General features: G+C 48.3%; 19 protein-coding genes, 2 long non-coding RNA genes, 1 other non-coding gene and 4 pseudogenes across 34 annotated transcripts in view; 3 read left to right on the plus strand and 23 right to left on the minus strand.

Moving 5' to 3' along the window:
- Positions 1 to 393, minus strand: part of LOC133509002 (protocadherin beta-16-like) — a 3,081-nt pseudogene extending 2,688 nt beyond the window's left edge.
- Positions 394 to 3,040: 2,647 nt separating this feature from the next.
- Positions 3,041 to 5,685, minus strand: LOC133509003 (protocadherin beta-15-like; annotated as a pseudogene).
- A 2,633-nt stretch (positions 5,686 to 8,318) lies between these two features.
- Positions 8,319 to 10,994, minus strand: LOC133508605 (protocadherin beta-15-like). Its single transcript, XM_061834835.1, has one exon. It carries the CDS (start codon positions 10,963 to 10,965, stop codon positions 8,422 to 8,424), a length of 2,544 nt encoding a protein of 847 aa, XP_061690819.1. The 5' UTR covers positions 10,966 to 10,994; the 3' UTR covers positions 8,319 to 8,421.
- A 1,850-nt stretch (positions 10,995 to 12,844) lies between these two features.
- Positions 12,845 to 16,119, minus strand: LOC133509004 (protocadherin beta-15-like; annotated as a pseudogene).
- A 2,881-nt stretch (positions 16,120 to 19,000) lies between these two features.
- On the minus strand, positions 19,001 to 35,837 carry LOC133509005 (uncharacterized). Its single transcript, XM_061835619.1, is given in 8 exon segments — positions 19,001 to 20,604; positions 20,607 to 21,507; positions 22,995 to 23,066; positions 24,440 to 25,782; positions 26,077 to 26,251; positions 29,163 to 33,168; positions 34,406 to 34,979; positions 35,619 to 35,837. Coding segments are annotated over 6 exon segments (6,411 nt in total). The 5' UTR covers positions 31,560 to 33,168; positions 34,406 to 34,979; positions 35,619 to 35,837; the 3' UTR covers positions 19,001 to 19,081.
- Positions 35,838 to 36,341: 504 nt separating this feature from the next.
- LOC133508654 (protocadherin alpha-C2-like) lies at positions 36,342 to 98,994 on the minus strand. Of its 9 annotated transcripts, none has more exons than XM_061834917.1 (4): positions 96,619 to 98,994; positions 47,209 to 47,273; positions 44,382 to 44,467; positions 36,342 to 39,215 (listed from the first exon to the last, which is right to left on the minus strand). In XM_061834917.1, exons 1-4 carry the CDS (start codon positions 98,992 to 98,994, stop codon positions 38,917 to 38,919), a joined length of 2,826 nt encoding a protein of 941 aa, XP_061690901.1. In that variant the 3' UTR covers positions 36,342 to 38,916. The 9 variants fall into 9 exon arrangements, with proteins under 9 accessions (XP_061690901.1, XP_061690904.1, XP_061690903.1 ...); XM_061834920.1 differs by lacking the exon at positions 96,619 to 98,994 and adding an exon at positions 75,664 to 78,027; XM_061834919.1 differs by lacking the exon at positions 96,619 to 98,994 and adding an exon at positions 68,078 to 70,537.
- On the plus strand, positions 59,943 to 62,377 carry LOC133508656 (uncharacterized). Its single transcript, XR_009797112.1, has 3 exons — positions 59,943 to 60,304; positions 60,431 to 60,489; positions 62,241 to 62,377. It is a non-coding gene; the product is annotated as an uncharacterized LOC133508656 (long non-coding RNA).
- Positions 79,167 to 81,690, minus strand: LOC133508655 (protocadherin alpha-10-like). Its single transcript, XM_061834925.1, has one exon. It carries the CDS (start codon positions 81,552 to 81,554, stop codon positions 79,167 to 79,169), a length of 2,388 nt encoding a protein of 795 aa, XP_061690909.1. The 5' UTR covers positions 81,555 to 81,690.
- Positions 83,399 to 85,822, minus strand: LOC133508660 (protocadherin alpha-13-like). The gene has a single exon (XM_061834930.1). The coding sequence runs from the start codon at positions 85,775 to 85,777 to the stop codon at positions 83,399 to 83,401; it is 2,379 nt and encodes a 792-aa protein (XP_061690914.1). The 5' UTR covers positions 85,778 to 85,822.
- LOC133508973 (protocadherin alpha-3-like) lies at positions 88,232 to 90,811 on the minus strand. The gene is given in 1 exon segment (XM_061835577.1): positions 88,232 to 90,811. A coding segment is annotated over 1 exon segment (2,448 nt). The 5' UTR covers positions 90,680 to 90,811.
- Positions 98,995 to 115,013: 16,019 nt separating the features above from the next.
- Positions 115,014 to 120,523, minus strand: LOC133509013 (protocadherin beta-5-like). The gene is made up of 3 exons (XM_061835638.1): positions 118,140 to 120,523; positions 115,254 to 116,506; positions 115,014 to 115,144 (listed from the first exon to the last, which is right to left on the minus strand). The coding sequence occupies exons 1-3, from the start codon at positions 120,521 to 120,523 to the stop codon at positions 115,119 to 115,121; spliced, it is 3,663 nt and encodes a 1,220-aa protein (XP_061691622.1). The 3' UTR covers positions 115,014 to 115,118.
- A 2,923-nt stretch (positions 120,524 to 123,446) lies between these two features.
- LOC133509014 (protocadherin alpha-8-like) lies at positions 123,447 to 125,858 on the minus strand. Its single transcript, XM_061835639.1, has one exon. The coding sequence runs from the start codon at positions 125,856 to 125,858 to the stop codon at positions 123,447 to 123,449; it is 2,412 nt and encodes an 803-aa protein (XP_061691623.1).
- Positions 125,859 to 127,806: 1,948 nt separating this feature from the next.
- On the minus strand, positions 127,807 to 130,161 carry LOC133509015 (protocadherin alpha-6-like). Its single transcript, XM_061835641.1, has one exon. It carries the CDS (start codon positions 130,159 to 130,161, stop codon positions 127,807 to 127,809), a length of 2,355 nt encoding a protein of 784 aa, XP_061691625.1.
- Positions 130,162 to 131,610: 1,449 nt separating this feature from the next.
- On the minus strand, positions 131,611 to 149,679 carry LOC133509016 (uncharacterized). Its single transcript, XM_061835642.1, is given in 10 exon segments — positions 131,611 to 131,695; positions 131,850 to 132,370; positions 132,373 to 134,269; positions 134,469 to 134,476; positions 136,237 to 138,637; positions 138,758 to 138,810; positions 140,000 to 142,408; positions 142,581 to 142,632; positions 144,048 to 146,464; positions 147,253 to 149,679. Coding segments are annotated over 10 exon segments (12,213 nt in total). The 5' UTR covers positions 149,623 to 149,679.
- Positions 149,680 to 152,941: 3,262 nt separating this feature from the next.
- Positions 152,942 to 159,488, minus strand: LOC133509017 (protocadherin gamma-A4-like). Its single transcript, XM_061835643.1, has 3 exons — positions 157,144 to 159,488; positions 155,465 to 155,520; positions 152,942 to 155,412 (listed from the first exon to the last, which is right to left on the minus strand). The coding sequence occupies exons 1-3, from the start codon at positions 159,486 to 159,488 to the stop codon at positions 152,942 to 152,944; spliced, it is 4,872 nt and encodes a 1,623-aa protein (XP_061691627.1).
- Positions 159,489 to 160,312: 824 nt separating this feature from the next.
- On the minus strand, positions 160,313 to 163,686 carry LOC133509018 (protocadherin gamma-A11-like; annotated as a pseudogene).
- Positions 163,687 to 165,351: 1,665 nt separating this feature from the next.
- On the minus strand, positions 165,352 to 167,745 carry LOC133509019 (protocadherin alpha-6-like). Its single transcript, XM_061835644.1, has one exon. The coding sequence runs from the start codon at positions 167,743 to 167,745 to the stop codon at positions 165,352 to 165,354; it is 2,394 nt and encodes a 797-aa protein (XP_061691628.1).
- A 1,522-nt stretch (positions 167,746 to 169,267) lies between these two features.
- trnat-ggu (transfer RNA threonine (anticodon GGU)) lies at positions 169,268 to 169,340 on the plus strand. Its single transcript has one exon. It is a non-coding gene; the product is annotated as a tRNA-Thr (tRNA).
- Positions 169,341 to 172,920: 3,580 nt separating this feature from the next.
- LOC133508473 (protocadherin Fat 4) lies at positions 172,921 to 194,301 on the minus strand. Of its 2 annotated transcripts, XM_061834575.1 has the most exons (5): positions 191,615 to 194,301; positions 186,181 to 188,694; positions 180,641 to 183,157; positions 174,218 to 174,254; positions 172,921 to 173,015 (listed from the first exon to the last, which is right to left on the minus strand). In XM_061834575.1, exons 1-4 carry the CDS (start codon positions 194,021 to 194,023, stop codon positions 174,243 to 174,245), a joined length of 7,452 nt encoding a protein of 2,483 aa, XP_061690559.1. In that variant the 5' UTR covers positions 194,024 to 194,301; the 3' UTR covers positions 172,921 to 173,015; positions 174,218 to 174,242. The 2 variants fall into 2 exon arrangements, with proteins under 2 accessions (XP_061690559.1, XP_061690558.1); XM_061834574.1 differs by lacking the exons at positions 172,921 to 173,015; positions 174,218 to 174,254 and adding an exon at positions 178,622 to 178,922.
- Positions 172,931 to 177,910, minus strand: LOC133508475 (protocadherin alpha-C2-like). Its single transcript, XM_061834579.1, is given in 4 exon segments — positions 172,931 to 173,015; positions 174,218 to 174,254; positions 175,348 to 176,729; positions 176,732 to 177,910. Coding segments are annotated over 3 exon segments (2,421 nt in total). The 5' UTR covers positions 177,759 to 177,910; the 3' UTR covers positions 172,931 to 173,015; positions 174,218 to 174,242.
- A 138-nt stretch (positions 194,302 to 194,439) lies between the features above and the next one.
- On the minus strand, positions 194,440 to 198,147 carry LOC133508474 (protocadherin-10-like). Of its 2 annotated transcripts, XM_061834576.1 has the most exons (3): positions 197,088 to 198,147; positions 194,717 to 197,011; positions 194,445 to 194,545 (listed from the first exon to the last, which is right to left on the minus strand). In XM_061834576.1, exons 1-3 carry the CDS (start codon positions 197,445 to 197,447, stop codon positions 194,483 to 194,485), a joined length of 2,718 nt encoding a protein of 905 aa, XP_061690560.1. In that variant the 5' UTR covers positions 197,448 to 198,147; the 3' UTR covers positions 194,445 to 194,482. The 2 variants fall into 2 exon arrangements, with proteins under 2 accessions (XP_061690561.1, XP_061690560.1); XM_061834577.1 differs by having other exon boundaries at positions 194,440 to 194,545; positions 194,717 to 198,147.
- Positions 198,148 to 200,197: 2,050 nt separating this feature from the next.
- On the minus strand, positions 200,198 to 203,748 carry LOC133509023 (protocadherin alpha-C2-like). The gene is made up of 2 exons (XM_061835653.1): positions 201,331 to 203,748; positions 200,198 to 200,395 (listed from the first exon to the last, which is right to left on the minus strand). The coding sequence occupies exons 1-2, from the start codon at positions 203,731 to 203,733 to the stop codon at positions 200,198 to 200,200; spliced, it is 2,601 nt and encodes an 866-aa protein (XP_061691637.1). The 5' UTR covers positions 203,734 to 203,748.
- Positions 203,749 to 205,705: 1,957 nt separating this feature from the next.
- Positions 205,706 to 207,599, minus strand: LOC133508476 (uncharacterized). Its single transcript, XR_009797060.1, has 3 exons — positions 207,317 to 207,599; positions 207,060 to 207,192; positions 205,706 to 206,228 (listed from the first exon to the last, which is right to left on the minus strand). It is a non-coding gene; the product is annotated as an uncharacterized LOC133508476 (long non-coding RNA).
- Positions 207,600 to 207,787: 188 nt separating this feature from the next.
- Positions 207,788 to 239,005, minus strand: si:ch73-233f7.1 (uncharacterized protein LOC100537710 homolog). Its single transcript, XM_061835218.1, has 5 exons — positions 238,692 to 239,005; positions 215,079 to 217,601; positions 209,296 to 209,354; positions 209,070 to 209,197; positions 207,788 to 208,786 (listed from the first exon to the last, which is right to left on the minus strand). Exons 2-5 carry the CDS (start codon positions 217,590 to 217,592, stop codon positions 208,482 to 208,484), a joined length of 3,006 nt encoding a protein of 1,001 aa, XP_061691202.1. The 5' UTR covers positions 217,593 to 217,601; positions 238,692 to 239,005; the 3' UTR covers positions 207,788 to 208,481.
- Positions 239,006 to 258,585: 19,580 nt separating this feature from the next.
- Positions 258,586 to 265,616, plus strand: fgf18a (fibroblast growth factor 18a). Its single transcript, XM_061834914.1, has 5 exons — positions 258,586 to 259,436; positions 262,777 to 262,816; positions 262,907 to 263,084; positions 265,136 to 265,242; positions 265,344 to 265,616. Exons 1-5 carry the CDS (start codon positions 259,405 to 259,407, stop codon positions 265,614 to 265,616), a joined length of 630 nt encoding a protein of 209 aa, XP_061690898.1. The 5' UTR covers positions 258,586 to 259,404.
- A 4,990-nt stretch (positions 265,617 to 270,606) lies between these two features.
- Positions 270,607 to 283,319, minus strand: part of fbxw11a (F-box and WD repeat domain containing 11a) — a 17,524-nt gene continuing 4,811 nt past the window's right edge. For 2 of the 3 annotated variants that reach the window (XM_061834328.1, XM_061834327.1), the window contains exons 2-13: positions 283,165 to 283,233; positions 281,352 to 281,571; positions 279,816 to 280,002; positions 279,522 to 279,612; positions 279,136 to 279,273; positions 277,824 to 277,942; positions 276,835 to 277,084; positions 276,458 to 276,576; positions 275,323 to 275,433; positions 275,164 to 275,242; positions 274,268 to 274,432; positions 270,607 to 271,868 (exon numbers count right to left, since the gene is read on the minus strand). In XM_061834328.1, the coding sequence (XP_061690312.1) occupies positions 274,271 to 274,432; positions 275,164 to 275,242; positions 275,323 to 275,433; positions 276,458 to 276,576; positions 276,835 to 277,084; positions 277,824 to 277,942; positions 279,136 to 279,273; positions 279,522 to 279,612; positions 279,816 to 280,002; positions 281,352 to 281,571; positions 283,165 to 283,233 (1,545 nt within the window). In that variant the 3' untranslated portion in view covers positions 270,607 to 271,868; positions 274,268 to 274,270. The remainder of the gene's footprint in view (positions 271,869 to 274,267; positions 274,433 to 275,163; positions 275,243 to 275,322; positions 275,434 to 276,457; positions 276,577 to 276,834; positions 277,085 to 277,823; positions 277,943 to 279,135; positions 279,274 to 279,521; positions 279,613 to 279,815; positions 280,003 to 281,351; positions 281,572 to 283,164; positions 283,234 to 283,319) is intronic. The other variant, XM_061834330.1, reaches the window with a different exon arrangement.

Genomic DNA, 283,319 nt, shown 5'->3' on the forward strand with positions numbered 1-283,319 from the left:
AATAAAATGTGGAGAATTATCATTAATATCGGCAACACGGATACTAATCTGATGTAGTTCCAACGGGTTCTCCAGCACAAGTTCCTGCTTCAAAACACACGACGCCTTTTTGCCACAAAGACCTTCCCTGTCGATCCTCTCCCGAACGATCAAGTCCCCGGTGTTGAGGTTGATGCCGCAGTGGTGGACGTTGTCATCCTCTGGATCAATGCGCGCTTTCCGAGCAGATAACCGGCCCACATTTAGTCCCAAATCCGTGGCAATATTGCCGATGACAGATCCACGTTTCAGCTCCTCTGGGATCGAGTAGCTGACGTCTCCGTTGACGGGGTGGAGGAAAAGGAAAAGAAAAAGCAGGCCGAGGCACAAAGACAGAAATCTTTTGTCCTCCATTGCGCCACAAAAACGTCCTTCAGCAGATAAACAGCAGAATAAATACGATCTGCCAGGATATCCAAAGATTTCCACGTCCAAGACACGTTGTCGAGCGTCTCGAGCGGAGCCACACAAGAATTAAATCTGGCTTGTGTGTCGACACAAATGAGTGTAAAATTAAAGGTTTGTTCATGGGAGCATACTGACATCTAGAGTAAATGGAGCGTCATAACACCACATTCTAGATTGTTTTTAGAAAAGATGCTGTAAAATAATCTTTCTGCGGAACTGATTTTGCGAAGTGACTCATTCATCCAAGAGTTTGCAAAAGTAGGTTTTGGGAATAAAGGGAAAATATCACTAAGGTAAATGCAACCTGCTGGGGGAAAAAAGCTTGTTCACTAAAAAATACTGTTTTTAAAAAAAGTTATTCCGAAACTCATACCTCCAGCAAAAAAAAAAATAATAATAATTCAAGCATCAGCAGACAAAAGCAAGGAGATAATATCAGAACCATGGAGAGAGGTGGAAGCAGCGACCAATCAAAGCGCCACAAAGACTTCCTGAACAATTTGAGCAACGAAACTGTTGATCTTCCAAAGTGGTCTCACAGCATGTGAACATTTTCACCTGAGATACAAATCAAAATTTCACTCCCCCAAGGAAGGAACTGCAACAAAATAAGCCTGTGAAAAAGCTGAGCTCAATTTGGTAAAAGTTCGACTTTTCACAATTTGCTTCCACTCAGATCGAACACCAAAAGAACCTTCGTGGATCTTAACTTTTGTCCCCTCGACGTGATTTTGCACATTTCGTGTGCACCAACGATCACAATGTTGATCCTCGTTTTGAGGAAAGTGTTGATTGTTCTAATCCTCAAATTGAGAAAAAAGGGGCAAAAATATTAAAGTCCAGCAATTGCCGATGACGTCGTTTCAGTATCCTTCAAAAACCAAAATTCCATTGGCTCGATAAGAAACCGCTAACGTAATTTTATGATCAAATTAATGAGACGATCATCTCAACATGAGAATTTAGCAGATTATTCATTATCTAATTATGCACCACTGTTGTTTTTATTCCATATTTTATCAGAATGCTTAGGGAGGTTATTGCAGTAGAATTATGCTCCAAAACACGAAATAATGTTGCGATGGAAGAGTTTGATGACCAAGAAGCCCAAATAATAGAAAACACTCTTCTGTGATTGTTTTCCTGGAGTCAAAGGAAAACAAAAACGTGTAACTATTGGCAGCTTAATGAGAAAATATAAAAACCATACATGAGTAATAAAAAAAACCCCTTGTTTTTCTCTATAACATGAACTGTTCATCGGAGCTCCTGTAGTGTAATATTTACTCATTATTTATATGACACTGATGATGAATGCATGATCATGTTATGACACGTGATTACATCAGGACCAGGGATGTGCGAATTTCATGCAGGAAGCCTTTGACCTAACTTAAACTTGAAGTTGGCAGAACGATGTATGCAATGCCCCCAGCTCGGTGGCCTTTTTTGCTCAATTTTAGGGAGGCCCATCAAGCCTTTTCAAGACCCCCACACCTGCCTCCAAAATATTTGGTCATATGTGTTCATGGCAAATTTCTTTTGTTTTACAACTGATCTCAAGCTCGTGCTAAAAAAAAAAAAAAAAAAAAAAAATATTGCTTTCTTCCAAATGTCCCTGCTACATCGCCCCTCATTGACAATGAATTTTAATGAGCAATTAACATACCCCCCCCCCCAACACACACAAACAAAATATGTTGTGAGACCCGAAGGAACACAAATGTGTAAACCTAGCGAGAATCCTGCTCAAAACTGATGAAGCTGGTCAGACAGCACACTGTCGACATTCTTGTCAATTTCAGAACGACTCACCACATAGGAAAATACTTTAAAGTCATCATACAGTCATGGACTACACTTTCCACTGCATCATGGGATGTTGGTTGACCTGACAGAGTGCGCAGCACTATTTTGCAGTACAAGCCAAGTGGCTCCCAGAATGCATTGCACCATGAAATGTCAAACTTTTGCCGTAATGAAGACGTCAATCCTGAATGCTCATGGACTCGAACATGAATTAAGTCTATTTACGTTAGCCTCAGTCTGTTGAAACTGTACTTGATTTGTAGATTTCATTCTACAATTATGCTGCACTTTTTGCGATGTGTCCATTAGAGTCAGAACCCGATCAGTTCTGTGAAGCTAAGTTAACCGCTAAGTATTGACTTATCATCCATCCCTTGCATTGCATTGCAGAAAAGCATTAGTGTACTTTCTGCTTCTCTGAAATACGTGTGGGCTTTGCAAGCAGCAGTAAATATTTCCACTGGAGGAAGCTCGTTACAGAGGTCAAGAAAATAAAGCAGACGGCCAATTTTGTACCATCGCCTCATTCAGGGTTGGCGCATCAACTAGTACTGAGCAAATGATGATAGACAGAACGTGTGGAAGCACAAAATTGTTGATCAAGTTGTGGGCGATTCCAGATTCCAATCAAGACTACTCTCACCTCACCACTCTTATTATTATGATTTTGCAATAGGTTACAAACAAAGGTTTTTCAGGTAAGTCACTTTAAAAGGAAACGTCTGACAGTCTGCAAAGTCAAACGTATGCACTGCAATACCAACACCAAGAAAAAGTTCAGTTTCTAAACATTGCAAAGCTGAATGAGGCAAACAAACGGGAGCATTCAATCCAATGAATGAAAACACATTTCCTCGCAAAAAATATGGTAGCTCACGACATGGCCAAAGTTCATCCTGAACAATTATGTATTTTTCCAAATTGTGGGCTGAAGGTTCCTACCTCAAGAGGGTCAAAGGAATCGCAAAGCCCGTCATCGAAGCTGCCGGGATTCTTGGGGAGCGTCCGGTCGGCGGGCAGCGTGTCGTCGTCGTAGGAACGCACAAAGTTGAAGTCGCTGGTCCTGGAGCCCGTCGTCAAGTAGGCGTCGTAGTTGTAGGCGCTGCGTAAAGTGGCCGTGCCGTCCACATCTGCGTAATTAGGAGGGAGATACGCGCCGGGGACGGCGAGCGCTCCGTCCAACAACAGTCGGGGCTTTCTCCTGCGACAAAAGCTCACGGCCAGGACCGCCACCATGAAGGTCAGAAAGAAGGTGGACACCGACACCAGCGCCACCAGCAGATAAAAGGTGACTTTGGAATTCTTCTCACGCTCCTGGGAAGAAACGTCCTTCAGTTCCGGCGGCAGCTCGGACAAGTTGTCGGAAAGGAGGAAATACACCGAGCAGGTGGCGGAGAGAGGGGGCTGCCCGTTATCTTTCACCGCCACCATCAGGTTCTGTCTCATGCCGTCAGATTCGGAAATGTCCCGCCGGGTCCTGATCTCTCCGCTGTGGAGCCCCACCGTAAAAGTCCCGGATCCGTGGACTTGACGATATGATAGGACAGCCGGGCGTTCTGTCCGGAGTCGGCGTCCACCGCGATGACTTTGGACACCAGCGAGCCCCCCTGGGCGGCTTTGGGGACCAGCTCGGTCACCGAGGAGTCGCCGTCCGGGGCGGGGTACAGAATCTGAGGAGAGTTGTCGTTCACGTCCCGTATCCACACGCTGACGCTCACGTTGCTGCTCAGCGGAGGAGAACCCTTGTCTCTGGCCACCACGTGGACTCGGAAACTCCTCAAGTCTTCGTAATCCAAGGAGCCCACGGCGCGGACCTCCCCCGTGTCTCCGTCCACCGCTACGTAGGAGGACGCCGGGGCGCCGTTCACCTCCGCGCCCGCCAGCAGAGAATAAATCACCGTGCCGTTCTGCCTCCAGTCGGGGTCTCGAGCGCTTACCCGACACAAGGCCGAGCCGGCTTTGTTATTTTCGCTGACGTAGGCGCTGTAGGACTCTCGCTGGAACACGGGCGGGTTGTCGTTGACGTCGGCCACCGACAGGCCCAGACTTTTGCGGGAGGACAGAGGAGGAGAGCCGTGGTCGCTGGCGCCGATTGTGATGTTGTAATGGGACACCAGTTCGCGGTCCAGCTGTCCGCTCGTCACCAGAGAATAATAGTTCTTAATAGAAGGAACTAACTTGAAGGGGACGTCTTGTTGGATGTAGCAGCGGAATTCTCCGTTCTGCTCCGAGTCTCTGTCCTGCACGTGGATGATGCCCACCTCGGTGCCAGGGGCCACGTCCTCCGCCACCGGATCAGTCAGTGACTTTATTTTTATAACTGGGGCGTTGTCATTAATGTCATTTATATTAATAATGACTTTTGCCTCAGAAGTAAGACCATAACCATCTTTCGCTTCAACAAAGGCTTCATGGCTTGATGCATCTTCATAATCGATTTCACCCGCCACAACAATTTCTCCCGTTTTCGGATTGAGGGAAAACAGATTTCTTGCTTTTTCAGAAAGCCGACTAAACTCATATGTAACTTCTCCATTTACCCCTTCATCAGCGTCCGATGCACTCACGGTGATGATTGCCGTTTTCAGGGCCGCGTCTTCTTTCACAGATGTTGAATAAACAGCCTGAGTGAAAACCGGGGCGTTGTCGTTGGCATCAAGTACCACCACGTGTATGAGCACAGTACCAGACCTCCGAGGAGAACCTCCATCCACGGCCGTCAGCAACAATTTCATTTCCTGCTGCTCTTCTCTGTCCAGTTCTTCATCTAAAATCAGCTCACCATATTTACTGCCATCGTTGGTTGTGTGAATGCGAAACACAAAATTCGAGTTCGGTTGCAAAATGTAGTTTTGCACGGAATTCGTTCCAATATCCAAGTCATGAGCTGCATTAATGCGATATTTTGCCCCTTTGTCAGCAGACTCACGTATTTCCAGCTTGATATAATCTTTCGAGAACGTGGGGGAATTATCATTGACATCCTGAATTTGCAAAGACAAACGGTGCAGTTCCAAAGGATTCTCCAGCAGCAGGTCGAATTTCACAACACACGAAGGCTTTTCCCCGCAGTGCTCCTCGCGGTCAATTCTGTCCGCAACCGTTAAATCCCCCGTACGCAGGTCGATCCCGCAATACTGCTTGTTGTTTTTTTCCATGTCGACACGAGCCTTGCGAGCAGCCAACGCGCCCGCATCCAAGCCGAGATCCTTGGCGACATTTCCGATGACAGATCCGCGTTTCAGCTCCTCTTCAACAGAATAGCTGAGGTCTCCGTGCGCGTACCCGAGCAGGACAAAGAAAAAGCCCAGACTCCATGCTGGGCCCAAACAAATGTACACATGCGCCATTCTATGACACAAACCCAAATGACGTCAGCGGTATTGAACACAAAAATAAAAATCACGAGCTCATTCGGTCACACGCGTCTTTTTCCTTTGTCCTCTGATTTTAACCCGATGAAGAAGACCGGTCGGGAAGTGCGGCGTCGAACCTACAAAAAAACATTCTGAATCCTCTGCTGGTCTTTGGTGACACCAAGTGTCCACTTGACATAATGCGATTGGAATATGCCGGACTCTTTTCACATTCGTTTATCAACTCCAGTTAACTTGCCACATGTAGGATACATAATCCGTTTGAATAAATAATTGCAATGCTTCCGATTCCTGTCGCTTCAATAATTGCTGATTAAAAAAAAGCGAGACAGTTGGAAGTCAAGCATGTCAAGAAATTGATGGAGAGACTTCTATTGAGCTATAAAGTCACATCTTACTTGAGCGTTTATTTTCCGACAATCATAATTCATTGATGAATCGCGGTCCAAAAGTTTGGAGTCGACAGAAATCTGCTTGAACCTTAAATGATGTGCAATGACATTAAAACAATTTTAAAGGGTTATTCACATTCACAATACCAAACGATTTATTTCTTCCAAGGACAAAAGTTATTTATTTTCTTTTTCTTTTTGTCTGGAACTTTCTGGGGGAAGGAACGACATTTAATTTGCCTGCAATGGTGAGAAAAAAGAACGGAGTCAGCCCCCGGTTGCTATGAAACATTTTACTCCATCCCCTACTGACTGGAAACTAAAAGCTTGCCAATTATTTCTTTAAAAAAAAAAAAAGTAATTTGCATGCAAAATATTTTTTTGAACAACATTCCAAAGTTATTTTTAAAACACTAGTGGATATGTTACATATTAATTTGGAGAAGCCTCTATTTAATAAATTCCAGTTAAGGAAAAGCAAGAAAAAGAGAAGTGACTCAACCAAAAAAAAAAATATATATATATATATATATCCCATTAACTGCAACAGGGTCAGTACCCAGGTCAGAGGTATGAACCGAGCCAACGTTTCTCAACTTGTGGGTCAGGACCCAAAAGTGGGTTGCAGAGCCATTTTGGGTGGCTTGCTGACAGTTACCAAAAATAGAATTTCAGAATTCAGACTTCAAACTGTGAAACTTGCTTTGGTCAGTATACAAACTAGTAAAGTTGTACTTTTTAAAAAAAGAAGAGGTCAGTGCCCCCTCCATGGAGCCAGGCCTGGAGGCGGGGCTCACAGGCCAGAGCCCGGTGGCCGGCCCTGCCCCCATCGGGGTTGGCCGGGCACAGCCTGAAATGGTAACGTGGTGCCCCCCTTCCCATGGGCTCACCACCTGTGAGCGGGGCCGTAGAAGTCGGGAGGAATGTGACCTGGGAGGTAGCTAAAGGGGGGGGGGGGGGGTCCTTGGCGATCTGATCCCCAGCAACAGAAACTGGTGGGAGAACGTGGAAGGTCACCTCTCTGGCAGGGAAGGAGCCCGAGCCAGTTTGTGAGATCCAGACGTTTGTGACTAGGTATTGTCGGACTCATCACCACACACACCGCATGGGATCTGGTACCAGTCCTCTTGAGAGAGGTTGGACTCGGCTCTACTCTGGAGCTTCAGTGGTCACTGAGGCAAAATCCTGGGCGTGGGAGGATTTCGCTGAGGCCATGGACTCTCTTGAGTAGAGCCGCTGCTCTTCCACATCTAATAGGAGCCGTAGGAGGTGGCTGGGGCATCTGAACCGAATGAGTACAGGATGCCTCTCTGGTGAGGTGTTTCGTGTACGTCCCACCAGAAAGAGACCCTGGGGATGAGCCAGGACACCCTGGAAAGATCTTGACTCTCAGCTGGCCTGGGACCGCCTCAGAATCCCCCCGGAAGAGCTGAATGAAGTGACTGGGGAAACCTGACCCAGAAAGGCGGAAGAAGATGGATGGATGGATTTCCAAACAAATCTTGCAAGAATGTTGACAAAAAGCAGGTCATAGGTCTTCACTAAGTTGAGGCCACGTAGCTCAGTGGTTAGAGCACTGGTTTGGTAAACCAGGGGTTGCGGGTTCATGTCCCACTGGGGCCTCCACTCCCTGAGAAGGGTTGCGTCAGGAAGGGCATCCGGCCGGCGTAAAAATTGTGCCAAACATATGTGCGTTCATCTGAGATGACACGCTGTGGCGACCCCGAAAGGGACAAGCCGAAAGAAACGTACTCACTAGGTCTTCACTAACTTCTCATTTGATGGTGACTGGACTTCTTCCAACAAGCTTATCAGGACAAAAAGAGGTGATTATGCAAAGGGTTCATGAGTAAGTTTGAGGAAAATCGAATGATTTATCTTCGAAAGCAACGCAGGAAGTGGCTCGATAGTGTTGGAGAATGTTTTTTTCCTCCGGGTGAGATCATTTATAATTACGGGTAGTGAGAATGTTGGTGAGCCAAATAAAGGCTGGAGACGATCAACAGTTTCTTTGAAACTTTTTACTGACAGAATATTCCAGGCACCGATGAGCTAAAGACAACGGCTGTAGGAGATCATAAATGCAAAGGTAGAGAGAGAGCACGCATCTTTTATCTTCTCTTAATGTCGTCTAACCGATTGCACATCGGGACCTTCACCTGAGACAAAGAGTTTTTGTCTAAACCGGTTCTCACTGGTATCAACTGATGCACTTCCATGCTCAGTGCATGAATTACTACAAAGTTTCCAGGATACAGTTCAGCAAGATTATTTTGTGAGGCCATGTGCAGAGACGCGCGATATCACTCAAGGACAGATCTGACCACAGAGCAGAGCTCCACTGAGGACATGAGGAAGTTATGCAGTGATGACTAAATATGGGGATAAGATACACTTCAATAATAAATGTGAGGACAAAATAACGCAAACGTGAAAATCTGGCATAAGGATCCTACCTCAAGAGGGTCAAAGGAATCGCAAAGCCCGTCGTCGAAGCTGCCAGGATTCTTGGTGAGGGTCCGGTCGGCGGGCAGCGCGTCGTCGTCGTAGGAACGCACAAAGTTGAAGTCGCTGGTCCTGGAGCCCGTCGTCAAGTAGGCGTCGTAGTTGTAGGCGCTGCGTAAAGTGGCCGTGCCGTCCACATCTGCGTAATTAGGAGGGAGATACGCGCCGGGGACGGCGAGCGCTCCGTCCAACAACAGTCGGGGCTTTCTCCTGCGACAAAAGCTCACAGCCAGGACCGCCACCATGAAGGTCAGAAAGAAGGTGGACACCGACACCAGCGCCACCAGCAGATAAAAGGTGACTTTGGAATTCTTCTCACGCTCCTGGGAAGAAACGTCCTTCAGTTCCGGCGGCAGCTCGGACAAGTTGTCGGAAAGGAGGAAATACACCGAGCAGGTGGCGGAGAGAGGGGGCTGCCCGTTATCTTTCACCGCCACCATCAGGTTCTGTCTCATGCCGTCAGATTCGGAAATGTCCCGCCGGGTCCTGATCTCTCCGCTGTGGAGCCCCACCGTGAAAAGTCCCGGATCCGTGGACTTGACGATATGATAGGACAGCCGGGCGTTCTGTCCGGAGTCGGCGTCCACCGCGATGACTTTGGACACCAGCGAGCCCCCCTGGGCGGCTTTGGGGACCAGCTCGGTCACCGAGGAGTCGCCGTCCGGGGCGGGGTACAGAATCTGAGGAGAGTTGTCGTTCACGTCCCGTATCCACACGCTGACGCTCACGTTGCTGCTCAGCGGAGGAGAACCCTTGTCTCTGGCCACCACGTGGACTCGGAAACTCCTCAAGTCTTCGTAATCCAAGGAGCCCACGGCGCGGACCTCCCCCGTGTCTCCGTCCACCGCGACGTAGGAGGACGCCGGGACGCCGTTCACCTCCGCGCCCGCCAGCAGAGAATAAATCACCGTGCCGTTCTGCCTCCAGTCGGGGTCTCGAGCGCTTACCCGACACAAGGCCGAGCCGGCTTTGTTATTTTCGCTGACGTAGGCGCTGTAGGACTCTTGCTGGAACACGGGCGGGTTGTCGTTGATGTCGGCCACCGACAGGCCCAAACTTTTGCGGGAGGACAGAGGAGGAGAGCCCCGGTCGCTGGCGCCGATTGTGATGTTGTAATGGGACACTAGTTCGCGGTCCAGCTGTCCGCTCGTCACCAGAGAATAATAGTTCTTGATGGAAGGAACTAACTTGAAGGGGACGTCTTGCTGGATGGAGCAGCGGACCTCTCCGTTCTGCTCCGAGTCTCGGTCCTGCACGTGGATGATGCCCATCTCGGTGCCGGGCGGCGCGTCCTCTGCCACCGGTTCGGTCAGCGACTTTATGCTTATAACTGGGGCGTTGTCGTTCACATCAGTAACATCAATGATTAAAGTGGAATAAGAAACTAAGCCAAGCCCATCTTTCGCACTGATTTGCATTTCATATAATGATACTTTCTCGTAATCAACGACACCAGCTACTCTCACTTCTCCAGTTTTGGGGTGCAAAGCAAAGACGAGTTTACTATCATCGTCAGAAATGCGCAATGCAAATATGATTTCGCTATTAATTCCTTCATCTGCATCACTGGCACTGACTGTGGTTACCAAAGTATCTGGAGGAGAGTTTTCAGGTAAAGTGGCTTTATAAACGGCCTGACTGAAAACTGGTGCATTATCATTGGCGTCCAGCACAATGACGTGAATGCCGACTGTTCCTGATCTCGGAGGAGAGCCGCCATCGTACGCGGTCAGCAACAGCATCATGTCTTTTTTATCTTCTCTGTCCAATTCCTTGTCTAAGACCAATTCGCAATACTTTTGCCCACCTGGTTTTCGATTGACATTTAACTTAAAATTGTCATTCTGCTGTAAATTGTAGCCTTGGACCGCATTTTCTCCAATGTCTGCATCATGTGCTTCTCCCAGAAGGAAAAGAGCACCCTTAACTGCTGATTCTCGAATTTCAAATTTGAATGAGTCTTCAATAAAATGTGGTGAATTATCATTAATATCGGCAACACGGATACTAATCCGATGTAGTTCCAACGGGTTCTCCAGCACAAGTTCCTGCTTCAAAACACACGACGCCTTTTTGCCACAAAGACCTTCCCTGTCGATCCTCTCCCGAACGATCAAGTCCCCGGTGTTGAGGTTGATGCCGCAGTGGTGGACGTTGTCATCCTCTGGATCAATGCGCGCTTTCCGAGCAGATAACCGGCCCAGATTTAGTCCCAAATCCGTGGCAATATTGCCGATGACAGATCCACGTTTTAGCTCCTCTGGGATCGAGTAGCTGACGTCTCCGTTGACGGGGCGGAGGAAAAGGAAAAGCAAAAGCAGGCCGAGGCACAAAGGAATAAATCTGTTGTCCTCCATTGTGCCGCTAAATAAAAAGTGGAAAAAATAATTTCCCAATGGATAAACAAGAATGATTACAACAAAAAAAACGGACATCCACCGTTTTTCCGACCGAGGTGTCGTCACGCGTCTGGAGCCGAGCTACACAATAAAAATCGGGTTTATGTGTCCACGGAATGGAGGAAGTGCTCATATATTTTGTTTGTGAGTGCATACTGACACCTAGAGTACATTTGTTGACATGACACAAAAATATAACATGACGACCACCCACCTCTTGGGACTTGGATTTTGCATGCGAGTTCAATTCATCAAATTGAACTGTTTTGTGAAGATTCTTTTTGCGAGAATAAACTAAATTAGTAGGACGGTAGATACAAGAAATGTAAATTATTGAAAACGTTTCCCATAAAAATGCAAATGACTTTTTCTCACAAGAGAAGCTTTAAGACAATGGTCATAAAGTCTGCAGGGAAACCTGGGAAATGCATTTCAGAACCACGGACAGAGATTTGAAAGTCTCTCCTGAAAATTGAATTAATTTTAAAACTTAAAAAAACTTGCAGTGTCTCAAAAATTACTGCATGAGCCTTTCTGATTAAGTTAGTTAGCTAAATGAGCAAGAAACTACATGAAAATCAACTGCATCTCATCCGAAAGACATTGCTTGCTTGGAGAGGAATAAAAAGGAAAATTTGCTTCTTTTGTTTCGATCCACAACAGCCGACACTAGAAATCTCCCTCTAGAAGCCGTTCGTTTGTTTTTTACACCGTTTGGTGAATGCGATTGGTGGGTAACCAGAACATATCTCGTCAGACTTCGTCCGAGATGCGGGGTACACGCCGGACTGGTCGCAGTGCAAGTGCACGGCACATACAAACAACAAGCACACTCACATTCTCATAACACAGATGCGAAAATAATGATAATAGCGCAACTTCACATCGTTCCATTGAAGGGACCCAAGACATTTGTAACAGTCAGCTATTTCATTCACGGAGATTTGGAGGAACCCGGAGAACCTGGAGAAAAGTCCCACAAGTTGGAACAACATGAAAACGCCACACTGGACTTTCAATGGAGATCGAAAGCCAGACCTCCTGACCTCCTGATTGTGAGGCAAATCTGGAAAACCACAAGATGGCCGTGCTGCAAGCCCCAAAATAATAATCAAGGAAATGACATAAAATTTTGGAGTCCATGGGAAATATTTTTTTATAAAAATTGAACACACCATTCTAAAGCAGACTGATGTGTTTCTGAAGTATATATTTCATAAACAATGAACAAAACGGGAAAAGCTCGATCCACACAAGGATTGACAGGCTCTGAATTTTTGACATTTAGTTTGTTTGGGATTGTATGACATATTTTAATGTTGTTTCTGACAGGACACGAGGGCACACACACACGCTAGCTTTTGGTTAAAACTGACGGCGTTGTTATGAACACGCACACACATTCTCCACAGACATACCGCTAACATTCAGGCTCAGTACAGGTGAGAGATGTTTTGATCAGGATGAAACTGGCTGTCATCTGAAAAGAGGTGCCACTCGGCTTCCTGATCCCCTGACGGAAGGAAGACAGTCCGCCTTGCTTTATGCTTCCACTCGACCAAAGACTTGGCATCCATTAGGCTTGTGCATTGATTTATTTGTATTCTTTAAAGACAAGTCAAGTGTTTAAAAATTGTGACGCACACCTGAAGAACAAAGATTCATGTGTCAGAAGGCTGTTCATAGACTTCAGCTCAGAATTCAACACAATCACCGCCCAGCAGCTCATCCTCAAACAAGAGTGGCTGGGACTTAACAACTCCCCGGGCAACTGGCTGTGGGACAACCTGACAGGAAAACCGTCGGCAGTTCGGGCCGGCAGGAACACCCCTAAAACCATCATGCCACCCGCAAAGCCATCAGGATCTTAAGTGACCTCACTGACCCATCCCACAGCCTGTTCAAATTGCTGCCGTCAGGGAGGGGACTGCAGAGTCTTTCGAGCAAATTCAAGAGGCTCAAAGACCGTTTCTAACATCAGGAAGTCAGGTTGCATAACTCTCTCTGCTTTGCCCTCGTCATTATGATCCCTCCGTGGCACCGACCGCTGTTGACTCGAGACCAGAAATTAACCTCATGCACAAACTGCACTTTATGCAGAGTACTTCTGTTGCCCTAATTACACTGTGTACATTACCCAACAGATTCCTCTGCTACACTGTTCATACATACACAGGCCATAAAACTCAACCATGTACATCGCTGCTCATAATGTCAGCTAGACACATCTACAGTCTGTACACTGGATAGAGGAATTGAACTTCTTGTTAAATTAGTCAGATTGACCGTATTGGTTATATTGTCAAGAATTTAAGGTACAATGCACATATTTTCGACGTATCCGTTTATTTTTATTTTACTTGTTTCTTTAGTCGATTATAGCACGACAGAAAACAGCGAGAGTCCACAATGGACGAGTCACTGACTCGCCAATCAGGGCATATTCAGCCAGCTACGTAACCTTCACCGAAATGTTCTCATGGAGCGAGAAACAAACTCAGAAGCTGCACAACTCTCAGTCATACGAACGACGACACTGGAAGAGCAAACATTGCGAGACTTGCATTGGGGACACTGACAGAAGAAGTACTTTCAGTTTAAAAGCCTTCCAAAAGTAAATGGACAACATTTTCAGAGTTCGGCATGCATGGATAAAAATGCCCCGGTGCACACAAATGTGTCGTGATTTTCAAAAGTGCTGGGAGGTGATTTGAACGGACAACCTCGTGTAAATGGAATCGTGACATCAAAACATATTTTTAAAAAAGCCACTAATAACAGTGCCTACCTCAAGAGGGTCGAAAGAATCGCAAAGCCCGTCGTCGAAGCCGGCGGGATTCTTGGGGAGCGTCCGGTCGGCGGGCAGCGTGTCGTCGTCGTAGGAACGCACAAAGTTGAAGTCGCTGGTCCTGGAGCCCGTCGTCAAGTAGGCGTCGTAGTTGTAGGCGCTGCGTAAAGTGGCCGTGCCGTCCACATCTGCGTAATTAGGAGGGAGATACGCGCCGGGGACGGCGAGCGCTCCGTCCAACAACAGTCGGGGCTTTCTCCTGCGACAAAAGCTCACGGCCAGGACCGCCACCATGAAGGTCAGAAAGAAGGTGGACACCGACACCAGCGCCACCAGCAGATAAAAGGTGACTTTGGAATTCTTCTCACGCTCCTGGGAAGAAACGTCCTTCAGTTCCGGCGGCAGCTCGGACAAGTTGTCGGAAAGGAGGAAATACACCGAGCAGGTGGCGGAGAGAGGGGGCTGCCCGTTATCTTTCACCGCCACCATCAGGTTCTGTCTCATGCCGTCAGATTCGGAAATGTCCCGCCGGGTCCTGATCTCTCCGCTGTGGAGCCCCACGCTGAAAAGTCCCGGATCCGTGGACTTGACGATATGATAGGACAGCCGGGCGTTCTGTCCGGAGTCGGCGTCCACCGCGATGACTTTGGACACCAGCGAGCCCCCCTGGGCGGCTTTGGGGACCAGCTCGGTCACCGAGGAGTCGCCGTCCGGGCGGGGGGGTACAGAATCTGAGGAGAGTTGTCGTTCACGTCCCGTATCCACACGCTGACGCTCACGTTGCTGCTCAGCGGAGGAGAACCCTTGTCTCTGGCCACCACCTGGACTCGGAAACTCCTCAAGTCTTCGTAATCCAAGGAGCCCACGGCGCGGACCTCCCCCGTGTCTCCGTCCACCGCGACGTAGGAGGACGCCGGGGCGCCGTTCACCTCCGCGCCCGCCAGCAGAGAATAAATCACCGTGCCGTTCTGCCTCCAGTCGGGGTCTCGAGCGCTTACCCGACACAAGGCCGAGCCGGCTTTGTTATTTTCGCTGACGTAGGCGCTGTAGGACTCTCGCTGGAACACGGGCGGGTTGTCGTTGACGTCGGCCACCGACAGGCCCAGACTTTTGCGGGAGGACAGAGGAGGAGAGCCGTGGTCGCTGGCGTCAATTGTGATGTTGTAATGCGACACGAGTTCACGGTCCAGCTCTCCGCTCGTCACCAGAGAATAATAGTTCTTGATGGAAGGAACTAACTTGAAGGGGACGTCTTGTTGGATGTAGCAGCGGAATTCTCCGTTCTGCTCCGAGTCTCTGTCCTGCACGTGAATTATGCCCACCTCGGTGCCGTGGGGCGCATCCTCCCCCACCGGATCGGTCAACGACTTTATGCTTATAACTGGGGCGTTGTCATTCACATCAATTATATTAATAATAACCTTTGTCTTGGAAGAAAGCCCATAACCATCTTTCGCTTCAACAAAGGCTTCATGGCTTGATGCATCTTCATAATCGATTTCACCCGCCACAACAATTTCTCCCGTTTTCGGATTGAGGGAAAACAGATTTCTTGCTTTTTCAGAAAGCCGACTAAACTCATATGTAACTTCTCCATTTACCCCTTCATCAGCGTCCGATGCACTCACGGTGATGATTGCCGTTTTCAGGGCCGCGTCTTCTTTCACAGATGTTGAATAAACAGCCTGAGTGAAAACCGGGGCGTTGTCGTTGGCATCAAGTACCACCACGTGTATGAGCACAGTACCAGACCTCCGAGGAGAACCTCCATCCACGGCCGTCAGCAACAATTTCATTTCCTGCTGCTCTTCTCTGTCCAGTTCCTTTTCCAAAATCAGCTCACCGTCAACATTTGTTGCGTGAATGCGAAACACAAAATTCGAGTTCGGTTGCAAAATGTAGTTTTGCACGGAATTCGTTCCAATATCCAAGTCATGAGCTGCATTAATGCGATATTTTGCCCCTTTGACAGCAGACTCACTTATTTCCAGCTTGATATAATCTTTCGAGAACGTGGGGGAATTATCATTGACATCCTGAATTTGCAAAGACAAACGGTGCAGTTCCAAAGGATTCTCCAGCAGCAGGTCGAATTTCACAACACACGAAGGCTTTTCCCCGCAGTGCTCCTCGCGGTCAATTCTGTCCGCAACCGTTAAATCCCCCGTACGCAGGTCGATCCCGCAATACTGCTTGTTGTTTTTTTCCATGTCGACACGAGCCTTGCGAGCTGCCAACGCGCCCGCATCCAAGCCGAGATCCTTGGCGACATTTCCGATGACAGATCCGCGTTTCAGCTCCTCTTCAACAGAATAGCTGAGGTCTCCGTGCGCGTACCCGAGCAGGACAAAGAAAAAGCCCAGACTCCATGCTGGGCCCAAACAAATGTACACATGCGCCATTCTATGACACAAACCCAAATGACGTCAGCGGTATTGAACACAAAAATAAAAATCACGAGCTCATTCGGTCACACGCGTCTTTTTCCTTTGTCCTCTGATTTTAACCCGATGAAGAAGACCGGTCGGGAAGTGCAGCGTCGAACCTACAAAAAAACATTCTGAATCCTCTGCTGGTCTTTTAGTGACACCAAGTGTTCGCTTGGCATAGTGCTGTCAAAACAAGATGTACAGTTTTCATCGTCTTTTTTTTTTTTTTTTTTTGTAGCGAGTGAGTAAAATTTCCCTGTGCAGGCATTCATCATATTTTTGAACGCTTGCAGTTTTCATTTCATGCCACTGCAAATAATTCCTTACAAAGAACGACATACTGCTGCACATCTGGCTTTTAAAAGTGTGGCCGACACCTGAAAGAAAGGACGGCTTCCAAAAATGAAAGCCTGACTCCACCGTTGAGTCGCAAAAGTCAAAATTGACTGCTGAGCCCCGTGAGTTTGTTTCAGAAGTTTGAATTCAATTTGAGAATAAGATTAAAACTTGAACGTCACCAGGTACAATTGGTGACAAATTATTAAGAAGGGTGGACAGAATCGTTTCCTGCAAGGGTCATTTGTTGCTGAGTCCGGAAGGTTTTGTTGCAAACAGCAATTTGAACTTGCCTGAGTGAAAAAGAAAATGAAGTCACGCCACAGTTGTTATGCGCAATCTTTTCATTTCCTCACAGAATGAAAGAAATCCTTTTGTACCACAAAATTATTTTCCACGGACAACAACAAGTACTACATTGTTTCCTGTTGTTTTTTGGGGGGTTTTTTTTTAAGGCAAGCGTGTCATTGTTCCACAGGCATTTGGGGAAAACTCATGATTACAATGACGGAAGCGCTAGAAAAGTGGAACACATTCGGCATCGATATTTCCCGAACCGCAGCAACGTTCAGCACCGAGGTCAAAGGTCACACCGAAACCTGTCTGAACGAAAACATCATTGGACAGAAAATGACACACATGTCATTTGTTCATCAGACACCAACGAAGACTGGACTTGTGAAAATGAAGTGAACAACTGCATGTGCATTTGGAGTCGTCTCAACAGCAGCAGACGAGAGCAAAATGTTGCCGCTTGTTCTAAATTCGAGCTGCAGTTTCTGAAATTCTTCATCTACGAACCCATCCATCAATTTGTTTCTCAGTTTGTCTCAAACTAATTGTTCTTCCAAACTCTTTTTGTCTTACTAAAAACAACCCTGAACACTTATTTGACCGAGTAGCAATGCTCACAACTGCTCCTTTTCAGACGCTGCTTTCAAGCGATTTAGTTGCCAAACATATTTCCTAAAAATCTCAAGAGGAATAATATTCAGGGCAAAATCATTCGAGTCCATTTAAGTTCTTCGCTCACCGACGTGAACATGTCCGCCATTGCTGATGCCTTGGCCGGCTATCTCTCTTTCATTTCGAGCAACTATCCCTTGACAGAATGCTGAAATTGTTTTTTTTTTTTTTTTTTTTTTTTTTTTTTGCAACAAAACGGACAACGTGTTGCTCCAGCTTCTTCCTGGGAGGCTCGTGAAAGAGCTGTTTTTTTTTCTCTTCCCCCCCCCCACACATACACACAGTAAATCTGATATACTTTACATTATTAATTCTCCAGCAGTGTGCGCTTTCAAAACAGCCATAATTCCACCTTGACTCCAAAGACTCAAATCGGACCCTTATACTCTGCAATGATAGGTGGGTGTCAAATCTGCCTGATGTTTAAACTAAAATCTTGAAGAAATTGCACTACAACGACTTTGTGGTCACATGATGTGGAACAACGTATGTGAAAGTCTTCAGTCTGGATTCAGGGCAGACCACTCAACTGAATGGGCCCTTGGGGGGAAAAAAAAATGACAAAGATCTTCTAAAAGCTCTGGACTGCAACACAGACCAAGACAAATGTTCGTCGACCTTAGTGCTGCCTTTGATCCCGTCAATCACAACATACCACTAGATTGCTTCGAAACATCTATCAGTACAAGAGGCCGGGCACTTTCTTGGTTGAGCTCGTATCTCTTAGAAGGGAGGCACTCTGGAAGTCAGGATAATGTGATTTCTATGTTTAATTATGTCATTTGTGGCGTACCGCAGGGATCGTTGCTCATCCCTCTCCTTTTCAGCATTTCTAAGATGCCGCTTGGCAGTATCATATGCAGATATAATATTACCTTTCGCAGTTCTGCCAACCATACTCAGCTGTTCATCCATTAAAATGAACTAGCCCACCCGATTGCCCTAATATGGAGTCGTGTCTGACTGAAGTCAAACCGTGGCTGTTCTTTTTTTTTTTTTTTTTTTTTTTTTTTACTCCTTAACATTGAATCTGAAGCTGTTGCCGTTTCCTGTTGCTGCACCAACTAACTGGGAATAAATCAGAGGTGGCCCATGGAAGATTCTGCCATGACCCACCAGGGCCAGGTCCCAAAGAAAAAACTACCAAAGGAGTCTACCATGCGATGCCTTTTCTCTTTTAAATGACCACAAAGCAGTCTTCATCAACATTGTAAAGCAGCAAAGTGTCAGATTAATGTTGCCCATTCCACAACAATCTCAGCCAAGTAATTTAACGTTCAATCTAGCAGAATGTTTACAGAAAGAGAAAAATTAACTTTGACCGTGAGCACACACAAAAAGCCTCAAGAAAATAGGTTCACATCTAAAAAAAAATGTCGATGAGAATGAATTTCTATTATGTATGAGCAAACGAAGGAGGTAGGAAAATTGTAAAAAATATTGATAGAACAAAGGTCATCAGTGTCTTCCTCAGTTAAAGCTGACTGGACCTCTTCAAAGAGGCTTATCAGTACAAGTTCAAAGTGCTGCTATACAAAAAAAGTGCGGTCAAGTTCGATGAAAAATATGATTTGTCTTTTCAAGCAGAGGTAGGAAATAGGAGCATAAGCCATTGCAAAAACATTTTAATCTGCTAAAAGGTTCCTACCTCGAGTGGGTCGAAAGAATCACAAAGCCCGTCGTCGAAGCCGCCGGGATTCTTGGGGAGCGTCCGGTCGGCGAGCAGCGTGTCGTCGTCGTAGGAACGCACAAAGTTGAAGTCGCTGGTCCTGGAGCCCGTCGTCAAGTAGGCGTCGTAGTTGTAGGCGCTGCGTAAAGTGGCCGTGCCGTCCACATCTGCGTAATTAGGAGGGAGATACGCGCCGGGGACGGCGAGCGCTCCGTCCAACAACAGTCGGGGCTTTCTCCTGCGACAAAAGCTCACGGCCAGGACCGCCACCATGAAGGTCAGAAAGAAGGTGGACACCGACACCAGCGCCACCAGCAGATAAAAGGTGACTTTGGAATTCTTCTCACGCTCCTGGGAAGAAACGTCCTTCAGTTCCGGCGGCAGCTCGGACAAGTTGTCGGAAAGGAGGAAATACACCGAGCAGGTGGCGGAGAGAGGGGGCTGCCCGTTATCTTTCACCGCCACCATCAGGTTCTGTCTCATGCCGTCAGATTCGGAAATGTCCCGCCGGGTCCTGATCTCTCCGCTGTGGAGCCCCACCGTGAAAAGTCCCGGATCCGTGGACTTGACGATATGATAGGACAGCCGGGCGTTCTGTCCGGAGTCGGCGTCCACCGCGATGACTTTGGACACCAGCGAGCCCCCCTGGGCGGCTTTGGGGACCAGCTCGGTCACCGAGGAGTCGCCGTCCGGGGCGGGGTACAGAATCTGAGGAGAGTTGTCGTTCACGTCCCGTATCCACACGCTGACGCTCACGTTGCTGCTCAGCGGAGGAGAACCCTTGTCTCTGGCCACCACCTGGACTCGGAAACTCCTCAAGTCTTCGTAATCCAAGGAGCCCACGGCGCGGACCTCCCCCGTGTCTCCGTCCACCGCTACGTAGGAGGACGCCGGGGCGCCGTTCACCTCCGCGCCCGCCAGCAGAGAATAAATCACCGTGCCGTTCTGCCTCCAGTCGGGGTCTCGAGCGCTCACCCGACACAAGGCCGAGCCGGCTTTGTTATTTTCGCTGACGTAGGCGCTGTAGGACTCTTGCTGGAACACGGGCGGGTTGTCGTTGACGTCGGCCACCGACAGGCCCAGACTTTTGCTTGAGGACAGAGGAGGAGAGCCCTGGTCGCTGGCGCCGATTGTGATGTTGTAATGCGACACGAGTTCACGGTCCAGCTCTCCGCTCGTCACCAGAGAATAATAGTTCTTGATGGAAGGAACTAACTTGAAGGGGACGTCTTGTTGGATGGAGCAGCGGACCTCTCCGTTCTGCTCCGAGTCTCGGTCCTGCACGTGGATGATGCCCACCTCGGTGCCGGGGGGCGCGTCCTCTGCCACCGGATCGGTCAGCGACTTTATGCTTATAACTGGGGCGTTGTCGTTCACATCCGTGATTTCTATTCTAACTTTAGCATAGGACGTCAGTCCTAAACCATCTTTCGCTTGGACTTTCATTTCAAACGAATTGTTTTCCTCAAAGTCAGTCTCACCTGCTATTTAAGTTCACCAGTTTTGGGATCAATTGTGATGATATTCGTGTCATCATTAGAAATGTGGCCAATATTGTAGGTCACATCCCCGTTGACGCCCTCATCAGCATCCGTCGCCCTCACCTGAATCACGACTGTACCCGGAGGAGAGTTTTCGGGCAGGCTGGCTTCATAAACGGCCCGACTGAAGACGGGCGCATTATCGTTGGCGTCCAGCACGGTGACGTGGATGACGACGGTTCCCGATTTCGGAGGCGAGCCGCCATCCAAAGCGGTCAGGAGCAAATGCATCTCACTGTGCTTCTCTCGGTCAAGCTTATTTTCTAAGACGAGTTCAACCTTGTTGTTGTCAACATCGAGAATAAAGTTGTCATTTCTTTGTAAAATATACCTCTGCACACTATTTTGGCCAACATCTGCATCATGAGCCTCCTCGATGGAAAAACGGCTGCCTTTTTCTGCCGACTCTCTTATTTCCATTTCAATTATTTTTTCACGAAATTTCGGAGGATTGTCATTTACGTCTTTCACATGAAGACTCACACGGTGGAGCTCCAAAGGATTCTCCAACACCAGATCCACTTTTAAGACACAGGACGGCTTCGTTCCGCAAATGCTTTCTCTGTCAATCCTCTCCGACGTGATCAAGTCCCCGGTGCTCAGATTAATCCCACAATAACGTCTCCGCGTCTCCTCAAAATCGAAGCGAGGCTTTCGGCCTGCAAACGTCACCAGATCCGCTCCAAGATCTTTTGCAATATTTCCGACAACGGAACCCTGTTTCACCTCCTCTGGAACAGAATAACTCAGATCTCCATCAACGAGGGGCAGCATCGCGATGAAGGAAACAAGGCAGAAGATTGGAACCAGCTCGAAAAATCCTTTGTCTCCCATCTCGACGCAAAACACCTCCGATGAGTTTGCAAATGGCCCCACAATAGAAGCGTTTCGTTCACGCAAATTAAATCAACAATGTTGCCACCAAACGGAAACGAATAGCGGCAGCGCAAAGAAACGCTTTGACCGACTTGCATTCGCAAATGCTGGCAAATGTGCCCCCAGTCACGGGTGGAGTGGAGCGTGGAGATTCCGGTCTGCGGGCCGAGAGCGACATCATCAGTCTAGTTTCTGTTCTTACGCTGTGAAGAAACGCCTTCAGTCAAGCAAAAGCGATTGTTTGCATCTACTCGCTTACATCCACTCGGACGGAGAAATCGTAAATGTCTGGCAATGAAAAGGTGTTGGAAAAGTCTCCAAGTACTTTGTTCGTTCCCAATTCAAAATGCTCCGTTCAAACTAAAAGGAGAGATCCCAAAATACAAAAAACAAAAAAAAAAACAAAAAAAACGACAGTGTTTTATAACTTGCCAAAAAAAAAAAAAAAAAAACCGACAGTGTTTAATAACTTGCCAACAAAAATAAAAAAAACCTTTATAGTTTTAAGATTATAACGTGCCATTTTTGGATCATAATAATATAAAGCAGTCACTTGTGGTTTAGTGGCACACACGTCTGACTTTGGTGCAGGCACCGGTTCAGTTCCCAGTCAGTGACGGTGTCGACATGCAACCCGCAACACCAGTTAAGGATGTGGTCGATTGGCTCCGGCACTCCAGTGACGCCTGTGAGGATATGCGGCTTGGAAAACGAAGGGATGAATAATAACAATATAGTCCTTGTTGTTAAGGCCAGTATTATTACTATTATTATTGGCAGTCATGCCTGAGACGTTTTCTTCAAAATGTAATGTTTGTAATTACGCATAGTATTTTTTTCAAAACAACAACAACAACAAAAAAAAAAAGAAATCCTTATTTGCATCATAATTGAGTCGTGCCAAAGTTATCTCTGATTCAGGAACGAAATTTTGCCTGGTGCGCCTCCAAAATTAAGACGCATTCGTTTCGATCGTGTTTGATTCAAGTTGTTTTTTCATTGAATCAATATGAGGTAGAGAAATAATAATATTCCTTCTTTGGGGGGAATGCAGTATTTTGTACATGTGTTCCATATACACAACTTCGTGCGTTGCTCCTCCTGCAAGTGACAATGAGGCACGCAACTCACGTGGGTGCGTGCAGCGCGTCTCGCATGTTGACGCGCTCCAGTCCGCCTAAAGTTCGTCGAACCGCTGAAGCCAAAGGAGCAAAAACTGGCTACCAAGAAGCTTTTCGAGGAGCGCGAGGACTTTCAACCCCTGCGCCAAGCAGCCAGCCAAGAGGCCGAAAGGCAATTTTTTGGAAATGATTTATCGATGCTGTTGTTGATACGGTTCGTCCTGTTTTATTTGCCGTCAAACGACAGGCGTATTGTTGCATTTTGTCACGGCGGGAGAAACCAGTGCCAGGACCTTGACGCGTCCAAGAAATAAATACCCGATCCCAAGGACCGCTCACCTTCGCGGTCGTGAGGAGAGCCGGTGTGACGGTCTGAGCGCTCCCGTCACACCGGCTGCAGACCGAGCACATCTGGCCATTCCCCGGAAAGAAGGAGCGACACTTGCATGGGGGAACCCCAGATAACTTTGTCACCTCGGACAACTTCACTCTAAATGTTCAAGTAGCCAACTGCATCTGACATCTTATGAGAGTCGATGTTGGCCTCAAAGTAAAAGGAAGTTTCATCCGAAAAGTGAGTGCTGAGAATTTGGATTGTCTTGGTTGATTTCGACGCTATTTTGGTTTCTCTTTGTCACTTCTGTTGAAGGTGTGCGTGTCGGCTTCGAAGTCAGCCTGGCGTCTGCTGGCCTGAAGCCCAAAGGAGCTCGGGACCGCTGCAACCGGATCAGGACTTCCGATGACACGCGTCACGTTCTCAAGGGCTCCCCTAGCGGCAGGCCCATGTCAATACAAGCAGGAAGACGCCGGCTTCGTGCTCAGCAGTTCAAGGATCTCTGATTTCAGACATGAGCTGAGCTGGCAAGTAACGCGCTACATTTACTCCATTACATTGACTCAAGTAACATTTTCCTTAAATTGCACTAAGGAACTCTGTGAACTTTAAAGTCAACATACTTTTACTGGAGTATTTTTGTGAAGAATGATGCAGCTTCCTTGTTTTAATTCTTAATAATCATTCTTGGTGTGTGCCGCCTAATTTTTGAGTCCATCTTCGACATCTGCGTCATTTGACCAGAGATTTACCAATCACACGACGCAAGGCAGTCACATCACTCCTCACGTCTGCGAGACTCGAGCAAAACGACTAATTTTGGGGGGCAGAAACAGACACGCAATTGTTTAACAGACTCCAAATAATAATAATAATAATAACAGCTTCTATCATGCTGCTGTCACATTCTAATTGTCCAAACTTAGATGTTTCAGCCCACCTAAAAGTTGACAAAAAGACATTGCACTAAGTTACAGAATGTTTCCATTGTTGTTTTGGCAGTGGGGATGGCAAAATGAGCACAATGTGTAATGTGTAAAGGACAGTAAATATCTGTACCCGGCCTTTAAAGTACAAGACGAGTGAAATAAGACGTCGTTGTCACATCTGAAATTATTTTGGGAGGAGCCCAAAGCATTAAATAATTTAGTCAACTTTTTAGAGGTGACTTCAGGCTGGACTTTTTCGTATCTCTGAAAAGACCCCCCATTATCTTCAAAATGATCATCAAAGTCACTTGGACTTATTTCTACTTTCTTATGTTTGTTTTTTTTACCAAGCAAAACTGTTTCTCGCTGGATTTAAATGGCTGTAAATCAACAACTTTGTCGGAAAGTACATTGACCAAGTATTCATGACTGTTACAAAAAAGTCAAAATAAAAACGTGATTACAATGAGTCATCAAATTATACTGTAAAGTGGCATACTTTTTTTTTAAAGAAAGCATACCTCAAGAGGATCAAAAGAATCTTGAAGTCCGTCATCGAAGTCGCCGGAACTCTTGACCAGCGTCCGGTCGGCGGGCAGCGCGTCGTCGTCGTAGGAACGCACAAAGTTGAAGTCGCTGGTCCTGGAGCCCGTCGTCAAGTAGGCGTCGTAGTTGTAGGCGCTGCGTAAAGTGGCCGTGCCGTCCACATCTGCGTAATTAGGAGGGAGATACGCGCCGGGGACGGCGAGCGCTCCGTCCAACAACAGTCGGGGCTTTCTCCTGCGACAAAAGCTCACGGCCAGGACCGCCACCATGAAGGTCAGAAAGAAGGTGGACACCGACACCAGCGCCACCAGCAGATAAAAGGTGACTTTGGAATTCTTCTCACGCTCCTGGGAAGAAACGTCCTTCAGTTCCGGCGGCAGCTCGGACAAGTTGTCGGAAAGGAGGAAATACACCGAGCAGGTGGCGGAGAGAGGGGGCTGCCCGTTATCTTTCACCGCCACCATCAGGTTCTGTCTCATGCCGTCAGATTCGGAAATGTCCCGCCGGGTCCTGATCTCTCCGCTGTGGAGCCCCACCGTGAAAAGTCCCGGATCCGTGGACTTGACGATATGATAGGACAGCCGGGCGTTCTGTCCGGAGTCGGCGTCCACCGCGATGACTTTGGACACCAGCGAGCCCCCCTGGGCGGCTTTGGGGACCAGCTCGGTCACCGAGGAGTCGCCGTCCGGGGCGGGGTACAGAATCTGAGGAGAGTTGTCGTTCACGTCCCGTATCCACACGCTGACGCTCACGTTGCTGCTCAGCGGAGGAGAACCCTTGTCTCTGGCCACCACGTGGACTCGGAAACTCCTCAAGTCTTCGTAATCCAAGGAGCCCACGGCGCGGACCGCCCCCGTGTCTCCGTCCACCGCGACGTAGGAGGACGCCGGGGCGCCGTTCACCTCCGCGCCCGCCAGCAGAGAATAAATCACCGTGCCGTTCTGCCTCCAGTCGGGGTCTCGAGCGCTTACCCGACACAAGGCCGAGCCGGCTTTGTTATTTTCGCTGACGTAGGCGCTGTAGGACTCTCGCTGGAACACGGGCGGGTTGTCGTTGACGTCGGCCACCGACAGGCCCAGACTTTTGCGGGAGGACAGAGGAGGAGAGCCGTGGTCGCTGGCGCCGATTGTGATGTTGTGATGCGACACCAGTTCGCGGTCCAGCTGTCCGCTCGTCACCAGAGAATAATAGTTCTTGATAGAAGGAACTAACTTGAAGGGGACGTCTTGTTGGATGGAGCAGTGGACTTCTCCGTTCTGCTCCGAGTCTCGGTCCTGCACGTGGATGATGCCCACCTCGGTGCCGGGGGGCGCGTCCTCTGCCACCGGATCGGTCAGCGACTTTATGCTTATAACCGGGGCGTTGTCGTTCACGTCAGTGATTTCTATTATGACTTTAGCGTAGGATGTCAGCCCCAAACCATCTTTTGCTTGTACACTAATTTCAAATGAAATACTTTCTTCAAAATCAATGACACCAGTAACTTTAATTTCCCCCATTGTGGGATCAATAGAAAATAAATGATCATCTGAATCATGTCCAAAGTCATAGGTCACATCCCCATTGACGCCGTCATCAGCATCCGTCGCCCTCACCTGAATCACGATTGTACCCAGAGGAGAGTTTTCGGGCAGGCTTGCCTCATAAACGGCCTGACTGAAGACGGGCGCGTTATCGTTGGCGTCCAGCACGGTGACGTGGATGACGACCGTTCCCGATCTCGGAGGCGAGCCGCCATCGAAAGCGCTCAGGAGCAAATGCATCTCGCTGTGCTTCTCTCGGTCAAGCTTATTTTCCAAAACAAGTTCAACCTTATTGTTGTCAACGGCGAGAATGAAGTTGTCATTTCTTTGCAGATGGTATCTTTGAACAGCATTTTGTCCGATGTCTGCGTCGTGAGCCTTTTCAATGGAAAATCGGCTGCCCTTGTCTGCCGACTCACTTATTTCCATTTCAATCAAATTATTTTTGAACTTTGGAGCATTGTCATTTACATCCTGGATGTGAAGACTCACGCGATGAAGCTCGAGAGGATTTTCAAACACCAGGTCCATTTTCAGAATGCAAGACGGTTTCTTCCCGCAGAGGCTTTCTCTGTCAATTCTCTCCGCTGTGATCAAATCTCCGGTGCTCAGATTAATCCCACAATACTGTTTCCGTGTCCCTTCGACATCAATGCGGGCATTTCGTGCTGACAATGTCTTCGACTCGACGCCCAGATCTTTGGCAATATTTCCAACAACAGACGAGCTTTTCATCTCCTCCGGAAGAGAATAGCTCAGATCTCCGTGGACGGGGCACATCCGAACGACGACGGCAAAAAGAAGCATCAGCCGGCGCAGGGAGAAATTGTCCACTTCCATGCTGACGGAAATAATCCAACGTGTTCAATATCTCCTTTCCAAAGCAAAGCAAATCAAACGCAATGTTGCACACGATTCCTAACTTGACGCTCCTCGACGGAAAAACATCCACCAGGTTCAAACCATCCGCAGAAAGACAAAGCAACTGGAATCCGCGAGGCAAGAGGCGGACTGGCTGTGGGATCGCCTCCTACGAGCCGACAGCGACGCCAAGAGTCCGTTTTTAGCAACAGCACGTCATGCAACAGGATAGTGATAACGCGGAAGAGAGAGAGAAAGGGGGAAAAAAATCATTTGAATTCACTTAATTTAGACATGTTCATCGGTTGCACACGACTCAAAAGTGTTCAATGACTTTTCAGGGTAATAGTCGTAAATAATGCCATTTTTGCATTAAAATCGCGTGCAACCGATGGACAAGTTCAAATGAAGTCAATTCAAAGGATTATTCTTTTCAGCGTACTCCACCAATATTAACTAACACGTCAGTCGTGGCTTTGTGCCTTGTGCACGCGTGATGGACTCATGCAACATCTTAAATGTTAGCAAAACTAACACTTTCCCCAAATCTCTTCAAGTAAAATGTTCCATGGAGTGTTGACGTTGGGAAATATTAAAGTGCACAATTCCTCTGTGCTGAAAACGAAATTCAAGTTCCGTTCGGGAGCGGCTCGGTTTTTCAGCACCACGGACAGTACCCGCGTATTTGAGCTGCCCCTGAAAGAAAGGTCAGAGTTCACAACTGCGGGCCTCACCCTGTTACCCGCATTGTCCCGGAATGCTGCTGCGAGTCAAACCAGAGACATTCTCACAATTTGCTTTCAAAAATTTTCCTTTGTCATATTTTCGGACAAAATGACACGGGCAAAGCGCAATGAGGGCAATTTGATTCATCCAGGGAAGGGTCAAATGAAACAAAGTTGCACAAAATAAGGACACTCATTTTTGGTTTTTTTTTTTCTTAATTCCTGCACCCATAACACCATATGAAAACGTATGAAATCTAAATTGGAACTGCCAAGACTGCATGAAAGAACGAACGTGAGAAAATGAGACAATTCAGTTCCACTTCTGTATTCCGAGCACAAACTGAGAATTCGTCACAACACAACACGTACGTGTAATAGATGAAAATGTGACTTATGAATAAATGCCAACACTTGGTTCCATGCACAAAGAGGTTTTTGTTGCATTTTATTTACAATGTCCTAAAGACGTCACGTGAAGGCTAATCAGAGCCAGACTTCAGAGGACAAGCAAAGCTGCACGGAACATGATTGGATCAGTATTTTTATGTATTCATTTTTATACTGCTTTTATGTATGCACTGACACAGGAGAGGTTCTCCTGTTTCGTTTTACAGTTATATAATGACAATAAAAGGCATTTCTTCATTCATTCAGACACTTCTTACTAGCTTCCTTGGAGCGGAACCATTTCCGCAATAAAGAGGGACAAAACAGCATGTTTCCGGCAATCGGCTTTCAAAATAAAACACCAACAATCGGCTTTCAAAATAAAGAAAATCCTCAATCCGAACTATGTTTGTGAACAAGACAATCTAGATTTTCTTGACACTGTTGCAATTGTTTGACATTGCCAAACAAGTCAGCGGCTACGACTGACGCGGTCCTCTCATCGTTTAATTTTCACTCAAACGATCACGACAGTGAAACGAAGCCTGAGGTAGAAGGACAGACAGTAGCATCTCCAATCCAGAGACTGGTTCATGTTGAGCAATCATGTATTTCCTGCTTCAATGTACAGTTTTGTATGATGACAATAAATGGGATTCATTCATTCATAGTTTATCTTAATCTGTACAATTACAGATGTTGGTCATTGTTGCAGACCTAACGAGACAACGTTAAGTACCAAATGTGCAGGAAAAGTAGCAAGAAGTGAATCAAGAAAAGAAAGCTGAATGAATTTCAATCATTTAAAGCACAGGTGTCAAACTCAAGCCCCGGGGACCAGATCTGGTCCGTTACATGATTTTATGTGGCCCGCGAAGACAAATCACGTGTCAACTTCCATGATTCTTGTTCAAATCTGTACCAAGATTTCAAATTGTCACATCATAAATAAGACATTTCAATCATTTTTAACAATAGTTGAAAAACCTATTAACCTTGATTCCCCAACGAGTTCATAAATTTCATGTGTAAATATGATGAAGCGATGAAAGATTATGATTTCACTCATGACTGCCCTTTGAGGGAAACTGACTACAATGTGGCCAGCGAAAAAAAAAAAAAAAACAGTAGTTTGCCAACTGTGATTTAAAGAATGGAGTTGCTCACATTTGATTCAAAGGAAAATAAATGACTCCTACCTTTTCAGAGGAGTCAAGATCCTCAAAAGGATCGTCAAAGTCGCCGAGACTCTTGGGGAGCGTCCGGTCGGCGGGCAGCGCGTCGTCGTCGTAGGAACGCACAAAGTTGAAGTCGCTGGTCCTGGAGCCCGTCGTCAAGTAGGCGTCGTAGTTGTAGGCGCTGCGTAAAGTGGCCGTGCCGTCCACATCTGCGTAATTAGGAGGGAGATACGCGCCGGGGACGGCGAGCGCTCCGTCCAACAACAGTCGGGGCTTTCTCCTGCGACAAAAGCTCACGGCCAGGACCGCCACCATGAAGGTCAGAAAGAAGGTGGACACCGACACCAGCGCCACCAGCAGATAAAAGGTGACTTTGGAATTCTTCTCACGCTCCTGGGAAGAAACGTCCTTCAGTTCCGGCGGCAGCTCGGACAAGTTGTCGGAAAGGAGGAAATACACCGAGCAGGTGGCGGAGAGAGGGGGCTGCCCGTTATCTTTCACCGCCACCATCAGGTTCTGTCTCATGCCGTCAGATTCGGAAATGTCCCGCCGGGTCCTGATCTCTCCGCTGTGGAGCCCCACCGTGAAAAGTCCCGGATCCGTGGACTTGACGATATGATAGGACAGCCGGGCGTTCTGTCCGGAGTCGGCGTCCACCGCGATGACTTTGGACACCAGCGAGCCCCCCTGGGCGGCTTTGGGGACCAGCTCGGTCACCGAGGAGTCGCCGTCCGGGGCGGGGTACAGAATCTGAGGAGAGTTGTCGTTCACGTCCCGTATCCACACGCTGACGCTCACGTTGCTGCTCAGCGGAGGAGAACCCTTGTCTCTGGCCACCACCTGGACTCGGAAACTCCTCAAGTCTTCGTAATCCAAGGAGCCCACGGCGCGGACCTCCCCCGTGTCTCCGTCCACCGCGACGTAGGAGGACGCCGGGGCGCCGTTCACCTCCGCGCCCGCCAGCAGAGAATAAATCACCGTGCCGTTCTGCCTCCAGTCGGGGTCTCGAGCGCTTACCCGACACAAGGCCGAGCCGGCTTTGTTATTTTCGCTCACGTAGGCGCTGTAGGACTCTTGCTGGAACACGGGCGGGTTGTCGTTGACGTCGGCCACCGACAGGCCCAGACTTTTGCTTGAGGACAGAGGAGGAGAGCCCCGGTCGCTGGCGCCGATTGTGATGTTGTAATGGGACACCAGTTCGCGGTCCAGCTCTCCGCTGGTCACCAGAGAATAATAGTTCTTAATGGAAGGAATTAACTTGAAGGGGACGTCTTGCTGGATGGAGCAGCGGACTTCTCCGTTCTGCTCCGAGTCTCGGTCCTGCACGTGGATGATGCCCACCTCGGTGCCGGGCGGCGCGTCCTCTGCCACCGGATCGGTCAGCGACTTTATGCTTATAACTGGGGCGTTGTCGTTCACGTCAGTGATTTCTACTATAACTTTAGCGTAGGATGTCAACCCTAAACCGTCTTTAGCTTCTACTCTCATCTCATAGGAAGTTCTCTCCTCAAAATCAGTCACACCTGTTACCTTAATTTCACCCGTTGCGGCATCCATAAAGAAAACATTCACATTAATGCCAGACACGTGTCCAAAGTCATAGGTCACGTCCCCGTTGACGCCCTCATCAGCATCAGTCGCCCTAACCTGAATCACGATTGTACCCGGAGGAGAGTTTTCGGCCAGGCTGGCTTCATAAACGGCCTGACTGAAGACGGGCGCGTTGTCGTTGGCGTCCAGCACGGTGACGTGGATGACGACCGTTCCCGATCTCGGAGGCGAACCGCCATCGAAAGCGGTCAGGAGCAAATGCATCTCGCTGTGCTTCTCTCGGTCAAGCTTATTTTCCAAAACAAGTTCAACCTTATTGTTGTCAACGGCGAGAATAAAGTTGTCATTTCTTTGCAGATGGTATCTTTGAACAGCATTTTGTCCGATGTCTGCGTCGTGAGCCTCCTCAATTGCAAATCGGCTTCCTCTCTCAGCAGACTCCCATATTTCGATTTCGATTAAATTCTTTTTGAAATGCGGCGGGTTGTCATTTATATCCAGAATGTGGAGACTTACGCGATGCAGCTCGAGGGGATTTTCCAGAAGCAGATCCACTTTGAGCACACACGACGGCTTCTTGTCGCAAAGGCCTTCTCTGTCAATCCTCTCCACCGCGATCAAATCTCCGGTGCGCAAATTCACCTCACAAAAACGCTTCCGAGCGTCCTCCGACTCAATCCGGGCTTTTCGAGAAGATAACGTGCCCAGGTCGGCTCCGAGATCTTTGGCTATGTTTCCGATGGCAGACGAGCGCTCCATCTCCTCCAAAAGCGAATAGCTGAGATCCGCCTGGACCAGGGGCAGCGTCAGCAGCAAAGCGCAAATGCACACGACGGGGCCCGCCGCTGAAACGCCTTTGTCTGCCATTGTTGCGAGAAAACGCCGTCGTGCAGCGCTCTCCAAACACAGTGCGTCGGGACTGGAAATTCGGTGGGAATGCTTCTTTTCGATCCGCCGACGAGGACGACGACGGCGGCGACGGCGGCGAAAGGCGAGAAAAAAATGAAAAGATTCTTGGAGCGGCTCCAGTTCGGCAACGAGCTGGCGGAGATTTGTCAGCTCGCAGCGTCACCAACTGTCCCGTCACGCTCTGTGCAGCTGCTCTTCGTCGCACGGACGAGAAATGCTCGTCGGCGTCGCTCAGAGAATTCAAGAACACTTTCACACTGCATCTGTTGTACAGTAGCATGTTTGCACTGCACGGGGGGCTTTCGTTGCGGTTGACAGGCCTTCAAACGGAACACACGCATGTAACAGGCCCTGCTTCGATTGGTTGGATACACAATATCAAAATAATATGGACAAAGTATTTCTACGTGATGATTAATTCCTGTGAAATATGTGGCGGAATATTGTTGCAACCGAAACCAACATTTAAAAAGAAAAGCTTCTGAGTCAAGTTAAGGACAACAATCATAATCAGAAGAAGAAAAGGGATGAACATGAATAATTTATGTGCTCAAATTGACATTTCCATTTTTTCATCCTTTTGGAAAGAATATATATATACATATACACACAATAATTTGCCACCATAAAATCTTTTACGATGTCATATGCTCGGGTTACTTTTCGTCCGACTTAAATATACAAAAGCTAAACTATACTTCATTCATTCATAACAATAATAATCCGTATTTTTATGGAGTGTGACAATATTGCAAGATTCATCCTCCGCCAGCGAGCTTCCACATGTTAGCAGTCAGGGGAAGAAATAAATATATTCCGGCGTCAGAGACAACAACCATTTTGCAAAATTATAATTTCGATTCGCGCGTTTGTCCGTGCGGCTCAACAGCGATGCGGGAACAAAAAAATAATAATAATATGGGGGGGGGGGAGCGACGAAGAGGAGCGACAAGCAGCTTGCTTGTCTCGCGACTGCACCCAAAAACCTTTCCACCTGCACGTCAACGTTTGTCAGTCTTGAATAGTTTGAATTTGCTCGAAATCACCATGTCATCGAACAAGCAAACGGTTTTGAGGACGTTGATACACATTGATAAATAATCACAATAATTAAATGTCATCTTTCCTTGTCTTTGTGAGTCAAACCAACCGTCGCATTTCAGCCGCATATTAAAGGGCACATTTGGACTTTGCTGTCATGAAAAACCGCCCCAGTTTTCAGTCATCTTCAAGTCAGCAATTTCTTTGTTTTCAACTTCAATCCATCGATTATCTGAGCCGCTTATCCTCACTGGGGTCACGGGAGTGCTATACGAGCTAAATTCGGGCAGGGGGCGGACAATACCCTGAACGAGTTGCCAGATTTTGAGCGAAAAAAAAAAAAAAAAAAACTAAAAATATTTATTTGACCAATAAAACGTAACACGGTGCCGTCGCGAGTTCTGCCGTGTCTGGGATGATTTGGACCCCGAGACTGTCCATTGACTGCATGGAAATTGTTACGACGAAGGGCAAGGTCCAACCCGGAGGGAGACCGCCGGATCCCACGAGAAAGTGGCCGGGATGTCTGGAGAAAAACGAAAAAGAAAAGAAAGTACAGGAGTTACCGGTTCTGGCTCGGGGGCGAGGTGTGCGACTCCTGTTGGAGCCTTGAGCTAGACCCGAATCTTGCTTGCCAAACCGCACTTGTGCGTGCGCGTCGCCGAAGGTGGGCACACCGGGCACGGGAGCTTTTATCCGTTCACCTTTTTCTTTGTCTTTTTCTTGCTCTTGCCTGTCATCCACTCCGCCGGCAAAACCGAAGCTCTTCCAGTTCGCGCCTTAAATGGGCTGATCGGCGCCCTTCTGGAGGTCAGGTGACCACGGACTAAACCATTATTGCTGATTGCAAAAGTATTTCATGATGAATGACGATTCTGACATGAATGAGTCAGCAGCTGTGTGGAAAGAGGGTTGATGTGGCAGATTTTTGTTGATCTGAGTGTTAATATACATTTTGCACATTTGTTCCTTAAAATCCTCTCAATTGTGATTTGGTATTTTCGGGGGAGGAGCTAAAGGGTATTTAACGGCCGCGGTTGCGGAGCTTCGGTTTTGCTCAGCCTTGTGACGTCGCTGAACCCGAGTTCTACCAATTATGCGTCCTTTCAACTTTTTCATTCACTGTACATGTTTGAGCCATACTTCTGCTGCTGCTGCTGCTGTTTTGGGGCTTGGTGAAAGAGAAATCACGACACGTAGTATAGAACCTTTCCAACGGAGCCAGATATTATTCTGAAAGTGAACCCGTGCCATTTAGTCAGAATAAAAAAAACGATCGTCTCAAAAAAGGCAGAAGATCGCCGGCCTTCTGTGATATCTGCTGAACGAGAGATTGCTGTAACCCCCCCCCCCCCCCCCAATAAAGTAAACGTGTGTGCCCCATCCTTGAGTTGCAAGATGTCTCTTCCCCGTTTCCAAACCTGTCGATGAATTGCGTTGTGATGTGTTGCCCAGAAGATGGCGCCTCCTACTCACGACCCCTCCGAACGACACTTGCCGTTTAAGATATTTATTTATTTAGATATTTATGTATTTTTTTTATTTATTTCCTCGGCACCCACAGGCTCGTGCGTTACGAGGTCGATGTTGACAGGAAATCGGCGTGAAAAGAAAAATGCAGCTCTGCTGGAGTGCAATTGTGTCTCAATGCAGTCATCCTTGTATGACACACATTCCACCGCGTAGTCTCACAAGTAATGCTGATTTATATTTTTAATGTGTAACTTCAATTTACCGGATGATAACAATAACACAATGAGCACCTTTCAAGTCGCACTGGCAGTCCCTCGGACAGACGTCGAAGCAGCTTTGGACTGCTTATTTCCAACAAAGTGTTTGTCAGTATTCAGACAAATTTGAGCACACGGCTAAAGGCTCGTGACGATTCAAAGGAAATGAAATCCCGATAAATTCTCTTCTGGATAACAAAGGGCGACCGGAGTTGGAATTTTTCCAGGCAGCAGAGTCTTTTCTCCACCCCCTGCAGTGTCCACGTGACGCGTGTTTTGACTTGAATTCATCTCGCCATCTTCCTCCTGATCTTCAATTTTTCCGTCCTTTCTTTTCCGGGGCAGCCGGATGACCTTTGAGTCACTGCGGATGACGTCAGCGCTCAGGGTCGACGCGTCCACCTGCTTTAAAACGCACCTCATTCCTGGTGCATGCGGTTGATATGTTATATTTTCAGACAAAATACACTTTCTTTGATTTCATTGGAATGCTTTTGCCCTCTGCACATAGCTTCATTTAAATAAACAGATCTTTGCTCGTTCATTCCTCCCTGCAGACTGGACATTTATTTTCAACATTTGCGCCAGGATCTCTCCCAGCGTGTAACTAAAAAAAAAAAAAGACAAACATTGATGGACAGGCGTGATGAAGCATTTCCTCTGGGCCAACATGAACTTTTGAACATATCTCCGAAATCCCAAATGAGATGAAAACAAGACGGACTGCTCGAGATGAGTCAAGAGCAGCATTAACATTGCTTTCCTTGAATTATAAATGTGGAAAAGTGACACAAACAAGAACGAGAAGATGACTTCCTTGTAAATGTACTTAAGTCAAAAGGCAAAACCTCTTTGCATTTTAGCATTCTGCTAATTTGTCATTTGAAAAAAAATGCTGGTCAAAACTCCTCGAAACATAAATATGCTCTCGTACAAATGGAGAGGGCCAAAATTGAAAGTTGGACTCCCACGTATGTCAAATTGAGTGTTTGGGGAGTTAACGCATTCATTCTCACGCCTTTTGCAACAAAAGTACATCTGACATTTAAGATGAGGAATATTGTGTTGCAAACTGGGATTCATCTGAGCAATTCATCCGGACAAATGGTCTTGAATTTTGAAAAAAATTGAAGCGCAGCTGGGATCAATCAATAATTTGCATTCCTTATGAGAAGAGGCCTGAATATGATTCGTTTAGGCAACAGTGCTGATACAGTATATGCATTTTATTTTATAGCAGACATACCTTCTGGGGTCCAATAAATTGAATTAGCCACTCCGTCTAATGAGGTTCTTGTATTTCTGGAAGCTTCCATTCTCCAGGGGGCGTTGGGCACATATGCGAATGTGCATCAGACTAACAAGTAACAAGTAGAATTGCGGCTGCAGGTCAATCTGGTGGCAGCCCCGCGGGGAAAAAAGACGTGATTTCATTCCACAAATGGGATATTGTTCTGATCCAATAAAGAAATTAGCCCTGACAGGAAAGTATGGTTTGTCTGAAATCATAAATTGATTTGATCAGATGTTCTTTCGGATCAGTGGTTGCATTGTTTTCATTGACAGACCCAAATAATCACAAACCTTCATTTGGTTATTTAAAAAATTATTCTACAGTCTCGTCAGCGGCTTGTGAAAAGCGAATTAATTTCACTGCCGGCCCCAGTTTGCATTATTTCACGTCAAAAGCCGTCATTGGCCGTGAATGAATGTTAAGCAATATGAAGAAGCCCCATTAAAATTGCAAAATATTCTCCAAAAAGGCATCAGCGTGGTTATTTTCCACCTGCATTGTGATGCTAAGTCCACTAATCAGTGTTGAATTTCCATTGATTTTGTTCTCGAATGACTGTGAAATCAATTGATTTCAAGCAGAATATTTCATTTGCAGAGACAGGCCAAGTGGGCTTGAAGCGAGTCGAGAAAGAATAGGACAATGATTTCAATTTCATTTTTAAGAAAGAAAACTTTATTTGTGAGTTATAAACAAAACACGTTACCACTGTTTCCATGTAAATCAAATAAAAGGCAAAAGCGGAATGGAAATAAATGAAAGTCACTATTTCACAGTCACATTTGATGAGCGGGTGTACGATTATAAAGAAAGAAAGAAAAAAAAAAAAAACCCAAAAACTTCAAAACAGATCTGGGCTGGTCCTCGTCCAGACCGCACATTGCCACCAAAGTTCACCACCAAACACCGGGAAAGAATGACGGCATGAAAGCTCACTAAATACAAGCACTACATATACATTTCCCCACAGTTTTTTTGGGTGATTTTTTTTTTTTTATTAGTATTTTTTTGCAAGAATGAAAGGGAAACGATTGCTCATCATAGGATCATACATATTACATGTTACAATATTACAAGTGTTAGTTAGATCATCATGTCAAAAGCTGGACAGAGAGAGTGACTTTTTTTTGTTTTTTTTGTTTTTTTTTGTTTTCAAAAGCCTAAATAAAAATTTGGGAAAAAATGCATTAAAAACGTGTATATATATCACACTATAGCATTACAAATATCGAAAGGTTTAGTGGCTCCCATAGCACATCAGCAGAGCGTGACGTTTTGAATACATACTGTAGATGTTGGGCAGAGACAAGAGAAGTACATACAAGTATTTCCTGTGTGAGTTATGAAGAGAGAAAATAATGCAAAAAAAATAAAATCATTGCTATCTATTTATATATATATATTTCTCTATATAGTATGTGTTTCCTTAGAGCAGTACATGCAGCAGCCACTTCACGGAGTGACATCATCCCGAGCCGCAAAACTTTTGGGGGGCGGGGTGGGGGATGAGTTCCAGGCAGGAGAGGGAGGGCGACGGAGGCGAGTTTCAGCCTCATGGTCATCGATCGCCTCAGGACACGCGAGTGGGAACATTTTGCCATTCACGAGGGAGCCAATGATTATTATTCCATTTTTTTTTTTTTTTTTTTTTTTAGCAGGTTCACTAATTGGTGTGGAGACAATCAATCAAAAGCTAAATGCACAGCGTACGTAGAAGATTGATGATTAACAATCGACTTGAGGCGGAGGGAGGGGGGCAGGGGGGGGACAAGGGCACCTGCCACCTCGCTCCCTGCCCGCTTCCCCGACACCGTGACTCATCTCAACCCGTCTCCCGAGAGCGGCAACAAACCAAAAGTCATCAGCATCGTGTCGCATTAACCTGAAAAGCTATTTTGGAACTATTTTGCATTCGAAGCCGTGTATCTCCAGCCACCCCCCACCCCGGTCCCCTCACAAAATGGTCCACATCCACATTACTCCATGCTGCCGTCAGCACACCACAATGTTCAGAGCGGCCGTTTTTCCCGGGACAGGACCTGAGCGGGTGGGGGGAGACTCGTCAGGAGGGGCGGGACATGCAAGAATCGGTGGGAGGGCTCTCCACGTAAAATGGCAAAAACACGTACTGTGAATCTCTTCAGAGAATTGAGGAAAGGGAGGTTGACACGAAGAGGCCGTCAGCGGGGTTGTGGTTGCGGTAGCAAAGAAGGAGCACAAGCAGGTGAGGACTTGAAGCGCTTTCGGGTGAAGGCCGGTTGCTACCAAACATTCAAAGCGGGAAAGCTTTCAGCTTTGGCTGCAGCGTGGGGGCACGAGAAGAAAGGGCGCTACCAAAAATGTCAAGATTCCGATCGTCTTCTTCAGACTCCAGCGACTGATCGGCGGAGTCGACCGCCGGTTCTCTTCCCGTCGATCCGACCCGCTTGCGGCCTCCGCGTGGGGTTTCGCTCTCTCTGTCCTTTCGAAGCACGGAGCAAAAACGATGGCAAAGGGATGCGTCGTCCGTCCTCGCGGGTGACAAAAAGCCTCGTTTTCAGCTCCTCGTTTTCGTTCCTTTGCCTTTATTTTGTAATGTTTTCTTGATATTTTTGAAGCTTGTGTTAGCGCGTTGGATCGTGTGAGCGTGCACGCGTGCGCATCGGTCGCAATCACAGGAAACACTGTCGGTAGTAAAGTTAGGATTCTGCAGCAGTTTTGTTGGAAATGTTAGCCTTGGTTTCAGTGACTCTCCCCTGTGCTATTTACAAGTGTCGTGCGTCGACTGTCGACGTGGATGCGTGTACGTGTGTGTGTGTTGTGTTGTGTTGTGTATCCAGCTTCAGATTGCACACACTTGACTTTTTCCTTTTTCTTGGCTGGCACAGAGCTTGTACAAAGTTGTTTGTCTTGTCTGGCAGAGAACGATTTCTTTCTCGTGGTTTGGGGGAGGGGGTAATACAGAGGTGCCAACGTGCCCAGCGGGTTGCTCGAAGGGGGCGAAACGATCGGGGAGGGGATGAGGGTCAAAAGCGCTCCTGCGTTACGCGGGAGCAACATTTTGCTTGACTCGGGGGGTGTAGGCACATGGGAGCGTGGATGAAAATCAATCTTTTTATTGTTTCTGAAGGCAAGATCAATAATTGACCTCGGTGAGGAGTGACGGTAAAGGCCAGCCTAAAAGCAAAGCCAGTGGATGGACTTTGGTTGGTACCTCTGTTTTAGCAACACCCTTTTTTCTTTTCTTTGCCAATTTTCCCCGCTCGCTTCTTTACTCATCGTCATCTTTGCCCTTTTTGTCCTTCTTGTCCTTCTTCTTCTTTTTCTTCTTCTTGGCCTCCTCCTTCTTTCCGAAGGTGATAAAGTCGCTCTTGTCGTCCTCTCCTCCCTGGTTCTGTCTGATGGATATGATGGCGGGGGAGCCGGGGATGATGAACGCCTCCGGCGGAACGTCGCCCGCCTTCAGGTGCTGCGGGGGGCCGCCGGGACCCCCGGGGCCGTAGCGAAAGTGCCAACTGTTGCTGTCGACTCCGGCGCCCATCGGGGGTGACACCTCTCCCCCTTCAGCGTCTGAAATGAGAAGAAAGCCGCAATCCGTTATCCAATTGTCAAATCCGGGATCGATCAACGACTAACTTCTTTCCTATTGTCGCAGTACACCTTTTATTTCAATACATACATTCAAATTGGAGTTAATAATAAAATTATAACAATGTAAAAAAAAAAAAAAATAGAGAATCATATCAAAACTAGTGAAGCAGAAGGAAACATGTTGGAGGAAGTCACATGAGTGGATGCAGAGATAATACAGGTTAAATAATGGATGTCATCCATCCATCCATCCATCCATTTTCCTAGCCGCTTATCCACACAAGAGGAAGTCACATGAGTGGATGCAGAGATAATACAGGTTAAATAATGGATGTCATCCATCCATCCATCCATCCATTTTCCTAGCCGCTTATCCACACAAGAGGAAGTCACATGAGTGGATGCAGAGATAATACAGGTTAAATAATGGATGTCATCCATCCATCCATCCATCCATTTTCCTAGCCACTTATCCACACAAGGGTCGTGGGGAGTGCTGGAGCCTATCCCAGCTGTCACCTTGAACTGGTCGCCAGCCAATCGCAGGGCACAGCCGCACTCACAATCACACCGACAAAGCAATTTAGAATGTGCAATTAATGTTGCATGTTTTTGGGATGTGGGAGGAAACCGGAGCGCCCACTCGGAAAAAACCCACGCAGACACGGGGAGAACATGCAAACCCCACTCAGGGAGGGCTGGGGTTGAACCTGTGTCCTCAGAACTGTGAGGCCAATGCTTTACAGCTGCGCCACCGTGGCGTCTAATGAATCTCAATTCTAGCCTCACATGTAAAATTCATTCAGCAACTTTTTATTTGTTTATTTTTTACGGAATTTGTGATCAATCTGACCACAGGAGACGTCAGTCTTCCAAGCTGAATCGTAGGACGACTCCATCGCGTTTCTTTCTAGCGTGTATTACCCGCCGTTCAACATCACATTTATTCTCACAAAATATCCGATCTGCTTACCGCGCAAAGGATTCTAAATCTAAATCCGTTCCAAACATGACGTGTCCGACTGGGCGTACAAAGCTAATCTGTCGGAGGCACGCAAAGCCACAAAAGACACAGCAGACAATTGAGGATGCAGAAACACTTGATTCTAATCTGCAAGATGATCAATGATGATGTTTACTTATCCCGAAAAGTAAGGCAAACATCGGCAACAGAAGACACAAGGAAAACAAAAATGTTTGTAAGTGATAATCGATTGGAGTCATTTATGTGACTATTGGGGTGGGGGTACTTTGAAATCTGAACGTCGGGGCCGGATTATATTCCGTGCTGTGGCGTCACAGCGGCCTCATCGAAAACCAATCCTGACGCCGCCGCACGGCCGGACGTTCTCCGCCTGCTCAGGCTTCGGCTTTTCCTTTGGCAGCCTTCAGCTGCTTTGACCTTTCGCGCAACGGACGGACCGTTCCAGAGCAGTCACGTTGCTCCTTGTTCTCCATCAAAGTCTTCATTTGCTCGCTCACCGATCGCATCAGTGCCGGTCGTCAGTTTTAGCGGGTGGCGTCAACGCCTTCCGTCCATCGACGATGCGCAGGCTAGAAACATGGAGGGCCAATTTATTAGTCCCTCGGCCTCTCTCTCACCATTTAAAACGTCGCTGCAGCGACGCTGCAGTTTTCACATGAATTTCGTGGCCCAACTGTGCCGGAGAACATCGCTGCCAAGTGCAGCGGCCGCCAACATTTTCACAGCCGCTTAAATCAGACGAGCGCTGTTCCGTCTTATCGTGTGAATCATTTCTCCTTGTCGGAGCGTTGCACAGAAGCGCGGCGTTACATAAAGTGAGGAGGAGGAAGGAGCGTGATGATGAAGATGACGCAGCATTTTGGAACGCAGATATGGAATGCGATGGGAGGCCCAGAAAATAAAAATCAAATAATGGAGGAGGTCCATTTTCTTCAATCTCGTTTTGCACTTTTGCATGACTGCAGCGGGCTCCTCGACCGCTGTGTGACAAATCAGTGACCACGCCCTTTTTCAAGATGGCACACAACGAGTCCCTCTATCACATCGAAAAATGTCCACCTGTCAAGACGTCCCCGTTTCAATTTGGAACATCTCATACACACAAACACAAACTGTGCCTCCAAAGTCGCACAACTCAAAGTTTGTCTTTTTCGGTCATTCTGTTACAGCAAGATTGAATGTTGAATTTGTGCACTTTCTGCGGATTGTGCCCGGCATTTTTGTTTTTACGTTTTGAAATGAACAACCATTTCTGTACAATTATTTAAAAGTGAAGTTTTCTGATTTCAAACTGCTATCACTTGAGTGTAGCGGTGACTGAAGCCACGCCCCTCACGAAAAACTCCCATTTCGGCGAACCTTTCCCCGTGTTTGGACGAGAGCTGTCCAGTTGCTTTCGTTTGTCAGTAAATCATCTTGACAGGCAACAAATGTGCGCGACAAAATGATACTTCATAGTTCAAAAAATAATAAAGATTCAATGAAAGGCATTACACGGGACAGAGAGGGATGATCTCTCAAAAGATCATTCAAAAAATATTCTACTGGCAGGTGATATGGACACTTTTCACACAAAGGACAAAATATTTTTTTCTGTTTTGTTTTGTGTTTTAAACTATAAACTGCTCCCTTTTCCTGGAACGGATTCTGTTCAACTTTTGAGGTTTGTATTCTTAGGTCCCAGCTCTCTGCAGTTGATTAATCATTTTTGTGAGCTAAATTATGAGTGATTGTATAAATGATAAAAAATAATAATGTCCTGGCCAGTGAATGGAGGTGACTGGCGCTGACTTCATAGCTGCAGTCCCGTCCGTCCCTCTGCGACGCTGCCATTCTTGCTCCTTTTACGCTCTCCGAGTGCATTTCACCTCCTTTTGTCCTTCCGGCATCCTTCGGCTCGTCCCATATGTTCACACCTCCCTCGATCTGACAGCCCCCCCACCCCCAGCACTCCCGTCGATAATTGGGCCTCATGAATGGTTTCCGTGGAAACAACATCCTCCGGTGAAGCAGCGGGACATTTGTGGTGACAAGCGGCTGATTCCGAATAACGGTGGCAAGCTCTGGCTTTCGTCCTTACAGTCACACAGCAAACGGCCGCCGCATTCACTTTCCCGTTTTCCTAAAATGATCATTTTTCACCTCACGCCCTCCAACCCAACGTCAATTCACCACATTTTTGGGGCTCTTAAATCTACGTTCAGTTTCAGCAGAGGGTTGCGCATATTTTTCACAATCCCTGCGTGCTCCTGTTTTTTTGTGAGCGAAAGACCAAGAGAGAGAGAGAGAGAGAGAGAAGCAGTGCCGGCCGGCCAGCCAGCAGAACCCTGATTCCATTAACGTGGATGTGCTAAGCCGGACCTGGGCTGCACTCCATCTGTCACATCCGGGGCAGACCACCACGTAAGCGGCCACCCGCGTCAAACCTCGTCGACACACAAAAACGCAGGAGACTGCGCAGATGTAATCAAGACTAATTCATTGGTGAATATCGACAAGTTCAGCGGGAGGGGGGCGGGGGTTTCCGTGTAATCACACACAGTCTTGGGGAAAGTGCCCATGTACGGCTGAGGGCTGCAACTTGCCTGACAAACCTACGTTATAAATAGAACACAGTGTGATTGGTGCTGATGTGACAGCTGGGCCGCTTTAAATCAATATGTCATTCTCTCTCCTACCTGCAATACGCTCCAGGGGATTCTTCTGAACGCCACGGCGCGCACACAGTATATACGTCTTTTTATACCCCTCAGGCAAGGTCAGCCTGAACTTTTTGTTTAGCCAACTGTGCACATATTTGACCTGAAGATAAAGTGGCCTTAGGGTGAAACTGAAGTAGCTAATATCGGGATAACGATGATCAAACAGATGAAGAAAAGACATAAAAAAAAGACAAGAGTTGGTCCAAAAGTAAAGCAAGCTCAACGTGTGACTAGAAATTCTGCTTCCTGTCATTGCAACTGCCTAATGTGCTGCTTGAGTCTTCAGCTCAGTCACAATCTGTCGCTCTACGTTCATTTCTTGAAGTGCTGCCAGGCTGCAAGTCTTGAGCCAAGGCACACACGCAAATAGCCATCCATCGTCCATCCATCCATCCATCCATCCATCCATCCATCCATATACCCAGACTTCCCTTTCCCCAGCCACTTCTTCCGGCTCATCCGGAAGGATCCCGAGGCGTTCCCAGGCCGGCCGAGCGACATAGTCTCTCCAGCGTGTGGTGGGGCGTCCCCGGGGTCTCTTTCCACACGCAAATAAATTCTTAAAAAAGAGGGGCTGTGTGTGCGTATACATACAAAGGAAGAGCCGTCGGTGAGGCCGTGGCCATTTGCGGGGCGGGGCAACATCCCTTTTCAACGCAAAACCTCTCAGCAGTTGGGAAATTGCACATCAAAAAAAGGCCCAAACATTTGCTCACAACAGGACCTCGTGACGGCGACATGGCCGCCTATGAAGCACGCCACCATCACGTCCCGCAACGACACGAGAGTCCACCACCGTTTCAAAGCAGGTACAGGAAAACGTAGCTTTCGAAACATAAAATCCAGTCTGGCCGAACACGCCTGCATATTACTAATGACCAGAGCGCGTCAAGTTACATGAAAAATAAACAACTACAAACAGCGTTACTAACATTTCAAAGTCATACATCGCAATAATACTGCCACAAAACAGCACTGCCAAAACAACAGTAGAAAAGCTCATAAGTTACTGCAATTGTTTGGCTTTTTCAGTGTGGAATACTACATATTCTTGATAGGTGCCAGAGAGATAGAAAATACACTTCATTACATTGCTATGCGCACGCTTCTCATCTATTTTCACGTGTTTTTGTTGTTTTTCCTACAGCGGCGCGATCAAAGGAGACAAACGTCAAAGCATTCACTGAAAACAAGATGAGAAAAGTAAATGGCGATACTGTCCAGCCTGACCGCTTTGTTATCTTGTGCTGCTTCCCCAGCGTCAAACGCATCTGACGTCTTGTCGCGACCCCACCCCCAATGGCCCTCCCACGCCGCAATGTTGCAAATGGAATTCGCAGTGGAACAAATGAGCTGCGCCGACCTTGCCGTCCAAAAAACGGTTTGGGAAAATACTCGAGAGGCTTCCTTTGCCTGAGCTGCGTTTGATGAGGTGAGGATGAGCAGACTGATTCTTACCAGCAGCGCTTGATGCTGTGGGCCAGTTCTGAACCAGAACCCCCTGGGCTCCCTGCATCACCGAGGACTCCTCCATATGGACTGAACTAGAACAAACACACAAATGAAGACAAATCTACAATCTCCGAGAGATCAAAACGTCTTTTGAAAAGGTAATCATGCTTCTTTTTGCCTGACATCGTATTGCAATCAATAATATGCGGTTGCAACTTTCAGACGGGGATTTTCAGCAAACGGAAATCATTCAGTGGGTTATGGATTAGGTCTCGTACGATCTTCTTCTCATTGAGACGTGATCGCCGTCGCACCAGTGGAAGCAAAACTCGCCGGTAAAGCATGCTCACGTGCGTCCCCTTTAGAACCCGTCCCCAGCCCATCACTGGATACGGTACTTCAGTCATTAAGACCCGTCTAGAGTTTGTCCTTGCAAATTCCAGCCACCAAAAGTGCAATTTCGGTGTTCACCCGAAAGAATTTTGCCACTGGACGTCCTCGTGAGCCGAGCGACAGCCGCGGCCAACGAGCGGCTACGCATACGTATACCGACACGGCTGCGTATTTTGCCGAAAATAGAATCTCCAAATAAGTCACACTTTCTAACAACAGGAGAAAGAAGGGGAGGCCGCGCCATAAAATGACGTCGCCGACCACCGAAGGTCACGGACGGGGTGACGACACGTGGAGTCACTTGTGGCGTCGGCAGGTCTGCTTCGGACTGCGTTTTCGCCGAGATTTGTCAAGTTTGGAGAGCAAAATTGCAGTCAAATAAATACGAACGACTGTCATACACGATAACCAGAGTGATAATTATGTTGAACACGATATGTAATATCCCGCAATAACTGTCCAACATGAATACTTTTGACATCATTTAAAAAAATATGGAAATTCATGGAAATCCTTCAGAAAGTGAATTTCTCTCAGCAGCCAGAGCCATATGTGGAGTTTTCATAATCATCGGCAAAGTACATTTTTGGGGCTGTTATGGTTTTCCGGCTTGCTTTGCTCAATTTCGAGATCGCCCCAAAATTTTCATTGTGTTCCTCGTGGTGTAATACTAATCGTGGCAGCCAAATGAAAGAAAATATGATGGGAATTGTGCCCAAATTATGAGCTGTAAATGTAACGAACGTGCATCAGCATAACTTTCACTCATCAGTTATGATCTCCCAACCTCGACAACCAAATGATACGCGACTGTTTGAAAGTCAAACATTTTATCATGTAGACGAGTTTATCTATTTCAAAGTGAAATGAGCACACGGAAATGATTTATTTACTTTTTAATCATGCATGTGATGACATGAAATAGGTCAGCGTGATCATGTAGCGATTGGGTGGCGTTATCCAAAATGTCAGCGGGAATGCTTGACCAATCAGGCGAGCTCTGCTAATGGAGCGCAGGAAGTAGTCGCTAAACTGCTTCAGTGATGGAAAAATTTAATCATCCGATTTATACTAAATAATCCCAGCTATAATTTTGAGACAGTGTGCAAAAGATTAATCACGCTTATGTGGGTTTCGAACTGACCCGGTAATTACAGCACACCCACAGAAATCCAAAGTGTACAAAAATGGATTCATGCACACGACATGCAGTATTAGCAACAGGCACTCATTTTTTTCAGTTTATGGATTTTTAATGTCATGTCGCTGTAATCAATCGCTCCTTTGACAAGTTAAAAGCCGACCGACCATCCGCCGTCTTCCTCCTGTTTTTTATCTCTTGACGCAAATATGTATCGGCGGTAAGTCTTAAAATGCAGCACTATTGCAACTTTAATCAAGCTTTTTTTTTCAAAAAGGTGATTAAAACGTCTTTTTGACCGACCGTCCGCCGTCCTCCTCCTGTCTTTTATCTCTTGACGCAAATATGTATCGGTGATAAATCTTAAAATGCAGCACTATTGCAACTTTAAATCAAGCTTCTTTTTTTTTTCCAAAAAGGTGATTAAAACGTCTTTTTTTCCCTAAAATATGTCATAAACCCTTGAAGAATGTAGATCATCACAGGCTGCCGGTATTATATATATCCTGTGGCTCAACGATCGTGGTGATTTATCAGTTTATTAATTAGCTTGAAGCTAAAAGCCCTATTTTGTTATTTTTCTCCATTTTATATAAAGGGTCACTCCTGCAGTATTATAATACTGTATTGAGTCTGCTGAACCACATGATCAAAAGGTTCAAATTTAGCTAAAGGCCAATCAATTTCAATCATGAGCAGGTCAAGACGTGCGCTTGTCGCGCGTTACAGAAACCGAACAAAGTCCCACTTTTGCACGTGGCTGGGCGCGGCTCTTGGCGCACGCTCACTGCTTTGTGCTCGCGAAAAACAAAATGAATGTAAATACGAGCGAAAATCTGACACTGAGCTGCAGGACTTGAGAGTATTCAAGAACTGGCAGGACTCAGGCTACACAGACTGGGATTCATCGGCCATTTGGAGGAAAACTTGTCTTTCGTTTCTTGGGCTGACGCTCGTCATGATTTAACCTGTGTTGTCTGCCAGCTGTTAAAAAAATAGAACTAAAAAAAAAAAAATAAATAAGATTCACCAAATGTGATTTTTTTTTTTTTTTTTTTTAAATGCAAAATGAAACCTGTCTGCTGGAAGGTTGATTGGTCGAAACGGAGACGTTCCATGCAGTTAGTGACATATTTTAAACAGGATTATAAGCAAAGCTGACCCGGTAGTTGACAAGAGTCTATGATGATGACGATGATGAAGGATTGATTCATTTTTCAAGTGCCATGCATGCCCGGCGGCTAATCAGCGCGACGGAACGTCAAAAAGCCACTAAGCGAGTTTCTGAGCGTGTCTTACCTCTGCATGACACCGCCTGCTCTCAGGGAGGCTGAATATCGCCAATCAGAATTGGGCACCTTGGGCTGCAAACAGAGGGAGGGAGAGCAATTGAGTCCCAAGAACAGAACAAAACTAACGGCGCCGCAAGTCAAAACTGCCGCTGCAAAGAAACCAGTCATGAGCTTCACAACGTACACCGGAAGTCCTCCAGTTACAACCACGTCCGCCATTTTGTTTCTGCTAAGCGAGCTCGTGCGTACGGCTTATCCGTTTTTGTCCGCCGGGAGCGTATTTGCCTTTTTCGCCCACATTTTTACACTCTACGACCTCGAAGAAGAAAGCAATGACCGTGGAAACAAAGCTTAACGTCATAAAAAGTTTGGAGAAAGGAGTAACACCGACGAACATAAGTAAAAATTTGGACTTCAGTCACTCGACTGTGGCGATTATTATGAAGGACAAAGCCCGTATTTTAGCGCACGTGAGGGGTTTCGCCCTGATGACGATGATCACGTAGCAACTTTATTCGTGAAGAAGAAAGAAAAAAAAAATGAAGCAACGAGATGGAAAATTTGCTTACGTTATGGATCGAGGATCCGAATCAACATAGGCTTAAAATCAGCCGCAGGTTCATTAAGGCAAAAGGCACGACGTAGTTTCCTGACTTTGAAAGAGCAGAAAGGCAAAGACGCTGAGACGGAGGAATTTAACGCAAGCAAGGGCAACCTGCCAATGCTTCATTCGCCAGGTCATCCACCTCTCGCAGTAATGGTAAGTACAGCATCGTTTCTTTTTTTAAACCGTATTTTGACACTTTAACGGTGTAATCCGACCTACGAGGAAATTCGGGTTATGTCACCAGCGTAAGAACGGATCTCATTTGTGGATCGAGGACTTCCTGTATTGCAGTTCTTCTCTTCCCCCAAAGTCATCATAGGTTACGGCTTTGTCTGTTTTTACGCCGACTCCACAATTCCTCCATCATTATTCGACAGTACATTCCGATGCGACCCGAAAAGCTGTAAAAATAATGTGAAAATGTCGTCCTTTTTGCGTTTCCTCCTCAGTATTTAATGAGCTCGCCGTAACCTTGGCTCGACGTGTCAAAACTCTGTCATGGCGACCGTCGATTTCACAAGAACACACAAAGCCCCGTCAGTCTGACAGGGCGGTTACCATGGCAACCGGGCTCCATTTAATGCTCCACTCTCTGCCTCTCGCTTCACTGCTGTCAAAACAAATGATAAAAACCCAAAGACAAATACAACTGCTCCCTTGAAGCAAAATCCACTTACGATCAACACTAACTGCGGTCACAAATTGGAAAATGAAATTCCGTTTGAACTGAGTCAGAGCGGGAGGCCACATCGAGGACATCGATGATTTTGGGCCCTCCTGCAAAAAAACAAACAAAACAAAACAAACAAAACAAAAAAAAAAAAAAACAGCAATTCCGTCCCTGTCCAACAATGTTCAGACAAGCAAATTTTCTTTCAAACATGGCAGCAATGCTCGCATTATTCAGGTTGTTTTGACATTTGCAACTCTGTGGTGTGCATTCATCAGATGAAAAAAAATAAAATATTTTGCTCAGCATCATTGTTGTAAAATGGTTTGAACAGAAAATGACAGCAAGGTCAAATTGTACTGGAGCATACTGTGAGTACTGCAGTATCTTTAATATAACCCTGACTCGAGTAACTGCACTGAAAAAGTCGCAAAAATTAAAAATACCTGAGACAAACACGAAATTTGAGGTGAGGCAAGCCACCAATCGGCTGCAACAGCTCAGCTAAACGTTTGTACTGCTCTTGCATTTTGTACCAACACACGAGGTCCAAGCATCTGGAGCCCAAACCTCTGCTGAATTCTATGAAAGGAAGTAAAAGAAGCAATCAAACGACTTCCAAGTTCATCAATATTGATTCTTCCTCGAACACTCAAACCTTATTGTGCCTTCTTTTCTCTCTCTGCTCTTCTCTCTCTCCTGGAGAATGAAGACTTTTTCTCATGGGAACACGACGCACACCTCCACCATCAACAACGTCCAATCACATTTCTCGCCCTCGCCTTAGCGGCCAGCTCCCAGCCAATCTGCTTTCAGCGCCTATCGCCATCAGTTAATAACACACGCGGAGGAAACACGACTGGCATTTAACCGGGAGCAAAATGATATCGCCTTCTTTTATTCCATTTGTCTTCGGCACAGACAACAGGAGGAGCTCAAAAAGCGGGATGTGGATTTGACCGTTTTGGGGGGAAAAAGACAAAACACGTCGGCAAAGGCGGCCCGCGCTAGTCCCCAGAATGGAGAGATGACCGCTGAATTCCCTCCGGACGAACACATTTGAGCAAAAGGAGCAAAATCATCCCGTTTGTGTGGGGTCGCGACCTCAATATACTGCTTTGTGTGGCACTTTAGCGAGAACCGGAACTAAAAAAAACATCGGTTAGAAAATGTTTCTCCACATCACGCCACAAAGATATGTCCACAAAGCACTCAATTCATGTCAAAGAATATGTAAGTCAACTTTGAACACAAAATGCAAAGTCATCCTGCACAAACGAGAGCGCACCTTTTCACACACAAAATCCAGTCCGCTAATTTACCGCCCATGCTCAGATGAATAAGTTCCATTCGGGCTTAGTACGAACAGAAGTCTTTCAAGTTGATGAATACAAACTTGAGTTTTTATTGAGTTCCAAAACTGGACGGAAAAGTGCCCGAGGCCTGTGAGCAAGCTGAAGATTCACCACTGTTTCTAGGAAACGCTACGCCAAAATAAAAGGTCTTTGAACTAACCCGAAAATGTCATTTTTATTCTCATAGGTAAATACTGTTTTGAAAAAAAAAAAACGAAAAAAATTACATTTCCCAAGCAGAATGACAGTTTTCTTGTCATTATTTTCTCAATAATCAATATACAGTAATAGTCAGCAACATTTTGGGCATCCTCGAATTAAAAAAAAAAAAGTGTACGACTTTTGCCTTGGAAAGGACAACAATGGACCGCAACACTAGCTGTAGAAAATCCACCCCGACCTTAAAGCGGACGAGATGGCAGCGATGAGGTTCCTCGTTCCGCTTCGCAAAAGCCACAAAAGGCGACTCACGTCAGCGCAGACACACACCTGAATGGCGCCCGCATCGGGCATACTGAGACGGCGGACGACTATCTGGCTGTGTCCGCTGTGGCTGGTGACGTAGCCCGAGCCCCAGGTGCCGCTGTGGGGTCGTCCCGTGTTGTAGAACATAAACGTGTCGCTGCCCGAAGTGGCCGTCAGGCACGTTTTGTAGCAGTACGTTTTGGTGACGGAGCCGTTGCCCCGCACTTCGATGTAATGCGGTTCTACTTTAAGGTCTCGGCGCAGGGCCACGTGGGCGGCCGACTGGCCTCCCGCCGGCGCGGGTCGTCCGCCGCCGCCGCCGCCCCCCTCGGGCTGCGTCTTCTTGGACACGCAGCAAGGCGAGCAGGAACCGGGCTGGGTGCAGTAGGCATGGCAACGCACGATGGCCAGCACACAGACGGTCACCAAGAAGACAAAGGTGGTGGCGCACAGGGCGATGATGAGGTAGATGGTGACGTGGGAAAACATCAGGGGGCTTTCGGGCCTGACGATGCGCTTGGGGTCGGGGGTCAACTTGGGCACGAGCTCCAGCACGTGCACGTGGACAGTTGCGGTGGACGAGAGCGGCGGCAGGCCGTGATCACGCACCAGAACGGTCAGCGCAAAGGAGGTGGCGTTGTCCTCGATGACGCGCCGGGTGGTGCGGATCTCGCCGGTGCGCTCGTGCACCTTGAAGAGGTCAAACTCCGGGCTGGGGGGTCGCAGGGCGTACAGCAGCCACGCGTTCTGCCCGGCGTCGCCGTCCCACGCCACCACCTTCGTCACCAACGCGCCGGCCTCGGCGTTCCTCGGCAGCGTCTCGGCGGTGCGGTTCCCGTTGGCAGGCGGGTACACGATCCTCGGCTCGTGGTCGTTCTGATCCATGACGTAAACGTACACCGTGGCCACGCGGCTTAGCGGGGGTGCGCCGTTGTCCTGCGCTTTCACCTGAAAGTGAAATTCTCTCAGTGTCTCAAAGTCAAAGGTGCGCAGCGCGTAGGCCTCACCGGTGCTGGGTTTGATGCCGACGTAGCTGGCCACAGGGATGCCGTGGTTGTTGTCATTGAGGACGGTATAGGTGATGCGCGCATTTTCGGCCGCGTCAGCGTCGGTGGCCCTGACGGTGCAGAGCGGCGAACCGGGGGGGTTGTTCTCAGCGACGTAGACGGTGTACGACGTCTGTTCGAATCGCGGAGGGTTATCGTTTACGTCGGCGACGTCCACTTGGAAGGTCATTTGAGACGAAAGCGGAGCCGTGCCACCGTCCACGGCGGTTACGGTGACGTTGTAGGATGAGACGCTCTCACGGTCCAGGAACGCCGAGGTGACGACAATATAGTGGTTACGGAAGGATTGGATTTTGAAAGGCGTGGGAGGCAAGAGCTCCAGGACCACTTGCTTGTTTGGGCCAGAATCTCGGTCGTTTACGCTGATCAGAGCCACAACGGTGTCGGCGCGGGCGTCCTCGCGCACAGGAGCGGAAAGAGACGACAGGACAATTTGGGGCGCGTTGTCGTTAACGTCCAAAACCTCTACCACCACTTTACAGTGCGCCGCCACGGCGGCGGGCCCCTTGTCCATGGCCTGAATGTAGATTTCATACGAGCTGGTCTCCTCGTAGTCTAGATTATTCTTCACTGTTATCTTTCCCGTGTCCGTGTCCATGTGGAACGTCTGTCTGACCCTTTCCGGAGTGTAACTACTGAAGGAGTAAAAAATGTCCGCATTGGAGCCCTCATCCAGGTCTGTGGCACTTAATTGAATGACAGGACTTCCTTTGGGGGAGTTTTCCTTCACTTTGACTTTATACACCGAGCTGTCAAAGACAGGCACGTTGTCGTTGGCGTCGAGGACGTGTACGTTGATTCTGGCTGTGCCGCTTCTCTGCGGGGTGCCGGCGTCCACGGCTGTCAGGATGAGCTGATCAGATGGCGTCTGCTCGCGGTCAAAGGGCTTTTTGAGAATAAGCTCAATGTGCTCGCTATTAGCGAAAGGCTTAACGGAGTCCAGGGTCAGATGCTGGTTGGGGCTGAGGCGGTACCGCGTCACAGAGTTGGAGCCCTCGTCCGGATCGCCGGCGGCCTCGATGTGGAACTTGGTCCCGGTGAGAGCCGATTCAGACACTTCCAGTCGATACTCCGAATGCGGGAAGCTCGGCGCGTGATCGTTGACGTCCAGAATGTCCACGTCTACGTGGTGCACTTCCGGGGGGTGGTCCACAATCACCTTCAGGCTGAGTGAACAGGTGACACCCGCCTGACAGAGGCTCTCGCGGTCAATACGGTCGCTCACCACCAACTTCCCGCTTTTGTGATTGACGTTGAAATAGCGCCGTCCACTCTCAGGCGTCACGCGGATGCGTCGGCTGACGAGTTTCTTCAGGTCCAGACTTAAATCGCGGGCGATGTCACCCACCTGTGCGCCGTTCTCCAGCTCCTCCGGAATGGAGTAGCGAATCTGCCCCTTCGTGCAGCCCCCGTATATGAAAATAATGAAACATAATCCGTAATGCGCTGTTGTTGCCATCGCAGGGAGGCAGTATTTGGCAAGAAAAAAAAAAATCCGCCTTTTTAAGACCAGATGCACGTCTCCCGCCACGCCGAGAGGGAGGAAATGGTCCGCATGACTACGTGCAGAACGCCGCCTGCTACCTGGCTGGTGCCCATTTTGCTTGATTTTCTCCCCGCGTGTCCATGTTTGCCTTGTTGTGGATAAAAATGTTTGCCCTCCGAGCAAGACTGATTCCTCTCCTCCTCCCTCTCCTCGATGTGCCGTGGTGTTGCTGTGTGGGCACAGGGAGGGAGGGGGCTCGCTCAAACGATGCAGCGTTCATTTCGGCTCTGGCAAAATGATTTATTCAGGGAAGAATCAACCCGATTGTCTGAAGAGTTCATTTTAACGACGTTTCTGTCGCTCAAGGTTATTACGGAAAAGCGAAGTCCCGTCCGCAGCCGACTGTTGTGCAACGAATCCGGCATATCGTTTTTCTCTCTCTCTCTCTCTCTCTCTCTTTTTTATTTTTTTTTGCCAGCGCCACCGCCCTTTCCAACGCTTGCGCTGGCAAAACCAATTCATGAGCGAGTCGAGCGCTGTTATTCAAAGCTGCCATTACTACTTGTATTTGTAACCTACACTTGAAAGGCAAGAAAAAGTGCATGCATTGAGGTAGGGGAAATATTCTGGGAGATAAAGAAACACGACACGATCAATCTTTCACTCCCAGATCACGTGCTTTCTATCCTCCAGTCTTTATATAACTCATTTGCAAGCAGATTTTATTTGAATCAATGTAACACAAAATCACACTTCAAGTCTTTGCACACGCATGCTGAGATACTTCACGAGTGATGTATGAGTCCAGAACATCTGTGTGGTAATTACTGTGTCATGGTTGCAATTGCAGAACTGTTGCACTGCAGTGGATGGATCTGACATGTTTCTATTCCTACTAACATGAGGCAAATGTTTTGATACACAGCATCGGTGCAAATCGCTTATACCTGCAGTAGCTTTTCTCTACACCTCTGAAAAATAAGACCGGGCCTGAAGGAATTGTTAAATTGACCCGTGCCTGAGAGCGTCATCCAAAATTGATGTACAAAGGTTTCCTACAGCTCTTTCCGGATGTGACTATATTGTACATGTATTTCTAGATTATTTAATGTTATTCAGTTATCCAACTGATCAAGAGGTCCAGTCAAGTTAAGGCGACATGGTCAACAACAACAACAACAACAACAGAAGCTACTTAAATGACACCCACACCCCATGCAGATCATCTTTCTGTCAAACTTGATCTTCAAATTCATTTCTGGGAACATCCTACTTAGCATGCGGGCCACAAGGGGCGTGTATATATATATATATATATATATATAATTGTATACAGTATATCTGCTGTCCATATTCTCCTTCCCTGATATAGTGCCACTTGCGCCCACAGCAATAACAGCAGCCATCAGCGGCGGGAACACACTGACTCACTCGGAAGCTGCGAGTGGACGAGTGTTGATACGAAGCCAGTCCAAGTCAGCGAGGAGGAGGAGGAGGAAGTTGTGGAAAATGGGATGTTGCAAAAGTGTTTGGAGAACAAATGCAAATCACACGCAGAACAAGTCTGTTGTGTAGCTTCACACCTAATTAACCGCTTTGTGATATTCTTCGTCATTAAAGTGCGGCTGTTGTACTTTGGAATACATTTGACGGCACGCCTCTGCAACACGAACAAACAACAAGACATTTTGCTCTCTGAATTTCTGCCTTTGTGAACAACGTGTGCAACGCTCTCCGACGGCTTTCCGTGGACGGACGCTCGAGTCACGCCAACGCTGACATTTTGCAGATTTCCCCAGTGGCTGTTTGGCACTGACAAAAATAAAAGAGAATGAAAATGGTTCATGTGCCACTTCAAGATGAATTCACTCCAAATATGCGAGGCCTTTTCTTTCCACGTCGTTTCCATCCCGCTCTGGGATGTGTTTCAAACGTCGTACACCGCACGTAATTATTACATCTGTCCCATGATTAATTGAAGGCCACTGAGCGACATTCTGTTTTACACCAGGGTGACGCGCATAAAGTTATCAACACTTGTGCCTTCTAATGACAGATGCCTGACACGCATCAACAAACACGGAGGCTAATTGCGAATCCTCGGAAAATACTTCTCGTCTAACCCAGCCTACAAAAAAAAACGGTTAAAAACAAAAGCAAAAACATCAGGAGCAATTTTAGTGACGAGAACGGAAATGATCTTTCACTCTGCCATAATGTTACCATTTGAAATCCCTCATTTCATTAATGATGAAAATGGGCCCTCGTATTAACGACGTTTTCGTTCCCTGAGACTCGACGTCATTAATACTGCAGCCGGCCATTCATAACATGTCTTCTGGCATGGGGAGGCTTTTCTTTTTCAGTGTGCCGCAATAAATCCTCTGGCAGCACCATATTTTTTACAAAATATACGCAAATGGAAATGTTATTTTTTTCTGGGACCCTGTCGGTGGTGGGCATAGGACCATCATCACTTTTCTCTCCCTCACTGCGCTCCTGATGGGACTTAATTCCTTTTTTTTGTGTGTTTCAAATGCAACAATTCACAGCAAATTTCAGTGACTACACGCACGCTGGTCAACCTGAACATTCTGACGAGCTCCAGAGCAAACATTTACTCTCGGAGGTGTATTCATTTCATCCAGCCGTCCATTTTCTAAAACTGCTTCTCTTGCTCACCGACACGAGGAGCCGGACGTCAACCTGGCCGGGCCAAAGGCGGCGCACACTCAAGATTGGTCGCCTGTCAGTCACAGGACACGGAGTAACGGACAACCATTCAGATTTAAAATCAGTCAGACCCTTCTCCAAGTGTCCAAAGCATAAATCACGTGACGGGCGAGAATCGGTAGGGGAGGGCAAGAGCCACGTTTCGGGCCGTAGTGAAAGTGGGCCCTCATCTGGAGGAAAATGGCAGCACAAGTGGCCGGCGCGTGATCGCCATCCTAATTCCAATCCCAATCCGTTGAGCTGCTTCATTAAAGCAAAGCTCTCTAAAGCGTAATCCCGGCCGGCTATGACTCGGAGGGATGTGGACCGAGACAGCCGGGATTCATGCGGTACGGAAGTTGTCATTCTCATTTCCACGGCAGTGACCCAAAACTGGAAATCAAAACCGGACAGCAAAATGCGTCATGCGATCGTGCGAGCGCAACAATGCACGACACAAAAATCCCAAAGTTCACAACTCGATGAAATGGAAAAAAAAAATAAGCAACTAGGGAGGCACCCGCGCCACTTTCTTCAGACACAATACAAATACACGTACTTGCGTTTGAGTACTTGCTGAAATCAAGTAACAATCGAAGTGATAATGCATCTTCTAGAGCCGTCCATCCACATGTGATGAGAAGGTGTTTGATTTGAATCAAATATTGTTCAACTTTCGCTGACTTTTTTCCCGAGATTTTAACATCCAACTACACGTTTGATCAACTTTAATTTAGCCTCTATTTCAGTTATGCGAGAGTCACGATGGAAAAGGACAACATGGATAAGACATGGAGAAGAAAGAAAAACCCCAGCAAAGAACGTGGAGCTTGGTGGATTTTCGAGTAGGACTATCGATAGCGCGTCCACATGTATGCGTGCTAACTACACAAAAGAGTGATAAGAAATTGCAACAGGACAAGTGAAGCGATACTTCTCCACATCGTGGCTCCCTTTAGGAGCGACATTCATCATCCATTTTGCAGAACACAATTGGCAGTCGGCAAAAACGGTCTTGTGGTGAAGCATTTTACGAGTATGAATACGAGTACAGTATTCAAACGCATAAGAATACTAGTATCGGTATGGGCGCATCCGTATTATCCACATGAAGGAATAATTCTCAACCAGAAATCTTGACGGTAAACTTGAACGTAAACACAGCACTACGGTATTTATGATAAACGTTCAAGTTGTTTTAGGTCTTTGCAACATTTTGGCCTGAATGCATTTTCGAATATCAGTCCCAACATGAATTCCTTAACACACGTGGACACGGTGGAGGAGAAGACATTTCTCTGATTATGTTTGTTGGTGCTCATCCCTTGTGGACATTGCTTTGAAAAATAAAGGGCAGAGGGAAAAACGGAATGAAAAGGAGCACAAATCCCTCCTTCTGGGGAAAAAAAGCGCCTTCCCGATTCACGCTGTGCATAAATCAAGCAGACGCCGAACAAAGCTATCTGGAAAAGCAGGCGAGCTTTGGACGGGTCCCCGTTTGGACGGCACGACACGGGGACGGAAGCTGAGGTTGTGAGCGTGACGAGCTAATCTAGTGACAAAAACAACATCCCCATGCCGCTCCCAAGAGAGAGAAGGGAGGAAATGGTGCGGACGAGCGATGGAGAGCACCGGAGAGAAATCCTCTCATTTCGCTGTGACCAATTGGAATATGTTCCCGCTCAGCTACAGGACATCTATTGAATGGGTTTCCCCCCCCCCCCCCCTTTCACATTCTCAAAAGCAACTTTTCCTAAATCAGCCTTAAGCTGCTGCTGTTTTGTTTTTTGTTTTTTCCTGTGCAAAATCCTCCTTTTTCCACTTCATTCTTCTTCCTGCAATTTGGCATTTGCACTCACGACAAAACAACCACTGTTGCGTGTCTTCAATATATCGGAAGGACGCCCGCGTGCGTGTAGGCGGCCGCGTACGGGCAGCTCCTCGGAAACTGAGGAGTGCATCCTTTCATTAAGGCTGAGGGCAGTCTCCATGGCAACCACAGACAGCAGCATCTGCCTCACTTGCACAAAGGACACGCCCGTGTGAGGGGAGAAAAACAGGAAGTGCTACACGTCTGGGTGCTACTCTCCTTTAGAGAAATACATAAGGCCCACACGTCACAAGAAATATTTGCATCGTCATGCTTCCCGTCCTTGAGAAAAATGACTGCACTATGTGCAATTTACAAAGGCACTTTGCTGCGAACCTCGTGTAGGATAATGTAGTGGATGTTAAATAATTGAAGGGATTCTGCAGCGCTGAGGGAGCTCAAACGGCTTCTCGAGGCACACCCTGATGTCATCGTCTTTCGGATGCTGACACATCAGCACATCCATCAAACGCACATTTTCGATACATTGCAGGGTCGTTGCGATGGCCGCACGGGGAAAAAGCCTTTCATCTACCTCGTCAGATACGCAGGCCACGCGCTCGCGTTTCCCGGATCCGCTAAGAAAGACATTTGGGTCTGTCCGCCCCACCCCGCCCAGCCGCAGAGAAAAAGGCTGATGGCGCGGTCGGTGCTGAAGCTGCAGTAGCAAGAAGCAGCGAGGAGCGGAAAATTACTCACCCCTCCCCCAGCCCAGCCTTCGCAACTCACATTTACAGAGAGCTGCAATGAGCACAACACCTTGATGCGGGGAAAGGGCTTGGAATTGTTTAGAGAAGTGTAACACGGGGGTGGAGGGGGGGGGGTGCAAGCGAGGGAGCAGCCATCTTTAAATCACAAGATGACCCACTTGTCCATGCGCACACACACACACACGAGACGGTTTCACTGCGTGCGAGCACACAAAGCCTCTGTCAAATCTCCCTCGGAGTGACGCAAGGGAGCGACGACCGTCACATCGGACCTCGCCAGTTTGTGCTGGACCACTCCCTGAAATGAGGTCATGTGGTTTGAGTGCCTCTCAGCATCACAGATACGCCGCGTCGCACAGTGCTGGACGACACTAAGCCGTCCCTGTTCCTTTTCAATGCATAGAAATGAAGACACAACAATAAGTTCATGGGGAATAAGACCCACTACGTTTTCTGTGCTTTGCTTGAACGCACCAGCGCTGCCTGTGCAGCGTACACATTAGGAATGCTAATGAATATATATTAGATCATGTTTGCAACACTCCGGCGCCGATAGCACACATGTCTGCGGCGACGGACATTAATTCTGTTAGTTCCCTCAGCTGCTCTCCTCCTCAGCAATCGGCGGCGAGGAAAAGGGGGATGGGAAAGGGTAGCCTGCGCGAGGCGGGGGAGAGGGAGACGCTAGCTTTGGAAGTGAATACTCGAATATCTTCGTGTTATGGCACGAGTGAGGAAATCAAAGTCAACCTAGATTAAGGGTACTACTCCTGGTTCTCACTGCACAACCTAATTTGGTGTTCAATTAACAACATGTTTGCATATGATAACATGGAGTGAATAGCAAGCCACAGAAAGTGACCTCCTTTCCGCACGCTGCTCCACGATGGATTGATTGTGGGTCCCGATGCGCACACACACAACAGTATGGCAAACGCTAGGAGACAAACGAGCACATCCACTGTTATACTATCAATAAGTGTCAAGACATTTGACAAAATCATCGTGAGTCATCATCCACGGCATCTCAAAAATAGAAATAAACAAGACTCATCTTCTCAGAGTACGGCAGTACAGATTGTGCAAATGCCATTGATTTGAGAAGACCGTATCTATTTTCAGACTTTGCAATCATCAAAAATAGAATTCTCCTCACTGTGCATCAGTCACCTTAAAAGTGAGTCATAATCATTTCGTCATCACAGTAATGCAATGCACACCTGCAACAAACACGTCACAATGGATAGATGGACACGGACATCCTGGGCCAGTGGTGGTCCTGCAAACTCTGGTGCAGTATTGAAACAAACATTAACTTCTGGACTAATCAATTTGTGTGATAAGCAAAGTGTAAGATGGCAAAAAGACACACTGGCCACATCATTAGGTACAGCTACACCATCAAATAATATCCAATGCAAGAACTCTGTATTTAATTCAAAAAAAAAAAAAAAAGTCTACCTGTGCAAAGATAACTGCTCTTTTTGAACGGTGCACAAAGACATTCGAAATGCTTTTGCAACTTGCACAACAAAAACAAACAAACACGTAATTGCCGAGCGTATTCCACACAAAACCGAAGTTCGACCAAGTTAGTACAACACAATGACAGCTGAGTAGTAACAAAAAGAAGACTTACTCGGAAGCCAAACATTCCATTTTGGGTTGGAGAGCACACACGCTAAAGCTAGCGACCTGGTGAAGGACGGCAGCTGCAATGTCGCCTCCAGCCACAAGCGGCAGGAGTGAGCCCACATTTCCTGAACGCTGACCATTTAAAAGCGAAGAAGATGCTGGCGATCAGTTTGCTTGTCTTGGCGTGAAAATGCAGTCAAAACGTCGGCGAGGAAGCGACGCCAGAATGCCTCCGAACATGCGAAAAAGCCTTCGCAACGAACAAACAGCCTGCCCCATTCGATGGCAACACTTGCTATTTGACCAATAAGTTGATTTCCGGCCCAGTCGAGTTGTATTTTCCACGCAGAGTGGACGCGCACTTCAAGCGACACATTTCCAGCGCCAATTTTTGCAGCAAATAAATCGCCGCTCCTCTCGCGTCGGGCCCATTCTTCACAAATATAACTTATTTGACGTTTGAAAAGAGATAAGACGAGCTTTGTCTCAAATAAGTAACATTTGATGACGGAAGAAGACTAGACTGGTCAGTAATATTGCAATGAGCTTGCTTTGTCGATGTTTAGTGCATTAACTGATGGCAAACTATGAATGCTGAATGTGTGGCGTATTGAATCAACAAATAACTTGATGCTTAACTTGAAATTTTCAGGGAACCGTGATGGGCTGTGCCTCATAAGCAACGTGGAATGGTGAAGAAACCCTGGACAGGTTAGTGATATTATTGGAAAGTTGTTTGTGTACATTGTGGATTGAATTTAGTTTTGGCAAAGTACATTTACAGACGGGAGTCTTATGCAAGATGACATTTTTTTAGAGCAACTGTTACTCGCACCTTGTTTAATCACGTTTGTTGTGTAGTGGCCCATCCTCAAAAATAATGCAAAAAAAATACAAGGAAACGGTATGAATTATATTGGAGCACAGGTTTATGCAATTTATTTGAAGCATGCGCTTCTTTTTACAAAGGTCTTCATTAGCCACTTTTGTGACTAATTTGCTTTTTGTGTCCTTGTATGTTTACGATTATTGAGCCTGAAGTTTCTTTTCAGGCCGACTTGTATTCCATTTTGAAGTGTATGGCAACGTGCCATGAAAAGTTACTCACTGCCATTGACAGCTGTTGAGTTCAAATGTTCAAGTTCGCAACCCAAAATAAAGAACTGAAATAAAAGTGGGGCCATTGTTATCATCACAATGTTAAATTCTATCACCAAAAGTCAGCAGCTGTTTATGAAGTCCTCTCTCGTGCAGGCACAACAATCAACAATTTGTTATAAGATGTAGAAATCAATGCACCCATCCATTTTCTTTGCCGCTTATCCTCACGAGGGTCACGGGGGGTGCTGGAGCCTATCCCTGCTGTCAACGGGCAGGAGGCGGAGTACACCCTGAACTGGTTGCCAGCCAATGGCAGGCCACGCGGAGACAGACAAACAGCCGCAATCAGAATCACACCTAGTGGCAATTTAGAGTGTCCAATTAATGTTGCATGTGTTTGGGATGCGGGAGGAAACCCACCCGGAGGAAATCCACGCAAGCAAGGTGAGAACACGCAAACTCCGCACAGGCGGGCCGGGATTGAACCCGGGACCTCGGAACTGTGACTTTACCAGCTGATCCACCATGCTGCCCGGGTCTAGAGATAATAAGTACATTTTAAATGCAATTGACTCATTTGTTTTTTTTACATTCAACAATACCTTTGAATGACATTCAGGCTACTCGTCCTCACACTGCACTTTTATATTTGTATTTCATTGTGTGCCATATGCAAACAACTGTGTCGAGGTGTAGCGGTGCTACAAGCTGAGCTCACTTGCGAGGTCGCAGCTTTTCAGAAGAGAAGCTAATTTTGTGATCACAGCGTTAGGCCACTAACTTTGACAAATGCTCCATTTTAGAAGGCCATTGTAACCCTTAAATGCATCAACGTCACAGATTAGGTAGCTATCATTGCCAACATTCTTTGTGGAATGGTACCGTTATATGGGAAGTGGACAACCATTTACCAAATGGCACATCAGTCGGGATTTCATCAATCTCACGGCCGTGTCATTTCAAACTTCTGCTCGTTTGCAGGTCATACATAACATAGCAGAATGTCAGCGGTTTCGGCTATGTCGCAAAAGTCATCACAAATCATCCAGCAAACATCAGCAGCTCACACAGCACAACCTAGCAACACGTTCATAGCATCAATAGAATGAAAGAAAAATGAAATGGAAAAAGATGAAGCTGAAGATGACAATATTACACAGAATATATATAATTCAGATGATTTTCTGTACAAGACCAAAAGTGTTGTGGTTTATTTAAATAATTTATATTTCAGTTTGATAGAGGTTGAGCGCATAGTTGTCATTTTATGGTGGCTAGCTTAAGTATAGTTAAGCTACATTTAATGTAAAATAAATTGTTGCTTAGGTCACTACATTTACCAACTGGGTTTCCCAACACAGGCAAAACCTGGAATCATTTTTTTAACTGCACACAAGACCAGCAGTGACTTCCGAGTCTCAGTCAGCACCACGGACAGTGGTCAAAGCGCCTCACAGCAAACAAGGAGATGTTTACTGCTTCCAGGACATTAGAACTCCATTTCTAGACATTTTTAGATATGGACAGCCTACCTTTTCGCTGTTTGGCAAAGTCTGAGTCCTGGTGAAGGTGTCGCCTCCGTGAATGCTGATCAGTTCGGCCTCGGCCGGCGGAAAGGCCGCGGGGAAAAGCACCAGGTCGCTCTTGAGCGTGTCGGAGCCCAAACACACGTCGTACTGCTGCGTCGCTTTGGAGTAAGACCAGCTCCCGTCGGGGTGGGCGGCAATCACGGGGGCGCCGCCGTCCGTCCGTCTGCGGCATTTGAAGGCTACGAAAGCCAGCAGGCTGAGCAGAAAGACCAGCGACACGGCCGCGATGGCGATGAGCAGATACAAGTGCAAACGGGAGAAGCTCTCCTCCTTTCTGGGCACATGTCTGAACTGAGTGCGGATGTCAGCTGTGCTTTCAAGCACCAGCACATCAATGGACACCGTCGCCGACAGGGAGGCTTCTCCGTGATCGCACACCGACACCACCAAGGGGTGACTTTTCAGGTCATCCTCGCTCATTCTCCTCCTGGTCCGAATCTCCCCGCTGCCACTTCCGATGCGGAAGAGCGGCCCGTTGCCGCCTTTGGGCTCCGACAGCTGGTAGGAGAGCAGCGCGTTGTAACCCGAGTCGGCGTCCACGGCCCTGATCTTCGCCACAAAGTATCCCGCTTCGGCGGAGTAGGGGACGCTCTCGCCGTTGGCCGAGCCGTGCTCGGAATAGGGCGGCAGAATGCGGGGACTGTTGTCGTTCTGGTCCAGGATGAAAAGGTTGACGCTCACGTTGCCGCTGAGCGGAGGGACGCCGCCGTCCGTGGCCTGAACTTTGAACTCCAGCGTCTGCAGCGTCTCGTAGTCGAACGACTGCAAGCTGACGATGTCGCCGCTCTCCGAGTTGATGTTGATATTTGATCTCACGACGTCATCATTGTGATTATTGCCATGAATAAGTGAAAAGAATATTTTGGCGTTTTCTCCCACATCTGGATCATCTGCACTCATGGTGTAGATAACTGCACCGGCTGGACTGTTTTCCTCGACAAAAACATGAATGACAGGTTCTCTAAAGCGGGGCACGTTGTCATTGATATCAGAAATTTGCACCGTCATGACACTCGTACTGGACAGCGAAGGAACGCCTTCATCAGACGCACTTATGGTAATCTTATATTTTGAAACCTGCTCTCTGTCGAGGGCGCCGTCTACAACCAAAGAATAGTGATTTTTATACGTATTCTTGATTTTAAACGGGACATGCTCAACGATCCGAACGTTAACGAGGCCGTTTTTGTCCGTGTCGTTGTCTTTCACCGTCAAGAGCCCCACGATTGTGTCGAGCGGCGCATCCTCCCTCACCACGTCGACTAAAGAAGTCACTGATATTTGGGGGGGATTATCATTAATGTCGATGATTTCGATGAGTACTTTACAATGCGATGCTCTTGAATTCCACCCTTTGTCCTTTGCCTGCACTCTGATTTCAACAGCGTTGGCCTTTTCGTGATCCAATTGGCCGTTGACTGTAATTTCCCCCGTCACCGAATTGATTGCAAATTTGTCAACATCACTATCACCGTCGTGATTGATAAAGGAATAAACAATTTCTCCATTCACACCCTCATCTAAATCCCCAGCATGCACAGATAAAACGCTTGTTCCACGCGGAGCATCTTCAGTGACGGTGGCTTTGTACAAGGCGTCGTCGAATATCGGAAGATTGTCATTCACGTCCTGCACGAGGATTGTGACTTGTAACGTGCCCGTTTTAACAGGTTTCCCTCCGTCCAGAGCCGTCAACGTCAGCTTGATCACCGAGTGTTTCTCGCGGTCCAGAGCTTTTCGGAGCACCAATTCGGCGGACGCGGGCTGCTCGCCCGCATGCTGCACATCCAAAGAGAAATGCTCGTTTTGGCTCACTTTGTAGCTTTTCACCGAGTAACCGCCGACGTCCGCGTCGAATGCTTTTGGTAAAGCGAATCGTTCCCCGGTGAAAGCCGACTCAGACACATTCAGAACAATCTCGGGCAGCCGGAAATACGGGGCGTTGTCGTTTATGTCCACAATTTGAAGCTCAAAGCGAAAGAGATTGAGCGGCGCGTTCGCAACGGCTTCCACCTCCAAGGAGCACCTGACACGGCGAGAGCACAACTCCTCTCGGTCGATTCTGTCCCTCACCACGAGCATTCCCGTTTTGCCACTGACCTCCAAATACCTGGCATTCGGCCCTGATATTTGCAAACCCCGCAATCCCAAATCCTGGCCATCGAGGTGCAGGTCCTTGGCTAAATTCCCCACCGTGGTTCCAGGGTCGGATTCTTCCGCCAGAGAATAAACTATCTGTGCGGATGCCACACTCCAAAGGTGGAACAAAGGGAAGGAAGAATAGATCCAAAGGCGAGGCATGTCGTCCACTTTCATTCTCCTCCCGGCTTGTTAGACAGTTTCCACCCAAAAGTTGAAAAGCGCCGCCAACATTCTAACACGTCCGAGTCACAGCAAGAATGGAGGATTTTGCAACGGCGAACAAAGACTCAATCGCGTTCCATCTCCCAATATGGAGGACGAGGAGGAGCGTTCACGAGCGTTCAGCAAGGGGTCGACATTTGTGGTCCGTGGGGGACATCTTGTGGTCAAATATGATACATTTTCTGCCAGATCAAAATGGACCATCTTCGAGGCGTCAAATTGATATTCACGGTGGCCCAAAATGAACACCTGGGACAACATCGCGGGCCGAACTGAATATTGAATGGGGGGGAAAAAATTACTGTGAGGTGCCTGTTGACCTTCTCCACAGAAATATCGCGAAAAGGTTTGTCATATGTCAACAAACTGAAATTTGCCCTCGGCACTGATTTTGGAATAAACAAACTTTAATATTAGGAGCACGAAGAATCAAGTTTGCAATAAAAAAAAAACAAACATCAGTGGTATTTATTTCTTGTTTTGTATTTAAATAATATGAAATCTTTTTAATCTCTGATTTCCTATCTTTTTATGTTCGTATTTTTTTTAAAGTCCAACAATAAAATAACCCCTCCTCACCCAATATAATAATAATAATAATAATAATAATGTCCTTCACTAAAAATCCAGCCGTCAAACTATTACCACTCCCCACCTAGGAGTTGATAAAAGGCATTTAAAATAAACATGAATTCAATTGTGCTATGGTCAATGGTCTGTGGACAAATAATCTGCCCCCTGCTGTTTTTTTAAGTTGACTATTTTCCATCTTTAGTTTGGCCATTTTTGAGAAGGGGCAGTGTACATTTGCCCGAGGAGTAGCCCAGGTTGCATACTTGCTAACGGCTTGCTAACGGGGGCTCGTCGGTCCTGACTAATGGGCCGACACACGTGGAAAGCATTCTGGGATCTGTGGCATTCGTGGTGCAGGTGCTGTGCACTGGCGGGCCAGCTCTAATCCACATTTCATTTGGTCTTGCGGGCCAAATGTAATTACATCATGGACCGAATTTGGGCCCCGCGCCTGAGCTTGACATGAATGCAACTAAAATCCAAATTTAGCGTTACAATTATTGCACACACCTAAGTAATTGCCTCACCACTATTTTATGAAAGTTAATACTTTTTAGTTGACCAGTCAACTGCAATGCGCATTTCATACACAAGATAACTCAATGTACTTCACGTGATTAAAAGCATTGAAACCAAAAAAGGAAATGCTTCAAAACAAAGAGGGGAAAAAAATATGCTAGTTCACCATGTTTGCTTTGGACTCTGCGCTCCACTATTTGACCTGAGTCAGTCGAGCTCGGAGCTCTACTGGGTTTGTATTCCGGAAGTATTCCTTTCACGTATGCAGGGCCTCAACCATTTATGACTTATAGACCAGTAGGAGAACTTTAAAATCCATTCTAAAGCTGACTTGAAGCCAGTGTAAGGACTTCCCCATTGGAGTTGTATGCCCTGACCTCTTTGTTCTGGTCAGAACCTCAGAACCTGAGCTGCAGCTGCTGAATGCTCTTTTTCAGAAGACCATTACAGTAGTCAAGTCTACTTGAGATAAAAGCATCGATGAGCTTCTCTTTGTCTGCTTAACGCAAGCAAGCAAGCATTCACTCTCGATCAGGGGTGTCAAACTCAAGGCCCGGGGGTCAGATCCGGCCCGCCGGATGTTTTTATATGGCCCTTGAAGGCTAATCATGTGGTCAATTTACATGATTCTCGTGAAAATCTGGATAAAAATATTCAAATTCTGAGATCATGAATAAGATTGAGATATTGCAAGCATTTTTGTGTTACTAAACATGAACAATTGTCGAACAACTCAGAGCCTTGATTTCTCATTCCAAAACCAATTAATCTAATGTGTAAATACAATGAGGTGATTCCACAACGTTATGGTTTCACAGTCCTAACGGCCCTCTGAGGGGAAACTCTAACGACAATCCGGCCCGTGACAAGAATGAGCTTGACATCCCTGCTCCAAATGTTCTTCAGATGGTAAAAAGCAGTTTTAGTCATAAATTTGATACGACTGTTGAAAGTCAGGTCAGAATCTATCACAACACCAAAGTTTCGTAGTTGGGCCTTCTTTGTGAATGCAAGTGATTGTCTTTTCTTTATTGCCAAAAACATTTATCTCGGTTTAAATGTGGTTTAATTGAAGAAAATGTTGCCTCATCCAGTTATCTGCGTTAGGCAGTGGCACAACAGCTAAATTGAAGTTGCGTCATCGGGAGACCCTGCTAAATATAACCATGTCTTCGTTTACGTAGCTATGAATGTCAAAATGAGAGTTCCAAATAGTTTGATCCAAGGTTAGCATATATATAGGCAGAACAGGAGGGCTCCAAAAATGGACCCTTGGGGGACCCCATAGGTCGTTGCCGTTCGATGAGCTTGTACACTTGGAATGGTTGCCAAATAACTCACCCGAGCAGAACCTGAACCATTTGAACCAATGTTCCATTTAGTCCTACCCACGTTTCCAACATGTTCAGCCGCAGCACTGCATCATGATCTAGCGTATCAAAAGCCGCAATGAGCTCCAACACGGTCAGAATTGACACCTTTCCTGGGTCAGTATTTGACATGACATCATTAATATCATATTAGATGACCACAAGAGAGACACTGTTGGTCCTTTGAAATCATCTTTTGCGTGACGCCATCCGTTGAGCCAATGAAGTCAACCACTGCATTCGGAAGCAAAATCTCTCGCCACACCAAACAAAAACGTCACAAACGGGATGGAGAGTGAAGCCAAAATGAACTCCCAAACTGACTTCCTCAGTGCAAAATCGGAACTTGTTTTGGGCCAGTTCGATTCGTGTTGCGAGAATGACAAGGAATGGAAATTCTCCCATGCAACAGAAATGATTCAAATGTTCTGACTGACGCTATACGTCGCTGTCATTGTTAAATTCATCCATCCATTTCAACATCTTCCTTTTCTTATCCTCACAGAGTCAAATATTTTTGTTGTTGTAATAATTAAATCTTTTGGGGGACAAACTAAGTGAAATTGGAACATTTTTCCCAACACCGCTGTTGATGTCACGATTGTGTATCACTGCTCAACCCTTTTGTGCCGTTGTCCGATTATTTCACACTCAAAATGTAACTGCTAAACCTCTCGTGTTGTCTATTATATAATTCCATGCAAGGATGTCAAACACGGAGAAGAGGTTCTAAAAAACACAAAAACTGGAATATGGCTGGGACATTTGCATAATCTACATTACCTTCTCGCTGTTTGGCAAAGTCTGAGTCCTGGTGAAGGTGTCGCCTCCGTGAATGCTGATCAGTTCGGCCTCGGCCGGCGGAAAGGCCGCGGGGAAAAGCACCAGGTCGCTCTTGAGCGTGTCGGAGCCCAAACACACGTCGTACTGCTGCGTCGCTTTGGAGTAAGACCAGCTCCCGTCGGGGTGGGCGGCAATCACGGGGGCGCCGCCGTCCGTCCGTCTGCGGCATTTGAAGGCTACGAAAGCCAGCAGGCTGAGCAGAAAGACCAGCGACACGGCCGCGATGGCGATGAGCAGATACAAGTGCAAACGGGAGAAGCTCTCCTCCTTTCTGGGCACATGTCTGAACTGAGTGCGGATGTCAGCTGTGCTTTCAAGCACCAGCACATCAATGGACACCGTCGCCGACAGGGAGGCTTCTCCGTGATCGCACACCGACACCACCAAGGGGTGACTTTTCAGGTCATCCTCGCTCATTCTCCTCCTGGTCCGAATCTCCCCGCTGCCGCTTCCGATGCGGAAGAGCGGCCCGTTGCCGCCTTTGGGCTCCGACAGCTGGTAGGAGAGCAGCGCGTTGTAACCCGAGTCGGCGTCCACGGCCCTGATCTTCGCCACAAAGTATCCCGCTTCGGCGGAGTAGGGGACGCTCTCGCCGTTGGCCGAGCCGTGCTCGGAATAGGGCGGCAGAATGCGGGGACTGTTGTCGTTCTGGTCCAGGATGAAAAGGTTGACGCTCACGTTGCCGCTGAGCGGAGGGACGCCGCCGTCCGTGGCCTGAACTTTGAACTCCAGCGTCTGCAGCGTCTCGTAGTCGAACGACTGCAAGCTGACGATGTCGCCGCTCTCCGGGTTGATGTTGATCATTGACGATATTGGAATTCCATTTGCATCTCCCAACAATGCATACGTCACTCTTGCATTCTCATTCATGTCGGAATCTTTTGCGGTTATTCTGTGGCTAGTTGCTCCCGCAGGACTGTTTTCTTTGACATAAATATTAATCACAGATTCGGAGAAACGTGGCGCGTTGTCATTCACGTCAGCAATGTGAATGGCGATTAAACTTGCACTGGATAGAGGAGGTTTCCCCTCATCATTCGCAACAAGAGTGACATTATAAAAGGCGTATTCTTCCCTATCTAGGGGGCCATCCACAACGAGAGAGTAATAGTTTCTATAATTAGACTTAAGGTGAAAAGGTGCAGCGGACCCTAATTTGCATTGAGTGTTGCCATTCTTCCCCCCGTCTTTATCAGTCACCGTCACCAAAGCCACGACGCTTCCTCGCTCAGCATCTTCCTTCACGGGGTTCATGAGTGACGTCACGACAATTTCTGGGGCATTGTCGTTCACGTCGAGCACTTCCACGAGGAGCTTTGCGTTGGCCCTCCGAGGCGACAAACCGTGGTCGGCTGCTTGGACGTGAATATCGTACGCTGCTTGCGCCTCATAATCCAAACGGCCTTTTACAGTCACCTCAGCCGTGTCTGCGTCTATCAAAAACACGTCTGCGGGGTCAAAATGTGCGCGTTTCACAAAGGCGAACGTCAGCCTCCCGTTGTCTCCTTCGTCGAAATCTGTCGCACTTAACTGAACGACTAAAGACCCAAAGGGCGCATTTTCTTGCACGCGAGCCTTGTACAGCGCTTGACTGAACGTCGGCGAGTTGTCGTTAACATCCAAAACATTTACCGTCAACAACGACGTTCCACTTTTGGAAGGCTTTCCTCCATCAACGGCGGTAAGTGTTAATTTAATCGCGGCTTGTTTTTCTCTATCTAAAGCTTTGATCAGCATCAACTCAGCCGACGCACTTTGCTCGCCGTCGCCGCCTTGCACGTCAAGAGCGAAATATTCATTTGCACTCAGCTTGTAAGTCTTCACCGAGTTTGCTGCGACGTCAGCGTCAAGCGCCAGAGGAAGCAAGAAATGCTCGCCCGCCGGCGAGGATTCGGACACGTTGAGCGAGTGCGACTCCTCCACGAAGCGAGGCGCGTTGTCGTTCACGTCATCGACCAGCACCTCAATTCGATGCAGCGACATCGGGCTTCGGAGGATGGCCTCCAAGTTGAGAGTGCATTTCGTCGCCTTCGGACACAGCTCCTCGCGGTCGATTCGCGCTGCAACATAAAGCTCCCCTGTTCGAAAATTGGCCTTGAAGTATTCCTGACTGTAAGCAGACACCAGGCTGAGATCCCGAGTTTGAAGGTCCCTCGCGTTGACATTTAACTCCTTCGCAAGGTTTCCCACCACGGTTTCTTTGTCCACCTCTTCGGAAATGGAGAAGGAAATCTGAGCGGCGCAGCAGCGCAATAAAACCGCGAGGAACAGCCGGCACAGCCGCGACGTTTTGCGGCCACCGCCCATCGCTATTTGCGCGGATTCCCACGTCACAAACACCGCTCGTTATGCGCAAAACAACGCCCGATCGTCCATAATCCCTCCCGCGATCCTCCTCCTCCAAATATCTTCGTCTTGTGGGCTCAGCGCACAATGCGAGCAGCCTGATGACGCGACGCCCGACCGCGGGGCCGGTGAGCGCAACAAAGTGGTGGTCTGATGCGACCCCAAGCGTTCAAACTTGGGATCAACGCAATTTTCCTCAAAATACTATGGAATTATGAAAGTGATTATATGCTGCATGTCGATGGCTTAAATCGAGAGGAAAACAACGAAGAGCCAAAGTCACGTTATGGATATTACTTTTTATGTAGATATAAATTATTGAGATTTGAATGAGGACCACGCTCAATCATCGCCAGAATGAAGTGAGTGCAAACACAGGAACAACATACACGCTGGAGTGATGTTCAGATAGACAACACGTTCCAGCTGAGTTCCAAAGGTAAAAATGAGATTAGAAATATTCATTTATCAAGACAAAACGGGCACAGTGCCGTCAAAATCGTGCAAGGTCCTCCCGACGTTGTTTTGGGAAAATGGGATGAACTGAATTGCGCATTGCAAAGCAACTTACTTGCTACCCGTTGAAACACATATATGATGTGAAAGTTCAAGACAATAAAACATAATTATTTGTATATTAACTGCTATTTTTGGGGTTCTAAATAAGAAGCCTACAAATGTATGTCAAGGGTGGGCTCAGTGGAGCCACTGAGTGGAATTCAAGAAAGTTTTCCCATCAGGAACTCAAACAATATTCAGCACCGAGGACAGCGCGACTTATACTTGAAAGGAGTCCTGGTTTGGGGCTGGATCCTGTCCCAGAAAACCAGACTGAGAAGGCGAAGTCCACCATGCAATCACCAATGGGTGTGAATTGAGACCACAACAGATGCAAGGACAACAACTATGTGTACCACTACACTTTGGCCATGGTGTTCCATTCAAATCCATAATTTGTATCAAACAGACTCCCAAACCTGGCATGTACTTCAACTAATTATCCAATCAGTCAGTTTATATTGCTGATTATAAAGCATGATAGATATATCAATATATAAAAAGCAGGCCTTACAGCACAATGTTGTTTACAAATTGCAAATATTACTGGTTGAGTGTGAGCAAAAAATCTGACCTAACGTTTCACTACACGGCAAAGTCCAAGTCCATTTCTAGACATTTTTAGATATGGACAGCCTACCTTCTCGCTGTTTGGCAAAGTCTGAGTCCTGGTGAAGGTGTCGCCTCCGTGAATGCTGATCAGTTCGGCCTCGGCGGGCGGAAAGGCCGCGGGGAAAAGCACCAGGTCGCTCTTGAGCGTGTCGGAGCCCAAACACACGTCGTACTGCTGCGTCGCTTTGGAGTAAGACCAGCTCCCGTCGGGGTGGGCGGCAATCACGGGGGCGCCGCCGTCCGTCCGTCTGCGGCATTTGAAGGCTACGAAAGCCAGCAGGCTGAGCAGAAAGACCAGCGACACGGCCGCGATGGCGATGAGCAGATACAAGTGCAAACGGGAGAAGCTCTCCTCCTTTCTGGGCACATGTCTGAACTGAGTGCGGATGTCAGCTGTGCTTTCAAGCACCAGCACATCAATGGACACCGTCGCCGACAGGGAGGCTTCTCCGTGATCGCACACCGACACCACCAAGGGGTGACTTTTCAGGTCATCCTCGCTCATTCTCCTCCTGGTCCGAATCTCCCCGCTGCCGCTTCCGATGCGGAAGAGCGGCCCGTTGCCGCCTTTGGGCTCCGACAGCTGGTAGGAGAGCAGCGCGTTGTAACCCGAGTCGGCGTCCACGGCCCTGATCTTCGCCACAAAGTATCCCGCTTCGGCGGAGTAGGGGACGCTCTCGCCGTTGGCCGAGCCGTGCTCGGAATAGGGCGGCAGAATGCGGGGACTGTTGTCGTTCTGGTCCAGGATGAAAAGGTTGACGCTCACGTTGCCGCTGAGCGGAGGGACGCCGCCGTCCGTGGCCTGAACTTGGAACTCCAGCGTCTGCAGCGTCTCGTAGTCGAACGACTGCAAGCTGACGATGTCGCCGCTCTCCGAGTTGATGTTCAGAAGTGATGAAATTGGCACATTCCTCGGATAAATATCGAGCAACGTGTATGACACTTTTGCATTTTGGCCCAAGTCGGGATCATGTGCTTTCACGGAACAAAGAGAATATCCCGCTGGACTATTTTCTTCGACATAAACATTAATGACGGGTTGCATAAATCGAGGTGCATTATCATTAACATCGGAAAGCTGAACTGTAATTATTCTTCTCGTGGACAGAGGTGGACTTCCTTCATCTGTGGCAATGATGGAAACATTATAAAAAGAGATGTTTTCTCTGTCCAGTGCTCCATCAACTATTAATGAATAATCATTTTTGTAGTTGGAATTTAACTTAAAAGGCGGTGACCCGAGCACCTGGCAGTTGGCTGCCCCGTTGTCGCCCGCATCCTTATCGCTCACGGTAACCAAGGCAACAATTGTCCCCAATTCTGCGTTTTCCTTGACTGGGGTCATCAGTGACGTCACCGTTATCTGGGGGGCATTGTCGTTCACGTCGACTACCTCGACGAGCAGTTTTGCAAGCGCGCTACGAGGAACGGGGCCTTGATCCGCTGCCTGGATCCTGACTTCGTAAGCGGGAGTCTCTTCATAATCTAAAGCCCCTTTCACGGTGATTTCTCCCGTTTCTGAATTGAGATTAAAAATGTCGGACGGCTCGTTGTTGCCTCGTTTAATGAGGGAATACGCGATCCTGCCGTTTATGCCTTCATCCAAATCTGTTGCGTTTAATGTGATCACGAGTGAGCCCCGCGGGGCGTCTTCCCTCAGACGCACTTTATACAGCGACTTGCTAAAGGCGGGCACGTTGTCGTTGACATCGAGCACGTTGACGCGGATTTGCAAGGAGCCAGACTTTGGAGGTTTGCCTCCATCGACGGCGGTGAGCGCGAGTGTGAGGAGTGATTGTTTCTCTCGGTCTAAATGTTTCTGCAGCACCAATTCGGCAGACACGCCGTGATCGCCTCCGCTCTGCACGTCCAATGCAAAATGTTCATTATTGCTCAGTTTATAGCTCCTCACCGAGTTGCTGCCAATGTCTGCGTCCACGGCCACCGGGAGGAAATGCCGCTCTCCCGGTGAAGCGGATTCGGGGATGTCCAAAGTGTAGGCGTTTTCCGCAAAAGCAGGCGAATTGTCGTTGACATCCAAAATATTGATCTCAATTCGATGTGCCGTCATGGGATTGTTCAACACCGCTTGTATCCTCAACGCACATTTGACCACATTCGGACAAAGCTCCTCCCTGTCTATTCGTTCCTTTACAAATAGGTTACCGCTCTGTAAATCCACGTCAAAGAACTCCTGGCTGGTGCTGGCAACCACACGCAGACCTCTGGCGTGCAACTCGTGCACGTTGAGGTTGAAATCCTTGGCGATGTTCCCCAGCACGAAGCCTTTGTTCACCTCCTCGCTCACGGAGTAGGACAGTTGCGACGCGGACGAGCCGCAGACACAAAGCAGCAAAGCAAAGAGCAGCCCCGAATCCCGTCTTCGTTGACGCATCCTCATCGTCAATGCCGCAAAATCAGCGCAATTCCGTTCTCATTTGTCCACATTGAGATAATTCCGCCCGATGCAGCGTTGCTGTCCGGAGCTTTCTGTGCGCCTTCTGCGCATGAACTCGCGGCTGGTGACGAGTCCCCCCCCAGCCCCGCCACCCCCCATGCAGGGCGGAGTAGAACTACTGAAGGGTCGTCTTGCACGCTCCTTCCTATCTACGGTCTCTTGCGACCCCGTGTGGTCGATGAAAGATACGACAGTCTTTCCAGCCACACAATGCCAGAAGAAGAGCAAAATAAACGTTTGAAAAAGCTGACATTTAAGGCTGACAGATGACAAAGTAAGGAAATATGTAATTTCACGTTCCACTTTCGTGAATAACATCTTCAGAACGAAAAAAAAAGTTTCAACTCAAAAGTAATTTTGCTGACATGAATCAAAATAATCAAAAAAAAAAAAAAAAAAAAACAAACACACAAACAAACACGTATTAGTTTGGACGTCATTGTTACTACGACTACAACGCATAATAATAATTATAATACTTCATTTGGAGCCACCAGGGGTGGAAATCGTGGGTGGCAAACACAAGGCCCGGAGTCCACATCCGGCCCACACATCATTTTATGTGTGACCCACAAAAGCAAATCAATTGCTTCAGAGTTCATGATGCTTGCTAAAACTTGTGCCAAAATGTCAAATTTTCAAATGCAACAAATACATAAATGTTGATATGATTAAAGCATTCTTGGGTGACCAAATACCTTTTTGACACGAACTAGAATAAAAGTTGAAGAAAGTATTATCCTTGACTTTGTTCGGATTTCAAAACAACTGAACCATCGGTTTGTTGTGTATATGAAATACTATCATGAGGCAATTCAAGTTTGATTTCATATTTCCACTTATAACAGACCTCCGTAGCACCCACTGACAAAAATGAGTTTGACACTCCTGTCTTCACTCCCGTGACGTCAGCCGGTGTGGTTTCCCTTCCCCGTTAGTGGCAGTCTGACTGCGATCGACTAACGCAAAGTCCACCGTTCACTTGTCGTAAACTGGCATCCGATCCAGCTCACCGCCGCTTCGAACAGGATCAGCCACAAAAGACAAAAACATTGATGGATGGATTCTTAATCTCATATATCACATGAATAACTCAATAAACCGTACCAGGAGAAAGTCTAGCACTGCGGGCAGTGACATTAGAGTTGTTTTCCACCACCAAGTAGAAAGTGAATTTTTATGAAAAGCAAAGAAAAGAAGTCCATCATCACAGAGACCACCAGAGAAAAGCCAACATTGCAAGAAACGCATCAGGCCTTCATGTGAAACCAACACCACCAGCTTGAAATAAACCTACTCCTAAAATGGAGAAGACACTCAAACTCAATCTTCCATCTGTGTGTGGTTTCATTTTCGTGAATGTTGTAAGGATAACTGTTGTGCTTGGACGTGTTTGAGATGAGTAAGATATTATCAGAACTACTGGAGAACTTTGATGTCAGCATCAGTGTTGTGACTTGTTTTCAATCTGTGATAGTTTATGAGTTGCTCTGAAACACCAGACGAGAGGCGGTCAGGTATTGGGGACAAAATATATCAATTGCTAGCCTACCTTCTCGCTGTTTGGCAAAGTCTGAGTCCTGGTAAAGGTGTCGCCTCCGTGAATGCTGATCAGTTCGGCCTCGGCGGGGGGAAAGGCCGCGGGGAAAAGCACCAGGTCGCTCTTGAGCGTGTCGGAGCCCAAACACACGTCGTACTGCTGCGTCGCTTTGGAGTAAGACCAGCTCCCGTCGGGGTGGGCGGCAATCACGGGGGCGCCGCCGTCCGTCCGTCTGCGGCATTTGAAGGCTACGAAAGCCAGCAGGCTGAGCAGAAAGACCAGCGACACGGCCGCGATGGCGATGAGCAGATACAAGTGCAAACGGGAGAAGCTCTCCTCCTTTCTGGGCACATGTCTGAACTGAGTGCGGATGTCAGCTGTGCTTTCAAGCACCAGCACATCAATGGACACCGTCGCCGACAGGGAGGCTTCTCCGTGATCGCACACCGACACCACCAAGGGGTGACTTTTCAGGTCATCCTCGCTCATTCTCCTCCTGGTCCGAATCTCCCCGCTGCCGCTTCCGATGCGGAAGAGCGGCCCGTTGCCGCCTTTGGGCTCCGACAGCTGGTAGGAGAGCAGCGCGTTGTAACCCGAGTCGGCGTCCACGGCCCTGATCTTCGCCACAAAGTATCCCGCTTCGGCGGAGTAGGGGACGCTCTCGCCGTTGGCCGAGCCGTGCTCGGAATAGGGCGGCAGAATGCGGGGACTGTTGTCGTTCTGGTCCAGGATGAAAAGGTTGACGCTCACGTTGCCGCTGAGCGGAGGGACGCCGCCGTCCGTGGCCTGAACTTGGAACTCCAGCGTCTGCAGCGTCTCGTAGTCGAACGACTGCAAGCTGACGATGTCGCCGCTCTCCGGGTTGATGTTCAGAAGTGATGAAATTGGCACATTCCTCGGATAAATATCGAGCAACGTGTATGACACTTTTGCATTTTGGCCCAAGTCGGGATCATGTGCTTTCACGGAACAAAGAGAATATCCCGCTGGACTATTTTCTTCGACATAAACATTAATGACGGGTTGCATAAATCGAGGTGCATTATCATTAACATCGGAAAGCTGAACTGTAATTATTCTTCTCGTGGACAGAGGTGGACTTCCTTCATCTGTGGCAATGATGGAAACATTATAAAAAGAGATGTTTTCTCTGTCCAGTGCTCCATCAACTATTAATGAATAATCATTTTTGTAGTTGGAATTTAACTTAAAAGGCGGTGACCCGAGCACCTGGCAGTTGGCTGCCCCGTTGTCGCCCGCATCCTTATCGCTCACGGTAACCAAGGCAACAATTGTCCCCAATTCTGCGTTTTCCTTGACTGGGGTCATCAGTGACGTCACCGTTATCTGGGGGGCATTGTCGTTCACGTCGACTACCTCGACGAGCAGTTTTGCATGCGCGCTACGAGGAACGGGGCCTTGATCCGCTGCCTGGATCCTGACTTCGTAAGCGGGAGTCTCTTCATAATCTAAAGCCCCTTTCACGGTGATTTCTCCCGTTTCCGAATTGAGATTGAAAACTTTGGACGGCTCGTTGTTGCCTCGTTTAATGAAGGAATACGTGATCCTGCTGTTTATGCCTTCGTCTATATCCGTTGCATTTAATTTAATGACAAATGATCCCCGTGGGGCGTTTTCACTCACACGCACTTTATAAAGCGACTTGCTAAAAACGGGCGTGTTATCATTCACATCCATGACGACGACTCTAATTTTTAACGTGCCCGATCTCGTCGGCTTTCCCCCATCTACAGCGGTGAGCGTGAGCTCATGAACAGGCTGTTTCTCCCGATCTAAAGATTTGTGCAGCACGAGCTCTGCAGACACGCCGCGTTTTCCTGCACTTTGCACGTCCAACGTAAAATGTTCATTTGGACTCAATTTATACGTGTTGACTAAATTACTTCCCGTATCCAAATCATCTGCTTCTGGGAGGAAATATCTCTCTCCCGGTGCTACGTTTTCAGAAATCTTTAAGGTGTGTACTTCCTCCTCAAATTTTGGCGAGTTGTCGTTCACGTCTACAACATTGATGTCAATGCGGTGCACGGTCGTCGGGTTGCTCAGCACCGCCTGCATTCTCACAAGGCATTGTGCGGCGTTGGGACAAAGCTCCTCCCTGTCCATTTTGTCGTGAACAAAGAGGTTCCCCGTCCGAGGATCTGTGTCAATATATTTCTTACTGTAACTTGAAACAACACGCAGGTCTCTGTTGTGCAGCTCTTGCAAATCGAGGTCCAAATCCTTGGCGATATTGCCCACAACCGTGCCTTTGTCGGTCTCCTCGGAAACAGAGTAAGAAAATTGCGAAGCAGATCCACAGCAAAAGAGAAGCACGGCGACGACGCCGATCCACAAATACTCGTCCGCCCTCATCCTTGCACAATAAACCACAATCCGACTGGGAGAGCACATCCAATGTTCGCGTATCCGCCAAGAGCGCGAATCTCCGGCGACAGCAAGACTTCCCCCTCTCGTCACAAACAACCAAATGACCAAAAAAAAAAAAAAAAAAAAGCTCAGCCAACGAAAGATTTGCAGCCGGAGTGAGGAGCCGTCGCGCATCATCCTCATTTGCGGTCTCAGTGCGACATCGTGTGGTCAACGACTGTAAAAACAGTAAAAGCTCGAATACTTTTCTGAGGCACCATGAGGGGAACCCCAGACATAAAGGGGAACAAATATTCTTGACGTTTATGAAAACTGCTTTATATTTCGAATGAAGTACAATGATGTATGGACCTTTTTCGATATAACCAATGATAACTTTGAACGATTCCACACAAAAATGCCTTCGTTAGAAAGCTTAGATTTGGAGATGAATATTGGTCAGATGAAAATATACTGTCCATGCCACAGCCAAAGGTGTTCTGACAGAGATAATAATATTTATTTAATTTTTATTATTTTATTAATTACTCTAATTGTATTACAGTATTATTATTATAATATTTTTATTATAGTATATAAAGTATACAATCTTTGAGGAAGCGGCATCATACAAACAAATATTGTGCACGAGCTTTTGATAAATATATTGACGACTTTTGCTTCTACAGAGAGGGTGACACAAGCATGTTGGGAACATAACAACTGATCCATAATTGATATGACAAAAGTCAGGCATAACAGCAACTCCACTGCCAGAGAAATCACAAAACAAACCCTCAACTACAAAATCACGCTGAAGAAAAATTACATTTGAAACTCAAAATCATCTGAGGGGGACCTCACTTGGAGCACGTGACCACATGGCAAAACAATGCTTTCCATTTCTATTGCAGATGTTCGTCATCTTCACAACCAGGCCGCAATACAAACCTGGAATTTACAAAACTGAAAAGACGGTGGGAGCTTTCACAAAACCGAGTCAACGACAAGTTTGTTGTGTCTTGAACAAAATAAAAAACAATGCTATTCATCATTTGGTAAAATGTGAGAAAGTCTCGTGAAAAAATGGAGTTTAAAACTTTAAAGTTAGACTGTTTGTATACACACTACACGTACAAACAAATTTATAAACCTACCTTTTCGCTGTTTGGCAAAGTCTGAGTCCTGGTAAAGGTGTCGCCTCCGTGAATGCTGATCAGTTCGGCCTCGGCGGGCGGAAAGGCCGCGGGGAAAAGCACCAGGTCGCTCTTGAGCGTGTCGGAGCCCAAACACACGTCGTACTGCTGCGTCGCTTTGGAGTAAGACCAGCTCCCGTCGGGGTGGGCGGCAATCACGGGGGCGCCGCCGTCCGTCCGTCTGCGGCATTTGAAGGCTACGAAAGCCAGCAGGCTGAGCAGAAAGACCAGCGACACGGCCGCGATGGCGATGAGCAGATACAAGTGCAAACGGGAGAAGCTCTCCTCCTTTCTGGGCACATGTCTGAACTGAGTGCGGATGTCAGCTGTGCTTTCAAGCACCAGCACATCAATGGACACCGTCGCCGACAGGGAGGCTTCTCCGTGATCGCACACCGACACCACCAAGGGGTGACTTTTCAGGTCATCCTCGCTCATTCTCCTCCTGGTCCGAATCTCCCCGCTGCCGCTTCCGATGCGGAAGAGCGGCCCGTTGCCGCCTTTGGGCTCCGACAGCTGGTAGGAGAGCAGCGCGTTGTAACCCGAGTCGGCGTCCACGGCCCTGATCTTCGCCACAAAGTATCCCGCTTCGGCGGAGTAGGGGACGCTCTCGCCGTTGGCCGAGCCGTGCTCTGAATAGGGCGGCAGAACGCGGGGACTGTTGTCGTTCTGGTCCAGGATGAAAAGGTTGACGCTGACGTTGCCGCTGAGCGGAGGGACGCCGCCGTCCGTGGCCTGAACTTTGAACTCCAGCGTCTGCAGCGTCTCGTAGTCGAACGACTGCAAGCTGACGATGTCGCCGCTCTCCGAGTTGATGTTGATCAAGGTGGTGAGCGGCGGCGACTGGCCGCTACTTTGCAAAAGCGAGTAAGTCACGCGTCCGTTTTGCTCAATGTCGTCATCGAGCGCAGCCACTTTGTGTACGAGTGCCCCCGGTGGACTATTTTCCTGGACGTAAATGTTGACGAGGGGCTCTGGGAAGCGGGGCGCGTTGTCGTTGACATCGGCGATCTGGACATAAACTCCCCTTGTGCTGGACAGCGGTGGAGCCCCTTCGTCACTGGCAACGATGTCGATGTTGTACACAGACACGCTCTCTCTGTCGAGAGGGCCGCCCACAACCAAAGAAAAGGAGTTCTTATAATTTGACTGGAGTTTAAAAGGCACGTCGTTCTGAATGTGACAGTGCACCAAACCGTTTTTCCCTCCATCTTTGTCCAGCACAGACACGATTGCAATAGCGGTGCCAATCGTTGCATCTTCCCTCACCGTGCTCATCAAAGATGTTACAGAAATTTCCGGGGCATTGTCATTGACATCTAAAACCTCGATCAGCAATTTGGCATGAGAGGTTAACGGAGATGAGCCTCCATCACTGGCCTGAACTCGGAGTTCAAAAGCACTTATATCCTCAAAATCAATAATTTTCTTGTTTGTTACGATTCCATTACGTTCATCAATTGTGAACATATGTCTTTGTGGTTCTTCCGCCCCTGCACTAAAAGAATAGGTTACTTGTCCATTTTGTCCAGCATCTAAATCTGTTGCATTTAATGTTATTATTGATGTGCCAACTTTTGCATTCTCATATACACTCGCTTTGTACAGATTTTGACTGAAAACAGGAGCGTTGTCGTTGCTATCTAACACATTGACAACGATCGTCATCGTGCCTGATTTTGCCGGCGTTCCTCCATCGATCGCAGTCAACATGAGAGTGATCGTGGCCTGTTTTTCTCGGTCCAAAAGCTTCTGCAGCACTAATTCTGGTGTCAAACTTTCTCCTTTATGTATTTCAAGGAGGAAATGTTCATTTTGGCTGAGCTTATATGAATTTACAGAATTTTTGCTGACGTCTGTGTCATGAGCTGCATGCAAGGGAAATTTCGCCCCTGATGCTGTGTTCTCACTGATATTTAACACCTGAACCTTTGTGGAAAACGATGGGCTATTGTCATTAACATCTAATATCGTAATTTCAGTTCGGTGTAATTTTAAAGGATTATTAATAATGGCTTCTACGACGAGTGAACACTTGTCTTGTTTTTTGCACAGCTCCTCCCGATCGATCCTCTCATTGACGTAGAGGAGGCCAGTCTTGAGGTTTACCTCGAAATATTTCCTCTTGCTTCCCGCAACGATCCGAAAGCCGCGGGACTCCAAATCCTGCAGGTTTAGGCTCAAATCCTTGGCGATATTTCCCACCACGGTCCCCACATTCACCTCCTCCGCCACGGAGTAAGAGAGCTGGCCGCACGCGGCTTCCCAGTAACGCTCCAGCAGCACGAAGAGCAAATACGTCCGCACGGAGCTCCATCTGCCCGCCGCGCGCGTCATGCCGGGCGCGAGCCTCAAAAGGCAGCGAGATGGAAGGAATTATGTTGGAAAAAATACAAATCACATAAAACGGAAGATTCCCGAGTGAATGTGGAGGAAAAAGCCAACCAAAGTCCGTGTGGCGACCCCCGTCGCGTCGGTCTCCTTCACCGTCTGAGCTTCTTTGTTCAGTGACGACAAACATCGCGCACATTTGGGAGGAGCCCCGCGCCGTGGACGACGCTGCTCCAATGCCACGGTCCACTCTCCCCTCTAGTGGACGTTTGCGTCAACTACAGCCGGCGTCGCGCACCACTTGCAGTCAGGGCCGGTGTCAATTACTCAGTCCGATATTATTCATAATATTTAAAAAAGACGGAGATCGCGACTATAAGGTGATTTTCAACAATTCCCTGATGTCCAGGAAAAGACTTGAATGAAATATCGCGAACATCAGTCGAGAAATGGCTGACTATGAACTCACAAGCGCCCGAGATTTTACTTTTTCCAAGATAAACAACAGCAAAAAATACAAGTGTTTTTTTTCCACTATGCCCCCCACCGCCCATATATAAATCTAAAAAGCAAATAGTATTTTGTGGGTTATGTATGGTTGCAACAATAACAGGAATTATACTCGTGAATACTTTAAATGGACGTATTCCTGAGAAATGTGGCAATACAACACTTCAAAATTACCCATAACAATGCTTTCAGAACCACGGACAGCACATCTGACAAACACAAAACTGGCAGCAGTCTTTGCAAAAATGAAAACTACAATACTATTTTCTGGATATAACAAATGTAAACTCTCCCTTGAGGCTTAACAGACCTAATATCAATATTACATTCTGAATTTATCCAACCATTGCTCCACAATATACATGTAGTGCACTTGCTAAAAGCAACTGGTTACCCCTTTTTTTCATTGCATTAGTAAGTTTCAGAAAATATTATGTATGGACACCCAAAGTGAAACTTCTGAAGACACCATTAGTGTTGCAGACTTGCTTAATTTCAATCTATGCATCATTACAAGTGTTGAAGATTGTTCTTACTCCCCTCTTGTGTGTTGTTACATATTTGAGCAATAAAGCTGATCCCGATTCTGATAAAACCAGCTTGACTTCATCAAGTAGGTCTTTCCGATTGTGGCTCTTCTTTTCGTTTGGATTTGTCCCATTCCAGGTCACCACAGCCTGTCATCTTTTTCCATGTCAGCCTTTTTCCTCCATCCTCCTCTTTCAACACCAACTGCCCTCGTGTGTTCCCTCGCGACCTCTGCGACCCCTGCCAACCTTCTCTTTGGTTTTGCTCTCGCTTGCTTGCCCAGCAGCTTCATCCTCTTCACTCTTTGACCACTACAGCGTCTCTCTATGTCCAAACCATCAAAGTCTGCTCTCGCCAACTTCAACAGCAAAACATCAGAATCGTCTTTATTGGCCAAATGTGCAAAAACACACGAGAATTTTTTTCTCCAGCAGTCGGTGCTGCCCTGGTATGACATTCAGAACAAAGAACAACAAAGTAACAAGAACAGAGAACAAGAGACAATTCTGTTTATAGGAAGTGTTCCGTCCTCTGTTGAGCTCTTTTCTTCTCGCTCCTCAAAAGAAGTTCAACATCATCATTTGCTCTACTTCACGTCATCTCTTCATCGTGTCACTCTTTCATCCGCTCATCATGGCCAACCACACCACTGACTAATAATTGTGCCCTTCATCCTTGCAGATAATTTGATGAATAATAAGTGCGTTTAAAATACATGTTACAACTTTGCATTTGGTGATTTGTGATTTTGGTGACATCTAAGGTGTATGAAGTCAACAAAATATGGGTATGCGAAGAAACCAAAGATGGGTTCAGCCTACCTTCTCGCTGTTTGGCAAAGTCTGAGTCCTGGTAAAGGTGTCGCCTCCGTGAATGCTGATCAGTTCGGCCTCGGCGGGCGGAAAGGCCGCGGGGAAAAGCACCAGGTCGCTCTTGAGCGTGTCGGAGCCCAAACACACGTCGTACTGCTGCGTCGCTTTGGAGTAAGACCAGCTCCCGTCGGGGTGGGCGGCAATCACGGGGGCGCCGCCGTCCGTCCGTCTGCGGCATTTGAAGGCTACGAAAGCCAGCAGGCTGAGCAGAAAGACCAGCGACACGGCCGCGATGGCGATGAGCAGATACAAGTGCAAACGGGAGAAGCTCTCCTCCTTTCTGGGCACATGTCTGAACTGAGTGCGGATGTCAGCTGTGCTTTCAAGCACCAGCACATCAATGGACACCGTCGCCGACAGGGAGGCTTCTCCGTGATCGCACACCGACACCACCAAGGGGTGACTTTTCAGGTCATCCTCGCTCATTCTCCTCCTGGTCCGAATCTCCCCGCTGCCGCTTCCGATGCGGAAGAGCGGCCCGTTGCCGCCTTTGGGCTCCGACAGCTGGTAGGAGAGCAGCGCGTTGTAACCCGAGTCGGCGTCCACGGCCCTGATCTTCGCCACAAAGTATCCCGCTTCGGCGGAGTAGGGGACGCTCTCGCCGTTGGCCGAGCCGTGCTCGGAATAGGGCGGCAGAATGCGGGGACTGTTGTCGTTCTGGTCCAGGATGAAAAGGTTGACGCTGACGTTGCCGCTGAGCGGAGGGACGCCGCCGTCCGTGGCCTGAACTTGGAACTCCAGCGTCTGCAGCGTCTCGTAGTCGAACGACTGCAAGCTGACGATGTCGCCGCTCTCCGAGTTGATGTTGATCATCGAGGCTGTTTGCGTTGCTTTAAAAGAACTTCCAATCAAGTGATAGGCTGCTTTTCCATTTTCAGCCGAGTCAGCATCCGTAGTCGTCAACGTGTAAATAGTTGTTCCAACTGGACTGTTTTCCTCCAGATAAATATTAATTGCAGGCTCCGCGAAATGAGGCGGATTGTCATTGACATCAGAAACCTGAATGTCGATGACACGCGTCGTGGACCGAGCCGGCGTTCCGTCATCAGTCGCCGCGAGTGTGACGAGATGCCGGGGGGTGGCCTCTCTGTCGAGAGGTCCGTTCACCAACAATGAGTAGTAATTTTTGTAGTTCAACTTCAATATGAACGGCACCGATCCAACAATTGTACACTTTGTTTGGCCATTTTCCCCCCCATCCTTGTCAGTGATCATCACCATGGCAACGGCAGCGCCTATCTCAGCGTCCTCTTTCACGGGACTCATGAGAGATGACACGGCGATTTCGGGCGCGTTGTCGTTGACGTCAATGACCTCCACCAAGACTTTGCTGTGCGCCAAGCGAGGAGGAACGCCTTTGTCGCGCACTTGGACACCGAGCTCGTAGGCTTGAGTGTCCTCATAATCAATCGCAGCTTTGACGCTGATTTCGCCTGTATTCTCATTCAAGGCAAACACGTGATCGGGGTTAAATCGCCCTCGTTCTGCAAACGAATACGTCAGTTGCCCATTCACGCCGTCGTCCAAATCGGTGGCAGAAAGCGTCAGCAACACGGTGCCGATATCTGCATTTTCAACAACTTGGACCTTGTAGAGAGATTTGCTAAACAAAGGAGAATTGTCGTTGACATCGAGAACATTTATGAGGATTTGGATGGTGCCGGATTTCGGAGGTTTCCCCCCATCGACGGCGACCAGCGTGAGGTCGACGACTGCCTGCTTTTCTCTGTCTAAAGCTTTCTGCAGTAACAACTCGGCTGACACACTTTCGCCGCTGCTTTGCACATCCAAAGCAAAGTAGTCGTTGGGCTTTAATTTATAAGTCTTCACGGAGTTGACGCCCACGTCGGCGTCGTGTGCGAGGGGAAGCGGGTGCCTTTCCCCGAGAAAATAATTTTCAGACAAATCCATCGTTGCAGTTTCTTGATTAAAAACCGGAGCATTATCATTAATGTCTTGAATGACAACCTCAATTTGGTGAAGCCTGCGAGGATTACTCATCGTCGCTTCGACGTTTAAAGAACATTTCAGCACGTTGGGACACAGCTCCTCCCTGTCTATCCTCTCGCTGACGACCAATATTCCAGATTCCACATCGACGTCGAAATATCGCTTTTTGTACGCGGAGGTGATGCGCAGCCCCGTGGCTCGGAGGTCCTGCGCGCTGAGGTTGAAATCCTTGGCCAGATTTCCCACCGCGGTCCCTTTGTCTGCCTCCTCCGCGACGGAGTAGGATAGCTGAGCCGCGGTCCGGCCGCGCAGACAAAGCAGAGTGCAAAAAAAGCCCCCGATGATTATCCATCGGTCCGGAGAAGCCATTGCTGCTCAACTTGACAACATCAATCCCGTTTTCCTGTGCTATATATATATATATATATATATAGAGATATCCACAGGCGATGATCAAAAAATGAAATTGTTTAAAAAAAAACAAAAACAAATGTATTTCCGTGGCAGTATTCCTTTGGCGCTCCTGCTGGCTTCTCGTGGCTCGTCTTATTGTTAACTGGGTTGGGGCGACAACGCCGAGCACGCCCTCATTCGTGACGTTTTCCACGTCAGGGGAGTTTCTGCACCCCGCACGCATTTCAGTAGCGCGGTCTCCAGCGACACCATGCGGCCGTTGAGGGAAATACCACTTGAAGTCAAACTCGGATGTGTAAATAGTGTCCAGTACACACATTTGACAAATGGGAACCTACTGGACAAGAGCGAGCCCGCAAGCCAGTTCAGCCTTTTTTGGCAATTCAGAATAAGATGGAGGGTTTTAATTTGTATATTTCCGGATCAGTTGTGTAATACGTCGCCATGCTTGTCCCGTCCTATTCAATTCGTGGTACGAGGAAACATTTTAGGCAAGTGGGATGAAATAATTCAGAAGTTTAGACAGGATGGGAGTACGCCTGCATTTCAGAACCACGGAGAGCGTCCTAATCTGTTTTTTTTTTTTTTTTTTTGTGCTTTTCAGAACCAGAATCTGAATCATTTTAATAGTCAAGTATGGAACAACACACAAGGAATTTGTATCTGGCAGTCGGTTTTACTGCCTGATTTCAAATTTCATTTGGGAGAACAAGTCCACTTAATGCTCGGATATCAGCACTTCAAACTTGACGCGTGCGCAATAATTGGATGAGTTCATCTGCGACAACATACAATGCTGTTAGCGAGTTTATGCTGCACTTGTCAAAGGTGACTTAAGGTTTGGAAAACAAATCAGATTCATGATTGAAAATTGAATGAGAAATCACAATGTTGTGCATTTTTGCCTTCTCCGCAAAAGTAAAGTGTAAACGTTTATCATACGCCAGCAAACTTAAATTTTCCTTTCACACAATCTGCAATAAAAAAAAATAAAAAAATAACACGAGAAATCAAATTTGCCACAAAAGACAACTCTTGGATTTGTTTTATATTTAAATATAATTGGTTGTTTCTCTATCTTCTCTTTATCTCCAATGACCTTTCTTTTTATGTGAATCTATGTAAATCCCAACAGCAAAACAGCATGACGACAAAGGGCATTAAATCAAAGACATGAATTCAATTATTATATTCTTTGTCCCAACCATATTTCTCTGCACACAACAAACTGCTCTGAACCCTCAGGTGGTACCGTTATCAAAAACGGACAATATGAAAAGGATATCACCAAAGAGAAAACAAAGTAACAAATAAAGTTTGGCGCTCCATCCATAATTGCAATTTAAAACTCGACGATGTAAAGCAAAAGCCATTTATCACCGAAAGACTGATGCAAACGGGAAAAGTGTTCTCTGGACTGACAGCACCACATTTCAATTTGATTTTGGAAACTGTGCACATCATGTCCTCAGAGCCAAAGCGGAAAAGAACCATCCGGGCTGTTACAGATGCAAAGCTCAAAAAGTCACAATCTACGATGGTACAGGGCTGCGTTAGCGCCAATGGCATGGCTAACTTAATACATATGCTGCCATCCAAGTAACGTGTTTTTCGTGGATGCTTATTTCACCAAGACAATGTCAAACCACATTTTGCACGTGTTACAAGAGCGTGCCTTCGTAGGAAAATACTGCGGATATTACAGTGGCCGGCCGAGAGTCCAGACCCATCTCCCATTGAAAATGTGTGAAACATTATGAGGTATAAAATATGACAACAGAGATCCCGGACTATTGAACAGCCGAAGCTGTACATCAAGCAAGAATGGGAAAGTCTTTCTCTTTTAAAGCTTCAACAATTAGTGTTGTTGTAAATGTTTCCAAACATTGATTGAATGTTGTTAAAATAAAAGGTGATGGAACACCGTGGTAAACTCGACTCTGCCCCACTTTTTGTGGAACATGTTGCAGCCATACAATTCTACATTCATGATGTGTGGCTTTTCTCCAGACACTCCGGTTTCCTCCCGCATCCCAAAAACATGCAACATTGACTGGACATTCTGAATTGCTCCGGCAGTGTCATTGTGAGTGCGGCTTTTTGTCTCTTTTTACCCTGGAATTGGCTGGCAACCAGTGCAGGGCCCCTGTCGGCTGGGATAGGCTCCAGCACTCCCGTGACCCTTCTGGGGATAAGTGGCTAAGAAAACGGATGCATGGAGTATTCTCATAATATAAAAACTCCGCACCTGACATTTCAAGTTAGTTGTGTTCTAAATTCATCCAGTTTATCTCCTCCACATTTACATTTGACCAATCTCACTTAGTCAACATCTTCCGTTTGCGTTTTACGATCTTTAAAAGGTGATTACGTGATTAGAATGGGATAGTACAAGTAGGACAACACAGCTCAACGTTGTTTTTCGTGACTGTGTGAATCGACAAAGAGCGTTTAAGAAAATGCTCGTACCTTCTCGCTGTTTGGCAAGGTCTGAGTCCTGGTAAAGGTGTCGCCTCCGTGAATGCTGATCAGTTCGGCCTCGGCGGGCGGAAAGGCCGCGGGGAAAAGCACCAGGTCGCTCTTGAGCGTGTCGGAGCCCAAACACACGTCGTACTGCTGCATCGCTTTGGAGTAAGACCAGCTCCCGTCGGGGTGGGCGGCAATCACGGGGGCGCCGCCGTCCGTCCGTCTGCGGCATTTGAAGGCTACGAAAGCCAGCAGGCTGAGCAGAAAGACCAGCGACACGGCCGCGATGGCGATGAGCAGATACAAGTGCAAACGGGAGAAGCTCTCCTCCTTTCTGGGCACATGTCTGAACTGAGTGCGGATGTCAGCTGTGCTTTCAAGCACCAGCACATCAATGGACACCGTCGCCGACAGGGAGGCTTCTCCGTGATCGCACACCGACACCACCAAGGGGTGACTTTTCAGGTCATCCTCGCTCATTCTCCTCCTGGTCCGAATCTCCCCGCTGCCGCTTCCGATGCGGAAGAGCGGCCCGTTGCCGCCTTTGGGCTCCGACAGCTGGTAGGAGAGCAGCGCGTTGTAACCCGAGTCGGCGTCCACGGCCCTGATCTTCGCCACAAAGTATCCCGCTTCGGCGGAGTAGGGGACGCTCTCGCCGTTGGCCGAGCCGTGCTCGGAATAGGGCGGCAGAATGCGGGGACTGTTGTCGTTCTGGTCCAGGATGAAAAGGTTGACGCTCACGTTGCCGCTGAGCGGAGGGACGCCGCCGTCCGTGGCCTGAACTTGGAACTCCAGCGTCTGCAGCGTCTCGTAGTCGAACGACTGCAAGCTGACGATGTCGCCGCTCTCCGAGTTGATGTTGATCAAGGTGGTGAGCGGCGGCGACTGGCCGCTACTTTGCAAAAGCGAGTAAGTCACGCGTCCGTTTTGCTCAATGTCGTCATCGAGCGCAGCCACTTTGTGTACGAGTGCCCCCGGTGGACTATTTTCCTGGACGTAAATGTTGACGAGGGGCTCTGGGAAGCGGGGCGCGTTGTCGTTGACATCGGCGATCTGGACATAAACTCCCCTTGTGCTGGACAGAGGTGGAGCGCCTTGGTCAATAGCGACAATCGTGATGTTATAGTGGCTTTGAGTCTCTCTGTCCAGCGCCCCGTTTACTATTAACGAATAATAGTTTTTATAATTTGTGTCCAATTTAAAAGGAGTCTTATTTGCAATGGCAACTTGAACGACACCGTTGCTCCCTCCATCCTGGTCCATCACGGAAACGAGAGCAACAGCAGTTCCGACCTCAGCGTCCTCCTTGATTGTGTGCAGCAGTGACGTCACACTAATCTCAGGAGCGTTGTCATTGCTGTCCTCCACTTCCACTAAGACTTTACAATGTGTTGAAAGTGGTGGTTGGCCTTTGTCTGTGGCCTGTGCATGAATCTCAAAGGCTGAATTTGCTTCGTAGTCAATCTGACTTTTAAGTCGAATGTGACCTGTTTTAGGATCCATTTCAAACAAATGCAAAACCTGATCCTGTCCTTTTTTCCTCAAAGAGTATTCTATCTCACTGTTCAAGCCCTCGTCCTCGTCTGTTGCATTCAGCGTGATCACAGCGGAGCCTGCCGGGGCGTTTTCTTGTATTTTAATTTTGTATAATGACGTGCTAAAAACAGGAGGATTGTCGTTACTATCCAAAACATGGACAATAATTTGTGATGTTCCTGACCTGGGTTGGGTTCCTCCGTCTAGCGCCGTCAGCGTGAGCTTTATCACAGAGTCGCGCTCGCGGTCTAACGCTTTGTGCAGCAGCAACTCCGCAGACACACTCTCGCCCCCTTTGTGGACCTCTAAGGAGAAATATTCGTTGGCACTCAGCTTGTACGTCTGAATGCCGTTCTTTCCCACATCCGGATCCGTTGCCTCGATTAATCCGAATTTCACACCCGGTAGTGTGCTTTCTGCGATGTCAAGAGATTGCAAATCCTCAGCAAATACGGGCGCATTGTCGTTGATATCTATTATGTTTACCTCCAAGCGATAAAGATTTAAAGGGTGATTGATCACAGCCTCCACGCTTATCGTACATTTCGGAGCCTTCGCGCACAGCTCCTCTCTGTCTATTCTTTCACGGACAAAAAGAAGACCAGTCTTTAGATTGGCGTCGAAATATTTCGTCTTAGAATTGCTGACGACCTGAAACAAGCGAGATTCTAAAGTGTTCACGTCGAGGTTGAGATCCCGGGCCATATTTCCCACAGACGTCCCTGGGTTTACCTCCTCTGACACGGAATAGGAAAGCTGTCCACTGGCCACTTTATGCAAACATTCCAGGAGCAGCGCAATCAAATACATCCAGTAACGCGACGTTTCCCTCGGGAAATACATCGTCCGAGCCATCCAGTCAAAGGTACGAATCCAATCCGAAAACCAAAAGCAAACAGTGGGAAAAATACAAGATTCGGTCCTGGTCCAAATTATTACAATCCAAGTATTTCTTTTTTGTATCTCTGAGTGTGCAGTTGTATTCGTCCTCCCATCGCGGCTCTTTGTCTGACACATCAGCCGGATTTTATTTATTTATTTATTTTTTTTTCATGGGAGGAGCCTCACGTCACAGAATAGCCTGATTTGCCTTCGCAATGTCGTGGTCTATAGGGCCTCCACGTGGCCAAATTGTGTAACTGCAGCCAGTAGGATGACATGCCGGAGAAGTTTCCCTTCACTTCAACACATTCAAACGTTGCGATATTGACACAACGATAAGAGAAACTTGACGGTGGCCTGAGTAAAACTGTTGACATTATTTTCGTTTTGAGAAGGAAAAGAGCTCAATGTCTGTAGATTGCCACCTTCATAAAGTAATAGCCCGTCATCTCCCCCCCAGAAAACACACGCACATACAAAACTGAACCAAACGCTGACTATATTATATTTGTTAGTACCTTCATTTCAGGAGTAGAACTGAATGAGCTGTTCAAGTGAGGATGTACGATTGGCAATTTTAGAAGAGGCGTCTGCATTATGGGTGGGGAAAATATGTCAAGCATTCACCAGACCTTAATTTGAGGAATGTGACAATATTTTAATTGTGCTCATGCAAACATCAAAATGCAACGACTTCCACAATTGAAATGTTTCATCACTTAATACGCTGGCTTTGGTCACCTGCAACCCAAATGTTGTTCTAGTCACATCTTAATAGACTGAGGTCAGGGTCAGTCTATTCGGCACCAAGGACGGGATTCTGACCATCGAAAGTGGCTTGAAAGCATCTGCCGGAGAAGGCGTGCCCAAACCTTTTTGCCCCAATGGGGCGCAAGATTGTTTCATCACTGCGAGTGCCGTGAAGACAGTAAGAAACATGAGAGAAATCGAAGGCCAACTCGCAAGCTTGCGAGAACGAGCCTTTATGTGCAATTGCGCAGTGACATGTCAGAAAAGTCGACAATTGGTCAAACCGATTCTCAATCAATCAATGTGCGAAATCAACATATTGGCCACACCTGAATCAAGTGACGAGATGGATAATAAATAATGTATACGTTTTGGTTTTTTTTTTTTTTGACCAAAACTGCCTCGTGGTCGACGCATTGGGCAGCCCTGTCTCAAAGGCTTTATAAACTGTGCTTATACAGACCGACCTTCTCGCTGTTTTGGCAAACTCTGACTCCTGGGAATCAATCATCACTTTTATGTCATCATTCCACAACGTGTACAACACTATAATTTAACCGTTTCACACTTTCCCCTTACGTCAACAAGTCAGATAATAATTGTGGGCTGTTGTCATGGGAACTGAGACCAGAGATGTAAAACTGAGTAAAACAGCTTGACAAAAAGCAATGCGTAAATATAACGATATAAAAGTTCATTTTCATAAGACAACAACAACTTTGTGCTCTGTATTAGATGAACTGTTGGCGGCGCGTGATTGCACACGACAGCAACACGTTGCTAGAAATACAAAGAACCGAGGAAAAGACAAAAAACCTTTGCAGCCTACCTTCTCGCTATTAGGCAAGGTCTGAGTCCTGGTAAAGGTGTCGCCTCCGTGAATGCTGATCAGTTCGGCCTCGGCCGGCGGAAAGGCCGCTGGGAAAAGCACCAGGTCGCTCTTGAGCGTGTCGGAGCCCAAACACACGTCGTACTGCTGCGTCGCTTTGGAGTAAGACCAGCTCCCGTCGGGGTGGGCGGCAATCACGGGGGCGCCGCCGTCCGTCCGTCTGCGGCATTTGAAGGCTACGAAAGCCAGCAGGCTGAGCAGAAAGACCAGCGACACGGCCGCGATGGCGATGAGCAGATACAAGTGCAAACGGGAGAAGCTCTCCTCCTTTCTGGGCACATGTCTGAACTGAGTGCGGATGTCAGCTGTGCTTTCAAGCACCAGCACATCAATGGACACCGTCGCCGACAGGGAGGCTTCTCCGTGATCGCACACCGACACCACCAAGGGGTGACTTTTCAGGTCATCCTCGCTCATTCTCCTCCTGGTCCGAATCTCCCCGCTGCCGCTTCCGATGCGGAAGAGCGGCCCGTTGCCGCCTTTGGGCTCCGACAGCTGGTAGGAGAGCAGCGCGTTGTAACCCGAGTCGGCGTCCACGGCCCTGATCTTCGCCACAAAGTATCCCGCTTCGGCGGAGTAGGGGACGCTCTCGCCGTTGGCCGAGCCGTGCTCGGAATAGGGCGGCAGAATGCGGGGACTGTTGTCGTTCTGGTCCAGGATGAAAAGGTTGACGCTCACGTTGCCGCTGAGCGGAGGGACGCCGCCGTCCGTGGCCTGAACTTTGAACTCCAGCGTCTGCAGCGTCTCGTAGTCGAACGACTGCAAGCTGACGATGTCGCCGCTCTCCGAGTTGATGTTGATCAAGGTGGTGAGCGGCGGCGACTGGCCGCTACTTTGCAAAAGCGAGTAAGTCACGCGTCCGTTTTGCTCAATGTCGTCATCGAGCGCAGCCACTTTGTGTACGAGTGCCCCCGGTGGACTATTTTCCTGGACGTAAATGTTGACGAGGGGCTCTGGAAGCGGGGCGCGTTGTCGTTGACATCGGCGATCTGGACATAAACTCCCCTTGTGCTGGACAGCGGTGGAGCCCCTTCGTCACTGGCAACGATGTCGATGTTGTACACAGACACGCTCTCTCTGTCGAGAGGGCCGCCCACAACCAAAGAAAAGGAGTTCTTATAATTTGACTGGAGTTTAAAAGGCACGTCGTTCTGAATGTGACAGTGCACCAAACCGTTTTTCCCTCCATCTTTGTCCAGCACAGACACGATTGCAATAGCGGTGCCAATCGTTGCATCTTCCCTCACCGTGCTCATCAAAGACGTTACAGAAATTTCCGGGGCATTGTCGTTGACATCTAAAACCTCGATCAGCAATTTGGCATGAGAAATCATTGGGGAAGCTGCCCCATCACTGGCTTGTACTCTGATTTCAAAGACGTGTTCATCTTCAAAATCCAGATTCTTAATGTTTTTAACCATGCCAGTCATCTTCTCTATCGTAAATAAATTATTCTGTTCCCCTCCACCAACTTCACTTAAAGAATAGAACACCTGCCCATTTTGTCCAGCATCTAAATCAGTTGCATTTAATCTTATTATGGATGTATCAATATCAATGTTCTCATAAACACTCGCTTTGTACAGATTTTGACTGAAAACAGGAGCATTGTCGTTGCTATCGAGCACATTAACAACAATCGTCATCGTGCCTGATTTTGCTGGCGTTCCTCCATCGATTGCAGTCAGTGTGAGTGTGATCAAGGCCTGTTTTTCTCGGTCCAAAAGCTTCTGTAGCACTAATTCTGGCGTCACACTTTCTCCTTTGTGTATTTCGAGGAAGAAATGTTCATTTTGGCTAAGTTTGTATGAATGTACTCGATTCTTACCAACATCAGCATCATGAGCTGAGTGCAGAGGAAACTTTGCTCCTGCTGCCGTGTTTTCAGTGATATTTATCACCTGCGAATTGCTCAAGAATGATGGATGGTTGTCATTGACATCTAATATTGTAATTTCAATACGGTACAATTTTAAGGGATTATTAATCACGGCCTCGACAGCGAGTGAACACTTGGTTTGTTTTCTGCACAGCTCCTCCCGATCGATCCTCTCATTTATGTAGAGGAGCCCAGTCTCAAGGTTTACCTCGAAATATTTCCTCTTGCTTCCCGTAACGATCCGAAAGCCGCGGGACTCCAAATCCTGCAGGTTTAGGCTCAAATCCTTGGCGATATTTCCCACCACGGTCCCCACATTCACCTCCTCCGCCACGGAGTAAGAGAGCTGGCCGCACGCGCTTCCCAGTAACGCTCCAGCAGCACGAAGAGCAAATACGTCCGCACGGAGCTCCATCTGCCCGCCGCGCGCGTCATGGCGGGCGCGAGCCTCAAAAGGCAGCGAGATGGAAGGAATTATGTTGGAAAAAATACAAATCAAATAAAACGGAAGATTCCCGAGCGAATGTGGAGGAAAAAGCCAACCAAAGTCCGTGTGGCGACCCCCGTCGCGTCGGTCTCCTTCACCGTCTGAGCTTCTTTGTTCAGTGACGACAAACATCGCGCACATTTGGGAGGAGCCCCGCGCCGTGGACGACGCTGCTCCAATGCCACGGTCCACTCTCCCCTCTAGTGGACGTTTGCCTCAACTACAGCCGGCGTCGCGCACCACTTGCAGTCAGCGCCGGTGTCGATTCAAGCCACAAAAATCCATCACACTGATCATAAATGATAGAAAACGCTGTTCCACAGACTCGCGTGATTTTCAGGCATCTCGGTTGTATGCAGGAAAAAAAACCACACACAAATGAAATTCTGCCACTATTACATGAGCAAGTTAATGTTTTAGAATGAAAAGATATCCGAGGTGTTAGTTTTTCAAAATAAACAACAGCAAAACGTGATCGTATATTTTCCATTAAATATTTCCTTACATGTAGAATAATATACGTGGTCCAATTACAACTGGAAAACACACGAGATCAGCCATTTGAACAGATGGACGGATTTGTAAATCCAGGAAGGTGAGTGTGAATAATTGTTTCTATGTGCCCTGTGATTGGCTGGCGACCGGTCAAGGGCGTAATCTGCCTCCTACTTGAAGATAGTTGGTATAGACTCCGACACCCCAGTAAGGAGAACCGGTTCATTTCGTAGATCAATGGATATGTCGAAAGCCTCGATAACTATATTCATATTTAATTCTGACGAATGCATAAAATAAGCATTCAGAACCAGACATAAAGTGTTTGAGCACCATGGACAGCGCATCTTAAAATACGACTATGACAGCTGCTATTACAAAAAACAAACAAACAAAAAACATAACCTTAAATTATATAATACTGTCAACTGTCTTGAGCAAAGTGTAAAACTCTTTTAAACAAGTTGCTCCTGGCTAAAATACAACCCTTGTCCTGGTCCACTGACTGTCAAGTCAAATATTCAATATCAAAATCTTCTTGGATGTACTAATATGAAAACATTTAATTTTAGGACAGCAATTTTAAAGAAAGATGCACCCAACCTAATCGAGAGAAGCTTCATCTTGGAACACGACACCGACATAACACACAACCAACGCATCAAAAGACGTCGTCAGGCGGAAAGAGTGGAAGGTCTTGGACTGGCCAAGTCAATGACATGATCAACACTCATTAGAGCGTTTATTTTACCTCGTGAAGAAAAGAGTGAACAGAGAAACTCCCAAAAACGAACAAGTATGGAAAGAGGTTGCAGTAAAGGCCTGGAAACGCATCTCAAACAAAGAATGGAACAATACTTTTTGAGGGGATTGCACTTTTAAAGACGTACATATATTCACGTGCGGAGTCCTGGTGATTTGTCAAGAGAAATCTGATTTCAGGACAATGGACAGAAAGTGCAGGATTGACCTGCAAAAAAAAAAAAAAAAAATGTACACGCTGCCATGTCTTCAAATGAGTACAAACTCTTTTTGCTGAAGATCTTCACCTATATAGATGTCAACAAATTCAAATAGTCAAGTGCTAATCATCACTTTTATGTCATTGTTCCACAACGTGTACAACACACTATGATTTAACCTTTTCACACTTTCCCCTTCCGTCAACAAGTCACGTAATGATTGTAGGCTGTTGTCATGGCAACTGAGGCCGCAGGTGTAAAACTGAGTAAAACAGCTTGACAAAAAGCTATCCATGAATGTAACGACATAAAAGTTCCTTTTCAAAAGACAACAACAACTTTGTGCTTTATATTAGATGAACTGGTGGCGTTGTGTGAATGCACACGAAAGCAACACATTGCTAAAAATACAAAGAACCGAGGAAAAGACAAAAAACCGTTGCAGCCTACCTTCTCGCTATTAGGCAAGGTCTGAGTCCTGGTAAAGGTGTCGCCTCCGTGAATGCTGATCAGTTCGGCCTCGGCGGGCGGAAAGGCCGCGGGGAAAAGCACCAGGTCGCTCTTGAGCGTGTCGGAGCCCAAACACACGTCGTACTGCTGCGTCGCTTTGGAGTAAGACCAGCTCCCGTCGGGGTGGGCGGCAATCACGGGGGCGCCGCCGTCCGTCCGTCTGCGGCATTTGAAGGCTACGAAAGCCAGCAGGCTGAGCAGAAAGACCAGCGACACGGCCGCGATGGCGATGAGCAGATACAAGTGCAAACGGGAGAAGCTCTCCTCCTTTCTGGGCACATGTCTGAACTGAGTGCGGATGTCAGCTGTGCTTTCAAGCACCAGCACATCAATGGACACCGTCGCCGACAGGGAGGCTTCTCCGTGATCGCACACCGACACCACCAAGGGGTGACTTTTCAGGTCATCCTCGCTCATTCTCCTCCTGGTCCGAATCTCCCCGCTGCCGCTTCCGATGCGGAAGAGCGGCCCGTTGCCGCCTTTGGGCTCCGACAGCTGGTAGGAGAGCAGCGCGTTGTAACCCGAGTCGGCGTCCACGGCCCTGATCTTCGCCACAAAGTATCCCGCTTCGGCGGAGTAGGGGACGCTCTCGCCGTTGGCCGAGCCGTGCTCGGAATAGGGCGGCAGAATGCGGGGACTGTTGTCGTTCTGGTCCAGGATGAAAAGGTTGACGCTCACGTTGCCGCTGAGCGGAGGGACGCCGCCGTCCGTGGCCTGAACTTTGAACTCCAGCGTCTGCAGCGTCTCGTAGTCGAACGACTGCAAGCTGACGATGTCGCCGCTCTCCGAGTTGATGTTGATCAAGGTGGTGAGCGGCGGCGACTGGCCGCTACTTTGCAAAAGCGAGTAAGTCACGCGTCCGTTTTGCTCAATGTCGTCATCGAGCGCAGCCACTTTGTGTACGAGTGCCCCCGGTGGACTATTTTCCTGGACGTAAATGTTGACGAGGGGCTCTGGGAAGCGGGGCGCGTTGTCGTTGACATCGGCGATCTGGACATAAACCCCCCTTGTGCTGGACAGAGGTGGCCTTCCGTTGTCTTTGGCCACGACGCTAATGTTGTAGTGCGGCGATCTTTCTCTGTCTAGCGGCTCAGCAACTAACAGTGAAAAATAGTTTTTGTGATTTGCTTCCAGTTTGAAGGGAACTTCGTTTTGAATCTGAACAGTCACGTGACCGTTCTCACCGCCATCTCGATCAAAAAGTGACAGCAGTGCGACCGCCGTCCCCACGCTGGCGTCCTCCGGCACGACGTCTTTCAACGAGGTCAGCGTGACCTCGGGAACGTTGTCGTTGACGTCCAGCACCTCAAGCAGAACTTTGCAGTGCGCGGACATGGGCGGGTTGCCCTTATCGCTGGCCTCCACCCGAATCTCGTACGCTCGTTTTTCCTCGTAGTCAATGTGACCTTTGACCTTAATCGCACCTGTTCGATCCTCGATTTCAAATACGTCGAGCACGTGATCTTGATCTTTGCTTCTTAATGAATACACAATCTGGCTGTTCGATCCGTCATCGGCATCGGTGGCGTTGACAGTCACGATTCTCGTGCCTGTCGGTGCATTTTCTGTCACTGTGGCCTTGTATAGAGACTTCGTAAACGTGGGCATGTTGTCGTTGTTGTCTAAAACGTGGACTATAATTCGAGAGGTGCCCGACCTTGGCGGGCTCCCCCCGTCGACGGCCGTCAGCGTCAATGTGATGCGAGGCAGCGTCTCTCGGTCCAAGGCTTTCTTCAGCACCAGCTCAGCCGAGACGCCGCTGCCGCCGCCCGCTTTGTGCGTCGCTAATGAGAAATGCTCGTTTTGACTCAATCTATACGCGCCGAGGCCGTTTCTGCCCACATCTGCGTCGCTGGCTTCAGACAAAGCAAATTTAACGCCCGGCAGCGTGCTCTCCGCAATATATAAATCCTGCATCTTTGCGGCGAACGACGGCGCGTTGTCGTTAACATCTAAAACGTCGACATCGACGCGGTACAGTTTTAGCGGGTTGTTGATGACAGCCTCCACACTGATGGAGCATTTCACCTCCTCCGTGCAGAGCGCCTCTCTGTCTATTCTCTCATTTACATAAAGCGCTCCAGTCTTGAGATTGGCCTCGAGGAATTTCTTCTTTGTGGTTGACACAATTTGAAACGAACGGGTTTGCAGGTCCATCACGTTGATATTTAAATCCTTGGCGATGTTCCCCACGAGCGTGCCGGGGTTTAACTCCTCCGAGATGGAATAAGAGAGCTGTCCGGACGCTGTTTTCCACTTACCCTCCAGAAGAAGAAGCCCCCAAAAAACGGTCAAATATCTCCATCTGCAAGGCATGTTGATGTCCAATATGAGCAAAGCGTGAATTCAAAGCAATTCCTCTTTTTTTGTGCGTGCTTGCCCGCGTTTGTTGCTCCGTCCTCTGCCTCTTTAAAATAAAGAAAGAGTGCCTGATCTCTCTCTCCCGGCATCTGAAACCGGGAGGGGCTTCAATGCTCTTCCTCCTCTGACGGATAAAGAGCGACGCTTGGTGGTCGAAGTGTGCATGTGCAGAGGCGACTGCATCCGTCATCATGCACCAACGATAAGGAAGTGATGCCTTTTATTGTGAATGGGAAACTTTTTTTTTGGGCCCCCATAAAGGGCAAGTATGATCATTCCATCTCATCTCAAATATCACAGTATGGAATATATATTTTCTCGCCAATCTGCACTCATTGGTCTTCCACTCTCTGAAAACAAGGAATCGTTTCAACTGTCCGGACATATGAGAGGATGCTTCCCCATGTTTTGACATTCTTTCATAATTTATCATCAATTCATTCGAACGTCCACTTTCCTGATAATCCCGGCATTAATCCCCGCCCGCATAAACTGCCACCCTAACCCCACCGGGTCAAAAACGTGATTTTATTAGGAAGAAATATTAACAACCACCACACACTGATCCATAATCATTTCTCCAGCACCGATATGCATTGCTGTATTAATCATACCTCACAATGACAAGTGAATTTGATTAAAAGGGTATCCGCGTGTTTATATTCACGAAAAATCACCTTTCCCCTGACGTGATGATGATTCATACAGTTGGATAATTACAGTCAGGATTATGAAAACCATCGTGGAATCCTGGATAATCTGCATCCGCGCACACAAGTGTTAGTCAGCAGAGCAAAGGCCGAATTTATTTTTTTTAAAAGCATGTCGCTCGTCACGCTCGTGACCTCGCGACCTTATTTGCAGGCGAGCGGAGCACGAATCTCTGCTGCTTTCCAAGAAATCCAAAACGCTGTGAATTCCGGCAGTTTCCGGGCAATCAAAGTTGTGACGTTACTCGACATTTCCGGAGAAATATGTTCAAACGTATCATATTTTGCGGGCAAAGATGCTGCAGCACTTTGTCCTCTCAGATGTAAAAATCAACCTTATCTTCCTTTTAATTTGTTGACTTTTCATTGGGAACCTCCACATTCTGTGCACACTGATGAAAGAAGCCTCCCTCAGGAAGTGCTTAATAATATATCACAACTATATGAAGGGTTAACAAAACAGTTTTCCTCGCTCAAAAGTTGTATGGTGGATAAATGCCTCCTTGTTTCTGTTCTTTGCACTTATATGAAAGAGAAAGGAAACATCTTGACACAGTGGATTAGGTGAGAGCCCGAGGCCAGTGGACGACCTGTGGGCTTATTTTATGATTCAGGAATTGCGCCACATAGCCCCTCGTGGGGATTAGCAGCTTCGCTAATGAATGGATAAATGGAGTTGGAGTCACATTTAGAGAGGAGCTGCTGCATGCGTGTGCGCTTGGGTTGAGTGTGTCCCAGCTGTGTGTGGGGGGGGGGGGGCTCAATCTCAGCAAGCCGAACAGGCGACCACGCACCCCCATCCCTCTTCTCTCTGGCCTTCCTGTCTCCATAGTAACGCCATCGTCCAGGCGACTCTGTTTGAAATAAATACACTGGTGTTTTTGACCCACTTCTAAATATTCATCAATGGGCATTGACAAATTGCAGCCTCCCTGAATGAATCAGGTTAAAAAAAAAAAAGATGCAAACCGAGCCCACTCGGGGGTCAACTCGCCTGCCAACAGTTGCTGCTGCATTGCTAACGATGCTCTGCTACAGCACATCCACTTCACCACAGCGGAGCCGCGGCAGCATCTTTGGTCTGAACAGCCCCCGCATGACCTTTTCCGTCCACTCTGGGGACGAGGCTCTGGAGACCACCCCCGCTGCACACTTGGCCCCTGTGACGGGATGCTTGCAGTCTATCAGGTGTTTGCCAGAGTGCAAAACATTTTACGCGAAAGCCTTTCTGCCTGACGCTCATACAAGCTTAAGAGCGTTGGAGCGGTAAAACGTGGGATGCTCGGACCACGCCCAAAATGCACAAGCGTATTCATGAGATGAGAAACCCAAACAAAGGAAGTCAAATCTCTGCACTCTGAACCTCAGGACTGCACACAATATTTAACATGCAAATTTTAGGCAGACGTACAGCAGCACAGACGGATGCGGAAATTAAGAATATCATAAAACCCCACAAAGAAGTGCAAAGGAATCCATCTCGAGCGTTCATTTCTAAATCTGCACTCCTTCCATTGGTTGTTTGGGAAAGTGGGGCAGGGGAGCGTCCTGCAAAAAAAAAAAAAAAAAAAACCTGAGCCAGCCCTTCGCAATATGGAGCACGCACACACATTGTTCACTCATTCAGAATCCACACTGGCTCCAAATCGCATAATTAGGTACTCGACTGTCAAACGGCAGGCGAGCAAAGCGGCACGATATCGTTGATGGTGACATTTTCTTGACACCGTAAGGCAGGAAAGGAGCCTCTGGATCTTTGGAGCACTGACAAACATACAAAGATGCCATCATGTGAGAGACGCCGCACATGTACAAAGATAAACGTCGTGTAAACATGCTTCAATTTGTTGCCTTTCTTGCAAGCTTTCTGATAGCAGATTAGCGTCTTAAAAACAGACGCAGTCGTCAAATCTGTCCAGAAAAACAGTCGCATAATTTAACGCATGAAGAAAATATTATTAATGATAATGACAATCACAATCACAATAACAAGATGGTGGAAGCAATGTGGCTGCCCCGGACTCTCCTGATTGGTCCACCATTGCACCTAGCAACAAAGGCGGCGTCCGGTTGCTCCGTTTCCACGGGGAGCAGCCAAAATTGATTAACGCGCTCCCTTGTCACCATGGCAACGCAGATGCAAGCCCCTCAGTGCCACTCCCTACTTCCTGCCCCTCCTCTCAACCTTTTTTTTTTTTTTTTTTTTTTTTTGAGAAACCAGGCAACAATATCAACCACATATACTGATTATTATTATTATTATTTTTTGCCTGGCATCTGATTCGCATGCACGCGCACATGCACACGCCCATATCTAATTTTTATATTTTTGTTCATTTTTCATTCACCCCGCAGACCCACACAGAGAGACCCAGCCAGCACTAAATCATTTTTGTGGGATTAGGAGTAAATCTGGCTCCATAGTCAATCATGGATAACCTAGATTTGTCAATCAAAATGGTTGAGCAGAGGGAGAGGGCGTGGACAAGCCAGAAATGAAAAAAAAAAAAAACAACAACAACAACAAAAATGGGACAGCTACCCGTGGATCAATTCTGACGCATAAACTCAATCGAGAAACCAGTGAATACACCACCGCATACGGAGTGCAGTGACCAGCTAAAAAATTGACTATCGGTGCAGTGACCACTTGAAAAAAAGTGCCTATGGACACACGGAGGACGTTGTGTTACGATTTTATGCCACAAGGGGGCGTCCATTTTCATTTCTCATGCTCAGCCTGCGCTTTCTTTGCACTGGAGAATAGAAAGTGTGTACTGTAGCCTCAGATTTCCATTCTCTTGTCTGCGAGAAACCAAAACCCTGGCAAGATGTAAAAAGAAAGAAGCCTGTTAACTTCATTCAGTTGAGATAAATAGTGAGGGAAAGATGGAGCAATAAACCGCAGCATGCAGGCCAACAAAAAGGTCTCATATCATGTAGCTTTTCATGTACAGCTTATGCATCTGACATTTTTCTTTGTACTGATGAATTGTTTTAAAGTTCTGCATGACCCCCCCCCCCCCCACGAGACCTGTGTAAGCGTTGTGTAACGGCTATTTTTACTTGCTTATTAGTCACGCTGAAGTGATTTTTGCAGCCACCGGTGCGGCTTGCATGTGGACAGCAAAGGGAGGGGCCAGACCTGCTGCATGCGCTCAGGCTCGGCCCACTTCCCTTTAAAAATAAATCAATTAAAAAAAAAAAAAGTAGGTGGAGTGCGTCTGAATAATAGACGAGCGCGCCGGGCTGCACAGAGCCTGATGTTGCTGCGATGGTTTTGTGAGCTTTGCTCCACTTTCTCGCAGAAGATGACCGCACAGTGGTGTCACGTGACTCGCGTGACGAGCCTTTCAGTCTTTTCATCAGATTTCAGGTCAGCCAGCCCCAGCTTCAGCTTCCTCTTTCAACAGCATTCAAACTTCGTTACAAGCACGACGGAGTCACGCGAGCGTGTGTACTCCAAGTATTGCAGTATGCGCGTGTGTGCAGTGAAGTGAGTACTTGTGACAACAAGATGACGCGCAGGTTTTGAATGATTGCGGCCATCTTTCCCAAACTGTGCAACAGATGATGTGAATTCAGAAGCGAAAGCGCCAACAAGCGAAGCCGACACGCGATGAGGCCGAGTGGCGTGTTTACTTTTGACTTTGTGCCGCCGTCTTTAAGTGACTCTCCGCCGCGCATCGTCACGATGATTGGACCTAATCGCATTAAAGCGGCACCGTGCAAATTAACACGTGACGCGCTTTGCAGGGGCCTTAATCCATGCGGTGCCCGCTGGAATATTGACATTTGTGGCACAAAAGACGGGATTGAACTTTGAAATATTCAAGTTAGGTTCTGACCTTTAGGAACACCAGTAACATGTGGATAATATGTTCTCCATTAGTAGTACTACTCCAGCATTACTACTATTACTAATTCTGGACTGATCGGGAATAGTATATTTAGGTTGACCTCGTGCCTATGTTGCATTCCGTTGACGTATTTGTCGATCTTGCGGCACGGTGGTGCAGCTGTAATGTGTTGGCCTCACACTTCTGAGGACCCGAGTTCAATCTCGGTCCCACCTATGTGGGGTTTGCATGTTCTCCCCATGCCTGTGTGGGTTTTTCCCGAGCACTTCAGTTTCTTCCAATGTCCCAAAAACATGCAATATGAATTGGAAACTCTAAATTGCTGAGCGGTGTGATTGTGAGTGCGACTGTTGCGTGTCTCCATGTGCCCTGCAATTGGCTGCTGACCAGTTCAGGGTGTACCCTGCCTTCTGCCCCTTGACACCTGGGATAGGCTCCAGCACTCCCGCGACCCTTGTGAGAATAAGCGGCTAAGAAAATGGATGGATGGATGGATGGATGGATGGAAGGGCGATCTTCTTTTCTGATTCTTAGAGGACAATGCAAAAAAAGTTTGACGGGAACAAAAAGGCTTTGGGAGCCGATTTCATTCTGTACTGACTTTGAAGACCGTCAAACACCCACATAAACATTCATATTCAACGTATTCATATTTCCGCAGAACTTTATTGGGTGTAATGTGAGGCAAGGATGTCGCTGCAGTTGGTACTGCCCGTGTATAACTTCATCCTGTTATCATTAAAAGCCCAATTTATTGATGACAGGTAATTTAGTTTCCCACAATCATCAAATTACAGTTCCAAAGAGAACCAGCGATGAAAATGGAAGTGTAAAGATATTAATAATTCGACATCAAAAGAATTGATCTTGCAAATCAGTTTTCAGACGTTTCTCGCGGAAACGAACATCCAGCGATGACCACGCAGATGGCCTTCCTATTGCAAACTGCAAACACAAACATGATGGAGCATCCGGTTGTTGTCTTGAATCTTATTCGTTGGCATAGGTGTACCTAATAATGTGGCAGGTGCAGGAGCAAACTATTTCATTTGTAGGCTTGCACCCCAGACATATTTAAATTGGACTCGATTCGTGCGCCTTTGCACCAAGTAACATGACGACATTTTTTGCAGACACTTGTCCCATGCTACTTCTTGTTATTTTTATTTGGGAAGTATTACACCTCATAATAAAAATAACGATGATAATAATAAAAGGGTCATTTCTTGATCTGGGTGCCCGTGCTGCCTGCCTCTGATGGAGGAAACTTTGACAATATTTTTTTCTCCAAGAAGGAGGAAAGAAATGTGACCGAATGCTTTTATTCTTTTGAAAAAACAAAGCAACTCTCAAGAGAAATCTTGCAAAGAAAGGACAAGACATGCTAATGAAGAAAAAAATATATATATGGCTCATTTTTTTTTCATTCAGACTTTGTCAATAAATGTGTTCTCATGACATATTTAATCCTGTATGTTTTCTAAAATTGCTCAAATTCAAGATTCGGGGAGATAAAACATAGAGCCACTTTAAAACAATTTCACTGCCACTAAATCTGAGAACGAGTCCTGACGAAGCAGGATTTCCGCGTTCACTTCCTCCAAAACGAGGACACGCTCTACAGACGAGAGACTGCCACGTCCCACAAATAGCATCAAGGGGGCATGATGGATTAAGAGACTGCGTTTACGGCTGCTCGCTTCGGTGCAAAAAAAAAAAAAAAAAAAAAAAACATTTCCTTGTTCTTTTAACAACCGGACTCGGCAAGATCCGAAATCGAAGGACAGCTTATGAAAAAAACCACATCGAGTCCGCGTCGAGCAACCTCCTGCACCTGCGTGCAGTCACACGGGCAGCCGGCAGGGGGCACACGGGAGAAAATGAGCCAGATGACGTGAGGGTTGATGAAGGTGGAGGCAAAGAGGACGACGACTAATGAGTCACAAAGCACTCGAGCGTGTTTGCGAGTGAATAAATGGAGGCGAGGTGAAGACGAGGTGCACGTCTTCCGTGGGCTCCAGAGGGGAGCCACAGGAAGGGAGACGTGGGTGGGAGTGGGACGGGAGGCAGCCATTAACATTGGCCTTCCGCACCCGTTTCTTTGGCTTTTGGCTCAGGCGGGACAACGCAACCGCGATGCAAGTTGACAGCGCAGCAAACGCAAAAAAAAAAAAAAAAAAAAAACAATCAGCCGAAGCATCTCAATGAATATCCGGAATATTTCATGGCATTTCACAAACATTCTGCCTGAAATCAAAAGGCGTGTGCCCTTTTTTTTTTTTTTTTTTTTTTACTTTGGCAGATGGGCAGTCTAAAAATAAACAGATTTGGAAGAGGAGAAAAAAAATAAAGTCCACAAGTGGCGATGAGATATCGCACGCATCTTACGCAGCTGACCACGAGGAGCATGAAACGCGATCATTCTAATCACCATACTTGAGATAATCATCTAGTATTGATTGAAATGCACAATTACTCCTCTCCATTCTCCCATAATGAGTAATGAAGCGACAAATCATCGATTAGCCTTTGTCTGATGTATACGAAAACACAAACTACTTTAAATGGCGACGTGATCCACTTTTGACCCTTCATTTCCTTTCAGACACGTAATACATACAACCACATTCAATTTGTTATGAAACACTAAAATAAATCCACAACGTTGGTTTTCACGTGTGGAATGCTGGCTGGCAATCGCCATCTTAACAACAACAAGGTTTTTATTTTGTTTGTAGTTACATTAAATTTGTGCAAGTAGGAAATAAATATTTATCAGTATCAATACTGAGCCTGTAATACAGTAAGGAAAGGAAGAAATGTTTCAAGAAAACTTATCCGTATTAGCTACGATCGTTATGATCATAATCAATAACATTAGAACGCAGCAAATGGAGGAGGAGAGTCAGTGATGGTGCAGTGGTACGCGTGCCTGCCTTTGGTGCGGGCAGCGTGGGATCGATTCCCGCTCAATGATGGTGTCTATCTGCCCTGTGACTGACTGGCGACCAGTTCAGGGTGTAGGCCGCCTTTCGCCCGAAGCTAGCGGGGATAGGCTCCAGCTTTCCCGCAACCCTTGTGAGGATAAGCGGATTGGATAATGACATGACAAATGGAGGAGGACGCAGCCTGTCTGTCTGCCTGCAGCAGGTCTGAATGTTCATATCCCGGCGATGCTCATTCGGAAATCATCGGCGCGAGTGCGAGGACGCCGCCCCGAAAGGCTCGCATGCAGTGAGCAGTGCGAGAAAGAAGGCGAACCTCCGAGCGAGGCCGAACAGCCAAGCAAAGCCAAGCAAATGTGTTTATATGGCGCATTTCGTGAACAAGGTGACGCAATGTGCTTCACGTGATTAAAAGCTTTTGAATGTAAAGAAATGAAACAGCGCACATTCCTTGCGGATCCGTTCACGAAATCGGACATCCCAACACGCAAGGAGGACACTCGCGCTTTTGTGTTCCGATCTGGATCGTAAAAGGGTCCAAACCAGTTGCGCTTTCTCCCTCCCGACCAGCTTGTTTCGTGCGGAAAGCCTTCCGCTAACCCGCGGGGTCACTCGGGTCCCGCGGGCGTGCGGCGGCCACCTGAGCGCTGCAGCAGATGTTGCGGCTGCCAAACGGGAGCGGTGCACACCATCTGCTCGGGTCTGCTCATTTAAAAAAGGAAACGAGAACACACTGCTTGCTGAACTCGTAAAATTTGCACATGAGGACGATTTCTAATAATAGTAGTCATGCAAAAATGGGGATACTGTAGTGACGAGAGGCTCAATCTGGGTGGGTGTGTACATTTTGCGTGAGGGAGTCGGGAATGCACACGTGTGAGGACCGAGAGAAAAGAAAGTGAGAGTAGTTTTCAAGAAAGGAGGACGTTGATGCTGTAGTATGGAAAAAAAAGAGTCAATAAAAAGCCTTCCGAGCAGCAAAACAAGCCTCGGGCCATTTTTATTTCCGTTACCGAGCTTCGGTGGCGCGACGACGGACGGGAGTTAACCCGAGGAGGACGACCTCGGCCCAGGAGAAGGCGACCGTTGCACGAAAAGGTTAACGGGGTGTGTGGAGTTTGATGCGCCAACAATTAAAGTAGGCTCGTCCTGCAGAAAATGTCCTCCGTGTGCATACGTGCGCAATGCGAGTGGCGGGATCGAACCTATGGCCACATGAAGAAAGTGGGGGGAGTCGGGGACGTTAATGGCAGTGACGGGAACATTCTGATGCAGAAAGGGATGCGGAATGCAAAATGCCCCCCCCCTCGCCCCGCCCCGCCCCGCCCCTATAAAAAAAGGTTGCTTCCGTTGCAGCAATGGAGAGGACAGACTCGGCTTTGACCCGTATTCCCAACAGACGCGGGGCCAACTCTGTCGCAAGCATGGCTGCGAACCAGCCTTGTTGCGTTCGGGGACAAATGACGGATGCGCAAAAGCAAAAAAAAAAGATGAGCGGGGAGGGGGCTGGGGGGGTTCGTCCACAGCTGCCAGCCAGACCTTCGACGACTCGCTATGGGGCGATAACACTCGTTTTGCCTTGGAAACACAGATGAGCAAAGGGAAACAAAATCCTATCTATCTATCTATCTATCTATCATCTATCTATCTATCTATCTATCTATCTATCTATATCTATCTATCCATCCATCCATCCATCCATCCATCCATCATCCATCCATCCATCCATCCATCCATCATCCATCCATCCATCCATCCATCCATCCATCCATCCATCCATCCATCCATCCATCCATCCAAGCCAAATCTTTGTGTATGAGGCAGAACGTTGACACAATGTATTGACAACACTCAAAGACAACTGGAAGGTGTTCAAGATTTTCAATGATCACTTTACAACAGTGGTTCTGATTGTACAAGATACAATCGGAACGACTGGCTTTTTTTTTTTATCCACTGGTTACGCAGTGTTGTATTTCATCCCGGCGTCACCAAACGCTTCCATCTTGTAAGACGAGCAAAAAAGAAAGCTGAAGCCGTTCCGCCGTTTCAAAACGGGAAAATACAGCTCATTGTTTTGCCAGAGAGACGACACTCTCCCTGCTTTTATTTAACTTCTAAACCTAATATGTATTATTGATCTAGTTATTAACCCCCATTATATATATAAAAGGGCTCTTTCGGAGGAATATGTTTCAAACTATTATGAGCGCTGTCGTCCAGCAGCATCTTTCTCTTCTTCTTCTTCTTCTTCTTCTTCTTCTGTTGCCACAAAGGGAAGATCCTCTCATAGCTTGGTGGGCAACATCAAGTGGATGCAAAGATAAAGGTCAAGGTTCAGGGTCACACTCCTCTTTGTCACTGACACTCATTGCATCCTGATGTAATTCACATTTCACTTTTTCCGCTCACTGTTGCCAAGTATGCTGCAGCTGCGTCATCGGGCCGTCTGAATATCCTTCAAAACGGAATATATTTCACTCATTCGTAAAGGTACACAGATTGAAACAGTAAAATACTTCATGATTTCATTGGTATGATTATTTATCAGAATCCGCTTCATTGGCCAAGTGTGTAACATCACACATGGAATTTGTCTCCGGCATTCGGTGCCGCCCTGGTACCACATTCAGAACAAACAAACTAACAAGAGCGAAGCACAAGAGACGTGCAGTTAATAGGAACCGTTCCTTATAAGAGTCACAGGACCCGCCTATCCTCACAGGGGCCGGGGGAGGGCTGAGACCAGTCCCGCTCACACATAAAGAAAAGTATATTTGCGTGTGGAAAGAAAATAAATGACTTTTTAAATTGCACTACTGAAATAATTAAAGCTGTCCACGACGTTCCGATTCTTTGAGGTTCTTCCTTATAAGGAAAGTAAATGAAGGAATACAAATTCTCAAATCAAAGGGAGTAAAAGATCAAGATATAGCCCAGTTTTGACTGTTGTTTATTAATGTTGTAGCGCAACAATCATCACGCTCCGTCAGATCAATCGAATTGTCAACGAAGGACGGCGGCGCTTCTTTCCGTGACCGCTGGGTAATGCGGATTTTATTTACTAAGCAACATCTTTGCTGCATCTGTCCGACAGAATTTGAAAGATTCAGGAAATGGTCGTGCGCACGTCCGCATGGAGGGTGGCAGATCCAGGAAGAGAATCCCGAGGACGTGGAGAAAGACGCAAGTGCAGACCGGGGTTGGGGGAGGGAGGGACGGAGAGGGGGGAGGGGTACCAACACGGAGGGCGAGGAAGCAGCAACACAGCAGCAAAATGTACCAAGAAGGAAAATTCTGGAAGGAAATGGAGGAAACCATTTTTACGTGACCGCTCGCTGTCTGCATTTCATCAAGTTGCTGAGACGGGGCGTGCGTCCACGTTTGTCTGATGCTCTGATCCACTCTCCTGATGACACCGGGGGGGGGGGCAATGGGGAGGACCCCGTCAACCACTTGTGAAAGACAACAGACGAGCGGCAGCGCAGCGGAAATAATTACGGCGCAGACAGTCAGCGCGCAAACGCAATCGCGCAGATGTGCCAGCCGAGCGGCGAGAAAAAAGCCGCTGGGGCAAACGGACCAAGCAAGCAACACGCGGATGCGAATATAATTACATGAATGCTACAGCTGAGCTAAAATAATGGAGCTGGAATTTATCAATGTATTCTCTGAAGGATGAAATGTTTAAATCTTGGTACACCCCCCCCCCGAGCGTCACATGACGTCACTTGTGGGCCTGCTCTAAAAATAGTTCAACGGTGATGAGACATCGGCATTTCCTACGAATGTTGGAGACGTTGAAAACGCAGAGATTTGCAGGAATAAAGTGCCGGGTATCGATATTCAACTGTTTCATAATTTGAGAAATCCTTGTTGGGATTGATTGTGAGAATAATCATTCTTCACAACAATGAAACGCACAACTTCTCAATAGTCACGTGTAATTAAAGCGAATATGATCAGATGTTGGCGGCGCAGTGGATCAGTTGGTAAAGCGTTGGCCTCGCAGTTCTGAGGACCCGTGTTCAATCCCGGCCCTGCATGTATGGAGTTTGCATGTTCTCCCTGTGCTTGCGTGGGATTTCGGACTGTTTGTCTCTATGTGCCCTGCGATTGGTTGGCGACCGGTCCAGGGTGTACCCCGCCTCCTGCCCGTTGACAGCGAGGATAGACCCCAGCACTCCCCGCGACCCTCGTGACGATAAGTGGCAAAGAAAATGGATGGATGATCAGATGTCTTTCAGAAGTGTGTGTCAAAATTTAAGGCCATCGCATTATTCGGTACCCGAACACGTGAGCAGTTCTTGCCCATTTTCGGGCCGTTGAAGCGCTCCTAAAATGAATCCCATCACTTTTGTTCTGTTTCCTTGAAAAGTGGTAAAAAGACAATAAATGACATTCATTCATTCATTTTTCAAACGCCAATCGTAGACTCTCCCCCGCCCGAGAAGTCACTCGCTTTCAAAAAGCTCGCTGAACATCCCCCACCCCCAACCCCGAACCCGCCGTGAGTATGGCCGCATTGCTGACTGGGAAGTGGCCCACGCGTGTTGCAACACGGTCCACAAATCAGAAATCAAGCCCATTATTATGTCAGTGGAACGCCAAATAAACAGTATTCATCCCGATGTTCCACCCAAAAAATTTTGTCTCTTGTGACCCAAAAGATGATAATGGAGTCCAACTGCAGCCATTAACAAGAACCAAATTGTGCAAGTAATATCTTTCCACGTGGTGCCAATGAAAAGAGGAGAATTGTGAGCATACAAGCGGCAGCTGTTGGACTTATTCGGCTGTTGAACGTGTACTTGTGATTCTTTTGGGGGGCATTCGATCCAATATTTGCCTCCCAACGCCAAAGTCCGACAGCAAAGATGAACGTGAGCCGCTAACGTCAACGTGCGCGGCCCCCACGCACACATTTTGAATCGCATCGATAATTTTCATCAGGTTGTTTGCTGTCCGTGCGTAGCTGAGCACGCCGGCCTTAGAACGTGCCCGCACGTGCAAATCTTGCGTCCGTGAATCCGTACCACACACGTTGCTCAAGAGAACTGCGGAAAAACGGACACCCAAGTGAATTTTTCTCCTCCCTCCTTCCGATGCAAATGCGCTCGTTTTGCTTCTGCCGCTCCCGCATCCGAATCAGAATCAGAACCCGGCAATTCAGAACAACTTCCACACGTGGACGGAGGAGAATACTTAAGGCCTGTTGTTCCTTGCATGGAGGAATTTGAAGGCTGACCTACTTGTCATCCGATCTCCGTCGCGTAGTAGAAATAATTCTGAGCTCAAGCATCCCTGCCTTTGCCTTTGCCGATTTATCTGCAGCATGCGATGTGCGCCTTTTACTGATAATATCAGCTTCTTTGGAAATGAAGCCATTTTCGTGAAAGATTGTGAATCGCCTGTGAAGGCAAACACCGCCCAACCCCCTCCATCTCCTCTTCCTCCTGCTGCTGCTGCCACCCCCCTACCCCACCCGCTTCCCCCCCTCCCTCTCAGTATTCCTCTGCTGTCGCTATGACTGTTTAGCGTTTGCTTGTCGGCGCCAATAGGCGGATATCCTTGTACGTTGCTATGGGCAACACACGATATTCCACGCAGAACGAGTCCAGAAGCAGAGCATCTAGATTGCACACACATGGAAAAAAAAAAAAAAACAAAAAAAAAAAAAACATGACCTACATTTAACTGCTTAGAAACAGGGAAGCATTGCAATTATATCGCATATCTTAATGCTGTAGAGCAACTCTGAGAGTACTGCGAGCCCAACAATTATGACGTGTGAAAGAAATACACATTGAGCATGGAGGAAGATTTGAGCTTCAAGCGGACAACGGTCGAGTGAGTCCGAGGGGAGTATTGCGAGTCGCTGCACGCCGGCTGCAGGCTGGCTTCCACGCTTGCTGTCGTACTTCCGAACATTCACGCTTCAGCTCGACTGCTTTAGCGCGCGGCGACTTACAAACGCTCGCGTCAGCGTCCATATTCCTATTTCAGGCACTTGACGGTCGCCGTTGGGGAACAAAGTGCATCCAAGGCATTCGCACCCCATGGATGACATTCTGACGTGAGAAGATGCACAGAAGTGGACAATCAGCACATGACCCGAAACATTTGGATCAAGGCGAAACTTTCCCTGCTGCATCATTTACTTTCAAAACCGACAGCGCAAGCAGCTCTCGTTTTTCAAAAAAATACTTCAGAAAGCTCATCGCAATCTCGAGCATTTACAGCAATAGTCAATATTTCCCCTCCATTATTATTGCTTTTCTAAAAAAAGAAAGATATGTGGATATTAAAATCATTTTCAAAATAGCTATGGTGTGCTATTGAATTTGTAAAGTTGTGGCATACCAAAAACTGTGACAATCCATTTGTGTAACGCTTTTATTCTCAAACATTTCCCAGCGAGTACCACCTCAAAAAATACTGGACAAAGTGCCACCATTGCAAACAACATTAAAAAAAAACAAACAAACAAAAAAAAACAGTAAAAATAGTCCCGCGTGTTGATCAAAAATAGGCGAAGGGTTTTATTTGAAAAACCTTCATGCACGTAAAAAAGTTAAAAAAAAATACTTCCATTATTTAATAGCAGAGTTCTAAAACATCAAATACAAATGTATTGTCTTGTACTTAAGTAGCATACACTGGAACTACACTTAAAAGATGCACTGAACATGAAAATGTGGTGTACATTTAAAAAAAAATAAGAACTACGTTGTAAAACAAATCAAACAGGCTGTGCCCATTGCTACGAGCTTCATCCGAATATGCTTGAGTGTATTGCACGCAATAAATGTTGTAGAAATGATTGGTATTTAATTTCCTCATCGTTTCGCATACCAATGATGAGAACCTGCTGAAATTGTACTGCAGCAGTCATAGCACGCATTTGAGAATGACGAGAGTAGAAGCAACAAACTCATTCTGGGTGCCACTCGAAGCACTTTGATTGGACGCCGTCTTGCAGCGATTGGGAAGGACGAGAGCGGCCCGATGACAAAAAAAAAAAAAAGGAACGAGAACCCCTCCCAAAACTGACCATGAGATCAAAAGTCACACTGTCCTCTGACTGCAGTTTGGACTTTGGGAGCCATTCAAAGCCTGTTTAGGCCTCACAGGTTCCAAGAAAGAGGAATCCAAATGTGCCAGGCCAGTCGAACAATCTAATGGCCTCCAGCTCCATCATGAGGAAGAAAAGCTCACAAGGGACATGACCCCAATACGCTTTACAAACAATCGTCAACGATCTCCTTGCTTTCTTCTATTCGTGAGCAGGCAAAATTTCTGAGACCATTTTGGACATGGAAAAACCCGACTTCGACTGGTGTCAGCACCACAGACAGCGATAATCGATGTGCTCAAACTGCAAACTTTTTGGAATGTTTGACAAACCAGTTCAAGCAAAACATCGGAACCGCACCCGCACATAAACATTAACACAATTGTTGCATTCCATCTTACCTCCCCTCCGGCGCCTGCAGCGTCGGACATCAACAACGTGTTGGCGCGGCTGCCCGGCACGACGGCGGAACCGATACTCATCCTGGGTCCGACTAGCATGTAGCGTTTGTCTCCGGATCGGTACTGGATGCTGTGACACAGCGTGCCGTCATAGTGAGCGTCTTGGAGATATTTGGAAGTGTACTCTGTGGATTTGGAGCAGCGCATGGCGATCAGCACCACCACGCTGATCACCAAAAGCAGCGAGACCGAGCCCAAAGTCAGCGCCAGATAAAAAGTCAGCCGGTCCTCGCTGCGGTCCGCTTCGGCCGCACTTTGGACGTGGTCGGAAGCGGCGAAAGCCTCTTTGGGCTCCGCCAGTTTGACGGTGACGGTAGCCGTCGCCGACAGCGAAACGTCGCCGTTGTCTTTGACCAGTACCAGCAGTCGATGCTCGGCCCCGTCCGTCTCCGTGAAGGAGCGAAGAGTTCTGATCTGGCCCGTGTAGCGGTCCAAAGAAAAGAGAGCGCGCTCGCCAGGCGGGTGCAGCGAAAACAGTAACCAGCCGTTATATCCCGTATCGGCGTCGTAGGCTCGGACTCGGGTCACCAAGTCTCCCGCTTTGCTATTGCGGGGAATCTCCTCCGCGCCTTGGGCGGAACCGTTGGAGCTGAGCGGATACACGATGACCGGAGCGTTGTCGTTCTGATCCAGAATGAAAACCTTCACCGTCACGTTGCCGCTCAGCGGTGGACTTCCGCCGTCCGTGGCCGACACCTGGAACTGGAAGCTTTTCAGCGCCTCGAAGTCCAAACTTTTCAGCGCTGATATTTGTCCACTTTCCGAGTCAATGCTGAGAAACGAGGTCATGGATGTGGACTCGTCCCCGTTCCGCACAATGTGGAAGGACACGAGAGCATTATCCCCCTCGTCGCTATCACGAGCGCTGACTGAAAACAAAACGTCTCCTGCAACGTTGTTCTCGTGGATGTAGAACGTATACGGACTACTTGAAAACTCTGGACTGTTGTCGTTGACATCTGTCACCGTCACACTGATTGTGTTGCGAGAGGACAAAGGCGGTTCGCCGGCATCCTTCGCTACGATGGTCACGTCGTACTTGGACCGAAGCTCTCTGTCCAGAGGAGATTTAGTGATGAGAGAAAACAGATTATTTTGTAAAGACGGCGTTAGCATGAAAGGTACGTCGTCCGTGACGTGACACGTGACCTTTCCGTTATTACCTGAGTCCTTATCGTTGACACTTATCAAAGCTACGGTGGTCCCGGGTTTGCAATCCTCTGCAATAGCACTCGAAAGTGACGTCACTTCAATTTCAGGGGTGTTGTCATTTAAGTCCACAATAGTTATTTTCACACTTTTCTCTGTTTCCAGGGGCGCTGTCCCTTTATCAGATGCTTTAATATCAATTTCATACTTGTCCTTTGCCTCAAAATCTATCGGTCCTTTCACTGTAATTTCTCCAGTGTTTGCATCCACGTCGAAAACTTTGCGCAATTTGTGATGAACATTCTGACCGAACGAGTAGACCACCTCGCCGTTGAGACCCTCATCTAAATCTGTGGCGTTCACTCGCAAGATGGTTGTGCCAATTGGGGCATTTTCCTTCAGCACCGCAGAGTAGGACTCGGAGGTGAAAACGGGCATGTTGTCATTTACATCTAAAACGCGAATGACAATCTGCGAGCTTCCCGACCTCGGAGGCTTCCCACCATCGAGCGCCGTCAGCAGCAGTTGGTGACTGCCAGCACTTTCTTTGTCCAGCGCTTTATGCAAATACAAAACGGGAATTTTGCCGTCCTCCCCTCGGTCTTTCACCTCCAGGCGAAAATGCTCATTTTGACTGAGTTTGTACGAGTGAACTGAAAACGTGTCGCTGTCCGGGTCGTGAGCGCTCTGCAGCTGAAATCGCGCACCGGGCAGGGCAGACTCCGAAATCTCCAAGCGCGTCTTGTTGTCGGGGAAGGTGGGAGAGTGGTCGTTGACGTCCAAAACCTCCACGGCGACATAATGCACCTCCAAGGGATTCTCCACAACGATCTTAATGTTGACGAGACACGGGCTGACTCGCTCACAGACCTCCTCTCGGTCGATTTTCCTTTTCACTCTCAACGTGCCCATGTTTGTTAACGCAAACAAAGGTTCCGCCGGCCCGGAAACCACGCGGAATCCCCGCGCGTTGAGTCCGCTCACATCCAACCCCAAATCTTTCGCAACGTTCCCGACGAGCGCGTCGTCGGTTCCTTCCTCGGGAATGGAGTAGCGCAGCTGCGCCATCGCGAAGACAAACGAGAATTTCAAACAAAAGATGACGACCAGCAAACGCTGCGTCGGCGGCGCGCGTCCGCAGCGAGACATTATGCGCCGCTTATGAGTACAAATGCGAGTCCGCGTGGGTGGGGGAACAAAACGGATCAATTGGAGGGAAAACGGGGCCACAAATCCAACATGCAATCGGCATAACGAACGAGCCGGACTGGCGTGAACGCCCCGAAGCACGAGCGCGAGCTCACGCGCAGGCGCAGCAGCGCAAACGCTGACGTCGGACGGCAGCGACATTTTTGTACCACGAGCAGTGACACCAGGCGAGCACAACTCACAATGTGCACCCACTCGCGCCAAGCGGTCTCGGGGAATCACAGGGAAAACCGCCCGAAACAGAGCAAGGCAGCACTTTTCAAATGAGCCGAACGGACTTGTTGCGCTGGACCTCTTGTGGGTGCGGTCGAGCTCCCAAAAGAATCTCAACAATAGGTATTCAAAATGGGGTTCCGAATAGGTAAAAATAAAATAGGTATAAAATGGAATAAAAGAAAAAGAAAAAAGCTATGGTCGTCAATCATTGGCTGGCCATTCATTCACAAAGTCAGGTGATATGCAAATGACTTGAAACGCAACGTGACCACCGGAAGTGGATAAAAAAACGATACGCATTTAGAAATACAAAGAATGAAAATAATAATAGTAAACCTAGGCGGAGGTGGGGTATCAGACGGGAAAATATTATTGCAACACTGTGATGACAAATGCAAGATAGAAAAATGATACATCTGAGTGAAAATGTCAAAGCATCTCCATCCGCATACGACACAAGTCAAACCAAGATGTCCTCTTAAAGACCCAAAAACATCAGCAATTATTATATTAGCAATGAGGACTAAAAGGCAGAAACACGCAGTGACAGAAATGTTGCCGCAACGTTGACTTAGAAGACCCAAATAATGTTTGGCCTCTCAGAGGGGCGACGTCTCGCACAAAAGGATTCACCAAGACGTCGCCGAGAAGTAGCGGAGACGACGCCGCAGTCAAGACTTGCAAAAGTCTCCAAAAGGTCTCTGAAAAAACCTCAAACTTGTTTGACTTGAATGCGACTTTCTGGCAGGTCACCACGAGACGTCGCTCGGATGTCATTTTTGCGGCTGCTCGAGTGGAGCGTAAATGTTGGAGGATTTTGATTTTTGTGCAAATGCAATCCTCGCTGCACATTTGCTAATGATGCAAATTTGGCAGCTACTGAATTTGACTGGGAACATTCTCACAGTGACGTAGCCCGAACACCTGCCGTTGCAACGGGTTGGACTGGCCCACAAAATTCCCAACACCGGTCAAACACTCCTCTGGCTCAATGTCACTGGATGGATTTATGACATTCACAAAAATAGGGACCCCGGTCTCCAGACAAGAGGGGTTTGCACTTAACTTGAATGCATGGATCAATATCCATCAATTTTCTTCGCCACTTATCCTCACGAGGGTCGCGGGAGTGCTGGAGCCTATCCCAGCGGTCAACAGGCAGGAGGGAGGTTACACCCGGAAGTGGTTGCCAGCCAATCGCAGGGCACGTCGAGACAGGTAACAGTCGCACTCGCAATCACACTGACGGTGCAATTTAGTCTCCAATTAATTAATATTGCCTGGTTTTTGGGATGTGGGAGGAAACCCGAGTGCCTGGAGAAAACCCCCGCAGGCACAGGGAGAACAAAATAACTCCACATAGGCAGGTCCGAGATTGAACCCAGGACCTCAGAACTGTGAGGCCAACGTTTCCCATCTGAGCCACTGGTGGTGCCACCTGAGTATCAATACCCAAATGAATTCATTAAAGAGGCAATTTGTTCAGTATTTGTCTTACCTCCCCTGCTGCGCTTGTGGCGTCAGACATGAGCAGCGTGTTGGCACGGCTGCCCGACATGACAGTGGAACCGATACTCATCCTGGGTCCGACCAGCATGTAGCGTTTGTCCCCGGATCGGTACTGGATGCTGTGACACAGCGTGCCGTCATAATGGGGGTCTTGGAGATATTTGGAAGTGTACTCTGTGGATTTGGAGCAGCGCATGGCGATCAGCACCACCACGCTGATCACCAAAAGCAACGAGACCGAGCCCAAAGTCAGCGCCAGATAAAAAGTCAGCCGGTCCTCGCTGCGGTCCGCTTCGGCCGCACTTTGGACGTGGTCGGAAGCGGCGAAAACCTCTTTGGGCTCCGCCAGTTTGACGGTGACGGTAGCCGTCGCCGACAGCGAAACGTCGCCGTTGTCTTTGACCAGTACCAGCAGCCGATGCTCGGCCCCGTCCGTCTCCGTGAAGGAGCGAAGAGTTCTGATCTGGCCCGTGTAGCGGTCCAAAGAAAAGAGAGCGCGCTCGCCAGGCGGGTGCAGCGAAAACAGTAACCAGCCGTTATATCCCGTATCGGCGTCGTAGGCTCGGACTCGGGTCACCAAGTCTCCCGCTTTGCTATTGCGGGGAATCTCCTCCGCGCCTTGGGCGGAACCGTTGGAGCTGAGCGGATACACGATGACCGGAGCGTTGTCGTTCTGATCCAGAATGAACACCTTGACCGTCACGTTGCCGCTCAGCGGAGGACTTCCGCCGTCCGTGGCCGACACCTGGAACTGGAAGCTTTTCAGCGCCTCAAAGTCAAAACTTTTCAGCGCTGTGACTTCTCCGCTTTGGCTATTTATACTCAGAAACGAAGACGGCTTATTTTCTTCTCTCCCTTCTCTGAGAATCCGGTATGTGATGGCAGCGTTCTCGCCATCGTCGCGGTCAGAAGCTTGGATGGAAAAGACGGAGGCGCCCGCTTTGTTGCCCTCGGCGACGTAGAAAGTGTAAGGACTGAAGGCAAACTCGGGCCTGTTGTCGTTGACATCTGAAACGTAAACGCTTATCGTCTTCTCGGACGAGAGTGCGGGTCGTCCGGCGTCTCTGGCAACTACCGATATGTCGTACGTGGACCTTTTCTCCCGGTCCAAAGGGGATTTCGTAACTAAAGAATACATTTTGTCTTGTAATGACGGCGACAAGGCAAAAGGAAGATCCTGGCTTATGGAGCAAATGACTTTCCCGTTCGGGCCAGAATCCAAGTCGTTGACACTGATGAGAGCAACTGTGGTTCCTAGTCTGGAATCTTCCGGAATGGAACTGGAAAATGACGTGACTTCGATCTCAGGTGCATTGTCATTCACATCAACAACCTTGATGATGACACTTTTTTCTGTTGTTAGTGGAACAGAACCTTTATCTGACGCTTGAACTTCAATTTCAAAGACGTCGTTCTCCTCGTAGTCTATCGGGCCTTTCACTACAATCTCTCCTGTTTTTTCTGTGATATGAAATAAATCCATTATATTTTGATTCATACTGTTGCTGAAGGAATAAACTACTTCTCCATTTGATCCTTCATCTAAATCAGTTGCACTCACTTGAACGACAGTCGTTCCCATTTCGGCATTTTCCTGGAGCATCACAGAATAGATTTCTTCAGAGAATATCGGCGCATTATCGTTGATGTCCAGCACATTTATTGAAATATTCATTGCACCTGTTTTTGGAGGTTTTCCTCCATCCACTGCAGTTAACACAACTGAAATGTGTTCTGTTGCTTCCCTATCTAACGATTTTTTAACAACCAGTACGGGAATTTTGGCATCTTTTCCTTTGTCTTTAACTTCTAAGCGAAAATAATTATTTTCACTGAGTTTATATTGCTGAACAGAAAAGTGACCACTGTCACCATCCTGAGACGCTTTCAGCTGAAATCTCGCCCCAGGCAGCACCGATTCAGGAATGTCCATCTTCGTTTCTTCCTCGGCAAATGTGGGGGAGTGGTCGTTCACGTCCAAGATTTCCACTCCCACATAGTGGACCTCCAGTGGGTTTTCTAGCACCGTTTTTAGGTTGATCAGACACGCAGCGCTTTGCGGACACTCCTTTTCCCTGTCGATCTTCCTGCTGACGTAGAGGACGCCATCGGCCTGGCTCACGTGGAAAAGAGGCTCCGCACTGCCCGAGACGATCCGATACCTGCGCTCCTTCAGCGCGTTCCGATCCAATCCGAGGTCCTTTGCGGCATTTCCCACCACGGTTCCTTCGTCGACCTCCTCGGAGATGGAGTACCTCAATTGCGCCGAAGTCCCGCTGCACAAAAGCAGCGCGGCCGCAAATCCCAGCAAACAGCGTCTCGCCCGTCCGCGCGCGCCTCTTTGTTCCATAGTGACGAGGAAAAAACGGCACGAGTCCATTCGGGGGAAAGCAGACGCGCTGGCCCGAACAAAATACAAAAGAGGAAACGTTCCTCCGCTCAGCCTTCTGCTGGAGGAACGACGACCGAGAGGAAAGTGACGCGGAGGAAGCACGCACGGAGATCTTGGCGATGCGCGAATGTGCTCAGGTGGCGGCGGGCGGAAGAACCGCTCAGCGAATGAAGTCACGGGATCCTCGGAAATGTACGCGTCCTCACGCTGACATCTAGCGACCCCCGTCCAGATTGCACAACACGAGAAGAGGGCGAAGAACGCCGCAAATTTCGGACTGACACAAACTGTGCAAATACCAGCTTTATTTTCCACTGTGACGACATCACCACCGAAAGTCCTTCAATTTAGCCGCAGACAAAATATGAATCCCTTTCACGTTACACGTGTTGATAAGTTTCAGTTTTGGTTCATGACTCGGCCCCTCGGTTATCCAGAATGGATGATGCCGCAGACCTCAAGACATTCACTGTCCGAGATACGGAACGGGAAAAAATGCCCGCCTTATTGTCACTCAGAACAGAGTTAAAAATGAGGCAAATACATCACAGCATCCTCATTATGTGAGCTATGAACTAGTAATCATGACTAACGATTTTTATGTCAATATTGTCCCTGCTGTGTTTCCAAAAAGCGCAAAAACATGGAAAGAAAGGAGGGCCTCTATTTCATATGTTCCAGTACAACAACAAACTTATTCAACAACTTCAGCAACCGACTGTCACCAAATCAAATGCATTCAAACAGTAAACATAAAACCTTCTCTCCAAAATACAAATCCAATTCCAATGAAGTTGGGACCTTGTGTTGAAATTGGATAAAAATAGAATATAATGATTTGCAAATTATGTTCAACCCGTTTTGATTAAATACACAACAAAGACAAAATATTTAATCTTCAAACTGATAAACTTTATTGTTTTTAAGCAAATAATCATCAACTTGGAATTTTGTGGCTGGGACAGGTGGCACAAAAAAAAAAATCAAAAACCTTTTTCGGAATATCCCAAAGGTGAAAAGGTCATTGGGAACAGCCGGGGGCCATGATTGGCTAGAAAAGGAGCTTCCCTGAATTGCTCAGCCATTCACAAGCAAAGATGGGGCGAGGGTCACCTCTTTGTCAACAACTGCATGCGAAAATGGTCACACGGTTCAAGGACAATGTTCCTCAACATGCAATTGCAAGGAATTTAGGGATTAAATCATCCACGCTTCATCATAATACCACCAAAATGTTCACAGAATCTGGAGAAATATAAGCGGAAAGCCCGAAAACCAACATTGAATAGCCGTGACCTTCGACCCCTCAGGTGGCACTGCATCAAAAACCAACGACAATGTGTAAAGACTATCATCACATGGGCTGAGGAACACTTGAGAAAACCAATGTCAGGAAATAAAGTTTGGCGCTAGATCCCTACGTGCAAGTTAAAACTCTACTATGCAAAGCAAAACCATCGATCACCAACACCGAGAAACTTGAGCTCATCTAAGAAAGACTGATGCAAAGTGGGAAAGTGTTCTGACGGCCGACAAGTCCACATTTCAAATTGATTTTGGAAATTGTGGATGTCATATTCATTGGGTCAAAGAGGAAAAGAACCATCCAGACTACTCTGGATGCAAAGTTCAAAAGCCAGCATCTGTGATGGGATGACACTGTGTTAGTGCCAGTGGCAGGCCTATCTTACACATCTTTGAAGGCATCATTTATGCTGACGGCTAAGTAAATGTCTTGAAGAAACATGTGCTGCCATCCAAGAAACCTCTTTTTCATGGATGCCTCTGTTTATTTCAGCAGGACAATGTCAAACCACTTTGTGGCTTCGTAGCACAAGAGTACAGATACTAGACTTGCCTGCCTGCAGTCCAGACCCATCCCCCATTGAAAACGTGTGAAACATTATGAAGTGTAATATAAGACAACGGAGACCCCGGACTGTTGAACAGTTGAAAGTGTACATCAAGCAAGAATGGGAAAGAATTCAACCTACACAACTTCAACAATTCCTATCCTGTGTTCCCAAACGTTTATGGAATCTTATTAAAAGAAAATGTGATGTAACACCGAGGTAAACGAGGCCCTATCCCAGCTTTTTTGGAACTTGTTCAAGCCATAAAATACTAACTTAATGTTTATTTTGTAAAAACAATAGTTTATTAGTTTGAACATTAACTACGTCTTTGTAGTGTATTCAATTAAATGTCGATTGAACATGAATTGCAAATCAATGTATTCATTGATTTGTTTCACACATCATTCCAACTTCATTGGCATTGGGTTTATAATAACATCAATTTCATAATAACGCACACACACGTTAATAATGTTTAAATCAGGACGCCAGTAAATCAAACTTGTAGAAGTGACATTTGCATAAAACCACAAGACTGCACAAAAAACTCACTCAACCTGTCCTGACGGGTAATGTAACAAGACGCAAATATACCGTGCTATCAAATTGTACCCGGGAATGTAATCCAATTTGTAGTATGAAAAATATTGTTCTCTCTGATTTTAGTTGATTTTCATTTACGATTCAGAACCTTGCAGAGAAGCAGTAGAGAATTCCCATTTTCATTTCGGAACTTGAATGCAATCCTGGTAGAACTTCTGGTGAAGCGGCATGAGTGACTCAATTGAAATATGACTTGTTGGAAGTTCTTGCATGGAATTATAAATATTACTGTATTTACAACATGAAAAACAAAAGGAACTCATTATGAAGTAAGTTTGTTGAGGACCGAACAAATTAAAAATTATTTGTTGGTGAAAAATAAACATTTTGAAGAAACAAATTGCATTAGTGCTACTGGACTAACCATGCTCATTTCAGGAACATAATTCTGGAATAAGCATCAATATCTATTTAATTAATGTTCATAAAATCCATAATGCAATGAAACACCCATTAAAAACACTGCAGAGATTCCTTACCTCGCCTGTGGCGTCAGACATCAGCAACGTGTTGGCGCGGCTGCCCGGCATGATGGTGGAACCGATACTCATTCTGGGTCCGACCAGCATGTAGCGTTTGTCTCCGGATCGGTACTGGATGCTGTGACACAGCGTGCCGTCATAATGGGGGTCTTGGAGATATTTGGAAGTGTACTCTGTGGATTTGGAGCAGCGCATGGCGATCAGCACCACCACGCTGATCACCAAAAGCAACGAGACCGAGCCCAAAGTCAGCGCCAGATAAAAAGTCAGCCGGTCCTCGCTGCGGTCCGCTTCGGCCGCACTTTGGACGTGGTCGGAAGCGGCGAAAGCCTCTTTGGGCTCCGCCAGTTTGACGGTGACGGTAGCCGTCGCCGACAGCGAAACGTCGCCGTTGTCTTTGACCAGTACCAGCAGCCGATGCTCGGCCCCGTCCGTCTCCGTGAAGGAGCGAAGGGTTCTGATCTGGCCCGTGTAGCGGTCCAAAGAAAAGAGAGCGCGCTCGCCCGGCGGGTGCAGCGAAAACAGTAACCAGCCGTTATATCCCGTATCGGCGTCGTAGGCTCGGACTCGGGTCACCAAGTCTCCCGCTTTGCTATTGCGGGGAATCTCCTCCGCGCCTTGGGCGGAACCGTTGGAGCTGAGCGGATACACGATGACCGGAGCGTTGTCGTTCTGATCCAGAATGAACACCTTGACCGTCACGTTGCCGCTCAGCGGTGGGCGTCCGCCGTCCGTGGCCGACACCTGGAACTGGAAGCTTTTCAGCGCCTCAAAGTCAAAACTTTTCAGCGCTGTGACTTCTCCGCTTTGGCTATTTATACTCAGAAACGAAGACGGCTTATTTTCTTCTCTCCCTTCTCTGAGAATCCGGTATGTGATGGCAGCGTTCTCGCCATCGTCGCGGTCAGAAGCTTGGACGGAAAAGACGGAGGCGCCCGCTTTGTTGCCCTCGGCGACGTAGAAAGTGTAAGGACTGAAGGCAAACTCGGGCCTGTTGTCGTTGACATCTGAAACGTAAACGCTTATCGTCTTCTCGGACGAGAGTGCGGGTCGTCCGGCGTCTCTGGCAACCACCGATATGTCGTACGTGGACCTTTTCTCCCGGTCCAGGGGGGATTTGGTCACTAAAGAATACATTTTGTCTTGTAATGACGGCGACAAGGCAAAAGGAAGATCCTGGCTTATGGAGCAAATGACTTTCCCGTTCGGGCCAGAATCCCGGTCGTTGACACTGATGAGAGCAACTGTGGTTCCTGGTCTGGAATCCTCCGGAATGGAGCTGGAGAATGACGTGACTTCGATCTCAGGTGCATTGTCGTTCACATCAACTATTTCGATGACAACACTTTTTTCTGCTGTTAGCGGGGCAAAGCCTTTATCTGATGCTTTAATTTCAATTTCATACGCCTCCCTCTCCTCATAGTCGATGACACCAGTGACAATGATCTCTCCTGTTTGGCGATTAATGTCAAAAAGTTGTAATAAACCGTTACTGACACTGTCACCGAATGAGTAAATTACATCCCCGTTTTGAGCATCGTCCAAATCAGTTGCATTTACTTGCAGCACTGTTGTGCCCACAGGCGCATTCTCTTGCAGCCTCACAGAATAATTATCTTGAGAAAACACGGGAGCGTTATCATTGACATCTAAAACAGTTATCAATATATTCATGTCTCCAGATTTGGGCGGCTTTCCTCCATCCACAGCCGTCAGCACTAAGGAGTGGCTGCTCGCTGCCTCTCTGTCCAGTGACTTCTGCAGAACCAAGACTGGTATCTTGCCATCTTTCCCTTTGTCTTTGACCTCCAAACGAAAATGATCATTTGGAGTGAGTCTATAATTTTGCACGGACAACGGGCCGCTGTCAAGATCACGTGACGGTTTCAGCTGAAAGCGAGCTCCCGGCAAAACAGACTCAGAAACGTCAATATTTTTCTGCTTCTCCTGGAAACTCGGGGCGTGGTCGTTTACGTCCAGCACGTCCACTCCCACGTAGTGGACCTCGAGTGGGTTTTCCAGAATTGTTTTTAAGTTAATTAAACAGGTCGCGCTCTGTGCGCACACCTCCTCTCTGTCAATTTGGCGGCTCGCATAGAGGACGCCATCGTTCGGATTCACGTGGAAAAGAGGGTCGGCGCCGCTCCAAACCACGCGGTACTTCCTTTCTTTGAGTGTGCCTTTATCCAGCCCGAGATCCTTGGCCACATTTCCCACGGCGGTTCCTTCGTCGACGCCCTCGGAAATGGAATATCTCAAATTGGCGGAGGCCGCGCTGCACAGAATCGCAGCGGCCACAAAGCGGCCCAAACCGCATTGTCCCTTTCGCGACGCGGATCCTCTTTGTCCCATGGCTCGCCACGAAAATACTCAGCAGAAAAACACAGCTAGTCGGCTGAAGAACTCACGGAGTCGACGTACGCCGACGATCATCCTCCACCAGCAAGTGCAGACGTGAATGCGAGCGGAATATTTCCACAATGCACGGAGATGCGCTCGCGCCCGACGGAGCCAAACCAGGCGAGCCTGACGCAAATCTCGTGAGGAGAAGCTCGCGAGCGCCGGTTTGTGCTGTTACACTGACACCGTGTGACGTGAGGCCTCCCTGCATCCTTTCCCGATTGTTTGTTTTTGCTCCCGTGGATATCAAAATAGTCAAAAACTGCGGACCAAACGAGGACGAGAATGCCGCGTAGTCACAAAGTCAATCGGGCGCCCGCGTGCAACTAAAAATATGTGGAAAATAAACACCTAACATGGACCTGCAGTGGAAATAAACTACAAAACAATCCGCTGAGAAGAGGCCAAAAATGAGGCCTCAGACAAATGAGATGACTTCCATAAAATTCGTTCCCCGGCTCACGTCAACTTGATGCCACATTTAATCAGCCTCGAACGGGGAAAAAAAATACTTTTCCAAATTTCCTCTTTCTCTCAAACGATTTTCATTACATGATGTGTAATATTATTGTTATTATTATTATTATTTTGCGCTAATTTCGATCAACGCAATTGAGATTGAGGCTTTTCACAGTTTTAAAGTCACAAACGAAACTGGACTGACACTGGAAATAAACAGCAACACAATTCAGGCAAATTAGGCCAAACTTACAAACCCTTTCACAACCGTGACCGGAAATAATTACCACAAAATATTTTCCACCGCCTGTCGTTAACCGGATAGCACGTTTAATCCTCCTTGAAAAGAAAGGGACTTGTTTAACTTTCCACAACAATAACTGCCAAGAAAATTCGTTTGTAGGAAAGTGGGAGATTTCATTTGTGTCGATGAGACATCATAAGTAACGCGTCTCAACTGTCGCTCATCACCATTACTTTTTTATACACCAAAATAAAAAAAAAAAACAGCAAACACTTTAAAACACTCCTATTAGGTCAGATATTTAAAAAGAAATGTTACCAAGAAAGTGGGAGGAAAAACAAGTGAACAGTTGGCGACTTATCAGATTTGTATGAAATAAAAAAGTGACACATTCGATGCCGCAAAGCCTCAAAGTTTCCATTCACGGGATGAACAGCACGATAAACGATGCACGCCCACACTTGACAGGACATTTGACATCACGTGTGCCTTTGCCATCCTCACTGGGCAAAAATCCACATTTGAAAACCATTTCTTCAATTATACAAGCCGCTTGTGCTCACAAGGGTCACGGGACTGCCGGAGCGAGCATTGGTCCAAAGGCGGATTACGCCCTGATCTGGTCGCTGGTCAGTCACAGGGCACATATTGACCCCATCACTGAGCGGGAATTGAACCCACACTGTCCACACCAAAGTCGGGGGTGTGTAGAACTTCATCATCAGTCCCCATTTTGAAAACCACAAAGATATTTTTAGGTCTCCGCCATCTTGTCTCGGAACAACCGCAAAAACTTAAAGTCGAGATGCGATAGGCCAACGTTTTCGGTACCATCCTTTCAAAATCAATTGTTCTCAAACTACCGATTCACCACCAGCAGATGATTAGTAGATTTTTTTTTTTTTTTTTAACTTGGTATCCTCGACTTCATGACTTGAAAGTTCAGCACAGAAAAGATTGAGCACAAAAAACTGCCATTGCAGTCTGATTGTAGAAGAGAAGAGTAAAGAGGTTAAAAGCATGGAGATAGCGTTTCCACCTTTTCTCCACAGTAATACAAACACATGTAACTAATGTAGTACCAAACAAAGAAAAGTTTTGAATTTAGAATCTTTGCCTCTGTAACGCCAATATACAATGTAAAGTATAAAGTGCAAATGTACGCACACACCTACTCACACAAAACAACAGCATTTTTCATCTTACCTCCCCTGCGGCGTCGGACATCAACAGCGTGTTAGCGCGGCTGCCCGGCACGATGGTGGAACCGATACTCATCCTGGGTCCGACGAGCATGTAGCGTTTGTCCCCGGATCGGTACTGGATGCTGTGACACAGCGTGCCGTCATAATGGGGGTCTTGGAGATATTTGGAAGTGTACTCTGTGGATTTGGAGCAGCGCATGGCGATCAGCACCACCACGCTGATGACCAAAAGCAGCGAGACCGAGCCCAAAGTCAGCGCCAGATAAAAAGTCAGCCGGTCCTCGCTGCGGTCCGCTTCGGCCGCACTTTGGACGTGGTCGGAAGCGGCGAAAGCCTCTTTGGGCTCCGCCAGTTTGACGGTGACGGTAGCCGTCGCCGACAGCGAAACGTCGCCGTTGTCTTTGACCAGTACCAGCAGTCGATGCTCGGCCCCGTCCGTCTCCGTGAAGGAGCGAAGAGTTCTGATCTGGCCCGTGTAGCGGTCCAAAGAAAAGAGAGCGCGCTCGCCAGGCGGATGCAGCGAAAACAGTAACCAGCCGTTATATCCCGTATCGGCGTCGTAGGCTCGGACTCGGGTCACCAAGTCTCCCGCTTTGCTATTGCGGGGAATCTCCTCCGCGCCTTGGGCGGAACCGTTGGAGCTGAGCGGATACACGATGACCGGAGCGTTGTCGTTCTGATCCAGAATGAACACCTTGACCGTCACGTTGCCGCTCAGCGGAGGACTTCCGCCGTCCGTGGCCGACACCTGGAACTGGAAGCTTTTCAGCGCCTCAAAGTCAAAACTTTTCAGCGCTGTCACTTCTCCGCTTTGGCTATTTATACTCAGAAACGAAGACGGCTTATTTTCTTCTCTCCCTTCTCTGAGAATCCGGTATGTGATGGCAGCGTTCTCGCCATCGTCGCGGTCAGAAGCTTGGACGGAAAAGACGGAGGCGCCCGCTTTGTTGCCCTCGGCGACGTAGAAAGTGTAAGGACTGAAGGCAAACTCGGGCCTGTTGTCGTTGACATCTGAAACGTAAACGCTTATCGTCTTCTCGGACGAGAGTGCGGGTCGTCCGGCGTCTCTGGCAACCACCGATATGTCGTACGTGGACCTTTTCTCCCGGTCCAGGGGGGATTTGGTCACTAAAGCATACATTTTGTCTTGTAATGACGGTGACAAGGCAAAAGGAAGATCCTGGCTTATGGAGCAAATGACTTTCCCGTTCGGGCCAGAATCCAAGTCGTTGACACTGATGAGAGCAACTGTGGTTCCTAGTCTGGAATCTTCCGGAATGGAGCTGGAGAATGACGTGACTTCGATCTCAGGTGCATTGTCGTTCACATCAACAACCTTGATGATGACACTTTTTTCTGTTGTTAGTGGAACAGAACCTTTATCTGACGCTTGAACTTCAAGTTCATATTTTTCTTTTTCCTCAAAGTCAATAATTTCTTTTAGAGTTATTGCTCCTGTTAAATGATTAATTTCAAAAAGAGTTAACAATCGATGATTTACACTATTACTAAAAGAATAAACAACTTCTCCATTTGTGCCTTCGTCTGAGTCGGTTGCATTTACTTGAACAACGGTTGTGCCCACAGGCGCATTTTCATCAATTGCCACAGAATATCCATCTGAAGAAAAAACGGGCGCGTTATCGTTGACATCCAACAAATTTATGACAATATTAATGTCGCCCGTTTTGGGAGGCTTTCCTCCATCCAGCGCAGTCAACACTAACGAATGACTTGGGGCCGCCTCCCTGTCCAAAGACTTTTGTACAATCAAGATTGGAATTTTTTCATCGTCTCCTTTATCTTTAATTTCCAGACGGAAATGGTCATTGGCGCTGAGTTTGTAGTTGTGAACGGACAGCGACCCGGTGTCGGGATCTCTCGCGGCCTTCAGTGGAATCCGCGTTCCAGGTGGCGCAGACTCGGGAATGTCCAAAGTCTTGATTTCCACGGGGAAAGTGGGAGAATGGTCATTCACGTCCAGCACCTCCACGCTGACGTAGTGCACCTCCAGCGGGTTTTCCAGCACCGTTTTGACATTAATTACACAAGCAGTGGTTCTCTCGCATACCTCCTCCCGGTCAATGCTCCTGCTCACGTACAGGATGCCGTCATTCTCTCCCAGGCTGAACGGAGGCTCCCGCTCGCTCGAAACAATCCGATATTTGCGTTCCTTCAACGTGCTCCTGTCTATTCCCAAATCTTTTGCAACATTCCCGACGACCGTTCCTTTCCCGACCTCTTCCGGGACGGAATATCTCAACTGCGCCGAGGCGACACCCCACACGAGCACAGCGAGCACAGCGAGCACGCAGCAGAGCCGCCGCGTGTGTCCTCTTTGTCCCATGATGAAAAGCAACCACGGTCCAGGCGGCGTGTGGCTAATAAACTACTGCATTACGTGCAGTCGGGAGGAAAATGTGCGCGCTCTGAAAAATATTCAAATTGCTCGAACAAAGGGAGACCGCAGACGCGATCGGACCGCGCAGCTCACACAACAACTGAGGCTGCAATGACGAGCTGCGAAGGCAACCCGCAATATAACAATCACAGCGACGCCATGCGCTGACAGCACTTACTACAAGCAAAACATTTCCCAACATATTTACAAGTGCAACTGAATTCAACAACAAATATGAAGGACGGACTCTGTTGTGGACATTTACAGCGTCTTAGTTGTCGTGCAAAAAGAGAAAGACAATGAAAGTTTAAAAACTATGCATTCTAGCAAAATGTCTGCAAGATGTTCCTGCCCTGCATATGCAAAGGAGGTGGACTTAATGCATCGCGAAATCTAAAGTACTCGCTGTTTGTATTTCACTGTGTAGATACGCGGAAGGAAACGAGAGCAGAATTTTCCAGAACCGCGGACAGCGGCAGACTTGGAGGACTTCTTCTTCTTCTGTCAACTTTGACATGATTGGCACGCAAAGTAAGGACACACCATTACAAGAAGTGCACTGATAGCAAATCAAATGTAAGCCCAATATTTACTTTGCTCCAGACTGCGTTTTAATTTGAAGCTTTAGTGGCAACTTCTTTCATTTTGCAATATATCAAAAAGACTTGAAAAACTCAAACTATATTTGCAAAAAAACTGGCCAGTATTCGAGGAGACGTATTCCATCTGTCCGTGCGTCTGTCCGTGCATTTATTTAGTTTCTGTCAAGTTTAACCTGTTCATGGTCGCGAAAAGCAAGAGCCGATCGCTGCGTACTTGGGGCGGAAATAAAACCTGACTCTGGACTTGTGCCCGGGTATTCATACAAAACATTTAAAATGATTCAGCAAATACTGAGTGGGAACTGAACCCATGCTGCCCGCACCACTTCAGGTCAGTGGACCACCAAGGTCTCAGTGACTCCACTCAGATGAGATAATGTACTTTATCTCGTACCAAATGACACTACAGAAAGGTCTTTCCGTTATCGAACTAAACTAGTTCGAAACACACATGAAGAATTCGATGTACTTTGTGTCAATAGGTAATTTCTCATCCAAGCAGACAAGAATGACATGTGGCGTTCTCCAAGGTTCCACCCTGGGACCTCTTGTGTTTATCATATACATGTTTCCACTGGCACAGATAATAAAGAACAACAAAATAAGTTAGCACAGCTTTGCAGATGACACACGGGTATATATTACAAAGTCACCAGGAGACTGAAGTCTGCTACAGTCTCCTGGTAAATGCATTGAGGAGATTAATGACTGGATGTGCCACAATTTTCTCCAGCAAAGCAAAAAAATAAATAAATTGAGGGACGTTATTCTTTTTGGAGCCAAAGAAAAACCATCACAGGTCACCAAAGAGCTTCAACCTGTACACCTTCAAAACTACCAAGCAAGCCAGAAATCTGGGTGGAGTGAAGGACCCAGACCTAAATTTGGAGGAACGCATCAAAACAATTACAAACTTGGCCTACTATCACATTAAGAATAAATAAAGGTCCTATAAATGAATGGACATAAATGAACCCAAATGATAAATATTTAACAGACACTTTTATAAGACGAGTGCAGAGAAGCCACAACTCTTTGAAAAGCTCCCTTACCTCCCCTGCGGCGTCGGACATCAGCAGCGTGTTGGCGCGGCTGCCCGGCACGATGGTGGAACCGATACTCATCCTGGGTCCGACCAGCATGTAGCGTTTGTCCCCGGATCGGTACTGGATGCTGTGACACAGCGTGCCGTCGTAATGAGCGTCTTGGAGATATTTGGAAGTGTACTCTGTGGATTTGGAGCAGCGCATGGCGATCAGCACCACCACGCTGATGACCAAAAGCAGCGAGACCGAGCCCAAAGTCAGCGCCAGATAAAAACTCAACCGGTCCTCACTGTGGTCCGCTTCGCTCGCACTTTGGACGTGGTCGGAAGCGGCGAAAGCCTCTTTGGGCTCCGCCAGTTTGACGGTGACGGTAGCAGTCGCCGACAGCGAAACGTCGCCGTTGTCTTTGACCAGTACCAGCAGCCGATGCTCGGCCCCGTCCGTCTCCGTGAAGGAGCGAAGGGTTCTGATCTGGCCCGTGTAGCGGTCCAAAGAAAAGAGAGAGCGCGCTCGCCAGGCGGGTGCAGCGAAAACAGTAACCAGCCGTTATATCCCGTATCGGCGTCGTAGGCTCGGACTCGGGTCACCAAGTCTCCCGCTTTGCTATTGCGGGGAATCTCCTCCGCGCCTTGGGCGGAACCGTTGGAGCTGAGCGGATACACGATGACCGGAGCGTTGTCGTTCTGATCCAGAATGAACACCTTGACCGTCACGTTGCCGCTCAGCGGAGGACTTCCGCCGTCCGTGGCCGACACCTGGAACTGGAAGCTTTTCAGCGCCTCAAAGTCAAAACTTTTCAGCGCTGTGACTTCTCCGCTTTGGCTATTTATACTCAGAAACGAAGACGGCTTATTTTCTTCTCTCCCTTCTCTGAGAATCCGGTATGTGATGGCAGCGTTCTCGCCATCGTCGCGGTCAGAAGCTTGGACGGAAAAGACGGAGGCGCCCGCTTTGTTGCCCTCGGCGACGTAGAAAGTGTAAGGACTGAAGGCAAACTCGGGCCTGTTGTCGTTGACATCTGAAACGTAAACGCTTATCGTCTTCTCGGACGAGAGTGCGGGTCGACCGGCGTCTCTGGCAACCACCGATATGTCGTACGTGGACCTTTTCTCCCGGTCCAGGGGGGATTTGGTCACTAAAGCATACATTTTGTCTTGTAATGACGGTGACAAGGCAAAAGGAAGATCCTGGCTTATGGAGCAAATGACTTTCCCGTTCGGGCCAGAATCCAAGTCGTTGACACTGATGAGAGCAACTGTGGTACCTAGTCTGGAATCTTCCGGAATGGAGCTGGAGAATGACGTGACTTCGATCTCAGGTGCATTGTCATTCACATCAGCGACCTTGATGGTGACACTTTTTTCTGTTGTTAGTGGAACAGAACCTTTATCTGACGCTTGAACTTCAATTTCAAAAATGTCCTTCTCCTCGTAGTCTATCGGGCCTTTCACTACAATCTCTCCTGTATTTACATTCATGTCAAATAACTGTGTTATAATGGGATTATTTTTGCTGAAAGAATAAATGACTTCTCCATTTGTGCCTTCATCTAAATCTCTTGCGTTTACTTGTACAACAGTTGTTCCTGTTGCAGCATTTTCATGGAGCATCACTGAATAAATGTCTTTCGAGAAAACCGGCGCATTATCATTCACATCAAGCACATTAATTGAAATATTCATATCTCCTCTTTTTGGAGGCTTACCTCCATCCAGTGCAGTTAACACCAGCGAATGATGTGGTGCTGTTTCCCTGTCCAGAGCTTTTTTGCATATCAATATGGGGATTTTGCCATCTTTTCTTTTGTCTTTCACTTCCAAACCAAAATGTTCATTTTCACTGAGTTTATATTGCTGAACAGAAAAGTGACCACTGTCGCCATCATGAGCAGCCTGAAGCTGAAATCTCGCCCCAGGCAGCACCGACTCATAAATGTCCATCTTCGTTTCTTCCTCGGCAAATGTGGGGGAGTGGTCGTTCACGTCCAAGATTTCCACTCCCACAGAGTGGACCTCCAGTGGGTTTTCTAGCACCGTTTTTAGGTTGATCAGACACGCAGCGCTTTGCGGACACTCCTTTTCCCTGTCGATCTTCCTGCTGACGTAGAGGACGCCATCGGCCTGGCTCACGTGGAAAAGAGGCTCCGCACTGCCCGAGACGATCCGATACCTGCGCTCCTTCAGCGCGTTCCGATCCAATCCGAGGTCCTTTGCGGCATTTCCCACCACGGTTCCTTCCTCGACCTCCTCGGAGATGGAGTACCTCAATTGCGCCGAAGTCCCGCTGCACAAAAGCAGCGCGGCCGCAAATCCCAGCAAACAGCGTCTCGCCCGTCCGCGCGCGCCTCTTTGTTCCATAGTGACGAGGAAAAAACGGCACGAGTCCATTCGGGGGAAAGCAGACGCGCTGGCCCGAACAAAATACAAAAGAGGAAACGTTCCTCCGCTCAGCCTTCTGCTGGAGGAACGACGACCGAGAGGAAAGTGACGCGGAGGAAGCACGCACGGAGATCTTGGCGATGCGCGAATGTGCTCAGGTGGCGGCGGGCGGAAGAACCGCTCAGCGAATGAAGTCACGGGATCCTCGGAAATGTACGCGTCCTCACGCTGACATCTAGCGACCCCCGTCCAGATTGCACAACACGAGAAGAGGGCCAGTCGTCGCCAGTGTGGGCAAATTTCAATTTCTACACCAACTACTTCATATTTCACAAAGGCTCTCCTTCAGTTCATAATTCAAATTTTTCAATTGAGTTCAGCATCCTGATAATTAACACTTTATAGTTTTCTTCATGGATGTTTTGTCAATATTTTTTTCTGGCTATGGCGTTGATGTGCCATTTCCTGTTCCAACGATTTATTTCGTCAACGCTCCTCCCCGTTCGGCCCACGCTCGTAGTTGCCTGCAGCTTTCCCCCTAAAATCTAAAAAAAAAAAAAAAAGAGGAATAACGTGTTGCTCATCGTCGTTTGTTAAAAGGAGCAATTAAATAAAAACAGGACTTATGTCCTTGAGCTGCTAACAAAAACTCGCAAGAGTATGACAGGAATGATGTTGAAAGAACACCGCTCGCTTTGCATTCCACACGTGTCTGACTGACTATGACAACAAAATAATTTCTCTGCTTTTGCAAAACGAAACCAAACAAATTTCATATTGTGACCGTGTGATTGCAAAATGCAATTATGCGCTGCCCTCCAAAAGAAGTTGTAAAGAACTTATTTCCTCCCACGTTCGCGCTGTGCCTGAACGCACCACACGTTCCCTCGCACCTGCGACGTTCTTGCCATGAATGGCGGCCGGTTGCCAAATCCTGCGTTTAGCCGCCAACCATTGAAGGCTCTATCTAAGTGTGTCCGGGCGGGTTATCCTGAAAGTCCCCAACAAATCCTGACCCATTTAAAGGAAACATGTTTTCGTTAGAAATCCGCTCCTTGTCGCAAAATGGGCGCATTCTCGGTTGCAGTGCGTTCATCGGGCAGAACTGAATGAAATTCAGATCACGTTCACACAAAACGGGAACTAGCTCATGAACTTTCATTTATTGGACTTGTGAAGGGACAACACTAAAATCAGCAAACTTGCTATTTGCACTAAATTCATATGAAGATGAGCTTTATTATGAACTGCTTGCAAATGACCGTGAACCTTCTTCAAGAAATGACAATTTCCTGTCACGAACCCTTTAGCCTGGATTCGTGGTTTTAGCTCATGCATTAAATAGCAAAACAATATTGACACAATTGTTGACAAAATGGAGCACAAAACAGCGTGCATTCCCTTTTCATCAATGATATGCATGAAAAACGGCTGTGAGAGTGACAAAAAAAATGCAATATTCAAAACAGAACTCGAAGGATGACGTAAACTTTGAACACAGCTTGAAAATCATGAAGAAGCTCAAGCAACATGTTGACACTGTTTGTGAAAGCTGCTGCTGTCCCGTTTAATTGCAGATGTAGCGCATCGCGTGTCTCTTCGAGTTAAGCGCAACAAAGATGTAAAGTCAAAGTTCTCTCGGGTGCAAAACAACAGCAGACGTCAAGCAACTACAGTCAATAAATGAGTCACAATCCAAGTTGCTGTTGCACGAATTTCATAAAAATAGAATCACTGACCGCTGACATGACACCAGGACCACAAAGATCACCGAAACCTCTCAAAGCTGAACTCCACCACCAACCAGACGGCAATGTTAAGGACCACCATGACGGCAACATGATAACCAGGACCAGAATTTCGCATCACTGACAGTGTGACAATATGTGCAGAAGTTGGGAAATTGAAGCAACTTGATTTGGACTGTAGAATACGGTCAAGGTGAGCAGTCATAAAAAAAAAAAAATTAAACATTGGTACATTAATGATCCTTACCTCCCCTGCGGCACCTGCGGCGTCAGACATCAGCAGCGTGTTGGCGCGGCTGCCCGGCACGACGGTGGAACCGATACTCATCCTGGGTCCGACCAGCATGTAGCGTTTGTCCCCGGATCGGTACTGGATGCTGTGACACAGCGTGCCGTCATAATGGGGGTCTTGGAGATATTTGGAAGTGTACTCTGTGGATTTGGAGCAGCGCATGGCGATCAGCACCACCACGCTGATCACCAAAAGCAGCGAGACCGAGCCCAAAGTCAGCGCCAGATAAAAAGTCAGCCGGTCCTCGCTGCGGTCCGCTTCGGCCGCACTTTGGACGTGGTCGGAAGCGGCGAAAGCCTCTTTGGGCTCCGCCAGTTTGACGGTGACGGTAGCCGTCGCCGACAGCGAAACGTCGCCGTTGTCTTTGACCAGTACCAGCAGTCGATGCTCGGCCCCGTCCGTCTCCGTGAAGGAGCGAAGGGTTCTGATCTGGCCCGTGTAGCGGTCCAAAGAAAAGAGAGCGCGCTCGCCAGGCGGGTGCAGCGAAAACAGTAACCAGCCGTTATATCCCGTATCGGCGTCGTAGGCTCGGACTCGGGTCACCAAGTCTCCCGCTTTGCTATTGCGGGGAATCTCCTCCGCGCCTTGGGCGGAACCGTTGGAGCTGAGCGGATACACGATGACCGGAGCGTTGTCGTTCTGATCCAGAATGAACACCTTGACCGTCACGTTGCCGCTCAGCGGAGGACTTCCGCCGTCCGTGGCCGACACCTGGAACTGGAAGCTTTTCAGCGCCTCAAAGTCCAAACTTTTCAGCGCTGTCACCTCCCCACTTTCTGGGTTGATATTTATAAATGACAACAGTTTAGTGTCCGCGTTTGGCTCGCTGATGATCTGATAAGAAATCAGAGCGTTGTCACCTTCATCCTGGTCAGAAGCTTTGACAGAAAAAACAGAGGCTCCAGCGATGTTGTTCTCAGTGATATAAAATGCGTAAGGGCTCGAAGAAAATTCTGGACTGTTGTCATTCACATCCGACACGACGACCGATATGGTCTTTTCGGTGGAAAACACCGGCTCGTTGGTGTCTTTTGCCATGATGGTGACGTCATATTGAGAAACCTCTTCCCTATCCAGTCGTGACTTTATGACTACGGCGTACATGTTTTCTTGTAAAGATGGCGCTAAGGTAAAAGGACCATCTTGTTTGATGGTACACAGCACTTGACCGTTCATTCCAGAGTCCAAGTCACTGACACTAATCAGAGCCACAGTTGTTCCGATCTTTGCGTCCTCCTTGATGGCGTTAGAAAATGACGTCACCTCAATCTCGGGAGCGTTATCATTCTCATCAATGATTGTTATCGAGACACTTTTATCAGTTGTCAAAGGAACTGGACCCTTATCAGAGGCCTGAATGTCAATTACGTAGCTTTGACTTTCCTCAAAATCAATTTGGCCTGTCACTTGAATTTCCCCCGTCTTGGGGTCTATACTGAAAAGATGTCGTACTTTTGAATCCACCTCCTTACCTAATGAATACACGACCTCACCGTTCGCGCCCTGGTCCAAATCCGTCGCGTTCACCCGAATCACGACAGTGCCCGCTGGCACGTTTTCCTTCAGGGAGACGGAATAAACCTCCTTGTCGAAGACAGGAGAGTTATCGTTGACGTCGAGGACGTCCACGATGATTTCGATGGAGCCCGACTTGGGGGGCTTCCCCCCGTCGACGGCTGTGAGGCGCAGGTGGTGCCTTCCCTTCGTCTCTCTGTCCAACTGCTTGATCAAAACTAAAAACGGGACTTTGCGATCCTGCCCTCGATCCTTCACCTCCACGCGAAAATATTCGCTTTGAGCGAGTTTGTATTGTTGGATGGAGAATTGGCCCACGTCGGGATCTTGAGCCCCTTGGAGTTGGAAGCGAGCCCCCGGCGTGGCCGACTCAGATATTTCAAGCCGTTTTTCTTTTTCAGGAAAAACGGGCGAGTGGTCGTTGACGTCCAATATTTCCACTGCCACGTAGTGAACCTCGAGAGGATGTTCAAGCACTGTTTTTAGGTTGAGCACGCACGGGCTGAGGCGTACACACACCTCCTCCCTGTCGATCCTCCTCGCCACATACAAGATGCCGTCGTCCTGGTTCACCTCCAAGATGGGCTCAGCTGAGGCGGCCACGATGCGGTATCCTCGCCCTCGGAGAGCGCCCTTATCCAGCCCCAAATCCTTTGCGATGTTCCCGACCGCAGTTCCCTCCGCGACCTCCTCAGCCACAGAATATCTGAGCTGCGCACGTGCGCCATTGCACAAAATAAGCACGAAAGCCAACCACCAGCGGAGCTCCCCCCGACCTCCGCGTCGCCTTTGTTCCATGCCGTGGAGGCAGCGAATAATGATCCTCCCGTTTTGCAAGCTCCTGAAAAAGACCAGCGTGGACACTACTGGTGTGGGATAATGCCACAAAAAAAACAAACAAACAAAACGAAGTGAGTAATATTGAAAGCGATGAGAATAAAATGTGTGATTCGCGAAGCACGGCACGACGCCGTGCAGGAAGCGCTTGAGAAATAACAGCCGAAGTGGTCGGGTCTGAAATAAGACCGTGACGTTGACAAGAAGGGTAAGTTGCCCTATACTGACCCCTACTGTTGAAACAACAGAGAACAATGTCCCGACCTCATTGCCTCACAGCTGAAGATAGTCTAAGATTCCAGTCAGCATTTGGGAAAGAATCAAGTGCAGTCGTTGCAGCAGAACTACATGAATCACAGTCTCTCTAATATATATATATGTATATATATTTTAAAAATATTCAATTTCATTAGGACTGACAGGTAAACAGAAACATCGTTTAAATAGTGATGCAATGCCAGGAAATCAAGCTTGTTGAAAGGATACTTGTATGAAACTACAAGTCTGCAAGGAAAAAAAAAAAAAACAAGACCCAACTTGTCCCAACTAAACTACAATAAGACACAAATTTGACTGGGAAATTGCAACCATGCATGGAATAACATTTAACATAACATAAAATCAGATAATTTCTAGTACTACGAGTACAAAGTACAAAGTTGTCTTGAGCTGAAGCAGTTTTTAAGTTACTTTCAGAACCTTGGAGAGCGCCCGTCGAGAATGTTCGTTCTCATTTAGGAACTTCGACGTCACCCTGTCAAAAGTTCAATGGAGCAACAAGCATTTCTCACTAAAAATGATATTTATTGCTAGTTCTTGCATGAAATGTGGATATGACTTACAGCATGAAAAGTATTTATTAATGCAATCAATACATTTCCCGAGGGCCTGTCAATGAGTTGAACACGAGTTGAGGAAAAATACATTTGAGGAGACAAATCAGCAGTTGTGCCACTGGTTGAAGCATTCCGTCATGCGCAAAAATATCCCGCCATGCATTTTCCTCTGCTTATCTCAAATTATTTTGTGATGGCCACAGCTTTAGCAAGGACGCCCAAACTTCCCTCTGCCCAGACACGTCATCCAGTTCTTCCGAAGAGAACGTGGATGACGGGCTTAGCACTCGTTCCCGAACGGAGAGCTCGGACACGGTGGAAAAAAAAAAAACTCATTTCGGCCATTTGAATCCACAATCTTATTCTTTTGGTCAGGAGCCACAGCTCGCATACATAGTTAATAGTATATGGGCATAAATTATTGTTAAATTGATCTTTCACTATATATTGAGTTTAATTTTCTGCATAAAATTCCACAATACAGTGGAACACAGCCATTAAAAATCCAGCAGTTTGAAAAGTTTCCTTACCTGCCCTGCGGCACCTGCGGCGTCAGACATCAGCAGCGTGTTGGCGCGGCTGCCCGGCACGACGGTGGAACCGATACTCATTCTGGGTCCGACTAGCATGTAGCGTTTGTCCCCAGATCGGTACTGGATGCTGTGACACAGCGTGCCGTCATAATGGGGGTCTTGGAGATATTTGGAAGTGTACTCTGTGGATTTGGAGCAGCGCATGGCGATCAGCACCACCACGCTGATCACCAAAAGCAGCGAGACCGAGCCCAAAGTCAGCGCCAGATAAAAAGTCAGCCGGTCCTCGCTGCGGTCCGCTTCGGCCGCACTTTGGACGTGGTCGGAAGCGGCGAAAGCCTCTTTGGGCTCCGCCAGTTTGACGGTGACGGTAGCCGTCGCCGAGAGCGAAACGTCGCCGTTGTCTTTGACCAGTACCAGCAGTCGATGCTCGGCCTCGTCCGTCTCCGTGAAGGAGCGAAGAGTTCTGATCTGCCCCGTGTAGCGGTCCAAAGAAAAGAGAGCGCGCTCGCCAGGCGGGTGCAGCGAAAACAGTAACCAGCCGTTATATCCCGTATCGGCGTCGTAGGCTCGGACTCGGGTCACCAAGTCTCCCGCTTTGCTATTGCGGGGAATCTCCTCCGCGCCTTGGGTGGAACCGTTGGAGCTGAGCGGATACACGATGACCGGAGCGTTGTCGTTCTGATCCAGAATGAACACCTTCACCGTCACGTTGCCGCTCAGCGGTGGGCGTCCGCCGTCCGCGGCCGACACCTGGAACTGGAAGCTTTTCAGCGCCTCGAAGTCCAAACTTTTCAGCGCTGTCACTTCTCCAGTCTCCGAATTAATGTTGAGGAAAGATGCTGCCTCGTTTTCAATCCCTGCTCGAATGATATTGTAAGAAATGGCAGCATTTTCATTGGCGTCATTATCTGTCGCACTGACAGAAAATATTGACTGTCCAGCAATATTATTTTCTGAGAGATAAAAACTGAGTGGAGACTGGTGGAATTGTGGCTTGTTGTCGTTGACGTCGGATATTTGAATGTTTAAAGTTTGAAAAGCCGACAAGGGAGGCTGACCGCAATCCGTAGCCGTTATGGTTATTTGATAGTCTGACACTTTTTCTCGATCCAAATTTTCCTTGGTGACGACAGAGAAAATATTTTCTTTGTATGAAGGTTTCAATTCAAACGGCACGTGGCTGCTAATCTGTGAACTAATTTTTCCATTGGCACCAGAGTCTTTATCTGACACACTAATGAGTGAAACGACTGTTCCGGGCTTGGAGTCTTCCGGCACTTTGCTCGTCAGGGATGTGACTTCGATTTCGGGAGGGTTATCGTTGACGTCTTTGATTTTGACAATGACTCGACACCTCCCTGTCAAAGGGGGCTGCCCTTTATCGGATGCTTGAATATCCAGTTTATAAACCTGCGTGTCCTCAAAATCAACAGCTCCCTTCAGCTTGATGAGGCCACTTTGCTTGTCCAACTCAAAAATATCGTGAGCCTTATTGACTATTTTGCCCAGACTATATTCGATTTCCCCATTCGGCCCTTCATCGGGATCGGTGGCATTAACTTTGATAATAATAACACCAACTGGAACATCTTCTTTCATTTCTACTGCGTACGTATCTCGGCTAAAAGTCGGGCGGTTGTCGTTAATGTCGAGAACAATAATTGTGACATTTAGTGTTGCTGATCTTTGCGGTTTGCCTCCATCGACTGCGGTCACAAAAAGCGAATGCTTCCTATTTTGTTCTCGGTCTAAGGGCCTTTTGAGCACTAAAAATGGCGTTTTCTCGTCGTCATTTTGACTCGTGTCCAATTCAAAATGCTCATTCGGCGTCAAAGTGTACGCGCGCACCGAGTTGATTCCGCCGTCCGGGTCACGGGCCGCTTGCAGCTGGAAACGCGTTCCGGGAGAAGAATGTTCGGCTATTTCGAACACCTGCTCCTTGTCAGAAAAGCTCGGGGAGTTGTCGTTGACGTCTGTTATTTCCACCACCACGTGATGCATTTCCAGCGGGTTTTCAACCAGAATTTTCAGCTCCATGACGCAGGCTGCGCTGCCCTGACAGAGCGCCTCTCTGTCGATTTTCCGACGGACCTCCAATGCGCCATTTTCCGGCCTGACGTGGAAAAACGCCTCTTTGGATCCAGACACCACGCGAAACTGTCGATCCAGCAGAGAAGCTTTGTCCAGGCCCAGGTCCTTGGCGACATTTCCAACCACACTTCCCGCTTTCACCTCCTCGGGAACCGAGTAACGAAGGTCGGCCCGAGCGGGTTCTCGCAAGAAATGGAGACACAAACAAAAGGCAGCCAGCGGCTGCGGCCCCTTCCGCTCCCCATAGTCCACGCAGACGCGACGAATGCCAGATATGACTGCTCCTCTCTTCCTACGAATGATCTGCGGTCCCTTTCAAAGCTCCGCGGAAAGAACGCGCGTGCCCACCCGGTTCACATGAATGCCGATTGCAAATGGCGAGATGGATGAAACAAAGGATGCCGGGAGGGTGCCACGGGGTCCGTCTTGCCCTCGCCGGTCTTACAGTGACACCAAGAGGGGCAATTTTACAGTCGGAATTCACCGAACCGCACACGGCCCCGAGTCGGCTCGATTTATAACCGCCAATCACGGGCCTGAAAAAAGAAGCTCACATGTTTGACTGCACTCCACAAAGGGTAAATAAGCAGCTACAACGAGGTTTCACAGTGAAGTCGTGGCTCAAAATGCTGCCGACGTTTTTTTTTTTTTTTTTTTTTTTTTGTTTTATGAGGGGGGAGGGGCTTCCAACACTTTTTATTTTCTATTTAAAATTCCCGGAAAAGAGTGCAGAAATTCGGACCGGGACTCTCACGGGTCTGCGTGCTAAACATTAACCTCATCAAAACATGCAATTTATTTGTCCAATGTATGCAAAAGAATTTGAGAAAAAAAGTTTCACCGCGTTGTGCTCTATATTTGAGCTAATATTGGTTCTTGTAATTTTAAATTTCACTTCGTTTTTGTTTTTCAATCCTCGCATTTTTTCTCACAATGCGCGTGTTTTAAAACTATCTAAAAAAAAAAAAAAAAAGGAAATGCATATTTTTACAACAGCCCTTTGTCTTCTGTTACTAAATCCGTTGTCCATGTTTTCCACGGCCTGCAGAGGGAGCGTCCACTGCTAACGTTTTAACGTCATTCTTCTCTTCTATCGTCAGTAAACGAAATTCCACTCGTGAAAATCAAAATTGGTCGTTCATTTTCTCTGCTGGGGTGCAATGAGATATGAAACGCCTCGTTTGGGAGCCAACAAAATGATATGAAAATCGTCCCTTGTTCAAAAATTGATGAATGACAATGAAAGGATGAGGAAGGGAGGAAATTAGAAAACCCTGCAAAACACCAAATGCTCAAGTTTTCAGTCGAGAATGAAACACATCCATCCATCCATTTTCCGAGCCGCTTATCCTCACGAAGGTCATGGAAGTGCTGGAGCCAATCCCAGCTGTCATCGGGCAGGAGACGGGGTACACCCTCGACTGGTTGCCGGCCAATCGAAGGGCAGTGTTTTATATTAAAATACATCAATGGGTGGAACTAGATCAAGTTTGAAAAAGGAGGGTCAGGGAACAAATGGCGTTTCAAAATGATGACCGGGCTACAGTCGCACGCATAATCACATCTAGGGGCAAGTTAGAGTGACCGGAGAAACCCCACACAGGCACGGGGAGAACATGCAAATGAACTCCACACAGGAAGGTCCGGCATTCAAACCCCGTTCCTCAGAACTGTGAGGCCAACGCTCTACAGCTGCACCACCGTGCCGCCAGAACGAAACACATTTCCACCAAATTATATGATTCAATTCAATAACAAGGACTTTGAAAAATGGTTTTCAGGACTTTCAACTGGCCAAAAGTGGCCGCAACAGCAAAGTGTGCAATTGGCCAGCGTGCAGCCCACATGCTTGTGTCATTGCCAGAAAAAAATAAACATTAAAAAGAGTCTACTAAAGCCATGTGAGTAGATCACAGTCCTAGCGGTACATCAACAAAATTTAAAAAAGGACTGCAAAGTCCTTACCTCCCCTGCGGCGTCAGACATCAACAGTGTGTTGGCGCGGCTGCCCGGCACGACGGTGGAACCGATACTCATCCTGGGTCCGACCAGCATGTAGCGTTTGTCTCCGGATCGGTACTGGATGCTGTGACACAGCGTGCCGTCGTAATGGGGGTCTTGGAGATATTTGGAAGTGTACTCTGTGGATTTGGAGCAGCGCATGGCGATCAGCACCACCACGCTGATGACCAAAAGCAGCGAGACCGAGCCCAAAGTCAGCGCCAGATAAAAAGTCAGCCGGTCCTCGCTGCGGTCCGCTTCGGCCGCACTTTGGACGTGGTCGGAAGCGGCGAAAGCCTCTTTGGGCTCCGCCAGTTTGACGGTGACGGTAGCCGTCGCCGACAGCGAAACGTCGCCGTTGTCTTTGACCAGAACCAGCAGCCGATGCTCGGCCCCGTCCGTCTCCGTGAAGGAGCGAAGAGTTCTGATCTGGCCCGTGTAGCGGTCCAAAGAAAAGAGAGCGCGCTCGCCCGGCGGGTGCAGCGAAAACAGTAACCAGCCGTTATATCCCGTATCGGCGTCGTAGGCTCGGACTCGGGTCACCAAGTCTCCCGCTTTGCTATTGCGGGGAATCTCCTCCGCGCCTTGGGCGGAACCGTTGGAGCTGAGCGGATACACGATGACCGGAGCGTTGTCGTTCTGATCCAGAATGAACACCTTCACCGTCACGTTACCGCTCAGCGGTGGGCGTCCGCCGTCCGTGGCCGACACCTGGAACTGGAAGCTTTTCAGCGCCTCGAAGTCCAAACTTTTCAGCGCTGTCACTTCTCCAGTCTCCGAATTAATGGTGAGGAAAGACGTCGCTGTGCCGTCCTTGTCAGCTGCAACAATTTTGTATTGAATGACTGCATTTTCATTCGCATCATTATCAGTCGCCCTCAGGGAGAACACTGACGCTCCGGCGACGTTGTTTTCAAACAGGTAAAACTTGTACGGACTTTGGTCAAAGTGTGGACTGTTGTCGTTTACATCCGATAGCTCGATGTCAAATGTCTTGAAAGTGGACAAAGGAGGATCTCCACAATCCGTAGCTTGAATTGTGATTTCATAACGAGAAACCTCCTCTCGATCCAAAAACCCTTTCGTGACAACAGAGTAAGTGTTGTCCTTGTAGGAAGGTTTCAATTCAAAAGGAACATTGTCGGTGATCTTTGAAATCATCTTTCCATTAATTCCGGAATCTTTATCCACTACGCTAACGAGAGCGACAACCGTTCCAGGCTTTGCATCCTCTGACACTTGACTTGACAGTGACGTCACTTCTATGACTGGTGGATTATCGTTGACATCTTTTATACGAACAACGACTCGACACTTGCTTGTCAGTGGCGGTGTTCCTCTGTCATATGCCTCCACTAACAAGTTATAGATTTCCGTTTCCTCAAAATCTACAGGACCTTTTGACCGAATGATTCCGCTTTTTGCATCAATTTCAAACATTTCATAGAGCCTCGGTGTTAGTGTTTTGCTAAACCTGAATTCAACTTTGCCATTAGTGCCTTCATCTGGATCTGTCGCATTCACTCTCGCTACAAGTGTACCAGTTGGCACATTTTCATCAATTTCAACATTGTAAGTGTCCTGCTGAAATATGGGACGGTTATCATTGATGTCGAGCACAACAATGGAAACATTAAGTGTGGCTGATCTTGGAGGTTTCCCCCCGTCAACTGCTGTGACGTACAGCAAATGCTGGCTCCTCTGCTCTCTGTCCAGCGACCTTTTCAGGACCAAATATGGTATTTTGTCATTATCACTCTGAACAATATCCAATTCAAAATGCTCATTCGGCGCGAGTGTGTAGGTGCGCACAGAATTAATTGCAGCATCTGGATCTCCGGCTGCGTGCAATTCGAATCTTGATCCTGGAGAGGAGTGTTCAGCTATTTCAAAAAGCTGTTTCTTTTCCAAAAATACTGGACTGTGGTCATTTACATCAGTGATTTCCACCACCACATAATGCACCTCGAGAGGATTCTCAAGCAGGATCTTGAGCTCCATGAAGCAGGCGCCGCTCCCGTGACAAAGCTCCTCTCGGTCAATTTTGCGTCGGGCCTGCAAGGAGCCATCTTCCGTGTTTACCTGGAAATAGGCGTCCGCGGATCCGGACACCACCCTGAAACGCCTGCCACTAAGCGCGCTTCTGTCCAGGCCGAGATCCTTCGCCACATTGCCCACAACGGTGCCGGCCGCCATCTCCTCGGGAATGGAGTAGCGGAGCTCGGCCAGAGCCCGCTGCGCGAAAAACAACAGCAGACAAAACGGCAGAAGAACGCACAGCGAGCTCCTCGTCTTCCGTCCTCGTTTTTCTTCCATATTTATTTCCGACCGAAGGCAGCTTGGCAAAAGGTAGAAGCCCAAAAAAGTCTGTCAACGCCACCGCGGCGTCATGTGATGCGAAATCACACCAGACTGCTGAGAATGTCGGGACAAATGAACGCTCCGGTCGGATTGCAGACAAAAGCAGAAAGCGAGGAGAGCGCGCCCGCGGCATTTTGGTGTCAGAGCGACATCTACAGGACACCATGAGCAATTGCATTCCACACTTTCAAACAAAATGCACTTTGGGGTTTGGGAACTTGAGTCATTCAAGGAATGAAAGCCCAGAAGAAAATACTACATCCCAAAAAGAACGACTATCAATTGATAAGACCACAAGCAGTTGGACTGGTTCGCTGATTGCTCTTCGTTGCCCTTCAGTTAAGAAAATGACTGCAAATGATGTGTACTCCTGAAGTGTAATGTCACCAAGTTAATACTGTCATACAAATTCCCTCAGTTCCTTGAGCAAAAGAGTAACGTTGGCCTTTCAGAACCATGGAGAGCAGAAATGTCACCCTTTTGGCCGCAAAATTCATCTTTTAAATCGCTTCTTTCTATTAGGCAACATTTGCTAGCATCCGGAGGCCAATTAAGACAATTGCCTCGAGACTTGTCTTGACAAATGTGAAGCAATAAAATAACTGATAGTTGATGTAGCACATTGAGATAATGTCATGACAGAGAGGGACGCTGATGTCTGATGTTAACAGCGCTGATTTCATCATCATCCGTCCACAGATCAGTGGCGCAAGAAACAGATGAATTATGCTCATGTCAACCGAGTAGTGCAAAAGTGGCCATTGTATGAACAGGAAGATTTGTCTGATTCTTACCTCCCCTCCGGCACCTGCGGCGTCAGACATCAACAGCGTGTTGGCGCGACTGCCCGGGACGACGGTGGAACCGATACTCATCCTGGGTCCGACTAGCATGTAGCGTTTGTCTCCGGATCGGTACTGGATGCTGTGACACAGCGTGCCGTCATAATGGGGGTCTTGGAGATATTTGGAAGTGTACTCTGTGGATTTGGAGCAGCGCATGGCGATCAGCACCACCACGCTGATCACCAAAAGCAGCGAGACCGAGCCCAAAGTCAGCGCCAGATAAAAAGTCAGCCGGTCCTCGCTGCGGTCCGCTTCGGCCGCACTTTGGACGTGGTCGGAAGCGGCGAAAGCCTCTTTGGGCTCCGCCAGTTTGACGGTGACGGTAGCCGTCGCCGACAGCGAAACGTCGCCGTTGTCTTTGACCAGTACCAGCAGTCGATGCTCGGCCTCGTCCGTCTCCGTGAAGGAGCGAAGGGTTCTGATCTGGCCCGTGTAGCGGTCCAAAGAAAAGAGAGCGCGCTCGCTCGGCGGGTGCAGCGAAAACAGTAACCAGCCGTTATATCCCGAATCGGCGTCGTAGGCTCGGACTCGGGTCACCAAGTCTCCCGCTTTGCTATTGCGGGGAATCTCCTCCGCGCCTTGGGCGGAACCGTTGGAGCTGAGCGGATACACGATGACCGGAGCGTTGTCGTTCTGATCCAGAATGAAAACCTTGACCGTCACGTTGCCGCTCAGCGGTGGGCGTCCGCCGTCCGTGGCCGACACCTGGAACTGGAAGCTTTTCAGCGCCTCGAAGTCCAAACTTTTCAGCGCTGTCACTTCTCCGGTCTCCGAGTTAATGTTGAGGAAAGATGTGATGTCATTTGCTTTCCCCCCTCTACATATTTGATATGAAATGGCTGCGTTTTCATTCATGTCTTTGTCCATTGCACTGAGGGAAAATATAGCTTTTCCCGCAATGTTGTTTTCTAAAAGGTAAAACTCCAGCGGGTTGTGTTCAAAATGTGGACCGTTGTCATTGACGTCAGCCACTTGGACGTTGAGACTTTTAAATGCGGACATTGGAGGCTCGCCGAAATCAGTCGCTTCAATCATTAATTCATAATGTGACACGTCCTCTCTATCCAAAAATGTTTTGGTGACGACCGAGTAGGTGTTCTCCTTGTAAGCCGGTTTTAATTCAAATGGTACATTATTTGTTATCCGTGACATTATTTTAGCATTCGCGCCCGAGTCTTTATCCGTTACACTAATGAGGGAAATCACGGTACCGGGTTTGGAGTCTTCGGACACTTTATTTGACAGTGACGTCACTTCTATTTGTGGAACATTATCGTTGACATCTTTTATTTCTATTATTACTCTACACTCGCCCGTCATAGGAGGTGTCGCTTTGTCGGATGCGTCAATATCCAACTCATATATGTCATTTTCTTCATAATCAATTTTTCCCCTCACGCGAATCTCTCCAGTTAATTTATCCAATTCAAAAATGTCGGACACGTCTCTGCTCAACGTTTTTGAAAAAATGTACTCAATTTCTCCGTTCGTCCCTTCGTCTGGATCTGTTGCGTTCATTTGAAATATTCTGGAGCCAATTTCAATATTTTCTGCAATAGTAATTTCATAAATATCCTGGCTAAAAATGGGCCTGTTGTCATTGCTGTCGAGGACAATAACGGACACGTTGAGGGCGCCGAAAAGCGCAGGTTTGCCCCCGTCCGCGGCCGTGACCACCAGCGAATGTTTGTGCTTGTGTTCCCGGTCCAGAGATTTCTTCAGCACCAGAAACGGAACCTTCCCGGCGTCGCTTTGGCGGACATTGATTTCGAAGTGCTCATTTGGCGTCAAGGTGTACGCGCGGATGGAGTTGAGGCCCGCGTCCGGATCCCGGGCCGCGTGCAGCGGAAATCTCCTCCCTGGCAACGTGTGCTCGGCGATTTCGAACGTCTGCTCGGCTTCGGGGAAGCTCGGAGCGTGGTCGTTGACGTCGACGATTTGGACCAGCACGTAGTGGATCTCCAGCGGGTTTTCCACGAGAATTTTAAGCTCCGCGAGACACGCGGCGGCGCCGCCCTGGCACAGCTCCTCTCTGTCGATGTGGCGGCGCACGTAGAGAGCACCATTGTCGGGGTTGACGTCAAAAATGGCCTCCTCTGATCCCGACACGACGCGGAAGCGTCGATCGGCCAAGCTGCTGACGTCGAGGCCGAGATCCTTGGCGATGTTTCCCACCACAGTTCCGTCTTGAACCTCCTCGGGAACAGAGTACCTGACCTGAGCCGCAGCTTGCTCGCCAAACAAAACGAGGAGAGACAAAAAAAATACAAACCGGGAGCGCCCGTTTTCTCGGGTGTTTGTGGCGTTCCCCATCGTCATCCGACCCCGGCTCAAATACTGGAACTGCAGCGCGCGGGTTTAGAATCGCATGTTGTCCGGACGCGCTGCAGGATTTGGTGCGCTCGGCTTGCTTTGCTCCATTCAGACAAAAGACAAGTGAGAGGAGGAGCAAAGCTACTCGTGCTCCGGTGATGTCAGAGTGACACCAAGAGGAAGCGAGCGAGAGCTGAGTTTGGCTACGTCGTCACGACTGGACAAAAAAAAAAAAAAAAAAAAAAAAAAAATAGCAACACATCGCACCGGCCGGTCGCAAAGTCCGAAGGAAGGAAGACCGCAAGTGTATTCACGGAGGTACGCGAGGCCAATTTCCTCATGAACACAAATAGTTCAACGAGTCAAAACCACTCACAGAAACCGTAAAAACGCCAAAGGTGCGCATGCCAAACCGCAATATTCGTCTCGAGCCGTTAAATGTGCAGCATGTATCCACAATTAAAGCAAGGAAATTGCACTTCATATTGGAAGCACACACATGAGCGCAAAAGTTATCATCATATCGTTGCAAAACGTGTGCAGTACACAGCGCACTATGGAGATGGGGGGAAAAAAGTGCAATCCACTGATGAAAGTGAAGTGCAATATCATGGCACAGATATTCGTTGGAGTGATGGGTAATATCTTGCAAAGCAAATACAGAATATTACAATACATTGACTACTAAATTGAAGTACAAGCCCAATTACAACGAAGCAGGGATGTTGTGTTAAAATGAAATCAAAATAGAATACCATGATTTTGCAAATCATGTTCAACCTATATTCTACCAAGACAAGGCCGCGCCGTGGGTCAGCTGGAAAGCGTTGGCCTCACAGTTCTTAGCTCCCGGGTTCAACCCCGAACCTGCCTGTGTGGAGTTTGCATGTTCTCACCATGCCTGCGTGGGCTTTCTCCGGGAACTCCGGCGTCCTCCCACATTACAAAAACATGCAATATGAATTGGACACTCGAAACTGCGCCGAGGTGTGATTGATTGTGAGTGTGACTGTTGTCTGTCTCGACGTGCCCTGCGATTGGCTGGCAACAAGTTAAAGGTGTCCCCCGCCTCCTGCCCGTTGACAGCTGGGATAACCTCCAGCACACCCGCGACCCTTGTGAGGATAAGCGGCAAAGGAAATGGATGGATGGAGTAAAAAGACGAGATATTCAAACTTCAAACTGTATTGTTTTTCGCAAATAATCATCAACTTATGATTTTATGGGACAGCTGGCAAAAAATACTGAGAAAGTTGAACATCTGTTTGGAACATCCCAAAGGTGAAAAGGTCATTGGGAACGGCTGGGTGCCATGATTGGCTAGAAAAGGAGCTTCCCTGAATTGCTCAGCCATTGGCAAGCAAAGATGGGGTGAGGTTCATCTCTTTGTCAACAAAAGCGCGAGAAAACCAACGTTGAATGTCTGTGACCTTCAACCCTTCAGGCGGCATCCAGCCATCCATTTTTCTGAGCCGATCATCCTCACAAGGGTCACGGGAGTGCCGGAGCACATTCCAGCTATCATCGTGTCATCGGACAAGAGGCAGTTTACACCCTGAACTGGTTGCCAGCCAATCGCAGGGCACATAAAGACGGAGAACAGTCACAGTAACAATCGCAACTATGGGCAATTGAGAGTCTCCAACGAATTCATGTTTTGGGGGTGTGGGAGGAACCTGAAGTGCCAGGAGAAAACCCACGCAGGCACGGGAAAACATGCAAACCCTACAGAGGTGGGATTTCAACCCCAGTCCTCAGAACTGTGAGGCCAACGCTCTGCAGCTGCTCCAACGTTGCCGCCCCCGTCGGGTGGCACTGCATCAAAAAACGAGATCAATTTGTAAATGGCATTCACTCAGGAACACTGAGAAAAAACAATGTCCGTCAAAACAGGTCGGCACTACATCCGTGAGTGCGACTTAAAACTCTACTATGCAAAGCGAAAGCCATTTATCAACAACACCCAGAAATGCCCTCATCCAAGCTGGACCGATGCAAACAAGGAGAAAAGCGTTCTGTGGTGCGAGTCGTCCACATTTGTAATTGTTTTTGGAAATTGTGGACATTGTTTCCACTGAGTCACAGAGGAAAAGAACAAGTTCCAAAGCCAGCATCTGTGATGGGATGAGACCGTGATAGTGCCAGTGGCATGGCCATCTTACACGTCTGTGAAGGCATCATTTATGCTGAAAGGAAAATACAGGTCTCGGAGAAACATGTTGCCATCCAAGCAAGGTCTTTTCAATGGACGCCCCTTCTTACTTCAGCAAGACAATGTCAAAGCACGTTCTGGACGTGTTCCAAGAGCGTGGCTTCATAGTAAAAGAGTGCGGATACGAGACTGGCCTGCCTGCACTCCAGACCCGTCTCCCATTGAGAATGCGTGGCACATTATGAAACAACGGAAACTCCGAAAGTGTACATCAAGCACGGTGAATTCCAACGACAGAACTTCAACAATTAGTGTCCTCAGTTCCCAAACGTTTATTGAATGTTTTAAAAAGAAAAACTGATGCAACGCAGGGGTAAATATGGGCCTGTCCCGGCACGTTTTGGAACACGTCGCAGCCATAAAATTCTAATGTTAGTGATGTTTATTTCCTCAAAACAATACAGTTTATCAGTTTGAACATTCAATATATTGGTTTTGTTGTGTATTCAAATCAATATATGTTGGAAATGATTTGCAAGTTATTGTATTCTGTTTTATGTACTGTGTTTAGCACAACATCCCAACTTTATTGGAATCGGTTGTGCACAATTGAACTTTTACAGCAACGACTCCGCTGATATCGAAGTATTTCAGATCAAATATGTCTGAAGGAAAACTGAGGCCTGCATTTCTTCTCAGTGACCACTTTAAACACACAAATATAAAAATCCTGCAGTATCATAAACACTTCAACTTTTCTGGATGCAATAATGTTTCTTTTATTGCTGGGGAACTAAAATAATATTTGTCAACCGCGTGCACTATGGTGGTTAAAAAAATACACATGGATGAAAGTCAGTTTGGATTGCAGTATATGCCAACGATTCAGAAACAAAGGCCTACTACAGAGTCAAGGTGTGACAGTCTTGCGTGGCATACTGAATATTTCACAAGATTGACTTGCCATATGTGGGGAAATAATTGTATACGTGTTTTGAAACACGTACAAGAAATTAAACTGTCAAAGCAACAAATCCATAAACGTGCAAGCATTCCTGATCGAGTGGTTTTAGGAAAGCTAAGATCGCAAGTCACACCGCTAATTTCACGACAATGTCGGCCATTTTCTCAGTCAACACGTCTCTACTAAAAGTCAACAAGAACTCAACGGAATTATTCCAGAACATACGAGAAACACCGCAGGTAATCATAAAGGTTCATTTTTTTCCTTACCTCCCCTGCGGCGTCGGACATCAGCAGCGTGTTGGCGCGGCTGCCCGGCACGACGGTGGAACCGATACTCATCCTGGGTCCGACCAGCATGTAGCGTTTGTCTCCGGATCGGTACTGGATGCTGTGACACAGCGTGCCGTCGTAGTGAGCGTCTTGGAGATATTTGGAAGTGTACTCTGTGGATTTGGAGCAGCGCATGGCGATCAGCACCACCACGCTGATCACCAAAAGCAGCGAAACCGAGCCCAAAGTCAGCGCCAGATAAAAAGTCAGCCGGTCCTCGCTGCGGTCCGCTTCGGCCGCACTTTGGACGTGGTCGGAAGCGGCGAAAGCCTCTTTGGGCTCCGCCAGTTTGACGGTGACGGTAGCCGTCGCCGACAGCGAAACGTCGCCGTTGTCTTTGACCAGTACCAGCAGCCGATGCTCGGCCCCGTCCGTCTCCGTGAAGGAGCGAAGGGTTCTGATCTGGCCCGTGTAGCGGTCCAAAGAAAAGAGAGCGCGCTCGCCCGGCGGGTGCAGCGAAAACAGTAACCAGCCGTTATATCCCGTATCGGCGTCGTAGGCTCGGACTCGGGTCACCAAGTCTCCCGCTTTGCTATTGCGGGGAATCTCCTCCGCGCCTTGGGCGGAACCGTTGGAGCTGAGCGGATACACGATGACCGGAGCGTTGTCGTTCTGATCCAGAATGAACACCTTGACCGTCACGTTGCCGCTCAACGGAGGACTTCCGCCGTCCGTGGCCGACACCTGGAACTGGAAGCTTTTCAGCGCCTCGAAGTCCAAACTTTTCAGCGCTGTCACTTCTCCGGTCTCCGAGTTAATGTTGAGGAAAGATGTGATGTCATTCGGACCGCCCTGGCGGACAATCGAATAGGACACTGCAGCGTTGCTGCCGGCGTCTTTGTCAACGGCGTTCACTGAAAAGACGGGAGCGCCAGGTTTGTTGTTTTCCGTCAGGTAGAAGTGGAAGGGGTTTTGCGGGAATTCTGGGACGTTATCGTTGACGTCTTTGACTTGTATGTTGACGGTTTTAAATGTGGCAAGCGGAGGTTGACCGCAGTCAGTGGCTGTTATGGAAATGTCATAACTTGATGTGGTTTCTCTGTCTAACGTGTCTTTGGTGACTAAGGAAAACATGTTTTCCTTGAAAGAGGGCTTTAATTGAAGCGGTCCATTTGGCGTGAGACTGCAGACGACTTTCCCGTTGGGGCCCGAATCGGCGTCGCTGACGCTGATGAGCGCAATCACAGTTCCGTGCTTCGCATCTTCCGCGACGGTGCTGGCGATGGACGTCACTTCGATCTCGGGTTGGTTGTCGTTGACGTCTTGAATCTTGATGATGACTCTGCAGTCCGTCGTCATGGGGGGCTGCCCCTTGTCCGAGGCCTGCACATCCAGCTTGACCGCGTGAGTGCTTTCAAAATCAATTTGCCCTTCAACTCGAATTACTCCCAGTTTTTTGTCCAGACTAAAAAGACGCATCAGCTCTGCGTTGGTGTCGCCCCCAAATTCGTACTCCACCTCCCCATTGGCTCCCTCATCCAGGTCAGTCGCTTGCACTTTTATGACAGAGGTGCCCAATGCAGCATTTTCTTGCAACTCCGCTGAATATCCCTCCTTGGAGAAAACGGGTCGATTGTCGTTGATATCTAAAACCCGAATCGTCACATTAAGATTTGCGGATTTTGAAGGCGTTCCTCCGTCAATTGCAGACAAAATTAAACTGTGATTAATTTTCTGTTCCCTGTCCAGCTGCTTTTGTAATAATAAAAATGGAATTTTGTCATCATCTCTCTCCCGAATTTCAAGTCTAAAATGTTCATTCTGACTGAGTTTATAACGCTGGATGGAGTTAATTCCAACATCCGGGTCCCTCGCGCCTGGTAACTGAAACCGAGCACCGGATAAAGTGCTCTCGGCTATTTCGATAATCTTGCCCCTCTCCGCAAAGGTCGGTGCGTGGTCGTTGACGTCTGTCACTTCCACGGACACGTAGTGGATCTCCAGCGGGTTCTCCACCACCACTTTGAGGTCCACCGCACAGACGGCGTTTCTGTCGCACATGTGCTCGCGGTCGAGGTGTTTGTGCACGAGAAGAAGCCCATTGTTGGGGTTTACCTCAAAGAGCGTGTCCTGTGCGCCCGACACCATCCGAAACCTCCTGCTCGTCAAAGTGGCCGCGTCCAGGCCCAAATCCTTCGCGACGTTGCCAACTATAGATCCGACTTTAACCTCTTCTGGAGTGGAATATTTCAGCTGGGCTGAAATCAGCTCGCAGTAACAAAGGAGGAGGGGGAAAATCACAGGGCGCGTCCGGTACATATTTAACCGTCTTCCTCCTTGAGCTCCCTTTGAGTAATAATTCAAAACAGCATCACCGGATGGCACTGAATATCTTCTACTCTTATCCCCTGGTTAGAAATCAAGCAACACGCCCGGACGGAGACATCTACCCGTCCAGACCCGAGCGATCGTGTTCTTCTTTGCAGTGCAGCACGGACGCGCTGTAGAAGGAAAACCTTCACGCGTCATTCACGTTATGACACTGACACCTAGTGGGCAGTTATGTTCAGCAATATCACGATATATTTGCAGTGAATCGCCACAAGGAAGTCAGTCCATTGCAACACACGGGAAGGTCTGTCTTTAGTTTGGACCCGGTGTCGCGCAATAAAGGGACCGAATGTGAAAAGCACGTCCACAATGCAAACCTGATCAAATCATGAGAGAGTATCAAAGTAGAACACGGTCGCTCGTCTTTGCCAAGGCCGATTGTTCGCTATCACACCTGATGGATCGGATGACTTTCTATTCGGAACCACAAAGCCCGTGAACACGAGTGGGAAAGGATGCCAAACGTACTTTTCCTTGCGGATGAAAACAACAACAGATTTTATGAAGCAGCCAGCGGAGGCCGGATTTTACGTTTTCATTTTTATGTGGCCCTCGAAAGCAAATCGTGCGTGTCGACGTCGTGATTCTTGTGAAAATCTGGACCAAAGTTTCCACGATCTTAAAATGAGAATGAGGAGATATGCAAACACTTTTTTTGTGTTACCAAACCTCTTTACAGCACCCTGAGCAGTAGTTGACAGAACGATTATCCTTGACTTCAGATTGCAAAACTGCTTCATATATTTGCTGTGTATCAGATTCAGAATCATCTTTAATTTGCCGAGTATGTTAAAAAAAAAAAAAAAAAAAACAGAAGTGTCTTTTCCGGCATGTTGGAGCCGCTCCAGTGCAAAAAAGGCCGGTCAAATGACAGCAAATACTACATTGCGAGAACATTCACGGAGTAATAAAAGGTTGCTCATAATCAGGCAATGATGGTTCACTTATTTTTTGAGAGGTGGAATTCTGTAAAAAAAAAAAAAAAAAAAAAAATGCCACGTCTCGAGCAAACAGAGCAGTTGAATGACTACTAGAGCAACAGTCCGGTGCAATGACTGCTGTGCAAAGCGCAACGAGACTTCAACAGATGGATGCAGTTCAAAGTGAATTGTTGAGCGATAACCTGGGATAAAGTCGTCATGCAAATGTTGCAGATGCTCCTCAAATGTAAAACTGGTACAGCACGGTGAGACTACTGCAGTGAGAGCACGAGTAATGCATTATGTATGATGATAATTGGTCCAGCAGAAATGTGACAACAAACTCAAGATCATAAAAAAAGGCTTGCACGGATATACAAGTAAAAATATAATGAGGTCATTGAACATTTTTATGGTTTCAGTGTCTCTGAGGGAGACCTTAACTATTGCCACGAGAGACAAAAACGTGCTTGACACCCTTGAGCAACTGCGTGGCAGAAAGAGTTCCGGAAGACGTGACAACTGCTTCCTCTTCGTAGCTAGAAAGTGACTTCAGCACCACAGACAGCAACTTTTTACTTTCAAACCCCAAAAAGTTTGCCGACCACAAGCAGATCTTTTCCTGTTCGGCAGGTGGAAAACGTGTCTTGAATGTCACACTGAGGCAGTTCGGCCACATTTGTGTTCTCTGTTTATGATCAATCTGCATTCAATTGTGGTGACAGAAAACACCTTTGGGTGCATTTTTTTTTAGTTCATGTGTCATAGAACATGCAAGATTGTTGAGTCCAACTCGACATTCTTTTTTTGTGTGTCTTTTCAATAAACATGAAAAAATATAACTGTCTTACCTCCCCTGCGGCGTCGGACATCAGCAGAGTGTTGGCGCGGCTGCCCGGCACAATGGTGGAACCGATACTCATCCTGGGTCCGACTAGCATGTAGCGTTTGTCTCCGGATCGGTACTGGATGCTGTGACACAGCGTGCCGTCGTAATGAGCGTCTTGGAGATATTTGGAAGTGTACTCTGTGGATTTGGAGCAGCGCATGGCGATCAGCACCACCACGCTGATCACCAAAAGCAACGAGACCGAGCCCAAAGTCAGCGCCAGATAAAAAGTCAGCCGGTCCTCGCTGCGGTCCGCTTCGGCCGCACTTTGGACGTGGTCGGAAGCGGCGAAAGCCTCTTTGGGCTCCGCCAGTTTGACGGTGACGGTAGCCGTCGCCGACAGCGAAACGTCGCCGTTGTCTTTGACCAGTACCAGCAGTCGATGCTCGGCCCCGTCCGTCTCCGTGAAGGAGCGAAGGGTTCTGATCTGGCCCGTGTAGCGGTCCAAAGAAAAGAGAGCGCGCTCGCCAGGCGGGTGCAGCGAAAACAGTAACCAGCCGTTATATCCCGTATCGGCGTCGTAGGCTCGGACTCGGGTCACCAAGTCTCCCGCTTTGCTATTGCGGGGAATCTCCTCCGCGCCTTGGGCGGAACCGTTGGAGCTGAGCGGATACACGATGACCGGAGCGTTGTCGTTCTGATCCAGAATGAACACCTTGACCGTCACGTTGCCGCTCAGCGGAGGACTTCCGCCGTCCGTGGCCGACACCTGGAACTGGAAGCTTTTCAGCGCCTCGAAGTCCAAACTTTTCAGCGCTGTCACTTCTCCGGTCTCCGAGTTAATGTTGAGGAAAGAGGTGATGTCATTTGGACCGCCGCCTCTCACAATCTGATAGGAAATCATCGCGTTGTCATTGATGTCTTTGTCTGTTGCACTGACGGAGAAAATTGAACTCCCAGCCACATTGTTCTCTGTTAAATAAAACTCCAAAGGGTTCTTTTCAAAGTGTGGACTGTTATCGTTCACATCGGAGATCTGAATATTGAGCGATTTTAGCGTTGACAAAGGAGGTCGGCCGCAGTCGGTGGCTTTTATTTCAATTTCATAATGTGAGACCTGCTCCCGGTCCAGATATTCTTTTGTCGCGACTGAAAATATGTTTTCCCTGTAGGATGGCTTTAATTCAAAGGGGACATCGTTTGTCATGGTGCAGATAATTTTTCCGTTCACACACGGGTCTTTATCCTTCACGCTAATGAGGGAAATAACCGTACCGGGTTTGGAGTCTTCGGCCACGATATTTGACAGCGAAGTCACTTCTATTTCTGGAACATTATCGTTGACATCTTTGATTTTGATGATAATTCTGCACTCACCTGTCAGAGGAGGTGTTCCTCTATCTGATGCCTCAATGTCCAGTTTGAAAATATCATTTTCTTCATAGTCAATGTCACCTTTTACTGTAATCACCCCTTTCGTTTTATCCACTTCAAAAATGCTGTCAATGTTTTTCTTCAGCGTTTTCGCAAAACTGTAATCAATTTCCCCATTAACACCTTCATCTGGGTCTGTACCGTTGAGTCTAAATATTGAAGTGCCTATGGGGATATTTTCCGCAATTGTAATTTGGTAAGTATCTTGACTAAACGTTGGTCTGTTGTCGTTGCTGTCGAGAACAACAATGGAGACGTTGAGCGTCCCCGATCGCGGCGGTTTTCCTCCATCCACCGCTGTGACCAGGAGCGAGTGTTTTTCCTTCTCTTCCCGGTCCAGAGACTTCTTCAGCAGCAAAAAAGGAATTTTCTCCTCATCGCTCTGGCGGACGTCGACTTCAAAATGTTCATTTGACGTCAGCGTGTAAGCGCGGATGGAGTTCATCCCCGCGTCGGGATCGTGAGCCGCGTGCAGCTTGAATCGTTTGCCGGGCGACGTGTGCTCTGCTATTTCAAACGTTTGCTCTTTTTCTGTGAAAACGGGAGCGTGGTCGTTGACGTCTGTGATTTCTACCACGACGTAATGGATTTCCAAAGGGTTTTCCACGATGACTTTGAGCTCAAAGAGGCAGACGCCGCTGCCCTGACACGAATCATCTCTGTCGATCCTTCTGTTCACGTGCAGCACCCCGTTGTGCGGGTTTGCCTCAAAGAAGGCCTCCTTCGATTCGGAAACCACTCGGAAGCGGCGATCCGCCAGAGAGCCGACGTCGAGGCCCAAATCCTTTGCAAGATTCCCGACAACAGTTCCGTCTTTCACCTCCTCGGCGACGGAGTAGCGGATTTCTGCCAGAGTCCGCTTTCCCAGCAGCAGAAGCAGAGCAAAACGAAAAAGAACGCCGGCCGACATCTCTCGACGGCAACACGCACACGCAAATCCGATTTCGCTCTTTAATTGCGCGTCATTTGTCTGTCAAATGGTGCCACGACGCAGCAGCGCAACGTATCGCCGACGAGCCCCAGTCCGAATGCCGCCCGAGATTTTGTCAGCCTCGAACAAAAGATGCACAAGGGAGGAACGCGATGGCCTTCCTTGGTTTCTAATGTAACACTGACACCCACAGGTGCAAAACGTGGACTGCAGGCTGCGTGGGAGCCCTTGTCCATCCCGGCATTTCAATACAAATCTGTTCCTCCAAATGTAAAAAAATAAAATGAAATATATTTCTATGACAACAAATATCTGGAAATTCTCACATCAGTCACAGTCAATGCTTCACAATATTCAACACGTGCTGAAAAAACAAGATTGGTAAAATACAACAATGCGCCGTGTGCTAATCCCGGGAGGGTAAACTACATGTCCCATAATGCACCTCGGTCAACTGGCACATCCGGTAACTTTGGTTGGCTCGGGTTGGAAGAGGAGTTTTCAAGATGTCCATGAAAACCAAAAAAAAAAACGGGGGAGGGGGGTTTATTTCCAGACAAAACAATCGGAACCGAGCACACTCAAAAATAATAACAAAATAATAAACATTAAAACGAAATTAATGTATTTGCATTCTCAGCAAGATAAGGTAGTTCAATGTGATGATGATGACGATGATAATTTAATACGTCATGGTAAATAGAATTCAAATGTATTTATTTATTCCCCACGAGGCCACTCGGTGCAATTGAGAAGTCTTGCAATCAAACCAGAAAACAAACGAAAAAAATTCCATCTGCCAGTCAATCCGTTGAACACTTGACCAAGTCAACTGAGAAACGTTGCCAACAGATTCCAAAACCAGCTCATAACCGTGAAAATATGCCATCCAAATACCACAAAAACAGATCACTCTAACTGAAGCAACTTTCCAACACAATTTGTATTTATTTTTTTTCCAACTCTCTCGCCTTTGCCTTGTCCTTCTCGCCATGACCGCCTCGGGCCAGGTGAGCGCATGACATCACAGCAGCTTACATTTTTATACATTCATGCACACACCATACGATCACACTCACAACAAAGATCCAAATGGTCATTTATTCCGATTTAACCACCTGGCTGAAGGTAAGCAAGATGTGGCCCAGGATATAAAAAAAAAAAAAAAAAAAAATTCTAATTCAACAAGTCATTCATTTGTCATTACTAAAAGGATGTATTAATAAAATTAAAATAAAATTAAATATATTTCAATAATGACTTTGGAGCTTTGAAGCAAACATTTAAATGTTTGAGCTTTTCAAGGTTTTTTAACGCCAAAAATGTGCAACAATATAATTTGCATTCTCCTCCTGGCAACGAAGACGTCTGTCTTATCGACATGGCAACCGCGTGTTGTTATTGAACGGTGAGGTTTATGCGCAGACTACTTCCACATTCGGCAAACCAGGTACAAGAACTTCTTCCCCTTTGATGGGGTCAAAGGGCAAGAAGAAGGGAACTCTTTCAAAGCAGCCGAAGAAGCTGCAAACATCTGAAATGTCTTTTTTTTTTAACTCAAGATGTCGCCACGGAGCAACCAAAGATGACAAAAGACTGTTGGGATTTGGTCATGTTCACATGTATGGCATCATATTCACTTAAATGAAGCATATCTGTGTAATGATCTAACTTCAGACACCAGGCAAAAATACAACAACAAGCAAAAGATGTTCCGCATGGGACGCGTGAACAGACGATTTCAGAACAGACCCAACAAAAAGTTGAATCGATATCAATGACGCAATGAGACACAGCCATTAAAAGTCCAGCAGTTTGAAAAGCTTCCTTACCTCCCCTGCGGCGCCTGCGGCGTCGGACATCAGCAGCGTGTTGGCGCGGCTGCCCGGCACGACGGTGGAACCGATACTCATCCTGGGTCCGACCAGCATGTAGCGTTTGTCACCGGATCGGTACTGGATGCTGTGACACAGCGTGCCGTCATAGTGAGCGTCTTGGAGATATTTGGAAGTGTACTCTGTGGATTTGGAGCAGCGCATGGCGATCAGCACCACCACGCTGATGACCAAAAGCAGCGAGACCGAGCCCAAAGTCAGCGCCAGATAAAAAGTCAGCCGGTCCTCGCTGCGGTCCGCTTCGGCCGCACTTTGGACGTGGTCGGAAGCGGCGAAAGCCTCTTTGGGCTCCGCCAGTTTGACGGTGACGGTAGCCGTCGCCGAGAGCGAAACGTCGCCGTTGTCTTTGACCAGTACCAGCAGCCGATGCTCGGCCCCGTCCGTCTCCGTGAAGGAGCGAAGGGTTCTGATCTGGCCCGTGTAGCGGTCCAAAGAAAAGAGAGCGCGCTCGCCAGGCGGGTGCAGCGAAAACAGTAACCAGCCGTTATATCCCGTATCGGCGTCGTAGGCTCGGACTCGGGTCACCAAGTCTCCCGCTTTGCTATTGCGGGGAATCTCCTCCGCGCCTTGGGCGGAACCGTTGGAGCTGAGCGGATACACGATGACCGGAGCGTTGTCGTTCTGATCCAGAATGAACACCTTGACCGTCACGTTGCCGCTCAGCGGAGGACTTCCGCCGTCCGTGGCCGACACCTGGAACTGGAAGCTTTTCAGCGCCTCGAAGTCCAAACTTTTCAGCGCCGATATGTCGCCGTTTTCAGGGTTGATGTTCAAAAATGTCGACATGTCCGTCGGACCTCCTCCTCCTCTATTGATGTGATACGTCAGCGCCGCGTTTTCGTTCAAGTCTTTATCGAATGCGGTGACGGAAAAAATGAGTTCCCCGGCACGTTATTTTCCGGCAGATAAATTTGAATGGGATTGTGCGGGAACGTCGGAACGTTGTCGTTGACGTCTGACACGTCAACGTGCAGAATCTGAAAAGTGGACAGAGGAGGCTGACCGCAGTCCGTCGCCGTGATTGTGATGTCATAACTCGACAGTGATTCTCGGTCCAGTCTGTCCTTCAGAACCAGCGAGTACATGTTATCTCGAAAGGAAGGTTTGAGTTGGAATGGCGCGTTTTGGGAAAGACTGCACACTACTTTGCCGTTCAGGCCGACGTCCTTGTCTGTGATGCTTATCAGAGAAACGACAGTTCCGGGTTTGGAATCTTCCGCTACGCTTTTCGACAAAGACGTCACGTCGATTTCGGGCTGGTTATCGTTTTCGTCGATGATTTTAATGATCACCCTGCAATCGGTTGTCGTAGGAGGTTGTCCTTTGTCGGTAGCATGGACGTCTAATTTGTAAACTTCAACTTTCTCAAAATCGATTTCACCTTTTATTCTTATCTCACCCGTGTTTTTATCCAAACTAAACATTTCATAGATTTCAGAGTCAAGTTGTCCACCAAAATAATATTCAACCTCCCCGTTTAATCCTTCGTCCGGGTCAGTTGCTTCCACCTTGATCACTCTCGCGCCCGATTTGACATTTTCGGATAAAGTGACGGAATATACTTCCTGTGTAAATATCGGGTGGTTGTCGTTGGAGTCGAGCACGAGCACGGTGACATTGAGACTTCCCGATCTTGGTGGATTTCCACCGTCAACTGCAGTGAGGACAAGTCTGTGCTCTGAGTTTTTTTCTCGGTCCAGAGGCTTTTGTATGACTAAAAATGGGATCTTATCATCTCCTATCTCTCGTATTTGTAAATTTAAATATTCGTTCGGATTCAATTTGTACGCACGCACCGTATTGACGACGCCGTCTGGATCGTGCGCACTGGGCAACTGGAAGCGTTTTCCAGGTTGTGTGGATTCATATATTTCTAAAACCTTGTCCACCTCCTGAAAGGTGGGCGAATTGTCATTCACATCAATAATTTCCACAGCCACGTGATGTATTTCCATGGGCTTCTCCGCTACTAATTTCAGCCCAACCAAACACGGCGAGACGCCCTCGCAGAGCTCCTCTCGGTCGACGCGTTTCCTGACAAAGAGAACGCCATTGTTTGCATTTACCTCAAAGTGAGCCCCCTCTGACCCCGAAACAATGCGAAAACGTCTCTCGGCCAAGGAGCCGACGTCCAGTCCGAGATCTCGGGCCGCGTTTCCCACCGCCGTTCCCACTTTGACTTCCTCTGCGATGGAATATTTGATCTGTGCCGCGACCTGCCGCAAACAAACCAAAATGACGCAGAGACAGAGTCCTCCTCGCCTTTGTCCCGCTGCTCCCATCCTCGCAGCTCGGATTGCAGGACCCGAATCCTAAATCCAGCAACAGTTCAGACGTCCAAACGGACAAAAGATTTATCTGAAATTGATCCCAAAATCCACGACCAAGCGGGAATGAAGTGACGGGGAGATCCGTCTCCGCTCAATGTTCCGTCTCCTCTGATGACTTGAACAAAACGAGTCCAGAAGGGGCAGGACCACCGAACGCTCATCTCTGTACACTGGGATGACACTGCCACCTAGTGGTCGTCATTCATTTGCACATGCAGAGGATTAGCGGCCCGGCCGTCATAAATATCAAAAATGCTGTTGTGAAGTTTTTGTCCTTTCCCTTCAAACTCAAAAAGTATATCGCACATCCAATACGGGCTGTCTATGGCGGTTAATTTTCTAAATGTCTTCTGCTTGTCCTAAAATAAGTATCATCCCTTGACGACAAGCACACTTTTTTTTTTTTTTGTTTGTTTGTTTGTCAAACGTGATCCATTTGACTTTTCTCCCTTTGAAATGCCATTTTTAGTTGATAGATTCCTGCCCTCACAACAATAAATGCAACTAAGTCAAAATGCTCGCGTGAGTAAAACAATCAATGTGTAAATGAGTCCAACACTGACCAAATGAAAACATCCACTGGACCCCCAACTGTTGCGTCCACGAAGTCAACGGCGTCATCACATTGCTGTCCGGAACCTATCAGAACCGCAGACAGTCGTGAAAATAGTAACGGGCAGTTAAGTCGGTCGGAGGTTCGGTGTCGGCGCGCTCGGTGATGAGGGAGGCGGCCACGTTCAGGAACTTTAACACGCCAGGAAATTGAGTGAGGCCCAAAGAAAAATGCCGATGTCGACACCTGACAAGTGGGGAACATTAACGTCGATGTTCGCCACCATTTTCTCCCATTTTGGTGACCTGCTTGAACGCGTCACTTGTGTGTTCGCGCTGTGTTTGTCAGCACTGTTCAAATCCGCAATTCTTCCAACTTGTTTCCCACAAATTTTTTTGTGTGGTGAGTTTTGTTTCGTTCCTGTTTGTAATGTTGAAGTTTTTTGTTATGAGTCTTTAGGTTTTACTTTTCTTGTAGTTTTGTACTCCGGTTATTGTCATTTTGTTTGTTGTTGTCAACTTAGTTTGAATACACCTCATTAAAACTTTAAAATATCAAATCATGCCACATGACAATCAGTACAAAAATGCAATTCAAAACTAATGTTGGCGGAAAGATGTTAAAGTTTACACCGTTCTGAAAAAAAAACACCAGCATTGAAAATTGCTCAACATCCAAATTTTTACCACTTAAAAACTGGCGAAAAAAAACAAAAACTTCATTTGTACGGCCTGTCTTCTCTGGACTACTGCACATCTTGGATATTGATCACAGCGAGGTGAACTTTAAACAACTGGAAAGCATCAAAGCAGCAAAGAATTTCGTGGAGAAGAATATTTGTGGACCAGAAATGTCATGGAGGGAACCAACAGAATTCAGCACCACGGACAGAAGCCCAAACACTTTGCCAACTGCAAGGTCGAAAATGGGTTCCAACTCAAGATCATCAAAAGATGGACTTAATCTATTGGATCAAACCACAATTTTGCTAATAGGGGACATAAAAATCAATCGAATTCCACACCAAAAGTCATCGGGGTGCACATCACAGATGTTGCAAGCCTTCAACGCAGTAAAAAAAACAAAAGGTTTTGTCTTACCTCCCCTGCGGCGTCGGACATCAAAAGGGTGTTAGCGCGGCTGCCCGGCACGACGGCGGAACCGATACTCATCCTGGGTCCGACCAGCATGTAGCGTTTGTCTCCGGATCGGTACTGGATGCTGTGACACAGCGTGCCGTCATAATGGGGGTCTTGGAGATATTTGGAAGTGTACTCTGTGGATTTGGAGCAGCGCATGGCGATCAGCACCACCACGCTGATGACCAAAAGCAGCGAGACCGAGCCCAAAGTCAGCGCCAGATAAAAAGTCAGCCGGTCCTCGCTGCGGTCCGCTTCGGCCGCACTTTGGACGTGGTCGGAAGCGGCGAAAGCCTCTTTGGGCTCCGCCAGTTTGACGGTGACGGTAGCCGTCGCCGACAGCGAAACGTCGCCGTTGTCTTTGACCAGAACCAGCAGTCGATGCTCGGCCTCGTCCGTCTCCGTGAAGGAGCGAAGGGTTCTGATCTGGCCCGTGTAGCGGTCCAAAGAAAAGAGAGCGCGCTCGCCAGGCGGGTGCAGCGAAAACAGTAACCAGCCGTTATATCCCGTATCGGCGTCGTAGGCTCGGACTCGGGTCACCAAGTCTCCCGCTTTGCTATTGCGGGGAATCTCCTCCGCGCCTTGGGCGGAACCGTTGGAGCTGAGCGGATACACGATGACCGGAGCGTTGTCGTTCTGATCCAGAATGAACACCTTGACCGTCACGTTGCCGCTCAGCGGAGGACTTCCGCCGTCCGTGGCCGACACCTGGAACTGGAAGCTTTTCAGCGCCTCGAAGTCCAAACTTTTCAGCGCCGATACGTCACCAGTGACCTCATTTATGTTCAAAAAAGATGTCACACTCTCACTTTTGCGTTGGAAGGAATACGTCACTGCTGCATTCTCGCCCGCGTCGGCGTCCGCGGCGCTCACAGAAAACAAAGACACTCCCGCTTTGTTGTTTTCCGGCACATAAAAGGTGTACGGGCTTTCGGTGAAGAGCGGCCTGTTATCGTTAACGTCCAGAACATCGACGTTTATCACCTTCGTTGCGGACATCGGCGGCACCCCCAAATCTTTTGCAGTTATTGTGACATCATACACATGCTCCCTCTCTTTGTCTAAATATTCTTTTGTGACAAGCGAGTACGATTGTCCGTCCGGGGCGGGCTCGAGGGCAAAGGGCAAGCCCTCCGGCCGCAGGCCGCAGACCACCTGGCCGTTGACACCCGAGTCCAAATCCTGAACGGCCACCAGCGCCACGACGGTGCCGAGGGGGGCGTCCTCCGCGATGCGACTCGCCAAGGATGTGACGTCGATTTTGGGAGGGTTGTCGTTCACGTCCTGGACGCGGACCACCACGGTGCACTGCACCGACAGCGACACGGCGCCTTTGTCCGCGGCCAAAACCTTCATCTCGTAGACTTGCCTGGCTTCGAAGTCCAAAACCTCTTTGAGTGTCAGCTCGCCGCTTTTTTGATCCAAATCAAAGGGCAGGCTGTGCAGTCCTCGGAGTTTGCTCCGTAGAGAATATTCAACCTCACCGTTAAGTCCCTCGTCTGAGTCGGAGGCCTTGACTGTCAGCAGGTACGTAGCCACCGCCGCGTTCTCCTCGACCGTAATGGAGTATTTCTGCCGCTCGCACGCTGGCGCGTTATCATTTACGTCAGATACGATAACCGTGATGTTCATCGTACCTGTTTTGGGTGGTTTGCCCCCATCTGCGGCTGTTAACAGCAGGCGGTGCCGGGCTGTTTTCTCTCTGTCCAGCGGCCGCTGTAAGACCAGGAAAGGCGCCTTCCCGCCGTCCTCTCCAAAGTCCTCAGTTTCCAGGTGAAAAAAGGGATTCTGGCTCAGTCGGTACGTCTGAACGGAATTCAGGCCGACGTCCAAGTCTTGGGCTCCCTCCACTTGCAGTTTGGATCCAACGACAGCCGACTCCAGCACCTCTAAAGCGCACTTGTCGTCCAGGAATCTGGGCCAGTTGTCGTTGACATCCAGTACCTCGACGAGGACTCGGTGCATCTCCAGCGGGTTTTCCACCACCACTTTGAGATTAATGACGCACGGCACGGCGTTGCCGCAAAGGTCCTCCCGGTCTAATCTCTGACCCACGGCGAGGACGCCATTGCTCTGATTTACCTCGAACGGCTCCCGCTTTGTTCCCGACAGCACGCGGAGATTTCTGCCCGGCAGCCTGCCGACATCCAGCCCGAGGTCCTTGGCCACGTTTCCGACCGCTGTTCCCGCCTCCGCTTCCTCCTGGACGGAATATCTTATTTGAGCGGAGATTCCCTGCGGACGGAGAACAGTCAGCAGCGGCAAACACAAAGAAATCCACGTCGGCGGCCATTGCCCTCCCGCGCCGCATCTCGCCATTGCGCGGACGATTTCGAACGGCAGCTGTGGAAACGGCTTTGTATATTTTCCGTCTTCTATCTCGGAAATTCAACAAACAGTCAGGAGCGGTATCATTTCCGTGGACGAGGATGGCGGATTCTGGTCCGCCGGTCCGCCTCCGTCGGCTGACGGTGAAGCTCGAGCTGAGAATGTGGGTGACGCCACACGCGCGCACTCTGATTAGATGGTCCAATAGCTCGGCCTACTGGCCGGAAAGCGACACTGCAACACGTTCAAGCATTGCCGGACTTTGAATAAACTTTCATTTTTCCTGGGGCCCAAAACAGTCTACAGTCTTTCGATGAGGTTTGAAGCTTAGAGGCGACTTATTCATGGCAGTCAAAATGAAATTGTTGGACTTCCATGCTGACTCCACACGAACCTTTTCAACTCTAATTCGACGCCTTTTAATGTCAGTCCAGTTTGACCTTTTCCTTGGAATTATTATCAATATTTCTTTTGATCAGTGACTTAAATCTTGACTGTTCTTGGACGCTGTGGTGATAAACGCTTTCTGACATCTAAGAGGGCCAACACAGGCGGTGAGGAATTTTTAGTGTCATCCCTTTTTTTTTTTTCTAATATCATAGAGGAAGAGGTTAGCCTGTCGGCCTCACAGTTCTGAGGACCGGTGTTCAAATCCCAGCTCCGCCCGTGTGGACGTTGCATGTTCTCCGCGTGGCTTTTTTTTTTTTTTTTTTTTCGGTACTCCGGTTTCCTCCCACAGCCCCAAAACATGCATCTATTGACGACTCCAAATTGCCCGTAGGTGTGATTGTGAGTGCGGCTGTTGTCTTTCTCAACCTGCTCTCTAATTGGCTGGCGACCAGTTGAGCGTGTCGCCCGCCTCCTCCCAGAAGACACCCGGGATAGGCTCCAGCACACCCGCAGTCCTCATGGGGATAAGCGGCTCAGTTAATGGGTGGATGACCAATCATAGAGATGGCCTCTTTAAAGAACATCAACATTTTGGTTGAGTATAACTGAAGGACCTTTAAAAAAAACAAAAGAAGATTTTGTATTAGAATGAAATTTGTATGTAATCCCAAATTTTCATTCAGTAATAAAATTTCTACCCTGTTTCAAATCAACTAATGTTCAGTAAATATAGCAACATTTTCGTGAGCTGTTCAAAAACTAATAATTACTCTACACAGTAGTACATATATCAAAAAAGTGTTTGCTTTTCTTTTATTTCATTTGTTCACTTTCCTCAAAATTTAGCCAAACACGGTGGAAAATTTAAAATTGGGGCACACAGATGAAGATTTTAAAATGTTTTTAAAACGTACAAGAACCAAAAAAAAAAGTTTCCACACACCTAAATTTTCTATTTGAAGTTTCCTCCAGAGAGCACACACAAGAATGTAGACCAATTGAAATTATTATTATTATTATTATTAAGGGCTAAATGTCTTTTGATTAACAAAGTGTCAATCATTACATTGTTACTCAATAAAACACCTTCATTGTAACGGAATATACGAAATATTACGGGGGAGGCCCCGTAGCTCAGTGGTTAGAGCACTGGTTTGGTAAACCAGAGGTTGTGGGTTCATATCCCACTGGGGCCTCCACTCCCTGAGAAGGGTTGCGTCAGGAAGGGCATCCGGCGTGAAAATTGTGCCAAACATATATATGATGACACGCTGTGGCGACCCCGAAAGGGACAAGCTGCGACTAGTGCCAAACATATATATGCGTTCATCTGAGATGACACGCTGTGGCTGTGGCACTAGTGTTTATACAAATTTACACCTCAGAACTTGTCCCAGCGGTATCTCATTGGTTGTTTTACCTCAGGCGTGCTGGTTTCTTGTCTATCACCAATTCCGGGTTCATGATGGCGCCAGAGACAGAGACGGCAGATCTCTTCCCCTCTACCCCCCCCCCCCCCATCATGTGCTACTGTCGTGTCAAAATAACTGTTTTAACAAATATGACAAAAGGTGATTTTTATTTGTAACGCTAACAAAATCAATAAATTAATAATTAATAAAACCACCTCAATCGATTCATGAACGCATCAAAATTGCTAAAGGAAAAGAAGAATAAGATTATTATTACTATTATTCGTGTGTGTGTGTGTGTGTGTGTGTGTGTGTGTGTGTGTGTGTGTGTGTGTGTGTGTGTGTGTGTGTGTGCGTGCGCGTGTAGTGGCATGGTGGGGCAGCCGTTGAGCTTTGGCCTCACAGTTCTGAGGACCGGGGTTGAAATCCCGGCCTCACCCGTGGGGAGTTTGCACGTTTTCCCCATGCCTGCGTGGCTTTTCTCTGGGTGGGCACTCCGCTTTCCTCCCACATTCCAAAAACACGCATTCTTTGGAAACTCTAAATTGTCCGTAGATGTGATTGTGAGTGTGACTGTTGTCTGTCTCCATGAGCCCTGCGATTGGCTGGCGACCAGTTCAGGGTGTACCCTGCCACCTGCTTGTTGAGAGCTAGGACAGACTCTGGCAGTCTCGCGACCCTTGTGAGGATAAGCGGCTCAAGAAATGAATTGATGGGTTTGCGTGTGCGTGTGTGTGTGCTTGATCCAGTCCACGCCCAAGCTTCTGCTACAGAGAGTAGTGACCTCTTGTGGACATCATCTATATATGCGGCACCGTTTACTAATTGGGGTATGTATGTATTATCTAAATATTGACTTGGAAAACAGCCGTTAAATTTGGCCGCACGACTCTGCATCCTTATAGATAATATTATAGTTGTCTAAGGCAAAAAAAATAAAACGAAAAATGTGCAATAGTCACTTCCCTCCCTCGGATTGCGTCACGCTTCTGTGATGTGCGCATGCCCAAACGTTGCCGCATATTGTGACGTGGACCTTGCACCAATTCCGGGCCGCTGTTTCATTGCGACCAATTTCCAGGCATGAAAGTGAAGAGAAAGCCTGCTGTGTGTGTGCGTGTGCGTGTGCACGTGCATGCTGAAATGTGAAGCGACGGGCTGCGTCGGAGCGGCAACGCCCTTCGCTCGTCGTCATGGCAACGCGGCGGCTGTCGAGGAAGGCGATGGGGGAGGATGCTGCGAAGATGATGATGATGATGATGATGATGATGATGCAGTGATGACCTTCCATCCGGGCTGCGTCGCGTCTTTATCTTCATTCTCGCACACGTTGTCTTTGTCTGAATGTCGTGAGCATTGCAACGTCCCGCCAGTATTTACGAATGCGGGTGTGCGTCCCCGTTTTCTTTGTTCTGATTCGGTCACAAGGAGCAGAGGAAGGAGATTTTGCTGAGGCCTCGCCAACCGACACTTGAGTGCGACGTCAACATATTCGTCACAATACTCGCGGGAAGGATTGTGTGAGGGCAATCCTGCCGCGGGCAATCCTGCGGTTTTGGTCGGGTTCAAAATGAGAATCATCGCGCACGTGTGTTGAGCGTGCGCGTCGCTGCTTTCAAAACTGATCATCTCAAAACATCCATCTACCAAATGAGTTTCCATTGTGTTTTTATTGACATTAGACACACGATTATATAGTTCACTGTCGACGCACCACTGCACAAATGCACTTCTTTTATGTATTTGCATGTAAAACATCACAACTTTAAACATGTAATGCAATGTGAGCTGCACCGAAGCTTTTACTGTATGACGGATTTCATATTTACTGTATATACGGTGTGTCGTATTGGCACTGCAAAGAAGACGTTACGACTGCATTATTGAAACAGCATTCAAACATTTCACATCAAAGGTGTCTCGTCTGATGTATTTTCTTCAGAGTACTGTATTTGCGTACTGGGAGTTCATGGCACCTTCGAGTCAAATATTTGTCCTCACGATTGATTGTAGAACATTTATATGAAGTGCAGAATTGGACGAGGGCTTCTTAATAACTTTACATAATGGCTGCATTCTAGGAACAAATGCAACATGAGTTTTGCAGAGAAAGCATCATTTGCAGTTGTACCTTCCCCTGTGTGTACACTCGTATTACAGTTCAAGTTGTCAGCAATACACCCGAGCGAGCACAGCTTCCACTGGGTGACAATAAATAAAAATTTTAAAAAATCTAGTGCTTCATCTTTCATATTGTACCATGTTACACATTTTTGACAATGAATTGATATTAAGGGACATCGACAGTTTGTCTTCTTAATAGAAAAAAAAATTCAACAATATGCTAAATACTTTGTGATATGTACAAAGGGAGCGTGGACCATGTTCAGTAATTTACACCCAAAGACACTCGAACGCAAGAAAGAATAACGTCACGCTGTACACAATTGTTCCGTTTCTCTCCGCAGCTCTTCTGCTATTTTGCCCTCAGAAGATAAATCAGATTATACGTAAAATGAATTGTGTTGAATTATTTTCTTCAAAAGAAGTGAAAGCGGCTGAGCGTGGACGAACGACCTCACCTTTTCCTGTTCGCTCAACGAGAAAAGTCCAAGTTGTAAACATGAGATGACTTTAAAGTAAAAGTCGGGCACATCTTCTTCCACCGTTGGAGCGGAATGTACTTTTTCTCTTTTTTTTTTCTTTTTTAATTTGGCCATCATTTCAAAGCAGTTTGGACTTGGCAGCAGGTGTCAGAACAGGTTATTGCCTCCAACGCACATATTTTAACTCATCCAAATAAATCAGTTGGCTGGTTTAGTCAATGGAATCGTTCTGCGTACTCGTTCATAATCGTGGGCCTCGTTTGTAAAACTTTGTATCACAGTTTAGAAAAATCACAGTCAACTTTCAGTCTTTAAAAGGACAAAAAAAAAATGTGACAGCTCGTCAACTGTGCCACTTTCATGAATGCAGAAAATGAGAAAGTTGGTAAGAAGGGAAAAAAGTTTCCCCCCAAAAAATGTTTCTTTCCTGGCGATTCCCACATCGTCGGGTCGTCCAGCCTTCTTTTGGCTTCCTTGACCATCCACAAGTTCCAATCTGTTTCTTGGCAAATAATATTTCTCTTTTTTTTATCATTTTTTTGATTTATTTAAGGAAGTGTGGTTGAAGCCATGCAGTCATACCGTGCACACTAAAAAAAAAAAAAAATTCAAAAAAAGGCTTAGATTGGCTTTGTATGTGCTTGAAGAATAGATAGAGCAGGAGAGGTTGGAGGGGGGGGGGCGCAGGGGGTGTTACGTCCTCGACAAACCACAAAATTCACTTGGGTCTCGATTATGAGGATCAATTCAGCGTTCTCGCTTTCCCTCCGGAGCTCTCCCGTCAGGACCGGTCCGATTTGCAGCTGGGGGAGTTCTGGCCTCATGCGGATCGAGCGCTGCCGGTTGCGGACGCCTGTCGGTCAGACAAGAAGAGACATTTATCCACAGCAGAAAACTTTGTGACCGCTCGACCTGACATGCTTTCCGACACCGAGATGGGGAGGCTGCAGGCGGAATACAAAAAAAAAAAAAAGGGTTGGGCGGATAGTTCAATGTACACGCTGTCATTGAACACATCACGCTTGGCCAGTATGAGAAGGAGCGTGGTTGCTAGGCAACTGTGTGACGACTGGGTTCGTTTTGTACATTTCCTGCACCAAAAAAAAAAAAAAAAAAAAAAGAGGGCAGACACAAAAAGGGGCAACAATTTGAGTTTATCGTCGTAAGGAAGCAGTGAGACGGCAACATCACAATCGACGTCCACCGGCGTACTTTGCACAATTGAACATATTAGTTCACAATGAAGGATGTAGACCAGCACCACCACCACCACCACCACCCAAAAACACACACACATAGCATGCACTGTGTAAATATGCTGTGTGCAGCAAAAAGTACACAAGTAAAAGATGGAAATGCAACATTTTGGGGGCTTGACCTTATTTCCCACAAGCTTTTTCTACGTACTGCTACACAAAAAGTGTATTCCTCTTAAATATTGTTCACAAATTTGTCGACATGAGTTGGTGAGCAGTTGAGGGTATGCCCCGTCCATCGCCCGACGTTTGTGAGCACGGGCGACGGGTGAGGCCATCCACTACCTCAGACGTGTGTTGAATCCCAAAAAGATAATCCGTGATCATTTCACGCTGTCCCATTAATATGTATTTTTTCAGCATAGTTTAAAAGGATATAAGTCAACAGGTGGATTGAAGGAGCGGCTGCAGTTGACCCATAACTTTGTCCACATATATCAACGACAACGTTACATAAAAGATGTTGTGAATTATCAAATCTTAATCATAAATTGTCAGATAAGACAACAATGGGATTGTTGTGCCCACAAATGTTGTTCTTTTGTCTTTTAAATGGACACATTGAGAGAACAGAAATCCAAACTTTGTTGTTTGTTTTTGTCTTTGGTTTGCTCGCAGGATGAAAATATGATGCGATCAACTGCAGCCAAAATGTGGACGAGAAGGGGTGAAGAATGTGATTTTGCGGTGAAAGCGAAATGAAACACAACTGAGAAGAGTCCAAACCAAACCGACGAACCAGAAGACTTCGGTTGTGAAATGAGCGCAACGGCTGACGGGCAGCGAGAGTCGTGCGTACCTCCAAGCTGCAGAGTGGACGTCCCTCATTTGGGATACTTGACGGGGAGAAGAAAAAGAAAGAGTGAGGTGAGGTCAACGCAGGTCACGTCAAAAACAATTCGCCGGTCACGAATGTCTACGAACAAAGATTGGACAGTTGTGGCCCTCAACGACAGATATGCATCAATGAAAAGGAAAAACTCTTTTTAAGATTTCGTCACATCATTGTTTGAAGTTCAAGGGGTCACCGCCATTTATGAAACTGACTTCATGTGGCGAGCTCACCCGTTTCAAATGAATTTCTAAACATTTCTCACAACAGTTAGGAAACAGATTAATGTCAAGATGCAATGTTTGCTTTCTATAAATGTCTGCCAGTGATTTCTGATTTCAGGAAATCACAACGTCCGCTCCCCCCCCCACCCCCCGACTGGTGAGATATTTTTAAAACGGGTCCACAGGCCACTCATGGGGTCCTTGGGGACCACTTGGTGCCCGCAAGCACCACGTTGCTGACCCCTGTAAACCCTCCTGAACTCGATCGAAGGCGACAAACAACGAATCATGAAAGAAAGTCTCTGAAGCGGTTTTATTTAGTTTAGTGAGTGCTGCTTGCAGAAAATGAGCAAAAATGTGATTTCTGGATTGAAGAAGCAAGGAAAGAGAAATCAAACAAGCTCAGCCGCTTTTTCTCTTGTGGGTCAATTAGTGCAATTTCCGTTGTGGTGGCATCGTTTAGTGTATGCTGATCTGATATTTGTATTTTTACTGATGAACATTTAGACGTGATACAACTTGTGCATAAACATCCCAACCGTCAGCAAACATTAATTGAAAAATAACGAATCTCCCAGTGGCGAAATCATCAGAAGGAAGTTCTGATTTCATGTATTGTTTTCTTTAGAAATATTACAAGATGATCAAGACAGAGATTTTGTCCACTCACCGCGAACCACATTTGCACATTGATGTTCGACACAATTGCCGATTTCATCATTCCTTTTGTGATCAACCACAGCAGTGAAACTTTTTAACATTTGAATCAAGTTGGTACATTTTTTCATGACTGAAAAAAACTGCCATCTGAATGCAGCCTGGATTTTCCTCTCCCTTTAACATCACTGCTGTGATATGAGCAAAGATTTTTACCTGCAGGGTGGAGGGGGCGGAGTCGCTGGTGACGGACACGCCGGCGCTCCTGGGAATGCTGGACACGAAGTACCTGGAGCCCTTGGGCACGGGCTGCCGGACCACCAGCTTCCCCTTCCTGGTCTCGGCCAGAAACAGACTGTACCAGTAGGCGTCGTTGGACACCAGGGTGGAATCGGCCAGCGTGGAGTTCCTCTCGCTGATCACGCTGCTCCTGCAGGGAGGGGCCGCCTGGCCGGGCTTGACCTTCTGACACTTGAGCACCACGCAGACCGAGACGGTGATGAGCAGCAGGAAGGACACCGAGCCCAGACCGATGACCAAGTACACGTTGAGGTCGGAGAAGACGTCGTATTCCGGAGGCGCCTCGCCGCCGTCCGAGTAGGCCCTGGCGGCCGTTTCCACCGTGGACAGCTTGATGGTGACCGTGGCGGAGAGGGCGGGCTGCCCGTTGTCCTTGGCGACCACCACCAGTCTCTGGTGGCGCCAGTCTTTGTAACTGAACATCCTGGTGGTGCGGATCTCGCCGTTGTACTGGTCCAGGCTGAACAGGGAGGCGTCGCTCACCTGCAGGAACTGGTAGGTGATGCGAGAGTTGTGCACGGAGTCCTCGTCCAAGGCGATCACCTTGGCCACCAGAGAGCCTTTCTCCGTGGATCGGGGGATCTTCTCCTCCACCGCCGAGCCGTGCGCCCGCCACGGAGAGACGATGACCGGAGCGTTGTCGTTCTGGTCGGCCACCGCCACGCGGACGCTCACCTTGCTGCTGAGCGGAGGAGAGCCCGAGTCCCTGGCCTCGATGTGGAAAAGAAAGTCCTTCTCCATCTCGTAGTCGAAGGTCTTGAGCGCGTAAAGGTTGCCGTTCTCCGGGTTGATGGAGAACAGCATGGACATGGAGGTGTTGGCGATCTCCTTCTCCACGATGAAGTACACCAGGTACTGGTTCTCGTGCAGGTCGGGGTCGAAGGCGCTCAGGGACGTCAGCAGGGCGCCGGGAGCGTTATTCTCCGGCACGCGGATGTTGTAGAAGGGCTGCGGGAAGCGCGGCACGTTGTCGTTGACGTCCAGCAGCTGTAAAGTCATGGTTTCGTTGTCGCTCAAAGGAGGGGAGCCTCGGTCTGTCACCGTGAAGGTGATGTCGTATTCCGGAACCTTCTCGCGGTCCAAGGGCTCCGACACCACCAGCTGGTAATAGTTGTCCGAGGACTCCCTGAGTCGGAAAGGCAGATTTGGCGGGATGCGAAGGTCCACCACTCCGTTGTGGCCCGAGTCCTCGTCGCTCACGCTGACCACTGCTATCACCGAGTCCACGCCGATGTTCTCGCTGACGGGACTTTGGAAGGATTTGATGGAGATTTCCGGGTGGTTGTCGTTCATGTCCTCACCTGAACGGTCACTTTACATTGGCCGGATAAGGAGTTTTGCCCGTTATCACTTGCAACCACTTCCATTTCAAACATTTTGACGTCCTCATAATTAATCATCTCCTTCACTCTGATTTCACCAGTTTCCTGATTCAAACTGAACACATTTTGGGTTCTTTCGGACGTGTACAAACTGTAAGAATAAAACAATTCCGCGTTGGAGCCTTCATCTAAATCGCTGGCATTCAACTGGATGAGCAGACTCCCGATCGGGGAATTCTCCATCACGTCCACCAAGTATTTATCTTGTTGAAAAGATGGAGCGTTGTCATTGACGTCCAGGACTCGAACGATGATGCTGGCCGTGCCGGTGCGCGTGGGCAGGCCGCCGTCCACGGCGGTGAGGATGAGGAGATGCGCGGCCTGCTGCTCCCTGTCCAGCGCTTTTGTCAAAATCAAATCGGCGAACTTGGAGCCGTCTCTGCCCGTCTGAATTTCGATGTTAAAATGTTGGCTGGGGCTCAGGCGGTAGTTCTGCACAGAATTGACGCCAACGTCGGGGTCCACCGCATTATTCAGGGAGAATCTCTCGCCGACCGGGCTCGACTCGGATATGTCCAAATGCATGGTGCCGCGTCGAAAATGAGGGGCGTTGTCATTAATGTCCGTGATTTCCACTTCGATGTTAAACATGCGGATTGGATTTTCGATCGCTGCGTCCAATTTCAGGAAACAGGAGGTGGTCGTTTTCAGAGGACACAACAACTCCCTGTCGATTCTGTCCAGTATGTAAAGCTCCCCCGTGTTCTTGTTAATCTCGAGATATTTTTTGTTTGCGACCACATCCACGCGCATGTTGCGCGTGTTCAGCGTCCGGACGTCCAAACCCAAATCGGACGCCAAATGCGCAACGACGGAGCCTTCCTCCATTTCTTCGGGAATGGAGTAGTGGGTGACGGGCGACGCCGTGCCCACCAACGCGCACAGAACCACAAACGTGACCACCGGGCGCCTGGCCACGAACCTACAGAAGAAGCGGCGCCTCATTTTGAGAGTCAATCAAACGATCGATCAACTGTTTTGAGGCGGCGGAAGGCGGACGCGTCGCGCTCCTTTCACGCCAAGAAGCAGAAGAAACGAGCAGGTGGATACAACGCCTTGCTTTTTAGTATTTCTTTTTTCTTCCTCTCTTTTGTCCGAGTGACGTCTCACAATTGGAGCGTCCGTCTGATCCTCCTCCAATGAGACTTCGCGAAGCCGGTGACGTCACCGGACGGGAGATTTTGTGGACGGCAGCGACGAAATTCGTTTCTTAGGAGTCCTTACAGCATTTTATAAAATCACCTGATAGTCATAATTTTACTTTTAAAAAGTCGACTGCGTGTTTAATTTGTTTTCAGATCCATTCCTAAAAGTTCATTGTAATGATCAAACTTCCGGATGCTGGAAAATTGCATCCCTAAGTAACATTCAAATGTATTCATCTCAATTTGCAACTCGTTTCAATATATTTTTTCGGCTAAATTCATAATATTTTGTTTATTAAACATAAAAGAATTGGGCTTTTTTTTTTTTTTTTTTTTGCAGGGGTAATAACCACCAAGAACGAAACTGATGAGATATACAGTAGGCCCTTCAATAATTGAAGTTAATCTAGAAAATAAAGAATAGTTTTTCAGAAAAAAAAACTACCGCACTTTACAATTTGTACCTTACAGAAAACCTTTGAATATGAATGGACCTTAACTCCATCCAGCCGTGCATCCATTTTTAGATGGACCTAATCATATACCATATCTAACCCCAACATCAAATCTGAAGGATAGCTTGAAGATCATTCCACTAGTGTGCTAATATTTAAATCATATCCCAAAACTAAGATGCACTGTAATAAGCAAGCATGCCCAGCGTGTAAAAATGAAAGCGTTCCCGTGTACAACCTCAAACGTGCTTGTGTTTACATCAAAATTTATGCTTCAGTCATATGAAAGGCCACAAAAAGTACAAACAAAAAGTTTCTTTTTCAACTTGTTGTCAGAAGCAGCCAAATATAAACCACGAAACCATCAACAGCACTTATCCCGGTTTGGGTCGCTGGAGCCTCTCCCGGCCGACTTCCTGCAAAAGACGGCCTACACCCTGAACTGGTCGCCAGTCAGTCGCGGGGCACATATAGACACTGTCAGTGAGGGGGAATTGAGCCCGTGCCATCTGCACAAAAGTCGGAAGAGCGTGCCATCACACCATCAATAACTTCTCACAAAACCACGCGTTTGCTTGCATTCGGGCTAATCTTGCGAGTATTTCATCCATTACAATTTGTAAACTGCAGTAGAAATTATTAAAAACTTTTGGACATTCCCAAAACATCCCCGATGCTCTGTTTGTGCAGGTGACAAAGAGCAAAAGAGTGCCACGAACTTCCTTCCTTTTTTTTTTTTTTTTTTTTTTTTTTTTGACGTTTTCAGCTGTTCGGTCAAGCAAAATGGACAATCTGTATCTCTTTTTTTTTTTGCTGGAACAGTTTCACAGTGCAGCAGCGGAGTTTTTAAGATTCTGCAGTGGTTTCTTAGGATTATAACTGAAGTTCTTTTAGAATCAGTCCATCGGTTGAATGACAAAAAAATGTTTCGAGAAGGTGGGGGGGGCAAAGACAAAAGATAAAGCATTATTTGCAAACAGGATGAGAAAAGTCAATCATTTCAAATCTACGACAATGAAACATTAAACGTGAGAGTTGCGTGGGGCTGTGGCGCTACACCCTGGCGGCGGGGGGCAAGAGCAGGAAAAGAAACATGCAGGACCGTGAACCCGGCGGTACAAATGAGGTGGGCTGGGATTGGCTAAGTGGATGACAGAAGTCTGTAGACCGAGAGTGGAAGTGGGGTGCGAGGTACACAAGCAATTTCCATCTGCGCGAGTTATCTGTCCCCCAAAAAAGTGTGTGTTCCCACTCCCAGGGAGAGACTCCCCGGGCTGTGCAACAGCACAAAACCCTGCGAGTGAAAATGATCCTGTTTCATGTGCGCAAAGACTGACAGAAGTGTCCTGTAATCGCTGTGCCTCAACGGCGGAGGCTGAGGACCCCACCCGATCAAGCAAGGGGGGGGGGGGGGGGCTCGGGGCCAGAGATCCACCTGAGAGCAAACCGGGGGACAGGACACGTCACGCATCGTGTGACCCAGGGTGGTCTGCTGGACCCACAGAGACTCCCTGGCAACTGGCCGCCTGGCATGGGCCACATCGGCATCCCTCCAGCCGACCCGCACAATCCCTCTAACCCGCCAGTCTGTGCCAGTGACGTAAAGTGACGACATATTTTCTTCATAAGATGGCAAAACATATAACAATTGCGTGTGCAGCTGTCGCAATTCATAAAAAAGAATGTCACAACTTCCTGCGTGTTTTCTGTGAGCTTTGTGTTCTGTTAAACAGGCCCAGATTTCATCAAGTAATTCATTTTTTAGTAAATTTACACATCATTTGATGTGAGTATACATTCATTTTGAGATTTTTTGTCTTGGTGGTGTGATGAGAGATTTTTTTTCATGTCAAATGAATGCAAAGAAAATTGAAGAATATTTACAGTTTGGCCTAACCTTAATTAAATGTAGATAATATCAAAAATCACAGTTTATATAATGTGGCATTTGTGTATAAGAACACCAATGCGAAAACTTTCCTCCTCAGTCTTTGTTGCTCTACTAAATTGCTTTTTTCCCCCCATTTTCATTTAAATGATCATGAAGATATTTGTTTTGTTAACTTCCAACATTTAAGGGGTGGATTATAAAATTTAATGACTGGATATGACACACACACACACGCACTCTCCATTAATCTTAAAACAGAATGTTTTTTGTCACAAGAGGTTGATCTTCACCGAGCTGAGAAGAAAGCGGGAAATGTCGCCAGAGGTGTCGTCATACCTGCAAGGTGGAGGGGGCGGAGTCGCTGGTGACGGACACGCCGGCGCTCCTGGGAATGCTGGACACGAAGTACCTGGAGCCCTTGGGCACGGGCTGCCGGACCACCAGCTTCCCCTTCCTGGTCTCGGCCAGAAACAGACTGTACCAGTAGGCGTCGTTGGACACCAGGGTGGAATCGGCCAGCGTGGAGTTCCTCTCGCTGATCACGCTGCTCCTGCAGGGAGGGGCCGCCTGGCCGGGCTTGACCTTCTGACACTTGAGCACCACGCAGACCGAGACGGTGATGAGCAGCAGGAAGGACACCGAGCCCAGACCGATGACCAAGTACACGTTGAGGTCGGAGAAGACGTCGTATTCCGGAGGCGCCTCGCCGCCGTCCGAGTAGGCCCTGGCGGCCGTTTCCACCGTGGACAGCTTGATGGTGACCGTGGCGGAGAGGGCGGGCTGCCCGTTGTCCTTGGCGACCACCACCAGTCTCTGGTGGCGCCAGTCTTTGTAACTGAACATCCTGGTGGTGCGGATCTCGCCGTTGTACTGGTCCAGGCTGAACAGGGAGGCGTCGCTCACCTGCAGGAACTGGTAGGTGATGCGAGAGTTGTGCACGGAGTCCTCGTCCAAGGCGATCACCTTGGCCACCAGAGAGCCTTTCTCCGTGGATCGGGGGATCTTCTCCTCCACCGCCGAGCCGTGCGCCCGCCACGGAGAGACGATGACCGGAGCGTTGTCGTTCTGGTCGGCCACCGCCACGCGGACGCTCACCTTGCTGCTGAGCGGAGGAGAGCCCGAGTCCCTGGCCTCGATGTGGAAGAGAAAGTCCTTCTCCATCTCGTAGTCGAAGGTCTTGAGCGCGTACAGGTTGCCGTTCTCCGGGTTGATGGAGAACAGCATGGACATGGAGGTGTTGGCGATCTCCTTCTCCACGATGAAGTACACCAGGTACTGGTTCTCGTGCAGGTCGGGGTCGAAGGCGCTCAGGGACGTCAGCAGGGCGCCGGGAGCGTTATTCTCCGGCACGCGGATGTTGTAGAAGGGCTGCGGGAAGCGCGGCACGTTGTCGTTGACGTCCAGCAGCTGTAAAGTCATGGTTTCGTTGTCGCTCAAAGGAGGGGAGCCTCGGTCTGTCACCGTGAAGGTGATGTCGTATTCCGGAACCTTCTCGCGGTCCAAGGGCTCCGACACCACCAGCTGGTAATAGTTGTCGGAGGACTCCCTGAGTCGGAAAGGCAGATTTGGCGGGATGCGAAGGTCCACCACTCCGTTGTGGCCCGAGTCCTCGTCGCTCACGCTGACCACTGCTATCACCGAGTCCACGCCGATGTTCTCGCTGACGGGACTTTGGAAGGATTTGATGGAGATTTCCGGGTGGTTGTCGTTCATGTCCTCCACCTGAATTTTGATGGTACATTGTCCCGCTAAACTATTGACTCCTTTGTCTGCCGCGATGACTTCCATGTCATAAATCCTGAACTCTTCATAGTTCAACGTTCCCTTCACCGTAATCTCGCCGGTAGCAGGATTTAAATTAAAGGTTTCCTGCGTTTTCTCGGGTGTATATAAACTGTACGAATATGTCAAATCCGAATTGGAGCCCTCATCCAAGTCGGTAGCGTTCAGATCAATAACAAGGCTTCCAATCGGAGAATTTTCCATTATTTTGATGTTGTATATGGCTTCATCAAACAAAGGGGCGTTATCGTTGTTGTCTAAAACATGAACAATAATACTCGCAGTACCGGAACGCGGAGGTGTACCGCCATCTACCGCCGTCAGTATTAAATTGTGCACGGCCTGCTTCTCCCGGTCTAATATTTTCATCAATATCAAATCTGCAAGTTTTGTTCCCTCCCTCCCCGTCTGAACTTCAATATCAAAATGTTCACTTTCACTCAGATGATATGTTTTCACTGTATTACTTCCAACGTCCGGATCGACGGCGTTGCTGAGAGAGAATCTCTCTCCTTTTGGTGTCGATTCAGAAATATCCAAATGAATGGCGTCTCTCCGAAATTTAGGGGCGTTGTCATTCATGTCCATGATTTCTACTTCAAGGTTAAAAATTCGTAGCGGATTCTCCAGAATCACCTCAAGTCTCAGATAGCATGATGCTGACGATTTTGTGGTGCAAATATGTTCCCTGTCGATCTTCTCCACGATGAAGAGCTCCCCGGTGTCTCTGTTGACGTCCAGATATTTTTTATTTGAAATAATGTCCAGACGCATCTTCCTCTGGCTCAATGTTTTCACATCCAGCCCCAGATCGGCCGCCAGGTTGGCAACAACGGAGCCCTCCTTCATTTCCTCGGGGATGGAATAATGGGTCACGGATGTGGCAATTTGATGGACGGAAGAGAGAAGGAGAACAAGAAGCAGCGGCACGTACCTTTGCCGTGGCGGCGTGAACACAATGGCGCTCATTGTTCTCGTGTGCGCTCCCTGCACCTCCGTCGCAAATGCGCCTTTTGGACGCTCCAATTTCGCCGCAAAGAAAATAGTCCAGAACACGTCTTTGCAAATGTCCTCCAGGTAGTAGTCGACAGAAAGAAAATAAATAAACAAATAAATCCCCGCATTGACGGAGGTTCTTTTCGGCTCCGTCAAGTCGTCCACTGGGTGGAAGAACCGCCCAATGACGCTCGAGGGTCTGCGGTGACGGTGCCAATTGGATCTCCTTCAAAGAGTCAGAACAGCGCCACCGTCGTGTTGTCGTGGTACATTGCGACCCGCGATGAACTATTTTCATGCATATTTGTTTTTAATATTGAGTGATTGAATGCAAAGGTCCTCTTTGTTGGATACGTTACAACGTCATTTTAATTTGCTTTTTCTTTTCTTTAATTGTCTCGAGTTTTGTTTGATTTGAATTGACGTGCATCACTTCGTTTCAGCTGCTTTATTTTTAACGTATTCCAAAATAAAAGGAGAGTTGAGCTAAGTCAAAAATACTTTTTTTTAGAACCACTAGGGGTAGCTGTGGTACTATACATTGCAACGATAGCGTTCCTGTGGTCCGCAGTGTGACTTTGGACCGACCCAAAGGTACTATTTGACCCAGTGGGAAATGAGGAAGGGGCTGAAACCAAGTGAGCAAGGCATGAAACTCCCCCGTATTCTCCTCAGGCCAGAAGTTGCTCCCCATTGCTTGTCACTCTTGCCCCGTGTGCTGACTGCGTTCACGTACGTGATGGTTCTACGTGAAAGTCAGTGAAAAAATATGCATGGACACAACTTTAAAAAGAAAACCAACTCTAGAATATCCACATTGCAAAGCCGTTGTGGTGAAGCTCCAAAAAAGTAAGTAATCTTAATCAAATGTATACTAAAAATTCAACTGGTTAAAGTTTCGCACTTAATTGTCGTCACTTTTCGGATGTGATCAATTAAAGATGAGGTCAGGTGACTGACATGTCTCACAAATTTATCTGCTCTGTGTCCAAATAATTACAATCACGAGACGCCCAATTTTGTGGTTTGTATTTCAAGTGTGTGACAGGACACCCCGATCAGGACGGCGCAAGTGTACCCACGTTACAGTTACGGGCAAAGCCGGCTCTGAGTGACCCCCCCATCCTGGATTCCCCAATGAGGTCCCCTCCCCAGGCTCAAAACTCATTTGCAACACATGTTTGGAGTTAGTTGTGTTAAGTGGTGATGTGTTCCTCTCTATGATGTGCAAAACAAAAAAAATGGTGGACTCTCATCAAAACTGCCTTTTGGCTACAGAGACTAAATTAATACAACAACAACGAGGCCTAAAGTATTCCATTTGTGAAGTCGCACACGGCTTGCAAGCCAGCTGGCGTCCGTTCACTTTATAAGTCACGGCCGTGGAACCCAAAGACTTCTGCATAGGAAACGGAACTTGCTCGATATTGCTCATCCATGCTAGCTCCTGGATGATCGATCATTGCTCCTCAATGTTTGTTAAGATAAGTTGGACTCCTCAATATTTTGTGGTCACGGTGGAAGCGTCGACGAGCACCAGAACGTTGCAATTCCGAGACGTGAGACGTGGCCAGAAGCCGATTTTACACGTTGTACGGCTGAAACAAGCAACATCGGCGTGGGACTCGCAGTCAAGTGGCAGAACAACTCTGACCTCACATTCAGGCCACGTTTGCCCGACACGTTACCAAAAAGAACCACAGTGGCTATGAAAAGTCAACACACGTAACAATGCTAACAATGTTTAGCAACTGCATTTTATTTGTGACGAAGCGTCAGCACCTTCAACAGTGGCAAGTGTGTGTTGACTCCCATTTGATAAGTTGGAACCTGACTGGTTACTTCTTAATAAGTTACACCAGGGTGTGCACACTTGTGCAACGACATTATCTCAGTTGTTTAGTTTTACTTCCCCTCTAAAAAAAAAAAAAAAAAAAAATTTCCAACTGTGCTGTGTGGGTGACAAAAACGTGTTCATGCTAGAAGATGATTTGATATTAGTCTAAACTACCAAAAGTACTCAATCAGCCTCATGACTTCACGTATGATTTTAAGTCAACATTTAAGAATGACTTCATGGGAATTTTTTCCCATTCTTCCAAGAGCATATTTGCAAAGCCTCGCGTTGATGTTGTGGACGAGAAGGCCTGGCTCACTGGCCAATCTAAATCAACCCCAAATGTGTTGTTTTGGGTTGAGGTCAGGGCTCTGTACAGGCCAGTGAAGATCATCAATGTCTGGATGGACCTTGCTTTGTGCACAGGTGCACAGACATGTTGGAACTGGAAGGGCTCCCCCCACCCCCCAACTGTTTGATTGTCCAAAATCTCTTGGTAAGGTGAAGCATTCAGAGTTCCTTTCTCTGGAGCTCGGGAGCTAATATTTTGGAGATTTCCAACTTTCTGGCACGGGTTTGGAGATGACCTTTGCTCTTCCAACAGGACTGAGCCTCGGTGTACTAATCAGGATTCATAAAGGGAAGGATGTCGATGAACGTGGCTGACCAGCACAATCCTGACTGAAACCCAATAGAACATTTTTGAATGAAATACAGTGAAGAATGAGAGCCAAGCTTTCTTGTTCAGTATCAGAAATGTAACCTCACAAATGTACTCTGGGAAAAATGTGTCATAAATTCCCAAAACAACACTCCTAAAACCTGTGGAAAACCTTTCCAGAAGAATTGAAGATCTTATAACTGGAGGGGGTAGACAATGTCAAATTGAACTCCGTGGATTAAGAATGGGCTGTCGCTTAAATTCATATCTGAGTCAAAGCAGGTGAGCAAATATTTTTGCCAACACAATATAGCATATCAGTCTTGGTCTCATATTTTCAAAATGACAAAACAACTGACATTTGAACGAGGGTGTGTCAATATTTTAGATCCACTGTAAGGATGTAAGTCAATGGCTAAACCTCAGTGAGGTGCCCTCGAGCAAGGGACTAATGGACTTTGCACTTTTCTCAGGCCAGAGAAGGAAACGCATCACTTCGGGGTGTCACTCAAACTGCTGCGTTGACATATTTGATGCAAATGTAAATTCCTCAACTTTGAGAGTCTCCCACTGACAAAATGTATGAAGTTGTCGTCATACCTGCAAGGTGGAGGGGGCGGAGTCGCTGGTGACGGACACGCCGGCGCTCCTGGGAATGCTGGACACGAAGTACCTGGAGCCCTTGGGCACGGGCTGCCGGACCACCAGCTTCCCCTTCCTGGTCTCGGCCAGAAACAGACTGTACCAGTAGGCGTCGTTGGACACCAGGGTGGAATCGGCCAGCGTGGAGTTCCTCTCGCTGATCACGCTGCTCCTGCAGGGAGGGGCCGCCTGGCCGGGCTTGACCTTCTGACACTTGAGCACCACGCAGACCGAGACGGTGATGAGCAGCAGGAAGGACACCGAGCCCAGACCGATGACCAAGTACACGTTGAGGTCGGAGAAGACGTCGTATTCCGGAGGCGCCTCGCCGCCGTCCGAGTAGGCCCTGGCGGCCGTTTCCACCGTGGACAGCTTGATGGTGACCGTGGCGGAGAGGGCGGGCTGCCCGTTGTCCTTGGCGACCACCACCAGTCTCTGGTGGCGCCAGTCTTTGTAACTGAACATCCTGGTGGTGCGGATCTCGCCGTTGTACTGGTCCAGGCTGAACAGGGAGGCGTCGCTCACCTGCAGGAACTGGTAGGTGATGCGAGAGTTGTGCACGGAGTCCTCGTCCAAGGCGATCACCTTGGCCACCAGAGAGCCTTTCTCCGTGGATCGGGGGATCTTCTCCTCCACCGCCGAGCCGTGCGCCCGCCACGGAGAGACGATGACCGGAGCGTTGTCGTTCTGGTCGGCCACCGCCACGCGGACGCTCACCTTGCTGCTGAGCGGAGGAGAGCCCGAGTCCCTGGCCTCGATGTGGAAGAGAAAGTCCTTCTCCATCTCGTAGTCGAAGGTCTTGAGCGCGTACAGGTTGCCGTTCTCCGGGTTGATGGAGAACAGCATGGACATGGAGGTGTTGGCGATCTCCTTCTCCACGATGAAGTACACCAGGTACTGGTTCTCGTGCAGGTCGGGGTCGAAGGCGCTCAGGGACGTCAGCAGGGCGCCGGGAGCGTTATTCTCCGGCACGCGGATGTTGTAGAAGGGCTGCGGGAAGCGCGGCACGTTGTCGTTGACGTCCAGCAGCTGTAAAGTCATGGTTTCGTTGTCGCTCAAAGGAGGGGAGCCTCGGTCTGTCACCGTGAAGGTGATGTCGTATTCCGGAACCTTCTCGCGGTCCAAGGGCTCCGACACCACCAGCTGGTAATAGTTGTCCGAGGACTCCCTGAGTCGGAAAGGCAGATTTGGCGGGATGCGAAGGTCCACCACTCCGTTGTGGCCCGAGTCCTCGTCGCTCACGCTGACCACTGCTATCACCGAGTCCACGCCGATGTTCTCGCTGACGGGACTTTGGAAGGATTTGATGGAGATTTCCGGGTGGTTGTCGTTCATGTCCTCCACCTGAATTTTGATGGTACATTGTCCCGCTAAACTATTGACTCCTTTGTCTGCCGCGATGACTTCCATGTCATAAATCCTGAACTCTTCATAGTTCAACGTTCCCTTCACCGTAATCTCGCCGGTAGCAGGATTTAAATTAAAGGTTTCCTGCGTTTTCTCGGGTGTATATAAACTGTACGAATATGTCAAATCCGAATTGGAGCCCTCATCCAAGTCGGTCGCGTTCAGATCAATAACAAGGCTTCCAATCGGAGAATTTTCCATTATTTTGACGTTGTATATGGCTTCATCAAACAAAGGGGCGTTATCGTTGTTGTCCAATACCTGAACAATAATTTTGGCAGTTCCAGAACGCGGAGGTTTACCGCCGTCTACCGCTGTTAATATCAAATTATGCACAGCCTGCTTCTCTCGGTCTAACGTGTCTTTTAATATTAATTCAGCAAATTTCGATCCATCCCTCCCTGTTTGAACTTCGATGTCAAATCTATCACTTTCACTCAGATGATATGTTTTCACTGTATTGCTTCCAAAATCAGGATCAACCGCATTGCTGAGAGAGAATCTCTCTCCTTTTGGTGTCGATTCAGAAATATCCAAATGAATGGCGTCTCTCCGAAATTGAGGGGCGTTGTCATTTATGTCTACTATTTCTACTTCAATGTTAAATATTCGCACAGGATTTTCCAGAATCACCTCAAGTCTCAGATAACAAGATGCAGAGGATTTAATGAGACAATGTTCCCTGTCGATCTTCTCCACGATGAAGAGCTCCCCGGTGTCTCTGTTGACGTCCAGATATTTTTTATTTGAAATAATGTCCAGACGCATCTTCCTCTGGCTCAATGTTTTCACATCCAGCCCCAGATCGGCCGCCAGGTTGGCAACAACGGAGCCCTCCTTCATTTCCTCGGGGATGGAATAATGGGTCACGGATGTGGCAATTTGATGGACGGAAGAGAGAAGGAGAACAAGAAGCAGCGGCACGTACCTTTGCCGTGGCGGCGTGAACACAATGGCGCTCATTGTTCTCGTGTGCGCTCCCTGCACCTCCGTCGCAAATGCGCCTTTTGGACGCTCCAATTTCGCCGCAAAGAAAATAGTCCAGAACACGTCTTTGCAAATGTCCTCCAGGTAGTAGTCGACAGAAAGAAAATAAATAAACAAATAAATCCCCGCATTGACGGAGGTTCTTTTCGGCTCCGTCAAGTCGTCCACTGGGTGGAAGAACCGCCCAATGACGCTCGAGGGTCTGCGGTGACGGTGCCAATTGGATCTCCTTCAAAGAGTCAGAACAGCGCCACCGTCGTGTTGTCGTGGTACATCGCGACCCCCTGTTTTCTTATATATTTTTCTGTATTAATTGATCAATTGCCATATCCGTTTCATTCTTTAACTTAATTTTTGATCATTTATATGTATCCTATTTTTGCGTTATGTTGAATTGTCCCCTGTGTTTTTGTTGTATTAACGCACGTGACTTCGTTGGAGCTGTTTTGTTTTCAAGTGCCACGAAAATAACAGTGGGTTGAGCAAAGGCAGATATTTATTTTGACCACTAGGGGCAGCTGTGGCACCACACATTTCAACCACAGTTGTTGGCAGACTGGCCCATTGGGAGACGAGAAAAGGGCTGAAACTCAGTCAGGTGCTCTTGGGCAAGGCACCGAAATCCCCCAACATCTCCACAAGCCCCAGAATGTTCTCCATTATTTGTGTCACTCATGTACTGTGTTTACATATTTTTGACAGCTTGACAAAGAAGTCGCTTTGATCCGGTTGGTATGCAAGTTGAAAAAGGAAACAAGTAGAAATGCCCTTCTACTAAGTCAACATGGTGTCACTCCACAATAAAACAAGTACTGTACTGCTCACCATATTTTAACTAAGCGTTCCAGTCCCCAAATTGATAAATGAGGTTCACACTCCGATGTGATTTTTCCAGAGACGTCAACTGAAAATGAATTGACGCATAACAAATTAGTCGGCTGCGTGTCTGAATGATTCCAATCACAACACGTTCACCCGTACGCGTTATGTTTGAAAAGTAATTCAAGTAACATCAAACTTATCGGGAGAAGCTTCATCGTGCAACGAGACACCAACACAAAACACACAACTAACTCAACAAAGGATGTTATCGGGGGGGGGGGGGGGACTGGAAAGTCTTGGATTGGCCAAGTCAGTCAGTAGATCTTAACCCAACAGCGCATGCATTTTACCTCCTGAAGAGGAGACCGAAGGGAGAACCCATCCCAGAAACAAACAAGAACTGAAAGAGGTCGCGGTAAAGGCCTGGGAAAAGATTTCAATCGAAGAAGGCAACAGTCTGGTGACGTCGACGGGTCAGAGGCTCGATGCAGTTACAGCAAGTCACGGTTGAGCCACTAAATATGCAATGCCATTTACTTGAAGTTGGTTTCATCATGTCTGTTCCAAAACTTTAGCTCACCTAATAAGTGTGTGGCTTCGAACAAAAGGTGCTCCGTCCTGAGTTGTTGAAAAATTCAAGATGTGAATTTTGAACTTTGAACTCATTTGCATGTTTTGATCTGAAGTTGAATCTCAGATTCAGGATGAGCAACGTAGTTTTTGTCCTAGCCGTGGAGCAGTGGACCAGCTCTAGACGCTAGTCAGGGACCACAAAGTTGCATGGGAGTTTGCGCAACCACTCTACATGTGTTTTGTGGATTGGGAGAAGACGTTTGACCCTGTCTCCATTCCTGTGGGGGGCCAAATGCCTAGAGACTGGCTTTCCAGTCCCTGTACAAACGTGATCAGAGTTTGGTCAGCAATGCTGGCAGTAAGTCAGACTAGTTTCCGGTGAGAGTTGGACTCTGCCAGCTTCCCTTTGTCCCCAATTCTGTTTGTGACTTATACGGACAGAATTTCTAGTCGCAGCTTAGGCGTCGGGGGTGTCCGGCTCAGTGGCCTCAGTTTTGCATCCCTGCTTTTTCCAGCCGATGTGGTTCTGTTGGCTTCATCGAGCCATGGTCTCCAACTCTCACTGGACTGATTCACAGCTGAGTGTGAAGCGCCTGGCACATCAGCACTTCCAAATTAGAGACCGTGGTCCTTAGTCAGGAAAAGGGTGGCGTATCCTCTCCGGGTCGAGGATGAGATCCTGGCTCAAGTGGAGAAGTTCAAGTATCTTGGGGTCTTGTTCATGGGCGAGGAAAGACTGGAACTGGAGATCAACAAGCGGATCAGAGTAGCGTCTCCAGTGATGCAGATTTTGTACCAATCTATTGTGGTAAAGAAGGAGCTGGGCTGAAAAGCGAAGCTCTCAATTTATTGGTTGATCTATGTTCCTTACCCTCACGAGCTATGGCTCAGGAACAAAGGAACAAGATCCCAAAAACAAGCAGCCGAAATGACTTTCGTCTGCGGGGTGTCTGGGCTCTCCCTTCGAGACAGCATGAGGACCTTGGTCACCCAGAAGGACCTCAGAATAGAGCTGCTACTCCTCAACATTCAGAGAGTGAGGTCCGAGACAGACGAGGTGACTCGGATGTCTCCTGGACGCTTCCCTGGAGTGGAGTTCTGGCCACGTCCCACCAGAAATGGACCCCAGAGTCGACACAGAACATGTAGGAGAGACGACATCCCTTGGCTGGCCGGGGCATACCTCGGGATTCCCCCGGAAGAGCTGAATGAAGTGACTGAAGGAAGGGGCATCTGAGTGTCCCTGCTAAAGCTACTGCCCCCGTGAACCGACCTCGGATAAAATGGAACTGTGGCTGTTTCCATCGTGGTCTTAGATTTTCAAAACAACAAAAACCTGACATTTGAAGAAGCATGTGTAGACTTTTTATCCACTGGAGAAATATCAGTAAGTGGCTGAAACTTATTGGGCTGCCCTGAAGCAAGGCTGTCAAATTAACTGTGGCGTGTCACTCAAACTGCATATTTGCTGCCTTTAATAAGAAGGTCAACGAGTACAAAGCAATGAAAAGAGAAGGAATTTGAAGTGCCCAATTAGCAAACCAAGTGAATTACATTTCAATTAAATCTCCCACTGATAAAATGTATCCAGTTGTCGCCATACCTGCAAGGTGGAGGGGGCGGAGTCGCTGGTGACGGACACGCCGGCGCTCCTGGGAATGCTGGACACGAAGTACCTGGAGCCCTTGGGCACGGGCTGCCGGACCACCAGCTTCCCCTTCCTGGTCTCGGCCAGAAACAGACTGTACCAGTAGGCGTCGTTGGACACCAGGGTGGAATCGGCCAGCGTGGAGTTCCTCTCGCTGATCACGCTGCTCCTGCAGGGAGGGGCCGCCTGGCCGGGCTTGACCTTCTGACACTTGAGCACCACGCAGACCGAGACGGTGATGAGCAGCAGGAAGGACACCGAGCCCAGACCGATGACCAAGTACACGTTGAGGTCGGAGAAGACGTCGTATTCCGGAGGCGCCTCGCCGCCGTCCGAGTAGGCCCTGGCGGCCGTTTCCACCGTGGACAGCTTGATGGTGACCGTGGCGGAGAGGGCGGGCTGCCCGTTGTCCTTGGCGACCACCACCAGTCTCTGGTGGCGCCAGTCTTTGTAACTGAACATCCTGGTGGTGCGGATCTCGCCGTTGTACTGGTCCAGGCTGAACAGGGAGGCGTCGCTCACCTGCAGGAACTGGTAGGTGATGCGAGAGTTGTGCACGGAGTCCTCGTCCAAGGCGATCACCTTGGCCACCAGAGAGCCTTTCTCCGTGGATCGGGGGATCTTCTCCTCCGCCGCCGAGCCGTGCGCCCGCCACGGAGAGACGATGACCGGAGCGTTGTCGTTCTGGTCGGCCACCGCCACGCGGACGCTCACCTTGCTGCTGAGCGGAGGAGAGCCCGAGTCCCTGGCCTCGATGTGGAAGAGAAAGTCCTTCTCCATCTCGTAGTCGAAGGTCTTGAGCGCGTACAGGTTGCCGTTCTCCGGGTTGATGGAGAACAGCATGGACATGGAGGTGTTGGCGATCTCCTTCTCCACGATGAAGTACACCAGGTACTGGTTCTCGTGCAGGTCGGGGTCGAAGGCGCTCAGGGACGTCAGCAGGGCGCCGGGAGCGTTATTCTCCGGCACGCGGATGTTGTAGAAGGGCTGCGGGAAGCGCGGCACGTTGTCGTTGACGTCCAGCAGCTGTAAAGTCATGGTTTCGTTGTCGCTCAAAGGAGGGGAGCCTCGGTCTGTCACCGTGAAGGTGATGTCGTATTCCGGAACCTTCTCGCGGTCCAAGGGCTCCGACACCACCAGCTGGTAATAGTTGTCCGAGGACTCCCTGAGTCGGAAAGGCAGATTTGGCGGGATGCGAAGGTCCACCACTCCGTTGTGGCCCGAGTCCTCGTCGCTCACGCTGACCACTGCTATCACCGAGTCCACGCCGATGTTCTCGCTGACGGGACTTTGGAAGGATTTGATGGAGATTTCCGGGTGGTTGTCGTTCATGTCCTCCACCTGAATTTTGATGGTACATTGTCCCGCTAAACTATTGACTCCTTTGTCTGCCGCGATGACTTCCATGTCATAAATCCTGAACTCTTCATAGTTCAACGTTCCCTTCACCGTAATCTCGCCGGTAGAAGGATTTAAATTAAAGGTTTCTTGCGTTTTCTCGGGTGTATATAAACTGTACGAATATGTCAAATCCGAATTGGAGCCCTCATCCAAGTCGGTCGCGTTCAGATCAATAACAAGGCTTCCAATCGGAGAATTTTCCATTATTTTGACGTTGTATATGGCTTCATCAAACAATGGGGCGTTATCGTTGTTGTCCAATACCTGAAGTATAATTTTGGCAGTTCCAGAACGCGGAGGTTTACCGCCATCTACCGCCGTCAGTATTAAATTGTGCACAGCCTGCTTCTCTCGGTCTAACGTGTCCTTTAATATTAATTCAGCAAATTTCGACCCATCTCTCCCTGTTTGAACTTCAATGTCAAATTTATCACTTTCACTCAGATGATATGTTTTTACTGTATTAGAGCCGACATCGGGATCGACGGCATTGCTGAGAGAGAATCTTTCTCCCTTTGGAGTAGATTCAGAAATGTCCAAGTTAATGGCGTCCCTCCTAAATTGAGGGGCGTTGTCGTTTGTGTCTAATATTTCCACTTCAATGTTGAAAATTCGCACAGGATTTTCCAAAATGACCTCCAGTTTAAGATAACACGACGCTGAAGATTTAGTTGGACAAAGGATTTCCCTGTCAATTTTCTCCACAATGTACAGCTCGCCGGTTTCCTTTTTCACATCCAGATATCTTTTATTTGCAATAATATCCAGCCGCATCTTCCTTTTGTTTAGCGTTCTCACGTCCAAGCTCAGATCGTCTGCAATGTTGGCAACTATTGTTCCTTCCTTCATTTCTTCAGGAATGGAATAATGTGTGACTGAAGCCGGTGCGCCAGGAACAAAAGCAAGAAGCACAAAGAGCAGCACGTACCTCTTCAGGGAACACGTCAGAAAAACGGAGCCCATTGTCGCGTCCCGTTTTGTACGACTTCAGCTCAGGCAAAGTATTTGCAATCCCATTTAGAATTCCGCGTCGCTCACACTGCCGTCTTCTCCGGTACTCTTACATCTCGCACGCAAATGCTTCTTGAAGGTAATTGTCTCGCTCCTCTTCCGACGGGTGCGCTCTGAGACTGAACAACCCTGGGGGGGGATTTGTCCGCCCTGACAGCAGCGCATCAGTGTCATGGCGTCACGGGCTCTACCCTTGGTCAAACAGCGCCTCCCTCTGTTGTTTTAGCACCCGACACAGAGAGCAAGTGAATTGGACGGTACCGTACAGTATTTCGAATTCAAATCATTATAATACGCATCGGTCACTGACTGGGAAGTGGTGCACACGCCTGACTTTGGTGCAGGCGGCGTGAAATCAATTCCCACTCAGTGAGCTTCTCGATATGTGCCCTGCAACTGACTGGCGACCAGTTAAGGGTGTCGTGTGCCTTTCACCCGAAGCCAGATGGGATAGGCTCCAGCTTTCCCGCAAACCTTGTGAGGATAAGCAGTGTGGAGAATGGATGTTTATATGGATGGATGGATAATATACTTTGCTGATAATGTTATACATCATTTTTAGACCATTTGTGAAAAAAAATTTGCAAACTAAAATAAAACTTCACTTTAAACAATTACTCCCAGTTTTACAAAATGACATCATACCTGCAAGGTGGAGGGGGCGGAGTCGCTGGTGACGGACACGCCGGCGCTCCTGGGAATGCTGGACACGAAGTACCTGGAGCCCTTGGGCACGGGCTGCCGGACCACCAGCTTCCCCTTCCTGGTCTCGGCCAGAAACAGACTGTACCAGTAGGCGTCGTTGGACACCAGGGTGGAATCGGCCAGCGTGGAGTTCCTCTCGCTGATCACGCTGCTCCTGCAGGGAGGGGCCGCCTGGCCGGGCTTGACCTTCTGACACTTGAGCACCACGCAGACCGAGACGGTGATGAGCAGCAGGAAGGACACCGAGCCCAGACCGATGACCAAGTACACGTTGAGGTCGGAGAAGACGTCGTATTCCGGAGGCGCCTCGCCGCCGTCCGAGTAGGCCCTGGCGGCCGTTTCCACCGTGGACAGCTTGATGGTGACCGTGGCGGAGAGGGCGGGCTGCCCGTTGTCCTTGGCGACCACCACCAGTCTCTGGTGGCGCCAGTCTTTGTAACTGAACATCCTGGTGGTGCGGATCTCGCCGTTGTACTGGTCCAGGCTGAACAGGGAGGCGTCGCTCACCTGCAGGAACTGGTAGGTGATGCGAGAGTTGTGCACGGAGTCCTCGTCCAAGGCGATCACCTTGGCCACCAGAGAGCCTTTCTCCGTGGATCGGGGGATCTTCTCCTCCACCGCCGAGCCGTGCGCCCGCCACGGAGAGACGATGACCGGAGCGTTGTCGTTCTGGTCGGCCACCGCCACGCGGACGCTCACCTTGCTGCTGAGCGGAGGAGAGCCCGAGTCCCTGGCCTCGATGTGGAAGAGAAAGTCCTTCTCCATCTCGTAGTCGAAGGTCTTGAGCGCGTACAGGTTGCCGTTCTCCGGGTTGATGGAGAACAGCATGGACATGGAGGTGTTGGCGATCTCCTTCTCCACGATGAAGTACACCAGGTACTGGTTCTCGTGCAGGTCGGGGTCGAAGGCGCTCAGGGACGTCAGCAGGGCGCCGGGAGCGTTATTCTCCGGCACGCGGATGTTGTAGAAGGGCTGCGGGAAGCGCGGCACGTTGTCGTTGACGTCCAGCAGCTGTAAAGTCATGGTTTCGTTGTCGCTCAAAGGAGGGGAGCCTCGGTCTGTCACCGTGAAGGTGATGTCGTATTCCGGAACCTTCTCGCGGTCCAAGGGCTCCGACACCACCAGCTGGTAATAGTTGTCCGAGGACTCCCTGAGTCGGAAAGGCAGATTTGGCGGGATGCGAAGGTCCACCACTCCGTTGTGGCCCGAGTCCTCGTCGCTCACGCTGACCACTGCTATCACCGAGTCCACGCCGATGTTCTCGCTGACGGGACTTTGGAAGGATTTGATGGAGATTTCCGGGTGGTTGTCGTTCATGTCCTCCACCTGAATTTTGATGGTACACTGTCCCGCTAAACTATTGACTCCTTTGTCTGCCGCGATGACTTCCATATCATAAATCCTGAACTCTTCATAGTTCAACGTTCCCTTCACCGTAATCTCGCCGGTAGCAGGATTTAAATTAAAGGTTTCCTGCGTTTTCTCGGGTGTATATAAACTGTACGAATATGTCAAATCCGAATTGGAGCCCTCATCCAAGTCGGTCGCGTTCAGATCAATAACAAGGCTTCCAATCGGAGAATTTTCCATTATTTTGACGTCGTATATGGCTTCATCAAACAAAGGGGCGTTGTCGTTGTTGTCTAAAACATGAACAATAATACTCGCAGTACCGGAACGCGGAGGTGTACCGCCATCTACCGCCGTCAGTATTAAATTGTGCACGGCCTGCTGCTCCCGGTCTAACATCTTCGTCAATATCAAATCTGCAAATTTGGATCCATCTCTGCCAGTGTGGACTTCGATATTAAAATGGTGACTTTCACTCAAATGATATGTTTTCACTGAATTACTTCCGACATCCGGATCGACTGCGTTGCTTAGGGAGAATCTCTCCCCCGCGGACGTGGACTCGGATAAGTCCAAATGAATGGCGTCTCGTCGGAACTGCGGGGCGTTGTCATTCATGTCTAATATTTCCAATTCGATGTTAAAAATCCGCAGCGGATTTTCCAGCGTCACCTCCAGTTTGAGGTAACACGATGACGTCCATTTCGTCGTGCAAATGTGCTCCCTGTCAATCTTTTCCGCAATGTACAGGTCCCCAGTCTCTTTGTTCACATCCAAATATTTTTTGTTTGCGATGATGTCGACGCGCATTTTTCTTCTAATCAGACTCGTCACGTCCAGGCTGAGGTCGTTCGCAAGGTTCGCGACAACGGTTCCCTCTTTCAGCTCCTCGGGGATGGAATAATGCGTCACGGAAGCCAAAACATGAACCGCGAACAGCAACGCGGTGAGGTGCACGTACCTTTTGTGCGGCCCCATTGTCTCGTTCACGTCCACTAATTCCTCCCCGCGGCGCCTGATTCGGAAAACTCGCTAAAATGTTCATCCAAGCACGGCAAAATTTGGACTCGTCGGCGATGGAGCCAAACAGGCGCGTGTCCGTTTCCCGTGTGGATTTCAGCACCACGCAGCTGTTTCTTTCTTGCCATGCCCTCTCTCCGAAAATGCCAACGATCGCCGGCACCGCATTTGGCGACTGCAGGGAAGGCTCAGGACAACAAGATAGCACAGCGCCACCCTTTGGATCTTTGCGGACAGTACTTTTGAATTCATCATAAAAAGAACCCCTTCCTTGAATGAATTCGGTTATACATTCATCCATTTTCTTCACCGCTTAGCCTCACAACGGTCGCAGGAGTGCTGGAGCCTTTCCAAGCGATCATCGGGCAGGAGGCCGCGTACACCCTGAACTGGTTGCCCGCCAATCGCAGGGCATAGAGAAACAATCCCTTTTTAATCACCATGTTACAATTTAACGACTTTTATTCACGACTTCTCGGATGAGGTCATGAAACCCTTTCGTTGGCCGTGTGAATAAAATCATCATCATCATCTTCGTCGTCCACCCATCCGTTCTCTCTCTCCCGTTTGACTCGTTCGTGCTCTCGAGGAGTTGAGGCTGAACCCCTCGCCGGCATCGAGCAAAAAAGCAGACGACCCCCTAAGTTGATTGGCAGGGTGGATGTAGACGCAGGCAACAAGTTTTAGTGACATCTTCACGGAAGGGAGTAAAACGCACGCGGAAGTCAAGCCCAATGTCCCGCTCCAGAAGTTGTTCACTCCGACACTTTCAATTTCTTTTTCTTGCAAAGCTGCCGCCCGCATTTCTCCACGCTGACAACAATCGCGGACGTTTTGCTTGAAAAGAGTCTCTGAGGACATTTTGCATTGTCAAAAGTCGCTTCAAATGACGTCGATGTTGCGCCAAACGCGTGTTGCTCCGCGTGACGTCCGCTCGCCGAGGTTGAGCTGCAAAACTCGTTCGCGGCGAAAATTAGGGGCTGAAACATGATGCAGTTACACTTCCTGTCCCTTTCCTAAAACACGGGAATTTGCTACGTCTGTGATTGGCCACAAAAAGCTCAATAAGACTACACAACATTATCCAAAATGCGCCCGTCCCAAATGCTTTTTGCCACACACTTTTCGGTTCTGACCCACCAGTTGACAAGCCCTGCACATTATTTGTGACCTTTTATGTATGTATGTACAATATGCATTTATGTATCCATCCATCCATCCATTCTCTGAACTACTTATCCTCACAACGGTCACAGGAGTGCCATAGCCAATCCCAGCTGACTTTGGGCAGGAGGCGGGGGGGGGGGTACACCCTCAACTGGTCAACAGCCAATCGCAGGGCGCATGGAGACAGACAACACTCGCGTTCACAATCACAATTTTAGGGGCAATTTAGTGTCCAATTAATGTTGCATGTTTTAGGGATGTGGGAGGAAACCGGAGTGGGCGGAGAAAACTCACGCAGGCACGGGCGGAACATGCAAACTGCACACAGGCAGGGCCGGGATTTGAACCCCAATCCTCAGAACTGTAACGCCAACAATCTACAGCTGCTCCACTGAACCGAAGTGCAGTTCATTTCCCATTAATTGTTCTTATTGATGGTGTTGTTGTTGGTGTGATGCTGTTTTTATTTTTAAGAAGTATAAATTGTTACTGGATGGTAAAAATATACGCCAGGGGTCGGGAACCTTTTCGACTGAGAGAGCCATAAATGCCAAATATTTGAAAACATCATTTCAAAAAAGCCATGCAGCATTTTAAAAACTAAATACAAGTGTACTTGCGTATTTATCTAAGACCAACACTTTTAGAGTACAATAAGTCATTCTTTTGAATAACGTTGTTATGATGTTGCTAACCAATGATGACAAAAGTACTTTTGACCACGAATGCCACATCTGGTGCTGCCCGGTTTTGCTGATGGCTTCGGAGTCTGTTTCACACATCGTCAGATTAAGCTTCACGCAACCGTTGAGACTTCCATCCGTTCATCGTGAACGTAATTCAATTGGATTTGCCGTCATGCCGGTACGATGGTGAACAGTTCTTGCCGACAACGGCGTGTCTTTTATTCGTTTGATGATCTTGTCTTTATGCAAAGTTGTCAAAATGTTGATTGGCAACGCAGAGTACAAATGCTTTGGCGTAATCCCCATTTGTGAATTTAAACACACGTCAGAACCGTCCCCCTCCACAAAGGTTGTCCATTCTTGTTGAAAACTTCAGTATGTGCAGTATATTTCGTCAGACCTTTGACAAAAGCGTTTGTTCTGACCGCGTCGGCGCCCGGCCCTTCTGCACCCGCACACACTGACTGCCAGCACCGAACAACGGCAACCCCACTAGGACAAACTGTCTCCGCGTCATTTGGGACAGAATCACATGTACGGTATGTCCTTATGAGGACTCTGCTGGCCATATGCAGCCACCGAAAGAGCCAGCTATGGCTCGCGGGCCACAGTTTCCCGACCCCTGCTATACACTGTACCTTGTTTTTCTATCCATTGCCTCACTTCGAACAGCATTGATGACGATGGCAGCAGCAGCTTATGGCTCTCCTTTATCAGTACTTCTTTTCAAATTTTGTCTTTTTTTTTTTTTTATGCACACTTTGCCCACGTATACCTTGGCACTACACCGCTACACGCACCAGGAATATTTGGACCTTGTAAACTGACTGAAAACAGCAGTCTTGAGCAGTCTTTTGCCGCAAACGCGACATCGCAGACGAGCTAGTGAGATCGCCGGGCTCGCGGTGGATTGTTGTCGGGCCAGAAAAGCGCCGTAGGAGGAGGAGGAGGAGGAGGAGGAGGGAGAGGAATGAGAAGCGGGACCATCAGTCCAGCCACCTCAACAGGCTAAAGAACAACCCACACAGAGAAACCCACCCACCCCGCCAACTTCGATTCCCACCTGGTCGCACACCAGGCAAATAATTGACAGAGGACAACATTGCTATCGCGCTGCATGCTGCGTTAAGCCACTTGGAACAACAGCAGAGCTACGCTCGAGTACGATTTATGGATTACAGCTCAGCCTTTAGCACAATCATAGACTGTGGACAAAATCCGACATCTTGGGCCTCCATCCGCTCTCATGTTTCTGGATCAGAGAGTTTTTGAGCAACAGACCGCAGACTGTGAGATTCGGCTCCCATCTTTCCTCCACCCGCACACTGAACACCGGCTCACCGCAGGGGGACCGGTACGTGCCCGTCACCCTCCTGTACCGTCTCTCCACCTTCGACTGCAGCCCAGACCACAAAAATAGCATCGGCAAATTGGTTGATGACACAACAGTGGTTGGTCTGATCTCGAAGGGAGACAAGGCGGACTACAAAGAGGAGGGCCAGAAGCTCACAATTTGGGGCTCAGATAATTTGACACTGAACACTAAAAAAAAAAACAAAGGAGATATTTGTGAACTTCAGGAGAATGACAACTGCACGGGCACCACTCTTCCTTTACAGAAAGTGTGTGGAGAGAGTCCGCCCATTCAAGTTCTCGGGAGTCCATGTCTTTGAGGACCTCTTCTGGACAGACAACATCGGAGCGGTCATCAAGAAGGTTCTACGGCATCTCCACTTCCTGAGTACTCGGGAAAAAACACCTAGAAAAAAAAAGTTGCAACTGGACTTCTGTCGCTCATCCATTGAGAGTCTGCTGAGGTATTTTTGTCTCCATCTGGTACGCAAGCCGCACTGAGGCGGACTGAGAGAGACTTCGGAGGACAATGGGAGCAGCACAGAAGACTGTCGGCTGGCCTCTCAACCCCCGTGGCAGACATTTACTGCTCTCTGTGTCTCAGCAGAGCTCAAAACATGACAGTATTACGATCGAGCGCCTGCCAGCTGGAAAGCGCAACAGACGCGTAAAAGCAAAGACTAGCAGACTGAGGAAAACTTTTTCCAGAGAGCCATCAGCACCCTGAACTCTCATTTTTCCTCGAGTCATGCTATTAATGTGAAGGCACGCTGATTTCAATATACTCAGCAACACTTCTAATGCCGTCGATTTTACACGTGCATTTTTGTGTATTTTTACCTACTTATTTTTTTTAATGTATTGTGTAATGTATTGCTTTTCCGTATGCACTGATAAATTCTCCTATTTTGTAGAACAGTTGTATAATTGCAGTAAATGGCATTTATTTATTCAAAAGCAAAGTCAAAATGTATTTACCTGCAAGGTGGAGGGGGCGGAGTCGCTGGTGACGGACACGCCGGCGCTCCTGGGAATGCTGGACACGAAGTACCTGGAGCCCTTGGGCACGGGCTGCCGGACCACCAGCTTCCCCTTCCTGGTCTCGGCCAGAAACAGACTGTACCAGTAGGCGTCGTTGGACACCAGGGTGGAATCGGCCAGCGTGGAGTTCCTCTCGCTGATCACGCTGCTCCTGCAGGGAGGGGCCGCCTGGCCGGGCTTGACCTTCTGACACTTGAGCACCACGCAGACCGAGACGGTGATGAGCAGCAGGAAGGACACCGAGCCCAGACCGATGACCAAGTACACGTTGAGGTCGGAGAAGACGTCGTATTCCGGAGGCGCCTCGCCGCCGTCCGAGTAGGCCCTGGCGGCCGTTTCCACCGTGGACAGCTTGATGGTGACCGTGGCGGAGAGGGCGGGCTGCCCGTTGTCCTTGGCGACCACCACCAGTCTCTGGTGGCGCCAGTCTTTGTAACTGAACATCCTGGTGGTGCGGATCTCGCCGTTGTACTGGTCCAGGCTGAACAGGGAGGCGTCGCTCACCTGCAGGAACTGGTAGGTGATGCGAGAGTTGTGCACGGAGTCCTCGTCCAAGGCGATCACCTTGGCCACCAGAGAGCCTTTCTCCGTGGATCGGGGGATCTTCTCCTCCGCCGCCGAGCCGTGCGCCCGCCACGGAGAGACGATGACCGGAGCGTTGTCGTTCTGGTCGACCACCGCCACGCGGACGCTCACCTTGCTGCTGAGCGGAGGAGAGCCCGAGTCCCTGGCCTCGATGTGGAAGAGAAAGTCCTTCTCCATCTCGTAGTCGAAGGTCTTGAGTGCGTACAGGTTGCCGTTCTCCGGGTTGATGGAGAACAGCATGGACATGGAGGTGTTGGCGATCTCCTTCTCCACGATGAAGTACACCAGGTACTGGTTCTCGTGCAGGTCGGGGTCGAAGGCGCTCAGGGACGTCAGCAGGGCGCCGGGAGCGTTATTCTCCGGCACGCGGATGTTGTAGAAGGGCTGCGGGAAGCGCGGCACGTTGTCGTTGACGTCCAGCAGATGCACAGTTATCGTTTCATTATCAGATAACGGTGGCCTTCCCGAATCTCTCACGATGAGCGTGATGTCATAATCTGGCACCGATTCCCGATCCAAAGGTTTGGACACAATTAGCTTGTAATGCATCGGCCTGTCCGATGACTTGTTTAAAACAAAAGGGATCGAGTCGCGAATGAATAAATCAACTTTCCCGTTGTCACCCGTGTCCCTGTCGTCGATGGCCACCAGAGCGATGACGGTTCCGACAGGCACGTCCTCCCTTACTGCGTTTTTAACGGACTGAAGGGTGATTTCTGGGTAGTTGTCGTTCATGTCCGCGACGTGGACGAGCACCTTACACTGGCCCAGGAGCGGATGCGAGCCTTGGTCCCTGGCTTCGATGTGCATCTCATAAAATTTCATATCTTCGTAATCGACGGTACCCTTCACCGTTATCTCGCCCGTGCTGGGGTTCATCGCAAACACGTCTTGGGTTTTTTCTGACGTGTAAAGCGTGAAGGAGTACACGAGCTCTGAATTTGGCCCCTCGTCGAGATCTGTTGCGTTGAGCTTGATCACCGTGGTTCCGACGGGGGAATTCTCCGTCATATCTACTGCATAAATCTGCTTGTCAAACCGAGGCGGGTTGTCGTTCGTATCCTGCACTCTCACGATAATATTGGCGGTACCGGAGCGCACTGGACTACCGCCGTCTTCCGCTGTTAGTATTAAATTATGGACCGCCGTCTCCTCCCGGTCCAAAGACCTGGTCAACACTAAAGCCACGTATTGACTTCCGTCGGTGCCCGTCTGGATTTCAATGGTAAAATGTCGGGTTTGGCTGAGTTTGTAGGTTTTGATTGTATTCATGCCGGCATCGGGATCCACCGCATTGGGGAGGGAGAATCTCTCCCCGGGCGTCGCCGACTCCGACACGTCCAGTTGTACTCGATCTCGTCGGAAATGCGGCGCGTTATCGTTGATATCGGTTATCTCGAGCTCGATGTTGAAGATGCGCAATGGACTTTCTACGATGACGTCGAGCTTAAGGAGACAAGAGACTGGTTTGGAGGGGCAGAGATATTCCCTGTCCATTGTCTCCGCGATGAGCAGCTCCCCCGTCTTCTTATTGACATCCAGATATTTTTTGTTGTGGAAAATATCGAGTTTTACCTCCCGTTGGGCCAGGCCTCCGGGCTCCAGCCCCAGATCGGCGACGAGGTTTGCCACCGCCGAGCCCGTCTCCATCTCCTCGGGAACGGAGTAGCGTGTCACGGACAAAGCGGCCGGCCATGCGGCACACAACACAAAGACCCCCGTCCAAAAAGCCATCCTTTGTCTCGCATGACACATGGCTCCCGTCCTGTTGCCGCGGGACGAACCTCCTTAATGGCTCTCAATCAAAGATCCAAATCTAATCCGGAGAAACAGAAACCTCGGATACGAAAGAAAATCATGTCTCCACCCTTGGCAACGGCTGCGGGGAGATGGGAATGAGGCTCACATGAATGACGTTCATGCAGTACAGGGCAACAGCGACACCGTGTGGTAGAAAAGGCGCACCGTGCCCTTGCGAGGGGCCAGTTTTAGACTCATTTTCATTGCTGCGACTCCTTTTTCCTGATGAGATTCAACACTTACGCTGCTGCTGTTGACAAAATGACATTTCTCCTCTTGGGATGCATAAAATGGTTCCGGATGCCTTTCACGTCATCGTGAAAAAAATCTTACTTCCGTTCAAGTCAAGAAAATGTTTACTCTTGAGAGATATGATGTCATATATTGCTTTCTAAACTGTTACCATGGGGTCGTTTTTTTTTTTTTCCATTGGCGCCACGGTGGCGCAGCTGTAGAGTGTTGGCCTGGCCTCACAGTTCTGAGGACCAGGGTTCAAATCCCGACCCCGCCTGTGTGAAGTTTGCATGTTCTCCTCGTGCCTGCGTGGCTTTTCCCACATCCCAAAAAACATTCATTGGACACTCTAAATTGCCCCTAAAATTGTGATTGTGAGCGCAACTGCTGTCTGTCTCCATCCATGTGCCCTGCGATTGGTTAGCGACCAGTTCAGGGTGTACCCTGCCTCCTGGCCATTGACAGCTGCCATTGGCTCCACCACTCCCATGACCCTTGTGAGGATAAGCGGCTAAGAAAATGGATGGATGGAAATCCACATTCTGAATGTGACATCATTCTTTTGGAGAGAACGTCAAGGTGACTGCAAACTTTCTTTCTGCTATTTTATGTTGACGTGTGTATTTATGTGTTTGGGATCTTCCCCTGTATGTCCAATTATTAAAAAGGCGTGATAGTCAAGAATAATGTCTACTTCAAATGGGGGGGGGGGTCATATCGCCCTATTAGGTTAGGGTTATGTTTCCATAAAAGGGTTTCAAACAAATACTACTGTAATTCTTTTTTTAGCTGCTTGAGCTGTCCGGGTATATAATTCATGTTGTCAATTGGTATTTAGAGTTGAGAAAATGTACCAAAAAAGTACAAAGATAAGAGTGACACCACCTTGCTGGCTTCTGGCCGTTTTTCTTTTCAGCTGGGGAACTGCTGCAAGTTGAGAACAGGAGTCAGGGTGAGTAAAAACAAAAAAAGAAAAAAGAAGGTCATGGAAACCCTACTAGAACATCAGAACTTCATCTGAGGTTAAGCAAAGGTAGTTTAAATGCTGGCAGGTGTGCACTGACTCGCAATTAACACAAACTTTATTGTGATTGGTTAATTCCAAAGAGGGTGTGCACATTTGCGCAAGCCCATTTTTTTTGTTTTGTTTTGTTTTTTCCACCTCTCAAAACGATGGAAAAAAAAATCAATTGTCAATATATCTGTGCAGCTTTGAGGTCACATATTGGTGAAAACATTTTATTTTATATCGCAAAAAGGTAGTATTTGAAAAGGGGTGTGTCGACTTTTTATATCCACCATGTGAATGTTGCTAATAAGTAATGGATAATGGATAATAAGTAATGTTGCTAAGTAATGGAGAAAATGATTGCACCACCCAATTGTTTCTTGTTCATTGATGTGTCTTCGGACAAACGCAATGATGACAAAAATAACTTCAAAGATTTGAATCTAAAATCTGAGCACACGTCATTTTTCATTTTTCTAAAATCTCTCCAAAGGCAATTCAGCTCAAGCATGTCAAAGACAACAAAAAGTATTTTGGATCGAGCTGGATTTTTGTTCTGTTCAGTGTCGACAACACACTTCAGGCCATTTTCCTTTTTGTGGTGCCAGACCATTGAAGTTTGAAGAAATGTTATTGAATTATTATTATTATTTATTTATTACACAACTGTACATTGGTGTGCATTGGTGGTTTTATTTGGTAGTATTTTTATTGATTTTCTCCGTGTTATAACTTAGTTGACACTTTGTTTAACAGACATTTTTTTTCTTACATACATTTCTGCGTTTTTATTTTTTTGCGTTAATTCAGTGTTTCCTGAGAGCGTGACTTTTTTTTTTTTTTTTTATAAACTCATATTCATATAAAAATATCCAGTACGGTCCTCACTCTGAAAATCGCCTTTTTCTTTTCGTCACCGTGAGTGCAACTGCCGAGTTCTTTCCCTTTGCTCTTGAGCAAGTGCTGCTGTGCGGGATTCCGACTCCACGGCGCCATCTGCCGTTCACGTTGCTGTACCTCGTCAATGCAGTGTAAGGTGCTGTGAAGCTTGAGGACAGTGATTGTACTTCCGGGTCACCGAATGTACCCCTCAACCCGCTGAGTTCCTCCTCGACACAGTGATTTGTCTGCTGAAATTGCACATTTCCGATGGTTGAAGCCGAACTGCTGACGCGTTTTCATTTTTCTCCGTGCACGAATCACTGATCTAAAATATAGATATATATTAAAAAAAAAAAAAATGACTGGATAGCCCAAACACATCGAGCGGTGTGTCGATCGGTTGAAGCCAGTTGGCCGCCATCTTGGTACTCTCAAAACGTGTGGAGGACGCGCTTTACAGGTTGGATTATGGCGGGGTTTTTCCTCCAAGTTTGGCATGTAGAATTAAAACTTGTCGTGTGAGCTTGACATTTCTTCCAGTTCTGGTAACATGAAGGATTTTTAATTCGACTAGGTTAGCCAAAAAAGGCGAACTGCAAAGGAAAAACATAGAACACCGTGACTAGCAAGAAACTCTCCATATTATGGAGGGCCCCATTTCCGTGACGTTAACTTTTCCCAAAATACGCTGTGAAGCACTAAAATTGTTACATAGCAAAAAACTAAGCATTTATTGTCATAAAAACATACTATTTTAAGTCAATCAGTTCGATACATTTTGGGAAATAAGAACTTGCAATGGGAAAATACATGCTATATGGATTGTTCATTTGTTGTCGCTGCAACAGAAAATTTAAAGTTGTTTCCTCACATTTGAAAATCAAATTCAATTTGCAGAGTCCTGCGTTATGAAATTCATCAAAAGTTTCACAGAAAATGTGTTTTCTTGCTTGTCCACTGATGAAATTTGTGAAAACATTAACATCGCTTTTTCGCAAAAAAATGTCGTCGACCCTTAAAGGAGACGCGGAGAGTTAACAGTGAACAACAACCACCGGAAACAAAACTTTGTTCAAGTGAATGAAGCTCATCAGAAAATGAAAAAAACGTTTATAAACAAACGTTAACAGTGTCAAAGTAAATCTTTCTAACTTACCTTTGGAACGTTTGCTCACAGCCACGAAGCTGGCAATTAACGCTGCACAGGTCGGCGTGCTTGTTTTTGGGAGGATCAAGATGGCGGATCTGAACGTTGAACGCATACTCCACCTGGTGGACGAGCACAGGCACTGCGTGTGCCGAGAGGAAAAGGCCCGACGGTCCCAAGTTGAGCACGAGGACGTCGGATAATTTTCTCCAACGACGCGACCGGGAGGGAAGTCGTTTTTTTCTTGACTCAGAATATTGTTTTACTTTTCACGATGCTCGGAAAATGTCATCGAGGCGCTCCTGCAGGGAAAGCGATGAACTCATTGCCAGGTGAAAGTCTTGCGTCAGAAAGTCAAGTCCCAATTATTGGAGCCACATTCATCTTCCGCGACCTACATGGAACGGCGCTTCTCGATCGCCTTCCACCGGGGAAGGTCGCCCCGCTCCCTCCGCGGACTCCCGTTTCCTTATTAACGAAATTATTCTCAGTCTGCGGCGCACGGCGACCTAATTAAAGCTGCTTTGTTCCTGGCCAGTCGCCATCTGAAACGTGCGCAACAATCCCCCCCCCCCGAGAACGCACAAGTAAAAGGGCAACAAGCAGCAGCTGTGGGGTACCCCACCCCCACCCCCACCCCACCCAGGTGGCATTTGGAGCAGTGGAGCCCATCGCGCATCTTAATGAAAATGATATTTGGGGTTTTGTTTGTTCACTTAATGAAGTTCGCCGGCAAATGCAAGCTGCAAGCGCCGCCAATTAGCATACGTTAGCGTATTTATTCGCCTGGCCGGAAAACAGCTTAGCAAGGCGAAAAGATCGTGCGAGGCTTTTTTCACCCTGCAAATAATCGACTCCAGTAAATTAAACCGCCACCAACATCTGCGCCCGGCCTGCAGACCGATTTTGCCACATCCGCATTTCAGTCCGGGCGGGTTCCGACCACGTAAGACCACCTTCTCCGGGTGATGGTCCTGTAGGGAAGAAATGTAATGCAAAAAAATACTTTATTTCCACTAAATGTATTTACAGTACACGTGTGAGGAGCGTTTCTCTCTTCTTCCACGTCGTGGCCTGCACATTTGTCACGTTAGCAGATGAACATCAAAAAATGACTTTTGATATACTCAAACCCCGACAATATGAATTCATACTTCGAGATGTGCAACACTATTGCCTACTGATGCCTATCATAATCTATTTTGTAAGTCACACTTGCACCTCCTGATTGTCTAAAAATGAATAATAAGAGTAGTTGGGGAAAAAAAAAAAAAAAAGCCACTGAGACACGTCGTCACATAAATAATCACGTAAATCCACGACCTTCACGATTTCTCCTTTTCCTGACCTGGCATTGAGGGCTCCTATTTCGAGCCGACCGCGTCTTCATTTGGCCGACGAACGCGAACGCGCCTCACGTCGGGCGGGACGTCAATCGTTGTACAGGTCGTTATTGATGACGGCGGCCTCCCCCTGGGGCGACATCTGGAGCCGCCGCTTCTTGCCGAAGGTGGAGAAAGAGTTGCGCACGTCCAAGTCGCTGCGCTGCTGCGCCGCGGGCCTCAGGGTGCAGAAGCCCGACGGCGTCCCGGGGATGTACACGTTGTGGTGGTAGTCGGGGGGCGGGGGCGGGGGCGGGGGGTTCGTAGGTTGCCGCAGGGGCGGAGGGGTGCACCGAGGAGTCCACGGCCGGGAGGGAACAACGCCGCCGCCGGGTGACGGGGACATCTTATAGTCTGCGGTACAAGACGCCAAGTCGGGAATTATTCGCCACTTCGTTATTCATTTGCAGATTTAACGTGCAACTCGCATCCTAATGATGAGCTACAATCATCCAAAAACGGAAGAACGTACAAAAATTCACTCGACTTTCTTGGTTTAGCAATCCGAGACCGGCAAAATACAAGAAGCTGCTGTCAGATGACGCATTTTCCCCTACGGCTCCCTCGCGCGATACTACAGGAGTGCCTCGTATTGCGAGCGTTTGCGTTTTGTTTCCGTCATTCAATTTTGTCGTACCTTTCGCGGCCCTCACGCGAGTCCCCCACGTCCAGTACTGTCCCGGCGCCATGGACGTGACGTAGTTTTCCGGGTCGGCGTGCATGGCCTTGCGCATTAGCGTCCCATCCATGTTGATGGAATTGTAACTGCAGACAAGTTGGACATTTAATGATGGCGTGAACGTTCTCTTGGCTATACACACACAATAAGTTTATGGTAGCAAAAAAAAAAAAAAAAAGGTTACCTTTTGATAGACGAATTCTGGTTCTTTGTGAGGGTCCAATCTGTGTTTGGCTGCTTCAGCTGCAGAAAAGAACAATATATATAGTGAAATGTCTCCCGTGTTTAAAAATCTTCCTTTTACCCGTCGCAACATTCCATCGACCTTGTTTGCAATTTGTAGTCGAACTACACTGCAGGATAATGACCTTTGTTTTTATTCATTTAGCTAGTTTGGCAACTCAAGGGTTAAAAATAACGGTCAATATGATGCAGAGAATAATAAAGATTGAAGAATGAAACCCAAAAGTGAGCATTATTACTGGGTCAAAGGTGACTTTTGTACTTTTTTTCCCCCATCTCGTTTGATCAAGTGCGTGAGGAAGAATTAAAAAGCGACTGTGGCTGCGTTGGTTCGCGTCTTGCGTCCTTCACCGGGCAAGAAAAGCTGTCAACTTTCATGCACACGCTCACAAAAATCGAAGGAGCAGCAAAGTAATCGTCAGTTCCGCTTGAGGTGAACGTTCAAATCTCCTTATTTGGCAATGTGACAGCGAGGTTAGTGGGCCAAAGTTTGTTTTGTTTGCCACCATCACGGTACAATATTTCAAATTCAGTTCAACACTTTTCGGTGGCGCGTCAAAATGACGAGACATTTTTTTGGGGGGGGAGGGGGGGGGGCATCTCTGGTGGGTCTTTAAAGAAAAGCTCGCCGGTCACTCATCATCGCCGATGGCGCAGTGGTTCACTTCCGTCACAGGTGTCAAACTCAAGGCCCGGGGAACAGATGCGGCCCGCCACATGATTTTACGTGGCCCGCGAAGGCAAGTCAAGCTCATCAACGTTCACGATTTTTGTTCATATCTGTGCCAAAATTTCCAATTGTCATATCGAAAATCATAACGTTGAGATACTGCAAGCAATTCTTTTTTGTGTTACCAAACATCGACAAAAGCTGTAACTACAATGTGGCCAATGACAAAAAAAAAAATTGACAACCAACTTACGTGATTTCAATTGCGATTCCGTCAAGGTGTACGTTTTATGCCCTGTGATTGACTAGCAACTAGTCCAAGATCTGTTTCTCATCAGAGATATCAAATGGTCCATGGATGAACTCTTCCCCCGTGTGGATGTTTGCAAGAAGTTAAACTTTAAAAGCTTTTTATTTCGTTTGTTATTTCGCCTTCACCTTTTCGCCCATCGCTCAGTTTTGCTCTTGACCTCTGTGCCGCTGCGGGATCGGAGAAAGAGAGCACCAGTTTTATTTTTGTTGTTATGGGTCAGCGTCCCTGTCTGCCTCAGATATAAAAAGTCCACACACCCCTGCTAAAAGTCTACAGGCTTGATATCAGTTTTCAACTGTTCGTAATTCATTGTGTGTTCCCACTTGTCTCATTTGTAGATCAGACTTCAGGATCTTAGCCCCGATAATGGCCAATTAGCTATCCCTGACGATTTCCCATGTTAGGCCTGATATTTTACTAGAAATGAAAAAAAAATATTGTTGTACGACGTAATCCACTACCAACAATTTGACGCTATACGACGCCAAAATGAAAAGTCGAGCATGTTTGATTTGTTTTTTTTTTTGCCATATCTTCCGCGTAGTGCGACTTCAACGACAACTCTCCGAAAGCCAATCTCGACGTTCGTTGACCAATAGGATTGCGTATCGTGAGTGGCATTCGCCTCGCGCACTTGCTGTCGTCAACATACTTGGACGCCGTTGTCAACATTTACTCACGTGCACAGATCAATATTTGCCAAAGCTTTAGGGTACGATTGACAAGAACGCTGACATGTTTGGGTACAATCGTCAGTGCTAGTACTAGCTTGCTGGGCTAGATGTTAGTTTTTGTTGCCTGCTTGTGAGGTGGACCGCATGAAAAGTGCGTGAACATACCTCGAGCACTGCTTGAATGAAAGTCCTCTCACGAGCACCGTCAGCTTTTTCCTGGTTCTCTTTTTTCCCCACCCCCACACACTACACTGGCGTGGGGCATCCTCGTTGTTGTCGTCGCCGTGGTAACGAGCGTATCCCGTCCCATTGACCGGTGACATGTTTTTTGGTTACCCCTCTCCTACAAGTGTTTAATTTGACAAGATATAGCCCAATTTATTTGGAGGCTGTGTTGATAGGGGGCGTCAGTGGGGAAGGAATGTTAAAGCGCAGTCAAAAATTTCTATCCTACACAAAGTGGAGCGCTACTTCACGGTCAGGATGCAGAATAACGAGGCAGCTTGCTGGTGCCCTTCAACTTTATCCAACACGATCAAATAAAGGTCCGTTTTTCCATAGTTTCCAAAAAGAAAGAAAAATATTGCCCACATTAACTTTACACTGCAGCAATGGATTTAACGTGACTGCAATATCTTGTGCATGTTCACAATAGTTCTTGTGTGGTTGTGGTGGCTGCGTGGTCTCTACAAAGAGAAAATGGAAAATAGTAACTGATTGTCACGTTCCGTAAATAAACCACCTTAAATAAAGGGAAATGATTATTCAGCAAACAAGCGCTAATGCTAACGCAGCACAACTGGACAGGTAGCAGCAGGACGCGCCTGTACCAAAAGAAGTGGCGGTGCCAGACTCACCTCTCAAGGACCCACATTCGGTAAAGCAACACAAATATCTCTCGATCCTGACTTACAGGACGTAAATCAAACTGCTTCTGACACTAATTAACATCACCAGCGATCACAGTGCTGCTCCTTCATTTTTCTTCTCCACTTGTGTACACGCGATCCCCGAAGGACCCAAACATAGCTGGCTAAAGTGTTGCCTGTCTGAAACATCCAAATATTTGAGTCTTTTGTACACTCATGATCGAGGGGGGTTGGGGGGGGGCCAGAATACACTTCGTGTGGTGTTGCAAACTCTCTGCTTATAAGATTTGTTGACAGTATTCTGCCATAGTACAAAGGGAAAAGACCAAATTTGTCTTGAGGTCTGATCAGGCATAACGACCGAGTTGCAGCTGAAGACAAACGCTCCCAAAACATCCATCCAGCCGCTTTCGTAGCCGCTTATCCTCACAAGGGTCTCTAACTCTATCTCAGCTGTCAACAGGCAGGAGGCCGGCTACACCCTGAACTGGTTGCCAGCCAATCGCAGGCACATTGAGACAAACATCCACACTCACAATCACACCTTGGGGCAATTTAGAGCGTCCGATTAATATTGCATGTTTTGGGGATGTGGGAGGAAACCGGAGTGGCTGGAGAAACCCCACGCAGGCACGGGGAGAACGTGCAAACTCCGCACAGGCGTGTCCGGGATTGAACCCGGGACCTCAGAACTGTGAGGCCAAAGCTTTCCAGCTTAGCCACCATAACGCTGCAAATATCGCACTCCATGATGCATATCTTTAGGAATTATGGACAAAGTGGGGTTGGGTTCCACAGATAACATTTCCCCCCATTTTAACCCATTTGGAAGTGTTTTTTTTTTTGTTTTTTTTTTCTTTTGTATGATAAGATTTCCATCTTGGCATAGCCTAGACAAATGAAGGCGGGAGATCGTCACATGTATTACGAAACAGCCGTCAGCCGACTTGCCGTAAATTTCTTCAGCGTCGTCACTGTTGCTGTCGGCCTCTTCGTAGCCTCCCTGACCTGTTTTCTCCTCTTCTGCCGTATTTTCCGCACTTTACGGTGACCGCACCGTCCTGCGTTCCATGCTACATTTGATGCCTTCCGCACTTGATACCTTCAAGCGAGGTCTATGTTAGTTGAACAGATTTGACTCGAGTGTAATCGACGTACGTTTGATTTACGTCAATTGAAAGTCTGGTGTTGTCTTCGAACACGTTGGCACGTACTAGCCGGGTAAACGTAAATCTTGTCGCATGAAATGATGAAGGCCGCTCCGATGACAAGGGAAATGTCTTCTAAGACAAAGAGAGCAGCCCAGGCGCTACCGATTGAATGCGCTGAGGATGAAATCACCTGGATGAATGAAGATGTTCACGTGGGCATAAATTCAAGTGCCTCTTTTTCCAAGCTGCGACTGCGTGTCAGGAGAAGCCGACTGGAACATCCGAACTTTATTTGGGCTTTTGGTGTTGACTCCCACTTAATGGAAACTGAATGTGATTGGCTCTTTCCCCAATTCGAGGATGATTTGTTTCCCCTCTGGCCACATAAATGGTCTCATTTTACAAAACCTGGCATTTAAATAGGGGTGTGTAGACTTTTTTTTCCCCCAACTAGGTGTTGTTCTATTAAGTCACTTAAAGTTGTTATAACTTGGAGAATGTGCCATAAAACAGTGCTGATATAGTAATAATTATTCTTAGAATGTGAATCGTAAGCGTGGCGCTTGCCGAGCGGGACGGAACCAAACACGAGTCAGTCATCAAAGGGAAGCTCGCAGGAGTGAAAATGAAGAAAAACGATCATTGTTTTGCTTCTTTCTTCATGCATCCACTTGACATGAATATTTGGAGCACATCAGCGAGGTTTGCCATTTGGAGGCGCTTCCGGCGGTCTCTTGAGGTCACTGAGACCAACGTCTCTTCGCTCGAGCTCGGCATCGCATGACGCGTCCTCCCTCCCGACCTCCCTTTATGGTGTCGGATGAGTGAATTGGGGAGCCCATTAACGATTTAAGAGGGACGCGCTCCCCTCGCGGATCTGCATGACACCCCGCTTCGACCTCGTCGGCCCATCCCCGCCTCTTCCTGTGGCCACAAGTAGCGCGCCCGTGACCGAAATGACATTTGTCAGTCCGCCCGGCTGGTGGAGGCTCGGAGTCGCGCGTGCTGCCGGTGCTGGTGCTGGTGCTGCTGACGGACACGCACGCAGGCACACATTAACGGTCTACTGGGCCGTCTGCTGGAATTAGAAACCAGTACATCCCGGCTCCTTGAATTCCCTCTGTCCTTGCCTGCTCCCCCCCGCCGCATCCGAACGCCGCTCCCCCCCCCCCTCCCCTTCGGATAAATATGACTTCACATCTTAGTCTCTCCTTGCACCCGGAGGACATCGCGGGGACCCATCTACAGGCGGACCACGTCTCAGTCCAGCCGTGTCCTTGCGCCCACCTTCCCTCCCCTTCCCCCGTGTTCTCTCCCAAAAACAGAACATTTGCCATTTTTCATCAATAATGGACAGCCCTCCCGTGGTGAACACGCCACGTTGTGTGGAGTGCAATGCTTCTTTGTGTCCACGGTGCCCTTGAGGGATGGCCAGAGGGGAGATTTGTCCTATATAAACGTCGCCGCCCCTGCCTGCGCCCAAATGGAGATCCAAATTGTCATTCACCTTGTCCATTACCCTTGACTTGTTGTTCAGACTCTGTTGTGCAGGAAGCAATTTAGTTTACCCACCTCCCCTCCTCCCTTATCCAGAGCAGTCACACTGATGGAGGAGCCATACATACATATATATATATATATATATATATATATATTATATATATATACACACACACACAATATATATACACACACACACACACACTTTTGTTCGTACTTGTGTTGTATAATTTAAAAAAAAATCTAATTGTGTTTTCCCGCCCTCGACTCACCTGTAACTGTTGACCTTATTCACAGAAAATAACACATGCAGGGTGATTATGCTTATTAACGTGTTGATTAAAAGCTTATTAGGCATCTTCATCTCATTTTGTTTCTGAGTGCAAAATATTTCAAATGTCCCCTACGATGTTGTAACTCTTGAAAATGAAATGCACGATAAAAGTGATGAATTTGAAATGTTAGTGATGTTCGCTTTTCAATGTGTGTGGGTGTTATTGTTACGGTGATTCTTATTTATTTATGTGTTTTATTTCTTTTTGCATACCTCATTGGGGGTGTTGGCTCCGTTGTTGACAGACGCGCTCCACGGGTGCTCGGCGCCCTTGGCCTCGTTGTTGCGCGGCGCGCTCCCGGGGCTGCACGGCTTCAGGAACATGAAGTCGCTTTTGGACGACTCCGGGCTCAAGCAGACTTTATAGCAATAAGGCTGAGTCAGGCCGCCGCTGCCGCTGACCTCCACGCAGTTGGTGGGCACTTTGTTGGCCGTGGAGGAAATCTGCAGGTTGAGGTTGGATTTTTTGAAGACGTCCGGGGGAGGCTCGGGCTGGAAGCCGCCGCAGCAGCAGCGCGCCAAGGGGGGCAGGTTGTAGCCACTCGGGGTCTCCCGGTCCTTGTAGCACTTGACCGCGGCCAGGACGATGATAGCCACGAGGAAGATGAGCGATACGGTGCTGAGAGACACGATGAGGTAGAGGGCGAGGTTGGAGGGGGGCTGGGGGCTGAGCGTCAGGTCCCCATAGTCGGATAAGGACTCGGGCACGCCGTCCACCACCGTGAGGACCACCGAGACGGTGGCGGACAGCGGCGGCTGCCCGTTGTCCTTCACCAGAATCACCAGTCTATGTCTGGACGCGTCTTTGTCCACGAGTCGGCGTAAACTCCTGATTTCCCCCGTGTAGAGCGCCACGCTGAACAGCCCGGGATCAGTGGCCTGCGTCACCTGGTAGGACAGCCGCGAGTTCTGCCCCGCGTCGGCGTCCAGCGCCGTGACTTTGCCGACTAGGTAACCGGCATCCACGGAGCGCGGCACCACCTCCGTGGCCACGCTGCCGTTTCTAGGCAGCGGGGACACGATGATCGGCGCGTTGTCGTTCTGATCCAAAACAAAAACGTTGACGGTCACGTTGCTGGCCAGCGGGGGGAAACCCGCGTCCTGAGCTCGCACCACAATTTGAAAGTTGCGAAGTTGCTCGTAATCGAAGGATCGCAGGGCGTAAATGTTGCCGTTGTCCGAGTTGACGGACACGTACGTGGACACGGGCATGCCCTGGATTAGACCCTCGACGATCGAATAAGACAGATAAGCGTTCTGGTTGGAGTCGGGGTCGAAGGCAGTCACGGTGCAAATGGAAGCGCCCGGGGCGTTATTCTCGGTCACGTAGACGCTGTAGGACGGCTGCGAAAACCGCGGCGGGTTGTCATTCACGTCAGACACTTGCACCAGGATGGTTTTCCTCGTGGACAGCGACGGCGAGCCCAAGTCGCGCGCCGTCAGCGTGATGTTGTACTCGGCCAGCGCTTCCCGGTCCAGCAGCTCGCTCGTCACCAGCGTGTAGTAGTTCTTGAAGGAGGTGTGCAGCTGGAAGGGGACGTTGCCGGGGATTTGGCAGTCCACGTTGCCGTTCTCTGCCGAATCCCGGTCCATGACACTGATAACGGCTATGACGGTGCCCGGCGGCGCGTCCTCCTGCACCGGCGTGGACACGGACGTGAGGATGACTTCGGGGCTGTTGTCGTTCACGTCCACGATGTCCACCAGCACTTTGCTGTGCACGGCCACGGCCGAGGGGCCCCTGTCCCTCGCCTGCACGTAAAGCTCGTACACGTTCGCTTTCTCGTAGTCCACGACGCCCTTGACGCGGATCTCCCCCGTGTACGGGTCCACGGTGAACAGCTCGCGCACTTTCAGAGGCGCGTGTCCGCTGAAGGCGTAGGTCACCTCCCCGTTGGAGCCCTCGTCTTCGTCGGTGGCGTTCAGTTTGAGCACCGGCGTCCCCCTGGGCGCGTTCTCCACCAGTCTGGCCCGGTACACGGAGCGATCGAAGACGGGGACGTTGTCGTTGGCGTCCAGCACCGTGACGGTGATCACGGCGGTTCCGGAGCGTTCCGGTGACCCCCCGTCAAATGCGCTCAGAACCATCTCGTGCTTACTCTGCCGCTCCCGGTCCAGTGGGTTGTCGAGCACCAGCTCGGCGAACTTGCTCCCGTCGTTGCGCGTCTGAACGTTGAGAAGGAAGTGCTCGTTTGCGCCCAGCTGGTAAGAGCGCAGAGAATTGCTGCCCACGTCCAGGTCTTGCGCGCTCTCCAGCGGAAAGCAGGAGCCGGGCGCAGCCGACTCCGTGATGTCGACGTTGAATTCGCTCCACGGGAAGCTGGGCGAGTTGTCGTTGACGTCTAAAATCTCCACCTCAACTCTGTACAGCTCTAAAGGGTTTTCGATGACAACTTGGAGGTGCAAAAAACAGCTCGGGCTGCGCTCACAGAGCTCCTCTCTGTCGATCTTTTCGTTCACGAACAAAATGCCGTTCTCCAAGTTGACTTCCAGATATTGCTTCTTGGCTCCGGACACGATTCGGAAGCGACGCGCGGACAATTTGGCCACATCCAAGCCCAGATCCTCGGCGATGTTGCCCACGAAAGCTCCGTGCTCCAGCTCCTCCGGGATGGAGTAGCGGATCTGCGCCAGCACCAGGTCCACTCCGCAGGCGCACAGGAGCAGACAGATCGCGAGCCCGGTCACCGGCACCCAGCGGCATCTGGGCAGCCTGCGCGCGTCCATTTCTGGAGCCTTGCGTAAAAGCGGGGACGAAAGGGAAAAAGATTTAGAAATAAAAGTCACCCCAGTCGGATCAAATAAAAAATGCACATTATTAACTGCTTGAATTTGAAAGTGTAATCCGGCGTGCTATTCCGCTGCAACTTTCCAACATATTTGCAAGTGTCTGAAAGGATTGTGCGAGGAAAGACGGAGCACCCGTCCTCCCGTCCTCCCCCCCCTCCCCCCCCCGCGCGTCACGGGGAGCTGTGGGAACTGGGAAGGCTCGCACTTTGATTTTGCACCGGCTGGGAGGCGTGCGAGGGAGTGTGTGTTACAGAAAGACATAGAAAGGAAAAAAAAAAAGAGGCAGGGAGGCAGGGAGGGAGGTAGGGAGGGAGGGGGGGGGGGTCGTGGGTGCTTGGAGCCCCTCACATCTCCGTATTGGCGGGCGCAGAGTGTGCACGACTCTAATTACTGTCGAGTCGACGTTTAACCATTTCCCAGCCTCGTGTCACTCGCACTGGCCTGTGAAAGCGACGACAAGGCGAACATTTGACAGCAAACGTCACCGCCACATTGGATGGGGTGGTAGGGGGGGGGGGGGTCAAATTGCGCGCCGGCTGACGCGGTTTGTCCACGGACGACACAAAACGCTGCCTTCGATGAAGCAGGAGCCCGCTCCTCGCAACCCATAATTCCTCTTACGCCCCCCCTTTCATTAATCAACCGCCGCCCCCCCCCCCTTCCCACCCGCAAACACAGCAGACGATTATCAAGGATATTGCACTTTAATCACAATCCCGTGTACATGTCTGAGCTTCTTTTGGGGATGTGATGAAAGTGACAGCGAGGAGGAGGTCGTTATAATGCGACGAGTGCGCATTACAAGATTTTAATTCACATAAGCAGGCCTCGACATGGATCAACATAATCAACATAAAAGCCATGTCATGAAGCCCTCATCATATTTCCCCCTAATCAGGTATTCTTCTTATGATGATGATGATGATGATTATCATTAGGATTCCGACTTTCCTGGGTGACGTGTTTGCAGCGATGTCACGTTGACAGCGGACGTGAATGTCGTTCCCAACAAATTGCAACAGCGAGGAAAAGAAACTACCACCGCGGGATGCTTTTGTTGTGCAACGGCGGCCGCTTCGAGAAGCGCCGAAGCTCAGAGCCCGAGTGAGGGGCAAAGCAAAAAGGACGCCATTGCGGATCAACAAGACACGAGTGGCATCTTAATGCTAATGTGCGCTCAAATCTTTTGAAGTTTCTTGCCGACACGGGCTGGGCCCTGCAGGCGGCTCGGAGAGGGAAGATGGGATGGGGGGGGGGGTGAAGGCCGGCAAATAAGCAATCATTTGCCATTTGGCCACATTTTTGACGTGCACTCGCATCTCGACGTGTCGCTCAAGTGCTGAACACAATGACTTTCTGTCTGCTTTTAAACAAATGACAACGAGGGACGATTTTCCTCCAGCCTTCCCATTCGCCAAATTCCCAAATCCCCAGGTTTAAATAAGTATATATTAAAAAAAAAAAAAATACACACACACACACAATCAGCTTGCAGACTTAACCTCAAGCAGATGGTTAAGCTTCTCCAGAAATGATTACATTTCTGGAAAAAAAAAAAAAAAAAAAGGAGAGGGAGAGAGGAGGAAAGCAGCACTTCCATTGCCTTGCCTTCTTTTTTTTAATTAACGGAGTGAGGGATTAGTGTGTAGCTATCCGGGATCAAGGGTTCACCGACGGAAGAATACAAATGTTTTGTGATAAATAATCCCGAAGCGCTGCGACCGACGCTCCCCGGTGCCGCCAACATTAGCATGCATTACACGCCGCAATAAGCTGCTCGCAGCCTCCACGATCGCCTGCAAAGCCGCGCTGGGACACGCGCGCGGCCGTGACGTGGCCGGACCCACGCGGACCGACACCAGGATCTCGACGCCAGTACGGAACCACGAACAAGAGTGCCGCCCAACCTCAAAAACAGTTTCAAATCGTATTGCGTCACATCGAGTTGAGGAAAGGATCCAGCACTCCCGTGACCCTTGTGAGGACAAGCGGCTTGGAAAATGCATGGGTGGGCTCGTTCGGTCATTATCAAGTTAACGTACTTCCTTCTAGACTTCATAGTTTAAGTGTGACAAGTGCGCAGATCCGAGTGGGTTTACCTATCCTATGACTCCCTCTAGCGGCCTTTATTGTAAATTGCAGGTATTCAAGCTTGCAACAAAAACACAGAACACAAATACTGTGCCGTACTCACAAAAACAGTCCATGCTTATATGATAATAAAGTCATACTTTTCATCAAATGTACAAATATTACTGTGAGTTAATTTCAGGTTTTTTTATATACTTTCGTGCATGTTTTTTTTTGGTTTTTTTTTTTTTTTGGTTGTGAATAGAATTTAAGTATGTGATTATTGCTATCTATCTAGACTAGCTATCATCTATCTATCTATCTATCTATTATCTATCGAGCTAGCTATCTATCGATGAGCTATCTATCTATCTATCTAGCTATCTACTATCGGCTTCTTTCTTTCTTTCTGGCTTTCGGGCTATCCAGCCAGCAGCGGCCAGCCAGCCAGCCAGCCACCCGCCCACAGATCAGATCTATCTATCTAGAGAGCGATCAGCGAAGCGATCGATCTAGCAGCGAGCGAGCGATCTATCGAGGATCGATCGAGCCTCGGGCGTTCTTCGGGGGGCGGGCGCGAGCCATCCAGCCATCCGGCCATCCATCATCCACCAACCACCCCACAGAGCGAGGAGCTAGCTAGGAGCGATCTAGCTAGCGATCTATCTAGGATCGATCTATCTAGCGATCGATCTATCTAGCTAGCGAGCGATCGAGCGAGCGAGCTAGCCGGCTTCGGGCTTTCGGGCGGGCGCGAGCCAGCCAGCCATGCCGGCCAGCCAGCAGCCCACCACCCACAGAGCCAGCGAGCGAGGAGGAGCGAGCTAGCGAGCGAGCGAGCGAGCGAGCGAGCGAGCGAGCGAGCGAGCGAGCGAGCGAGCGAGCTGAGCGAGCGAGGAGCCGGCGGCGGGCGGGCGGGCGGGCGGGCAGGGCGGGCGGGCGGGCGCGAGCCAGCCAGCCAGCCGGCCAGCCAGCCAGCCACCCACATATGAGCGAGCGAGCGAGGAGCGAGCGAGGAGCGAGAGAGCGAGCGAGCGAGCGAGAGAGCTAGGCGAGCGAGCGAGGAGCAGAGAGCGAGCGAGCGAGCGAGCGAGCGAGGCGGGCGGCCGGGGGGTGGCGGGCGCGAGCAAGCAGCCGCCAGCCAGCCAGCCACCCACAGAGCAGCGAGAGAGAGAGCGAAGCGAGCGAGGATCGAGGAGCGAGCGAAGCGAGCGAGAGATGAGAGAGAGAGAGCGAGAGCTAGCGAGAGAGCGAGCGAGTCCGGCGGCGGGCGGGAGGGCGGGGCGAGCAGCAGCCAGCCATGCCAGCCACCCACCCACAGATCCAATAGATCGAGCGATATAGCTATTATTATCTATCGATCTATCTATCTATCAGCTATCTATCTATCGATATATCTAGCTATCCTTCTTCTTTCTTTCTTTCTTTCGGTTCTTTCTTCTTTCTTTCTTTCTTTCTCTATCAAGCATCCACCGTCCATCCATCCATCCACCCACATATTATAATCTATCTATCTATCTATCTCTATCTATCTATCTATCTATCTATCTATCTATCTATCTATCTATCTATCTATCTATCTATTATATATCTATCTATCCATTCTTCCGTAAACTACAAGTGCACCCCTAAATTAAACTTACGAAATGAACAATAAGTAGACTGCATTGCTAAAATGATATTTTCGTAATAATAAGCACCCCCCCCCCCCAACCCCCCCCCCCACTCCCTTGACCTTCATTTTTTGTGGTTGTCGTTGTCATCCGCGATGCAAGACCGCCATCTTCTGGCTATAGCGGGGAGGGCAACCTCTTACCCGATGACGTCATGCCTCTTTTCATCTTTGGAAATATCCTGGCTCGTCAATCTTGAGGTAATTATGGTGAGGATGTTCCACCACCCCCTCCCACCCCCATTTTTTAAACACCTATACCCTGCGATCTTGGAATATAATGCTGTCAGATGTTCAACTAATATGTGACGTAGCGGCACCATGACAACTGCTGGGTACAATATTGCTGCTATTTATATATTCCCAAATACTGTAATGCACGGATTTAATTGACACTGTCAGAAAACAGTACATCATTTAATCCTAATGTACCTTCGTTTCACGCTTTTGCAAGCAAAACAAAAACAGTAAACAGTATTGTTAAAGGAAAATATTTCTATATGACGGACAATGAAGATCTCACACGTAAACCATCAACGTATCGAGTTTTCTAGCTATTTCTTTACCTCGGCAGCTGATGGCTCATTGTAATAAGTAGTTTATGTTCATTATCAACCAAAGAATAGTATTCAAACTTCATGTTTGTTTTCAAAGAAATACTGTCATAATGAAGAAGGTTGGTGTTTTTATATGAAATAGATTTTCCACGGATAACAAAATCTAACAAACCATTTAAATCCTGAAGTGTTCTGTGAAAGATTTTGCCCTCCTTACAAGGCTTTCGTATTGTAGGTCAAAGGTAGCCTGACCCTTTACCTTCCTTCCCACGTGGTGTGAAGACTTTTTGTTGCGATGACACCAATTAAACGCTAGAGGGAGCCACAAACCAAGGCACGAAAGTCTGGTTCAGACAATCTTGAACACTGTCAGATTTCACATCTGGTCAACAGACGCATTATCTTGGTCCTCGTGTTTTTCAAGTGCTGCGGGCGTCACAAGAGACTATTCTGCTGACCTTGGCGGACTATGAGAGGGATAGGGCGGAAATGACATGCAAATCATTAAGAAATAAACAAATAAATTAAAAAAAAAAAAAACAGCTGAAATCTGCCTTGATGACAAGGGAAGCAGTTCGGGCCGCGGATCGCCGAGAAACCCGTGAAATGGTCCTCAAATCTGGAGGAAGGAAGAAAAGCGGAAAACAAACGTGAGGAGAACATTGCGAAAGAGCCAGTAGCGGAGCAAGTGGCGAGCTGATGGGAAAATGAAGAGCGACTGGGAAAAAGGGAAGGGAGGAAAAGAGAGAAGAGGGAGGGGGGAGGGGGGGGGTTTGGGCTTTGGTCCACATGCACCTCAGCTGTGTAAACTGAAGGTCGGATTCCCTCGAAGAAGGGGGACATTAATAAGAGGCTGGCACCGCCACTGGTTATGGACCCTCGCCCGATCTGTCACACCCGCTAATATCGTGACGATCATTCGACTTTACACGCGCAAAAATGGAAAATGTCAGCGAGCCGAGAGGCCTACCGAGGCAGTCTGCGTGTGTGTGCGCGCGCGCGCGCGCGCTGCAAAGTAAGTCTGACTGCCATATGCGAGGCACGCTCGCGAGAAAGCGTCTGCATGTCGCCGAGCTGGCATCGGCCAAAAGAAAAGAGAAAAGAGGTGCAAGATGGAATCGGGGAAACGGGAGACAAACAGGAAGAAGTTCGCAGGGGCGGACCGTCCGCCGCACTCATTGGATCTGAACAGAACAGAACCAGAACCAGAACGAGGAGAAGGAGGAGGAGTGCGAGACAGACACGAGCACATATTCCTGCTCCGGATTATAAAATTCCCGCAAGTTGCAGACGTGTTGAAACAGAAATTCACACCGCAAGTTTCTCGTCCGCCAGGTAACAGATGCAAAAGTCGGGCGCACATGCAGAAAGCTAAACAGTCGGATAGACATAACAGTCGCGTGCACGCTGGCGAGCTGGAGGAGCACATTCCAGGGGAAACAGGTGGGGGTGGCGGTGGCAAGCTATCGCCGTGACTTTCGTGCGGATCGGGATGTTCACCGCTTCATCGCGCGCACGGAGGTCAGTGAAAAAGCGGGCTCTTTGGGTGGTGACCCCGTGCATATTTCAGCACGCGTTCCTTCCTGACCAATCATTTTTCAAGAGGCGAGGTAAAGACGGGAAACCACTCGCGTTCACGACCCGGACCTGCTGCATGAAATACAGTGGCACAGTGGGCCCGAGGGTTCTTCTCAAATGAGACAGATATTCCCTTCCTTAAGTGGTCCACGCCATTGTAAACCACTGTAAAATGATGCCGTTTGATTCAGATCCGCTTAAACTTTTTTTGGATTGTCTGATTTTCCAAGTTGAAACAAGCCAGACGGCGACTGTGTTGCTTGAAAGAGCCTCACAAAGTCAAGTTTTACCTGCGATAGTGGACCGGGAAATGAATCTTTTCATCGTGTATGACATCGTCCTCCCCAGATAATCTCACTCAGTTTATCTTATTTAGATCGCCCAATCACAAGGGTGAACATGCTCTTTAGCTGAGCCAATCAGAAGGCCATTTCGACCTGGCAAAGGCGCAGAGTGGTGGGACTAAAAATCTGACTGGTTCAAAAAAAGAAAGGATCATTTCATTGGTGCGTGTGTTTGACACCAGCAGTCGGGATTTTGAAGGCCTTGGGCAGGTAACACGGCAACACAAGAACCGGACACTGTGATCGGGTTGTATTGAACTAAAACACCCCCCACCCCCACCACCCCAAAAAAAAAAAAATCCACATTTACCGGTGCTGTACAGCACTGGAAATATGAATAATGCCTCACTGACAACTTGGTGAAGTGCTAAATGGAGGGCAACACTTTTGATCGTGTTTATTTATGGCGAAGGCCGCCACCCGCTGCATACAACAAACAGTAACTCAGCTGCAACTAGCTTAATGCTAACCTCCGATGGGAAACCCCACAGCAACACGGGCTAGCAATTAGCATCTGTTTGAGGTCCTTGTTACTGATGCAGCTTGTGTCCTAACTCAAAGGGAGGCAACGCATGCACAAAGATAATATAATAATACTCACAGGCATACATCCTTTATCCTCTGCGAAGAACAATTAATATTAATGCTGTGCTGAGAATCTGAGGAAGAAGCTGCTTCTCCGGTCCAGTCTACTGAATGTGTATGTCTGTCCCAAGTGATCTTGTGCACATTTTGCACTTCACTGATTTGTTGGCAACATCAGTCAACGTAAGAAAGTCAACGAGTGCAACGAGATCATCGAAAAGCTGCAACAAAAGTGGACTGCGAACAACATCAACGGTTGACTTGCGGGTGGCTCCAATTTCAAAATCTTTATTTTCCCCCCACATAGGAAATGACGCAAAGAGATTTTTATGTTTATGTCCCGCGGACGACCTTAACGTTGGGGCACGAGAGCAAACCTTTTCTGATAATATTTCATCACATGGAGGGTGGGGGGGGGGGGGGGAAATAACATTGTTACTAATATGAGTCAAAAGTGTGTGTGTGTGCGTGCCAAGGCGGAGAAGGAGAACCCCCGCCTTGGGGGCCACAAGGCACTTGACATGAATGTGCCTGTAATCCCGTCTTCAGCAAATTCTCGTCGGCGTCCTCCGCGCCCCTCTGCTGTTTGTTAATGACGCTCCGCTTAATTGGGCTCTCGAAAGGCCCCAAAGTCATGAATGAGGTTGCGCCCGCGAGCAGGTTTTCAAATAAACACACGGGTCGGCTCACAGAATGTGCGCCGAGGCCAAAACATGAGCAAGAAAAAGAGGGGGCGAATTCAAATGTGACGGAAACCATCAAATTATTCATTTCCCTGCGTTTTTTTTTTTTTTTTCGTGTTTTCCTTGTGCTGACTGTACACCCCTCCCTCTCCCAAGTCTCCCTCTTTCTCTCTCGCTCTTTCCCTCTTGCACATTCCTCCCACTTTTACATATCTGTGACCCCCACAACACTCTTCCTCAGCACTTCAAAAACAAAAACGCCACTCCTCTTTCTCCGCCCCCCCCCCCCACTACCTGACATTGTGGCTCCGTGCCCAATGAGTCACACCTCTGCTAAAACCATCAGAGATGGCGAAAGGAGGGAGGAGGGCGCAAAAAGAAGGAAAGCGTCAGGAAGGAGAGAAAAAGCAGGAGGGAATGACAGCGAGGAGGAAAAATATAGAAAGTAAAAATGGGAAGAAAGAAAAAGAAAAAAGAAAAAAGAAAGAGGGCCTCAGGGGAATGAAAGGAGCACAGAGTGCATTTTGACTTTTTGACTCCAGCAGTCAACAACATTCACGCCGACAACAACACTTTCCACGCATCGCTCGGGCGCTACACACACGTAGCAAACAAAGAGGAGGCGAAGGTGCAACCGCGGGCCTGCCCCCCCCCCCCACCTCCGCCCTCGCTTGCCGTTGCCCTTGGATACCGTTCAAAACAATCCCCGCCGGGCAGGACGGCGAGCCAGGAGACCAACGTACGCGGGTCACACACGAGCGTGTTTGTGCATTTTGCTTTCCCGGAGGGACTGTTGTGTCACAGTCTTACGGAATAGAAAAATATAAAACAACAACAACAAAAAAGTACAAGGTAGAAGTACTCCCCGGCTGAAACGGTCGAGGAAATCGAGTACGACAGAGCCTCCAAGGTTCCGTTTCTTCAGTTTGCTCTCGACATTTTCCCGGAAGTGGAGAAAAGCGTCACCGTCCTAAAACCTTTTCCCGATTCGCTGACCAAAGGGAAACACTTCCCGTGTTACGCTAACGCTAACGACGAGCACGTCGAAGCCCAACTTGCCAAAAATGTGTTTTGTTTTGTTGTGTTCCAATTGCAGACGTCGAAATTCTCCAGTGCATTTCACAACTCGCACAAAAGCGTTGAAAAGGTTCGCCCAATTTCTTCCGTTATCACGTCGGTCATCTGTTAAAAACAACGTGTGCGGGCTTTTTCCTTCTTTTTGGAATGAGTTTTTAAAAAAAAAAAAAAACAGAAAAATTGAAAGACAAACAAAAGTATCTTGCACAACGTTTGCTGAACTGAGCTCGTACGGTTGGCGATCTGTCGACGTCTGACGTGAAAACATTCCATCTTTTGGAATCATTGAGAGGTTAAGCGACATCTCAACTCAAGCTGATGCTCAAATTTGTGCCGCCTTCACCTTTTGACCTTTTGACCGAAAGTTTGTGACTTTTGCGGCCTTTTTTGTTGGTTGGAGTTCCAAATTTGAGCCTCAAGGACATTCGACTTTGGAAATGTATTTGATGGACGTTTCATGGACGAGCGGCTCGCGTTCGGCGCGTGTTCAGTTCGGAGCTGGCCTCCGACCTTCCGCTGGGGCGAGTCCACGCTCTGAGGTTTTGTCCAGGTACTTCTCACTGCAAACGTGCTTGTCTAGCCACAAAAATGATAGAAAAATGGGCTTCTGGACGCCATTGGCAGGTCAGGTGTTGTGTCTGACATCTCATCCTTCAACTTTGACCTCAGCCTGCTCATTTGGGTTTCAGACGTTTACGAGGTTTGGTGGGTTTTTTTCGCGACGGTAGGGTGGGGTTGTTTTGTTGTTGTTGTTTTTGGGGGGGTCCCCCTTGAGCGTTCCACAGATCAGCGCAGGAACGGCCTTCCTCAGGTGGTTTTTTTTCCCCTGAGGGTCCAGACGGAAGGTGTTGCTTTCATCTCAGGTTGTGCACGAAGGGATTTGTTGCGATTTGAAGGGAATCGGAAAGGGCTCTTTAGTGGCTCACAGCTTGGACGGGGTCAATCCTCGTCGAAGCTGGGGGGCTTACGAGGCGCGGCGTTCTTCTGCCCACGGCGCTCATGTTTTCAAAGCCAGACCAGCCGGCCGCAAAGCTCCTTTTGCCCTTTTGTGCGCGACTCACCAGACAAAAAAAAAAAAAAAAAAAAAAAAAAAAAAAACTTGGAAGGCCTTCACGTCGGAGCACATTCCCAAACTATTTCGTTTTTTTTTTTTTTTTTTTTTTTTCTTCTTTGAAACAAGTGTGGGATGGGGTCGAACAACAATTACGGTAAAATGTGACTAATATGTCACAGACATGCCGGTTGGTGCTTTTTTTTTTTTTTTTTTTTTTGACCTCCTCTGCTTCCCCCCACCCCTCCTTTTTCCACCCATCATCTTCTCGCAAATTCTTCACTTGGAACCCGTGTAATTGCAAACAAAAGAGCTGACTCGTCTCCAGCCGAGAGAACGATAACGACGGCGGCGAGTGGCGAGGGTGCGCGCGAGCCTTCTTCAAAGTGAAGATGACGCTGGATGGCTGGAGAGAAATCGAAGACGGTGAACACAACGCGGGCATCGGAATTGGACACCGCACGCGGCCGTTCCTGTACTCGCAAAGTACTTCCCGCTGCAGTCAGTGTGTGTTGCCGCAGTATCCAAGCTACACGTCTGCACGGTCGCGAGCGTACGGCCTGGTTGTGTTTGGAGCCGGCCCAGGCCAGAGGAGCTCAAAGCGCTGAATGTCATCATCAGAGCTGTCGGGGAGCCAAGCGGTAATCACACCCAGATCACCTCCGCGCTCGCGCCAACTTCCAGCACCAGTCACCCCAGATCTGGCGTGCACGTGCGTGCAGCAAGTCGGCGTGCGCGTGCGCTCTCCACGTTACATGCGGTCATAGTGAGCGAGTGAAATGTGTGCACTGGAGAGAAGAGGGTTTATTTTTTTCTCTCCTCCTCCTCCTCCTCCTCCCTCCATGTCATATCCCACCCCTCTATTTTCCATTTTTACATGCAGCTCCAGATGTGAAGGCAGCAAAATATTAAATTACACAAATGGGCTCCTTTCTGCGCTCGGGCCATATCAAAAACAAGCCTGACGGGACGCTGACTGCGTTTAACGTTATCGTTTAGCGGTCATCTCGTGTACTTTGCTTTGGTTCTGAAAGTTGCCTGGTGTCCCGCTCTCGCTGTCCCGTCCAACTCATTCTTTTTGAATTTATTTGGAAGGGCCAGCCGACGGCCTCGCTTTCTGCACAGCCCACTTGGCCGGATTTAGGCAATTTATTGTCGCAGCGGCAACGCAATTGTAGTTGAACCTCATTCCGATAAGCGCATGAGTGGTTTCCATCGGATTATGTGAAAGTCAAACAGAAAAATGAAATATCAAATAGTTGTGCCACATCAAGTTTCACGATAAGCTTACCGATGTTAATGTGAAACAACCTTCATGTCAAATAATCGACGCTAAATCTGAAGGTGTAACACGCGTACCGGGCCCCAGAAAAAGGTCACCTTTTGCTCCTGATCTGGATGCAGTTCTGGATTCTTATTCTTATTCTTCTCATTTGCCATTTTGAGTCATTTCGGGATTTTGCCCTGGTTGACCGCAAGTCGATTTCCAAGCTGCGTTCAACAGCCCGGCAGCCGTTTTCCAGCATTTTCGGTCGTCTCTCGAGTCTCACAGAACATCCTCATGACGATAGAAGCAACCAAACCAACCAAAGATCGAGTCAGTTCTCTCCTTTCACAAGGTTGCGTCCACGTTTTTTCTCTACGTTCGTCATCAGAATCAGAATCAGCTTTATTGGCCAAGTTTGGAAACAACGCATCAGGAATTTGTCTCCGGTAGTCGGAGCCCCTCAAGTACGACAAACACGTTGAGTACGACGGCCGACAGAATTTATTTTTGAACTGCCAGTTGTGCAAAGGATGCAGAGCACTCTGAATTCCCTTGAGAATGATCGTCCAGCGCAACGGACCATCGGGCAAAGGGAGTCAAGGCTGCAAGGAATGGATCCCGCCTGTTCTTGACGAGCGTGTAAGTAAGTCCTCAAGGATGGGTAGCGTGGTGCCCACAATTCGTTCAGCAGTTTGGATTGGCCCCTTGAGGTCAGAATTTGTCCTTTTTTTTTTTGTGGAGGGCCCAAACCAGACTGTGACGCAGGTACGCAGTACAGATTCGACGAGCGATGTGTAGAACTGTCTCAGCAGCCCTCGTAGCGGGCCGCGCTTCCTCAGAAGCCGCACCAAGTACCGTACATCCTTCGCTCGGCTGTTTCGAGGATGGACTTGAGGTTTGTCTCCCACTTCAGGTCCTGAGAGACCGTCTTTGCCAGGAACTCGAATACGAGGGGCCGCCCCCTGGAATGGGTTTCCCCAAAATGACTTTCTGACCGAAAAGCGGCAAAACAGGGCAGTGACTTTGGGGCTAGTACTTTTTGCTTTTGTGGCACTTTAAACTATAAAACAACAAAAAGCAGGACGGACAATATGCCTTTGATGGCAAAAAAAAAAAAAAAAAAACCCAACTATGAAACGCCCCGTAAGCGATACTGACTTTTCCGCTTGGCTCAAGTTGAGCATCATTGAATTTGATTTTCAGTCTTAGGTCAGCTGACCGCCTCACAAACAAGCAGACGCACAAGCAAGTCAACGTTTTTCTGCTTTTGTTCACTTTTCACCCTCGTCGGGGCCTGCGCTGGACACAGCATTGTACTGTATTTCAAGTTGTATGCAAGTACTGTTACGCAAATAACTCGAGAGAATGTTTTTGTTTCTTGTGCAACTCCGAGCGTTAACCTTGTGCTGTCGTAAACGATCTCGCTAAACATCACCGCATAGCATCCGTTGTTGTAATGCGAAACAGTTGCAGTTGCTTGGCACGTAAAGTGGGGAATAATTACATCTTTGTTGGTGTTTTACGATTGTTGGAAAGATTCTGGAATGCAAGCGTGTCATTAAACAGGTTTTGTCCCTTTTCATTTTCTTCCAGTTAGCATCTTAATGTCTTAGCTGTGAGACGTGTGGAGAGAGTTGCGTGGAATCAACTCTCACATGAGACACTTTTAGTCCAGCGTGACCAAATTCTGAATGAACCTTTGATATATTTCCATATTTGAATCTATTGCACTCTAAAACCACACTTTTTCTTTACCCACACAGCACAGCACAGCACAGCACAGCGGACAAGAACAATCATGAAAATGATTGTTAGAAGGTCACTTAATGGAGACCAGAACTCCACCGAGGCCAACGCTTAACAACGTGGAGCGCATTCTGCTTGACTTTGATTTTCCATCTTTCTTCTGTGTCGTAGCTATTGGACAATCCTGTCAGTTGATGACATTTATGAATATGGATGGCGCCTATTTGAATTTGAGGTTGACTACTCTACTGATACGTTTCTGGATTTCACACCATAATCTGGACTCCATCAAATAATGCAGCGTTCCCCCCCCCCCAAAAAAAAAAAGTAATTTAGAACCGATTTTTTTTTTAATAATCTTCCAAAAGAACCACGAATCCATCAAACGGATACGCGAGCATCAGCCTCATTCTCGACAGAGGTGATAAGAGTGGCGCTGTGAGGCCCGTTTCAGGGGGCCATCGACTCTACAAAAGCTGGCGACGCCCCAGGGTGGCTGCATTGGTAAAATTTCACACGGTATGATTTATTATTTCTTGGGAGGTGGAATTAACTGTCATTATTGGGACACGTACGTATACCGAGTGATGGACAAGACGAAAACATCATGGGAAAACCCCCCACAGGTCTCGGTCTATTGCAACATCATTAGGAATGATCCAGAACAAGCCCGAGCCGGCCCCGACGAGGAACCTCATCAAAAATGACGTACTCGCACCTTAGAACCGTCGTCGAGTTGGAGTGTTTGCGCTTGCACTGGGATCGCTTTACACTTTTTTTTTCTTGTTTTGGAATCAAATGAATCTTCAGCTGTGACCCAAAGCGTCACATTGGGCGAGGTCACGACGTAAGAGGCGCCATCCATTGCCTCCGTTCTTATTCCATCAGAAGTGTTCAGTTATTGTCACGATTTGTCATGATCCTGCCGCTTCAGCACGGGTGCCCGCGCTGATTGGGAGGCGCGCACCTGCGCCTCATGCGGGCGGACCATCCCCCGTGTATATATAGGACCCGGTGACGACTGGTCCTCCGCCAGTTCGTTGAGCTTCATGCCCCGTTCCAGCACTCTCGTATTCCCGATTGAACCTGTGTGTACCGACCTTCGTCCGTTCTCAGACCAACCTTGCAAGCCTGACTCCTTGACACTTCTGCCTGCGTTGATTGTTTCCCCGTGTACCGACTCCTGCCTGTCCGCTCATCTGTTCTCTTCGCCCGACGTCACACCGGACTGCCTGCTCGATCCCCGACCCCTGCGTACAATAAACGTGTCTCTTCTTGAACTACCTTGCGTCTTCCGAGTTCCTGCATTTGGGTCCTACTCTCGTTTCCGATGGGACGTGACACGATTTTGCGATGACCTTCCTGAAAGAACAAGTGGTCATGAGTCCAAGGTGTAAACGAACTCTCAGGGATGTGATTTGGCCTCTTTGTGACTCCGGAGAGGCTACGTGGGATACAAAGCGAAGGGGTGGAATTGAATTGGGTTTGATTAACGAGGAGGACATCGGCTTTGGTTGGACCGAGCCTCGTTGCACAGACACCGCTTTGATGTGGAAAAAAAGTTTGCTCCGAGCTGAACCTTGGAAAAAAAAAATGCATCGTATCCTCGCTGCAATTAAAAGTAAGTCTTCTTATTTTGACAGCTAAATGTGTGCATTTCAACACGCCTTCGACATCAAGGCGCCTTTTATCTACTTGGTCTTCAGCAAGCATTAGCACGTTGCGCCGTCCCCCAAATCTACCTGATGTCCCCGATATACTGCACATTTTGTTCTGGGAGGAGTCAAAGCTCGTCTTCTGAGAAATTAAACCCAAAAGTACAAAAACAAACGAACGAAGGGGAAAAAAAAAAAAAAAAACCTCAGGGATGCAAACTGAGTGTCGACAAGGTGACGGCAGTTTCGGATCACGACAGAATAAACGCAATGAGCGCTTCAACTGAGGATGGGTGAGAAAGTCACATGGACGATGGGTTGTCTGCGCCGTAGGAGGGTGTGAAGTAGATGTGGACCTCGTGGAGAGAGAGAGAGAGAGAGAGAGAATGAGAGAGAGATGGAGAGAGAGAAAAAGAGACAGATGGAGAGAGAGAGAGAGAGAGAGACAGGAAGAGAGAGAGAGAGAGCGCGAGAGAGAGACAGAGGAAGAGAGACGGAGGGAGAGAGAGAGACAGAGAGAGATGGAGAAGAGACAGGAAGTGATACGGGGAGAGAGAGAGACAGAGATGGAGAAAGAGAGAGAATGAGAGAGAGAGAGAGAGAGAGAGATTGAGAAAGACAGTGGAAGATAGACGGGGGAGAGAGAGACAGAGGAAGAGAGACTGAAAGCGCGAGAGTGAGAGACAGAGAGAGAGAGAAGGGAGAGTGAGACAGAGGAAGAGCGACGGAGAGAGAGAGAGAGAATGAGAGATGGAGAAGAGACAGGAAGAGAGACGGGGAGAGAGAGAGACAGAGGAAGAAAGACGGAGAGAGAGAGAGAGAGAGAATGAGAGAGCTGGAGAGAGAGAGAGAGAGAGAGAGAGACGGACAGAGAGCGAGAGAAAGTGAGCGAGAGAGAGAGAGAGAGAGAGAGTTAGAGAGTTAGAGAGAGAGGGCTCCCCTGCTCAGGGCATTGACTGAATTGTTTCCACATGTGTGTTATAACGCAGCAGAGTTCTGGGCGGGTTTGGAGGACAAGAAGAGAGAAGCGGGGGCTGCCATAGTTGATGCTGAAGTGAGGGGTGGCGGCGGTGGCGGTTTTGGAGGGGGGGGGGGGGGCGTCGGGTTTCACAGCACCGTGTTGCACATCTGTTCCCGCAACCGAAAACACGCAGCACACACACCATTGGCCACACACTGATAAACCGCCAAACAGTTGCAAACATTGTTGACAATTTTGGGGTTGAAGTCTTCTGCGTGCGTACTTCACTTCTCCGCTGGCACCGTCGCCCAGGACGCTACGGGCAACCCGGGCGTTTTTTTGGCGGCGCAGCGCGTGGAAGGAAAATCTGAACGTCTTCTCGCTAGCCGTCTTCCGCTCCGAGGGAAAGATGGAGAGATGAAGGAGATACCCGAGACGACGACAGCGTCGGGCGGAGGAGGACGGACGTGAGCGAACGCGTGGGAAAGACGCTTTCTTTCTGCGTTGTGACGAACACGCCAGCGTCAGAAATGTTGAACTGCCCCCACGGTTGTTCAGGATGAGCGTCCGCGAGCGACACAAAGCTCCAAGTCTGATTTACACAAGCGACCAACAAAGGCGAGAAGAGAAACGAGGACAAAATGAAAGGGAAGAACGGGAGAAAAATGATAATTGGCCACAGTCGGGCGTGTTTGGCGTGAGAAGAAAGAAAAGGAGGACAGAGAAAGAACCCCCCCACGGGGGAGGATGGATGGCAACACTTTGCGCACCGCACAGCGCCACAAACTTTCCTCTTCGTGGGCCTTTTGTTGGCCGAACAAGGAACAAAAAAAATAACGTGTGGACATTTGCCGTGAAGGACTCGACTCCAGTTGAAAATTCAGTCCAAAAAAAAGACATTTGAAAGGGTAACGACAACAACTGCGTCATCGGTGCTACTTGACCTGACCCTTACGCGGTTGTGATGCGTGGATGAAATCCTACGTCGGATTTGCACGTGCAGTCCAGTGGTTCCGAACCGTCTTAACCTCTTTTTTTTTTTTTTGCTGTCTTTACCACAGGCCCCAGTTTGGCAAAAATTTGTTACCAAAAAAAAAAAAAAAAAAAAAAGGCCACGTTCGAATGTTTTTTGCCGTTCTTCGTCACAAAACTGTCACGCGACGTACAACAAACGAGTCGGGTCGAGTCGAGCTTATGCACCGTGGAGCGCCCCCCTGACCCCCCCAAAACTGGCCAGGCCTGTCATAACCCCAGGACCACACAGCTTTCCACAGGTGGACCACCTCCCAATTTGGAGGCCCACTAGAGGAAAACACCGGAGTCAAAAAGAAAAAGTGGTTGCACAAATCAAAAACCGCTCGAGAAATGGTGATAAAAACATATGAAAATGAAAAGGCAAAATAAAACTCCTTCCTCATTCCGTCGACCCATCGAGCGTCTCCGGCGGGCCGATCCCTGACTTGGGGTCATAACCCTTCCAAAATCCCAACCGCCACAACTTGAAGCCATCGTACACCTTGTTTACCTTTACTTCGCCGTTCTTTGGGTCGCACCAGAACTCTTTTCTGGCTTCACACGTCGTTCTTTCTCTTCGCTCGAGATTTTTTTTTTTTTGTCTAGGTCGGCAACTTAGTGCCACTTGAGCCTTGGGACTAAATGGTGGAAAGTTGTCTTGAATAAAAGTTGTTCTATTCTACCTTGTCATAACTCTGTCTGCTCCAAGAACCGCTTATTTTTTAGGTATTAAAGAGGAAACCCTTGTAACATAAATCATGCGATGTGAGGGAACGCGACCATCATATTGGATGAGAGAAACTGGCCAGCGCCGCCGTCAGCGGTCCTATTGACACCGAAGAACTATTTCTCCCACCGTCGACTTTCAAATGAGTCAGATTGGACTTTCCCAGCTGTGCTGAGGTTTGGCATTGTTTGCTCTACTGGTGCACTTACATTGGAATTTTTATCTCTTGAGAGTCTGCTTTTTATTGAAATAACACGTAACCGTAACTGCTGCCCAAATGGGCTCACAAGTCTGCTAAGTCCTGTTTCCACCATGCACTGCACTTTGGTATGCCGTGAATTTTTTCCGGCTGTTTTCATTGTCAAAAGATGTGAAGAAGGGGCCGAAAATAACTTTTCTGCGCCCCTGTCGGGCAGTCACGCTAAGTGTTCTTGCAGAACCCGATCGGGCGGCGAGGGATACGCTGCATTTCATCGAGCCGTACTGAAGTACTACTCCTTGCACTGTTCTGAAATAGTGGATGGGAAGATGAAAAATCCAATTTGAATATTTGAAAATATCCAGCAAGAAAGTACGCTGGCGTATTTTGATTGATGCGTTTGAGCTGCCGCGTCACCGTACGAAAAGGTTTTCTTTGGAGTTCAAAATGGCTTACTTTAACCAGGATCCCTCGCCGTAGCTTAGCCACAAGTAGAACGCGCCCGGGTCTGTTTTGTACTTGTCGGTGCAGTACCAGACCAACCTTTCGCCTTTTCAGCTAGCCTGCCAGCTACATAGCAGGACGGGTACATAACCGTTGTAGTTTTACGCCACGTCGGAGCATTTTTCTCATGTTTTCTGTCTGACATCCCAGCAGACAATGAGGCACTCCAAAGTGGCCACGTACATTTTATGGCTAGCTAGCAAACTGCATATTTCAATTGCGCCAGACAACCGCTGATGCAAAAAAAGGTGTGCAATTTCTTATATGTGGTGGGGGTGGGGGGGTCATTGAGGGAGGGGGGGTCGATGTTGGGCTCCGGCGTAACTGTGCCAAACAGGAAAAGACAAATGAATTAAAAAAAAAAAAAAGAAAAAAAAACAATTCAATGCTTTACATTTCACCAATTGAGTACAAGACACAGGTGGATCCTCCATTTATGTTCAGAAATGTGTAAAGCACTATATTTATGAATATCTGAATCCACTTTTGATCTGACTTCAACTAGGACTCATCACCAGCAGCTCGTCAGGCTGTCTGCCATTCAGCATTTTCAATCGGTGCCGCCACATTTCCACGGCTTCTCTTCGGCACTACAGAAGGCTTCCTTCATCTTCATCTTCATCTTCATGTCATGCACCCAGTTGCAACTCCTACCCGAAAACTGGACACCGACTCAGTCAGAGAGACAAATCGTTCACTTTCAGTGTCAGTTTATTCACACACATCGAGCGATACAGTTGCACAGACATCAGCATCTGGATACACACAAGTATCGCACACAAATTGATCAAAGTATGAATAGGAGTAAAAAAATGACACCACTCAAAGCTTCCTGGGTTGGTGGCTCTGGACATTAAACACACAATAAAAATGAAAAAAAAAAAAAAAAAAGACGCACACACAATCCAGACTTCACATAGAAAACGAAACATGGCATCCATCCCAGTCAGCAGGTTCTTGCAAAGTACAAATACACGGGGAATACTTCAGTTTTGAATTTCCTCTTGAAGATGGGCCGAATTTTTTTTTTTTTTTTTTGAGACGAGCATGTCGGCGGTTCCGCATCTGCGGACCGTGGCGCACCGCACTCGGGCTGGCGGTTCTTAGCTTGGCTTTGGTCCTCGTTTTGTGCGCGCGTTGAGAGCAGCTAATCGGGATGGAGGTTGGAAGGTCCGAGTTTCTTGGCCCGGGCCGGCAGCTACACGAGGTTGTGCAACATCGGCAAGAACCGAGTAAAGATGGGACACAGCCCCCCCCCCCCCCCCCCCCCCTTCGTGTAAGTCAGACCTACAGTACGTCTCCAGGCTGATGCAGCATCTGTGCTTTGTTAGACGTATTCCTGTTGCACAAGAATCTGGGGCAAGGGACAACAAGACAGGCTAAACGGTGTTTATTGAACTTAAAAGTCCAGTAAATTGTGGCGCTCGAGAGCTCGTCACCGACTCATCTGAGAAACGGAGCCGCACTGGAAAGAAAAATAAACCAAAACGGGCCACCGGTGGAGGGATCGCCTTTGGTGCTAACCTGACCGCTTACCTGATTGAGTTTGGACTCGGGCCAGAACCTGATCTGGAAAGCGGGTCAGCGGGTACTGTTCTGAGGAAGATCTGTTTCGAGTCTTCTCTGTGTGTGTTTTGGAATTAGCGCGGTAAGGTCAGTCTCCGATTTACAAACATTTAAGGCCCCCGTGCCGTTTCGTTTTTCATTTAGTCGCAGCCCAAGGCCATGTTCCGCTCGCATCGCTTTTGCTCCCCTCCTTGCGTCTGGTCTGAGAGAGATGAGGACCCGCTGGTGACCCCGCGGCTTGCAACACACACACACACACACACACACACACAGACAGACAGACCGGCATTCTTGCAACTTTCTATATGCGCCCTCAGACGTGCACACCCGCCAAGAAAACACGGGCAGACAGAAGCCACACATGCGGACGGCATGCGGGACAAGCCATCTAATCCCAGTAATTCGTCGCGGGCAGACAGGTAGGACACAGCAGCCACAACAAACACAAAGTGCAGATGTCGCGGCCCCCGCGGGGCACGGTCACGTGTTTCCGAGAAGGAGCGATTAGCGCTGACGCACTTGCGCCAAAAAAAAAAAAAAAAAAAACCGACACGCCAAGCGTACAGATGCTCCGGCAGCACGTCTGAACTCAGTCACACCAAAACAGAAATGTTCTCGGAGCAGACGCGCGCAAACATACACCTGTGGTTTGGGCCCGCGGAACAGAGAAGTCTTTGGTCTTCGAGCTGTCTGTCCCACTTAAAGTGAGCTCGGCTCGCGAAGACGAGCCGACAGAAACAGAAAACGCACACGTACGGCGATGAGTACACTGCTGGAGCCGAAGACCTGACTAAGCTGAATTCCCCCCGATCCCCTTTCCTATTTTCCATCTGCCTCAGCGGAGGAGAACCTGCGCCGGGACGAACTCGGGCCCACCGCGAGCATGTCACACTTTCGCCCCTCAGACTGCGACAGACTCACTTGACTCGGCTTCGTTTTTGTGTTCTTCTGAACACGCATTAGCCCCCCCCCCCCCCACTGACAGGAGACAGGCAGACTTGAATGAAGCTTTATCTCCTCTTGGTGTTGTGTGGTTGACCAGCAGCCAGCGGAGACAAGTGCAGCGAGCGTGCGGCCAGCCTCGCCTGCCTCTCCACCGAAATTACACGGGACAGTCCCAATTACCCTGTGGCCAACCGAAGCATTTCCTGGGTTCTAGTGCTACAGTGACGCCCGCGTGCACCCCTGCACCCCCCTTTTCCCTCTTTTGCTGTGGTTACAGCGGGTGTCATTAGACGCTTGTTTGACTGTAACCCCAAGAACGTAGCCGCCGGCCGCATCCACGCCGCAGGAAGCGCCGCCGTAACGTTCCAATAAGCGGGGATGCATGACAAATGGGAGCCTTCGGGCGAACGGCGGCTGGCGTAGTAAATTCCAGCCGCGTCCGGCGGGAGACGCGAAGCCAGCGCTGCGCACAAAGTCAGAAATTCGAGACAAGCCGCTGCGACTTCTGGGAGACGGAGAAGCGTTTTGCTGGAACGTTTTACGAGGGTTTGAAGCGTGAGGAGAACCGCTTGGACGAGGAAAAGTGTAAAGTGCGCATGTGGATTACAACAAAACAAAACATGATTGATGGCGACAAGTGTGATTTGAACAGTTGGGTATATTAGCTGAAACATTAATGCACAACAAATCAAAAACCGAGAGAGATATTTGGAAGACACAACAGACTTGACAAAAATACAAAAAATTATTTATGAGCTGACTCGGGCACAACATTAACAATATATTTTCTGCAGCATTTTCCTTTCATAAGCCCCTAAACGTCTTCTCCACTAACCTTTTCACGTTTTTACTCCACTTTATGTGACAGCTGCACAAACTTCAGGCCTTGCTGTTTTCGCAGAAATGCAATAATTCTGATGATAATGTCACAACTGGGGCGTCGATTCCACTCGAGTGTTCCAACAGCAAAAGAGATTCTTCTGTCAGCACCGCGTGTGACATAAGCCAGACACTCTGCAGCATGTCATGGCAAAAGAAAGCAAAAAAAAGAAACCCCAAAAATCCATTTTCTTTTTCGCTGAAAGTGGAGGAGGCGAGAAAAAGGCGACAAGTGAACAAGTGGGCCGAATCCGAGTCGCGGCTGATTGACATCACCGAGATGAGGGCAGTGCAGGTGAAGGACGTCACCTGTCGTCACCCTGACTCCGCCCATCAACACCTTGGGAGTTGCGGGTGCGATGCCAAGGCATCACGCCCAGTTGTGGCCGCTCCAATTTCGTTTTCGCCGTCTGCTTGTGGGCCAAGTCACCAAATCGCTGCCATTTGCTCAGAACAAACTTCGGTTTCTGTCTTTTTCTTTTTTTTTTTTTTTTTTTTTTTTTTTTTACTTGATAATACTGTACAGGTACAGAGCAACTCAAAATGGGCATCACAGTTTTTTTTTGGTTTTTTTCTTTTAATGTTGTTTTATTGTTGTGAAATTCCACATTTGAGTCACAGGAGTGAATGGAACAGGCGTGAATTTAAATTGCAAAGAACAATGCAGGCACGTTGACAACAAGTATCCCAAAAAATGTACACACACCTTAATTTATAAATTCTTTTACATGTTAATAATTATTCAAATTATAATGAAAAATTTTACAATTATTTCAAGTGTGTGTAAATGTTTTGGGACATCCTGTACGTCATAGTGATTCAAAACATGATCCAAAAAGACTCTAACCTGTCCCTACAAATTGTAGGGTTAGGGTTAGCCTAACCCTACAATAAAATGATGTAAGTGCCAGAACTATCTTTCCATTTTTGACTGCATTATAGTTGAAATATAAGAAATCCTGGGAATGATGCAACTTCCTGTGGAGTGTGCGATCTGGGGAATCAGCTAAAGTGTTCATTTCTAATTGAAATTGCTTTAAAAAAAAAAAAAAAAAAAAACAAAGTGGATTTGGGATTAGGTGGAAGACAAATATGGACCAAATACAAACAATTTTGACGTCTAAATTCAGGCCCTTTCTCAGTGTTTGAGATGTTTTAAATGCACGCTATGTGCACGCTAAAAAATGCGTCCTCGAGCTAATTTTATGGTGCATGCGAGCCGATGGGCCGCACGGACGTCGCCCGCGCGTCCGCACGCAACTCGCCGCCGTCTGCCGGCCTGCGAGGGCTCCGACGAGCCTGCGGTTAGCACGAGAGTGTACACACCGGCGCATGAATATACAGAACACCAACGCAAACCTATTGCTGTTGTTATTCTTCCCAGAGAATGAATCTGTGGGGGGGGGGGGGGGAGACCATTTATTTACTTTGCGCTCTCCGGGCTGCAGCTCCATAACATTGGAGAGCAAAGAGAGCAAAAGAAAAAAGCAGGAGGAAAGCAAAAGGTAGGAAGGTGAAGCCGAAGGCCAGCGAGCGCCAGTCAAGAGTTTGTCAAGTCGCAAGTTGCGGTTTTGGTCCACTGCTGCATTTGCTTTTGGTTTATGCGGCTTGGGGAAGAAATGAGCAAGGAAACGGACCCGGCGAGGAGGGGAAAAAGGAGACCGGTTGACTCCCAACACTTGAAATCATGTTCAAGTGCTTCAGAATTTTATCTTCCGAGGGATTTGGTCAATGTTGAGGTTGTGTAAGCATCTCAGGAGATGAATTGAGGCTCACCGCAACTATTTGAAATATTCCCCGCCATATTTACGTTTGTCCGTGTCCGCTCGACGGAGCGCTCTGCTCTGCCCTGCCCTGCCCTGCCCTGCCCGACCCGGCCCGGTCCTGGCCCGCTCCGCTCCGCCGGGGCTCGCTTCAGTAGCGGAGTGTCTTTCCAGCCAGCGGGACCGCACTGGGTCCGGCTCCAACAAACTTATTTACATTTAGGGGAAAATATGCTTTTTCAAATATGCCCGACAAGACCCTGTTAGCCAATGAAATATTTCGACACATGTAAACAGGACAAATTGTCAAGCTGACTTTGACGTGATTCCTCTGGATGTGGCGGATTAGGCTGCGATGGGAGCCCGGGTTGTTCCAGTTGATCCGACAAAACAGGCCTCTCTTCAACGAGATGTTTATTTGGAGCCGCTCGGGAAAAGCCGGCTTTTGCCAGTGTACACAGGACTAATGTGCTTTGAGGGAGTTCACCTCGGAGCGCAGGTGCCTGGAGGAGTGTGCCGCGGCCTTTGCCAGATAGCGTGCTTGCGATGACCTTTTAACCCTTCGGCGGCAGACCTTTATTTGTTTACGTATTTTACTTTTTTTTTTTTCAGGCAACTGTCAATCAGTCAATCGAAGGCAAATCACACACGGGTTCCTTTTTTTTAATTTTTGGAATTAAAACGTCACGACCTTCCCAACTCTGACACGCGTCTTCGTGTTATTTCACTTGTGGCTGAGCATTTCTATGATACAAATCGGGAATTTTATTGTATTGAACAACTTCCTAATCTTTTATTTCCGCACCAGGATAAGAAAGAGGACCTCGCTCCTCTCTCTCTTTCATATTGTATCATCACTTTGACGTGAGACAAAGCGAGATGTCCCTGGCTGGGGTGGCGCCGCTTTCATAAGGCACATGATAACTGCCTGTTCTTGTGAACAGAAATGACCTCGCCTCCTGTGAGAAGAAATAGCCTGTCGTTGTCATGACGCCACACAAATCGCTGGAGCTCGGGATTTGGATTAAACGGCAACACGAGCACGGCGAGCTTTGCGCAAATGGAGGGAACGCCTGCCGTTCTCCTCCTCAGCGCCACGAACGATGACAGCAGACAAAAAACAAGCCATCCGACAGCAATTGAGCAAAACGATTTCATCACGCCACAGCCCAATTATGATGGCCGCTGCGACCGTGCACGGAATCGGGCAACAGAGCTCGTCACGCCGCATATGACGAGGCGTGCGGACGGCACGCCCAAACTCCAAAAGCAGATTCTTGAGGCAATGGGAAGATCTGGCCTGAAAAAGCAGACCTAACCGTCACCCAAGCTCGAGAAGACATCAGGCAGGGCCGAGACGTTCAGGTCCAATATGAATTGCGGCGAGCGGCGCCAAGACGTTGAAAAAAATGGCGGTTGTCACTTGTGCTCGGTTGATGCGTGTCGTATTTTCCAGCAGTTTCCGGCGGTTCAGCTGCGCTTCGTCGGCTGTGCCGAACAATGTGAATTTGCGCATTTCTCTTCACGGGACCGAACAAAGCGCAACACGTTGCAACAATGCAAACTAGTAGCAGCGGTAAAAATGCAACACAAAACAGCCGGCAATAAAAGCGAATGCACGTGAAAACGTCCAAATTGGACCCAAAGGGCTCGTTGATGGGACGGTACGGTACTTTTTTGTACGTATCTTCGATGAGCGCAGCAATGGAAAAAGAAAATTTGGCTGCAATGTTGTCAGTGAACAAATTTGATGGCCCTTCAAAGTCGGTCGTTCGTGTCTGACAACAAAAGTGAGTGAAAATGACCCAGTCGAACTTTACATTGTCGTGGTTTTGTCCCCTCAAGAGATATGGCCGAATAACTATGATCAATAAGTTCAAGAAATAAATACACCTTGACACGTGTGATGGCTGGACTCACTTTTGTGAAATTGTACATGTAAATTTAAGTGCAAATGGCAAAAAAATTGAAAATGTGGGACACGATTATTATCTACTACGATAAGATAAGAAACACATTTTCAGGATAGTATGTAGTCATTACATCTTAAAAAAAAAAACACAAAAGCTTAATTTTTCCACCAATATGAGTAAACTGTAGAAATATAAAACTTTTGATTGAAAAAGTATGAAATGACTGATGCGTTGAAGTGAAGATCTGGGAGATATTTCAAGATTTGTTCGCGTATTCAATCATAACCCGGAGGCCCCGTAGCTCAGTGGTTAGAGCACTGGTTTGGTAAACCAGGGGTTGTGGGTTCGTATCCCACTGGGGCCTCCGCTACCTGAGAAGGGTTGCGTCAGGAAGGGCATCCGGCGTAAAACTTGTGCCAAACATATATGTGCGTTCATCTGAGATGACACGCTGTGGCGACCCCCGAAAGGGACAAGCCGAAAGAAGAGGAAGATGCAATCATAACCTGAATTGGGGTTAACAGCAACAAACAATCTGGGACGCACGTTGAAAATTTGTTTTGTGTTAAAGTCGAGGGAGCTTTCTGCGCGAAAAGGACCAAAAAGGTTGCCAGCGTTTCCGTTCGTGTCGTCGGGTCTTGGGCTCCTTTTAATACCTTTGGGCTCCTCCCCCGTGCGGGCCCGGCTAATCTAATCCAGAGCGTCGTGATCACATGGAAAAAAACAAGTGCACACATTTTTTTCCCCTGTTGACTATAATTGAAACACACACAGGGGGTATGAGGTAGGGGGACCAAAAAAAAATGAAATCAACTGTTTATTCAAAGGCAGCGCTGAGCCCCTTTTATTGTGGCGGGCACCTGTCTTTTATTAGCAGCCTGCAAGGCCTTCAAAGGCTGGAAAGACAGAAGGACATGCCAGCAGATGAGTGTACACAAGGCAGGGGATGGACAGAAGAGGGCCGGGCCCGGAGCTGGATGGGGAAAAGCGTTCTGGAAAGGGGACAGGGTGAAAAGGGGCCAACAAATAAGCGCTTGGGGGGGGGGGGGGGGGGGGTTACGAAGTCGCTCCTGGCACTCAGAGTTTCATGTGTAAAGTGGAAAACCGTCAACTGGGGCTCGGGAACCCTCATCAAAACTGCATTTTTGAAAAGTTCCACAGAACAGCAAGCGGGCCTTTTTCCCCCTTTTCAAACAACTGAAAACGACGCTTCACGAGGTGGCGTTAAGACGACGTTCACGCCTGCCTTGGCAAACTAGTGTCATACGCGAGACAGTCAAACCGTTGGGGTGGGGGGCGCACACTCATTGGCACAGCGGGTTAGACCGATGAGTGTTGCTAATTTCGTAGACCAGCACAATCCGGCAGATCTGAGAGTGGGCGGGCTTCGCCTCCGTGAGTCTGTTTGCAGCCAGAATTGTTCTCCGCCAATCAAATCGGCCCCTCTCATTCCCTTTAAATGCGGCGCAGCGACAGTCTCCACAAAGTGCATGACGCCTAAACGCGGCGATCTGGGCATTTTCCTGGCCGGTGAGGCAACAGACAACCCGAATCAAATGCAGAGTGAGCTGCTGCTAACCGTTGGCGACTTAAAGCCAGTTGCAAAAAAACAAAAGAAAAAGCGGTGCGTGGCGAATGTCTGCGCCCAAAATGAAGGCGTGTAGTCGCAATCATTGCCGACAGCCTCGAAAATGACAACACTCACAGCTTTATTTCACACCCTTTTGCTGTTTTTTTTTTTTTTTTATGGTTGTATGATTATCTCGACCGGGGTCAGGCCGATACTGTTAATGAAGTACAGTGTAATAAGCTGTGCCTCAAAAGGTTGTTTTTCCATCACAATCCAAAATGTTGCAGTTCTGTGTTTTTTGCGCAAGGTGCAAGCCGCCGACTGTCATTTTTTCCCCGCGGCGTTTGTCCAGGTCAGTCGCGTTGTCGTTGTGGGTCAGAATGAAGTCCAGTATTTGGGGATCGCTCGGAAAGGCAAATGAGATACGAGTGCGCGACGTGGTTCTTCTCTCTTCTTCTTCTTCTACTTCTTCTTCGTGCTGCACACGCAGTATGCAAAAGTGTCCACAAAACGTGCTTCTGTTCCGAGCTCGACGCATGCAACCCGTTCCCGAGTGGAGCATAATTTATCCGTGCGCGTGAGCGTGTGCGACACCTCGCGCACGCTGACTCACCCTGGAAGGCGAATGGAAGTGCTCTGCTTTCAATAAGAGTCACAATCAGCAAAGTGGCAGCGCGGGATGATGACATCACCGCAGCTGGGTCCCCAGCTGGAAGACAGAAAGGACTTTGGCACGTGTGCGCGACGCATTTGTGGAACCGTGTCAAAGGCCGGCGAACGCGCCGTTTATTTGCAAGGCGCACATTTCGCGCAATCCGTTCGGGCCGCGCGTGGCAGGTCCGCTCGGCGGCATCTGGAGGTGCGCGTTGGCGTGCGTGTGAGCGTGTGTATCGTGGCAGGCGGCGCAAGTGAGATTTCCAAGCTCAGTCATCCCGTCAGTCTCTTTGCACATTCTGTGCCGTGTTTCTATTGGAGCAGACGGTGCTGCGGTGAGAAAAACAACAAGAATTTCATCTGTCACTGATTAAGTCCATTAATGTGTTGGTGTCTGATGTCTTTCGCACTCCTTCCATACACACCGACGCGCAGCTGCACTCACAAACAGACACGACATCCACCCATGCACGCTGCGCCGCTACCGAGACCGCGACACAGTCTCGGTGTTTGCGTGCGCGCCTTGCGTTTGCGTTGGGTGTGAATGGATTTTCACACGCTAAGTCACGCAGGCCGGAAAATACTGATCATAAAGTGCCGACCGGCACCAGCAACCGACGGGCCCTCGACGGGCCAACGCAAACACGCAAACGCGCACCGTGCCACTGCGTACACAAGCGGTTGCGCGCAAAGTGCAGAGCGCCGCTTTCCAATTCACGCGCGCATCAAAAACCACAAACTGCCAGCCGGCGAAGCAGACCCGAGCGTCTGAAGTTGTCGCCGCGGTATGCAGCACCCTCGACTGTCGTCTTGGCAGCCAACCGGGGCTGCTTTGAATGTTGCGATTTGGGCTCGAGCGCACATTTTGTTGTCGTTGGCCGAAAACAGATCAGGTGCTGTTTCCAGTCTCGGAATACGCGCCGTACAATGTTTTCTTTCAAAACATTCTGCAGGCGTCTTCCGATTATTCACAGCCGAGGTTTCTTCTTCGTCCGCGTGCGACCTTGTCAGCGGCGGCCATTTCTTATCAGCGCAGCGCTGTGATTCATTCCCGGCCTCAGATGAACTAGAACGCTATCATTTTTGCGTCATCTACCTTTGTTCGCCTTGTGTTGTTCCTTTCATTCTTTCCGTCCTCTCTCAATCCCTCGCAGATGTCAGCAACGACGACCGTTAAAGCCGAAACGTGGAACTGCTTCTGACGTAGCGCGACGCGACGTGGAAAACATTCCCAATAAATCTACAGAAGGAAGGTTTCTGGAAACTTTGGAAACGGAGGAAAACAGTAAATGAAGCAGACCTTCGTGCAAAATGCCGCAAGGGAGGCCCCGGACCGGTGAACAACTCAAGTTGTACGTTAAACAAGAATGGGAACGAATGGACCTCTCCGACCTGTCGATCACTCGTGCAAAAATAGCCAATCGGTTAACCGCATTGTCTTGACACGCCCCTGCCGCCATCTTGTCCCACAAGCAGCGCTGGTTGTCAGTGGCGTGCGCTTGGAAAAGTTAATGTTACGAAAAAAATGATGAATTCTGATGAAAGGTATCCTGCTAGGTTACAAGGGCCCCGCTTGATTCCTTTTCCCAAGACCTAAAACACAGTTGACGAAGTGTCTACGATGGATTAAAGTTTGCGGAAGAGCGCACCTACAACGAAATGTGGACAATATCAACAAACACAAGGTTGTATGTTCCGAGGTCAGTGAGGGAGAAGTATCTTCTCTGAATTATTCTACGTTGCAGGAGAACAACTTTCACTTGGTTAGCGTATCATTGACTTCCCGAATGAAGTGTGTCATGTTTTATGCCGAAGTGTCGGCTTAGAGATACAATAAATGCGTGATGTCGTGCAAGAGAAATGTCCATTTGTATCACTTTGACTTTTAAGACAGAGCACTGGGTTCAATCACGAGCAAAGTCAAATGAATACACTTCTAAACACTACAATGGTATTACTCGTGATCTTTCCAAGTAAAAAGTACTCACCCTGCTTTACAATTCCATTATTTTATCCTGTTGGATTCCAATTTGAAGTTTGCGAGGCGTCAAACTTTTTTCGCGTCGATCGCCAAACTCTGACATTGCGTCCTGCTCTGTCCAAAATCTTAATTCCGTGTACAAATCCTTGCGTGAAATAGTTGAGACCTCTCTGGAGAATTCTCTTGGACGAGTCTGACGCATTTGGCAAAAAACACGCCCCAATATTATCTGGAATACGCCACAGAGGAACGACTTCCAACGTATTATGTTCAATCGCCATTTTGAAAGCTTGCGGCACACGGCTAAGGGGGCGGAGTTTAAGGTCCCCATCGGAGAGGTCCGTTCCTTCTCCAAAAGCTTGAAAAAATTCGTCTCCTCACTTCCCAAACGGCTCTTGACTGTGATGTAACACAGTGGGAAAAAGTTTCTAACAGCGTGTTCCAAATTCAAAACGAGGGGATATTCAAATAAGCCGATCGCAAAATTGTCAAATCTTGCAAATCAACGCGACGCAAAAGTTTCCAACATTTCCTGGCGAAGCTCCAGGTCAGGTAAAGACTTTAAAGAGGTGACATTTTGTTCATTGACCAATTAGAGTGCAACATTTTTCATGTGAAAGCCTCGTGAGAACAGATTCCGCAATGATGTTACGCGGCAAGTGCGAGCTATAAATCTGTTACATAGTTCATCCAGTCCAAGTGCGCGTACTGGTGCGATGTTATGCAACTGACATCTTGACTCATTCACATGTATTTTGTTTTTTTTTTTTGTGTGTGTCTGCGTGTGTGATCACAAGCGTGTGTGTATTTGTGATTTTATTGCCGGCCTCGCTCTAATTCCGAAATTCTGAAGCCATCAAAAGAGTATCGAAACTAGTCTACGACGATCGGCGATTAGTTTCAGGAGGAACTGAAAACATTCAAGGAAGCGACATCTGGTGAGTTCGAAAGAAATCTGTCGTCTTTCTGACTCGAAGCATCGTGCGGCCGACTCGTGTGCGACACACGTGTTGTGATATGAATATCATGCAACTGCTGCCCTCACGTTACTGGAAACGACGACAAAGATGAAAGATTCATTTTGGGGCGCTGTCAGTCCCGTTATCCCGCCAGTTTCGCTCTTTCGAGCCGAGCGCCGATCAGAATTCCCCAAGTTAGCGAGGCCGACTGCTACTCTCATCCGCCTCTCAGAGTTCAAATGTTAAAGGTCGCTTCATTGGTTCAAACGCTGCAACGTATGCGATATGTCCTGAACAATTCCCACGTGTTCAAAATGACTTGTGTCTTCAAAGGTCACAGATTTCCCGTCAGGAATGCTCCACGGGTTCTCAATAGAGTTTGGGTCAGGGGACGACTTTGCGTGACTTTACAAACCCCGACGCTTTTTTACTAAGGAAGCTCAAGGCATGCGCATTTTGCGTCGAAACATGACAGGAAGTGATCAGTTACTGTTGATATTGTCGACGTGTTTATTTACATATTTGACCTACGAACGGGACTTCCATCTCACATCACCAAATTTCAGGCCAAATCTTCCCTCTGCCCGATTCTGGCTGACGCCGCAACCTTGTTGGGACGCGCTGCCGAGCCAACCGCCCGGCTAGAACTCATCAGTTGAAAAAAAAAAAACAAGCACATTTCAAAATAAATGCATCAAAATCTTCATCTATTTCTGAGGATGCAAGAGATTTGCTCAAAAGTGGCCAAAAGGACATTTTGACGCGTGAGTGTAAAACTTCAGAGTCGGGAGTTTTCGCAACTCCAGAGATTCCAGATCGGTCAAATTCCTCTTTGCTGCTCCTCAAGTGTTACTAGCGGCTTTCTTCGTCTCACGCCACGCATCTGCCTGCCATCAGCTTTCCTTAATGTGCCTTCGTCGGAATCCAGCTCGAGCCGTTGACTTTCTGAGTCTACATCAACTTTCCAACGGGAGAATCGGCTTTTTTTTTTTTAAAGATGCGCGGGGTATTTCTTTAGGCAGCGCGGTGAGCAGCTGGTTAGCACATCTGCCTCACAGTTCTGAGGACGCGGGTTCAATCCCGGCCCCGAATGCGTGGCTTTTCTCCGGGCACTCCGCTTTTCCTCCCGCATCCCGAAAACCTCCCTGGAAGGTTGCTCGAAGTGGGTTCACCCATCCGTGGGCAGCGTCCCATTTGTGGGACATCACGATTTTCACGCATTATATCAATCAGTACATGAAAATATTGAAGTGTTTTAATCCGAAGCCATAATTTGGGATCCGGAGAGGAGAACTCAGCGGTCAAAGTTCGCACGGAGTTATTTCCCTTTCCGTCGTGACCCAATATTGCTGCCTCAAGTACACATGGAGGATTTTCCAAGAGAAAATTCAAAATCAGTATTATTAATGCGTAAGTGTCGTTCTAGAATAAGAATTCATGAATAAACATATCTCTCGTATGTACAACTTCAACCAAACTGATAACATAATCGTCCTGCCCGCGAGAGGCTAAATCTTGTTTGCCCTTTATTTTATCCGTTAAACCAATATTTCCTCGATCAACGTGAGCAAAATATGGAAGGACATCAACGCCGTCTCAAGTTGAATCGGTGGCTACGAGCCAGAACGGCAACAGCGAGCTTCAGAATGTCGGAGGAACGTCAGGTCAGGGGTGAGATTGCTCAACCTTTTTTTTTTTTTTTAATAATTTTCCTTTTTTTTTTTTTTTCCTGACCATTATTTATTCAGGAAGGAATCTGCACTTCTACAAAGGCACCTCAGTGGTGGAAAGCGGGACCGGACCGGACCCGTGACCTCCCGTCAGCGGCTTGTTTATGCTCAGGCTTATGCCCGCTTTTCTTCAAATTCATAATTCATGGGGATGTGCGCTGTTGAATCAAAGATATTGACTTAGTCAAATAGAATCGAATCACAGCTGCGGGAGGAAGGCCCGGTGGGGGGGGGGGGGGGTGTAACGTATCCCGACGCCCCCGTAACTCAGATTGGGATGTGCGCCGCCAAGCGTAGACATCACACAGCACGGCCCATAAAGTGCCCACACGCATCCGCCCGACCTGCACAGACGCCGCTCACATGTCGGAATTCCGTGTTTGAGCCCCCGCCGTGGAATTTGGAGGTGACTCTCATCTGCAGCTACTTTCTGTCCCGACTTTCTTCCTGTTCTGGCACATTCCGCCTTATTTCCACCGCGGGAAACGTACCCAAGGCCCCGCCACGCTCCCGCAAGTCCGTCAGTGCCCGCGTACGACACGACAACCTCCGTCCAGGATCCTGTCATCTGCCATAATTCGCCACTTTCCACAACCTTTTGCCGTCCCTCCAACTGGCAAGTTTTGTATATTAGCGTCAATCACTTCATGGGCTGCGGGCGGGCGAGCGAGCGGGCGGTGCCATCCGAGGTCCGATCCGAGCCTGCACGCGCGGACATGTTACGGGTTGGAAGTGAAAAGAAGGTCGACGTGCCCGCCACAGAAAATTGGAAAGAGACCGAGGACTACTTCATACTCATTCGTGGTGATATTGTGTTGTTGTTTTCCACTATTTCTGTGTTCTTGATTGAGTTTTTACATTTTTTTTTTTTGAGGGGGTTTTGCTAAAATGAGTGCCCAGTGACCCACTTGGGCAACTGGCATTCATTATTATTATTCTTACTTGGCACGTTTCTACCGCTACAGCATGCAGTTGGCATGCTAGCTGCGCACATATCGCAAACAAATCATCTTCCTTGGATGGCACAAGCTACAGAACTAGCTCAGCGACGTTATCTTGATCCTCAAGCGAGAGGGCGGTGCCACGGACGAGTCTGATGCCCGCTCGCCGCCCAAAGACGAGCCCCTGAAGCAGGAAGGACAATTTATTTGGTACAATCTTGCTTTTTGTGCTCGAATTTTCAGTTTTTGCATGTTGTGCGGAGAACGTTATGTCGTGTGCAGATTTTCTTATGAAAAAAAAAAAAATTTTTGGGTGTTTTCATTGTTGGAAGGGGGGGGGGGGGGCTAAAGTTAATGTCCATTCACGACAATGGGAGGAAGAAAATTTTAGAATTTTAGGAATGAATCCAAATCATTTTTCATGGCACAAGTATATTTTTGGAGATGCAAATGTGTAGCTAGAGGGATTAGCGTCCATTTTAAAGCAACTTCAGCAATCAGTAGCCACGCCCACAGCATTTGAGAGCAGAGACCGTGGCTTGATTTTTCAGGATTTTGAATTCTCATTTCATATCTTCTTTTTTTTAAATTATTTGGAATCAATCCTTGTTCACGATAATCTCCTATGCGGCGCGTCAAAATGTGCACACGTAAGGTCAAGCGAAAACGGTTCGGTGCCGCAGGGGCGTCCCGCAGGGCTCGCCTGAGGCCGCTCGGGTAGCAGGGGGCTACCCCCCCCCCCCATCTCCATATGGAAAGCGTTAGAGCGGCGATTTGTAATGAAATGCAGGCTGACGTCAGGCCGGCACCCACCCATTGATTCTGCTGCTTAATTTGTTATAATATTTGTCTTACAAATGAGGATTGGGCCAGGCCGGAGGAAGAAAGGAACCGCAGCACCGGCCCGGACTGCAAAGCGGGTCCAAACCGCAGTGGCGCAGAGGTCGCGACGTGCCACGGGGAGGGCCCGTGAAGGGTTCCCGGCGGTCCGAGTGGGCGGCAGCGTGGCCCCCCGAGACCGTGGGTGCACTTCTGTAAAGACTTGGTGTTAATTGCACTTGGAAGTTTTTTTTCCTTTTGCATTTCTTTGAGAAATGTTTCTTTTTCCTCCTTTACTCATGCTAAGGTGTTATTTTTCCCTTCCTTTCTCTCTGACTTCCTCTCTTCAGTCGAGCGTATTCATTCATTTATTTTCCAGCATGGAGTACAAACACAGCAGTTCTCTGAAATGTCCTCGAGGCCTTTTTTTTTCTTTTTTTTTTTTTGGGGGGGGGGGCTGCGTTGTAAATAACCCCCACCCAGGCCGTCTGGCAGAATTCACACGGCAAGGCGAGGAAAAGACCACGGATGCCGAGGAAAAATCCACGGGTGGAAAAAAACAAAAGAAGCCGCAAAGGTGGACGCAAAAAAAAAAAGATGAGAAATAAGAAGACAGATGCGCGGGTGGGGTGGGGGTCCACTGGCCTCTTATTGCTCTCCCGCTCGGACATGTCACCTCCAAGGTGCTCTCTTTTTTTTTTTTTTTTGGAGGTGAGTAATGATGGGAGTTGCTGCCAGGGTCATTAAATAGCACATTAAAGCTTGTTTTTTAACATTTATTTTCAAAGGTTACAGTTCCTCCTTTGCCCAGTAGCAAAGCGAAAGGGCAGGGGGAAAAAAATGAATGAGACCTGGAGGAAGAGAACCAGAGAGGGGAAGAATAAAACCGCCAGCAATGAGGGAGGAAAAGGGAAGAGAAATATTAAAGACGGTGAAGATGCGCAATGATGAATTATGGTTGAAGGAAAAAAGACAATTAAGAGTGGAAACTTAATTTCAAATCATCAACGATACTGGGAGAATTCATTAAGAAAATCTTTTTAAAACCATCAGTGATGACAGGCTTTCACAAGCCTTTCTAGCTCAAGGCGCAACATTGCAATATGGTTTGAAAATACTGTGCATATAAAAAGTCTACACACCCCTTTTCAACTGCTAGGTTTCTGTGATATAAAAAAATGAGATCAAGATAAACGATTCTTCAACTTTTTCCACCATGACAAAGACTAAAACCTTCAAGTTTCTACTAGGAAGCAAAAGAACTGCCGGAGAAAGCCTACTAGAACATCTGAAAGAGACTCGGGGTTCGTCCGAGGCACTTGAATCGGTGGCAGGCGCTCGTTTCCGTGGGATCTGAGTTTGAACGTGATGGGTTCACAGTTACAGGAGGGTGTGCACACTTATGCAATTGCTTGATCTCACTTCTATATTTTTACTTCCCCTCACTTGAAATTATTGAAAAAAAAAATTCAAATGAATCTTCTGTCACATCAATGGTCTGATTGTTTTTATATCACAAAAACAGGCGTGCGTACTTTATATAGACCAGCAGTCGGCAACCCGCGGCTCCGGAGCCTCGTGCGGCTCTTTCATCCTTATAATGCGGCTCTGATTGGCTTGGGAAAATAAATTACTAAAATATTTTTTTTTGTATTTAATTGAAGTGTGTTTTATTTGTGTTAGTTTTTATATTATTTTAGTTGTAAATTTGAAGATTATTGTGATCTTGAAATGTTAAAATATTAATTAAATTATTTGATATTATTTTTTCATCGCTCAAAATAGACGTCACACTGTGGAAGCGGGTATACCCGCTGAAACGGCGTCTATTTTGAGCGACTTTCAAGCCCGGCACGTAATATGCGGTTACACGGCCAACACAACGTACATAAAGTAAATATTAAATTGCGCATGGATTTTTACAGTAAATGTAACAACAGCAATTTGCCAAGTAAACATCCTTTTATGGCGTAGGTGTGAATGTGAGTGTGATTGGTTGTTTGTCTCTATCTGCTCTGTGATTGGCCCGCCTCTCGCCCGACGACGATGACGAATAGCCTTTTAGAAAAAGTAATGAAAGGCGTTTACGTCATTTTGAGGCGAGAACCTCTAACGTCGCGCATTGACATTGAAAACCGAGGTTCGAGTACTGCAAATAGTGATGCGGCACCGCATAAATAGCTTGGCCCGCCTCGAAAAACAGCGAGAGGAAGGTTACAAAGATGTAACAACAAGAATAAAAAGGCAGAGATTCATATTCAACGCAGAGCACAACTTCACGGAGGGCGTAGATTGACTCTGACGTTATTTCAAACGCAGGCCCGCTGAAGCAAGTCGACGTCCGCTCGTGTCGGCTGACGCGACGTTCAGCCGTGCGGCGTGCGTTTGTGCACGGGACGATCGGTCAAAAGCAATTAACGAGGACACCATCGGCGAGCGTGCGATCCAGCGGCCGTTGATCAAGTTCAGACAGCGCGCAGCTGCGCTCGAATCTTCGCGTTTTTGTCTTCGTCATCGGTTCGCCGCCTGAACTGGAGTCAAATCTCGGCTCTGACCTTTGCGTGTTTTCTCTCAAAGTGCGAGTGAACGGATTACTTGGATTAAGACAATTGCATGTTTGCGCAGAGAAAATCAAGTATTAACGGCGAGTTTTTTTGTCCTTATAAAAGCTTTCCCAAAGAACGGGCAACATTGGAAAAAGAACGCCACAGCGCTCGTTGGCCCGTGTGCACCAGCTGAATTCTCGAGATTGGTCTTCTGATCGCCGCGTACGCGTGGACAATGAAAACTTGCACACACACACACACACACCACACACACACACACACACACACACACACCACACACCACACACACACACCACACACACACACAACACACACACACCACACACACACACACACACACACATCCTCCGTTCTCACAGGGGGCGGGACGCAGATCCGAGAGCATAAGCGGCACGGCTCCGTAAGCGGCGTGATCGCGCGTGCGGTGAGAAGGCAAAAACAAATGGAAAAACGTCCACGGGCCGGCCCGCGAGTCAGCGAAATTTTCATCGACGCGGTGCCTTCATTCGGGCTCGCAGTCGGAACCGCCCAAAGCTCCCGCTTGTGACGGAGACGTGGCAAAGGGCTTTGACAGCCCTGCCCGAGTTTACGCCACATGCGACGCGGGGGTGAGAAGGGCCGACTCCCCTGACGGGCGCCCCCGAGTGGACTTGTTGAGCCTTCATTTCGGATCAGGTCCGTGTCATAAGCTTCGCTCTCTCCTCTGACGTCTGGCCAGATGTTTTGTATTAACATATACTTTGGCAAACGTCGGCCGCATCAACGACTGTAAATCTCATCGTATTAAAAGTTTGACTCTGGCTCCGCTTAAAACGAGGCCGACTGAAAATCATTGCCGTGGATCGCCATGGCAGGTGTCGCCATGAACAAGACGTATTGGGAACGTTTCAATCTGCGGAGCACACGCGAAAAAAAGTCCAAAGTCCAAGCACCGAATCCTTCCACTCCGGAGCTCGACTTGAGCTATGTACAGTGACAACAGCTGTAACGGATTCCGGCACCGAGAGGAGCGTGAGCGATATTAATCACATTCATCTTCGCTACGGCGGGGAGAAGAACTGGCGGCGCACCACCAACATAGCAGCTAATAAAAACAATATTTTGCCTTTCCCTTTATCTCGGGCGTATCTCTCGGCCAATTACTCCAAGTGACGCTCGCAGCTGGCGCAAACAAGTGGCAAACGGGTTCTCCTTTCGAGCGTCCGCATTCCGCCGCTGGACTTTCAAAGGGCGTCGAACGCATTGAACACGTTGGCCAAACGCTTTCAACATCAAGACCGACAATCTCGACATCTGATGCGAGCCCGAGACACGTCAAGCAAGGTCCGCGGGTATTGACGAAAGCCGCACGGCACGGTCGATGCCTCGAGGTTCCCTCCTCCTTATTGAAAGGCAAAAGGCGGGTTATGTAAGTTATCGGCCTGGGCCTAATTGGGCCGAATCCTCCGCAATCATCCCGGGTGACGGAGCGCACGAGCAGCTCGGCTTCGACGTAGCGGCACTTCTCCAAACTTGACTCGCATTTGATTCCTTTTACCGAGTCAACAACGAGCTCCGTAGTGAGCGGCGCGGCTCGCTCCTGCGCCGCCACGACCTTTGGGGTCAAGGCAGAATGGCCTCAGGTAATGAGAGCGCCATTCGGGGATCCGCTGGGCTGTGATGAAGAAAGGCCGCCCCGGCCCTTTGTCTGGGCGCTAACGGTATTGACGAGCGCTGATCGATCTTAATTGCGAGACAGAATGGCCGTATTGATCAGGCCGCCCGTACGAGGAAGCTCGCAGGGCCGTCGCATGCGGAGCTGTTTTGTCGTTCACGGGCTTCCCATTACATTCTCTCGCTCTCTCTTTCTCTGAGACAAGAGAGCCCCCACAAAAGCCGAATGTCCATCAATGCCAAGTCTCTGCGACACGACGGAGGGCAAAAATCTCATCGCCGTGTACGTTTTAGCACTTGTGACGAGGGCACAGGTGCAGGTCGACAGAAAAAAAATTGAAAGCAGATGACAAAAGGGGCGTCCGTCGATGTTGCGCTGTGTGCGAATGCAAGTTGGGGTGCGCGTTTGTCTTAACCAAAGATCGATAAGCGGTAGCTGCGGAGGCAAAGACAGGAGCAATCAATAATCGGGCCGCAAACAGAGGCTGGGGGGAGAAAACGGTGGGGGAGATTTCAGCCGCAGACAGCGAGAACAGAAAAGAAAAGCGCCAGCGGCGCGACACGGGAGGACGCAGAACAAGGAAACCGTCGGCCTCCCTTCCGGCTTCTCGCTCGACTTTCGCCTTTTTCGGCCGGAGCACGTTGCGGCATTTTTTGCAAACTGAACCGAACGAGGGGAAACGACGGCAATGACGTCACACGACGCAAAGTCAAGAAGCGGCTCAGGTAACGCCAGGGCAGGTTAGAGGAGACGCGGCACGTCATCACGTAATCAGGACGCGATGTGTTCTCTTGCAGTTACACAACAAACGAGAAAAGATTTGTGCTCTGTGTCATTAAGGAATGGGATTATTTTGCGGGATTGCAATTCGAATGCAAGGACTCGACCGCTTCCAAGCTGGCGACGCATCGAGCGGTCCCGTACTCGCGCGTCTTCGGGGTCATCCGTGAGGTCGGCAGGTCAGGGGGGAAAATGGAGCACCCAGCAAGAAGCTTTGCCGCTCCTTTGGAGAACCGCAGCAAAATTGCGACGTGCACTCCTGGGAAGGAGGAGGAGGAAACCACAAAAAACGGATTTGTATTTCGCGTTTGATGGGACCAGGCTGAAATAAAGTGAAGCGCAAGCGTGAAAAAGTCTCGCCTTTGAGCTGAGAGGCCACCACACGCACATTTGTCGCGTTCAAGCAACAACCGGAGGGGTTCTTCTTGGAATGGACGAGAAGTTCACGTCCTGGGGGATCATCTGGCCTCCTTCGGCCCCTTGAGTTCGTCACGTTCCACTTCTGACGCAGTTCTCGCAGTCTGGCAACCTGAATGCTCAACGGTGGAAATAATAAAAGAGTCCGATCGGGTTGAACCGTTCCAGCCCCAAATAGCACCGGCCGAATCGAACCGCACCACTCGCCGGGAATGGGCCTTCAAGTCATCGGAATTTCCAAATGAATCAATCAAGTTGTACTCCCGCTACGTATTACGCGGTCCCTCTTCTTGAAGCCTTCCATCTGGGCTTAAGCGTACCAGACGGACGCATACCTCATCGCCGCAACGTGGTTCAAATCCTTCTCCGCAACATTGACGCTCACGTCCCTCGCAGCACCCAAACGCAGGTGCAAAGACGAGCACGGGAGGCCGCGGGCTTTTCTGCCGAGCGTGACCGGAAAGGTATTCGACCGCAGCGCCCCGTCGTCAGGCCCGAGCCGAGCCGGGCCGGGCCGGTCCTCTCGCGCAAAGCGCTGCGCGCATGTGTGTGTGATTTAAAAGTACAATGATGAAAAGAATAGGCCTTCGCTTGCGGCCAACATAACTGTCGGTCGTGCATGAGAAGAACCCCCTCCCGACGTCGACTCGCTCTCTCACTCCAGCCTGTTGGTGTGTGTGTGTGTGTGTGTGTGTGTGTCATTGAAAGGTATGGCAGAAGTGTTGCGTTGGCTTGGCTGACTGTCTGCGGTTGTGCAGCGGTGAGAGGGAGGTTTTTTCTTTTCTGTTCTCTTTTTTTTTTTTTTTTTTCAGGGGGAGCGCAGAGCGGGCGTTTCTTCAGAAATCCCTGAGAAATGTTCCTTTTGGATCCGTGTCCTTGCTTACATACCGCCTTCCCGACTGTCTTTCATTGTCCGTTTCATTTCCCCTCTTAAGGTTTCACTTAAAAGTTAAGAAAAGCCGAGTCATAATGCATCTCTTGAAGGCACGTTGACGGCGGGCGGCTCGGGGGCGTACGGGGCCGATGGCGGCCTGGTTGTTGATTTCGAGAGATGCTTGGTTACGGTTCGACACACTACGGCGAGACACTTGAGTCCAATTTTCCACTTTGTTTCGGTCAGAAACGATCGCCGTGTACAGAACGCCGTCGTCTTCATTAGTCATCCGATCACACGTCCCGACTCATCCATTCACCCCCCCCCACACACACACACACACACCATCCGTGTCAGCGGAGGCCAAACGATCCTATTATCTTCCAGGATTCACACCAAATTCCTCTTCCTTGAACCGCGTTCCAACATTCCTCAGTTTTTTTTTTGGATCCTGCTCCGTAACCCGATCAAACGGAACATCAGTGAAAACAGACGGAGGTCAGAAAGTTCTCCAACCTGTTCTTGCCGTGTAGGAGGGGTGGCATGGCATTGCTTCTGACTCATCCCGATCCCGTCCAATAAGTGCGGCTCGGAGAGAGAGGGGAGGGTTGGGGGGGGGGAGAGAGAGAGAGAGAGAGGAGAGAGAGAGAGAGAGAGAGAGAGAGAGAGAGAAGGGGAAGGGGGGTGGGAGCGAGGGGAGAGGCGAGGAGGGTGGAAGGGAGGATTGATCCGCGTCTGTTCAAATGTTGTTCTGGTTGTGCTGGAGTGAGGTCTGAGCCTGCCGACGTGCCTCCCCGGTGCAGCCCCTCAACGACAGAGCAACATCTGCATAATAGCAGGAAAGTGGATGAAACCGCACATGGGGCTTTTTCTGAAGTGTGAATGAAAAAGAGGGGAAGCAGCAAAACAAGAAGAAAAGAGGAGTTGCAGGATTTGGGGGGGGATTGACAGCGAATCTGCCAGTGCGATTTTGTGTGGACACGTTTGGAGCGAGCGCTCAACTTTTGATTCCTTCTCTTAACCTGGCGAGCTCCAGGTTTTTTTTTTTCTTTTTTTTGCAACACGGAGCTGTTTTTCCTCCCTCTCTCCCTCTCCCTCGGAGCGGAGCGGAGAGACTTTTCGTGCTCCCCCCTCGCGCTTCATAGGAAAAGCTTTAACTTTCGAGGTTTAAAAAAATAAATAAAACGATCGGATTGCATTTTCCCCTTCAAACATTTTGGAGGTGATGTCATCGAGCTGTGTTTTGGCTGGTATTGTGTCGAGGAGGCGCAGGCAGGAGCACTGCAGCCAGCCGGCAAGCAGCGGCTGAGGGGCGGCGGGCCAGTCCCGAAAATCAGGTGCAGAGCGCCGCTTGTCATTCGTCGTCCGTCGCGTCCTCCCCGAGCGGCCCTGCGGCACCCTGCGCCGGAGCGCCCCGGGACCTTTTGGACTTCATTGGCGTCGGGCCGGCGGAGGCACCGACATGAGCGAAGCCGCCTCGCATGGCCCCCGCGCCCGCAGCGCCCCCGTGTCCCACCTGCTGTGTGCGCGAGCCCCCTTCCGACGTGGCCGAGACCCCCCGGCAGCCGCTGGAGCTGCTTAGCCGGGACTGCCGCCGTCACCTCTGAGCCGAGCCGAGCCGAGCCGAGCCGTCGCACACCGCCCTGCAGTTGCCTCGCGTGCATATGTCCACGTCCACACGGGCCGCTTGGATCGGGCGCGCGTGGCATCGCTCCACGGAGCTTTTCGGAGTTTGACCGTCTGTGCGCAGAGCGCCCGCGCGCGCGCGCGGGGGGCTTCACCTGTCTTCCTCTTTGTCGGGGGCGCGCATCGTTGTCAGCCCCCGGCGTGGACAGCTGCTCGAGGTGGCCCCGCGGTCACGGTGGCCCGCCCGGCTGCTCGGGCCTCAAAGCCCGCCTGACCCCCGGCCGCAAATTTATGATCCGCCGATGCCAACTGGAGCGGCCGCTGACTCTTTGACTCTGCCCGACACCCAGCGGATTTCCACGTCTCCGGACGAGCGAGGAGTCTGTGCGTGGGCCGAGTTCCGCAGTGGAGGGGGGGAGCGATGTGGTCCCTTCTTTCCACGCTGACCGTCTTGTGAGTTCCCCTTTTGAATCTCTTTGATCGTGCAGTTACCCGATCTCGCCCTTGACACGAAACCGCTTTCAAATAAGCTCAGCAACGCATGAAGACGCTGTCAAAGCGTGACATCACTCCGTGGAAAACGTGGCAAGAAAGTCTTGTTTTGATTGGCTGCATGTTCGGGGTCACTGGGTCACACTCGGGGCCGCGGTACTCATGAAAGCTACCCCAAAACGTCACGGGACGGCTCGGGAATGGCGTTTCCCCGTCTCCGCGATTTTTTTTTCCTGCCGAAAGTATTTTCGAGTCAAATAACAAAGACTTTTTTTTTATCAAGTGGGATCGGAACACGATCGGGTGCCAAAAAGCAAATGCGAGGGAGGATGCGGACTCAGGGGGGCCGTTGCTCGCCCATTCGAGGTGTGTCTGGTTAAAAGCCGGGAGGGATTTTTTTTTTCTTCGCTTGCGCCGGCCGCGGCCAGATACTTCTCATTCCTCGCGCGACCGGGACGGGGCGTGTGCCCGACTTTCTCCTCCCCGCCTGCTTCCCGCCGTTCCTCGACTTGCGTTTTTCCACAGATGCTCGCTGAGATCAAATCTACAAATGAATAAGCGATGAATGACGGCGCCCCTGGCGGTATCTCAGGACGAGCGAGCCGAGCTGTTTAGTCAACCGTCGGGCCCTTCCCTTCCTTCTTGCCGACGGCTTTACGTCGCGAGACATTTCTCAAAACTGCCCTTTTTCCCTCCCGTTTGACCAAAAGGGAAAAAGTGCTCACCGCAGCAACCTGTCGCCGGGCTCTCAAAAGCCGCGTCTCCGTTTTGAGGCCTTCGCTAATGACTGTTCCTGCCGATCGGGCTCACGCAGCCGCCCGCGAGCCGCCGCGTCGGCCGACCGCTCCGACCGCCGTTCCGGCGCTGGCAAGCGCGTCTTCTTCTGGTGCCCCTGCAGGTTTGCGGCTTTATGAGGTCACAGCTTTTCTCGCTTGCGTTGGCAGACGGCCACGGCGCGCCGGGCTTTCCCTCTCCCCGCGTCCGTCCGCTCTGTCTTGGCGCTGCCCGAGCTTTTTACGCTCCCATTCTGTCCTTTTCTCACCCCCGAGCGCTCCCCGCTTTCTGCGGCTGGCCCAAAGCGGAGTGTCTGTGGTTTTTGCGGGAGCGGGGAATCCGGCGCCGAGGCGCTTTTCCCGCAGCGTCCTCGACGGCGGTGCGGCCGGGGTGTTTGAACAGCTGAGAGTTCTCACAATGCACAGGGGCTCGGGTTTTGTTGGCGCTGCCGGCAGAATGCCAGGGCCGACGCGGTCTCGCCCTGGACGTCTGCGTCCATTAGAACGAGTGAAGAGCCAACGCAGCTGTCGGAAATGGGGATACAAGATGTCTGTGTAATTTCTCAGCCATCCAGGTCGCTGAGCCGAAGCCGACTGGATTTAGCGAGCTCGGAGCCTTCTTGGACAAGTTTGAGGAACTTGGATTCATTGATGAGTGGAACAGGAGGAGGTCATCTCGGTCCGTGGAAGGCCAAATGTACCGCAAAGGGCCAACAAATAAATCTTTGGACTTCTTGCAAGGGTAGAAAAGGGCAGGTGCCTTCTTTCTTGGGGTACCAACTCAGAACGCGCATCTGACGAAATGGTCTTAGGTGACTCGGGATGCGAGAATCTCTCTCCGATTGGTCTCCTGTTTTGACGCCGACGTGAAAATGAGCCGAGCGACGTCGCCCGGAGGAGTTGGCGTCCCAGCCGACGTCATGTCCCGTGTCAGAATTGCTTCGATTGGGCCGAGTAGTCCGTTTCCTAACAATCGCTCGGCACCCTTAAGGAACAACGGTTTTGGTTTTTTTCAAGTGTGTCAGAAAGAAAAGGACCAAGGAAGCAAGGACACGGCGATGATGTGCATACGCCAGAGGCGGGAGGCGGCGGCCGACTTCTGTTATGATGTGCGTGACTTGCAACCTCTTCCCTTTTCTTTCCCATGATTTATCTTTTTGTCGACTTCTCACGCCAGACCAGACCACACTCTGCGGTCTCTTAACTTTTGTTACTCCTCCTTGGAGATGCAACCTTTGATGCTCCTCCCGTTCTGCCTGGCACATAAACTTCAGATTTTTATCTCTCACCTGTCTGCTTCCCCGACAATTTACGCTTGGCTTCACCTTGTCTCTCAAACCGTTTGTGTCCGTTTCAGCCGCTCTCACCGCCACGACCTCCCGGTCCCAGAAATGGTGCACATCTTTTGTTTTTTTTTTTTTTTTTTGGGCCCAGCTGTCAGCTGCTCGCTCGCCCTGTACGCACACATCTGCGTGCGTGCCCATGACGGCGCGGAGGAGTCACCTCGGCAAACCTAAACATAAACCGGCAGGCGGGGAAAAAGATAGAAGGGGATAGAAAGAGGTGGAAGGGAGACAGGGAGGACAAGGAGTCCGAGAAAGGGCGGTCCAGAAGTGGAAGACGCACGCAGGGATGAGGCGGGAAAAAAACCAGACCGCTACAATTGCCTTCGGGCTTTGGCGCTGGGTTTTCGTCGTCATCGAGTCGCTGATGCGCAACAGCTCAAGGACTACCAGATTTTGCATTGTCGCGCCATCAACAACAAACGATAGCTCCAAGGTTTGCGGTCTTGTCTTAGATAAACACAGATAGATTTTTAATTGAGAAATCGAACCAGCTGCTCCTGTCAGAAGTCTCAAGGAGTCCAAAGTTGAGGCGCAAGATCAGTAATAACGAAAACAAGCGGTGCGAGGACACATGTGACTCGCACATTACCATAATTATTCCTCCAGAAAGGATTTTTCCACACATTTGCTAGCGCATGTTCTCACGCATTCATGGCATCTCTAATTGGGACCGCAATCCACTTGTGGCCAAAACCACATGGCAGCCCGGCGCGCACCTGTAGTCCAGCCCAGCTGTCTACATAGGCGCCTGGGCCAAATCCACCGACTCATTCCCTCAGATGTCCCGAGCGAAACATCATGTGTTTGTCTCGGCGCCGATGCCCTTCTGCCACGGTCCGCTCGGGTCATTTGGAGGCCAGATTTTGGCGAGGCCCGGTCGGAACTTTGGGCTCGGAAAGATGTCAGGTCGCGTCACTGTAAACGGGGCTTCGGGGTGTTGCCCGTGCGCTGATGCCGGGACTCGGGCCCGTCCCGCGTGTCAAGCTGGTTCCAGCCAGCCAGCCAGCCAGCCGGCCAGCGGCGTGAGCGATCGGCCAATCAGGCCAAGAGCCGTCGAACAGAAGGAACGGCGGCGGGGGCGGGGGCGGGGAAGACTGCGATGCCGATGAACGATGGAGTCACGCTTGACTCTCGCAGCTGTCAATGCTTTCTTGCCTGATGCGCTTTTTGGACTCTTTCCAGATGTATCCAGATGTTGCTGGTGATGTGCAATCCATTACAGGTGAGCGACGTGACCGGCAGCAATTCTGCAGTACTCGAGACCGATGTGGGAACACTTTGGCAAGGTCCGTCCGCGTGTGTCGCCCGACAGGTGCTCGGTGTCGATGGGGTCAACTTCAGCGTGCATGTGGAGAACCAGACGCAGGTGCGAGACACCATGAGTCGACGACATCACCGCGTTTACCAGCTCTACAGTCGCACCAGCGGCAAACACGTCCAAGTGCTGGGACGCCGAATCAGCGCCCGGGGAGAAGACGGCGACAAATATGGTAAGACGCCAGTGCAAAGCCCCGGCGGGTGAACGCACAAACACGTGTGCCTTGCCAGAGTACAAACACCCCCGTCGACCGGTTGTCCACTCACCGGACGCAACGAGAGATCCAAAATGGAGCTGTCTGTGTAACATTTAAGACAAAACAAAGAAAAGAAGCCTGCTGGGCGGTGTCGAACCTGACGTTAGAAACTCATCTTCCTCATTGATCCGCGCATTGATTTCTCATCCTGGCCGTTGTTTCAAACGGCAGGCTTCCTCCCCACGCCCACCCCACCCCCCCCCCTTCTTCTGCCGTTCTTTAACACTCGCCGTGTCCATCCCCCATCCCACCTTCAATGTAATTACGCGCAAAGCCATTCTTAAACTCCACGCGATCGATGGCCACTAGGAACTGGTTTTGCTTCTCCTTTGCTCCTTTGGTACCTTGCGGTGTGCTGCGCATTGCATCATACTGCACATTCCGCCTCGAGCGAAGCGTTGCCTACATGAATTAACAATAATAATAATCGGGAACGGCGGCGCAAAAGACAGCCGAAGGCATACGAGAGGAGATTCGAGGGGGGGAAGAGGAAGGAAGGAAGAAAGGAAAGCAAGAGGGAAAAAACGTATTGATTCTTCCTGACCCCTTTGTTGACGAAGGTCATGGAGAAACCATTTGAGGGATTTATTTTTAACCAGGTTCAAGCACTCTTTGAGGAAGTGATATCGCCCGCAGGGATGAGCGCATACGATGGCGGACGTCCACAAACACTGCACGACGACGGGGGAGCCCGTCAAGTGTCTTGCCTTGCACTCGCTCTTATCAGCTTTGTTTTTACGAGGCCCATTTGTGGGCGGCGGCCTCCCGTCTTCGAGGACCGCCTGATCTTAAAACCATCTGTCCGTGTGGAGACGCACACAGAAGGTTTCATTGATGCAAAAAAAAAAAAAACAACCCAAAAAACAAAAACCGTTAGGCCGTTCATTTTGGTTCTAAATTACGGTTGAGTTCCCTCAATAAAAGTAAATAAGTAAATAATGACAACGGAAGCAGACCAAATTGTAAGCGTTTTTCTGAAACAAGTTGCCGTCCTCATGCGGTTTTTCCATTCTTGTCGCAAAACAATTCCTTGTCGACCGATGAAGCGACTGCATTGATTTTAGTTCCACCAGTGAGGTCCCATTCTGCAGCAAGCCGCGCTGTACAAAACATCACGTGAGCAAACTGTGGATGCATCGCAGGGACTTTGTCGAAACTTAAATACAGGTTTGTATTGTATTACACGTAACGTACATACGTAAAACGAACAAATCCTAAAAAATGTATTTTGTCATCTTTGGTGTCTCCCTGGAAACCTTTGGAGTTGCAACAAACCAACTTATCCCACCATAGACAGTCAAGGACTTGATGGCATTGTGGTTGATTTGACTGGTTTCGTGCAGGCAACTGGGTTTTCATTCTCAATCAATGACGGTTGATTACAAGGTTATCAGTCCCAAGAGTTGCGTCGGGAAAGTTCCCGGACTGACGCCGCAAAAGGGATTTGACGTCCGCCGTACGTTTTCCCTTCCCTCTTAACTCAATTTCCCAGCCTTGTCCGCTGCTCCTTCGTGCACTTCCGGAAGGACTCGTCCGCAGTTCGGCCGTCACGACCGTCTTGATGTCGTCCGCATCTTCAAAACGTGTCCGCCTGTTGACTCCCTGAGCTTGGGGACGAGGACAAAAATCATTCCGAAGGTCGTGTTGGAAGGGAGGTTGCTCCAGCATGCTGCTATTCTTCTGGACCAGGAACTGTCAGATGCTCAGGTTGACCTGCCACAATTTTGATATTCCGGCCTAAGTTTTGGAGGAAAAATCATCAGTCCCGGAACTTTTCTGAAACATCTCGTTTGTTCCGCAATGGAGGGTGGTCAGCCTTTTGAAAATGGATGTTTGGATGAGATGAGGTTGCTTAGTCCGATTTGGCGCCGGAGCTCAAATGTCCGACGGAGAGATTTTGTCGACGCACGGCCGTCGTCTTCGTGGGCTCTAACGTTTGTCTGTCCCTCTGTCTGTCCCTTCACAAGCCCAGCTCGTAGTGGAGGCAGACACCTTCGGTAGCCAGGTGAGAATCCGGGGCAAGGAAACCAACTTCTACCTGTGCATGAACCGCCGGGGAAAGCTGGTAGGAAAGGTAAGAATTCATTTTCTTCGCAAAAAGTCCAAAAGGATGGCGTTGCTTTGTGCCGACAAGCCTCTCGTCTCCTCTCGTCCCCGACCCGTTCCCTTCCTCAGAAGGCCAGCAACAGAAGCGCCGACTGTGTCTTTGTGGAAAAGGTCCTGGAAAACCACTACACGGCTCTGATGTCGGCTCGCTACACGGGCTGGTACGTGGGCTTCACCAAACGGGGGCGACCTCGCCGCGGCCCCCACACCCTCCCCAACCAGCAGGACGTGCACTTCATGAAGCGCTTCCCGCCCGGGGAGCAACCTGACCTCACCACGCCCTTCCGCTTCACCACCGTCGGCAAGAGAGGCAAGAGGGTGCGCGCCACCGGACCCCGCTAGCGGCGGCTCGCCCCCCCCCCCCCCCCCCCCCGCAGACCCTCCGGGACTCGACCCGAGCATCAACCGAAAAGCCACCGCGTTCCGCCGAACGACGGGACAGACGTCGAGCAGAAACTCGATGAATCATTCACAGGGTTTTTTCTTTCCGCCAAGCATTTTGCCGCGGCGACTCCAGAGTTGTCGCGCATTCCTTCTTATTCCTCTCCTTTCCGGGACCGACCGGACCCTCGGTGGTCCATCACTGGAAGCGACGCGGACCTGGTCTGCTTCCCTTCACAGACCAGAACTATTGACAGAATACCTGAAGGGCAGCCAAAAGAGTCCGAGGCTCCCGGCTCCACAAAGGCCTCGGTTCCGCGGCCGCAAAAAACACACATGGGCTTTTTACGTCTCCTGCTGTGGCCCAGCTGGATGATATCGAGAATGGAATTACAACTGGAGCGTACGGAGAGAGGACAAAGGTGAAAAGGGGTGAGGGGCTGCTCGCTGGAAAAGGAAAAGACTGCAAAGCCACGGAACCACCTGCGCACATCAACGACCCGTAACGGACTGCCGACACGGACGGGCCGGCCAGGGAAAGCGGCCCGCCGACGGACTCAACACGTGCATGCGTGTGACGGGACAAGTGAAGAAATCCACGTGTGTCTTCTCGTGTGTTTGTGGAAGTGGAATGTACCAAAAACAACGACGACGACGACCAGCCGATCGCACGACACCAAAACATTTGCGCAACCAAAGACAACAGAAGGGGCCTTCTTCGGCTCTCCGCCCCTTTTGCCATGCCCGCAGAGGACGCGGAGCCCTCTGCTTGGAAGCGGGGGCTGGGGCGGCGAGGGGGAGGTGCCTTCTCCGCGAGCATCGCCATGGAAACGACCCCCAGGAGGATGCTGGCCTGCCATGCCGTGGATACAGAACGCTGCTACCAGGACGTTCGCCAAAGTGTCTCACGCATTCGAGCAGGAGAGCAAAAATATTAAAGGAACACTTTACTGAAAGCTATATATATATATATATATATATATATATATATATTATATGTATTAAAAAAAAAAAAAAAGAAGACAGAAACCTGAAATAAGCAATCCTACTATGATGGTTAGTATAATTATTATGATAAAATTATTTCATTTATTTATTTCAGCTATGTGTGCAGCAGTCCTTCTCGACTCAGTAAACCTTACAGAACCATTTCATGCGTCTGTGAATTCATTCCCCCTCCAAAACGCCAAGCTCTATAAACAGCAACAACCACAGCAACAAAAACAACCCAAAAAAATCGAACAGAAAATATTTATATATGCAAGAAATATTTCACGATATAGGTCGATATTTAATGAGATGGTGGGGAGAAGCTCAGTCCCAGAATAAAAGGTGCTGCTCCTCCGCATCGAGAGGAACCGCAGGAGGCCGCTCGGGCGTCCGGTCGCCGTGCCCCCTCCCGCCGGGATCCGGCTGACGGGGACCACCCGGGACGCAAAGGGGGGCCCTTTGGCTCACCCCCGCAAGAGTGGGCCGAAGCGGCCCGGGGGAGCGAAGTTTGCGCCTCCCCGCTCAGAAGCAAATTGATGGATCGAAATATTTCAAGATATTACTCAATGATTTCATGTCGGGCCCGTCGAGAAAAACTGCAGCTGCTCTTCTCATTTTGGCTCGCCTTTCAAACGATGAGGCTCACATTTGTGCTTAGAATCGAGACTTTAACCTCGCCGCCTCGCTCGATTTGGCATAATTCATTTCGGCGAGCCCAAATACTTTCGTCCAAGACCACGTGAAAAGATTTATTTCCTACCATAAAAAACAAAAAAAACATTGAAGTTCCCAAGACTAACAACGTCTGCCCATTATTTGCCATGAAATGAGTGGAATGTTGCAAATGAAAACGGGAAAACTTCATTTTGACCTGTTCACACTTTCAGTTGTGAGGCAGAAACGATTCTCAACGGTTCTTAAGTTCCGTGAAAGTGCATCATAACTTTTCAACTACAGGAAAACTCCATTTAAAGGTTTAGAACCGCTCAAGTCGTGCACAGTTTTTGCCTGACTAACAACAAAGAGCGAACGAGTCCACGCAACAAACTTTGAAGGACAAGCAAGCGAGTTGCCAGCCATCTTAAACTTGAACTAGGAGGCCAAAAGCAGAACTAGTAGGAGACGCTCGTCCGACTAGTGCGCCGAAGACATCCAAGACGCTTATCCGCACAGGGGTCGCGGGAGCGGCGGGGCCAATCCCGGCTGAACGGCACTCTGGACTGGGCCACGTTACGCCACCATCACTGAGTGGGAACTGAACCCACGCCGTCGACATCCAATTCAAGCATATGCACCACTACGCCACCGTTGACTCACGTACGTACTCATCCATGAACCATTAATGACAACAAAGGCTGTTGAATGCATGAATGGCCGCCATACTAGTCGCTACTACGAGTACCACGAGTACAAACGCATCCAGTCTGCGGCGGTTTTGCACACGGCGGTCACTCAAAGCCGCGTGTTGCCTGCCGTCCTACCCCGCAAGGAAAACACGGCCCGTTGTGTTCCTGCCCCCCCCCCCTCTTCCTTCCAAATCGTAGCAGGAGGTCACTGCCAAGCGACCCGATCGCGCTGACTCGGCGCAGGCCAACGAGGATGCGGGATCGAGAGCGGTCGCTCGTCCGTTCGGGGAACGGCGGAAATATTTTGCCGAGAGCGGAAGGTGGACGGTCATCGCGTCGGGGAAGGAATGTCAAATATGCGCGTGACCCGAGAGCTGCAGGAATTACGGGCCGAAATCCCGCAGACCCCGGTACGTATGCATCCTGCACCAAAAACACACGACGCGCTCCCAGAATTCCAAAGATGGGAGAAAAACAACCACGTTCCGGGACAAAGTCCGCCCTTTCCAATGAACAATACGTAGACACGTTCTTGTCCAGCAGTCTTGTATTTATTCAAACATGCATTCTTCTCTAACTTGTACAAGATGGTCTGGGTGGCCTCCTGCAACAGGTTGTTTCTGAGCGCGCTGCAAGGAAAAACAAAAAAAACGACCAAATGTTGCCATCTAGCGGCCACTTTCCTTCCCCGCCTATCGGAGCTGCTCCAGGTTGGTCTCCAAGCGCCCTTTATGGAAGTAAAAAAGTGCCGTCAGGATTTGAATTTGAAATGTAAAGTGATCACATTTTCAATAATTGCATTTCAGTGTAACTCTTCACTGTTAACAATTCAACTGGCTACAATTCGCTGTCCGTGCCACCAGGCAGGGTTACTCCAGGTCAGAACCGAATAGCCAGCCAATCGCAGTTACGCTTTCTTCGTCACGTGACGTCACCCACAAACAAAAGTTACACTGAAAACGATTTCAAATTCAAATCCTGGAGGCACTCATTTACGTCCATACCCTGCTGCTTGCACATCATCACAACTCCTACGAACGCTTTCAAGAGTCAAGTCCGAGGAAGATTTTCATCATTCATTGTCGGGGATGGCGGAAAAATCTCAACCGAGTGGAAAATGTCAAAACCGAGGCGGTAAAGGAATTTGACGTCTCCAGAAGCAAAAAGTGTCCAAAAATAAAAACAAAAATCAGATTCCAAATCCATCTTAACCCCACTTTGTGCACTTCGATGACTCTCCAAACGACTCCCCAAAAAGCGACAAATGAGATGAAATCAAACGAAACCTTGATGCTGGAAATCAAGTTCGTATCGAGCCTAAATTACAAATGCAACTACGCAAAAGTGAAGCCCTTTTATTTATTCCTGTGCTCCCCTGGAGGAACGAGCCCAACTTTCGTCACCTTCAGCGTCATCTCCATCCCGGTCAAAGGTCACAAAGCCTCCCCCCCCGAGGGGCTCGATTCCCGATCGGATCTGCCGCTTCCTTTCCGCGTCAAGTGCACCCGAACTTTGACCTCCTCGGCCTTTTCCGCCGTCGTGTCGTGTGACAAAGCGGGTCACGTGACGCCTTTTCCCAAAAGTCACGCCCGCATTCGTGTCAAGTAACATCGTTGACCCGGACGAGGACACTATTACAAATTATTAAAAAAAAAAAAAAAAAAGGCAAGCTTTCCTAACCCAATTAAAAATGTTATTACGCCTTTGGAACAAGTGGTTAAGAATGCGTCCCAATGACCGCAAGGTATCAAGGTTTGATTCCCTTTACCGAAGGCCGCAGTCGTTGGTCGGTCGGGCGAGGCTTCGTCTCGTTTTCATCATATTTGCTTTCGCACACGCTGCCGATTTCAAAAACGAGTCCGTTCAATACGTTTAGGGGACGAAATTAATGTTGGAAAAAAAAAAAGAGAGAATCCCCAGTTCAGCCCTTTATGTCGTTCAATTCGAAAAAAATAACTGAAATTCTTTGCATGTATTACAAGAGTTTCACTTAAATTGGGAAAGAGCTTTTCTATCTGAAACAATTTTATTAAAAAAAAAAAAAAGCCCTTTAACATTTAGTTCATTGGTGTTATTTCCAATTTAGTCACAACGACCTCACATAATTTCAGTTCAACTCACTATAATTCAATACTTTTGCACTATTTTTGCACAGAATCTCAAAATAGTTTCTAAAGAAACATCAGCTCGTGCAAGTGTTAACATCTGAATAGGCCAAAATAAAATAAATGCAAATATAAAATATTTAGCTGGCATTTGTCAGCACCTGGCTGGAAAATATTCCATCACGTGTGCAACATTTTGTCACCGGTTTTAAATGTTGTACATTGTCATGCGTGCACATTATCCATTGCTGGAAAATTGCATTACACAATTTTAAGGTTTTTTCTTTTTTTCCCCCCCACAAGTTATTTCATTTTTTTTTTCACGCTGACTCAACCGACTGAGCCATTCCTTTCCCACTTCATTTTGAAATGAACACACGCACCTTTAGCACAAAGATTGGGAAAATATGCAGCCTTCAACTCCTCCGCCCTTAAAAAAAAAAAAAAAAAGTGTGTTTTTCGACCATATTCCCACCAGAACAAGAAGCAAAGAATTTATGTCACCTCAGCTAGAAAAGAAGTTCCATTTTATTTAGTCCTAGAAAAGCAGAGGACAAATCTGCCACCAGTGTTGCAACCAACCAACCAACCACACAAAAAACAAAAAAAACATCATCGACACTCATCCCGTGTTAGTTGGCTCAACACTCACCGTCAAGTACTTTATTCACAATAAGGTCATTTTTCTTCTTTAAAAAAATCATTTTAATATACAACACAATTTCAGACAAAACAAGTCCGTTTACAACTAAATTTGAACAAATTCCAGCTTCTCTCGTAAGCAAATAAGCTCGACAATGGAGTGAGAGGGACAGATGAAGCGAAGGCGGGGGAGGGAGGACGACAGACGGCAAAAAGGAGGAATTTGGGACACATACTCAAGTCAAATTAGAAAACAATTATGTATATTTATATATATATATATGTATGTATGTATATATATATATATATATAAAAACAGTAAGAAAAGAAGAGAAAGGGGGGGGGGATAGCTCATTGGTGCCAGGACGCCGTATCCGTGGCAACCTCACATGCATGTCTGACGCTTTTTGCTGTGTTCTGCTCTGCCAAGTCCACGTAAGCGCGTGCCCAAATATTCCCAGCTAGTGTGCATTTCTTGGGTGGGGTGGGGTGGGGGGCACACGAAGCAGGGATGGGATGGGATGGGATGGGCAGATATTGAGGAAACGGACAAGGTGGGGGAGAGGGCAGCGCGCAGCCTCCCCCTCGTGGACCCCCTCCATCTTTCCCGGAGCCGAGCGTAAAGAGTCTCTTTCTCCCGCGCGACGGCTCCGGCCAGCGCCGCTCCTTGTGCATTTGCATGGATGTATGAATATGTGACATATAAATAGAAGTCGAAGCAATTCCTTATCTGCTGAGACCGTTTTGGCAGGGGAGGGGGGCGGAGACCGAGGAGCAAAAGCTTTGTCAATTTGGTTGCAGGAGAAGGGAACTTGTAACGTATCCAAGGTCCGTTAATACTGTCATTTGTGTACAAAAGATAAATTAGTCGACTGGGGAAAATGGCGTCGGTTCAATTGCCGGACGTCCTCTGCGCTGGTAGAAAACGGCCACGCGTTCCGAGGTCCGTTCGGAGTTGGGCGGAACGGACGGAGGGAGGGAGGGAGGGAGGGAGGGAGGCGGGCGGACAGAGTGATGACCAAGAGGAAGGTGAAGAGATGGGTTCCGTTCCGCGGCCGACGCAGCCGTGGGCCCGGTCGGCCCGATCGGCCCGGGACTCCGTCGAGACCGGCTGCGGGAGATGGAGCCACCTGGGGAGGGGATGGAGACATATAACATGTTTGGTGGCCATAAAGTGTACACCTGCTGGAAAAGGGAGTCACCCGATCGCAAGTCAAAATTTTGCTTTCTCTCTTTTCTTTAGGACTTCGGTTCTTGCAGAAAATTCTTTTCTTCTAATATCAACAAAAAGGCTCCGGGAGGGGCAGGTGGCCGTTTTTCCTTGTTTGACAACGGCAAAAAAAAAAAAAACAAGACTACAAGTGAACTCCAGGACAAAAGCAGCCGGCGCGCGTGCAGGAAACGGCATTGACAAAATAATTGAGGCGGCGTCCCGGGCGGGGCCTCGAACACAATAAAAAAAATGACTGATGTGCTCAAGGTACAGTTGAGGTTTACATACACTGTCCAAAAACATTGAAGTTTTTTTTTTTTGTCTCAATATCTGAAGTCAAACCAGACTCAACCTCTCCAGTTGCAGGATCACCAAAATTATTTCATTTTATTAAATTGCCACGATAATGACAAATAATTTGATATTATTTTCCTCGAGGTGAAAAGTTGACATCCATTTCCTTCGGACTGCATGACTTGGGTCAAACATTTTGGGGAACCTTCCGAGAGCTTCTAACAGTCCTCCGCTGGAGTCTCGTGGCCCAGTCCACCTAACTGAACTGCTGGAACTGAGTCAGGTTTGTCCTTTACAGCTTCGCCCACAAGTTCTCAATGGGATTCAGATGAGGGCTTTGCGAAGACAATTTTATTTATTTATTTATTTATTTTTTTAATCCTCAAGCCACTTTTGAATGGCTTCATTCTCGGCGTTTCGGGTCCATGTCGGTGCAGGACTCATTTCATTATGAATGATGACACTTTCTTACCAGCCTCATCCAGCATCTTCACACAGTGTTTGGCTTTTGTTATTGGGTTGATTCGCACATTTCGGCCCAAAACACGTTAAATCTCTGGACCACAGACCCGTCGTCTCCTTCCTGAGCGGTGTGATGACTGGGCATTCCCATGATGTTTATACTTGCGTATGATTGTTTGAACAGATGAATCCGACGTCTTCAAGCATCCAAAAATTGCACCCAAGGATGAGCCAGACTCTTGGAGCTCCTCGCCCATTTTTCAGTTTGCCATGATTTCAAACAAGGAGGCGGAGTGTTTAAGGTGTGGCCTGAAATACGTCCCAGGCGTGCCGTCTATTAACGCACATGTAAATTAACCTACCAGAACACTGTATGGGATTTCCCCGTGTTCTTAAAAAAACGTTTTTTTTTTTTTTTGTATGTAAAATCTTGACCTCAAAGAAAATTTCAAATTGTCATAAGAAAGGCTCTCTTTCACTATTGTGGTATTTAGTCAAATTAAATAATTTTGGTGATCATGAGTGACCGGAAACAGGAGAGTTTTCATCTGATTTGACCCAAAAAATTACTTGTGTATGTAAGTAAACCTTTGTGTTAAACTGTACATCTATGGATGGAGAGCTCCACTATATTCCACCTAAATACACAAAAACTTGTGATTCTAGCATTTGGAACAATACAAATATTGGCTTGTATAAAAAAAAAAAAAATATGGCACAAGCTTCACTTCTATCTTATTTTCTCTTGCTTATTTTAAGCAAAGCCAGGGTTTTCTGCTCTAACTTTACATCCAAACCAATGAGAAAAATACCCCAAAAACAGAAAACAGGCTACGTCATGTCGCATAGCAACCAGTGCCAAATACGAACAATCTTGCACCGTGCCATCGTCGTCATCGTCTTTGCACCGTGACAACAAAGTACAGCAAGGAAGCGCTTAGCTTAAAGGATACCTGGAGAAGTTCTCGTGGCTTCGCTCTAGCTCGACTTCCTATTGCTGATTTAAATCGTGTTTTACGTAAGGCCGCAAAGTCGTAGAGAAAGCGTCAACAGCGCCTCTGCTGGTGGTCATACGCTCAATTTTGTACTGATTGCTTCAAGACGCGTTCCACTCAAAGCTACGCAACTCTTACCAATGCAATAATCAGTTATTATGCAAAGCCTGCAAAATGGATGCACGGGAAAATAAAGTCACTTGACATCCCGACAGACGTGGCAACATTCCCTCGTCGCTGTTGATTTCTAACAGCGAGCACAGATGGAAAAAGCTGTTCACACTGCGGAGGGCCAGATGCGCGAGAATCGTGGAATCATTCATCGATGGAACGTTTGAGACACTTGAAAGGGATCACTACGTTATTTGAAAGCTGCCAAAACTCCGACGATGAAAACGAATTCATAAATCACATTGCTAGAGCTCTCCTGGGCCTCGAGACTTAAAGCTGATCACACCGCGTGGAAGGCATTTTTAGAGACACAAAGCAGAATGTAGGATTTTTGTTGTTGTTGTTTTTGAAGACCGGATTCAGTCATTGGGGGAAGACGCGAGCGATTGCGTACCTGCTATCTAGAAATGTAAGTGTAGGTGCGGGAGGGAGACCGCCCCTCGGACTGGCCGTTAGTGGAGACGTTGAGGAAGTCCCAGATGAGAATGGTGTCGTCGTGAGAGCTGCTGATGATCTGGAACTCATCAAACTGGAGACGGAACACGCGGCCAGAATGCTCCTGCAAACGGAAAGGAGAGAACGACCGTCACAATATGAAAGTCTTTGTGGTGCACCGGATACCAATATCGGGTAGCGGTACTTCCGCACAGCATCGCCACTCTTAAAAAGTAACCGCTACCGCAGCGACACAACCGATATCTCCCAGGTCGCCCACACAAACATCTCCTTCCGTGTTCACTTTGCTGTCCCCGCCATTGTTGTGACTGCGTTCTCCTTACTCGCTTTTGAAAATGAAAAATACAGAGTTTGGATCCCGTTCCCTGCGGACGTGCCCCGACCGGGTCGCCGAGAGGGGACTCCATCCGGCCAGCAGAGTCGTCATTTCGCCGGCCGGGCCCGCTCGCCGCAAAAGTCCTTATCTTTTCGGATCCTAGTCGAACATGTCAGCGTGCTTCCAAAGTGCTTACCACTTAGATGCACACAAACACGAAGATGATGGCTGAATCCTGGCAAAGGTCCGGCTGTGGATTTTTTGGTTTTTTCCCCATGCCTGTCTTGTTCACAAAACACGTGAACCCAAAATGTTAAATTGTGGAATTTGGCGGGATCTTTGAATTTCAGCATTATTTTGTCACTTTGTGTCAATGTAATTGTAGAAAATCCTTTAAAAAAAACCTCAACGAGTCAGCTGAAAATCTGGCGATGGGGCCCGATTACCGATTGGTGATCTTACAACAGAAACGGAACTGCAAGGGTGTTATTGTGCACGCATCAGGTGTGAACTCTCACCACTAGAGTGCGCAGGCATAGCGTGCTTGCGGGGGCTCGTGGGTCCAAGGCCGCCTGCAAGTCCCACACCTTGATTTTCCTGCAGCGATAAAAGTGCCACCAACGTAAGCCAAATTGCGGCCGCTACCCGAGCGCCTGCCGAAGCGGAGGCCGGCTGACCCGTCATAAGCGCCGCTGACGATCCTCTTGTTGTCAAAGCGGATGCAACGCACCAGCTCTTCGTGGCCCTCCAGCACTCGCAAACATGCGCCGCACTCGATGTCCCATAACCTGGAAAAGCGATTTTCACGTTTAAATGCCGGAAGAGTCACAGTTTGATCAGAGAGACACTCGTTACATCTCCTGACAATGATGGTATTCAACTAAAAAGAGAAAAGGGAATTTTAAATTGAGCATGGAATGGAAAACTGTTTTAAGCCAGGATGAATGTAGAACAATGGCTCATTTTTTTGAATGACTATGACAAAAATTCTAAAATGCTAACAGGTGGCATGCTGACATAAAGCTACAACGAAGAGCACTTCGGTCCAGTCGATAAAAAAATATGCAGGGAACCATGTCCAAGACCCCCAAAAGTTTGAGAACCACCACTTAAGCGTCTAGAAATAAGAGTTTATGAGAGTATGAGTGTAGGGAATATTAATAATGAATGGCCTGCGAGCTTCATTGGTTTATAAAACGGTGGTGAGGCCGACCCTGATGTACAGATTTAGAGACGGTGGACAGGAAGCACAACTGGAGCTGTTGAGGTTCTCGCTTGGACAGGATTAGAAACGAGCTCATTAGAGGGAGGGACGGCCAAAGTTGGATGTTTTGGAGACGAGGTGAGGGGGGGGGGATGGAGAGAGAGAGAGAGAGAGAGAGGAGAGAGAGAGAGAGAGAGAGAGAGAGAGAGAGAGAGAGAGAAAAGACTCCGATGGTTTGGACATGGCCAGAGGCGAGAGAGAAAGAGTATATCGGTAGAGGGCTGCCGAGGAAGAGAGAGCAGAAGGAAGACCAAAGAGAAGGTTGATGGATGTGGCGAGGGAAGACATGAGGACACAAGATGCAGGAGATAGGCTTCGGTGGAAAAAGATGACACGCTGTGGAGACCCCGTACGGGACAAGCCGAAAGGAAAAGAAGAAGAAGAAGAGGCCTGCAAGCTTCATATACTCCAAAATGAAACTTCATAAGAACTCTCTTATCTTGCTTTTTGTGGTTCAAAGGCAGCAGGATTCGATTTGTCCGTTAACCTTCACGTCCTCATCTCATCAAAGCAAATCGAGCCGTTCAGTCTGAGAGGATCAAACGTACCTAATTGTGTTATCGGATGAGCCGCTGACGACCAGTCGGTCCCGGTATTGTAGACAGGCGATGCCCCGCTTGTGACCGTTTAGAGTGCGCACAAATTCACAGGTGCTGGTGCTCCATACCTGCACCGTTCAAAAGATCAAACGGGTCAAATCATGAGCACAGGCGACATCCGTCCATCAGGAAAACAATTACAAAAACGGCGTGAGTCTCATTCAGCTTTGACCTTGAATGAAAAAGTCTCACCAGAAAAGTTTTGACAGGAAATTGTGAAGAGAAAAAGGCTGTCTGTCTGCTCTACTCTCATCAGGTAAATAGCGGTGAACAAAGCCAACAAGCCATGAAAAATGCATCAAGCTCATCTCATCTCATCTCATCACCTTGATGGTGCGGTCCCCTGAGGCCGATACAATATATTTGTCGTCGAAGTCGACCACGTTGACAGCCGCCCGGTGTCCCACGAGGACGCGCCGTAAGCTGATGTCGGTCGGAGAGGCCATGTCCCACACGGCGATCGAGCGGTCCTTGGAACACGTGACCATGAGGCCGTTGGCGAAGCGTAAATGAAGAACGGCCTCGTTGTGGTGGATCAGCGTGTTGAGTACCTCGCCCGTCGTCACCTCCCACACCCTGCAGAGGAAGGCGAGAGAGGGCACAAGGTTTAATGGTGGAATTCACCGGCAAAGGACACGCACGCAGTCATGTTTTACACCGAGCGCTCCAAAAAAAAAAAAAACCGGCACGTCGGGACGTTCCGTAAAATGTAATTAAAACATGTGCAAATACATTTTGACCTCCACTCATATCAATATGCTACAAAGTCAGCATATTTCATGTTCAAACTTCTTTCTTTCTAGACTCGCTCATTTAGAATTTAATATGTGCTTCATACAAGTTGTGACAGGGCGAAACAAAAATAGTGGCAAAGTTGAGGAATGGTCAAAAAACTTGTTTCAAAACAGTTGAGTATAAAAGGAGCATCCCCGAAAGGCTCAATTGTGGGTGGGGAGCGACTTTCACCACTTGGTGAACAACAGCCTCCATAAATCTGTCCAACAGTTTACAACTGCACAGAATTTGGGGGTAGCGTCGCGTACGCATGACATCATGAAAAGTGTCACACAATCTGGAGAAATATGGTGAAAAATCAACAATGACTGCCAGTGACCTTCGACCCCTCAGGCGGCAGGCACTTTTGTTAGAAAACGGCATCATTGTGTAAAGCAGAGATCGCCTCCAAAACATTTCACAAAACTATCATCAGTTAACATAATTTTCCCAGCACATCCACAAACATCTCGGACAATTATTTGCGTCTTCCCAACAAGACAACGTGATCCATCGGGGAACACGATCATAAGATTCGTACCGAACAGTTGAGTCAGAAGAGCCGGTGACGATGACCCTTTCGTCATACTGGAGACACAAGACCGAACCTGTGTGACCCGTCAGAATCTTCAGACACTCCAGTGACTGTTTATCCCAGATCTGCAGGTAGAAATAACACACGAGCACATGTAAGGAGCAGAGACTCAACGTGCTTTTATTCTTTTTTTTTTTTTTTGAATGGGCACAGATTTAGGTCATGCACAGAAAGGCCGTTCGTCATGTTCTGTTCACGCCCCATTTCCCCACTGCTGAGGCGAGCCGGACGTGTGCGCTTGGAGAAAAATTCTGAGCATCCCTGGGTGCGCGCCAGCCTCCTGCAAATCCACTTCTCTCCCACAATACCTCTCCTCTCCTTTTTTCCCTCTCCCCAGGCCGGACATATGAGTGGGATATAGAACTGCATTGCCGTTACTTCACCCCTTTTAGCCAATACTTTCTCACCGTGTGCGTGTTTAGGCCAAAGGTAGGAAGATTATGCAGAGCCAGTAAAATTAGACGTTACGCTCTTAAAAATACATGCGGAGCAGAAAATAACCCCTTTAAATGGATGTTGACCTCAATTACAAATGCTTCTAGTTGTCGCTACAGTTGACGCGGCACACATCAGTCACGTCAATACGAATGATGACATAAAGCAGAGAGGCAAGTTGTTGAAATTTGAAAATGCCAATGTGGGAATGGAAAGAAAGAAGTCCTAAAAAAAAAAAAAAAAAAGTTTTATGGTTCAGATCCTGAAATAAATTTGTCAGTCTTAAGTAGTCTAACCAGTATTACAGTAAAGCCTCAGATATTTGCATGAATTCATTCAAACTTTGTCACGAGAATTGGGCCGCATTTCCCAATATTTATGACTCTGCGCGATTGCCAAAAGGTGACTTTCTTGACTTGTGCATATTCGTTTGCCCGTGTGCGGTGTCGAATCAGTTTGAGCGAGACGATAGCATGCTAGCTAAGTGAAAATGGTTTGTTTGTACTGAATAATTTAACAATAAGTAAAATGGGTTGGTGACTGTGTAAAGAGACGCCATCGCTACATTGAAATCTTCTCCGTTTTCAGGGCTTTGCTGCCATCTTGCGTGTTTGTCAAGAGTTAAAACAAAACATCACCGGTTCTCAATCCTGTAATGCAGGTTTCTAATAGGATACGCAGATCAAACGTTATCCTCGATTACGGTTTGAATTTATGATGGACAGGATTCACATAAAGAAACAACTTTGTAGATTTGGAGGGGGAAAAAAAAAAAAAAAAAAAAAAGTGCAAACAGCAGCGGAGTAGCAACTCCCGCACAAACCTTAATGGAATTGTCCCTAAGGCCACTGATGATCTTGTCGTCATCGTACTGGAGACAATAAACCCCTTTACTATTTTCTGAGCGGCATTGAATCCTTTGCAAATTGTGTCTGCCACACCGCCAATTAGCTTCAATTGTCTGAAGGAAAAAGAAAAGAGTCGATTTTGAAATATTTTTCACAAGGCCAAATAAAGACAAAAAAGAATAACAATTGATAAAAGTGCTCTTTTGGTAAGAGCATGTACAAATCAAAAACAGGCTAAATTAAAATGTAATAAACAGAGTAATTTGTACTAACTGTATTGTAGACAGTGTAGAAAAGAATGATTTAAACAAGGCTATAAAAAAATTAAAAGGAAATGAGCTTTTCTTTTGCATTGGCTTACCTCAATGTCTTGGATGATTTTGGGATAAAGGGAGTGATAATAAGAGTTGGGTGGGACTTCGGATGTGCGATTTTTGAATAGATACTTCTCCCTAGGAGGGAAAGAATCATCAGTTTTCTGAGCAGGTTCTATGAGGCCGGCAGATAATCTACTGGCCTGCTCGTATGTGAATGACAAGCAAGCTAGATTTCTCTCTCTCTCTCTCTTTTTTTTTTTTTTTTTTTTTAAAAAAGGTAGACACAGTGACGCGACGCGACGCGAGTGCGTTTCCAGCACAGGGGCCCCCGTCCTCACCACTGATGTCTTTCCGACAGGCCTTTCCACAGCGGGTCGGTGCGGACCATGCGCTCTATGAGCTTCTTCCATAGCATGCCCTCAGAGATGACCCTCTGCCACTCCTTGCACACCAGCTCTGCTGCACAAAGCGAACGCGCATCCAGGAAAGACAAGATGTTTTCTGCTATGTGATCTAAGCCTTGGGCTGAAGGAAAGAAGAAAGGACAGAAGGGGGCGGGGCGGGGTTACATTCACGATGTCGCAAAGTGAGAAGGAAACGACTGTTCAGCGTTTTAACTTGGAACAAGGACATTTGTCAAATTTCTTAGAATGTCTTTTTAAAAAGGGCCAGGAGAAAACGGGCCGAACCTTCTATCACAATATTTGTGGAGCGCTTTGCTGTTTTTCATTTGAACAAACCACCACGCCAAAGGAAGGGCAATGTATCACAGAAAAAAAGCTCCCCCCCCATAGCCCCGGGCTGACCCGCTTCCTGAGGCTTCGGGAGCTTTGTTTTGGTATTTGGTGGCATACCATCAACGTGGCAACTGGGCTACATTTAAATCTCGATAGCAGTCTTCAAACTGCAGACGGAATGTAGCAATAAGAGGTCATTTACTACAATCCAAAACATTTCGGACGTCAACTTATATTTGAACATAGGACCTCTTATTGGATAGTGGACAACAGCATCACAATTCTTACAGCCACTCAACATTTTTCTTTTTTTTTGCTTCAATTTCTTCCAAAAGCTGCTGTTGCCTGTGAACAGTCTCCCCGCCTCATAAATCTTCTGTTCCGAGGATGCTCCAAAAGTTCTCAACAGGCTTAAAGCCGGGGAAGGCTCGGAGCCACACCACAGGTTTGATATTAAAATGCAACTTGACTCAAGATATCTTGGATTAAAATATCTTTTCATTTCAGTACGCGACATCCAAATGCAGCAAATTCTGCTTTTTCAAAACCTAGAAAAGGATCTGTGCATTATAATTCGAGACAATTCACTTTTCATTTTCCAAAAGATCCGGTTATCACGGGCAGGGGCTCGTTCAAAAACATCCCAATCACACTCCATCTGCTGATAACGTGGATGTTGTTAATTAGCGTTCGTCATTCTGGAAAATCTGAGAAAAAATATCATTTGGATAATCACTTGAACCGCAATGTAATTTGAGTGCATATGTTTATTGTGGGCATTCGAGCACGTGCCGAACAGTTGTGATATTTGGGGTTGGAAATCTAGCAGTGGAGGCTGCACCTTCTCCCGTGGCTTGTGTGGATTTTCTTTGGGTACTGTGGCTTGCGCCCACATTCCACAAAACATGCACGTTAGGTTTCTTGAGGACTTATGACTCGCCCAATTGTGCAACCGTGAATTTTGTGCATTTATTATTGATAATATACGTTTCCCGCAACTAACCGGTGACCCGTTGTCAACTAATTTAGATTCCAGCCCACCTGTGGCGCTAATGAAGACAATCGGTATTGAGAAAGAAAAAAAAAAATGGATGGATGTTTTGCCACTGTGCAGGACATTGCCGTTGGTTTTCGTACCTGGCAGCGCTGTGATGAAGTCTCTCTGTAGCATGGGTTTGAGGTAGGAGTTAATGTGGCCATGCTGGTAGTGGCACATTCGGGAGATCAGACGCTCGACAAACTCTACCTGGTCAGCCTCTGACCACTGGTCAAACAGGGCAATGCAGTGTTCCTTCTCTTTCTCGTAGTTCCCCTCTGACGGGCGCTTGCGGGACCCCACAACGGGACCATTACTAAGCTGCGAGGCCAAGAAGACATTTCAGTGACCGCCTCAACACAGCCTATACTGCTTCTTATACAACAGACTTTTTACACAAAGAATACATAAAAAAAACGTCCTAATAGTGGTCCTAAAAAGTATTTAACACAACTGAACTGTATTTACAAAGAAATACTGCACATCAAAAGCTTATTTTAAAAAATACTGTTGTGGGCTAAACAAAAATCAAAATAAAATAACTGTTGTCTTTTTTTTTTTTTTTTGCATTTCACATTGTAAATGTGAATTCTGATGATAATAAATTCAGTGATTCTTTTGCATGCCACCATAAAGATCTCATGTCTAACCACACAATCATTGCTCTCCAGGTCTGCCAAACTTTGATTATTTTATGGCAGCAAGAGTTGAGTTAAGTGCGATTTCTTCTTTTCTTCCATGTCAGAGGGCAACAACCACAACTCACGTATGTTCCACCTCGTGGAATAGAATAAGAAAACAAGAAGGTTTTCTGCCAACTCTTGTTAATTCATACTTCATTTATGGATATGAGTATGTACAAGCATTGCAATTGCACAAATTAGTAGAATAAAGTGCGTAAATCCAAAAAAATACTTACAGTATTTAGCAGTGACATTCCACCAATGCACAGATAGGGCTGGGCAATATGGGAAAATCTTAGGATAGTTTTTCTTTTTGGCCCTATTGCTCAACATAAATTTCAGGATATGAACCAAATGACATTCCCCATTACGCTTGATCATTTTGATTGAAAGATGTCGGTTCCGTCAAACACAGAATGCCATTACTGACGATGTTGTACACATTCACGGCGTCGCATCGAAACTAAAAGGGAAGGAATTTATAGTAAATAAACATAAATAATAAAACAGAGTCCCCGCGACACGCAGACCATCATATGCCTGCCAAGAAAGTCGACTTGACTGCTCTGCGAGGCCAGAAAAACATACTTTACAAATACATTTTGATTAATTGCTGACTCGCACGTACGCGAACAGACACGCTTCATGTACACCGATAGTGTTTGCCGACTTGGACTGGACTGCGCTTATCTGATTGATACACTTTTATGACTGTTGGAACGTTAACCCGTGACGCGTAAAGCTAGCACGCCTTTGGAAATGTCCGCTCTCCTAACTTATGTGTTCATTCGGGGTAGTGTCGTCCTTTTATTTGAATGTCGGCTGATGTATTGTTTTTACACTTGCCGCAAAGTTAGAAATGCTTGTACAGTTGAAAAGGGTTTGATACAGTTTGGCAGTGAAATTGGTAATTCTACATATTACGGTACGGGAAATGCATTGTTAAAGCGTTCCGCTGTACTTTGAACACAGCTGGTGGCTTTTTAGTACGAAAATTAAAACAATAGGGTTCTTCCGCTCAGTCGAAAAACCGAAGCTATGAAAATGACGGGTTTGGGATTGTGACGGTGGTAAAAAGGACCATTTTGACCTCAGTCAACTTGTGTCATTCAAAGTCTTGCGTGTTCACGCTTTGAAATGGACACTAACTGAAAGTTGAAAGACAGGCAAGTTAACGTTGTGATTGGTCAGCGCTCGAGGGAAGAATCGAAATGGCGCTCTGAACGTTTACCTTGAGAACTGTGTTCTTCTTTGGCGACAGGTCGTCCACTAGATTCTGTGACTCCATTCCGGACGTGTTCTGTTCAAAGGGGCACACAAAAAGATCAAATGTGTTGGTTAGCGCATGATTTTCAGTTTGCTAACAGCACTGTGTTGAGCCAGGAT

The sequence above is a fragment of the Syngnathoides biaculeatus genome, chromosome 11 (genome assembly GCF_019802595.1).
Source record: "Syngnathoides biaculeatus isolate LvHL_M chromosome 11, ASM1980259v1, whole genome shotgun sequence".
NCBI lineage: Eukaryota > Metazoa > Chordata > Actinopteri > Syngnathiformes > Syngnathidae > Syngnathoides > Syngnathoides biaculeatus.

Bases quoted from the DNA above. Each gene is read 5' to 3' on its own strand.
- LOC133508605 (XM_061834835.1), bottom strand. From the start codon at position 10,965: ATGTCCGTTTTTTTTGTTGTAATCATTCTTGTTTATCCATTGGGAAAT.
- LOC133508654 (XM_061834915.1), bottom strand. From the start codon at position 52,824: ATGGCAACAACAGCGCATTACGGATTATGTTTCATTATTTTCATATAC. The intron at 47,274-50,322 runs GTGTGTGTCTGC...CTCTGTTTGCAG, and splicing joins CCGATGCGGGCGCCATTCAG to CCCAAGGTGCCCAATTCTGA. The intron at 39,216-44,381 runs GTAAGAATCAGT...TTCTCATTTCAG, and splicing joins CACAGCATCAAGCGCTGCTG to ACGCTGAAGGGGGAGAGGTG.
- LOC133508655 (XM_061834925.1), bottom strand. From the start codon at position 81,554: ATGACGCGCGCGGCGGGCAGATGGAGCTCCGTGCGGACGTATTTGCTC.
- LOC133508660 (XM_061834930.1), bottom strand. From the start codon at position 85,777: ATGGCTTCTCCGGACCGATGGATAATCATCGGGGGCTTTTTTTGCACT.
- LOC133509013 (XM_061835638.1), bottom strand. From the start codon at position 120,523: ATGGAACAAAGAGGCGCGCGCGGACGGGCGAGACGCTGTTTGCTGGGA. The intron at 116,507-118,139 runs GCCTCTTTAATG...CGTTCACGCCAG, and splicing joins AGACAAATACTGAACAAATT to TCCGGCTCGTTCGTTATGCC. The intron at 115,145-115,253 runs GTAATAACGGAA...TCCTCTGGACAG, and splicing joins TGTCAACGATAAGGACTCAG to AGAGCTTCGGTCCAAGTACG.
- LOC133509014 (XM_061835639.1), bottom strand. From the start codon at position 125,858: ATGGGACAAAGAGGATCCGCGTCGCGAAAGGGACAATGCGGTTTGGGC.
- LOC133509015 (XM_061835641.1), bottom strand. From the start codon at position 130,161: ATGGGACAAAGAGGACACACGCGGCGGCTCTGCTGCGTGCTCGCTGTG.
- LOC133509017 (XM_061835643.1), bottom strand. From the start codon at position 159,488: ATGTCGGCCGGCGTTCTTTTTCGTTTTGCTCTGCTTCTGCTGCTGGGA. The intron at 155,521-157,143 runs GTTTATTGAAAA...TGACGCGTGAAG, and splicing joins AGACAGTTATATTTTTTCAT to GTTTTCCTTCTACAGCGCGT. The intron at 155,413-155,464 runs GTCTGGACGGGT...ATTTCTAACCAG, and splicing joins AGAAGAACACGATCGCTCGG to GGGATAAGAGTAGAAGATAT.
- LOC133509019 (XM_061835644.1), bottom strand. From the start codon at position 167,745: ATGGCGAGATGCGGCGCGGGAGGGCAATGGCCGCCGACGTGGATTTCT.
- LOC133508473 (XM_061834574.1), bottom strand. From the start codon at position 194,023: ATGGGCTCCGTTTTTCTGACGTGTTCCCTGAAGAGGTACGTGCTGCTC. The intron at 188,695-191,614 runs GTATGGCGACAA...TACTACCTGGAG, and splicing joins CCGCCCCCTCCACCTTGCAG to GACATTTGCAAAGACGTGTT. The intron at 178,923-180,640 runs GTATGACGACAC...ACTTTTGTGCAG, and splicing joins CCGCCCCCTCCACCTTGCAG to ATGGCACGGGCTCAATTCCC.
- LOC133508474 (XM_061834576.1), bottom strand. From the start codon at position 197,447: ATGGATGAATGTATAACCGAATTCATTCAAGGAAGGGGTTCTTTTTAT. The intron at 197,012-197,087 runs GTACGTGCACCT...ATCCCCGAGGAG, and splicing joins ACAATGGGGCCGCACAAAAG to CTGAAAGAGGGAACCGTTGT. The intron at 194,546-194,716 runs GTATGATGTCAT...TATCCTCACAAG, and splicing joins CCGCCCCCTCCACCTTGCAG to GTTTGCGGGAAAGCTGGAGC.
- LOC133509023 (XM_061835653.1), bottom strand. From the start codon at position 203,733: ATGTGTCATGCGAGACAAAGGATGGCTTTTTGGACGGGGGTCTTTGTG. The intron at 200,396-201,330 runs GTAAATACATTT...TCTGGGCTGCAG, and splicing joins CCGCCCCCTCCACCTTGCAG to TCGAAGGTGGAGAGACGGTA.
- si:ch73-233f7.1 (XM_061835218.1), bottom strand. From the start codon at position 217,592: ATGGACGCGCGCAGGCTGCCCAGATGCCGCTGGGTGCCGGTGACCGGG. The intron at 209,198-209,295 runs GTAACCTTTTTT...ACTTGTCTGCAG, and splicing joins CAGAATTCGTCTATCAAAAG to TTACAATTCCATCAACATGG. The intron at 208,787-209,069 runs GTACGACAAAAT...CTTGTACCGCAG, and splicing joins TCGCGTGAGGGCCGCGAAAG to ACTATAAGATGTCCCCGTCA.
- fgf18a (XM_061834914.1), top strand. From the start codon at position 259,405: ATGTGGTCCCTTCTTTCCACGCTGACCGTCTT. The intron at 259,437-262,776 runs GTGAGTTCCCCT...GACTCTTTCCAG, and splicing joins CTTTCCACGCTGACCGTCTT to ATGTATCCAGATGTTGCTGG. The intron at 263,085-265,135 runs GTAAGACGCCAG...TCCCTTCACAAG, and splicing joins AGAAGACGGCGACAAATATG to CCCAGCTCGTAGTGGAGGCA.